General features: G+C 34.3%; 1 protein-coding gene and 1 long non-coding RNA gene across 2 annotated transcripts; both read left to right on the forward strand.

Moving 5' to 3' along the window:
• The first annotated feature begins 8055 nt into the window (after positions 1-8055).
• On the forward strand, positions 8056-40010 carry LOC141500506 (uncharacterized). Its single transcript, XR_012471946.1, has 3 exons — positions 8056-8576; positions 22957-23128; positions 38606-40010. It is a non-coding gene; the product is annotated as an uncharacterized LOC141500506 (long non-coding RNA).
• Positions 40011-117761: 77751 nt separating this feature from the next.
• FGF10 (fibroblast growth factor 10) lies at positions 117762-228150 on the forward strand. The gene is made up of 3 exons (XM_074208065.1): positions 117762-119142; positions 222314-222417; positions 224176-228150. Exons 1-3 carry the CDS (start codon positions 118791-118793, stop codon positions 224371-224373), a joined length of 654 nt encoding a protein of 217 aa, XP_074064166.1. The 5' UTR covers positions 117762-118790; the 3' UTR covers positions 224374-228150.
• Positions 228151-288358: the final 60208 nt, after the last annotated feature.

Raw genomic sequence — 288358 nt, forward strand, 5'->3', positions numbered from 1 at the left:
AACTCTGTATTTCCCTCCATGTAATCTTCCCCCATTTATACTTTTCTCTTTTCTTTCCCCTCATCACTCCATAGCAATGTTTTGCTTCTTACTGCTGCCTCTCAATCGGTCATTTTTTCCTTTCAGTTGTTCCTTTTCTTCTCCCCTTCCCCTTTACCTTTTCTTCTCAACTTTAACTTTTACTTTTATTTTTACTTTCACTCTCCCTTTTATCAGTCCCTTTTCTCCCTTTCTTTCCCCTCCCCCCCTTACTTCCCTGTGGGTAGGATCAATTTTTAAATCCAAATCCAAATGCATATGATTCCCTTTTTGGGACAAATCTGTTGAGAATTAGATTTACTCAGTGCTCACACTCTCCCTTCTTTCACTCTACTATAACAAGACTTTGTGCCTCTCCATGTACTGTTATTTATCTTCTAATGCCTAGCCTTCTCCTAGTATAATTCTGCTTTCCATGTCTTGCTTGTTTTACCCCTGTCTTGTACCAAAAATCTCTCTGTCCAAAGGTATACTCATTTTAACTGACATGAAAGAAGCATAATTATCAAGGGTCTGTTGATTGATTGATTGATTTATAAACAATATTACTTCATAACCACTTCATATCCACAGCTTCTGCCCAAGAACACTCCTCTCATCTGTTCCATTAGAAATGTACTTCTCAAGAGCCATAAACAACATCAGATTATAATCAATTCATACCACACCCTCTTTCCAAGTGCCCTCTATAGAAATAGAATCCTCATGAGCTAAGATATCATGTTAATCAATATCACTTCATGATCTATTCATGCCTACCCCCCCAAGAATACTCCATTTAGTTGAAGATAAAGTAGCAAATAAAGCAAGATCACTTCCTGATTTCTTTATGTCCATATCATCCAAGTACACTCTCTCCCTCTGTTCCAATAGAAAGACAATGCCTGTAAGCACCCTCTCAATATATACAACCCTCAATGAGCTAGAATATCAACTAAAGCATCATCTCACAGTCAGTCTATATCTATACCTTCTCTACAGAAATGCAATTCTCAAGAGTTACAAGTATTGTCTTCCCATGTCAGAATGTATTCAATTTAATGATATTTATCAGCTTTTTTCCCCCCTTTCCAATTATCTTTTTATGCATCTCTTGAGTTTTGTATTTGAAGACTGAATTTTCTGTTCAGATGTGATTTTTTTATCAAAAAAAAATTGAAATTCCTCTAAATCATTGAATGTCTATCTTTTCCCGTGAAGAAATATGCTGAATTTTGCAGAGTAGGTGATTCTTGGCTATAATCCAAGGTCCTTTGTATATGCAATAACATATTCTAGACCCTCTGATCATTTAATATTGAAGTTGATAAGTCTTGTATAATCCTGATGGTGGTTCCTTGGTATTTAAATTGTTCTTTTTGGCTACTTGCAGAGTTTTCTCCTTTAGCTGAGAATCCTGAAATTTGACTAATATATTCCTTGAAGTTTTTATTCTTGGATCTCTTTATGGAGTTGGTTGATAGATTCTTTCAAGGACTGATTCGTTTTCTTTTTTGTTTTGCTTTTTGTTTTGTTTTTTGCAAGGCAAATGGGGTTAAATGGCTTGCCCAAGGCCACACAGCTAGGTAATTACTAAGTATCTGAGACCAGATTTGAACCCAGGTACTCCTGACTCCAAGGCCAGTCCTTTATTCACTATGCCACCTAGCTGCCCCTATTTCTTTTTCTTATTCTAGGATATTAAGGCAGTTGTCCATGATAATTTTCTGAAAGATATTTTCTAGGTTCTTTATTTGATTGAGGCTTTTAGCTAGACAAATAATTTGTAAACTATCTTTCCTGGATCTATTTTCCAGGTCAGTCATTTTCCTAAGCAGTATTTTATATTCTCTTACATTTTTTCAGTCTTTTTGTTATGTAATCTCATAGAGTATCAATTTCCATTTATCTAATTCTAATTTTTAGGGTTTTATGACCTTTAGTTAGCTTTTATGTTTCCTTTTCCAATTGGTTGATTTTACTTTTTGATGACTCAATTTTTTCCAGTTGGTCAGTTGCCTCATTTGTGCCTCTCCATGTACTGTTGCAGTTAATTTTTCTGTAAATTTTTCATAATTGTCCTATATAACTCTTAATTTCTTTTCTTCATTTTTCTTATCATTATTTTCTTTGCTTTTTTTTAATTTTTTGCAAGACAATAGGTTTAAGTGGCTTGTCCAAGATCACACAACTAAAGAAGCATTAAATGTCTGAAGTCAGATTTGAACTCAGGTCCTCCTGATTCCAAGGCCAGTGGTCTATCCACTGCACCACCTACCTATCCCTCTTCTTTGGTTTTAAAAATCCTTTTTGAGCTCTTCTAAGAGATATTTTTGGATTCTATGCCAATCCATAATCTTCTTTGCAGCTTCACATGAAGGCATTTTGTTACTGCTTTCCTATTCTGTGATGTATTTTTATCATCCATATCATAATAGTAGCTTTCTATGATGTTTTTTGGGAGGGCGCTTTGCTCATCTTGTATAGTCCAAAGTTTTTTGTGGCAGGGCTGGGATTTGTTCCCTGGGTTATCATTTGCCAAGATATTACCTCTGTAGAGGTTTGTTCCCACCTTTATGTCAAAGCATTCTCATGTAGTGGTTTGTTTTCTGTATTGGAGTAGCCCAAGCCAGTCCCATCTATTGTGCCACTGTTCCCAGGGTTTGAATTTTGTCTTAAGACATTGGGATACACACTGATGGTCAGCTGTTATTCTGTCTTCTTGAACCACTCTCACTAGGAACTTCCCACTGACTTTCCAGCTCTTCCATCTATGCTGGGATTTATTTCCCTTATATCCAGAAGAAGCATAAATTTACAGAAGTTCCTCCACAATATCTTGTGTTGAGAACTTGTTTTGCTCTTTTTTTGTTGGAAATCTGTAACTTTATGGTCTGTGTAAAGGTTTCCTTTAAAGTTGTTTTTGTAAAAGCTCCAGGAATTTCCTAGCTTTGTATTACTCTCTTGGCCCCACCCCATAAGTCTCTTGATTTTGCTTTCCTATTGTCTAACACACTATCTTGCACATAAGGTCTGCATAATAAATGTTTGCTCATCTTTCACCAAGAAACCACTTCTAATTATATACTTCAAGATAATCATTGATTAAGAATTACCAATGCACCAAAATATGTACAGTAGAACTTTTTATGGTAACAAAGAACTGGAAACAAAGTAGATATTCATCAATTAGGGAAGGATTAAATAAACTATAGTATATGAATATAAGGGAATATTATTGTACTCTAAGAAAAACAAATATAATGAATATAGAAAATCATGGAAAGTCTTATATGATTAGCTGAAAAATAAATTACAAAAGAAGGGAAACAAATGAGGAAAATAACAATGTAAATGAAAAGAGAAATTGGTAAAATAAATAAATTACAATCATTTTGATTAAAGATAAAAGGCAAAGTACTATAGCAAAACTGAAATAGACAAGGTCTGGTCTTGATTCTCCAGCTAAAGAGTTGTGTGACCCTATCCAACTTAGACAATCAGTTTTTTCATCTCTAATACTTATGCATTTGTTTATTTGTTTTGGGTGAGTCTTACAAGTTTTTCATGGAATAATTTTTCTATTTATTCTCTGAAATAGATATTGTGATTGTTTTCATGTTAGTATTTTTGCATGTCTTTTTATTTAAAAGTATAACCCCCAGTCCCAAAGTCAATTGCTAAGGGACTCTTTCCTTTTTTTTTTTCTTTCATGAAGATGCATGCTCTTCTCTGCATGATAGGAAGGGCAGAGCTCAGAGAAGTTTCAGTTCTTAGTGTGTTCATTTTAAGATTATTTCAATGCAAGTTCCTTTCAGGACTCCTTAAGCTTCAGGTCTTTGAAACTTGAGTTGCTTTGGGTGCTTCTGACTTCCAGCTTTGAGAGAGAAGATGGAATAGGCCAACTCCTCTTCAGGAAAAGCCTCTAGGAAGACATGATGAGCTGACAGTCTCCAGTTAACTACAAGGAATTTCTCCTTGGATGAGATCCAGAGTATTGCCTTTTGGTTGGACTGAGTTACCTAGTTCCCAATTAAAGAGGACCTTTATTCTATATTGTCTGGTATATATTCTCCTAAGTATATGCTTTTTGATTCCTATTTTGCTATAATTTGAATAAATTGGGTTTCTTTCATAATCTCTGTGTGTGTGTGCTATTATGGAACTCATATTTTAGTAGGAAAGGAATCAAGCCTTAAAAATAGAGCTTGGATTCTTCTTTCTTTCTTTCCTCCATCCCCAAAATAACAATGTGATCAGAAGTTAGATTGAACCCTACTATATCTTCTAGACAATCAACATTTAAGGCAACAAACAGATATAATTCTAGTCCAATATTCCCTCTCTTTGAGGAGTAGAGAACTCTAGCCCAATCTCCTGTTTTTCCTACTGTCAGAAAAGAACATTTCACTTGGAGAAGGAGATAGGGGACAAGATGATATACACAGATGATCTTTCTCCCTTGAGAGGTAGCCCCTATTTATACATGAAATTTCCACTACATTAGACTATATTTAAATTTATTATTACTCATATGTGTGCTGAAGTTCTCCTTCCTTCTCTCCCTCTGCCCTGGAAACACACACACACACACACACACACACACACACACACACACACACAAACACATTGACACACTCACTAACTCAGTCACTTCAGAATGTTTAGAGCTGTTTCCAAGGACTGAAGACTACTTCTAGTGAAATTTTGTACACATCTCCTTATTAGATGCCTCTATTCTTCCTGGACCCATTGAAGGAAGCTCATATTACAAAGGTGTGAAAGCCACCTGCAGTACTAATTCATTACAGTATACTCAAAGACATCATCCAAAAATAATTTTATCAAGGCAGGGAATTTCAGAAAACCCTTTATCGATGCTATCAACACAAAACTTCACCTGCAAGTCAGTCTCTGATAGCTGTCTGAGTAACTGAATTGTCATCCAAGGTCACAATAATAGTATGTGTCAGAGAAATGATTTGATCTTCCTGAGTCCAAGACCAGCCCCTATCTTCAAGTATCAGCTGACTGCTTAAATTTAATTCATTTCACAAATTCTTGAATTATATTTTATAGACTTATTTAGAAAGACATATTTTAACTGGTTGAGTTTTACTAGTAAATAAAAAAGCATTTATATATGAAACTGAATAATGTCTATCAATGTCCTTTTTGTAACATTAGACTCATTCTTTTCTGGATGCTTCATTTCCTGGTTTATTTATTTTATATTAATACCATAATCTTGTTATAAGAGTAAACATAAACCCCCCTCAAGAACGATGAGAAACCTCAAGAATAGTGAGAGAGAGGGGAAAAAAACTTCCTTCACTCTGTGTTCAGATTCCAATGGCTCTGTCTCTGGAGTGAGTTGCCTTCTTTAGATGAGACTCATTTTACAGATGACTTATCTCCAAAACTTAACAACATCTCAGTAACATGTTAAATGTTTCAAATGATAACTCCTAAAATTTTAAACTGTCACAACCCTAAACCACACTAAGTACTATACACATGTAGACAATAATATTAACCATCATTACCTAGAAACAAAACGTGCAAAAACTCTGGGACAGAATTTTCAACAACTTAGAAATGTAACTCTCTATCCATTGCAAAATTACATTGAAGAATTTAAATTAATCACACAAATACACACATATATTCTCTTCATGAAATGTCACCTTTTTAAGCAAAAAACTATCCTGAATTTGACTCTTTAATACAAAGATAATTCTCTACACATAAAAATAAAGTTGTTAAAAGTCAATGAAAGGTCTCCGGAGGAAACATTCACCATATTTATTGTGTATATTTTTAAGCATAATAACATACAAATATAATATGTACATAGAAATGCATCTTCTATATAAATTTATATCTTCTTGTATATATACATATTTAAGTTGAATAAATGAATGAGTTAATGAATGAATTTTTAGTTAGATTAAACAGCATCATCATCCCCATAGGCACTTTCTTCATTTTACACAAGACTGGAACTTTGTCATGTTCTGAGTCATAAAGGAATGACTCAATATCCTTGATTCTCTATCTAGTCTGTGGTCAGTTGTGCTTTGTTCCCCATCTATATATTTACCCATTATTTTGAAAGGACATAAGAACATTTTTTCTAGTGCTTCTAAATCCCCTATTTTAAGAATAATAGAAAAATCAGAATAACTATCTTTTCTTTAATATTATGTGAGAGGCAGCATGGTATATAGTATAAAGAACAATGGACCTACTTTAAGAATTTGAGTCCTAAATCTGACATGAATTGGTCATGGGATTATAAGTAAATCACTTCAACTAAGTAAGTCTTACTTTGTTCATCTGTAAAATGAAGACAATCAAACTTACACAGGCTAATTGGCAGGTCCTATGGGTAAAATGCTTTGTAAATATTAAGGTATCCTTTGAATATGTTTTTTTTAATTCTGACATCATTGGAAGCAGGAAATGCAGTCAGAAAAAATCTATTCCAAAATAACTTCCTTTGAATATGAATATTAGCAGTAAACATGAATATAATATAATATAATATCTATTTTCTTATTTGTGTTCATATAAAAGAGGATGGACTCTTTCCATAATAGTTCCTTGCAGAAATTAATAAAAAATAAAAAATGTTGAAGGAAGAAATGACTTCCTGCCTTATGCAGGGGAAAGAAGCAGCTTGTTTCCAAGCATCATCATGCCCTCTGAAGCAACAATGACATACAAATAATTGATATGCTAATTACAAGTCAATGTTGTGTCTTCACTTAATAGGTGCTCCACTGTTTAATAAATGGATCCTGAGGTACTTGAGCCCTTTGCCACCATTTCCCTCAGCCTGTCAACTCCTTCAGACTTTTCATTTTTGTTACATTCTATTTTAGTAGATTCCATAGAGCTTACAGTAGCTATAAGCCCCACCTGGTTAATGATGACTGCTGGTGCTGCACAAAAGTCAAAGGGCAGGGAGTACCAAAGAAGGCAATATTCATTCAGGACTTAAACTAGAGAACAGCTTAAAAAGTAGACTTTATTGATTTGGTTCTTGTTGTGATGTGAACATTAAAGTAATAAAACAACTATGTGTCTCCAAAAGCATTGTCCTTACTCAAAGATCTCACTAATTCTGATTGGCCTTCTTTCCAATTAGTACAAGCCTGTCCTTGTATTCTGCTTGCTGATTGACAGGTATTAAGTCAGTAATTGGTCTAAAGAGCCTCATTAGTTGAAAACTCCATAGACTGGATAGTGACTATTTCTTTTAAAGTAAAGTTTTCTTCCCTGAGCTCTGAGTAATAGCAGTAGAGAGGGAAGCCACAGCTAAAGCAGAAAAAGGATCTCTTGAACCTGTTACTGGGTTTTCTACCTTGCACAATTTCTATTACATATATATATATATATATGTATGTATGTGTGTATATATGTATATATACACACATAAATTACATACATACTACATACATATATGCATACATATTACATATGTGTATGTGTATGTGCATTGCTCTGAAGAGGCAATTATGAATTATGGAAAATACTTCCCCTTATTCAAGGAACTATTTCCTACTTGGCTTCATTTTGGAATTAACTAAAATAATGAAGTATAGACCAAACTGATCCATGATAGTTATTTAGAGGGAAAATAATCAGCATAAAAAAATCTAATCTGTTTTGCTTTGTGTAATATTTATACCCTAGTTGTTTTTTTTAATGCATTCCCAAAGATGTGTGCTTCCCTCTTGTAAACTATCCTATCTACTTAAATTTCTTTCCTAAGAAGCAGAATGAAACAATGATTTGTCAGGATGACTTCATTTCAGTCCCATTCCTGACACAGACTGGTTTGGAGATTCTGGGCATCTTCAACTAGCTACAGGCAATTCTCTTAGATGATTACAGATCTAGAGGATTGTCCTCTTCCTATGAAACCACAAGACAGGTTTAAAAAAAAATTTTTAGTCTATCAACCAGGCTGCATTGCATTTACTATGGAAGGTACCTTTCTTTTCAGCAAAGCCTTAAGTGGATCCGAAGAAAATCCTTCCAAGTCCATTTTTAAATTGTACCTTAAAGGTTTAGCAATTTGCAGTCCTTATGGACTAGGTTGCAAAGCCAGGACTCGAATGGTTCGGAAAGCAAGAAGGACTCCAGATAAAAAGTTGGAAAGACTCATCTGAGTAGCACTTCAGGCTTCACTTTATTTAGGGTCTATTTGGGAGGCAGGTTATGAGCTAGAGGAGGGGCACCCAAATAATATTCTTTTAGCCCTTGAGTCTCCTTGTCGACATCAAACAGCTGCCTGGAGCTGTGGTCCTAACACGATCCCATTTGTCCCACTCTTCTGCGGGTGGAGACATTTTTTCCCTTCCATTAACCCCCGGGGGGTTTATTTAGCTGCAGAAAGTTTGGTGAACTTCAGTTCATTTTAAGGCCTGTTAACAGCAGGAAGAGTCCAGCTTACTGCCACAGAGGATTCAGTGCAACTTGGTGACATTAATGAGATCCAGATCCCCAGGCGAGACAACTGTGATCTTCCTTAACCTCAGTCCCACAGGGTGAGTATGTTAAAGCTTTTCATCCCTTGGCAGGGCCCTTCCCCTCCCCCATACCAGGCTCACAGCAAGCAAGGAGAAGGAGTGGGGGAGGGAAAAGAATTGTAGAAGCCGGCAGAAATTACTGTTCTAATTTAGCATTAGCAAGAATTTGTAAACCACCACTGAGCAGATAAAGCTAAGAGCTACTAACTGCAAACATAACCAAACAATAACCCCGTGACTGTTTAATGGATACCCTGATTAGAAACACAGAAGCCAGAAGCTGAAGCAGGGAGTAATAACGTGTTCAGAGAGAGCTTGACAGGACTCTTAAGCAAAATAAGCACCTCAGGAAGAAAAGAAGGAAAACGGTGCAAAAGGAAGAAGCGCAAATGCAGATTATCGGTTACTGGCTAAAGTATGCTGAAAACTGAACTGCATTTCTCATATTAATATATCAGAGTGACAGAAACAAAGAATTACTATTATAACTTAAAGAAACGTGTCCCATTTTTTTTATGCCCAACTGTAGGCAAAATTAAGGAGAGATCAGTCCTTCGTATGACCCTCTGCGTTCCAGAAATCTTCCAAAGTTCCATTCCATGTAGCTGACTCTTCTCACTCTTGTCTGTATTTGCATAATTCAAGAAATACTGTTGTATTTTTACCCCTGTGTCCACAGATAAGCCACTGCCATGATGACTTTCAAAACCAAGTTAAAATAATCACCTGCCAAAGACTATAAAGAAAAAAAAATGCTTACCAGCAACATTAGTAACTACTGCCTTTCTCCACTAAGGCAAACCACAATGGATAGCCAAAGGGGTGGGGTGGGGGGTCATTTTCTCTTAGTTACTAATTAGTAACCCTCTCTACTGATACATTTAAAGAAATTTATTGATGTTGTTGCTTTTGTTTTGATCAACACTGATCAAATAAGAAAATTAAAAGTAAGATAATGCAGTATTATATAAATCGAATTCAAAGAAAGTAACCATTCCTGACTATATGCAATATACATAGAGAGAACATCCAAATTTGCATATTCAGAGAAAGGAATTACTCAATCCAATATGCCAATACAAATTAAAATCATATTGAAAGAATTTCAGGTGAATAGGAAAATACAAATAAGTACTTTCAGCTCTTTCATTCACTATTTTCAGAAATTTTCCAATTCTTGTTTAGTGTAATAGGTTTATTCCTCACATTAAAATGTTTTATTTTTAATCCATTTATTATCTTAATTTTTGGTTTAATTTTTGTTCAGTATATATGCAGGAAAAAATTTTGAATAACTTATTTAAAGTGTGAAATTGCATTTAAAGTTATAGCAAAAATCCAAACAGAAGTTCCACACCCTGTTGGTAAAATGTAGTGTTTTCAAAACAAATAGGAGATTAAATAAAAGTGCTTTGAAATATTCAGTAGACATGATTTCAAATTGAAACAGCTGTTTTTCATCACGTGGTTGCTATTTGGTTAAAACCTTATTGGAAAGCTTAATATTTACAAAATAATTGGTTTGGGTATCTTAATGTCACTTGTGTTTCTTAAATGTTGGTACTAAATTAGTATCAAATGTTCTTAAAATATTGATTCTTCTAATTGAATTTTTCTTAGCAGTAATACCAATAGCTAAACTGGACAAAGTAATAGATTGATTTCTAAGAATCAGTAGCTATCTTTCCAGTGAGCATGCCTGTGTTGATAAGTAGGTCTGGTTCCATGTCAGAGTATGCCAGCTGAGCACAAACTAGTTTTTGTCAGAGATTCTGTCTGCCATTAAAGTCTGTCATAGTAAAGAAATATATATTATCACAGTACTCTCGAACAGCTTTTCAAAGTAAATAATCTTACTTTGAGCATTTATCTTGGAGTTTCAGATAAAACAGTCTAAATGTATGAAGAGTTAATGTGATCCCTGTAATTTAGCACCTTTGCAATACTGAAATTGTAAGGAACAGATAGCTTAGTGGTTTCAGATGTTAGCTTTTAATGAGCCAGGATGGGTTTCTTTATGACACCAGTTTATCTAATTTACTAGCTTTGTAGTTCATTATTTTATTATTTTGTTGCTGATAGAGGAGCTTCCTTAACTTTTTTTTTTCCTTTCTCTTTTTATTGCCTTATTGGTTTTCCTTTAGGGAAGATAGGGCCATCCAGTTGTGCATTAGATATACATATCTGCATTATATACCTTAAGTCCCACTTTCTATGACTCAATTTATGTGAAATGGATTTTTAATGAAGTTAGAAAAATTGGCCTCATGCTTTGTAAGCATCTGTCAAAGTGCATTAAAATTTCTTGAGATAGTTTAAAAAAGGAGTGAATGCTTTGTGGTTCTCAAATTATGAAAACAGAAAAGAAAAATGCATTAGTGAATTTAAATTACTGTATCAGGAAACTAGATAATCTTTTATAATGTAGCTTTTTACTGATCATTCAAATGAGTAACATTCTTAAAAATTGTGAACTGACTGTACTTTTTGATGGTCAAATTTAAAAAAAAATACAGAATAGGAGTTTTCTCTGGATTCTGATCATTAAGGCCAAGTAACTGCATGTAGTAGTCTTCTTATTGATGATAAATTCACTTAAGTAATGCTGCAGAAACTTTTTTTTTGGAAACAAGTTCCTGGTGTACAATCCTTGAACTTAAGAGCTGGATGAGACCTTGGACACTAATTAGTACAACTAAGTGACTTCTGAAGCTACTTTCAATGTTTTGATTTGGGGTAATAATCCAAACCTCTCTAGGTAGTAGTGTAGTGGATAAAGTATGAATGATGAACTTGAGAAAACCAGAACTGGAATCCTTTTATCTTAGTTCCCTTATTTGGAAAAATTTGGTTCATAATAGCAGTTAACTCACCAATTCATAGTTGTCAGAATCAATGAAAGAAATTCTAAAGTATTCTGAAATTTTTAAAGTATTATATGAATACTATTATTAGTTTTTGGTTCTTTTTCTTTTATCTTTTTTTTTTTTTTTGCTACATTCATTTCCAACCCTCTCTTCTATTGAAAACATTTTCCCTTACAACAAAGATTCTAAAAATAAGGATACACAGCAAAGTCAATCATTAATGCATCCCTCACATTTGACAGCATATTCACAATCTACACCCATATTCCTCCAATTGTATATATAGCAAAATCACAGAATTTAAAAGTTGGAACTTCAGCCCTCATCTAATTCCAACCCTATGGAAAGGAAGATCCATTATACCCTAGGCCCCCTTTCTTTAATGTTATAATATGAAATGATTTTTTATTCTTATATTTCTGATTTTGCTTCCTTCACTTAGCATCAATTCATTTAACTCTTTTCATGCTTTTCTGAATCCTTTTTATTTGTCACTTCAAAATATACATAAATACTCTCATCAGTTTATATACGTTTTATTTCTAATTCTGTGTTGCTATGAATATTTGGGATGTATGAGACCTTTATATCTTTCTTTGATCACCTTGGGTGTCTTGATGAACATATTAGTCAGTTAAAAATTTAATTCCTAATTGATTTCCATAATAGTTGAACCAGTCCTCAGCTACAACAATCTTAGGTTATCATGACTTTCTTTCCATAGCCCATCTAATTTTAAATCTTTTCTTTTTTTCCATCATTCCCAATTTTGGGAGTATGAAGTGAAATCTCAATTGTTTTGCATTCTGTTTCTCTTCTTGATTTGGTATAAGCCTTAATTTAGCTTTTAATGGTTTTCACTTCTTTTAAAAGCTGTTTTTATTCTTTAAGGAACAAAAGCCCCTTTATTTTAAAGAAATTATTATTGTTATTCAATTGTTTCAATCATGTTGGACTCTTCATGACCCTATTTGAGGGGTTTTTTTGGTAAAGATACAGAATGGTTTGCATTTCCTGCCCCAGGTTATTTTTCAAATGAGGAAACTGAGGCAGGCAGAATTAAGTGACTCACCTAGGATCATATAGTTAGGAAGTTTCTGAGACCCAAACACTTCCTCCACAGCAGCATCTAGCTCATCCCAAAGAAACTGAGTCAGAGAGAAATGATTTTCTTTGAATCAATGAAAAGAATTAGGTTTGGAGTCAGATCTGAGTTCAATCCGAGCTTTACCATATTCTATATGAACAAATCATGTTGCCTTTCTGAGCCTCAGTTTCCTCAACTATGAAATGAGTGGGGTTTGGACCAGATAACCTTCCTATTCTAATACTGTGATCTTTTTATTCCATACTTAATAAAATGCTAAGTTCATGGACTACTTCATAGATTTATATCTCCTTTTGGATTCAGAAACACATCTTGGCAGATATCAAATTGGAAGGTGGCACCTACTAATACAGAAAAATTAGTTTCCTTTTCTGGACAGTTTCACATTTTCTTTTAATTACATTTGTTATAGGAATTACTGTATAACAAAGTATGAGCTCTGCCTACAGTCTTAACAATTTTACATGATAGGCATCTATAATCAAAATGACCATCTCATAATAGAAGCTGCATGAAAAATGTGAACTCCCACTAGTGAGTCTTATGCTGCATCTGGACAACTGAATTATTGTTGTTTTCTTAACCCCCAGCTGTCTTTGGCAACCCTATCCACTTAGTTATTTTTTGCCTGCAGTAAATGTCCTCTAGCTCAGAACATAAGGAACACAAAGAAAGCCCAGTGATCAACAGGGCTTAGCTTAATTTGAATAGTTGTGTGTAGGATCACAGAATCTCGGCATTAGAAGGGACTTTAGAGGTCATCTAGTGCAAGTGATACCTGACCAAGACATTCTTCAGCAAAATTCCCAACCTGTGATTGATCATCTAATCTTTGCTTGAAGATCTCTAGTAAATGGAAGCCATTGCCTCCTGACTTACAGCCCCATCCCACTACTGAGTACCTGTCAGGTTTTCCTTCTGTCATCGCAAAATTTACCTCTCCTTGAATTCTATCAATTCATCCTATTGGTACCTTAGAAATTAAATAGGCCAAATTTTCTTTCTCTTCCACATGAGCTTTTTCATAAATAGGATATGAAGCCTACTTGTACTACTTCCATGAGCATTACAAAGGCCATGTATATAGAATGTTTTGCAAACTAAAATTCTAAGCATTTGTAGCATATTCCCATGATTATGAGATAATTTGAGTGGAAGATAGAGTGCTGACCTTGAAGTCAGGAAGACATGAAATCTTATCCTGCCTCTAATCCATATAAACTGGGTGACCTTGGGCAAGCCATTTAATTTCATACACTTGAGACAATTCTTTAGATTTAACTAATAAATTATAGGTAGATTGTCAAACTGGGGGGAAGCTGTTCCACAATGCAAATCCTTTAAATCTCCTTATAGTCACTCCTTAAAATCCTCAGTTATGGACATCTTTTTGCCATTGTGACTTTCAATCCTTTGCCATAGTAAAATAGTTGAGCACAGAGACTGACTTGTAGTCCTCTTAAGTAATTTCTTCACCCCAATAAAATGATTGAACTCTTCACCTTGAGACACCTTACAAAATAGCAAGAATAATAGATGAAAATAATTCCTCACACTTTCATAATGAGTTTTCAGTTTAGTCTCAAAAAGAGTGTCAGTCTCTCTCTCTCTCTCTCTCTCTCACACACACACACACACACACACACACACACACACACACACACACACACACACACACACACACACACACACACACAGAGAGCTGAGCGTTAAATATTGTCAGACTTCCGCCGTTTTATATGTAACATCAGAAAGAGAACTCCTGCCAGTGTTGTTCTCATGGATTTCATTATCATGTAGAGTTAATCAAAAACACTGCAACCTCAGGCAACTATCACCCTGAGATGAAAGTATTAAAGAGGGATAAAGCATCTGATTTGCTTGGATACTAATTAACCTAGAGAAGGCTCACACAATTAAAACAAAATTAACAAATTCGTCTGAGAAATGTTTTTTATAATACTAAAGTCATATACAATTAGCAACAACTTGACCAATCTATCACCTTTGCATGTGTTAAGTTTTACATTTCTTAGAGTTCACTATGGGGACAGCATAAACTTTCAGAAGGAAATGCTGAGATCTGCTAGCCAGTTAATTTTGTGGCATGGGGCAAGTCAAAAAAAGCTTCCTCAATATCCCTATCTGCAAATATAGCAAATATGTCTCAACTGTAAAATAAATAGTTTTTTAAAATCTGGGATGTTTAATATTTTTTGTTTGTCATGAACTCCTTTGCCACATTGGTGAAGTCAAATACTACTCTAGTTTACTACCTCTATTCATAAGTGAAAGAAATTCTCAATTTCAGTTAAAAGTTAGTGAAAATAAATGTGATTTTTTTTTCACATTCAAGTTCATGAACTCCCTGAAATCTATTCATAATCACCTTGGGAGTCCTAGTCTAAATTATTTCTGAGGATTCTTCTGATTTTCAAACCAAAACAGAAATCCAACTGCAGATCATTTAATATGCACTCCATTTGTTACAGTATGAAATAACATGTTGGGATGCCACACTGATCTTACTAAAAATGTCTACTGCTGAAATCTTCTGAATATAGTATATGATATCTATGGCAGTCCACAGACATAGCACAGAAGGAAAAGGCTTATATGCTGCTCCTTACCATGCCTTTGCTTTAGAAAGCAACTCTGACCTGGATTTGAATGCTGGAGAATGAGGCCAACTGAAGAACATAATCTGTTACAGGAATTGTTATGCTGTTGTGTTGCAGAAATTCTTTAGTTCCCATGCTCCTGATAAAGTGGCCTGGGCAATTTAAGGTTATTCTGTTGCAATAATTAATAATATATAGACCACTTTAAAGCCATTTTATTTGCTCAGCTTTCCATCACATGCAAACCAATACACATATACATTATTCATTTATGCCACATACTTCTCTGGTACTTAAATTATGCAGAATACAGAAAGACTGAGAAATAGAACTTACAAAACTCCAAGCTATTTATTCTAGGAGGGATTTATTCATTTGTTGATTGGCCACCTGATGATCCACAGTGAAATACATGCATGTAAGATTCAGTGCAGGCCAATATCACAGCAAAGAAAATGTAATTGGGTTAATGAAAACAACATTAGACATCTGTCTAAGCCAAATCACATTTTAATCAAATAAACCCAGACCTTATTATTAAAGACAAGTCCCTTCAATTAGAGAATTTTTTTTAAGTAACTTAATTGTATATGGAAAATGCGGTTTGAAAATATAAACACAATTAAAACAATTTGCTTTCGTCGTTTTGGTCAGCCTAGTTAGAAGGATCAAAGCCTCCCCGTGTATTTTAGATTAGATATTAACTTGAGGTTCTTTGTCACAATATTCCATTATGCTGGCCTGGAATGTTCTTACACAACAAGCATCTCTGTCTTTCTAGTCTTTAAAAAGTTTTATTTATGTTCTGTAAGGATATCTGTGGAAGGTGCTAGTCTCCAGTAGCCATGAGGTAGTTAGCCTAGCATTCACCTCAGAAAGCAGCACAGAGGATTTTCAGAACATTCCTCTTGTGAAAAAAAAAATAAATTCTCAAAAGACCCCTAATAGGAAACAGCAGGAATTCATTCTTTAGTTGCAAAACATTTATCATTTGCATCCCCTCCAACAAAAATCCAAAAGCCTAAATGAGGCCTTAGTTATTAATCGGACAAAAACAATCCAGGCAGGGGCCAGGTCTCAGTGTCATAGCTAGGAAACATAGGAAGTTGGGCTCTTTGGACTTGCAAGTCTCTCTCTGAGCAGTTTTTGTCCACCATGGTCAGGAAACATGAGGGAAGACTCCTAAATGGCCAGTCATCTCTGTTTGGTTTTTTTGATCACTGAGGCACACACAAGCCCTGGTTTGAGTAGAAAACCCTAAAGTAAGCCATTCTTCAGACAGTGAAATTCTAATCCCATTTTATTATGCTGTCAATGAGCTGCTGAGATTCTACTTTGCTTGTTAACATGATAGCAGACAGAGGAGAAGAAATAAAAAGTACTGGCCTGTGAAAGGCAAATCAAAGAGGGAGATTGAAGGGGATTCTCGAGTTACTCAGGTGAGTCTTGAAGGCTTAGCCAGTGACCCAGCCAATGGTCAGAATGTTGAAGGTTCCGTTTGGATGATCGGAACCTTAGGGCAGGGTATCCAAATGTCCTCACAAAAGGCTGAGAATTTGCAGTTTCTTTGTGAGCTTACTGCACAATAAACAAAAGAAGGGCATTTGATACTAACTAAACATAGAGAAGGAACAGACAATAACATTGTATAAACTTATTCAAGACACAAATCTTTATGCAGCATAGGAAGGACTGCAGGTTCCTAAGTTTCTTTGAGTGCAGGTTTTTAATCGCCCTTGGGGTGTAAAGCTATTGCTTTTTAACAGAAACCATACCCATTTACTCAGGTCTAAGCAGCGGCCAACATAAATTACCTGAGAACAGGATGCTGTTTTGATTCAGCAAAATTCCAATAAAATAAGAGGAAGTTGAGGTTTTATCTCAAGGGCTAAGGATTCGGGGAAAGAAGGAGGGAAAGACATTCCCCATGCACCTTTTATGGAAAACTCTGTACTTAGAGGAAAATCAATACTACCTCTTATATATGGTGACATTGATTCTTACAAACTATTTCTGTATCTCTTTCTTGTCCTACCATCTTCTCTCCTAAAACAAGCAAACAAAACAAACAAAAACTAATGTACCCTCAGATTAATTTATTATATTAATTCTTCTAATTATCAAGGCAAAACAATTGACCTGTAAATCTTCCTTAGTTCTTCTTTTATACCAGTGTAAATTTATAGCTTACTTCTTTTAAAGGACCTCTATTTGAATCACTTTCTTAAAGAAACAATATTATGAATTCCCTATAAACCTCTCCCCGCACACAACTCCAAATACATTTACGTTTTAGATTAAATCATATCTTACATGCTCTTTTGCAACTTGTAGAATTACTTTTATGAAAGCCAGCTGTACTAGACAAACTCTTGACTAGCAGTGCCATCTAGCATCTCAAAAAAAAAAAGTTGTGTAAGGTCTTTAGAGAATAATTTAGGGAAATGATAGGATAATGAATCTGATTTCTCACTGAAAAAAAATTCATTCCTTGTTGAGAAATAGAACAAAGTTAACAGAACACAGTTCTGAGAAATGCACTTAGGAACATAAGTATTCTATATGTCTTTCAGATGGTAAGCTGTGTTTCAAATTGTGTCATAGGGGACTACTCATTGAATGAAGCTATGATATTGAGAGAAGAATTGATAAATAATATCTTTGCCTCAATAAATTTTGTCTCTTGGCTTCTAAGGGATATGCAACCACAACAAACGTGTAACAAAAGGGCAACATTTCAAATCTGTAATGGTAAACATCTGGTTTAATGATTTTAATGACAAATCTTACAATTATTGATTGTATGACACAGAAAGGGGGGGTAAAAAGGCGGATTAAGACTCAGAATCACCAGGGACTTACTATATGATCTGTCATTTTGATAAGGTTTTCAGCTTGTTTGGGCTGCCAAATCTGTCCTCTTCCCACTCAAAAATAAATAAATTCTTATTTTGTCTGCTAAAATAATAATACCTTATATTTAGTCTTTCCTTGCAACATAACCTCCTCTCAGAAAAATAATGTATCATTATGTTCCATTTTACATATGAGAAAACAGAGTGGCTATCATTATAGAGCTTTTTAAATGTTAAAATCATCACCAAATCAATTGATTCTTTTCACATCTCACTCTTATTTTAAAAGAAAATAGAGTATTTAAATGCAGGGGGGGAGTGCAGAAGGAAATATAAATAGAACAATTTTGTTACTACTTTGTTAGACAGTATATTCATTTCTTTTCTAGTTGTGAATAACCAAGTTTACAATCCATTATAATTTTCTTTGCTGTTCTTAAAAACCTTGAAATGCTTGTTTGTATAGAATTTCACAATTTAAAAAAATTAAAAATTGTTTTATCTAGAACATGCTAATGACTAATCTGCAGTAGTTGTCTTAGTTAATTAAATATCTCCAAGTGCTAATGAAGATGAAGTCACTGATTTGATCTAAATATTGACCAAAGGAAAAAAGTGAATTCATGCTTACGTTATTCACTAACTTCATCCAGCTGCCTGGCATATGTGTGATGCTAATCACTAATAGTACCTGGAGAAAGAATATGACTAGCTCAAGATGAATCTATAATCACTAGCAACTCAAAACTAATGATCTATTGAAAGCATCTCAGTAATATCATTTTCATAAATAAAAGATAGTTTGTTGATAAAAAGTATACACATACACAATTTACATATAAACCAGGCATATGTTTTTACCTAAAATGTGAAATTCTACTAAAATAAATGTGTATAATCTATCTCTTCAGGGGCAGTAATGCAAATGATAGCTGTAAACAGGTTAACATTATCCACTATCGCTATTATCATTTCTTTTCTTCTAATTGTTATAAGATCCATCAAATATGGAATAAATCAAAATATAAATTCTTATTTAAATAGCAGTTCACATATCACAAAGAATTTCCTCACAACAATTTATCTTCCACCAATTCATTCAACATTAGTTTGGGGAGCAATAATCATGTCAGTTAATTGCCATATAGACTTTTCCAGTCTAAAATACCTGTCTGACCAACATTCTTTTATACGTTTTTCTTCCTTTATAAGAATGCAAATTTCCTGAGAGCAGGGGCTGCCCTTCTTTTGTGTCCTGAGCCTCAGTCTTCAGCATAGTGCCTGGAACATAATAAGCACTTTAATAAATCCTTGTATCATAAATTCATTCAAGAAAACTCCATATTAATGAAGTATATAATAGAATGTGATAGAATTGGTTTGGATCTCTCATTTGCCAAAGGAACAATTTGAAGAGGGGAAGAATTTTTTCATTGTAGTCAACAGGGAAAGCTTTATAAAGAAGGTTTCATGGAAGTAGACTATTGTAAGAAGATAAGTATTTTGAAAGGTGAGAAAGGAAAAAAAATAGAGTTCTTTCCCTGATGAAATTTTTAGTCTTCTATCTAGTGGTCATGTAGGATAAAGCCCTGGGTCTTAGAATTCTGACTTCCAGTCACTTTTCCTTGACCCCTACTTTGCACCAGTCTAGGGGACTTATATGTCTTTTGCCCCTTCACATTTCTTTACTTAAGAAAATTCTTAATCATAGAACCCCAGTCTGAAGCATGAGCCTCCTGAAGTTTCCCTCAGTTACCTTGGCTTCCTGAGTTCAGGGTCCTGCTCTACCCTGATCTTATTATTCTCCCACTATCTCCACAATATCCCTGTTCTCAACATATACTTCTTGCTTACTCTTTTACCAATTGCCTCCATAGTTTCTAAACAATAAAAGGATTTTTGGAACTTCATTTGTAACAGAAAAGAAAAGGTACAAATTTAGCAATATATATAACAGAAGATAATTAGAAATAGATATAATAATGTACCCAGTTGCAGACTGAATTATACCTAAATTTTGAACATTATCTTTGACTAGGATTAGCCTGGTTCATGATTCCTTCTGTACTAGGAGTCATATGTTCCCCTCAAGTTTCCAGATTAAAATGACATCTTCTCTTTGGAATAATTTGAGATTAATTTTGGAATTTACCCTCTTGAATGTTCCAAATTGAGCTCATTGGCCCATTTTCCCATTGGGCTTACTGTCAGCCAAACAGGAAGCAATCATGTTATTCCATCTATTCTTGGCAGTACTTTGCTTAGTTCTCTCTTCCCCCTTCAATATTTGTATTGAATGTGTGATTTCATCATGTGGTTGTACACTGTAAGGGTGCAGATCACAAAATAACCATGCCTGCCCATCCTGTGCAGATTTTATCCATGCCTTCCAATGGACACAATAGGGGTTTCATATGATGTTTGATAATCCCTCTTTGCTTTTACCTGACAAAAGTAGGATAATATTAGGACACATGGACTATCCACTGGTCATCCCTTGCTCTTGAAACATGATCAACTTAAGTTGCCAATCATACATTCCTTTGTTGACATTCTTTCCTTCAGCACTTCTTCAAAGTTCCTTATTTATTGTGTGTTAGACCTTACTTAGGCTTACCATGTCACTCTTCATCGATTTTCACAAGACATTTATTTTTAAGTTTTCAAAAACTAATGTTCCATGACATGCATCCATATGACAACACCAATATAATATTGATATTTTTAAACTGACATTTGTTGAGAGCTTAGGAATGAAGCTGTTCTGGTGTTTGCACTGAGTTCAGCCGCAATATCTCCAAGAGTTTACCAGGATGCCTAAGGAGGGACAAGCAAGTCCAGGTTAGAAATGGAGTAGGTGAAAGCTTCTAGCCTTATTTACAGTGAGGTGAAGTCTGTGAGTGAAAAAGGGAGGTATCTTCTGTCTTGAAAAAAGAAATTGAAAATATTTACTTGTGAATTTTGCTGGAACTCTTTAAACTTTTAACATTTGAAATTTGACAGGTAAATTCTGCATATTTCTGGAATATTTTTGTCATTTTATATTAATAAGACATTCTATTTTTCCTTTAACTGAAAACTGAAAGGCTTTGTTTTCTGGAAAGTTTTATTCCACAAGAATGCAATGTAGCAAATACTTTGCCTATCATTTAAATGTAGATTTTTAAATATGTAGTTATTTTATGTTATAAATGTGGAATTCACATTTTTTCCCATAAAGCAGGAAAAAAATGAATAGACTATTTCATTACAGGAAATGTGGCAAGTTTTCTATATTGGATACTTCAGCTAATTAAATCTTCATATTTTTCTTTCTTTTTATTCTAGGAGTAGACTAGAGGTAGAGAGGAAAGAGACCTTTCTTCCTTTCTTCCCCAAGCCTTTCTCATATTGAATGATGGTTCCAAAGATAGAAAAGAGAAACTACTTATATTGAAAACTGAATTATCACATTAATAAGTCTCTAGGGGAGGCTAGGTGGTGCAGTGGATAGAGCACCGGCCCTGGAGTCAGGAGTATCTGGGTTCAAATCCGGCCTCAGACACTTAATAATTACCTAGCTGTGTGGCCTTGGGCAACCCACTTAACCCCATTTGCCTTGGGAAAAAAATACAAAACCCTAAAAAAAAAAAAAGAAGTCTCTAAAGAGCTGAGCCATTTATATAGCCTTCACCAAAGTATAAAAATAGAATTTTTTACAACCTCATCAGCAAATGTATATGTTACAAATAGACTTATATTGGTATCATTAAGGGATGATTGTTGGTTGACTACAGCTAGGTCTTCCTTAATAAACCTAATAAATTTTCCTGAGGTGATTACATTATTTGCATTTTCACTGCATATTTCCATTAGTCTGGAAAAAGTTACCATATTTTGCATAATTATAACTTGAAATAATCTAAATTCAAATATATGCCACCACATAGGTAATTCATTAGTCTCACTAACTGGGACTTAACAATATGTCATTGCTGACCTTTTTTAAGAATTACAAATGTACCCTACTACTTAGTATTGAGAGATTTTTAATGGGGATCAAGAAAGGTCTACCCTTTTGTCAAATTTCATATTGAGTAATGGCAAGAAAAACTTATCCTAAGGTGAAGAAAGCCTGTAAACTAGTGAGAGTTAATTATGACTATTTCTTAAAAAGTTACATGATTACAGTCCCTTTGAGCTTAACCTATAATGGTCCTTAATGTTTATTTTCCCCTTTATCAAACATGTTTAATAACATCAGACATTTGTTTCCCAGAGACATTTGGGGTCCTTAGAAGAGCTTTGCAATTTTCCAAATGCAATAGAGCAAGCTCCCTTTTTGTTCAATCAGATCTTCACTGTGTCCCTATTTATTATTTTTGCTTTGTTTTGTTTTGCAAGGCAATGGGGTTAAGTGACTTGCCCAAAGTCACACAGCTAGGAAGTTGTTAAGTGTCTGAGGTCGGATTTGTACTCAGGTCCTACTGACTCCAGGGCCGGTGCTCTATCCACTGCACCATCTAGCTGCCCCTTTAATTATTCTTGATATACATTTCTGAATATTGCTGCAAAGGAGTTGTTTTGACAAATACTAAGCCAGATACTGTGGTAAGTACTTCAAAAATATTATCCTCCCTACACTCCTGTGAGGTAGGTGCTATTGTTGTCCCCATTTACAGATAAGGAAACTGAGACAGACAAAGATTAATTGACTTTCCCAGGGTCACACAGTTGATCAGAGTATGGGACAGGATTTGCACTCAGATCTTCCTAAACTTAGAAGTCCAGGACTCTATTCATTGTACCACTGAGGTACTACAAATAGAAGTTCATTCCCACTAGGATGAAAAATTCAAGAAGGGAGATCATATTCAATTAGTCTATATTTATTTTGAATAGAGTTCCATTTATAAGAGTTGAATGAAAAACTTCTTGTGTTTAATTGTTTTGTTTTTGATTTTTCAGTTCTAGTGCCTTTGTATTACTGCAAGTACAAGAAGAGAGCTTAATACATGTTTGTTCACTGTCTGATTGACCAGAGAAAGTCTCATGGAAGGGGTTGTACTGAGCAAAGCCTTGAAGAAAAGAAATGAATTGAATCAGCAGATTTGTGGGGAGCAAACTATTCCATCTCTCTGTAAGAAATTTAACAGATCTGTAATTATGTGGAAAATAACTATACAAATCTTGCTCAAATATGTTGAACACATTTACAATTCTAATTTCCAGAGAATACAACAAGAATTTGTGAAGATGATGGGTGATTTTTAATAGGATTTCAACCTTATCCAAGAGAATGTAGCAAAAAGAGAATGCATAACCACACATATTTGAACTTTAAAGAAAACAGAGTAGGGAATTTAAAAGATCTTACCAAAAAGGGAAATCGTTTTTCCCAAACTTAGTCTCTTGCTTCAGTCTTCCCTTTATGGACATTATTATCAGCATAGGGGGTAGTCGGCCTTAGAATTCATTTTACTTTACAAATAGTCAACATGACATTTTAATTTTTTGTACTCACTTTTTTTAAAATATTAAGAAGTCAAATGTATACATTTAATTATAAAGCAATCAATCTATAGATATTTTCAAGTAATTACCCTAGCAAGGTAGTTGACATATATATTAATTATCTCACCTGCTTCTTATAATAGCCCTGTGAGGTAGCTAGAAAATATCCACATTTTACAGGTAAGCAAAACAAGATTCATGGAGTTTAAGTGATTCATCTTAGGTCACAGAGCTAGAAAGTGGCAGAGGAAGATTCAAATCCATTTTTCCTGATTCCAAATATGGTGTACTTTCAGCTTTCTTTCTCAATTTATTAGTTTTAACTTTTTCACAAAATGTCTATGTCATACACCAAGGTATACCTGTACCTGAAAAGAGTTATTGAATCACTCTTAATCTTTTCTTTTTCAAGCTAAATAATCAGCATTCCATTAACCTTTCCTCTTAGATTCCATTTTCTAGCCCTTTAATCATCTTTGTAGTTTTCCTCTGAGCCCTCTCCAATTTCTGCATGTTCCTCTCAAGATTTGGAGCCCAAGATTCAACATCTTACTCTATTTAGGCTCTGACTAGTGCAGGATTACCTCATGGTTCACTGTTACTGTTTTCTAAAAAGAAAAAAAAAGAATGCTATCTATGGTGACATAGTTTTCTGTGCTGTACACACCATTAAGGTTGCACATATAGACAGAGAAGAGTTTAGCAATGGATTCAATTAAGGTTCCCATAGTATCAGTAATTTACCCATGCTGCACATAATTGCTCAATTCTTCCAGTAAATACTATGCATTTGCCTTGTCAGATGTAGATCCCTTCAAAACTAGTGGGAGCCACATGTGAATAGGGGAAATACTACAATAATTAAATCCATGATGTTTTCATAACTCTGCAGGGCTCATCACCTCCATGCTTCACACTGTTTTGGTAGTGGTGGGTAGTGCTAGTGATTATCTTTAAAGGAAAAAAAAAAAGAAATGGTGACTTTAAACTATCCATACTAGAATAGCATGGAGTTCACTTCTCTCATTTATGGAAATAAAGTTATGGAAAAATCAAAGACATACCAAAAGACCAAATCTAGCATTTCATTTGTCTTCCAGAAAGTAATACAAAATTAACATTTGTAATTTGGATTCTTGTAGCCTTGATTCATAATAGCTAACATTTTGTAAGATTTATTATTGGCAAATCATTTTCATAGTCATGATATTCTTTAATCCAAAAGTACAAGAGAAGTAAACGCTAATTATTCACCTCTAACAAATGACAAAACAAGTCTTAGAGGAGTTAATTCAATCAACCAAATACACTAGCATTTATTTGATGTTAACTATATGCTAAACTCTGTGATAAGTGATAGAGATAGAAAGAACAAAAGCAAAAAACAGACCCTTTCCTTCAGGACTTTACAGTTTGATAGTGGAGACAATGTACATATAGATTCATGCAAGATACAAACAGAGTGGAGACAAAGTTATCTTAGAATTTCACTAACATTTGGGCAAGTATGAAAATGTGGCATTTGAAATGGTTTTGTTTTTTTTAATGTTATTTTATTTTTCCGTTTATATTCAAATATCATTTTCAGCAATCATCTTTTTGTAAGCTTTTAAGTTCCACATTTTTTTCTATTTCCTTCTCTTCCTCTCCTCTCTCCATGATAGAACTGTTTTCAGATGAAAAAGTTAAAGACATCTTTAGTCTTATGAAAGATTGCTTTAAATCATTTATGCTGCTTTGAAGGAAGTCAGGGATACTAAGGAATGATCAGGAAGAAAAGCAGTGCAAGGTAGAAGGTAAAGTCAGTGCAAAGGCAAGAAAATAAAAGTAACGAACAACAAATAAGCTCCTGTAGCTATATTGTAAAGTAAAAGAAGGGCACTGATGGTTAAGAAGACAAGAAAGGTAGGAAGGATCCAGATTTTAAAGTGCTTTACATGCCAGTGAACTTTATGTTTCATTCTAGAAGTGGTAGCAGGCTACTGGAGATTTGAGTAGAAAATATGACATGGTCAGATCTACAGTTTGGGGAAAATCATTATGATAGCTGAGAAACTTTTGACGTGGTTCTAAAAGAATGGATAGGAGTAAGGAGATAATTGAGGCAAGGAGACCAATCAGGTTATTGCAATAGTCCATATGAGGATAATGAGTCCCTGAATAAGGGTAGTAGCTATGTAAATGGAGAAAGGGGGGGATATTTATGAGAGATAACGTATGTGGAAGGAGAAATGCCATGATTTGGCAAGAAATTCAATGTGAGAGATGAGTGAGACTAAGGAATAATGAATGATAATTGAGTTTATGAACCTGCATAACTATGATGTGGTGGTATCCTTTTGAATATTCAGAAAAATTGGCTTGTCTAAGGTCATATGGTTAACAAATGGTAGTGCCAGGTGTCCAATTTTGGTTCTCCTGATTCTATTTCATTTGACAGATTTCTGGTGATTTTGCTCTCAACTGTGTGGTTGGGCCTATGTTATTCATCATTTTTATCAGTAATTTGGATAAAGATACATATGTTGTGCTTATCAGATCTGAAGATGATATAAAGCTGGAGGAATCAGCTAAACATATTAGATGACAGAAGCAAAATTCAATAAGACTTTGACAAGTTAGAGCAGTAATTTCCAAAATTTATTCTCAATTCCATTGGTAAAAATTTTTGCGCCAATCACCCAAAATGAAAATGTTGAATTATTTCAAAAGTATATGCATGTATGACCATAGAAATTATTGTATGCATTATAAAATTTCAACAGAAACATACATTTATAAAAAAACAGGAAAGAGAGGTGACATAACATTTCATCTTTGATTCCCCAGTAAGTTAGTGGAGTTTATTGATGAAAGGAGTGATAAGGATAGATCTGCACTTTAGGAAAATCATTTGGGCATCTTTGTGGGGGTTGAATTGGAGAGGGGAGAGATCTGAGGAAGGAGGTAAGTCCAATTAGGAAACTGTTACAATGGTCTAGATGAAAGATAATGAGAACTGATGGTGTAAGGGTGAGGGCAGTTGTATAAAGGGCGGTTGTACAAATAGGGGAAAAGGGACATGTAGTAGAGATGTAGAGATGTAGAGGTAGAATCAAATATTTATCAATTTCATTTGCTAGTTAGGATAAGGGAGAGTAAGCATGGTGGTGTCCTATACTGTAATAACAAAGTTTCAAAGAGGGCTGTATTTTTAGAAGAAAGATAATATGATGAAATATGTGAACATTTCCAACCCAGTAGTTTCACTTTCTCTAACCAAAAGAGAGAGAGAGAGAGAGAGAGAGAGAGAGAGAGAGAGAGAGAGAGAGAGAGAGAGGCTTACTTTGCAGTCACTGTCCTAGAGCAGAGGGTTAACTATGTAGCCACAAGATGACTGTGGAAAGGTAGGGTAAGGTGGGATGAAAATTTTCTGAATATCACTTGTACAGCTGTTGCTGTAGATGCCTGATAGTGGTTAGGTGATAACTGTGTGAGAATGCTATGTCTCATTCAAAAGTCCAGAAGTTAGTAAATTGCATAGAGGATGATAGATGTAGGGTGATTGTTATGGTATTAAAATAGATGTAGTAGTGTTGGAAGCAGTCCCCATGATTGGTTATCATGGGGATAGGGGAATACAATCCATTTAATTGGTTATCATTCATCTCTTGATGTTAGACTAATGATGGGTAACAGAATAGAGTTAAATACATTAAGATGAATTTCCATATATATATATATATATATATATATACATATATATATATATATATATATTGTGTGTGAATTGTTGAACCATAAAAGCTCTATTAACATGTGATTATATTATTAGAGTAAATCAAAGTAGTACTAAGTTTTTAAAAGATGACATTCAGTAGAGACAAATTTACAATAATTTACAATTGTGAAATTGATTCTTTTAACTCAGAGGCAGACATGGTTAGATAGCAATTTATCTAAAAGTGATATGATAGCTATATTTGACTATTTAATTTCAACCAGCAATGTGATGTGACAGCCAAATAAAAAACAGAAACAATGTCTTGTTAGGCTGAATTAAGACCTAGAACTTTCAGGAATAAGGAGATAATAATCCTTCTATATTCTGTATTGGCCAGAATATAACTGGAATATTGTGTTTAAATTTAAACACTGCAATTTAGGGATGATGATTTATAAAGTGAATAAATATAAAGGAGGTCAGACAGATGGTTGAAAGGTCTTGAGACTTATTCATTGAGTGAATACTTCTTATTAATATGAATTTACTGATCAATATAGGGATAGACTCTGGATCTATATAATTTCACTTCTATATGGATCTACTGAATGACAAAATTTCATATGCATGTTGGTACTTTTTTCTTGAATGTTCCATTGAAGAGAATTTTGAGGTTTTAATTTGCCCTGGATCAATAGCCAATATACTATATGTCCAAAGCAGGACTGACAAAAAATACTAATCTGTTATTAAATTTTTGTTTCCTTATTTTACTGTGTTGTTCTTTTGCATCAAATTTCCATAATAGGTATATTAAATAAAGAAATAGGAGATTGAATTCAAAGCATACAACTTCTGGTACTTCATAAATATGAAATCGTATGACCACCCCCTGAAACTCAGTTTTCTTATTCATAAAATGAAGATCATAAAAACTATAGAAGCTACTTCACAGGAATATTTTAGGACTCAATTAAGAGAATGTGTATATAATGAACTTCACAAACCTGAAAGACTAATTATAATTTTTGAAAATATTTTTGTTGATTATTAATTGCTTGTATCATCTATTCTTCCTATTTTCTAAAGCCTCCTAAGCTCCCATGCTACTCCTTGATTTGCCACTATATCTTTCTTTTTTTAATTTATATATTTATAATTAAATTAAACAATATATTTTTGCCCTAAGTTTTGCATCTAGAGACTTGATAGGTGTTTACATAATTTAATGGAACTCAAATACCATCAGAATTTTCTTTCTTCTTTAGGCAATTTTTTGTCAAACATGAATTTATTATAGTCATATAAAATGCTCTAAATTACTATTGATTAGAGAAATGCAAATTAAAACAACTCTGAGACACCCTCATGCTGATAAGATTTAACTATTTTACTAAAAAAGAAAAATGAGGAAAAATGGAGGGAATGTGGGAAAACTGGGATACTAATGCATAGTTGGTGGAGTTGTGAACTGATCCAACATTTTTGGAAAGCAATTTGGAATTCCACCAAAAGGGCAGTAAAACTGTTCATACCCTGTGATCTACTACTAGGGTCTATATACAAAAGAGATAACAAAAAAAGAGTAAAACACATATGCAAAAATATCTACAGAATTCTTTTTGTAGTTGCATAGAACTGGAAATTGAGGGGATGTCCATCAAATGGAGAATGGCTGAACAAATTGTGGTATATGAATGAGATGGAAAATTATTTTTCATAAGAAATCATAAGGATTGGGACTTCAGAATAGCTGGGAAAGTCCATTATGAACTGATACTGTGTGAAATGAACAGAACCATAAGAATTCTATACACACTAAAAGCAACACTGGCTTATGATTAACTATGATGGATTTGTTCATTTTACCAATACAATAAACAAAGCCAATTTTAAAAGGCTAGATAGAAAATACCATTCATATCTAGAGAAGGAACTGTGAAGTTTAAATGCAGACCAAAGCTGATTACCTTAAATTTTTAAAAGTCATTTTATATATATTTTTGTCTCATATTTTTTCCATTTTGACTTGATTCTTCTTTCACAACATGATTAATATGGTTTTATGTTTTGAATGAATATACATGTATAAGCTATTTTAATTTCTTTCTCTTGGGGGAAGGAGGGAGGAAGGGAGGTAAAAATATAAAACTAAAAACTTTGCAAAAATGATTATTGAAAACTACTGTTGCATATAGTTGGAAAAATAAATAATTAAATATTTTCAAAAATATTATTTTAAACTATTTTGACATATATACATATGTTGGGCTACTCTTATGTATTTCATGAAGTAGACATGAATGGGCACTTTTCTGTCCTATTCTACCATGATGTCCATGTCTTGGTACTCTTAAATCATTTGCCAATTTTGTGTAAATGTCTAATAATAAACTATGTAAAGTTAACTTCTGATTTACAACAATTCTGTCTCAGGAAAAGTTTAGCTTTTAAGTTCATATGACAGTCAATAATGTCATTGAGTATATTCTTAGGATTATATCTATTTTTTGTTTGGTTTTTATTTTTGCAAGACAATGGGGTTAAGTGACTTACCCAAAGTCACACAACCAGGTCATTATTAAATGTCTGAATCCAGATTTGAACTCAGGTCCTCCTGACTCCAGGGCCAGTGTTCTATCCATTGTACCACCTAGCTGCCCTTATTCAATAGAATTGTTTTTCATTATTTCACAGCTTAGTATCACATTCAAATATTCTTTTACTCCTTTATCGTGGAACATCTGATAATTATTTGATTGTATTTTTAACTGCATATGTATTTCTAATGCATCTTCTGGATTCCCCCATATTCCTTAGTTTATAGCAGAGGATCTTTAGTGCATTAATGATAGATGCAGATGGTGTCCATCTGGCATCCATCTTTAACTCTAAAAATGAAGGCATAAGGACCCTTGGAAACTTGAAACTTTCTAAATCAAATGTGATCTAGCAATTCAAGAAAGCAGTTATTTGAACCATTACTATTTTCTCCATAGGTTTTATCTTATGTTACAAAAAATACAGATGATATATTTTTAAAGAAAATTTCCTCCTCAGTTATTTGAATATATGTATTTTTACTCAACCCTCTCAAGTAAATGAACATCAAAGGCACGCTATCAATACATTTCAAAATCCTACCTCTCACTACAAGGTTTATTTGCATATCCCCCAAAACTATCTGTAACTATTTTTTGCAATGATATTTTTATCTATAGGATTAGAGAATTTGGGGGCTGAAAAGGATCTTAGAAAGAGACAATATAATGTAATAGAATATTCAATTTTAAGTCAGGAAAACCAAAATTTGCAAACTATCTTTAATATTTGCTAATGATTTGAACCTGAGCAATTCAGTTAATTTCTGTGTTCCTGAGATAACATCCCAGATCTTATCTTGTACATCATAGAGGGGTTACAGTCTACCTCAGGAAAAAAAAAACATCCCCCACAAATATACTACTACAAACCCTACTTATAGTTGCATATGATACCTTAGAAATTATGTATTTAGACCAAGGATACTTAATCCTTTTTATTTCATATGCAATTTTAGCAGTCTGGAGATATCTATCAACATCTACTAAGAATCTTTTTGAATGTATAAGTTAAAAGGCATAGGGTTGTAATGGAATCCAATTGCAATGAAATAGTTTTTTAAATTTGCAATTTTTTAAAAGTTCATTGTTCCTATATTAAGAATCACCGATCTATTTCATACATGAGGAAATGGTTATGTTACAGCTAAGTCTAGAATATGTTACAGCTAAACCTAGAAACCAGATACTCTGGTTCCAAATCTAGTGCTCTTGATACTGATATTTCTTTACTTATCAACATCAGAAAAGAAAAACTTCTATTAAATGTGGTGATTATGTAATGACAAAGAATGACATCAATTATTGTGGTCATAATCTTGATTTGGTAATTCATGTACTTATTTCCTTTCTTTCTCATTATCTCAAGAAATCATAGAGATTGATAAAACACTATGCAGTTCAGTTGATCTGCCTAGGATATAAACATAATACCTTTTCTAAGGGATGGAATAAAGATAAATATAATCCTTCTTAAGTACTCTAAATATTTCCCTATAAAAAGTGAGCAATTTAATTGCTGAAAGTGAACTTTGGATAAATGTAAAATAACATCCATTTCATAGGTGATCAATTTGGTGGCTGATGGAGTCAGAAAAGAACCTTCATTTAATAAAAACTACTAGATTCCATCCAACAAAGTTTAAGTCACCTTGTACAGCCTGGAAGTTGATACTTTGTTCCTATTTAAACAGTTTAGTGGTTAAAGGGACAAAAAAATACTATCCACTTTATAAAAAAGTTGAATTTAAATAATTCTTAGAGATACAGAATATCAAGAGGATCCATTTGAAGACTCAGAAATTCTTAAGATTCTAGGGTATTGTGATCCTTCAACTAATTTGAATATACATGTTTTTAGGACTTTAGAAGATAATCTCACAAAATGACAAATCAAATAACTTTGAACAATATGGGATTCCTAAACATCATTTTAATATTTACAACTAACAGTAAAGAGAAATAATTGTAAGATTGAACTTGATTGAAAAAAAATGCATCATAGAATATAAGAAGGCTCCAATTTTAACCATTGAAATAGTAGGGTTGGGGCGTCTAGGTGGCGTAGTGGATAAAGCACCGGCCCTGGAGTCAGGAGTACCTGGGTTCAAATCCGGTCTCAGACACTTAATAACTACCTAGCTGTGTGGCCTTGAGCAAGCCACTTAACCCTGCTTGCCTTGAAAAAACCTAAAAAAAAGTAGGGTTGCTGATTAAGAGATGAACTGGAATGAAGGATTCATCTGAGGATTCCTTTAGCTAAAGGAATGGGATGTAAAAGTCCAGCAGGAGGTGAGTTAGCTGACAAGAAGACTTCTAGTTTCTAATTGGTTGGAATGCAATATTAACTTAATGGAAGACATCTGTGTTGTTGTCTAGCAACATCCATAGCTTGAGAGTCATGAGGTATTTCAAAGATGTTTAGTGCCTGTTGTTGCCTGATTATATCTTTGGTTTGAGAAGCAAAAGTAGAAGAAAAGACAGATCTTGTCACTGATTTGCTTTTGGATCAAGTGTTTCATCCAAAATTGAAAGGTGCAGGAATCTATTGAGTGAAGAGTTGGTTGGGCTTATCTGCATTGCCAAATCCTGAAAGTAAACTTGAGGAATTTTTTGGTTCTCTGATAAGAATAGCATTGCTAGTCAAAACAATGGTACTAATTTCAGGATGGTTTTGCATTTTTTAAAGTTCATCAATGCTTTATTAGTTCAATAGTATATGTTGTTCAGTTTTTTCTATAATGTCTAACTCTTCATGATCCCATTTGATGCTTTCTTGGCAAAACATGCTAGAGTGGTCTGCCATTTCTCCATCTCACTTTTACAGATGAGGAAACTAAGGAAAGCAAGTTTAAGTGACTTTCTCAGGGTTACACATGTAATAAGTGGCTAAGGTCAGAAATGAAATCAGATCCTCCCAACTCCAGAACCATAATTCTACTGTTCTACCTAGAAGCTTCTTCAGGAGTAGAAAAAGCATGTATTTGTCCAAAAGAGTAATGAGGACCAAAGGGAGGGGAATTAATAGAAAACCAGGATCTTATGGTGAAGGTGTTCTTGAATGGGTGAATGACATAAAAGCCTGCAGTCCATAGTTATGAGTGCATGGGTTTTCTTTATTCATACTTTCTTTCAAATTTTTGTGTGTTCCCATATCCCTCCCCAAAAACTGAGTTCACTGATGTGAGTGTGACCCATGCTGATGGGTAGACAGCAATGTAGTGATTATTCTAACATTTCCTAAATATTTCTGCATTGATTCATGCTGATCATATGAAAAATATTTGTTTTTTGTTGCTCTTTAATTAACTGTACTTTTATGGCATCTTTTTTTGGAGTGACTGGTTTTCTATAAAGAAAAGTATACCAATAAGGGTGAGGCGTATAGTTGTAAGTATAGGTTATATATTATATCAGAGTTACTCCAGAAACCTAAGAAAATTTTACTGTGGCCCTAAGGTGACTGTCCTTTGGGAAATCAAATATGAAGAGAGGTGGGGATGAGCAAACCAGATTAGATAATCAGTATTTAGTGTTCATGACAGAATTGTATTTATTACACAAAGATGTACTGTGTATTTAATAACACCTAAAACAAACAAAACAGTAATAAATCCCATAAAATAAATTTTGTGATGAAGAGTGAATAAAATAAAAACTCTTTGAAGAGATAATAGCTCTATGCAGCTAATGGTTATATTTTAAATGATTACCAGGAGAGAAGCAAAAATACAACTGTTTTATTTTTAAAATAATATTTGGGGTGTTCAAATATTTTTCTTTTCTTCAAACTGGATTTGTCTATAGCTGCGAAGTTTTAAGTATCATTTTTTTATTCAGTACTTTGAAATTCATTGCTCATTTTAATTTTTCTCCTTTTTCTCAAGAATATAAATATCTCTAGAACATAAAATAATTTCACTGTTTTAAAAAAAATTTAAACAGTTTACCTTAAAAAATTTTGAAACAAAATAAAAATAAATAATTCCTTAAGGTTTTTAAATTTTGGTTTATTCTACCACCTCAACATATCACTTCTAGTGGATTTCATTTCTTCTAGACTGATAGTGACCTCATTTCATCTTGTTCCAAGCTCACTAAATTCTCTATCAAATAAGTCATCCTTCTAAGGGAGGATCTGGGATAAATAGAATAACCTTGAATCTAAATTCTAAGAGTGTGATGAAAATTTAAATTAATTTACTAACTCTACCTAAGGAAGTTCATGCTGAGATGGAAACAAACTCAAGCCAAATATAGTTTTGTCATAGAGTACAGTTGCCCTGCTAGCTATTATGCATATGTGTATATAATTCATATATGCAAAATAATTAGCCCCAAAGCCATGAAGTACTTTTCAAAATGAACTCTGGCAATTCCCCTGAAGGGAGGAAGCCAAGTTGTTATATTTCAGTGGGAAAATAACAAATGAGTATGTCCCTGAGAAAATAGACCAATTGATATCAGCATACTAGCAAATGATAGCAGCTAGTAATACCTTATGAAATAGACAGGTGCTCCAATTGAAATTCTTCAGTAGGAATATGAATTACCTTCTACCATTAATAAGATAATGTAATAATTTGTGAGTTTGGCTCTATGAGTATGGATTTAGGGGCATTTTGTTAATTAAGATGCTTTTCTATTTAATTTGATAACTTAATTCTGAGTTAATGTGCCTTCTTAAAAATATGGAAACACTACATAGTTACTTATAGGCTGTGGTTTTGAATAGAAGTTGAGTCAAAAAAATTCCTTGAACCTGAGTATAATTTTCAAGGGACAACATTAAGTGATGGAGGGCAGGGCAGGCAGCAGGGGGCAGCTGGCAGGGTCAGATGAGGCCATCTTATAAGGGTTTAGTGTTCAGGACATATAAAATATAATGAAACTTAAATTGAGGACTTAATTCAATTAAATAATCACTAAGATCTCTTATAATTCTAAAATTCTATTTTTCTAACTCATTTTAAATTCCATTGCAACTAAAAAGCTATTTACCTTAAATATTTTTTAGGTTTTTTTTTTTTTTTGCAAGGCAAACAAGGTTAAGTAGCTTGCTCAAGGCCACACAGCTAGGTAATTATTACATCTGAGGTCTGAGGTTCAGATTTGAACTCAAGTAATCCTGACTCTAGAGCTGGTGTTCTATCCACTTTGCCACCTAGCTGCCCCGACCTCAAATTTTTTTAATTAATCAGGGTGAAATGATCTGAATTAGTCATTCTTAAAAAAACTACAGCTTTAGTAAGACATCTATACAAAATATGATTTAAAGATTAAAAAATATAGCCAAATAATATCATGAATTCACTGTACTTCAGTAATGAAAGAATGAAGCAGAGAGGAAGCATGACAGTAGACAGAAAATCAAGACCTGGATTCCAGTAATATCTCTACTATTTACTGGCTGTGTGACTTTGAACAAGTCATAGCCTCTCAATACTCTGACTAATTCGATAAGACAAAGTTGCAGAGTACCCATCTTTGTTGATGGAAGGTATGTCTCATGGGGGATTTTCTTTCACCAAGTGGCAAGTCCAATCCAGTTCTATTTTAAATTCCTTCTATTGTTTCATCATACAATTCAGAAAACTCAAGATTTTTAAAGAGTATACCAACAAATCTCTGCTCAATCCTTCTTCTTCTTGTTGTTATATAACTTTAGTCCTGTCCCAATTTCTATAACCTCATTTGTGATTTTTCTTGGCAATGATACTGAAGTATTACCATTTCCTTCTTCAGCAAATAGAGTTAAGTGACTTAAGAGTCCAGAGTCATACAACTAATTAGGATCTGAGGATACATTTAAATATAGGTCTTTTTGACTCCAGGGCCAGTGCTCTACCTACTGTGCTACCTAAAGGTTCTACCTAACAGTTGCAGCTTCTAGCATTAGCTTGGTGAAGGACCCTGTGAAATGTCGAATATTTCTGGTTGTTGAAATTCAGAACAATGTCTAAGCAGTTGAAGATGTTATGGTGTCCACCAAGGAGCATTCCCACCAATCAATTCAATTCAATATACTTTTATTAACTACCTACAGATAGCAGGGGAAAGAAAACTATCTTAGGAAGCCTGAAAAACTGGATTCAAATCCTCTCTCTAATGTTTACTATCTATGTAACTTTGAACAAATCATTTACCTTTCCAGGTCCTCGGTTTCTTTATCTGTAAAATGAATGGGTTGGACTAGATAGCCTCTGAGATGCCTTACAGGTCTAGATATGTGCTCTTCTGATCAAGTATAAATGAGATATTGGGTTAGGAGTTGAGAATGCAAAGTTAGATCATTTTCTCAAGAAACTTAGAATCAAATAGAAGATAAATGTATACAAAAAAACTGACACAAAGGAGAATGATCTTTTAAAGAGTCTGTTAATGTACACAGGAGCATATATCAGGAGCTCAGAAAAACAGGCCTAGAATATATGGGGGAAAAAAGTTACATCTCTCAGAATCCTATAGGAAACTCATCATTTTTCCTTTTTTTTGGACAACTTACGATTTTTCAAAAAATTTACATCTAAGTGAGAGACTGCTAAGATGATATTAAAAATTTCTTCCCAATCACTATCCAATTTAAGGAAGTAAATTCCTGAGGAAATTTAACTCAGCCAGAAGTTAGTGCAAATTTTAAAATGAATTGTTGACCATAAATTAACTATAGAGTGCAAGGGAACTGCATTATTGTTGACCTGAGGGATTAAAAGAGAGCTATGTAGTCCACTTAGATTAAAAAGAGAAGAATGAACAGATTTCCAAAAAAGAGTTCAAAGATCATACTCAATGCAATTTTAACTTCTATGCTTCCTATCATAATCTATCTAAGGGGAAGCAAGCTTCACAGTCTATGACTAAGAAGAGTCCAGAAACTTCCAATTCATGGCAATTCTATTGCCAGGGATACAATATCCATGACAGATCCTACAATGAAGGGAAGACTAAATTGGATTTGACTCTAAGGAGTAGCTGAGGCAGAGAAGAGCACAAGATATTTCCAGGGAATGTTTCAGGGTTCCCAAAAGAACTAAAGAAAGATCTGTGAGCAGAATGTTCATTGCAAATGTGCAAAGTTCACTATATGTTGGATATAGCACAGGGCAAAAGGTAACTAAAAATAACCAAAATTGATGATGGAGCAGGTCTGATAGCAAGCATCTGACGAAATCAGGAGAACCCATTGGAAACTTTATGGTGTTGACTATGTATGACTTATGTTTTGCCTTAGTGACATGAATTTTTTGAGTGCTATTTCCTCATAAGTTGATATCCTAATCATAATTCCTATAAAGGTCCTTTATTCTCACTTTTATGATTTCCTATTAAAAAAAAAGCTAAGCTTACATTTAAAGTGACATTTTCATGTATAAATCAATTTAAGTGAAGAACCACTTCCCCAGTGGTACCAGAAATATGCAACATTACTATTAATTGATGGGCATTTTGTTAACTCTAATCAATTTTCAAGCACTAATGAACAAAGTTTAGTTGCCAAAAAGTGGCAACCCAGTAGCTTGCTCTGTCATTTAGATTTAATATTACCAAGCAAACAAAAAAATTTCTATAGAAAGTTTTTAGAATCATCCTCACTAAGAGGATAATTGAAGCTATGAAAGTTATAGAATAATAAGGAAATGAATAACATTACTCCTTTAAATAGATTTTATGGATTGGAGACCTTTTCCTTATATAATGCCAAATTTGCCACTCTTTTCCATTGGTCCTAGTTCTTCTTTTGAGGGACAAGAGTAAGACAAGCCAGGGGCAGCTGGGTGGCGCAGTGGATAAAGCACCGGCCCTGGGGTCAGGAGTACCTGGGTTCAAATCCAGTCTCAGACACTTAATAATTACCTAGCAGTTTGGACTTGGGCAAGCTACTTAACCCCATTTGCCTTGCAAAAAAACCCTAAAAAAAAAAGAGTAAGACAAGCCTAAATTATTTTTATATGATAACCTTCCTTTGTACAAGAAAAGGCATAATAGATATTATCAAAATCATTTATGATTAGAAAAGTAGGTGGGTTAGTAATATGGTGAGAATGGCAATCAATGGACATTCGAGTGTCCAACTTAGCATGGACTATTTGAGATATTAAGAGAATGAGACAAAAGATGTCAATATGGATCTTGAAGCATATTTGTTCCATATTCCACAGCCTCCCAAGAATCTGAGGTAATGTAGGGATGTCCAGAATTTAACTCTTCTGGGCCACATTGCCCAACAAAAACCTGAGCCACATGTAGAATATCTTGCAACCCATACCACGAAAGAGCATAACAACAAATAAAACTCATGCCTGGGCCACAAAGGTCACATGTGGCATTAGGCTGCAGTTTGGACACAACTGTTCAAGCCTATTCCTTAGGGTCTGACCTTAAAAAGGTGATATTCTCTTTTTGGCTAATTAACCAGACCCCAGAATTTAATTCAGAGAAATTGTTAGGATAAATCCTCAGCATGGATAGATTTCTACAAACATGAGTAAAATAAGTTCCTAGTTCCCATACAAATATCCAAATTAATAAATGCAAATGACCTGTTATAGCTTTTAATACACTCCACCACCAAAAATATAGAAGGCATGAAGTTAGTTATATCTTCCCACAGGAGCTACAGAAAACACCTTAAATACCATATTTCCCCATGTATAAGATGCACCCTTCTTCAAAAAATTTGGGGTCTAAAAACTGGGAATATCTTTACAATGATTGTAAATTTATTAAATTGCATTTTCTGCTTTTTTAATGCTTGTTGTCTTTATGCTCATTGTTTTACATTTGTTTCCTGATATATTAGGCTATATTTTGCCATGTTCTGCCTAGAAATGGCTCAGAAAAGATGCTGAATTCAAGTTCAAAGTGATCCAGTTTGCAAAAGTGAATGGAAATCATGTTGCTGAATGTAAGTTTGGTCCTCCTCCAACTGAGAAAAAAAATCCAAGACTGATTCCTGAAAATGCCCAGGTAGAAGAAAGCCATGAGGGGCAAGTCAGCAAAAATGGTCTGATTTAGAGCAGGAGTTGAAGCTATGGATTGAAGAGCAAAGGGCCACTGGAATTCCTATTTCCACAAGGTTGTTCAACATGAGACAAGAATTGCTGTTGAAAAAAAAGGTAACTGATTTCCAAGGAGGACACAATTGGTGCTTCAGGTTCATGAAATGGAATGGACTAAGCCTGTGTCCATGCACCATACTTGCCCAGGGAGTACTTGTATTCAACCACAGACCAGAGCACATGGCAGAAGAGCAGTCAGAGCCTCTCCTAAGACAGTGATTTGTCATCAAACACAGATGAAGATGAGCTAATAGATGGGAGTTTTGGCAGTGATGAGGAGTTGTATGAATTTTATGAGGAATAAAACTTGAGTTCAATAGCTTTATGTAATACATTTTTTTCAAATTTCAGGCCCCAAAATTAAGGTGTGTCATATACATGGGAAAATATGGTACTCATATAATCCATAAACATTTTTAAAATACAATTTTGGTATTGATGAATAAATCCTTTCTCTTGCAAGGGGATTGATTCTGGGATCAAGAATGAAATCTAAATTCCTCTACTCTATACAAGAAGTTGGGATTCAGCACCATTTTTAATGAATTAGCTTTTCAGGATAAGTAACATAGATATTTCTGCTTTGACTATGTATTTTTATGAGAAATATATCACTGTTCCAACTGCCTTCACTGTTTGGAGTAAGTCCATTTTCAGGAATTTGAGTCTCTGACCTATGCTCAGAAAGCTGAGAGGGAGCATATGTAACTTCTATCAGTACTTGTCTCAATGCAGCTAATTACTGGCTACTGAGGGAAATAGACTGCACAACTGTTTCCTTTCCTGCTAGAAAAACAATGTTTCTGGTACATGCCAGTCTGTCTTCTGAACAACAAAAAGGCAAAAAAAAAGAAAAGAAAATAGACCAAGGCCATTTATCAGCTTACTTTTGTATACCTGGAAGGTTCCACCAAGAGTGATCTCCAGAATCCCAATCAGCCTATCATCTTGAAAGTAGCCTAAGTAATTGGAAACCAAACAGGATAGAGAAGAGAACAGAAACCAGACCTGACAAAAACACTGATAAACAGAACAGGTTATTAAATTTATTATAAAGATTCATGTGTAACCCTTTTCCTCTATACTACTTTGTATATAGAGATTATCATTTTATTTGTTGTTTATAAATTTTAGGATAAATTTGAATAAAAGTACTTTTTAATTAGGAGCTGTATTCATCCTTTAAATGAGGTTCCAATGGTCCTCTTCTTTTTATGTAAAGATGTTTCATGCCACAGTCAAAGGATTAATCCTATTAGTTCAATGCTGTAAATTGATCAGGTACTTCCCTATCAAGCCAACCTTTTATTCAGTTTATGAAAAGGCATGGGAAAGAACCTCACAGTCTGGAAAGACATGTAGTGTTTATAATATATACAAGTTGAAGAAATACCCACTCCCCATGAATCCATAGAAACACTAAAGGAAAAATATAAAGTAACAAAGTTATTACCACTGATATGTATGTATACATATTATATGCATACAAAATCTGACTAATTAAAGACTTTCCCAATCATTCTAGAACTTTAATTAGAGGGAGATTTCATGTCATGAACTACATAAACCCATGGTTGACCCTAATCATTCTGTAAAATTCTTTAGAATGGATTAGTCAATGGGAAAATTCAATTTAGAAAACTTTAATAAACTTTCATTATTTGTTAGTGCTGCAGCACAAATATTTTAGGGAATCACAGTATTTTTTAAAACAGCTGATGCAATTTTAAGCTACATTTTCCCTCTAGTATAGTACCCAAAATAGGGTTCATTCTAAATGAATCTAGAGCATTGCTGACAGTTCTAGTCATAACATTTTCAAAGGAAAATATATAATTGGAAAGTGTTCAGAGAAAGAAGATCATATTAGTGTCATATATTATTGTAGTTTCATGATAATAACAGGATCAGATTTGTAAGTGGAAAGCTTTAATTTCAGAAACAGGAAATTTTGAGGAATTGTGACAGAAATATAACATATGGACTCTGCTCTTCCAACCCACCCTCAGATGAACAGGTTGGTCCACAGACAATGATTGATTATATCCATCCTTTGGATTTTATAGATCCAAGGGTTGGATTTTTTCCTATTGTTAAAATTCACAAATTTCCATCTAGTATATTCCTCTTCAGTATTAATTACCAGTTGATATTACTTCAATATCATTTAACTAGCTAAAATTTAATTATCTTTTACAAAGGAATATTTATTGAGAAGACATAGCAAAGACTATTATGCAACTAAAGCCCCCTCTGGAAAAGGGGCACACTTTCCCATCCATACATTCTTTTGACCCTGGAAAAGTGGGTTTAAACTTAAAATGATGGTTGAAAAGATCCCCTAATTTATTTTATTTCTTACTTTCTTCCTTGTAGGACATGGTGTCTTATTGGGTTAATTCACTTCTGGATTGGATCAAACAATTCACTCCTTAGAACTGGTTTTTCACAAACATCATCTACTGTAGCTGATTAAACCTTTTAATGATCACAAGTTTGTAACCTGGTCCATGCAGCTTTGATACTTGATTTACCTAAAATCAAGAAAGAACTATTACTTTATTTTTTTTTAATTTTTATTAAAGATATTATTTGAGTTTTACAGTTTTCCCCCAATCTTGCTTCCCTCCCCCCACCCCCACCCCACAGATAGCACTCCGTCAGTCTTTACTTTGTTTCCATGTTGTACCTCGATACAAATTGGGTGTGATGAGAGAGAAATCATATCCTTAAAGAGAACAGAATTCTCAGAGGTAACCAGATCAAACCATAAGACATCTGGGTTTTTTTTTTCCCGAACTAAAGGGAATAGTCCTTGTACTTTGTTCAAACTCCACAGCTCCTTATCTGGATACAGATGGCACTCTCCTTTGCAGAGAGTCAAAAACTGTTCCCAATTGTTGTGCTGATGGAATGAGCAAGTCCTTCAAGGTTGAACATCACTCCCATGTTGCTGTTAGGGTGTACAGTGTTTTTCTGGTTCTGCTCATCTCACTCAGCATCAGTTCATGCAAATCCCTCCAGCTTTCCCTGAAATACTGGCCCTCCTGGTTTCTAATAGATCAGTAGTGTTCCATGACATACATATACCACAGTTTGCTAAACCATTCCCCAATTGAAAGACATTTACTGGATTTCCAATTCTTGGACACCACAAACAGGGCTGCTATAAATATTTTTGTACAAGTAATGTTTTTACCCTTTTTCCTCATCTCTTCAGGGTATAGACCCAGTAGTGGTATTGCTGGGTCAAAGGGTATGCACATTTTTGTTGCCCTTTGGGCATAGTTCCAAATAGCTCTCCAGAAGGGTTGGATGAGTTCACAGCTCCACCAAGTGTAATAGTGTCCCAGATTTCCCACATCCCTTCCAACAATGATCATTGTCCTTCCTGGTCATACTGGCCAATCTGAGAGGTGTGAGGTGGTACCTCAGCGAAGCTTTAATTTGCATTTCTCTAATAATTAATGATTTAGAGCATTTTTTCATATGGCTATGGATTGCTTTGATCTCCTCATCTGTAAATTGACTTTGCATATCCTTTGACCATTTGTCAATTGGGGAATGGCTTTTTGTTTTAAAAATATGACTCAGTTCTCTGTATATTTTAGAAATGAGTCCTTTGTCAGAATCATTAGTTGTAAAGATTGTTTCCCAATTTACTACTTTTCTTTTGATCTTGATTACATTGGTTTTATCTGTGCAAAAACTTTTTAATTTAATGTAATCGAAATCATCTAATTGGTTTTTAGTGATGTTCTACAACTCTTCCTTAGTCATAAACTAAGAACTATTACTTTAGAGATAAAAAGAAACAGTAGGCAACATGTTCACAGACAAGTGGCAGGAAGATAATACCATTGTCAGCAATGAGAACTGCTTCCCTTTTTCCCCACTCAATGACTTACAGAAGTTCTTTTCTTCTTTTTTTTTAGGTTTTTTTTTTTTGCAAGGCAAATGGGGTTAAGTGGCATGCCCAAGGCTACACAGCTAGGTAATTATTAATTGTCTGAGACCGGATTTGAACCCAGGTACTCCTGACTCCAAGGCCGTTGCTTTATCCACTACGCCACCTAGCCGCCTCTAGAAGTTCTTTTCTTAACCAGTCATAGGGGAAAAAGAAAAATAATCCAACTTTCTAATTTTTATTTTGTAGGCATGCTTAGTTCTGATTCAAAAGTCAAATTAAAAGTTTTCAATTACCACACAATAGTGTAGTAATCTGACAGGGTAGTTACTGAATGCCTAGGCTGTGAATCAGAAGAGAGAGATCCCTCCATCAGACATTTCTGGTAACATGTTGACAACTCTCCTTATAGATAAGCATCAAGCAGAGCATTAGCCATTCTGTTAGGACTGGGGTACTCATTCACTGGTGGCCAACCATATTTAAATAACTATAATGAAAAAATAGAATTAGCTCTATTCTGAGTAACTTGCAAGCAAAACTAGGACCAGTTGTTGGAAATACTTCCAAGCAAGAATTGCCTACCAATGAAACAAACAATCAAAACAAAATAATGAGTTTCCTGTCAGAAATATTCCAAGCCATTGTAGAAAAGGGTTCTCAGAAGAACCTTAGATTTTATTTAATTCAATCTTGATTTAATTTAGTGACTAAAAAAAATTGAAACTGGACACTGTCATTATAATGGCCAAGTCTGACCGCCAGGAAAAGACGAGAATAGACTCTACCTTGATCCTTTGCAGTGATGGAGGAACCAAGATGTGGGACACTGCACAAACCATGGAACATAATGTTGGTTAAGTTTGCTGAGATGTGTTTTTTAATTTCCTCTTATTCTTTATTATAAGGATTGGTGTTCTGGGTAGGGGAGGAGGAGGAGAAAAATGATAGAAAATGAAGGTAAAAAATTAAAGTGATCAAGAATGTTATTTTTGATTTGTTGGCCCTTTCCAATTTTGACTCTAAGATTTCCATAGAAATTTGCGATACTTACAAGTTAAATGAACTGAAATTAACCTATATTTGGGGATGGGGAAGGAATACTTGACCAATTTATTTTGTAAACAAGACTGAACAGAACTTGTATATTCATTTAAGAGAACAAACTGTTTTTAAAGCTTTTGGAAAAGATATACAGAGGATGAGTATTTAATTTAATTCAGTAAATTAACAAACATCTATTAAGGCTCTACAGAGACAAAGCTTAACTTTGCCAGTGTAAAGATACTTGATCTTGGGGCAAGGGAAGAAAAAGGAAAGGCGAAGGGTACAAGGAAGGGTAAGTTATCAATATGTTCTTAGGAACTGTTTAATATTTCAAGAGTTCATTTTTCCACCCCTTTGTCTTATGCATACAATTTCAGCAACCCCCACCCCTTCTCATGAATACGATATTGGGGCTATTTCTTTTAAATTGAGCACTGTTAGGTCTGAAGGACAAGGAAGAAAAGGAGCATATCTTGAGATCACAGATCTATATAAGTATGAAAGTATCAGTACATTCATGTATGCTAATAAATTAGTATTTTTGCATAGGTCAACTATTTCCTGGGGCAAGAAGATAGTACAATGGAAAAAATATTGGGCCAGGAGTCAGGAAGACTCATCTTTCTGAGTTTGAAACTCGTCTCCAAAAATTGCTAATTGTGTGATCCTGGGAAGTTATTTAATCCTGTTTGCCTCAGTTTCCTCATGGTTAAAATGAACTGGAGAATGAATGGAAAACCACTCTAATATCTTTGCTAAGAAAAAATCCCAAATGGGGTCACAAAGAGTCAGATACAAATGAAAAATATTCATTAATATTCATTAATACAGAAAGATAATAGTTTTATTTTAAAATAGTTTTCAGCCTAAAGATTCTGCATTTAAAAGCATATTAAATATACAAAAATAATAATCCTCATTAATTTAGATTAATTTTTCTATTTATTGAAATGAGTAAATTTGTGTTACAGATGCAAGCAGCTCATATACATATACATATATATATATATGTAGGTATATATTCTCTGACATCCAATTATCTCATAAAATTGTCATAATATATTATTTGAAATGTTTCCACTTGTCATCTTAGTCCTGTATGGAGGATAACAAGCATTTTCTCAAAGCTAAAAAATGACAATATTTAGATTTTTTGACTTGAAGTAATTAAGCTCATCTTGAAGGAATTTTATCATTGAAAGTTTTTTCCTGATTCCCCTTCCCACAATTTCCCCTTTCCCCATTCCAGTTAATGAAAGAATATATTTGCAATTAAAAAGAAGGGAATGTTTTTTTTGCATTATTCTTTTCTGTAGTAAGCCTAACTAACAGGAGATTTGCCTGTCACTCACAGCCTATAGAAGGTATGTAAGAAATGTTTTCTGAACAACTGAATAATTATTCATATGCACATATATATCTATATATAAATATATACTATATATCTATAGAGAGAGAGATATAGATATATCTATATATCTATATGCATGTATGTATATTATATATGTATATATGAATGTATGTATACAGAGAGAGAGAGAGAGAGAGACAGAGAAACAGAGACAGAGACAGAGACAGAGACAGAGACAGAGACAGAGAGACAGAGAGAATTCTTTATAGGGAGAAAAGTGAAACCCAGAGAAAGAAACTGAATTACTTAGGAGACACAGAGAGACAACTTTTATTCATAATTTCCTGTTCTCTTAAGATGAAATCTATCTCTCTACAACACTTACCCCATGGGTCATAGTTCTTCCAATTAGAGGCAAGAAAGTCAATTATAATTTTTTTTCACATAACTCTAAACATTTGAAAATAGAATACATATTTCAGTCATCTTCCTTTTTTCAGGTTAGACATCTCCATTTATTTGTTTTTTACATTTTTTAAAAATTTTATTTTTAATTACTTCAATTATTCACAATTCAAAGACAGTTTTCAATATTTATCCTTTTGCTTTTTTTGTTAATTGCTTTATGGATTCTTTTATTCTTTTTTAATATTTATTTTCATTTTGTACAAATGTTTTTTACATTAATAAAATATTCTTGTTTAAGAGTAAATAAAATACCCCCTCCCCCCATAAATATAGACTTGCTTGAGCAATAAAGGTGAGAGAAAAAAAACTTAAAATTACAAAAAGTAATAGTAATAATTGTAGGTATGGCCAGGTGGTGCAATGGACGGAGCACTAGCCCTGGAGCCAAGAGCACCCAAGCCCACATCCGGCCCCGTAGACCCAATAATCAGCCAGTCCTGTGACATGCAAGCCACCCGAACCCCACTGCCCTGCAAAAACCAAAAAAAAAAAAAAAAAAGAAAGAAAAAATACCCAAAATAAAATAAAACAGTAATAATAGTATGGGTGGCTGGGTGGCAGACAGAGCATTGGCCCTTGAGTCAGGAGCACCCAGTTCCAAATCTGGCCTCAGACAACCAGCAATCACCCTGCTATGCTACCCCAGGCAGGCCACCCAGCCCCATTTGCCCTGCAGCCCCCCCAAATAATAATAATAAAAAATGTGCTTCAGTCTTTGTTCCAACACCAACAATTCTGTCATGGGTGGATCACATTCTTTGTGGTAAGTCCATCGCAAAAGTTACTTCCATATTTTTCCACCATTGCCATTGCTGATCACAACTCCCTCCTTTCTTATTTCTCCACTATCATGTACTATATTTTCTCTCTCTTTTCACTGACTCTGCTGTAGGGTAGCTGAGTGGCACAACAGACAGATCCCTGGTCCTGGGGCCAAGAGGCCCTGAGCTCCCACACCACCCCTTAGGCCCAGCATCCACCTGGCCCTATGGTCCAGCACAGGCCATCCAATCCCAGCCCCTTGCAAGAAGTAAAAAAAGAAAATGTGTTATATCTGACCACTCAACCGCCATGGTCCATCCTCTCCTCTGTCACACACATCCCCCCTTCCCCCTGTCCCCCTTTTCTCCTTCTTACTCCAGATGTCTATACCCCATTGGGTATATATGCTGTTTCTTCTCCTAGACACCTCTGATGAGAGCAAAGATTCCCTCATTCCCCCTTGCCTTCCCCCTTCCATATCATTGCAATAGCTCATTGTAATAAAGAAAAATCTTATGTGAAATATCTTGGCCTATTCCCCCCTCTCCTTTTTCTTTTGTCCATTACATTTCCCTTTTTTTCTATTGACTCCATTTTTACACCATATTTTATCTTCAAATTCAGCTTTCTCCTGAGCTTCAACTATAAAAGCTCCCTCTACCTGCTCTATTAACTGAGAAGGTTCATATGAGTATCATCAGTGTCATTTTTTTCTATACAGGAATACATGCAGTTTATCATCATTAAGGCCCTCACATTTTCCCCCTCTCCTCCACTCTCTATGCTTCACCTGAGTACTGTATCTGAAGATCAAACCTTCTATTCAGCTCTGGCCATTCCAACAGGAACATTTAAAATTCTCCTGGTTTATTGAAAGTCCATCTTTTTCCCTGGAAGAGGACATTAAGCCTTGCTGGGTACTTCATTCTTGGATGCATTCTAAGCTCTTTTGCCTTCCGGTATATTATATTCCAAGCCCTACAAGCTTCCAATGTAGTTGCTGCTAAGTCCTGTGTGATCCTGACTGCAGCTCCATGATATTTGAACTGTGTCCTTCAGGCTGCTTGTAATATTTTCTCTTTAACTTGAGAGTTCTGGAACTTGGCTATAATATTCCTAGGCATTGTTTTTGGGGATCTCTTTCTCGGGGGGGGGGGGGGAATCAGTGGATTCTGTCCATTTCTATTTTGCCCTCTGCTTCTAGAACATCAGGGCAATTTTCCTTTAGTAATTCTTTGAAAATGATGTCAAGGCTCTTTTCCTGATCATGACTTTCAGGTATTCCAATAATTTTTAAATTGTCTTTCTAAGTCTGTTTTCCATATCAGTTGTTTTTTCAATGAGATATTTCACATTTTCTTCTAATTTTTCATTTTTCTGGTTTTGAAGTATTGATTCCTGATTTCTGGTAAATTCCTCAATCTCCTTGAATTCTATTATTTGTCTGAAGCATTTGTTCTCCTCAGAGAATTTTCTTATCTCTTCTTCCATCTGGCCAATTTTGCTTTTTAAGGCATTCTTCTCCTCAATAACTTTTTGAACTGTTTTATCCATTTGACCTAAGCTGGTTTTTAGCATGCTATTTTCTTAAGCATTTTTTTGGATTTCCTTGACTAAGCTGCTGACTTCATTTTCATGTTTTTCCTGCATCTCTCTCATTTCTTTTCCCAGTTTTTCTTCTAACACCCTCATTTGATTTTCAAAGTCCTTTTTGAGCTCTGTCCTAGCCTGAGCCCAATTTCTGTTTTTCTTGGAGTCTTTAGATTCAGTAGCTTGTGCTTCCTCATCTTCAGACTGAGGATTTTGATCCTTCTTGGGCTCATTTGCAAAATATTTCTCAATGATGTTCCTCTTTTTTCTCTGCTTGCTCATTTTCCCAGCCTAAACCTGGTTTTGGGGTGCTTCCTGAGCTTTTGGGACACTCCCACAAAGGTCTCAGTGTGTGAGACTCTGTCCTCCCTCCTGGTCTGTGAATGAACCTATGCACCCCCCTCTGCCACGGGGCTGAGATGGGGGTAGCCCTGCTGATCTATCGGGGGGCCTAGACTGCGATCAGAATCTGAATGTGGTCAGAGCCCCAGAGTCCTGTTCCGGGGTGGAGGACAGAGCTCTGCAGTCTCTCTGTCTTCACTCCCCTCCCTATGTTCAATGGCCTCATGCCCTGGGGGCTCCTGCTTACCTGCTCCACCTGCTTCTGTTTCCTGGATCTGGGCTGAGGAAAGACCAAGTTGCTCACTGTGTGCCCTGAGGGCTGGGCTCCATGTGCTCACTCTGGCAGAGGTCCCCCACTGTTCCCCCACTTTGTGCCAGGTACTCCCCGGGGGATAACTCAGGAGACTCCCCCGCTACTGTCAGCTATGGCTCCCAGTGCCCTGTGGCTGCCTCCAGGAGGCTGAAGTTCTTTCACTCTCGTGGGCCACCCCTCCAGCAGGCTGCCCCTCTGATCCCGGGGAGATGAACCTTTCTGCTCTTTTCTAGATTACCTTGAATAGGAGAACAGCCTCACTGGATCCCTCTGTGACTTCTGTCTCTCAAAAATTTAGTTGAGTCCTTAGTATGAGTTTTATGAGAGAGAGCCTAAGACATGATCCTTTCTTGTTGCCATCTTGGCTCTGCCCCACCTTTTGCTTTTCAGTACCACATTTTTCTTCTACTCTCCTTTCCCTCCCCCCACCCCACCCCATGGGAGTGAACAACTTGATGTAGGTTTTACAACAATGTAAAATCATGCTTAACCTATTTCCATATCAGACATGTTGTAAAAGAGGAATTGTTAATGTGTATACTGTTCTCCCTGATTCTTCTCAGTTCACTCAGCACTGCTTCATTCAAGTCTTCCAGGATATTTTAAAGTTTGGCTGCATATGACTTCTTTTCGAAGAATAATATTCCACAATATTAATATACTATAACCTCTTCAGGTGTTCCCCAATAGGATTCTCCTCAATTTCTAATTTCTTGTCACTACAAAAGGAACTGCTATCAATATTTTTTTAAAAAATGGGGGATTTTTATATGATCTCTTTGGAATAGTGGAGGTATTGCTGGAATAGTTCCAAATTTCTCTCCAGACTGATTGGATCAAGTCACAATTCCACTAACAATGGATTAGTGTTCCAGTTTTCCCACATCTTCTTCAATATTGATCATTTTTCTTTTTTGTCATTTTACCTAATCTGATATATTTGTGATGATACCTCAGAGTTATTTTACATTCTATTTTTATAATCAATAATTATATGGTATATTTTTTCATTTGACTATAGATACTTTTAATTTCTTCATCTGAAAACTGCCTGTTCATGTTCTTTGATCATTTGTCAATTGGAGAATGACTTGTATTCTTATAAATTTGACTCAGTTCTCTACATATTTTAGAAATGAATCCCTTATCAAAAACATTAACTATGAAAATATTTTCCCATTTTTTGTCTTGCTTCTTATCTTGTTTGCATTGCTTATATTTGTGAAAAAATCTTTTAAATTTAATATAGTCAACATTATCCATTTCATCATAAACTTCCCCTCTCCGTAGATCTGAGAGATATAGTATTACTTGTTATCCTAACTGGGTTTTGGTATCACCCTTTCTGTTTAAATTCCATTTTGACTTTATCTCAGTTCAAATGTAAGACGTTGGTCTGTGCCTACTTTTTGGTATACTATGAAACTTTCCCAGCAGTTTTGTCAAATGGTGAGTTCTTATGCCAGAAGCTATATAGTCTTTGAATTTATCAAACAGTAGATTAATATATATGTGTGTGCATATAAATATATATATATATTTGTTATTGCTTCTTTTGTACTTAGTTTATTCAATATCTACATTTAATTTTTTTAATTTATTTTTTTAATTATCCCCCTGCTACATGCAAAAATATGTTTCAACATTTACTTCTAAAACCTTGAGTTCCAAATTCTCTACCTTCCTCCGATCCCCTCCTCTCACTGAGAAGTCACTTTTACTGCAGCCATAGAGCACTCAGCCCATGGAATGTAAGGGGGTAGGGGGATATTGTCAAGGTCTCTCCTTTCTTCCTGGGGCAGGACTCAGGTGCTTTGTCTATATACAGACTCTGGTCACAGTCTGAGGTCCCCCATTTCTGCAGAGCAGGGACCTTCCTCATAGCTCCAGGGTAGAGGGTATTGCTTGAGGTCATCCACAGTTCATAGCACAGGTCAGGGGTCATTGAGAGCCTCTTATAAGACATTGAAGGAAGTGAAGTCCTTGTTGGGGTGTCCCAATAACAACTCAAAAGCTTGGGAAGCCCCTCAAAATCAGGACACAGAGTAGGGAAAAGAGTAAATAGAAAAAAGGCACCAGACCATATACAATTACTTTGTTCCCATGGAGGATGGGATGACAAAGTCCAAGCTTCTGTATCTCAAATCTCCAAGAAAAAATGGGAATTGGGCTCAGTCTATGGCAGAGTTCCAAAAAAGACTTTGAAAATGAAGTAGAGGAGGTAGAGGAAAAATTGGGAAGAGAAATGAGAGTGATTCAAGAAAATCATGAAAACCAAGTCAACAGCTTAGTCAAGAAAACAACATGTTACAAACCAGTTTAGAGCAAATGGAAAAAGCAGTCCAAGCAGTTAATGAGGAGAACAATACCTTAAAAAGCAGATTGGCCAGATGGAAAAGGAGATAAGAAGAAAGACAACTTCAAATGTAGAATGGAGCTAATGGAAGCTGATAACTTTCAGAGGAATCAAGAAACAATAAAACAATACAAAAATGAAAAACTAGAAGAAAACATGAAATATCTCATTTTAAAAACAACTGCCCTGGAGAAGAGAGCCAGAGAGAGACAATTAAAAAATTATTGCACTACCTGAAAGTCATGATCAGGAAAAGAGCCTTGACTTCATTTTTAAAGAATTTCTACAGGAAAATTGCCCTGATATCCTAGAAGCAGCAGATAAAATAGAAACTGAGAGTCTACCAATCTCCTCCTGAAAGTGATCCAAAAAAATAACCCCCAAGAATATTATAGCCAAATTCCAGAACTCCCAAATCAAAAAGAAAATATATTGTGGAACTATAATCAGGAATTAATAGCATCTATATTAAGGCTTGTAGGGCTTGGAATATAATATTCTAGAAGGTCAAAGATCTTGGAATGCAACTGAGAATTGACTATCCAGCAAAACTGAACATCCTCTTTCAAAGGAAAAGACAGACATTCAATGAGATAGGAGGAGAATTTTGAATGTTCCTCTTGAAATGACCAGAGCTGAAGAGAAAGTTTGATCTTCAAATACAGGGGAAGAAAAGAGAGGGCAGGTGGGAAGGGCAAATTATGAGGGATTTCATGATATTGAATTGCATATATTCTTGCATGGGAAGATGACACTAATAATACTCATGAACCTTCTCATTTAATATAGCAGTTAGAAGGAGCATATTTAGACAAGGCATAAGAGGGATCTGAATATAAAAGTATATAATATAGTGTAAAGATGGAGTAAATGGACGAAAAGGAATTGTACTGGGAGATAGGGAAAGGAAAATTAGAATGGGCTAAGATATTTCATGTAGGAATCAAGAAAAAGCTTTTGCAATAGAGTGGAAGAGGGGGAAGGTGAGGGGGAATGAGTGAGCTTTCTTTCGAATCAGAAATGACTCAGAGAGGAAACAAGATATACACTTGATAGGGTATAGAAATCTTTTACTATAGAGGAAGAGGAAGGGGATGAGAGGGGACAGGGGGAGGGGAGTATTAGTGTAGTTGAGAGAAAAGAGAGTAAATCATGGAAGAGGGTAGTCAGATGCAATACATTTTTTTTTGTTTGTTTCAAGGTGGTGGGATTTGGTAGCCTACCCAGGACCACATGGCTGTGTGGTTGCTGGGTGTCTGGATGGGATGTGAACTCGGGGCTTCCTGGCCTCAGGGCTGGTACTCTGTTCACTGTGCTACTCTGTTGCCCTATAGCACACTTTTGAGAGGGATAAAGTGAAAGGAGATAGAAAATAGAATAAATCAGAATGGGGAAGAATGGGAGGAGGGAATTATAATAAGCAATAGTGACTGAGGGGAAAAAATATAGAAGTAACTTCTCCAATGGACTTATGATAAAGAATGCAAGTCAGGAGCAGCTAGGTGGCGCAGTGGACAGAGCACCGGCCCTGGAGTCAGGAGAACCTGAGTTCAAATCCAGCCTCAGACACTTAATAATTACCTAGTTGTGTGTCCTTGGGCAAGCCACTTGACCCCATTGCCTTGCAAAAACCTAAAAAAAAAAAAAGAATGAAAGTCATCCCAGAGACAGAACTGATGGTATCTGAACACAGACTAAAGAATATTTTTCTCTTTCTTTCACTTTGTTTCACATGAAGTTGTTTTTTTTTTATTTTGGGGGGGAAAGAGAGATTATGTTTACTTTTACAACAAGATAATTTTAGTAATGTGTAAATAAATAAAAATGGAAATTAAAAAATTAAATTAAATACAAAATGTGTAGTCATGAAAAACATTACTACAAGTTATATTGTAAGAGTAAGCATATCTCCCCCCCCCCCGAAGAAACCTCAGGAAAAATCAAATTAAAAAAAAGGTATGCTTCAGTCTATATTCAGGCACCCTCAGTTCTGTCTTTGATAAAGCATTCTTTATCATAAGTCCATCAGAGAAACTGCTTCAATATTTTTCCCACAGTTCCTATTGCTAGCTGTATTTCCCTCCATCCTATTTCCTGCTACCCCATGTATTCTATTCTTATTTCTCTTTCCCTCTATCCATCCTCAAATGTGCACTGCATATTACTACCCTCTGCCATGATCTTCCCTCTCTTCTATCAGCTCCACCCCATCTGCCCTCTTCCTGTCCCCTTTCTCCCATCCATTTTCTCTCCTATTTTCCTCCAGGGTAAGAAATATTTCTATATCCAATGGCATGTGGATGTTATCTCCTCTCTGAGTCACTTACTCCCCCTCACAGTTCTTCTCTTCACTCCACTGCAAAAGCTTTTTTCTTGTCTCTCTCTCTCTCTCTCTCTCTCTCTCTCTCTCTCTCTCTCTCTCTCTCTCCTTTGTTTTTCTTCCAGTATAAGCCTTTCTCCCTCATCGATTTCATCTCTTTAATATATTATACCTTCAAATTCAACTCCCTCCTGTGCCTTGCATTTATATATACCCCTCTAACTGCCTTAATAACTGAGAAAGTTCATTTGAATTATCAGTTAAGGGAATTATCTTCCCTTGCAGGAATATAAACAGTTCAACATCATTAAGTGCCTCTTGATTTTCTTGTCCTATCCACCCTCTCTATTGCTCACCTGAGTCCTGTACTTGAAGATCAGATTTTCTTTTCAGCTCTGGTCTTTTCATCAGGAGAGTTTGAAAGTCCCCTTTTTCATTGAATGTCCACCTTTTCCCCTGAAAGAGGATGTTTAGTTTTACTGGGAAGCTGATTCTCAATTGTAATCCAAGCTCTTTACTTTCTGGAATATCATATTCCAAGCCCTATGATCCCTTAGTGTAAAGGCTGTGTTATCTTAAATCTTATGTTATCTTTACTGTAGCTCCATGATATTTGAATTGTTTCTTTCTGACTGCTTGTAATATTTTCTCTTGACTTGGGAGTTTTGAAATTTGACTGTAAGATTCCTGGCAGTTTTGATATTGGAATCTCTTTCAGCAGGTCATAGGTGTATTCTTTCAATTTCTATTTTATCCTCTGCTTCTAATAGATCAAGGCAATTTTCCTGGAGAATTTTTTGAAAAATGAAGTCTAGGCTCTTCTTTCAGTCTTTCAGGTTGTCCAATAATGCTTAAATTATCTCTCCTGGATCTGTTTTCCAGGCCAGTTGTTTTTCCAAAGTGATACATCACATTTTCTTTTTTAAATTATTTTAGCTTTGTTTCATTGTATCTTTTTTTTAGGTTTTTGCAAAGCAATAGAGTTAAGTGGCTTGCCCAAGGCCACTCAGCTAGGTAATTATTAAGTGTCTGAGGCTGGAATTGAACTCAGATCTTCCTGACTCCAGGGCTGGGGGGTCTATCAACTGCACCACCTAGCCAAACCTATTTCATTATTTTTGATTTTTCATAAAGTCTTCAGCTTCCCTTCGCTCCATTCTACATTTGAAGATGTTATTTTCTTCATAGAGTTTTTGTATCTTCTTTTCCATCTGGCCAATTCTGCTTTGCTTTTCTTTCAGTTTTTGCAAAGCAGTGGGGTTACGTGACTTGCCCAAGACCACACAGTTTAAGTAAATTATTACCTGTCTGAGGCCAGATTTGAACTCAGGTCCTCCTGACTCCAGGGCCAGTGCTCCATCCACTGAGTCACCTAACTGACCCCCAATTTTGCTTTTTAAGGCATTCTTCTCCTCATTGATTTTTTGGACTTCTTGTTCTCTTAGATCCAAACTGACTTTTAGTATATTATTTTCTTCAGTATTTTTTGTAGCTCCTTCACCAAGCTGCCTCTTCCCACATCACTCTCATTTCTTTTCCCCTTTTCTTCTACCTCCTTTACTTGATTTTTAAAATTTTTTGAGCTCTTCCAGAGCCTAAGACCAATTCATATTTTTCTTGGAGGCTTTGGATGTAGAATCTTTGACTTTGTTATGTTCCAAGTGTGTATTGTTAGTTTTGAATGTGTTGTTCCAAGTGTATTTCTTCTATAAGATCAAATTGTCACGTTCATACTTTTTTTCTTCTGTTGTTTGCTCATTTCCCCAGTCTATGACTTGATTTTAATCTTCGTTAAAGCGGGACTCTGCTTCCGGGGTGGAGGATACACTGCCCCAAGGTTTTCAGGACTTTTGCAGCTGTTTTCATGGGCACATCCCCCACCCTACACTTGCAATTTCTCTATTCTTTGAAGATCTTATGAGTAGCTAAGACTATTCTCCTGGCCTGTGATCTGGTCTGTGGATGACCATCCGTTCTGTCCTGGAACCATGAGGAGAGTCCCTACTTTGCTACAAGCAATAAGCTCTGTTGTGCTTCTGCTCCTTTCCCAGACTGTGACCTGGATCTGAAGGCGAAGCCACAGAATCCTGCCTCAGTAATAGCAAAGAGACCTCTCCAATCTCCCTGACCCCCCCTTACTATCCACAGACTTAGCATTCTGGAAATAATTGCTGGATAATTCCCTGGCAGGTGATTTCCCAGGCCTACCTCTGCTTCCCAGGGAGGCCAAGTCTGCTCTGAGGTCTGTGCTGGAATTGGTTCCCTTCTCAAATTTGTGTGCTTTCCTGTCAACCATCCAAGTACTCCTTGAAAATCCCTGGGTTGAGAGGTCTGGAAACCACCATGACTGCAAGACTCAGGCACCCCCAGGGACCCAAGTGTCCCTATTGTCTATTCCTGGATAGCTGGAACCAGTTCATACCTGGGTGGTCCCAGTTCTTTCTAAACCCAGTGAAACAGACCCTTCCCACAGATCTTCCAAGTGGTCTTGGGCTGCAGAATTGTTTCACTCATTCTTTTTGGGGTTCTTTCACTTTAGAATTTGGTTAGAATCACTGTTTAAATGTATTTGGAGTAGTTTGGGGGAAAGCTGTTGGTAGTCCCTGCCTTTTCTCCACCATCTTGGTTCTACCTCCTCCACTTTTTAATACATCTTTGTATGTCAAGATTTCCCATCTCCTTATTTCCTAGTTAACAATTTCTAGGCATCCTATAGTTGTTCAATGTCCTTCCTAAAATATGGTGATCTAAGATGAGTACAATGTCTTACATATGAGCTGATGAACAGGGTAGATTGCTGAGGGAATAGCACAACACTTGTGGACCTTATGTTCTCTAAACTTACACTGTAAGATCATAAGATCATACTGGTTTACTGGTTTCTAGGTCAAACTGTATATATATATATATATATATATATATATATATATATATATATATATATATATGTATATATATATATATATATATATGTAGTCCATGAAAATCTCCCAGGACCTTTTGTAATAAACTATTTTTTCTAAGCATGTCTTAAACATGTTGTACTTATATAATCAAATGCTTTTATTTGTAACTCAAATGTAGGTACTGTAATCCTACTACTTTGCATTTTTATTAAATTCAGCCCATTATTCCAAATTTGAAATTTTGACTCATAATGCTATAAACTAATCTTTTCTATAGTTCTTCCCTTTCTATCAATTATAAATTTGATATGAGATATCTATAATTTTATCTAAATCACTTAAACAATTTCAAACAGATTAAGACTGAGGAATAAAGTCATATATCACCCACTAGAGACTGTCTTAGAATAAATCAATTAAGAAAAAAACAGGGTCTAGTTATTCAGCAAGTTCTAAATTTGCCTAACTTTATTATTATATAGTCCACACTTCTCCAGTTTTTTCCACATGAATGTTTTGATAGACTTTGCAAGATGCTGTACTGAAATCCAGGTACACAAACTATACCTAACTTATTCTTTAATTCAATACTAACAAGGACTGATTTTTATACAAACATGATAAGGCTTGTAAAGCATTTCATACAACCTATCTGATACTTGCAAACTTCTTTCAAGTATAACAGGGATTTTAATTCCCATTTTAAAAATATGAAAACTGAAACTCAGAAAATATAAACATCTTGGCCTTAGTTGTATTATAGTTTCTGAGGTAGAATATAAAGGTAGGTCTTCCTGATTCTAAGTCCAATGCTTTATATTTTATACTATCAACTTTTCCTACTTTGTCTAATATCCCTGTCTGCAGAGGAAATAAAATCAGCCTGTCATGATTTTTTTGTAAATCAATTGCTAATGAACTATTCAGACAATGAGCTGTAGGAGCTATAGGAGTTCATGTACAAGAGATATTGCTTCTAGATGGAATGATCTAGAAAAAGCTACTTCTGAGAGTAGGATTTTAATTGGACTTCGGAAATGGTTAAAATGAACAGAGAGCAGGTAAGATCAGGGAGGCAAAGAGAAGAAATGAAGGATATTTCAGATTTGGAATATGAAGTAAACAAAGACATAGAGTGGATATGGGAATTCTGAGGAGTGTTTGGGGTATGACAAATCTTGAGTGCGTAAATCAGTGGACTTTTAAAAATTTGTATTTTGTTTTAAAAGAAGTCAGGCAACATCAGTACATATTAGGAAATAACCTAGAATAGTGGACAAACATTTAACTTGAGTTTAGAAAGACCTGAATTCCAATCCTCTAGACATTTACTAGCTGTTTGAGCCTTGGCAAATCACTAAACTTCTTGAGTCTTTGTTTCCTTTGTTTCCTGGAGATAATAACAGTATTCAACTCACAAGATAGTTGTGAGAATGAAATGAGATAATATATGTAAAACACTTTATAATCTTAAAGCATAGCATAAATGCAAAATGTTATTACAACGTTTCTTAGCTATGGGACAAAATCCGACTTAACAGTCATGAAATAGGGAGAAATGTCCTTTATTCAGTTGTATCATGGATAGTTCTCCTGTCTTTAGTCAACCCTCAATCCATATGCAGAATTTCCATTGATGTCCATGGGAGTTCTGTGTGAGGTTTAAGTACAGAACACGCAATTGCAATCTGCCCTCTGGACAAAAAGAAGAAAAAAACTGTTATGCAGACTGCAAAAGGGAAAGATTGTTGGCCATCCTACTTGAGACTGAGCCCACATACTTAAAACATTATAAGCTCTTTGGGTGATCAAAAAGTGTCACACTAATAAGTTAGTCAGGGTAACTCAAGTCTTCAACATGAAAGCACTTCAGTTTTAAAAGCTTTCTTATGTTCATTAAAAAATTCAGACAAATACTCATTATGAACTAATTGGTTGCAAATGTTAATTTTGAAAACCAAAGCTGACTTTGGGTTGTCCTGGTATAGTTTTGATCCTTAAAGGTTTGAAATTATGAGTCAGTGATTGAACATCTCTCTCTCTCTCTCTCTCTCTCTCTCTCTCTCTCTCTCTCTCTCTCCCTCCCCCACTCTCTCCTTCTCTCTCTCTCTCTCTCTCTCTCTCTCTCTCTCTCTCTCTCTCTCTCTCTCTCTCTCTCAGTATTATTGAACCTTCTCTAGTATGAACAAACAAGAAGGACCCTCCAATCCCAAGGTCCCAGGGTAAGATAAATCTCTCTGACTTCTATGTGATTTCAAAGATATTTATATTCTAATGTCTCTTTCCTCTCTCTTTCACTCTCTTTATCATCACTTAAGTTTTGTTGGAAGAATTTCATTAAGATTTTGAGTTCATTGATATTTTCAACAGATATCATTCAGGAATATTTTTTTTCTACTTGGAATTTTCTCTTGCCTTTTCTTATTCTTTTGTGCCTATATTTGTAAAACATGGTGCCAAGGAGTAAATCTTACCCACAGGTAATTTCTTTGTTCCATCCAAAATCATAAAATTCTCTATTCTATATAACTTTCTAAATATTTCGTAACAACTCAAATACTTAACTATTCTTTGAAATACAAGGCAGTCAAACAAAACTACTGGCTATTATCTTAATTCTGTATTCCATGTCCTTTCTCAGTCTTCACATAAACTGTGCACCATATTGGAATGAACTTCTATGTCCCCTTTGCCCCTCAGAATCTTTCTTTTCCTCAACTAAGTTACTTTAGTTTTCTGTCAATGCTGCCTCTCCCACCGCTTTCAGGTGATTTTGTCTCTCCCTTCTTAAAATTATATTTTATTCATATCTCCTTGTCTCTTTCTCTTCCTCCTTCCTGTCTCTGTAGAGATATATATACGTGTGTATGAGTATGATTTATTTAGACTTTACATGAGTATAATTTATTTAGACTTTCAAAGGACATAATAAGTTTCCCTAAGCTTTTTAAGTAGTGGTTGGTAGCCTCAGGAACAAGTAATAAAAGTCATATCATAGATTTAGTGTGGTTTATGAAATAGAAGGTGAAGACTGGTAATAATGAATTTCAAGTTTGGAAAGAGGCTAATATGACTATTCCTGGGTGGGAAAATAAGGAGTTGAAAAATCCAATGGATTAACAAGGAGAAGCCAAGGGTAAGTAGCAAGAGAGTAGAAGCTGTTGATGACACATTACTTAATTTAACAAAGAGTAAAAGGAAAAAATTCCATAGAGTAATCAAGAAAAGATAATTGATCAACATATCAGCACATGAAATTCGACTAAGGTGCTAAGGAAAGGGAATTAGAAAAATTTAAATGATTTGTACATGCTGCTAGATACTTAATATTCCATATCCACTTAGAATAAGCTTCTGTGCATTGTAGTCAATAAAGTATATTCTACAACTGAGTTAATGATATGATAATTTGTTAATACAAGCAGTATAGAAAGGTATCATATTTCTTTAACATGCTAAAGTTTCTTTTGATAATATATGGAATTTATATCTTTCTAGCAATTTATTTCAATTCAATAAACATTTTAAGTCCTATTTTGAGCCCAATGTGCATATGGCAGTGAATCTGATTGAAGGCAGGGAAGGATACAAAGACAAAAACAAAACAGTCTCTCTACTCAAAGACTTTATATTCTACTATGGAGGAGAGGGCAATTGTATATGTGTGTGTGTGTGTGTGTGTGTGTGTGTATATATATATATATATATATATATATATACATATATATCTGTATGTATGTATGTAATTATATGTTGTCATCAACAACTTCTACTCTCTTGCTACTTAGTCTTGGTTTCTCCTTGTTAATCCATTGAATTTTTGCAACTCCTTATTTTCTCACCCAGGAATAGTCATAATAGCCTCTTTCCAAACTTGAAATTCATTATTACCAATCTTCACCTTCTATTTCATAAGCCACACTAAATCTATGATATGACTTTTATTACTTGTTCCTGTGGCTACCAACCACTACTTAAAAAAGCTTACAGAAACTTATTATGTTCTTTGAAAGTCTAAATAAATTATACTCACAAATCTTCAAAAACTTCCATTGTTTAGCTTTTAATGAAGAATTCTAGTAGTTTACCTCATAGAAAGATTTCATGAGGTCAGCTTGTCTTTATCTATGACTCTAGGCAAGACTAGTTAAATTATCATAAAGAAAAAGTCTCAATCCTCTTCTTAAGAATGGGTAAGAAAGTTTCCAGGGGCAGCTAGGTGACATAGGTCGATAGATATTTGGTGCTGGAGGACCTAAGTTCAAATCTAACCTCAGACACTAGACACTTGCTTTATGACTTTGGGCAGGACTTTGACACTATTACCTTGCAAAAACAAGAACAAAAAAGAAAATTCCAATATGTAAACTATTTCTATACTTATTTGTCCCCTAGTACTACAAATTCTGCTATGATATTGGTCTCATAATATTTCATTATAATGCTCTTTTTTGAGATAGAGAATGTTGTACATGATGGAATAGGTTTCTAATTATGTATAGTCATTATTAATTTCATATCTTATGGCTGATTTCAAAAAATCATTTCTCCTTTATTATTTAGTTGTTTTTAAAGTATATATGGATGAGCTTTTTTGGCACAGCTTTACACTAATTTCTAATGATGTAAATTCTGGGAGTTCAGTTATTTCATTCAATCAACTAATCTCAAAATATTAAACCTCTCTTATGTGTTCAACATATTGAGGGGCTGTGTCTAAGTTAAAAAACACCTCCTTCCTTCAAGTTCTTTTTATTCTAGTTGACAATAATGCAAATGAAAGTATAACAACACAAAACAAAGCAATATATAATTAAGGGTTCTAATTCCCAGATGACAAGTGCTATAAGAGGTCCAAGGAGAAAGAAGTAAATAAGGCCTGAAGGATTCAAAGGGGAGAAAGGAATTAAATTGAACCTTGATAATGGTAGCATTTTGAAACAATAAAATGAGAGACATAATAAAATGAGAGACAAGACATTATGAACAAAAAGAACAAATTTGAATAATGGTCCAAAGTTGGAAACAAGCACCATGTTTTCCATTCCATTTTCCATCATTAAGTAAAGATCATCTATTTCTATCAAATTATACAAATTCTTTTAGTTGCTCCCTCATTTCTCTTACATTTTGTGCCTTGAGTTCATTCCATCTATGACAGATATTTAGAGTAGAGAAGGTAACTCCTTTTTCTAAAAAGATTTTGGTTTTGTACAAATAGACATTTGGATTGCTCTGCTTTTATGTCTCTCTTACTTTCTGAAATGAGTGCTCCCTTTTCTCTTTGGTAAGGCTAGATGTTTCCATGAATTCTTTAGTGTTTATTCTTCTAATCTAAGGCACTCATTCTTTTATTATTAGTTTGTTATTCAGTTTTACCAGAGGACATACCTCCTTCATAGTTAAGACTACAAGGAAATTTACTTGGTAGGGAAAGAACACAGAACATAAAATAATGCTCCATGGGCCAAGGTTTACAATTATAAACCTTAAATGGAGGAAATCATTAAGTGAGGGAAAGGATGGAAAAAGGTTATGGTCATACCATATCAGATGTCCTTCCAGCTCAGATTGTTTTGTGCCTAATGGCCTACTGTTCTCCACAGCAGTGGCCAATATTTAGAGTTTCCAGTGAAATTTAAGTAATCCACAATGTCCTTGGCTAGAAGTACCCTGCTCAATAAGACATTGAATGAGGCAAGACCATTGTTAGATTCCTTTGCTTTGGTTTGCCAATGTCCCACAGACAAATGCATCCCCAGTATTACCTATTTTGTAATGCAATGTTTACATGCAACATATTTTCTATACTTGCTCAATGGTTTACCACTTTTGCCTCATTTATACTTTCTAAGACATTACACTTGAAAAAAAGAATAATTTCTTCAAAGAGCATTGAATTAAAATCCAAAATCTAGGTCCTGGAATTATTTCTCTCTCTTACTAGCTGTGTGAGACCATGAGTGAATCAGTCTAGTTCTTTTTTTTATTATTTTTTTTTAGTTTTTCTTTTTTACAAGGCAGTGGGGTTAAGCTATTTGCCCAGTGTCACACAGTTAGTTAATTATTATGTGTCTGGGACCAGATTTGAACTTAGGTCCTCCTAACTCCAGGGCCAGTGCTCTTTCCACTGCACTGCACTACCCAGTTGCCCCAAATCAGTCTAGGTCTATTGAACTTGCTTTGACTTATATTTGAAATAAGGGGATTTGGACTGGATTATCTCTCAAATATTTTCCAAAGTTAAGACTTTTTTTTAGTATTTTAAATTTTTTAAAGACTGTAGGGGTAGGTGACAGAGTACTAGTGCAAGGATCTTAGAGTTATGATCAATATTTTTTTTAAAAATGTTTACCATTTTGCCATGCTCAGTATTATACTATAGATCTGTGAGCCTATGATATCACAAATGAATTAATTGAGCAAAAAATATTTGTAACTTTTTTGTGGTAGCAAAATTCTGGAAACAAAGAGAATCTCTATCATTGGAGAATAGACTATAGAATAGGAATATAAGTGTAAGAATTATGAATGAAATTTTGGCCAATATAGTTTCCTGGATGGAACAAATGCCCAGCTCCCAAATGTCTTTTCTGTAAAAAAAATCTGAAATGAGTGCCAGATCAAATAATTATCAAGAAATGAACAACAAAAAAAAGAAAAGAAAGTCAGACAGAAATCCACAAGCAATAAGAAAGTGGTTTGTCAGCGAAGTTCAACATGAGTGTAGGCAAACAAGCACAGATTCACAACTATATAGGACAGTTACCCATACAGTCTGCAAGTTTCAGTGTCTAGAGTCAGCAATAGTAGAGTCTACTGAGAAAAAAAACAAAAGAAGTCAGAAAACTCTAAGGTGATTTTAAAAAATTCTGGTCTCAAGGGAGGCTAGGTGGCGTAGCAGGGGTGGCTAGGTGGCGTAGTGGATAAAGCATCGGCCTTGGAGTCAGGAGTACCTGGGTTCAAATCCGGTCTGAGACACTTAATAATTACCTAGCTGTGTGGCCTTGGGCAAGCCACTTAAGCCCATTTGCCTTGCAAAAACCTAAAAAAAAAAAAAAAAAAGTTCTGGTCTCAGCCCAAAACAAGTTAAGCACACTGAACTTCAAGGTCCTTTCCAAATTCTCTGGAGATAAGCAGCATTAGTACCATAGACCTGAAGATACAGTATAGAACAATAAAGATATAGCTCTAGATGGTGAATATAAGTGGCAATCCTGGAGCAACCAGGGCAGAGCCAACCAGGATCAACCATACCATCCAAATGTGTAAGAAAGGCAGATCCTCATCCTGGCACAAAACCCTAATCTAAGAACAAAAGTTGAAGAGATGAGTAAACCAAATAAAATATCCAAGGGTAAAAAATATATTTTGGCTCTAAAGATTTCCAAAACTGAGTAAATACCACAAACAATTATTCAAAGGGGAAAATATGTGCAAAATATGTACACACACACACACACACACACACACACACACACACACACACACATGCAATTTTTCCCTCAAGACCTACAAAGACTAGAAGTACAAGAAATTTTTAAAAAGAATAAAAGTTTCAGACTAAAGAACTCGTAGGAATCTATCTATTTTTCCACATAGACAATTTGGTATTTCAAGATTATCCACAAAGTTACCAGAGGCCAAAGGCTGAAAGTGGAGGTGAAACTGAAATGTAATATTTATAGGAACTTCAGTGACTCCTTGTCCTTACAACAAAAGAACTAGACAATAGGATATGTGGGAACCAGCTAGACTACTCAAGTGATTTTCTAATATATGTACTTTTGGTCACAAAGAGAACAAGACAAAGGATAATACCTACAATGCAAGTTTTTGGCAAAAAAAAAAATTATACAATGTTCTATTATATAGGAAGAAAAATAATGTACAAAGATTTTATCCATTTCTCTCTATAAAAGGAACTTCAGGAGAAGTAGACTTCTCAGTCACCAATTGAAAATCAAATTAAAAATCCTAAACCTGCTACTTTAAAAACTTGTGAACATCATTAATTCAAAATTCTCTCAATCTCAGTTGTTTTTTTGTAAGTGAAGAATTAATGGACTAAATGGAAAAAAGAGTATCTAAGGTTTCTTCTGACTTTAAATCTCTTGACTATCCCACCAATTTCTCAGTGCACAATTGTGTTTCTCAAAATTTTGCTCTAAATTTCTAATCTGACAGCTAATTATTTTAGTATTAACCTTAAATTGAAGAGATTAGAGCAGTTTGCAAGGGCACCTTATAACTGGACACATTCAGTCATTAAAACAAAAAGGATTTTATGTTCTCAATTTTAGGCACACAGTGTTCTATTCCATATCCTGATGTGATAGAACTAGTGTAAGTATAATTGTATCCTATTGAAACAATTTGCTTCATAGCTGAAAAGTACCAGAATTGGATTGCAACCCTCTTAACTTCCTTCTAGTGTACTACTTATTCTTCTGGGATCATGATTTACATGAGAGACTATTATATAATTTCTAAGACCAAAATAAATGTACATTTATTCAGGAGTATGCTAATAGATGTTTAAAAACAATATATATTTTATGTATATATATAATATATTTATATAAAACACACTCAATTTTGCTCTGCATGATTAACATTTTCTCCACCATTTTCTTAGAGAACCAGCAAAGAAATAAATCGAGCCTTGGTTTTGTAGCACTTTCTTATTGCTGAGGTATAAATACTCACACAGTTTAGAGTGGTACTATCACAGCATTTTATTTATTTAACATGATATCAAACCAAACTAAATTCAATATAAAGATTTAGGGACTGAGTCATGATGTGTTTCAATGTTTCTAAATTTGGTGAGTAAACTGGGATATTTCTGTCAGTATTATCCTATCTCAGATTTGGAAGAGATCATTTAGTCCAACCCATTCCTGAATAACCTATGCTGCAATCTACCCCAAATGTGATCATCAAAATTTTCCTTGAAGACCACAAGTGAGGGAGAGACCACTCCCTTTATGAGAGAGACCATTTTGTTTTTTGCATAACTCATAATTGATAGGAAAATTTAATATTACATCAAAATGAAATTGACCCTTGTGAGTCATCATTATTCTTAGTTTTGCCCTCTGGAACCAAACAGAAGAAGCCTCATCTACATGTCAATTCTTCAAATTTTTGAAGATAGCTATTATGCTGCTCCTCTACTCCCTCCCAAACCCCCTATCCACCCACTCCCCAAAATGGTTCAATAGCTAGAACTTTATGTCTGTAGTTAGGAAGACCTGAGTTCAAATATGGTCTCAGATGCTTGCTAGATATATGACCCTAAATAAATCACATATAAAATACATCTTAAAGCGAAATTTCCAGTTTCAATAACCAAGGAAGCAGCATGATTTAATGGAAAAATTCTGCCTCTCTTCCTGGTTCTGCATATTTATCTTCTCCTCAGGAGCTCTATTATACCATGGACATTCTATTGAACTTGAAGTATACTAAAACTCCAGATCTTAGTCACAAAAACTGCTTCCAAGCCACACATCTTTTATCTGATACTTACTAAGTTGAATTTTTTAAAGCAAAAATAAGATTTTACTTTTTTATGTATGTTCTTAGATTCAGCTCAATATTGAGCCCATCCAGAAAAAAGATTCACAGTCTTAAAATTCATTCTAAATCTGAGTACAATTGTATAACTTAGAGTTAATTTTACTTTAAAAAAATGTCACACTTCTATAGATGATTATTTTCCTTCCTCTTCCAACCTCATTCATTTAGGCAATTAAGTGACTTGGTGGGGGGTTGAGTTCTAATCCTGAGGAATCAATTAATATTAAATAAACATTTATTAATCACTTTCTATGTGCCAAGTACTTTATTAAGTAGTAGAGATACAAAAAGGTCTGGAAGGCCTGAGTTCAAATCCTGCCTCAGGTACTTAGTGTGCAACCCTGGGCAAATGACATGATCCCATCTCAGTCTCAGGATATGGATAATAACAGAAACTACCTCATAAGGTTGCTTTGAAGTTCAAGTTAAATAAAATATGCAAAGTGTTTTATAAAACATGATTTATATAAATGTTTTTAAATTGCTGCTTTCTAAATTATATTTTAGCCTAAACAAAAACAGGTTCTGAACTATATGTTCATCCTTGAAACCTGTTAGGTATGTTTCTCTGATTCAGATGATATGGAAATTCTTCCTTTCACATCTGCAAATCACAACCTTATTTGGCATAGTAGATGATTACTAGTTGTAGATGATTACAGAGATATTACTACCTTCAAAAAGTCACTTTCTTAGGGTCAAGCTAGTATTGAGCTTGTCCAAACTTAGCCGGATGTTATAAGGTTCATCATCTCCAGACATGAATTTGAATTCAGTAGTATCTGTGAACCTGTAATTCCTAGAATGGCCTTTGAGGTTGTAGGAACATCTCCACACCACAATGAGGCATCAGTGCATGACTGCTGTGAAGAGACTCAAATTTGGATTACTATAGTTATTTCCACCCACAAATGGTTAAGATCTCATTTCATTCCACAAGAAATTTACTTCATTTCAAAAAAAATTTTAAAATATCATAGAAAAATCAGAGCTTTAATTTAATGTTCTTTTTAAATAATAAGGAATAAAATGAAAAAAACTTTGAATTTTGTAATACTCATATTCTAGCATTTCTAATACATATTTGATCTCATCAATGAGGATATTCTTTTCTCTTCTTGTTGATCCTCACAAAAATCCAGCAACATGGGTGCTATTATTCTTATAATGATGCTGAAATATTTGAAGTGACTTGACCAAAGTCATTCATGAAGAAAATTGCTAGACCAAAGTTCAAACTTAGGTGTTCTAATCCCAAGCCCCACACTCTTATTTATTGTGTCATCAAAACGTTCCAATGTGGATATTCTCTCTAGGAATACAGACCTGACAGCCCAGTGTTATTTTTATACATGTCCTTCTTTTATTACTTAAACCACATCTTCATAATGTGTCACAGCTTATTCATTCTACATTAGACTTTCTATTACCTCTTGAGTGAGCCTCAATTTAATTTACAATTCCATAATCTAGAGCAATACTATAACTATAATGAACAATTGGTTTTAAAAACAATAGGTATTAAAGTTTGGGGTCATTAAGAAAACTTTTTAATTTGCAAAAGGTAAATTAACTCACTTTCTTCCTGTTATTTATTTCTATGTCAAATCCACTTCATTTGAAGTATCTGACATAATAACAACTGATCTGGTTTTCCATCTAACTTTATCTGGATAACAGTCATTCTTCATTCACTTGCCTGCATTAATAGTTAAGCAAATTTGAAATGATCATGACTATCATTTAGGAGTCTCAGCAACATTCAATTGGTTTGTGGTAATCAGCACAATTTATCTACAAACTGAATTATCTGGAATAAATTCCTATTCTAGGGAGTGCCTCTTGAATCTGTAATCTGTTATTGATTTCATTCCTAACCAAATAATATATCTCCATCTTTGATGTCCTGTTTGACATTGACAGTGAGGCTATCAAACAAAGTTATCACTGAAGATTTTTATCAGACTTGTGAATTTGTGAAGGGAATTTTTTTAGGATCTCCTTCTACAATATAAGTTTGTATTTTTGATGCAACTCAGAAACTTAGCAACTTGCCTTGCTAAGTTGAGAGACTGATTTGCCCTATGCAACATAATTTGAATTTGGGTCTTTCTGATTTTGAGATTGGCTCATTCTTATTATGTATATATATATATATATATATATATATATATATATATATATATATATATATATATGTTTCACTCATTTTCAGTTGTGTATATCTTTTAATGACCTTACATGGGGTTTTCTTGGCAAAGGTGCTGGAATGGTTTCCTCCTTGAGTTCATTTTAAAGATTAGGGACTGAGGCAAATGGCATTAAGTGATGTGCCCAGGGTCACATAGCTAGTGACTCCCTCCAGACAGATTTGAATTTGTGAAGATGAGTCTTCCTGACTCCAGTCCCTATATCCATGATACAAATGCAGATACACACAAAATAGATTAAAAAAATAAGACTGAGAAATGAAAGCACTAGCAGTTGGGAAATATAAAGTTAGTGACATGTGAATTATGTGGGATATATGAACTATGTGGAGCAAACAATCGTTTTTATATTATTTCATTTCTGTAATTGCAAAAGTCATGCATATCTGCTTCTGTTGACAGTAGACTTATAAGATTTTTTTACTAGATTAAATCATATTGAGCTGGTGACCCCAGCTTCAGTTAGTTCTTTTAACACAGAAGTCCTACAATTTGTAGTATATACCAGTGTTTCATTAATATATTGTTTGTTTGTTTTTAAATTTTGTGGGTTTTAAGGATGACTATTACTCAATAAATATGTAAAATATTTAATTATTAAAGAGCAAACTTTGATGAATATTAGAGATATTACATCAGCATTGTTAGGGGGAAGTCAAGAGTTTTAGGCTTTTAAATTCACAATGAAACAGGATCAGTCACACTAAAGCATAAATGAAAATGTGGTAGAAAATAATGACGCCCAGCATTAACAAACTAATCATGCTAATTTGCCTAATTAATACTGAGAAAACCCAGAGATCAGGGTGGGGGGTACTGACAGATGGAATTATTTAACTTATTTTTTCAGTGTAACATAGGCTTTTTGATTTTGGAAGAAAACAAAGCACCAGTAAAAGAAACAAAAGCTTCTAACTATTGCTATGAAGCTTTGTTATAGAGAAGAGGATACAAAAATTACTATAGCACAAAAATTTTGGAAGAAAGTTTTACTGCAAAACAAGTGAGTATAATAAAATGACACAATATTAAACATTTTAAATATGTAAAAAGATATAAGGAATACACATATGCATAAGAATGCATATATATATATATATATATATATATATATATGTACACACCCATAATTTTGTCATAGTTAATTTGCATGCCAGGGTAGAAAAATGTGTTTTGAGGTAAATTTGAAGGAAATTAGATATTCTAAGTCATGGATAAGGAAGGGAGTATATTCCATAGATATGGAACAGCTAATTCAAAGGCAAAGGAATAGGCAAGAGAGACAGTCTTCACATATGAAGATCAGCAAGGTCACTTTGGCTGCATTGTAGTATAACTGAAAGAGAGTAATGTATAAGGTTGGAAAGGTATTTTGAAATCAAGTTGTGAAAGAATTTATCTAAAATAAAAGTTTATACTTGGTCATTGAAGTAAATAAGGAACTATTAAAATATATTGAGTAGTTGTGTGACAACTTCTTTAGAAAAGAAATAACTTGGTGAAATCACTTTGGCATTTGAATTGATGAGAGATTGGAATGGGGAGGGGCTAATAATTAAAATACTTGCACTAGCTCAGATGAGAGGTAATAAATGTACTCTACTGGGGTTGAAAGTGTGTGAACTAGTGTGGAAGATAAAGAAATATATGCATGTTTGTATGTATATTTATATGAATATAGGTTTAACTGACAAGATTTTATAACAGGTTGTACATGTGAAATCAATGAGAGAAGGCAAGGATGACAGTTTGTGAAATGGAATACTGGAAGGACAGACATCATAAAATAGAGAATTCATTTTGTTAGTAAATGTTCATGGGAGGTTTAAAGAATTGCCCTTTGGTCCCCCTTTTTGTTCACTCTGTCACTATCCCTGAAGTTAATAGAAGGTGACCAAAGAGAACTGATAGTCAACCAAGTGATCAACCTAAAAGAGACAAGTCTCTTGGTGCTTCTATAGATTTATCTTTGTAAAATGCATACAACTATTAGGGCCACACTCAAAGATTTTACAACTTGGAAGAACCTTTAAGAGATTGAACACTGCTGATAAAGCCTTTAGGAACCCAGTTCTTCATAGAATTCTACTTCAGTGTCTTCTCTGGAAATAGAGGTTGTTCTGGATCTGTAGACATTATAATCTGTTCCAATTCTTTCTTCTAGCATACTCATTTCATTTTTAAATTTATTTTAAACTCTAAAAATTCTTACTTCATCTACTAGGAATTGTAGTATTAATTTGTGTCCAAGTTGTCTTTGCTTTGAAGATTTGCTTACAGAGGTTTTGGAGTCATTCTCTGTCTTTGGTATCTCTATTATCATAGTAAGTCTTTAGAGGAAATATTTTTTGATTGTTTACTCATTGTTTCTTACATCCTGAATAAAGATTTTGAATAGGAGTAAGACTTTTTGCACTTCTAGAAAGAATGTCTAAACCTTGCTTGATCATGTTTTGTAGTCTCAAGTTTTGCTTTCTCTTTGCTGGATGTTTTAAAATCTCTAGGGAAACACACTAATAACCAAAGATCTGATCTAAAACAATTTCTGATTGTTGCCCTCTGATCTAAACTTTGCAGACTTAATAGGGTGACCCCAATGTAGGCTTGCCCAGGTTGGAACTCAAGTAATTTGCTATGATTCTTATTCCATTTTAACTAGCTGGAAGGTTTCAATTCTTTGCACCAGTTTGTAAGTTGAAAGCATTAGACTAGGTCAAAGTAGTTAGAAGTATGCAGCTGCTGCTCTCTTCTCTGCTTTATCTTTAGCCAATATCACTTTATGCCCATCATCACTTCTTTTACCCAAGATTTTAACATCTCAATCTGAACTGAATTTTATGATCTAGCTCTAGCGTAAAAGAGACAGAGCTTCCAGGTGGTTCCTCTTCCTATTGCATAGTGTCAAGACTATCCTGACAATCCTTCTTGCCAGAGCAGATAGCCAGAAGTCCCAGATCTGCAAAGTGGATTCCTCTCTAGGCTCTGTCTCCAATTACTGCAAACCTTTGTCCATTTTCCCATGCTGCCTTGGGCTAGAAAAAATGACTCACTATGATTGGGATTTTTATTTTATCTTTCCAATCACAACTTAGTACAGCTAGGTTATACTTTTTTCTTCCTGGTCTACTATCTCTGGGGGATTCAAAATTATAATGTTATTTAGATATAGTTCTCTTATATTATTATTTATTCATTTAAAAGGTAGCAAATCTTACCTAGAATTATGAAACAAAATTTTTTTCAAAGCACCTGAAGTCCAACCACTTGGATGTTTTATACATCATTAGTTTATACATCATCCATAAGCTTTTTTTTAAGGTTTTTTTTTGCAAGGCAAATGGGGTTAAGTGGTTTGCCCAAGGCCATACAGCTAGGTAATTATTAAGTGTCTGAGACCGGATTTGAACCCAGGTACTCCTGACTCTAGGGCTGGTGCTTTATCCACTATGCCACCTAGCCACCTCTTTCCATAAGCTTTTAAAAATAGCACATGGGAGCTAAGATGGCAACAGGAGAAAAGCCTCTCCCAGGTGTTCTCTCCAAAATATTTCAAAATATTAAAATTATGACTCTAACTAAATTTTCAAGATATAGAACCTAAAAAATCCAGTGAGGCAATTCTCCAGCCCAAGGTAACCTGGAAAATAGTGAAAAAACTCCAATCCATGGGGTTAGAGGGGTGGTCCTACCAGAGTGAAGGAACTTCAACCTCCTAGAAACAGCCCTAAGATGCCTGGGAGCCCTGGCTCCCAGCAATAGAAGTAGTTTCCTGACCTGCACCATTAGGAGCACTGGGCACAACTTGGAGAATCAATGGGGAGACCTCTGCCAGAGCGAGTTCAAAGCCCAGTCCCTCAGGTCAGTTGCTGAGGAGCAGAGGCAGCTGCTGCAGCAGCCCGGATGCAGGAAATGCAAGCAGGCACCTCTAGGCAAATGCATCCTGAGTGTCCAGCCCATCAAAGGTAAGGGAGTGGTGGGAGACTGCTGAGATCTGTCCTTTGTGCCCAGAACAGGACTCTGGGGTTCTGATCACACTCAGATTCTGATCGCAGTCTAGGTCCCCCATGGGTCCTGACCCCATGGCAGAGGGGTATGCTTGTGGTCATTCACAGACCAGGAGAAAAGTCAGAGCCTCACACACTGAGGTCCTTGTGCGTGTGTCCCAATTAAAACTCATAAGCTCAGGAAGCACCCCAAACCAGGCACAGGCCAAGGAAATGAGTAAACAAAGAAAAAAGAGGAACACCATTGACAATTCTTTTTCTATCATTCCAAGAAGGATCAAAATACTCAATCTGAAGATGAGGAAGTACAAGCTTCTACATCTAAAGACTCCAAGAAAAATGTAAGTTGGGCTCAGGCTATGATAGAGCTCAAAAAATATTTTTAAAATCAAGTAAAGGAGAGAAAAGAAAAATTGGGAAAACAAATGAGAGAGATGCAGAAAAACATGAAAAAGAAGTCAGCACTTAGTCAAGGAGATCCAAAAAATGCTGAAGAAATTAATGTGTTAAATACCAGCATAGGTCAAATGGATAAAACAGCTTAAAAAAGTTATTGAGGAGCAGAATGCATTAAATAGCAGAATTGGCCAGATGGAAAAGGAGATAAGAAAGATCTCTGAGGAAAACTAATACTTAAGACATAGAATGGAGCTAAAGGAAGCTGATGCCTTTACAAGGTCAAGAAACAATATTTCAGCACCAAAATAATGAAAAAAATTAGAAGAAAATGTGAAACATTTCATTGAAAGAAACAACTGATCTGGAAAACAGATTCAGGAAAGATAATTTAAAAATTATTGGGATATCTGAAAGTCATGATCAGGAAAAGAGCCTTGAATTCATTTTTAAAGAATTCCTACAGGAAAATTGCCCTGATATCTTAGAAGCAGAAGGCAAAACAGAAATTGAGAGAATCCACTGATCTCTCCTGGAAAGAGATCCAAAACAAACAACCCCCAAGAATAGTATAGCCAAGTTCCAGAACTCCCAAGTCAAAGAGAAAATATTACAAGCAGCAAGAAGGACACAATTAAAATGTCATGAAGCTGCCGTCAGGATCACACAGGACTTGGCAGCAACTATGCTAAGGTCTTGTAGGGCTTGGAATACAATATTCCAGAAGGCAAAAGGGCTTGGAATGCAACCTAGAATCAATTACCCAGCAAAATTGCACATCCTCTTCCAGGGGGAAAAAGATGGACTTTGAATGAAACAGGGGAATTTCAAATGTTCCTGTTGAAATGTCCAAAGTTGAACAGAAAGTTTGACCTTCAAATACAGGACTTAGGTGAAGCATAGAGAGCAGAGGAGAAGGGTAAAAATAAGAGGGACTTAATGATAATGAACTGCATGTATTACTGCATAGAAAAATGATACTGATAATACTCATATGAAACTTCTCATTTAATAGAGCAGGTTAGAAGGAGCTTTTATAGATGAAGCACAGGAGAGAGCTGAATTTGAAGATATAGTATATTGTAAAATGGAGTCTGGTTAAAAGGGAAATGTACTGGGAGTAAGAGAAATGAGAGATGGAATAGGCAAAGACATTTCATATAAAAGATTTTTTTTTGCAACGAGCTTTTCCAATGATATGGAAGGTGAAAAAGGAGAGGGGGAATGAGGGAACCTTCACTCTCATCTGAAATGGCTTAGAGAGAAAACAACACACACACTCAATAGGGTATAGACATCTAGAGTAAAAAAGGAGAGAAGGGGGAAAGGGGTAAGGAGGGATGTGGGTGATAGAGGAGAGGGTAGATCATAGGAGAGAACAGTCAGATATAACACATTTTCTTTTTTACTTCTTGCAAGGGGCTGGGATTGGGTGGTCTGTCCAGGAACAGGTGGTTGCTGAGTCTCAGGGATGGTATGTGGGCTTGGGACCTCTTGGCCGCAGGGCTGGTGCTCAGTCCAGTGAGCCACTCTGCTACCCTATAGCACATGTTGAAAGACAGACAGAGTGAAAGCAGAGAGAAAATATAATATATGGTATTGGGGAGGAATGGATGGAGATAATTACAATCAGCAACAGCAGCTGTGGAAAAATATGGAAATAACTTCTGTGATGGATTATGATAAAGAATGTGATCCACCCGAGACAGAGCTGATGATATCAGAACACAGACTGAAACACATTTTTTCCTCTCTGTTTTACTTTATTTCTCATGAGATTTTATTTTTTTGGGGGTAGGGGGTATTATGTTTACTCTTAAACAAGAATATTTTAGTAATGTATATTTAAAAACATCACTTGTACGAAATTATTCATAGCACCTCTGTTTGTGGTGACAAAGAATTGGAAATTAAGTGAAAGTCCATCAATCAGGGAATGGCTTAACAAAATGTAGTATATGTATGGGATGAAACACTATTGTTCTATTAGACGTCATGGGGGGGGGCAACTAGGTGGCCCAGTGGATAGAGCACCGGCCCTGGAGTCAGGAGTACCTGAGTTCAAATCCCATCTCAGACACTTAATAATTACCTAGCTGTGTGGCCTTGGGCAAGCCATTTAACCCCATTGCCTTGCAAAAAAAAAGGAAGAAGTCAGGAGGGATGGGAATTCATGGAAGCCTGGAAAGGTTTACATGAACTGATGCTGAGTGAGATGAGCAGAAATTAGTACAGCAATTAGGAACAATATTTTTTTTTCCTTAAGGATATGATTTTTCTCTCATCACATTCAACTTAGATCACTGTATACTATGGAAAAAATGTAAAGACTGACAGAATGCCTTCTGTGGGGGGGATTGTAAAAAATTCAAAATGTTAAAGTAATAAAAATGGCAAATAAAAAATATCTGCACATAATGCATTTGATTTGTGGGAGTGCATTTTGGTAGATAATTCTCAATTCAATAGTTTATGTACTTACTATTCTCTGAGGCTTAATTGAGGTAATAAATGTGCAAAAGTTTGTAAACTTTAAACCACTACACAAATGTCTGTATTTATTTTTGTTCTTATTCTTATCATTTATCTATTGTCAGATGAAATTCCATAGTCATGCATCTTAAAATAATTATATTATTACAAAAATAGGCCCACTTCTTTTTCACATTAAAAAAACTAATCATTTCGAGGTCTTTGTATAGGATAGAGATTTACTGTCTATTTGTACTTTTTGCTTTGAATAATGATGAAAGGAATCTATTTTAATGTCCTGTTTTCTAAGTGTTTCTTTTTTTTGTTGGTTTTTACTGGATGATTATGGCATTCAAATTTTTCCTGTGTTTACCAGATTATAATCTTCTGACCTTTCTGTTGAGTCTTCCTACAGCTCAAAAATTTTCTCAAGTCACTTCTATCATAGTGGTTTGAGATACCTGTCAGTAGATGTTTTCTTCAATAGCTTTAATTTTTCTCCTATGATTCTTTGTTTTTTCCCTTATTTATTTTATTTTTATAATTTTTAACATTTGAAACAAACCCCAAAAAGGAAAGAAAAAACATTTCTATATAATGAGCTGAACATAAGAGAGGATTCAATATAAAACAATAAATTTCCATTTCAAGAAACCTATGTAATAAATACTACATATTGAATTGAAGGCTTTCTCTTTTCTGCTGTGTATATAAAGCATACTACTTAATAATGATAATGATAATAATGATACCCACCTACCTTGTGCTAATGAAGAATGCAAATAAAAGTGGATGTGTGTATATTATTTGTATATAACATATATAATATATATAAATGCTTTTTCTTAAATTCTACCATCTGTTGGACTTGAGATTATGTTATTTAAATATAATTCTTTTATATTATTTTTTATTCATTGAAAAGGAAGCACAACCTCATCTAGAGTTATTAAGTTCATTTTTTCTTATATCACAGCAGTATTCCAACCCAATCACATTTATCTGAGATACTTTCCATGAAATTTCCCCCCAATTTCCTGTATTCTTCCATTCTTGGCTATGCTGGTTTTATTTATACAAAACATTTTAAAATTTAAAATAATTGCTATTATCCATTTTGTACAGAAATAATGCTCTATTCTTATAATGCTTCTTATGATTCTTAATATGAAGAGCTTTTAGCACATAATGCTATATCTGAGTCAAGAATTATTTTTATACTTTCTGTCAAATATTACAGTGGAATATCTTTAAGAAATTTATACCAATTTTAATTAATCTTTTGTTATCATTAGTCTTTTTATACTTTCTGTCAAATATTATGACACAATACATTAAAAATATTCATACCAAATACTAACTTTTAAATTACCAATTTGTTATTATGGGTCAATGGGATAGATTTGTGAGATCAAACTAAAAAAAAACAGTCAGAATTCCAATCTAAAGGTGTCCATCCTTTTTTTAACAATCATTTTGAGTTATCCATTTTTTCATGTTTTATTATAAAGTTGAATTTCTGAAATTTATGTTAAGATATCCTATGACCTCAGGTTCTTCAGTATTTTCCCCTTCATATTTTAGTAGCTCTTTAATTTCATCTCTTACTACATCTAATTTGGATATAGGTATAAAATTATTACTTTTAACACATTTCATTCATATCTTTTGTATTTGTATCTCCTAAATTACAACTTGTAAACTCTCCCTTTTTTTCCTCAGGGAGACATCCCAGTTTAAAACAGAAATTTTCCAAGAGAATGAAGAGAAAAAATAGGAGCAAAAGGTGAGAACATAACCATATTCACTCTGTTTCATCCACATAAATGGATGACTTGCTGTACAAAGCCACCCATTATAAAACATTTCATTTCTGATTTGTTCTGGTGCATCTTGCCTTCTTGTAGTATTAGAACACAAAGGAACACAACTTCTCTGTGTCAAATTAATCATCATGATGGTTTTGAGGTAGGCCACCATGGAATTCTCTGCTGCTCTATTTTTGTCTCTTAGGAGTAATTGTAGCTATCCAATGGCTGAAGTACTCAGTTATGCACTGATGTTGTCAGAGTCCAATTTGTCAACCTTTCAGGGTTCTTCTCATTAAAGCTTTACAAAAACCAAGGAACTCTCAGGGGAAATGAGGTCCCTTCTGTATATCTGACTGGCATTCCACTTCTTCATCCCCCACCCTTACTCCCATTCTGTCCCATGGTTTCGACAAAGGGAGTAATGATAAATGATATGATGAGAATGATGATGATGATGTCATTGTCAAAATTATTAAGGAGTCAGAATAGACTCTGGTCCTCCTTGGCAAATGTGAACTAAGATTTTCAATTCTTACGGCTACTTTTTTAGTATATAATACACAGGTGACTTGTTTGTTTTGCAATAAGAATGCTAGAATCAGATGTTCTTGATTGGGCAATTAGTTCACGCAAGAAGAAAACCTTCATTTGGGAGATTGTAAAGGTCTAAGGATTACTAATTCATGGGGCTTAGGTACCTGTGTGGGAAATGTAAAATGGTAACCTCTGTTGGAAATAGGACATGATTCACTGATAGTCTCTATTAAAGAGTTTTAGCAGCTATGAGATATGTAGCAAAATGAGATGAGATACTTTGGAAATGTACATGTATGGAATTATTGGGGGGGTTTTTATTTGGCATTTGGTCCTTGTCAACACATTAATAAATTTCACAGTCCAGCTCAGAGATCATCTGGAGGAAAGAAGAAAAGTGGTAACTCAGGTTTGTGAGTAAAGACAGAAACTACCTAAAGAAAAAAAAGTTTTCTCCATCTATGTAATGGGGGAAATCTTCCAAGCTAAGTCATTGCCACAGGGTCAGAGAATGTAGGGTCATAGAATCACATTTAAATTAAAACTATAAGGAGACTTTGAAGCCAAGTTAAACTTCCTTATTTTACAAATGACAGCACTAAGACTAAGGATATTTAAATGATTTTCCAAGGGTCACATAATTAGTAAATGACTCAAGCAGAACTTGAATTGAGGTTTTCATGACTTCTAGTCTAGTGCCCCATCCACTATTCTAGAATGTCTTTCTCTTGAACTTTGCTTCATTATGATGTCTCTAACCTCACCAGAAATTTAAACAATAATTCTCCTGTCACATCCACAACTATAAAGGTAACTGTGAGTTATAAATATATGTGAGTTTTATATATGTATAAGTACATGCATGTGGGGAGTGCATACATACATACACATTCATGCTCTTTTATCACTCACTCCTATTACTATTATATTCAAGGGGGAGAAAGTCCTTTTTTAAAAAAATATATTTATTTTCATATAAATGCACGAGTATATTTTTAAGTTATAAAATTTCTATCCACCCTCCCTCCCCACCCCCACCCCCAGTGGCAAACAGTCAGATTAGCATTGTACATACATATTTTGATAAATATTTTACATTCCAAAAATATTTTGGCATGAGGAATTAGGATTAAAGGAGATACATAAAAGATAATTTTTATAAAATGTTCATCAGATTCTGAAGGGGTTTTGTGTGTGTGTGTGTGTGTGTGTGTGTGTGTGTGTTTTGTTTTTCTTCCTCTGGATGGGGGTAATATAGGATTCCCAATATGACCATTACTATAGAAATGCTAGCAGTAATAATAACAGAAGAAAAAGAAATTGAAGGAATCAGAATTGGCAATGAGAAAGCAAAGTTTTCAGAAGATATGATGGTATACATAGAGAAGCTGAGAAAATCATCTAAAAAATTCCTTGAAACAATTAACAAATTCAGCAAAGTAGTGGGAGATAAAATAAACCCACATAAATCATCAACATTTCTATATATGAACAACAAAGATGAAGAGCAAAAGATAGAAAGAGAAATTCAATTTAAAATAACTATAGACAGCATTAAATATTTGGAAATCTACCTCCCAAGACAAACCCAGAAACTGTATGAACACAATTATATAGCACTTCTTACCCAAATAAAATCAGATCTAATTAATTGGGAAAATGTCAAATGCTCATGGTTAATATGATAATAATGACAATTCTACTCAAATTAAATTACTTATTTGGTGCCATACCAATCAAACTACCAAATAACTACTTGAATGAAATAGAAAAAAAGTAACAAAATTCACCTGGAGTAATTAAATAGCAAGAATAGAAGGGAACTTATGGGAAAAAATGTAAAGGGAGGTGGTCTAGCTGTACCAGATCTAAAACTATACTATAAAATGGCACTCATCCAAACTGCCTGATACTGATTAAGAAATATAGTAATGGATCAGTGGATTAGGATAGGTTCAAAAGAAGTCACAGTAAATGACCACAACAATCTACTGTTTGACAAACTCAAAGACATCAGCTTCTGGGATAAGAACTCATTATTTGACAAAAATTATTGGAAAAACTGGAAAATACTATGGCAAAAACTAAGCATAAATCCACATTTCACACCCTATGCCAAAATAAGGTCAAAATGGGTACAAGATTTAGATATAAAGAGTGATACCATAGATAAATTAATAGACAAAAAAATACTCTATCCGATGTAAGGAAAGGGGATAAATTTATGACAATACAAGAATTAGAGCGCATTATAAATTGCAAAACAAATGATTTTGATTATATTAGATTAAAAAGTTTTTGCACTAATAAAAAATCAATGCTGGCAAAATTAGTAGGAAAGCAGAAAAATGGGAAATAATCTTCACAACTAGGAGTTCTGATAAAGGTCTCATTTCTAAAATATATAGCAAATTGCATTAAATTTATAAGGTCACAAGCCATTCTCCAACTGATCAGTGGTCAAAAGATAAGAACAGACAGTTTTCAAAAGAAGAAATTAAAACTATATATAATCACATGAAAAATGCTCCAAATCACTATTGATTGGAGAAATGCAAATTAAAACAACAATGAGGTATCATCTCATACCTATCAGATTGGTCAACATGAGTAAAAGGGGAGGTGATAATTTTTGGAGAAGTTATAGGAGGATTGGGACATTGATGCATTGCTGGTTGAGTTGTGAACAGATCCAACGTTTCTGGAGACTAATATGGAACTATGTCCAAAGAGCAATAAAACTGTTCATACCCTTTGACCTAGAAATTCCAATTCTAGGTGTATATCCAGAAGAAATTATAAAAAAGGTAAAAGTCCTCTATGTTCCAAAATATTCAGAGCAGCTCTTTCTGTAGGGGCAAAGAATTGGAAATTGGGAGGATGCCCATCAGTTGGGGAATGGCTAAACAACATCATCAACAACATTGTGAGATGAACAACCTCGATCTCAGCAGTCCAGAGAGCTAGCATAACTGTATTAGAATGGTTATGGACTTTATTATCCCCATCCTGAGAAAGTCTTGTTTAAACTGTCTTTAAAAATATTTCTATGGTTTTCCTCAAAAGTATATTTATATTCAAGATACCAGTGCTCAAGGGAAGTTCTAGATTTTGAGCAAGGAAACTTTAACTTGGAGAGCTAAATTCATCTCCAGACCTCTTTTGTATAGCTTGTAATGTAGACTGCTTTTTTATTTATAAAAAAACCCTGCATTTTAAAAATGTAATTTAAAAAAATTGCTGACCATACAAAATCAAGGAAGTGGTAGAATGTGTCCTTTCATTATCAATTTGCTGACCTTTATCCTATATTCTAACTAGGGAACAGGATTCCGAGGGGCCAGCTATGCAAGTAGATATGGAAACATTTGTGTATCTGTATTTAAAAAGAGTACTGCTTGTTCAAAAAATGTTAAAGAATTAAAAAGAGCAACTCCTCTAGTTCTGGGACATGAGAGGGTAAGGAATGACAAGATTATGGCAACAAACTTTCCATAATGTAACATAAGGACATGACTTTAGGCAAAGAAGTGATCTTAAAAGTCATCCTTTTAATCTAATCATCTCTGATAAGGAAAATGAGGCCCAAAAAGACTAATGACTTGCTTAAAGTATCAGAGATAGGATTTGTACCTATCTGTAAAATATAAGCACTGCCTACCTCTAATGATTGTCATAAGGAAAGCTATTTATGAACAAATTCTATAAAAATTAGTATCTTCATCTTACAATAACCTAGGTACAATATCAAGAAGACCTAGATTAACTTCTTCTTTGTCCCTTAAAAAGTATAGAAAGTATTTCTCAGAGAGCATTTTAAAATGGTTTCCTCATAAAGTAAAATATATCACCCAGGTTTTCAGGGCAGGGGCTTTTTGCTTTTATTTTCTCTTTTTAGTAACCAAAGAAACCAACCATTTCCCAAGTTTTTTCTTTTCTATTATTTAGCTTGTTCTTTCTCGCTCAATTTGACCACACTTTTCCAGTGTCTGTCTAACTTTATACCAGTTCAATCGACACATAATATGATGTGGACATGGTATAACTTGAAAATCATAGAGTTGGCTCTTGAAGACATAGAACTGACTTTTTTTTTCAAGGTCTATGAGGATTGCCTTAGTTGATTTTCATCAACTACTTGAACTTAAGCTGATAAATGACTTCACAAATTGAATTCTTAAAGTCTAAATTTACTTAAATAAATATTATGTGGTTTAATTAAAAGACAGTCATACTTGAAGTTAGAATACTTGGCCAGCATTATCATTTGATAATTTTTGAGTCTTGAAGACATTTTACATTTCTTAAGTATCACAAGAATAAAATTATAAAACCACTTTATCGGTGGCAAAGTGATGCACTGAATAGAGTGTTAGACCTGAAGTTAGGAAGACTCATCTTCCTAAATTTGAATATTACTTCAGATACTCTTTATGTAACCCTGGGCATGTTATTTAACCTTATTTAACTTAATTTCTCACTTGCAAAAAATCTGAAGAAGGAAATGATAAACCATTCCAGTATTTTTTGCCAAGAAAACACCAAAAGGTGTTGTGAAGAGTCAGACACAACTGAAACATGATTGAATAATAAAATAGTACATTAAACTATATGACAATAATCATTTAACAATTCCCTTTTTTCCTTTCTTTTGGTTTAGATCTGTGATTCAGGAGCATACAGAACTCTTAATGTGGTAACATTCTCTATGAAAGAAAATAAGCAATATTTCTTTAATGATAAAAAAAATTCAGTTTAAAACAATGACAAGACTTCCTTCATGCCCAGCAAATCAGGAAAGATCATAGAAACAGTTGATGTTAAAAAGTAGTTTGCAAGAATATAAATGCAATAAAACAGTTTGTAGAATTGTGGATTGGAATAAATTTAAAAGAATTCTGGGAAAAAATTCGTAATTATATGAGGAAAAAATATTATATCTACATCTTTCATCCGGGAGATCATGCTGCTGCTCTTATAATACAGTGAGGTCAAAGACAAAAAAGTAAAGTCTCATATATATCAAGACATTCATAAAAGAAATTTTGTGATAGCAAAGAATTAGATGCATACTTCTTGAGTGGGGAATGTCTAAATAAATTATAGTATATGAATATCATGGAATATTATTGAACCACAGAAAATTAAAAATAATAGAATTCAGAAAATCTTGGGATTTTCTGGTATGAATTTATAAAAAAATATTAAGCAGATCAAGGGGGAAAATATACAGGGCGAATATTCCCATAGGCATAATTGTGTAACAGAAAAAGAGCAAAGGGGTAAAGTCAAGATGGCAGAGTACAGACAGGGACTCTATAAAATAAAAAGTTTGTGGGGAAGCTAGTTTACACAGTAGATAGAGCACTGGTTTTGAAGTCAGAAGTATGAGAATTAAAATACAGGCTCAGTCATTTAATGCTTACTAGCTATGTGACCCTGGAAAAGTCATTTATCCCTGATTGCCTCACATCCAGGGCCATCTCCAGTCATCGTCATTCATACCCAGAAGGCTCTGGAGGAGAAAGTGAGGCTGATGACTTAGCACAACACCACTCACTCAAAATCCAATTCATGTGCTTGTCATGGCATCCTCTCCCTGCTGATGTCATGGTCTTCTTCAAAAATGAAGGACAAACAAACAAACTATGAATTGGTCTTAAGAGCCCAAAATGATTTTGAAAATTAAGTAAGGGAGGTAGAGCAAAAATGAGAAAGAGCAACAAGAGTGATGTGGGAAAATCATAAAAATTACAACAGCAGCTTGGTGAATGAGATACAAAAAATTCAGAAGAAAATAAAATTTAAAAAAAGTTTGGGTTAAATGGAAAAAATCAGTTCACAAGGTGAATGAGGAGAAGAATGCCTTAAACAATAGAAGTGATCAAATGGTAAAGGAGTACAAAAGCTCTCTGAAGAAAATAATGTCTTCAAATGCAGAATGGAGTTAAAGGAAGCTGGTGATTCTGTGAGAAATCAAGAAACAATAAAACAAAGCCAAAAGAGTGAAAAACTAGAAGAAAATATGAAACAACTCATTAGAAAAGGACTGATCTGGAAAACAGATTCAGAAGAAATACTTTAAAATTTTTTGGATTATCTAAAAGTCAAGACCCAAAAGCAAAGAACCTAGAGATCATATTTCAAGAAATTTTCTAGGAAAGTTGCCATAATATTCTAGAAGCAGACAGTAAAATAGAAGTTTAAAGAATCCACCCATCACTTCCTTAAAGAGATCTGAAAATATAAACTGCCAGGAATTCCCAAGTCAAGGAGAAAATATTGCAAGCAGCCAGAAAAAAAGAGAATTCAAATATTGTAAAACTATAGTCAGGATCATACAAGATTTAGCAGCTTCTATATTAAGGGATCCTAGGGATTGTAATATCATATTTTGGAAGACAAAAGAGCTTGAATTACTACCAAGAATCAACTATCCAGAAAAACTGAACATATTCTTTCAGGGCAAAAGATGGTTATTCAAGGAAATAGTGGACTTTCAGTCTTTCCTAATGAAACTACCAGAGTTGAACAGAAAGTTTGATCTTCAAGTACAGCACTCAAGTGAAGCATAGAGTGAGTAGATGGGTATGACAAATCACAGGGGACTTACTGTTGTTAAACTGTTGGAACAGCAACATGGGAGTGATGTTCAAACTTGAAGGACTCGCTCATTCCATCAGTGCAATAATCGGGAACAATTTTGGGCTGTCTGCAAAGGAGAGTGCCATCTGTATCCAGATAAGGAGCTGTGGAGTTTAAACAAAGTTCAAGGACTATTCCCTTTAATTTAGAAAAAAAACAGCTATCTTATTGTCTGATCTTGTTACCTCTTAGACTTCTCGTCTCTTCTTTAAGGATATGATTTCTCTCTCATCACACCCAATTTGGATCAAGGTACAACATGGAAACAAAGTAAAGACTGACAGATTGCTTTCTGTGGGGGGGGGTAAGATTGGTGGGAAAATTGTAAAACTCAAATAATGTCTTTAATAAAAATAAATTAAAAAAACTGTTTGTATTCCTGCATGGGAAGATGATACTGATAACTCATATGAACCTTCTCATGTATCAGGGCAGTTTGAAGGAACATATGTAGACAAAGTACAGGAGGGAGTTAAATTGAAGGTATAGTATATTTAAGATATGGAATTAATAGGCAACAAAGGAATGTACTGGGAGAAAGGGAAAGAAGAGATAAAATGGAGTTATTTCACATAAAAGAGGAAAGAAAATCTTTTGCAGTGGAGTGGAAGAGGAAGAAGTTGAGTGGGAGTAAGGGAATCTGATGAGGGAATTTTCAGAGGGAATAACTTCTACACTCAGTCTTACCCTAGAGGAAAATAGGAGAGGAAAGGGATTGTTGAAAAGGGATGGGGGAGGCTGTAGGTGATGGAAGAGAGGGAAGATAATGGGAGATGGTAATCAGGTGCAACATACTTTGAGGAGGGCAGGGTGAAAGGATAGAGAATAGAGTAAGTGGGAGTGGGGGGTAATAGGTTGGAGGAAAATACAACTACCATTGGTGGCTGTGGAAAAAACAAATATTGAAACAAATTTGTCTGATAAAGATCTCATTTCTTAATCATAGAGAATTGAGTCAAATTCATAAAAACTAAGAGCTATTCCTCAAATGGTGAAAGATCAAGAGATATGAACAGTTTTCAGATGAAGTTATTAATACAATCTATTTAAATATTTTTTTAAAATGTCCTATGTGGGGCAGCTAGGTGGCATAGTGGATAAAGCACCAGCCTTGGAGTCAGGAGTACCTGAGTTCAAATCCGGTCTCAGATACTTAATCAGATACCTAGCTGTGTGGCCTTGGGCAAGCCACTTAACCCCATTGCCTTGAAAAAAAAAGTCCTATGTCACTATTGATTGGAGAAATGCAGATTGGAATAATTCTTAGTTACTTTCTGATATCTATTGGATTGACTATTAGGACAGAAGGAGAAGATGACAAATGTTGTAGGGGATGTAGGGAAACTGAGGCATTGATGCTTTGTTTGGAGTGGTTGTGAAATGATTTAACAATTCTGGGAACTAAACCCAAACCATGTCTGTGCTTTGGTCAAGCAGTGTTACTGCCAGGTCTACATTCCAGAAGAGATGAAATATGGGAAGAAAAGAAATCTATTTGTATTGAAGTTTCTCCTTTATTGAGTGTGTGGGTGTTTATTTTTACATGACTGTTATAGTAATGTTTTTTATGGCTACACATTTTTAATCTACACCAAGTAACTTGCTTTCTCAATGATGGGGAGTAGGATGGGAGGAAGGGAGAGAATTTGTAATTCAAGGTTGTTTTTGGAAGTAAATGTTGAAACTTATTTTTTTGCATATAGCAGGGTGAAAATTTAAAAATAAATTAAAAATAATAAAAAAATTTTAAAAGAGAGAGCCAAACCTCCAAGTCTAGAAAACCTAATTTCAAATCTACCTTCTAATATATATTGGTTACATGACCTTGAGCCATTTAACTTCTCCATGTTCTAGGGAATTCTCTAATGATAAATTCCAGAAAAGGTGTGAGGCTGTCCCCTGCTTTGCTAGAGAGAGAGATTTCTCACTTGCAAGACCCATCTGCCAATAAATTCCTATTCCATTCCCCATTCATATATTCATATGGATGAATGATAGAGTGAAATGGGGACAGGAACATTTGCATTATTTACAATAATAGTTGCCAGCTCTATTCTTTCCCTTATAGTATGAGGAATTTTCTGGTTGAAGCTGGGCACTGCAGAAGATGAGATTAGCCAGGTATAAAGCAAAGAGTTCAAAGAACAAACTCATATCTTAGGATGATGTTATATGTCTGTAATACCCTTGCAGAAGCTGGGGTAGGGAGAGAGGTGTGATATCTGATTCCTTAGTAACTCAAGTTATTTCCCTATCATTGCAAGATTCCTCTATCTGAGGTAGTATAACAAGTGTGAAATTGTGTATGTCCCTGGAGCATCAAAGAGTATGGTATTATTAAGCACAGGTAAGTGTCTTTTCTGCATTCTTGATTTAATGTAATAAGCTTGCTCTATGTTCCATACTTTGAGTTGAAATTGAGGACATTTAGATGAGAGTTATAAATGAGCCTGATTCACATGTTTCCAGAGAATAGAATGGTTTTTTGCATAGGAATATGAATCATATAGAATATTGTAAATAATTGATAATTACTCAAGGTGGAACCTGAGTCTAGGTGAGTCCAGAACTTCAATAATGGGTTACATTTCTATCTTTAAATGACATACTTTATATATGTAACTGATTTATTGATGTGTACAAAGAAGAGGAATGAGATGTAAGAATTAATTCACAATGATATAAATTAGATCCACGATGCTTCCTTAAGAATTGACTAGCTTTACTGGTAGTGAACATAAGTGTTCACCAGCCTAATCCAAATGAGATATATATATATATATATATATATATATATATATATATATATATATATATATATATATATATAGATCATTAATAGTCTCATTGTTATGACTCTTGTTTTGCTACATACTGAAAATACTTTTTTAAAAGTATCTTGAAATCCAGCGATTACTAACAGAGAAAATACTAGATTTGAGAAGGAGGCATATATCTTATTTTCAATTATTTCTTTTGCTGTTTCATCCGTTATTTCTGGGTATAAGCCTTAAGTTCTTTGGATATTTAGGAGCACCACTTCCTTAAGAAATCCAAATTCCAAAAGAAGAGCAGAGTAGTTGGAAAACTGTCTATGATACTTTTTTAATTTTTAACTAATACTTTCAAAAAAAGATATTACTCTCAAAACTTTTGTATTAAAATTATTTCTTGAAATATGATGGAAAGAGATATCACATATAATGTCAAATAACTAAACTCTTATTTAATTACTAGAAATTATTTGTAGCATGACAAAAAAGATGGATTTATTTGAATCTGTTATTTTGTCTATTTTTTCTATATAAAAATTATGACAAGGACAATAGAATGAGTGAAGACACTTCAGAGACTATTTCTAAATCCTTAACATATTCTATGAATTCTAACTAAGATTAGAAATAAGATTCTATATCATAATTTTCTATGTCATAATAAAATATTCACAGAATTTAATAACATGCATTATAACTGAACAGAAATTTTTCCTTTTAGTGCATTTGGAGTTGGTTTTCTAGAAGCAGATCAACAAAATTTCAGGAGGAAAAAACCCAGAAACAAATGGAGCAAAGAACCCTACAGTTTTCACAAATGCAGCTGTATTCATAAAAATAAAAGCAAATATGACTTCTCCTTTGAACTGCATAATATATGTTAACATTTGAATTCTATGAATTTAAGAAAAACTGCACAATTATCCAAAGGCCATTATTTCTGGTTACAGATTATCCAGAGGCTTTGCTTTGAAAATGCCACTGCAATATACAAACATGTTTCTTTGATATTGTTTTTCTGAAGCAGAAGTAATCAATGTTAAGTGTTCAAAGAGTTATTGTAGAGGAACTGTTTGACAATAGCATTTTGTGGGAGTGGTTTCCACAGAGCCTTGTACATATTAGGTACTAAATAAGTGATTTTAGACTGATTGAGTATTCCTTATTGGCTGGAAGCCACTATAAATTGATACTGGCTTGATGGATATGATTTTTGCTGTAATCTGATAAAGAAAAATTTCAAGAATTTTACACTTGTCACCACTTGTAAACAAAAGCTCCAGCACTTCATAAGCAAGTTTGCTATTCAGAATTCACCAATATCTTAACACAAATCCTGGTATGGTTGACGTTCTCAGAGGAAACTCTGTTTTCTCTGACCCATTTCCCATACTAACAGATTAAAGAGGGATACAGTATCATTCAACACATTATATTAATAAAAGGGCCTAGAAGCTGATATCCAGAAATATTTTTAATACTTTAGGAATTCTTTTAATTATCATTAAAGTCATAGAAGCTGTCATCTAGAAAATAGCCTGCTGACAACTACATTTAAATCTCAAATACAGTTATTCATGATTCAATTTGAAGGGTTTCCCCAGTGTAAGGGATTGATGATTAGCCCAGAGATGGTGAGATCAGCTACCAGCTAAAGCCAAGAAAAACTTACATGCAACAAAATATCTCATAAGCTAGAAATTGTTATTAACTTCTGTTTCTTAGGGAGCACATTGTCCATGGATAAGTATTCATTGACAGCTTAGACAATGAGGTCCAGGATGTCATCTCACCCTTTGGAAAGATTGAAAATGGAATTTGGTGCCCATATGACAAGAAGCTCTATCAAAAAAGTTGTACTCTTTAATTTCCTATTGAACAGAAAAATATAGACCTACCCCACTCACTAAACAGCTGTCTTCTTGGACTGTTTTGTCAAAACCAAGCCCTACAGCCAAGGTCACAGCAACTGGGAATGGAATCAGTTTGACAGCATTAATGTTGTCCTTGTTGCAACATAACTCCATGGGATGGACACATGCAAAAAAACGGATGATGGTAAATACCCAAACTTTATTATGTAGTTCTTGTCCATATTCATGTTGAAGATACTATTTAAAATCTGTCACTTTTATATAAATAATAGTATTATACCCATACTTGGATCGCAACTAGTGTAAGTTGTATAGTATCACTTGCTGCATGTTCAAATAATATTTATAGAGAATAAAGTTGATACATCTGAGTAATGAAATCTAACATACTTTTGTTAAGGATATATATTAACATATATATATATATATATATATATATATATATATATATATGGATATATGGGGTGGCTAGGTGGCGCAGTGGATAAAGCACTGGCCCTGGAGTCAGGAGTACCTGGGTTCAAATCCTGTCTCAGACATTTAATAATTAACTAGCTGTGTGGCCTTGGGCAAGCCACTTAACCCCATTTGCCTTGCAAAAAAACCCCAAAAAACATATATATAAAATGTTAATATATAAATATATATGTATATGTATATGTATATATATATATATATGCAGAAGCAGAAAGATAAATAATCTCTTCTTGCAGGAAACTTACATTCTACTGAGAAAAATATCCCTGCAAAATGTAAATATGTTTATGATTATTTGAGAGCACTCTAGCAACTAGGGGATCAAGAAAAGAAATGATTCCTGCTCTCCAGGACCTTATACTCTAGCTAATGATTACTAACATTATGAGAAATATATGTACTAATTTGTTTTTTAAAAAAAGGAAAGGAACTCCCTCCCCTGTATTTGAGTGGTGAAAGTAAATGAGAAACAAATGAAAAGTAGCCCATTTACTAACTATTATAATCCATATTGACTATTCTAAGAAGCACAGATGTGGAAATCCCACCTGCAGCTGGGCCACTTTCAGGGCAAGCACACAAATGAGTCCAGCAGTTATGCAATGTAACATGAGCCACTCAGAAAGGACTTGATTTTGTAATCCTCGCTAAGCAGTTCTTGCTTTGAAATCAATGTACGGAAATCAGGAGTGGTCTATTCCTCTTTCACATTCATGTTTTCCCAACAAAAGCATCACTTTAATCTGGATGCTGAAACACATGTATGAAATATTATTGAAAACATAAATTTGTCACTCACATGGCAATTTGAGAACTACCCAAGGCTATCTTATCTGTAGGAATCCGGACAATAACTCAGTAAGGAAACAATGTGCATATGCAAAACTAAGCCCTCATAAAAAAATGACCTCTGTCCAAATAGACTTGGGAGATTTCAGGTCAAAGTGATGGAAGAAGGAAAGAACAAGAAAATAGTAAAAGAAAGGAAGAAATGGTTAAAAAAATAGAGAATACAAAATATTTTTTGAGTTTTAAGAAAAGAAGAAAAGTATATTTCAGGATGTCACAATGAAGAAATAAAGGTATCAGCAATCAGAAGATGTGGTTGTGAATCACAATCTGGCTATTACTACTTGTTTGACCTTGGGTAATTCACTTAATATCATTGGGCATAAATGTAACTACATACTGGGCTTATCTATAAAACGGAGCCTGGACTGAATACATTCTAATATCCTTTCCAGCTCTAAATCTAGGACTGTAACTACTAAGTTGCTGTTAATGTGCACTCACAAGAATTAATCATTGCCTTATCTTTTTCCCTCCTCTCCCTATCCTGCTAGAAACACAATCTCTCTTCTTTTGTTCAAATTGTTTCCAAAAATTTAACCAGTTCTAGAAATCTACCACAGAATTTCCAAGTTAGAAGTATGTTAAGTGGCTGTTTAGTCCAACCTATATCCATACAAGAATGACTTTTGTACTACAAATAAGTGGCCAGTCTATGCTTGAAGTTCTCTATTAAGGAGGAAACATGTAGTTCCTGAAGCAGAGTTGTGAATAGTTCTAAATTTCAGTCTTCAGAAGTCATCTCAAATGGCTTAAGAGAGTCGGTTATTAAATTCGTAGTATGCTTACATCTCAAAAATTGGAAAAGGCTACAAATCAGGGCATGACATTGTTTTGTAAGACTTGGATTGATATTTGTCCTTTGTTCTCACATGATATGGGGGGAGGTGATACCATGACAAGCTCACAAATTGGATTTGAGTGAGTGGTGCTGTGCTAAGTCCCCAACCTACCCTTTTCCTCCAGAGCCATCAGGGTCCAATGGCCAGATATGAGTCAGGGCTACTGGAGATGGCCCTGGATGAGGCAAATAGGGTTAAATGACTTGCCCAAGGTCATATAGCAAGTAAGTGTCTGAAACCAGATTCAAATTCTTGTCCTGATTCCAAGACCAGTGCTCTATCCACAGTGCCACTTAATTATATAACTTGTTTTGTTGATTGTTTGGACTTTAGAAAATAATAAAGAAAATATTAATAATACAGAATAAATTTTAAAGTATGTCATATGTGCATTATTTTCCCAGAGAGTCAGATGCTAAACATTCACCATCATACTCCTGGCTCCAATTGTCAAAAAGATTATTTTTACATCTTGTCTAAATTTGCTTCTTTTTCAACTACTATCCATTTTCCCTCATTATTCTCTTTGGAGAAAGAAGAAATAATCTAATCCCTCTTTAATGTTGAGCCTTTCTAATATTTGAAAAAAGGTCATCATGTCTTCAGATCTTTTCTTCCCTAATCTAAACATCTCTAGCTCCTTCAGTTGATTGCTAAATGCCCTAAAGTGAAGGACCTCCATCATGCTGATTGCCCTCCTCTGGACATTCTTTAGATTACCAATGTCAAGATATTTCTGACATGCTATTATCCAGTGTATTAAACTATCTCCCTCAGTTTGTCATCTACAAATTTGATGGTTATGTTATTAATGCCTTCATTTAATTCAATAATAAAAAGCACAGGATCTAGCAAAGATCACTTATTTTTATTTTCCAGTGGTCCACTGTTTCTGGACTTAAAAGTTCTAAGTTGTTCTTTCACTAATTCTACATTAAGCCATTTTGTAATTAAACTCCTTGCCCAATATTCATCTCAACACATGTCGTATAATAATATTTCTGTTGTCATATTTATTTTATAATATTTGTATTGTTTATTCAACTGAACCAGTACTATCTTTCTTAAATATTAAGGTCTTGTAATTCAGGGGAATTGTCTTTAATTCTTTTTTTGTCGAAAGTGCTGTCCTTTAATAAAGTTGACTCTAATCATTTGTGATCAGTAAACATGTTCTTTGAAGAGTTTTGTTTTGTTTTTCCTGGAAATAGTGCTAGTTTATACTGTCTATATATTGTCTATTACTTGGTTTTCCTCCTAGATTATGACACAAATTTATAAAATAAACTATACTAGGTTAGGATTACCTAGGGATATGAACCAACCTAAACAGATTCTAAGACCCAATTATTAATTTTCATTTTAATAATTTATACTTCACAAATTGTCAGTTGCTACAATCAGTTTTTGATTTTTGACCTGTTTATTAATTTAAGAAAAGGTCAATAATTCAGATCAAATTTTAAAATATACTACATACTTCCTCCCAAGCCCCAACCTGATCTGCAAGTACATTATATATGACTTTAGAAAGACTTTTTGAGTTCAATAGAAGTGCACTAGAAGGACAAGAGAATGAAGCCTAGGAGACTGATGACATTCATCTAAAAAACAAGAATATTTGTATTGCTGCTGTTTACAGTTTTCAAAGTGCTGTTCCCTATCTTTTATGAACCTCAATTCATAGCTATAGGAAAAAATGAAGCCTATTCTCTTCTTTCATCAGTCCCATTCTCTAACAAGTTCAGCTAAAGAGTCAGAAATAATATTTATCTTTGAATGACATCCTGAATAAATTACTAAAAAATGCTTAATGAGTGATTTTAATTAAATAGAATCTTTAAAATCCTTACTTTCCAATAGCACTTTTCAACATTCATTGTCTTCTTCCAACTGCTCCATTTTGCATCCATTTAACTTTTTCATTTATATCTTATAGATCTCAAAGGTATTAGACATTTTTAAAGGTTCTTGACTAGAAATGGAGTTCAAAAACAACTATCTAGATTAAAACATGAGTGACACAAAGTAAATTTGATTGGATATTTAGAGAATACCTCATATTTTTGTTCTCCAAAGAATATTATGAAACTGTTAAAACACTCATCATTGTGAATGTTGATATTGTAGAAGGTAATGGCAAAAGACAAGTATGTTCAAAAATAGTGAGGAAATCTGTCAAAAATAGAGTAGAAGGTAAATTTTGGCATTTAAGATGGGACAAATTCAGGGAGGAAAGGTGATCAGGTCACAAAATATTGTGAATTTCAATAGATAATTTAGGGATTTTATTGAAAGTTGTTAGGAAGTTACTTAAGTAAGAAAATTAAGTAATGAAAGTGATGTTTTAGGGAAATTATTCTGGTGGTAGTATAAAGGATAGATTAGGATAAAATAGAAATGAATGACTATTTTAGCAATCCAAGAACAAACTGAAGAGGTCATGTACTAGGATGATGGCATCTAGAAGGGGTGGATGGGGCCAAGAGATAGCTTGGATGAGGAGGAAAGGTTATGATTCCAAGGTAGGGCTCTAGAATAGTTCTAGGATTATCACCTAGAAACTCTTGGCTATTCTGGTTTCATCCCATATAAAGAATAATTTGATAGAATCATTCAAGGAATACAAGGACCAACTATTTCTCCTGTCTTCCATAACTAAATAACTTGATTTTAAGTTGTTACCACCATAGGAATGGAACAAAGAAGTGAACTTTTGTTCTGACTTCCAAGTAACAATTATGCTTCAATTTCTTGCCCTGACTACCTTCTTCTTCAGTCACTTTAAATATTCCAATTATTTAAACAATCCCATTTAAATTTCCCAACTACCCAGAAAAAAATTCCAGTGAAAGAGATTCGGAGAATAAGAACTTCATGGCATTCCTTCTGAATCAAAGAATTGGATATTTTGCTATGAAAAGAGTAGATGCTGATTCCTTTTTATTTACTTTTTTGTAGGATAATGAAATAATTTAATATTTCATCAGAACAGTAGATTCAATTATAAGCAGTGAATCCACTGACACATTTTCAACTATTATGATATTCAATCCCGAACATTCTTTCGTGTCCCCATACTCCTTAAGGGATCTTCAATCTTCAATGAATTTTAAAAATGACAGTAGGTGGGAATCTTTAGTCAATAATGAGAAATATTTAACTATGAAACTAAGAATTACTTTTAACGGAAAATAGGATATAGAGATAAGTTTAATTCCTAGCTTTTAAAACATATGAGGAAGTTGAAACTCAGAGATTTTAAATGACTTGTCCCTTATCACTTAAGCTTATTAGTAGCAGAGCTGGGGTGTGAACCCAGGTTCTTCTCCAATTATACTGCTCTAGCTACTATATACCACAGCTGTTTCAGGGGTCCCTGAGGAGTCTTTAAGCCTTAACAAAAATGAATACTTCATAAAGAGAGAAAAAGGTCCTACTTCAAGATGGTGTCATTATCAAATGCATATACCCAGTTGATTTCTTCCCCAAATTTGTGCAAATAATCATGTAGATTCCTCTTTAGGATGAATATGCTAAAAAGGATCATGTAAAAACCCATTTCTATCAATAAAATTTTTTCTTATTATAGGCAGTTACAAATTGTTAATGAAAAGTTGCTTTCATCTGAGATTTTCCTTTTATCATTTGTCACTTGTATTTTTAAATTTCACTTCAATTGACTAAAAGCACTAATTTTTCCTTGTTTTAATTATACTTTTAAAGAGATAGTAAGTTTTATCTTCTTTAGATTTTTTAGAAATCAGGTTTGGGTTTTTTTTTGAAAGATCTATGAAGTCATTTCATAGCAATGTAAAAATATTTCATTAGATCATTAGATTAGCAAAAATCATTACTATCTAGAATGTTAGAGTAATAACTATAACTATGAATTATATAATATTTCATAGTTATAAAATACTTAGGGTAGTTAATTCTGTAAATAATCACATGAGATTGGATTTTAAAAATAAGTTTTTCATGGATGACCAGCCAAATAATTCATTAGCTAGTGGTCAATTTTCTGGTGATATGGCTCTCTGTTTGTAGTTAAGTAGGTTCTCAGAAGGCAAGAAATTGTCACAAAAATATTCTCAAAATATTTTCCTCTTGATGACTCCTAAGAACTAAATACCCATGCCATGCCATGTGGCAGCATCAATCTATATTTTAGGTGAAACAACTTACCTGCAATAGGTCTTAGGCAAGGCTACATATTATGTGCTGAAATAAGGAGTATGAACTTGTTTCAAATCCCAGCTCTGAACTTTAGTTCCTTGGAAAACTTAGAAGTTAGTACCTGCTTTACAGTGTTAGTAAGGAAATTGTTTAATAAATCTTAAAAACACAATGTAAACACAAATGTAAACAAGAGTATTAGATACATCTCATCCTGATAACAGTAACAAATTATATTCAGCAAAAGATCATAAAAGAAAGGATTCAAATACAATGGACAAAATAACAATTCTAAATAATCAGAGGATTAGACTATGTTATATTTAGATTTTCTTTCACAATGATGATAAAAATTCAGAGTACAATGTCATCTAACTCCTATTTCCAGACTGAGTGTGAACTTTACACCCACCCAAATGAGCAGATCTATACATACTTATAGAAATTTAATGGTTAATTGAAAACCAAACAATTTTTTTCTTTATTATTCATATTAGGCAATGCAACACTTCCAAGTCTTAGCTCAGTACAATGACTTTACAACATTCTGTGGACTCTTTGGGGAGACATAAAGTCACAGGGAAAGCAGAGGGGAAGGATGATACATTTATTTTAGCCTAGGATATTTCCAAAGGCCCAAAGAAATAACTTACAAATGTGAACTTTGAAACTATCTATGATGCCTTCTACTATTAAATCAGAATTGATGCAACTTAGAGACCACATGGTAAAAGCAGAATGGACTTCAGATACTGTAGAATGTCTGCTCAGGGAAGTGATTTTCTCTCCTCTGTAACCAGTAAGTCAATGATAACAACCCTCAGCAACACACTGGAAACAGTTTCAAGCAGTAAGACTATGCAACAGACAGATAAGATAATACAAAAAGAAGAAACTCAATTTGGGACATTATGGCATTTTTCAAGGAGTTGTCTCAGAGTTTGAGGATGTGGTTCAGTGGTAGAACAGGTATAACTACCATCTCTGTAAGACCCTGGATTCTATTCTTGCCATTTTCATCTACTTTGGAAAACAATAAGGTACAATAGAAAGGAAAAAGAAATGGATTACAAATCAGAGAGCCTGACTTTAAATGATGACTCAGCTACTTTCTACTTTGGGATTTTGGACTAGCTATTTAACTCCTTTGGGGTTCAGTGTTTGCATCTATAAAATGAAGTGATTGGATTGGATGAATTCTAAGAAATTTTCCAGTTCTAAGTCTATGATCTACAAGAAAAGGATTATTTGAGTCAGAGCCAAGGCATACCACAAAAGTGATGCAGGACTGAAAGGGAACTGATTAAGAGAAAAGTAGAAAAATTTTGGACAGTCTCAGGGGACCTCTCTTTAACTTAATACATTCCTTGAATACCTTTGGGAACAGGATTCAAATCTTTGCAAGATCCCCAAAAGTCAATTTAGTGATTCTGACATCATATTTGTGTGATGATCCTCCTTACCACAAGGAATAACAAGCATAATCTCAATCAAAGCAATAGCAAATATATGTATATATGATTTAAAAAGGTAAAACAGAAATTACATTAGACTTAAAAACATCGTTGACAATGAATTAATATCAACACATAATACATATCATAAAAAGGCATAGCAGTTACATATCTAAAGGAAAGGAAAGTGGACCATAATGAGAGACAGCTAACTATAGTAGTTGTTGAAAATAATTTACCTCTTTTATAACTAGATAAATTTGATTAAATAAGAAAAAAAAGTTAATTTCCTTAATAAAATTTTACAAAAGTTAGATACAATAGATGTCTGACATTTACTCAATAGAAACAGAAAGGAATATCCATGGTATCCTTACAAAAACTGACCATATATTAGGGCATAAAAATATATATATGAACATCACAAACAAATGCAGAAAAACAAGAGTATTGAATATATCTCATCCTGATAACAGTAACGAATTATATTCAGAAAAAGATCATAAAAGAATGGATTAAAATACAGTGGACAAAATAACAATCCTAAATAATCAGAGGATTAGAGAAAAAATCATGGAAATAGTAAAGGACTGCAATCTTTTAGAATAGAATAGGATTTCAATGGAAAAGGACTGCAATGAAACAATATACCAAAATATTTGTGATATCGCCAAAGTAATCCTTAGGGCAAATTTTATATTATTAAACACTTTCATCAGGAAATAAAGAAATAACTGACAATTTAGGGATGCAACTACAAAAACTAGAAAACCTAAAGCTTTTTAAAAATCATTGAACACTAAAATAAAAAGTTCTCAAAGAAGAAATTAATGAAATTAAAAGAAAAAAACTACAACCAATAAATGAAATTAGTAATAATTTTAAGTAGAGAAATAAAATAGTTAATTTGATTCTTTAAAAGTTAATTTCTGGTATCCAACATCATAATTCACAGTTGAAAAAATAAAGGAAATTATTAGAAATTATCTTGCCTAACTGTATACCACTGAAGTTGACAATTCAAATAAAATGTATGACCATTTTAAAATATTTATCCAATGACCAGATTAAGCAAACAAGAAATAAAGAAATTATCTTATACTAAGAAAAAATTGAAAATCAAAGGGTTATGTGCACATATATACAAATACATATACATATATGTGCATATATATGCATATATTTATGTTTAGAAGAACCAAAAAAAGAGTACCAAAATGACTTCACTATGTTAGAATAAAGCTATAGTGCCTCCCACTTGGATGATCAGCGCAATACAAGCTTAGGATGCTCTAATGCAAGTTCAGTACAAATAGTCCATATGATCATTTGGGGGTGGATTTTCTGAATTTGCGCATCTCTCATTTCTTTTGAATTATTTTACTTCTTCTTTGCTCAAATAACACAACATTTTCCCTGATAAGGGCTGGGTGATCCTCTACCAGTATCTTCAGGTTGCATAATTAATTCCAAAGTTCTTAAAAGAGATTTGAAAGTGTTCTTACATCACTTTTTCTTACTTGCCCTTTCTGAATTCTGTATAGAATACTATTTTTGGCAAATGTACTTTTGGTATTTAAGCAACATGACCATTCCATTTGAGTTGTGTTCTCTGGAGTAGAGTTTGAATGCTTGGCAGTTTAGTTCAAGAAAGGACCACAGTATCTGGTATCTTATCCTGCCAAGTGATCTTCAGAATCTTCCTAAGACAATTCTAATGAAAGTAGTTCAGTTTCCTGGCATGGCACTGGACCATCCAGGTTTCACAATGAGGTCAGTATGAAAGCTCTCTAAACCTTGAATTTGGTAGTCAATCTAATACCTCTTCTTTTCCACACTTTTCTTACAAACTCTCTCAATATTAAGCTAGTTCTGGCAAAGCAGGTGTCAACTTCAATATAAATATGTACATTCCTGGAAAGTATGCTGACACGGTAAGTGAATTCATCCACAGTATTTAAAACTTCACCATTTATTGTAATCATTGGTTCACATATTGATGGTGTGGTCTTGCTTATGGAATACCTATGTTTTCTTGGTGGTAACTGTCAGACCAAAATTAGCATAAGCAAAAAAGAGTTAGTCTGCATTTGTTGCATCTCAATTTCTACAAACATGAAATCATTCACTAATATTCCCTCTAGTTTGGTATTGCCACGTAGCCTTTTTAAGTTTAAGGATTTATCATCAGTATTTGTGTTCAACCTCAATGAATGCATGTGACAACATGGCTGAGAACATCATACTAAAAAGCATGGGAGAGTGTACTTCTAGGAGTCAAGATGGTTGTTAGCAATAAATAGATGCAATAATCCTATATTGGCTTCCAAACAACAATAAAAATACCCCAGAACAAATACAGGAATAGAAGAAGCAGGAAAGGGACAGGTAAACAATCTTTTGACACAGAATACTTGAAGAAATTGTTGGAAAAGTCCAATTAACTACAATATGAGGAAAGCAGGAGAACATAGGTCAGGATTTAAAGTGTCCCAGTAAGTCAGAAGCAAGCTTCACCTCAACAAACCAGTGAGAGATCCTGATCTTAGTGTGGTGGAGCAGGCAAATATCAACTTTAGGACTCCCCATGTGCCTTAGCCTAGTCAGCAGAACTAGCAGGCTGCAACTCCAAGAACTAACACATCCCTTGGCATAACCTATGGACAAACAGACATCCTCCAGAGGCCAGACCACCAGACCACCAGCTATTTCACCATAACCTCAGGGAAATGCAAAATCATCTCATCAGGACACACACACACAAGAAACCAGCACTAGGATCCCAGATCAACACAAGCTTCAGGCCCCTACAGCCTCCAGAAGCAACAGCTATCTCAGGCACACCACCTCATTTTAGCACCAAAGGGTAGGTCTCCAATGAGTCCCAGGGACACATAAGGACAAAACCAATTGAACAGAACCTACAGAGCTCAACTTTGAAAAAAAAGAAAAAGATGAGTAAAAAAATAACAAAAGCAGAAAATGATCACAGAAAGTTATTTTGGGGACAGCTAGGTGGCACAGTGGATAGAGCATAGAGCACTTGCCCTGGAGTCAGAAAGATCTGAGTTCAAATTTGAGCTCAGACATTTAATAATTACCTAGCTGTGTGACCTTGGACAAGCCACTTAACCATACTGCCTAGACAAAAAAAAGAGTTATTGTGGTGACAGGGAAGATAAGAGAAAAACTCAGAAGAGGACAACAATATCAAAACACCTGAAGGTTCCCAGTTGGTTGAAAACCTGGTATGTGAATTCATTAAGTTGTAAAAGCCATAATAGTAATAATCTTTAAGTAGTGAAAATTATGATATCAGTTTATTAACAAAATTCTCTAGTAGTAAAGTTCATGATGTGGTTTTCCAGCAAAAGCTTCTAATAGTGAAAGCCATTATCATCATCATCATCATCATCATTATCATCATCATCATCATAAATGATGATGATAATAAGGATTTCCTCATCAAGCATCTGCCTTAGACTGTCCAGGTGTGAGTATTCCACTTGGATTATTAAAAATACTTGTATAATCATTCTGGAGCTCCCAGCTCATTTCTTCACTATATAAGAAAAATTGCAAAAGTGAAACTACTTAAAAATTGCAAAAAAGAAAACACACTTAAAATATAGAGAAAACAGATCCTTACAGAGTACAGTTTGAATGTCAAAGAAACTACAAATGTTGATTGAGGAAAACAATTTCTAAAAAGTCAGAATTGGGCAAGTAGTAGGAAATGAGTTTATGGGACGTCAATAATTTATCCGAAAATATTCAGAAAAATGAAAACATTAAGGGATGAGAAAGAGAAGTAAATTGCATGCAGAAGAAAGGGAGAGATAAAGTGAGGTAAATTATGTCACATGAAGAGGCATGAAAATATTAAAGTGAATGAAAAGATGGGAGGGGAGGCAATGAGCATTACTTTAACCTTAATCTCATGAGTATTAGCTCAAAGAGGGAATAATATACGTAATCAGTTGAATATAGAAATATATCTTACCTGACAGAAATAGGAAGAAAGGGGATTAGATAAAGGAAAGTGCAGATGAGGGAAGATGGTAAACAAAAGTAAAACACCGGTGAAGAGGGAAAAGATGAAAGGAAAGAGGGAACAAATAGGAGGAAAAAGGAGAAGATGAAGGGAACTGCAGAATTAGTAATCATAACTCTGATTGTCAATGGAATGAATTAAAAAAAACTGGAGTAGCAATCCTGATCTCTGAACAATTAAAAGCAAAAAAGAAAATTAAAAGAGATAAAAAAGGAAACTACATAGTACTAAAAGGTACCATAGGCAATGAAGCAAAGTCATTATTAGACATACATGCACTGAGTGGTACAGCATTCAGATTCTTAAAGGATAAATTAAGTGAGTTATAAGAAGAAATAGATTATGGAACTATACTAGTAGGAGACCTTAACCATCCTCTCTCAGAACTTGAAAAATCCAACCTAAAATAAGAACGTTAAATAGAATATTAGAAAAGTTAAATATGACACACACATTTGAAGAAAAATGAATGGGAACAAAAAGGAGTACACCTTTTCTCAGCAGCATTTAGCACAACACAAAATTTGAGCAAGTAGTGGGGAATAAACCTTCAAAATTGAATGTAAAAGGGCAGAAATATTAAATGTATTATTTTCAGATCATAATGCAATAAGAATAACATTCAACAAAGAACAATGGAAAGATAGATTAAAATTAGTTGGAAAGTAAAGAACTTAATCCTAAAGAATAAGTAGGTTAAAGAAAAAATTATAGAAATAATCAATAATTTCATTAAAGACAATGACAACAATGAGAATATACCAAAATTTGTGGGATGCAGTTGAAGTAGTACTTAGGGGAAAATTTATTCTCTGAATTCTTACATCAACAAAATGGAAAAAAGAACAAATCAATGAAATTTATAGGCAACTAAATTGAGCACTGAATTGGAAATCCTGAAAAGCAAAGGTGAGATCAATAAGATTGAAAGTAGAAAAAAAATTGAACTAATAAATAAATTTAGGAGTTTGTTCTATGGAAAAAAATGAGATTGATAAACCATTGGATAGTTTGATTTAGCAAAAGAAAGAAGAAAACCAAATAATCAGTATCAAAAATGAAAAGAGTGAAATCATCAACAATGAGGAAGAAATATTTAAGGGGCAGCTAGGTGGCATAGTGAATAGTGCACTAGCCCTAGAGTCAGGAGTACCTGAGTTCAAATCCAGTCTCAGTCAGACACATAATAATGACCTAGCTGTGTGACCTTAGGCAAGTCACTTAACCCTATTACCTTGCAAAAACCTAAAAAAAAAATTAAGATGATGTGGGTGAAATCAATAAATATTTATGAAAATATAAATTTCCTAGACTAATAGATCGGGAAATAAAATACTTAAATGACCCCATCTTAGAAAAAGAAATTGAACAAGCTAATAATGAGCGCTCCCTGGAAAAAATTCCCAGGGTCAAAGGGACTCATGAATCAATTCTATGAAACATTTAAAGAACAAGTAATTCCAGTATTATTTGAACTATTAGGAAAAAGGCAAAGAAGGAGTCTTATCAAATTCCTTTTATGATACAAATATGGTGTTGAATCCTAAACCAGTAAGACTTCAAACAGACAAATAAAATTATAGATTAATTTCCCTAATGAACATTGATTCAAAAATTTTGAACAAAATATGCTTGCAAGTATTTTACTATTGCATTGTAAATATTGATCCCAGCAATATATTACAGAGATTATACATTATTACCAGGTGAAATTTATAAAAGGGCTGAATACTTAGAAAACTATCAACATAATTGACCATATCAATAAAAAGCACAGAAACCACATGAATATCTCAATAGATGTTGCAAAAGAAACACTAGAAAGCATAGCAATAAAGGAAATATTCCTCGAAATCATAAGCATTAGCTATATGAAACCATCATAAACATTATCTGTAATGGGGATAAACTATAAGACTTCCAAATAAGATTAGGGGTGAAGCAAGGATGCAAAATATCATCACAGTTGTTCAATAACTAGAAATAATAGCATTGAAAGAAATTGAAGGAATTAGAATAGGTAATGAGAAAACAAAACTGTCACTCATAATAGATGATATGATAGGATGCTTAGATAACCATAGAGAATCAACTAAAACATTACTTAAAATAATAGAAAACTTTAGCAAAGTTACAATATCTGATATACCCACAGACACCATCAGCATTTCTTTTATATGTTCAACAAAACCCAGCAGCAAGAAATAGAAAGAGAAATTCCATTTAAAATAGTGGTATACAACATAAAATACTGCCAAAACAAAGCTAGAAATTATATGAACATAATCACAGTAAAACTTTTCATGCAATAAAAACTGCTATAAACAAATGAAAAAATATCAATTGCTCATGGTTAGGTTGAACTAATAGAATAAAAATGACAATTCTGTCCATGTTAATTAATTTATTCAGTACCATACTAATCAACCTAACAAAAATTATTTGATAGTTATAAAAAAAATAATAATAAGAGGGGGCGGAGCCAAGATGGCGACATGAAGGGATGGAGTCTTAGGAGCTCTCTGATAAAAACTCATAAACTAAGGACTCTAACTAAACCTTTGAGAGACAGAACCCACAAAGGGACCCAGTGAGGCAGTTCTCCTACTCAAGGTAACCTGGAAAAGAGCAGAAAGGCTCTGCTCCCTGGGGTCGGAGGGGTGGCCCATCGGAGGGGTGTCCCACCAGAGCCAAAGAACTTCAGCCTCCCGGAGGCAGCCCCAGGGCGCTGGGAGCCATGCCTCACAGCAGCGGGGGAGTCTCCTGAGCTGCATCCCAGGGAGCACTGGCACAAAGTGGGGGAACAGCGGGGAACCTCTGCCAGAGTGAGCATGTGGAGCCCAGCCCTCAGGGCACACAGCTAGCAGCTTGGTCTTTTGGCAGCCTAGACCCGGAAAAAGAAGCAGGCAGAGCCTGTAAGCAGGAGCCCCCAGGTCATGAGCTCATTGAACTAAGGGAGGGGAGTGAAGAGACACTGCAGAGCTCTGTCTTCTGCCCCTGGAACAGAACTCTGGGGCTCTGACCACATTCAGATCCTGATCCCAGTCTAGCCCCCCCACCAGAGAACAGCAGCCACCCCCCCACCTCGGCCCCGTGGCAGAGGGAGATGCTTATGGTCATTCACAGACGAGGAGGGAGGACAGAGCCTCACACACTGAGACCCTTGTGGGAGTGTCCCAAAAGCTCAAGAAGCACCCCCAAAAAACAGGCTTAGGCTGGGAAAATGAACAAGCAAAGAAACAAGAGGAAGACCATTGAGAAATATTTTGCAAATGAGCCCAAGAAGGCTCAAAATACTCAGTCTGAAGATGAGGAAGCACAAGCTCCTGCATCTAAAGACTCCAGGAAAAACATAAATTGGACTCAGGCTATGATAGAGCTCAAAAAAGACTTTGAAAATCAAATGAGGGAGTTGGAAGAAAAAACTTGGAAAAGAAAGGAGAGAGATGCAGGAAAAACATGAAAATGAAGTCAGCAGTTTAGTCAAGGAAATCCAAAAAAAAATGCTGAAGAAAATAGCATGCTAAAAACCAGCTTAGGTCAAACGGATAAAACGGTTCAAAAAGTTATTGAGGAGAAGAATGCTTTAAAAAGCAAAATTGTCCAGATGGAAAAAGAAATAAGAAAACTCTCTGAGGAGAACAAATGCTTCAGACAAATAATATAATTCAGGGAGATTGAGGAATTTACCAGAAATCAGGAATCAATACTTCAAAACCAAAAAAATGAAAAATTAGAAGAAAATGAGAAGTATCTCATTGAAAAAACAACTGATATGGAAAACAGACTTAGGAAAGATAATTTGAAAATTATTGGAATAGCTGAAAGTCATGATCAGGAAAAGAGCCTTGACATCATTTTCAAAGAATTACTACAGGAAAATTGCCCTGATATTCTAGAAGCAGAGGGCAAAATAGAAATGGAGAGAATCCACCGATCCCCCCGAGAAAGAGATCCCACAAAAACAACCCCCAGGAATATTATAGCCAAATTCCAGAACTCCCAAGTCAAAAAGAAAATATTACAAGCAGCCAGAAGGACACAGTTCAAATATCGTGGAGCTGCAGTCAGGATCACACAGGACTTAGCAGCAGCTACATTGGAAGTTCGTAGGGCTTGGAATACAATATACCAGGAGGCAAAAGAGCTTAGAATGCAGCCAAGAATGAACTACCCAGCAAGGCTGAATGTCCTCTTCCAGGGAAAAAGATGGAGTTTCAATGAACCAGGGGAATTTCAAAGGTTCCTTTTGGAATGGCCAGAGCTGAACAGAAGGTTTGATCTTCAGATACAGGACTCAGGTGAAGCATGGAGATTGGAGGAGAGGGGGGAAATATGAGGGACTTAATGAGGATGAACTGCATGTATAGAAAAATGATACTGATAATATTTATATGAACCATCTCAGTTAATAGAGCAGGTAGAGGGAGCTTTTATAGTTGAAGCACAGGAGAAAGCTGAATTCTAAGATAAAATAGGGTGTAAAAATGGAGTCAATAGTAAAAAAGGGGAAATGGAATGGGAGAAAGAAAAAGGAGAGGGGGGAATAGTCCAAGATATTTCACATAATAAGATTTTTTTTATTACAGTGAGCTATTACAATGATATGGAAGGGGGGAGGCAAGGGGGAATGCAGGAACCTTTGCTCTCATCAGAGATGGCTAGGAGAAAAAACAGCAAATATACTCAATGGGGTATAGACAACTGGAGTAAGAAGGAGGGGGGAGCAGGGGGAAGGGGAGGGGATGTGAATAAAGGAGGAGAGGATGGACCATGGGGGGGACAGTGGTCAGATATAACACATTTTCTTTTTTACTTCTTGCAAGGGGCTGGGATTTGATGGCCTGCCCAGGACCATAGGGCCAGGTGGATTCTGGGTCTAAGAGGTGGTATCGGGGCTCAGGGCTTCTTGGCCCCAGGACCAGGGATCTGTCTGCTGCGCCACTCAGCGACCCTACAGCAGAGTCAGAGTGAAAGGAGAGAGAAAATATAGTACATGGTAGAGGGGAAATAAGAAAGGATGGAGTTGCGATAAGCAATGGCAACCTTGGAAAAATATGGAAGTAACTTTTGTGATGGACTTATCATAAAGAATGTGATTCACCCATGACAGAGTTGATGGTGTGGGAACAAAGACTGAAGCACATCTTTTGTTATTATTATTTGGGGGAGGGTGCAGGGCAAGTGGGGCTGGGTGGCCTGCCTGGGGCCACATAGCAGGGTGATCTTTGGGTTTCTGGGGTCGGATTCGAACCCAGGTGCTCCTGGCTCAAGGGCCAATGCTCTGTCTGCCACCCAGCCACCCCTACTATTATTACTATTTTATTTTATTTTGGGTCTTTTTTTTTTCTTCTTTTTGGTTTTTGCAGGGCAGTGGGGATTGGGTGGCTTGCATGTCACATGGCTGGGTGATTATTGGGTTTACGAGGCTGGATATGGACTCCGGTGCTCGTGACTCCAGGGCTGGTCCTTCGTCCACTGCGCCACCTGGCCATACCTACAATTATTACTATTTTTTTTTAATTTTAATTTTTTTTCTCTCCCCTTTACTTTTTTCGCCCAAGCAAGTCTATCTATATTCATGGGGGAGGGGTATTTTGTTTACTCGTAAACAAGAATATTTTATTAATGTAAAAAAACATTTGTACAAAATGAGAATAAAAATAAATTTTAAAAGGGGGAAAAATAATAATAATAAAATTCATCTGTAAAAACAGAAGGTCAAAGACAGCAAGAGAATGGGAAAAAAGGAAGGCAGTCTAACAAAATTAGATCTCAAACTATAATATAAAGCATTAATCACTAGTGCTATTTATTACTTGTTAAGAAAGAGGAGGCTGGATCAGTGAAATAGATTAAGTATCGAAAACATGAGTAGAAGTAAATGACCATAGTCCTAGTGTTTGATCCCAGTTTTTGAGATAAGAATTCGCTATTTGACAAAAACAGCTGGAAAAACTGCAAAACAACAGAGAACAAATTATGAATCAACCATCAACTCACAACATGTTTGAAAATAAGGTTAAAAAAACCCACCTAAAATAAAATAAAAAAAAAAAGAAAAGAAGGTCAAAATGGGTACATGATTTAGACCTAGAAAGTGATACCTTAAGGAAATGAGAAAAACAAAGATCTATGGGGAGGGGAAGAATTCATGATCAAACAAGAGATCTAGCGCATCACAAAATATAAAATATATAATTTTGATTATATTAAATGAAAAAATATATAAAAACAATGCAACCAAGATAAGAAGGAAAATAGAAAACAGGGAAATATTCTTTATAGCAAGTATCTCTGATAATGCCTCATTTCTCAAATATATAAAGAATTGAGTCAAATTTATAAGAACATAAAGCATCCCCCAATTGATAAATGGTGAAAAATGGTGAAAAATGGTGAAAAATATTAACAAGAAGCTTTCAGATGAAGAAATCAAAGCTATATATAAACATAAGAAATGCACTAAATCACTTTTGATTAGAGAATTGTAACTGGAATAACTCCTCATAGTTATCAGATTGTCAAATATTACAAAAATGGAAAATGATGAATGTTGGAGAGTATGTGGGAAAATTAGGACATTAATCCACCATTGGAAGAGTTGCAAACTGATCCAACTACTCCGGAGAGCAATTTGGAGCTATGCCCAAAGGGCAACCAAACTGTACACCCCCTTTAAAGCCAGTAAAACCACTACTAAGTCTATATTCCAAAGAGATCATAAAAAGAGAGAAAGAATGTACATGTACAAAAATATTTATAGCAGTTCTATTTATGGTGTCAAAATATTGGCAACTGAGGAGATTAGGGAATGGCGAACAAACTGTGGTGCATGAATGCAATGGAATATTATTGTGCAACAAGAAATTATGAATAGGCAGATTTTAGAAACACCTGGAAAGGGGCAGGTAGGTGACATCGTAGATAAAGCACTGGCCCTGGAGTCAGGAGGACCTGAGTTCAAATCCAACCTCAGACACTAATTACCTAGCTGTATAACCTTGAGCAAGTCACTTCATCCCATTGCCTTGCAAAAACCAAAAAGAAGAAAAAGAAAAGCCTGGAAAGACTTGTATGAGTTCATGCAAAATGAAATGAGAATATCCAGGAAAACAATGTACACAGTTTTAGCAACATTAAGTGATGATCAATTGTGAACGACCCAGATTTTCTTAGCAATACAATGGTCCATGACAAGTACAAAGGAGTTATAAAGGAAAATGCTATCCATAACCAAATAAACAACCGAATGCAGATCAAAGTATATTTTCTTCAATTACTCTCCTCTTTCAAATAGTTATTTCCTTTTGATCTGTTTCTTTAACAACAGATTAACATGGAAATATGGTATATATGATAATGCATATATAAATGATACATTGTCTATCATTTTCAGGAGGAGGAAAATGAGAGGAGAAAAATTTGGAACTCAAAATCCTGTAAAAATTAATTTTCACAGTATGTTATTGAAAGAAAATAAAATATTTAAAATTTTAAAATAAAAATTAAAAAGCATGTTTCACTCCATTGGTGACAGGAAAAGTATGAGAGCATTATCCAGATCCTAGGCAAGCATGCCATTGTGAAATTTATATACAATACTGATGAACTTCTCCAAATTTTATGTAAGCCCTCACAACTGACATTATCAAAAAGCTTGATCAGATCTACACATTTTGCATATATATGTCTATTCTGCTCCTCATATTTCTCCTGGAATTGTTGGGCAGCACACAGCATACTGAGTGTTCATCAGTCCTTTTTGAAGTCACACTAGTTCTCAGGTAGGTGACCATCTTCCAGATGAAGCATCAGTCTATTAAGAAGGCCCTCTGATAGGAATTTTACCAGCAACAACAAAGAGAGAGACACACACCCTCCCCCTCATCTATCCAACTTGTGATTGTCACAGAATGACTCCTTCCATTTATCTATATAGAGATGGATAGTGGAAGTAATCTTGAACTCCAGGGCAGGGATAACCTCCTCTTGCCATATAACCCAAAAATTTAGTCAATTTTTGAATGAGAAATAGAACTCCCATCTTGTAAATCTCAGCTAGAATCAGCCCCAGGTGCTTTGCCACATGAAAGGAGCAAAATGACATAGAAAATAACTACAAAACCCAAAACAACAACAAAAAACTCTTCTGTGGGTGGAACTTCAGATAGGGAGTCACTGACTTCAACCTGAGTTTAACAGTCAGTGGCTTCAGTATTGATGGATAATGGTCTGTTAGGATACTATAGAAATGCTTGACCCATCTCTCTAAAATCAGGTTCTTATCACTAATCACTGTGGTTCCATTAACACTGAGTAGTTGAGATGTAACATAGATCATTGGACCAGAAAATAGCCTCTAGGGCATCATAAAAGTGCTTTGGATTGTTACCATCAGCATAAAACTGAATTTCATCTGCCTTCTTAATGAGTCAAGAATCACGCATCTCTTTGAGCTTCACTTGTACTTTCCTTATGAGGGATTTAGATGCTGTCTTTTTAGAGTAAATGAAAGCTTCTGTTGGAAAACCCTGTGGAGTTCTTTTTTTTTAATTTTATCTATTTTACCATAATTTTCAATGAAATCATTCTTGATAATTGTGAGTACACTGAACCAAAGGAGCAAATGCAATGCTGTACCTTAAATCTCTGAGAATCTCCACTGTTGTCAACTATGTTTTGGCTCAACTTTCCCTCCAAGTTAACAAAAAAGTATTCTTTTTTCAGAGGAGTGGTCTAATTTGTTGATATCAGTTCTTCTGGTAATAATTTTATCTTGGGACCACCACTTCATTTGAATGGAAATATTTAGTTTGCAGAGGATAAATCTATGATCAGTCCAGAATTCTGACCAAATATTACCTTTGTCACTCTCACATCCTGTCTGTCTCTTCTCCTTACAATCACATAGTCTATTAAAATCCAATGTTTACTGGAAGGGTACACCTATGAAGCTTTATTGCATTTAGGTAAATAGAAGCCAGTCTTTGTGATGAAAAGGTCACAAAATGCACAAGTCTTCAATAGTTAGTGACCATTGATGCTGCTGTTTCCAATTCCATTTTTCCTAAGCACTCCCTACCATGTCTGGTAATTTGAACCTGCTCTGGCATTAAAGACACCCAGAATTATGTTTGTCCTTTGATGTTAAGGGTCTCCAGTTCTTCATAAAAATTTTCTTTGACCTCGTCAGGTTTACCATAGTGAGAGCATAGACAATGATGATGGTGGCATGGCATGGCATTTTCCTATAAGTGACAATTGTATCTTCTTCACTCCTTTTGGTAGTCATAGCTTTTATTGCACTAGCTTCACAATGCCCCTCTTCACTTTGGTCACTCTATAAGAAAATGTATCCAGCTCTGATTTCATTCATTTGCCAGTCTTATTTCTTCTATTTGGATGGAATATCTGTGGAGTTCTCTTACAACAAGAGCTGTTTGCCTTTCAAGTCTACAGTATTTTGGGTTATCCATGTGTGGGGCCCACATTCCATGTTCAGATGGTGAATGGAATAATCTTTGCAGAAGTTTTTAGTACACTTTTTTGATCTTTCAATTGCAGAGTGGGATACCTACCAGCTATGTTAGTCAGGCCAGGGTTGGGTAAGCAGACAATTTTAGGACACCTTTTCTAGCCCCCTTCCTCACACCAGAAGGTGAACAGCACAATCCTTAAGACATCTGAGAGGCTGCTGAATCCCACTGTTACTTCCTATGGTGTAGGCCACTCACAGTTGTGACTGCAACTCCATATTCTGCTTCATTACTTCCTATTACCACAGGACTTTGAGATAGGTAAACAAAAACAAACCAAAACTCATTGGATTTAAGTGAGGTAGAACTGTACAAAGTCATTAATCTCTCTCTTCCAGAGTCATCACAGTCCATGGCTCAAGATTAGGTACATGGCCTTAGTGTCTTCGATGTCTGACTGGTCACTAAGCACTTCAAAGTACTTGTTTCAGCTTCCTTCATAGCCAATGGGGGGAAAATATTCTAATCTGCTTATTCCACTAGGGAAAAATTTTCACATTCATGTGGTAATCAACCCCTAATTCACTGATGGATTTTAGACTCCTTGGTTACTCTCAACCAGTCCTGGCAACTGAAATGGCTTGCCAGGGTAGGGCTTCTGTGCACGCTACAGCTTATTTGAGCCATGGGTGAGAGGTAGGTGAATGAAATAGACATCAAAGGTGGAAAGCAGTTTTCTGATTATTGTTTTGTGGAATTGCAGAATCTGAGTGAAAGAAAATTATTATTGAATATCTCTTCCAACCAATCCATGAAAGAAATCCCAGGAGAGTAGAACACACAATTCTGGAAGTAGCCAATTCCACTTTTGGACAGTTCTAATTGATAAGAGATTTTTCCTGGACAACAAACACCATAGACTTTTTTGTCCTTGAATGCTAGAGCAAGGTGGGTAGTTAGTGCACTGTCATTGTTTCCCACAATCAACTTTCTATATGAAGCTCCCAGTTTTCTGGAATACATGCAAAGTCAAAAAGTTAAATGCAAGCAACTATATTTACATTATGTTTTAAGCTTTACACAAATTATTTCATAGGATGCTTACAAAAGCCTCATGAGTTATATTTTTTCTGATATTATTATTCCAGTTTTACAAATGAAGAAGCCAAGAGTCAAAGGTTAACGGTTTTGCTCAGTCATGGTTATATGACTAATAGTAATCACAGGTAAGTGTTTCATACCCTCAGGTAATAGCCCCCTTTTCACAAAACCACATAGATCTATTACTAGGTACTTGTTACAAAAGGCAAATAATTCAAGACTTTCAATAACACAAGTATATCTTTGTCTAAATATATAATATGTTCCAAAAACATAATAAAAATCATAGGATACTTTCTAATAACTTATGTAAGGAACACTACAATAGGAAAATTCATTAAGGGGATTTTTTTAAAACAAATTTACTTTTCCTATTTTATTCTAGAAAAAAAAAATTCTCCATGGCCAAAGATTTGGGGGGGGGGGAGTGACGTGCCAAGCAGCTACAAGTCATGTCTTCGGTCAAAGTAGGTGGTCCACTGAATAGTACTATATGCTTGGATCCAGGAAGACCTGCGTTGGAATCTGGACTCAGCAAAGCGGCCATGACCCCAGTTTCAGTGCCTGTCCTGTAAAGGAAAGAATAAAATGGATTGCTTCTAATGTCCTTTTTCCAACTCTAAAAGAGGGAAATATTTTTAGAAACATGAACTCAAGTAATTTTCCAGAATATTCTAAAAAAGTTATCTGGGAATTTGAGGCAAAGAGGTTAGCTAAGGGATTAGGTTCAATTTGAAAGAGGCAGGAGGGGGCAGCTAGATGGCACAGTGGATAGAGCACTGGCCCTGGAGTCAGGAGTACCTGAGTTCAAATCTGACCTCAGACACTTAATAATTACCTAGCTGTGTGGCCTTGAACAAGCCACTTAATCCCAATTGCCTTGCAAAACCCTAAAAAATAAAAAAAAAGAAGCAGGAGAGGCTCTTAGGTATAAGGAGGGCAAAGTTATGGAAAGACACCTTCAGGGGTCCTGTGGAAGGGTAAATTGAACTCCAGATTCTGAAACAATCCCTTGACATAGGCTTCCCAGCAGTGGTGGGAAAAGAGTTGCTGCTGCAATTCAGCTAAGAGGTAATATCCCACCCAGATGTGATTTCCAGGTCCACATCCCTCAGAATATCTCCCCACCTGCTGGCCAATGTCTGACATTCCTTTAACAGGAGATAAAGTCTTTCATTCCACAATTATAGATAAAAGGCTTAAAATGCAAATGTAGGGTCAGATAACACATTAAACTCATTCATACTCAAGTACAATCAGTCTGATTGTATAATCAGATAAGTGTAAGCTGCTGCTATCTAATCCTTTTGGTTTGGCAGTGGGGGAAAGGTAAAGAGAAGTGAGAAGGTTTGGGTACCTGCAGTGAGCAAAGGAGTTTTTTCCACTGACCAAGAAAAGGCACAACCAGAGTCTTATTTTTGATCACTTTTCTGTGTCTTGAGCGGTTTAGAATGAACTCTAAAAAGGGAAGTCAGAGATTACCTAAAAGATTACTTTTATTTTTAACGAAAAAATAATCTGAGTCCTGGAGAGCTTAAGTAATAGGTAGGAGAGATGGAGTTAAAATTCTGACCCACCAGATTATGCCCTCTCACCATGGACTTAACTTTGTCAATGGCTGACCTTATTTAAATAGAAGTCCTGTGCTGTAAAATAGAAAATAGATAGATAAACAGACAGACTTATAGAGCGACATATATGTTTCTTTAATAATTGATAAAGATTTTTCTTTTATTTTAACTATAGAGAATGAATTTTTGACCTTTTTGATGTCATAAATTCCTTTGAAAATCTGGTGGAAACCAAGGAACCCTTCACAGAATTATGTTTTTAAATGTATTGAATACATAAGATTTCAAAGAAAATCAAGTATATTGATAGTTATAGTTTTTAAAGTTCATAGACCCCAAGTTATAAATACTCTATTAGAAAAATTTAACAAAGTACAAGATGAGAATTTTTGTGCAAAGAATAATATTTTCACTTTCCTAGTCATTTTCATGCATAGAAAACAGTATTAGTTCTAGAGATGCAATGCAGTCTGGATGTTATAAAGTTACCCTGAATTTTAGACTTTGCAAAAAATCTTTGCTTATGGCATGTAGCTATTCTTTGATTAACTATGAGGTTTTATCTGTGTCATCAGATGCTCAAAAGATTTGTTAATTTGAAATCTGACTTTCTAAGATGGCAGACTTTGCTAAAGGAGAACCTATACCACACTAAGATTGAAAATCCTAAATATATCTTGTTTAATATCTCTGTCCCTGTTCATGGTATGGAACATAAAAGAAATTTTGTTCTTTACACAAAATATAGTAGTGACTGTGAGCACTAATCATCCATTGTTCAATAATTAAACCCTACACTATTTTTTAAAACTCTTTTCTGGTAATGTATTGTAGTAGAGGTGCCTAAACTTTTAATTGAAGGCAGGATAATTAGCTTTCAAGAAATTCAAGGACCTATCCTTACTTGTAAAAGTATGTATGGGGGTTGGGAAAGAAAAAAAAAGGGGGAGGATATAGAAGATAGAGGAGAATGGAAGGAAAGTACTTTTCTTCAACCTGATCATAATTATTACCTTGAGACCTTAGAAAGGGGATTAGTGATGAGAAGAATAAAGGAGAGCAATAGAGAGGTTTACTAGAATAAACCAAGGTAACCAGGAAACCTGGATTTTTTCAGATCCCAGTTCTGCTCCTGAATTCTTATATGACTTTAGATTGATCCATTTAGCTTCTCAGAACCTCAGTTTACTCAATTGTAAAGTATTAAGTTTGAGTAAAGATAACTTTTACTACTCCAAAATATTATACTTCTAAAAATAGTAACTTTGAGGGTCCCTAAAATAGTAAAAGGAGTAAAATCTTACTTGCATACATTGCTACAGTTTATAGAAGATAGACTATTGGACTTGAAAACAGGAGGCCTTAGGTTCAACAAGTAAATCTCTGATGAGGAAAAAAAATCTTTGCAAAAAATCTTTATTCGCAAAAAAACTGAGGTGCCATTAACAAGAACAAGATTTAGTACCTTAATAACAGGGGTTCAACTTAATACCCTCTGTAGTCTCTATCAGTTTTAAATCTAGAATCCTATGATCTCCTTCTCAAGACTTGGGCAACAAACAATTGCAATAATCACATCATTCCCATAACATTTATAAAAAGGAATACTTCTTACCCTATATTTCAACATGGGTAGACTGTGGGTATTTTTGCTTTTGTGGAAGGGTAAACTTCAAAATAAGCAATTACTATATTTTCTGACTTGTACTCTGTAGGTTTATGTCATCAATATAAAAATGAGGATTGTAAATTTCTATAAGAAATGTTTAATTTTCAACCTCAGTTATTATTATTATTTGTAGCAGCTTACTGGCATTGCCAATAATAACATAGATAATAGAATACACAATCATCTTGTAATTGATCTACTGATAGGTCTGAGCAGTTAAAATCATCCAGGAATGACAATCTTGCAATATCTAGTTAACAAAATGGAAAGTTACAGAAGCACCTACTGATATAAAAAGATTTCTTTTTCAACTCTTCATTATTTACACATTGAGGAATATTTTTGGCTGCAAAAATAATCTTCCTTGAAAACATTCTAACATCAAAATACAGTTTTGCAAACATGATGTTTATTCTTTTGTGATAATGATTGGATACAATATTATTGAATAGTGCAGGATCCAAGTATGATGCATGTATAAACCTTCCAGAGTTTGGAGGAGGAAAAGGGGGAAAAAACCAACTATTTTAGAGCAAACTAGTAGGTACCATTCTAATTGAGAGCTTGTACTGTCTTTTTCAGACTTAGCAGAGAAACAATTAATAAAGGAACCCATTAAGGCCTGATTATTGCTGCTAAAAAGGGAGGTTGAATTTCAGTCCTTTGAAGTAACTGAGAATGATTCAGGCCTCATTACAGAGATATAATCTACATTCATACATTTATGTTAGTGATTCAAATCTATTGGGAGAGATTGAATTCCGTTAAATAGTGCATCTTTCCTGTGGAACTTTTCTCAGGCTTTCTCAGGCTAACCTAAGAGGTGACCCAACAATACAAAGTAGTGGGGTATTTAGGGATTCGACTGTGCTATAAAAGAAAGACTATACAGAAAAGAGAAAAAAGAATGAGATATAATCTAAAAAGCTATGTCAGCTTTTCATTTGGGCTGTTTTGTAAATGCCCTTCCTGTCATCACACAGTAGAGAATAGGCTCTAAGGGCATTTCACAGAATGTTAGAGCTGGAAGGACCTTGGAGATCATGTCATACACTCTCTCATTGCCTACAATTCTTTTACAGATGAGGAAACTGAGGCCCAAAGAGATGACTTGATCAAGATCACACAGCCAATCAATGGCAAAGCATATGTTTGAACTTTAAAAAAATCTTTTGGTTTTTGTTTTCTTGTTTATATTTACCCTAAGTTATCATTTTAATTAATAACAGTATCTGGAATAGGCTGATTTTACTATTTTACTTTCTGAAGATCTGATTTGAATACAAACACTAACATCTAACCAACTGGATACCTCAAGTTGTACTTTGGGAACACAGAACAACTATACATATATGTTGGAGGTGAAGGAGTTCCCTGTGGAAAGAGAGGATGAGAGATGAGATTATGACCTTAAGGGGGGGGATTAAGTTTTCAAGCAAATGACCACAAAACTTCAACAATATGCTTGGTTCCCAGTGCAAAGAAACTCTCAAACCATAATTTCCCCTGTTTTGCAACTTTTGACAGCAAGGATAATTATTTTATGGTTTCATCAAACAGAACATTTTTAAAACACGTAGTTTTGATTAGCTGTTGATTCAAACATTTGGATTCAACTGTGCTCCTGGGCTGAAACTCAAGTCCCTTAGAAACTCTACACTCTGTTTCAGGCATTTGTCAATCTAGGTATAAAACAGTGAACTTGGAGACTGAAATTAGCATTCTGGGTCATTTTAAAGTCATCACGCTTTAATTAAAAAGCAATATTTGGTTGACGCATGTTTTTTATTTCCTTCACTTTCCAATTATTAAACTACAAAAATCAAGTCTAATTAAATTAAACCCAACAATTTTCTTTGGTGTTTACCACACTATTGAAATCTTATGAATAAGTATTTGAAGTACCATAAACAATGCAATTAAAAATACCAATTCTAGCATTAAACTATTTCAACTCCAGCCCTCTTAAATGCCACCCTGGAACATGAGCATATAAACTAAACTTAAACCTATTTTTCAAGTCAGTAAACAATATAATTGAAAATCATTTCAAATTTCCTTTTCTGAAATTAATATCTTTTAAAAAAGCAACTAAGGACCAGAATTAACATTTATTTTGGTATTTTATGGTGTTGGTAAAGAAAATGCTATTCCAAAAGCACAGTAGGGAAGTACAAATTCGTTTGCTTTTATAATTGAATAAACTATACAGAATTTTTCCTCTCTAAACGGCATCTGTCTCCAAACAACGGTCTTCTGACACAGGGTTAACTTTGATTTAACGAATTGCTTATCTTTAGTTAGATAGACTTTTTGAATAGTAGATGTCCAGTAGATATCCACATACTACCGGGCAATCCTGGATTGCTTATTACGAATAACAGAGACCACAGCAGAATTTCATTCGGGGGACGGATCAGTTGCTGGCAAAACTTTTTCTCAGCTCAGGACTACATTCTTCTTTACCTGACGTGTATGAATAGCAGTGAGTACATACCTTGAAAGGACTGGAGGAAGAATAGGACTGGAAGAAAGGGGAAGGGGGCGGGGAAGGAAGGGGCAACTCCTTTTAATGACAGAGTTTGTTTTAGTTTGTTTATTGTAAAACAGAGTTCCTTAAACATTAAATTTGAAGATGGAAAAAAACCGCGCCTTTATGGCAAAGTGCAAAGGAAATTGCATAGAAAACAGACAGCAAGGCATTCAGACAGATTTTATGGTAAAATCTTTGCAATCCCAGTAAAGTGCCATTTGCTTTGAAGTGCACGCGAGATTCAGTAAATGAGTCATGTTAGCAATTAGAAATTGGTCATTTGGGTCCCTGATTTCATTTGAGGCAAGAGAGGGGCTAGTTTAAGGGGGCCGATAAATCTCTCTGGGCTTAAAAGGTAGAACGAGGCTAAAGTGTGAACTTTTTATTTCAGCAACGGAAGCGAGAAATCAGTGATTCATTAAAGCAAAGACCTCCTTGGAAGCTGGCAAAAGAGGAGGAAAGGAAACTAATTATGTTCTCTGGGTCCTCCCCCCCTTTTCCGTGCTCGCCCTGATCAGCATAAAATCTGCTTTTGAGGGTTTGTCGGAAACATAGTTTTTCCCCTCTCTCTCACCGTTTTCTCAAAGCGAGAACGAAAAAAAGTCAGCAAAGCAACAAACTCCAGGTGGCTCTCAAGCACTTCATTGCCAAAAAGAAAAGAAAAGGAAAAAGAAAAGAAAAGAAAAGAAATCTTACGCTAGCAAACAAGTCAGAAAGGGGCTCCCTAGAGGGGATTGGTCCGGGCTGGAAGACAGCAAAATCAGGAAAGCAAGAGTATACAACGCACGCTGGTGGCCAGCGTGCAGAATGTTTTAGGAGCAATTAGGAAGAGTGGAAGGAGGCTGTGGCTGGTGCCTCTTCAGAGGCGAGGAAGGCAACGAGGTACGCAGCTCGTGCCTCTACCTCTAGTTCCGCTGCAAACGCACTGGTCTCTCTTGGGTGCTCTGAGTCTCCCGAACTCCTCGAGGCTCTCTTCCCCACCCCACCCCCACCCCTTCTTTCCCTTCCCTCTGTCTCTCTCTCCTCCCTCTCTCTCTCTCTCTCCCCCTGGCGTTCTCCCCTCCTCGCGTTCTGTACTGCAGAGGGTTTCAGATGTCCCACCGCTGCTTGACCCCCCTTCCCCCTATCTCCGCATCCTGGCAAATAAGGTTTGACCACCAGAGGCATATCCCACCTCTGGCTTGTAATCACTGACATTTGGGCTACAGCCTTCAACCTGTTTACAAGCGGTCTGGGGAGAGGAAAATAAAACAATCCAAAACACCAATCACCACCACTCAAAACAAGAAGTTATTTTCTGGAGGCTTCAAATCAACAACTACCTTCACCACTAAAGAGAGAGAGAGAAAAGAGAGAGAGAGAGAGAGAGAGAGAGAGAGAGAGAGAGAGAGAGAGAGAGAGAGAGAGCAACAACCGACATCAAGCTCCAGCCATAAGAATCCACAACTCAGGAGCTCCGGGCTTCTTTGAAACATTTCTGTCTACAGCTGGCTAACTGATTGTGGGGCTCAGGATAGAAGGAACAGAAGGTGCTAATCTCCAGAGGGGCTCAGGCATCCCCCTCCCCAGCTCCCACCCTCATTCTCTTTGGGTTTTTGTTCACTGTGCTGTCATCTGTTTTTTTTTCTTTCCAGACTCTCCCCCCACCCCCCCATCCCCATTTAACATGGTGAAGAAAGGAGTGAAGAAGAGAACAAAGTAGCTACTGGAAAATCTTGGGTGAAGGAAGGAAGATTGCGGGCCACCAGCAGCACCAACTACTACTGCCACCCAAGTGACACCGCTTCCTGGGAAACTACATAGGCAGACCACAGAGGATTTGAGAGAGAGAGAGAGAGAGAGAGAGAGAGAGAGAAGCAGCCAGCCATTCAGAGGTGATTTGTGCCCCTGAGTTATGGATGTTGGTGCGTTCACTTCAGTCCAGATCAGAGCTCTGAGGAAGATAGCCAGCAGCAGCCAACAGCAGCTTTCTACTCGCCTTTTACCGGGTTTTACCCTTCCAGTATGTTTCTTCTGATGAGACATTTTCTAACGCCGAGAGTTTCAGTACAATGTGGAAATGGATACTGACACATGGTGCCTCAGCCTTTCCCCACCTGCCCTGCTGCTGCTGCTGCTTCTTGCTGCTCTTCTTGATATCTTCTGTGTCTGTCACCTGCCACGACATGGGCCAGGACATACTGTCACCGGAGGCCATCAACTCTTCTTCTTCCTCTTCCTCCTCCTCTTCCTCCTCCTCTTCCTCCTTCTCCTCTCCTTCCAGTGCGGGGAGACATGTGCGGAGCTACAATCACCTCCAAGGAGATGTTCGCTGGAGGAAGCTGTTCTCTTTCACCAAGTACTTTCTCAAGATTGAGAAGAATGGAAAGGTCAGCGGGACCAAGAATGAGAACTGCCCATACAGTGAGTAACGAATGCCGTCTTGTCCTCCCCACCTTCCCCACTTTGAAATGATTCACCCCTTCTACTTCCATGGGGGGGGGGGGGAATCTATTCCAGATGTGCCCAGCTAAATATCGATGTCCCCGACCCCCTGTAAAATGATTAAGTAAAATAGTAATACGCTGGAGACCCCCCGCATATATTACATCAGTCTGAGGATACCCGCTCTCTTCTTTTTCTTCACTTTCCACTCTCCCCACCCCAATCTCCTCAGCTGGCTTGCTCGGGAAACCTCCACCACCAGCAGAAGGGAGGAGGCTCTTGTTGTGCCTACACTTATCTGTGTGTGCTCTCTCTGCATGCATCCAGCTTCCACCACCACCCTGGTTGCAGACAGATCTCTTCTCTCTGCCCTGTAAAGATTCTAGTCTAGAAAACAAATTTTGTTTCTGTTCATTGGCAGCCTTGCTAAGAATTTTGGGACAAGCTACCTCAATCTGAAAATAATTACCCAATGTCAATTATAGTGGTTTTATGGGAAATTTTATTACACACAGAGAGAAGTTTGATTCCACTCTTGTCGTTTCTTCCAACCCCTAGCTCTACACCGCCAGTCCACCCCACCCCCCATAAGAGAAAGAAAAAAACCCTAATTTTTCTGGTTTTAATTTCTGTGTGTCCTTCGTGCTGGTTTGAATGATAGCAGCCCATGAAGTTAACTTTTAAGGCACCACTGCCCCTATTTGTTTTCTGCCTGCCTCCTCGCATGGTAACATGATGCTCTTGTCTTCATTGTCAATAGCATATGCGTGGCTTTGTGGTGTCCTGTCCTACTCTTGCCTTCAGAAACCTCTCATATTGCACAGCTATACTACAGCAGCATTGTAAACATCTGGGACTGTCTTCTCAGAGACCTCACACACGTTTCATTGTCATTCTTTATTTTCAAAGTAAAAGGCATAAAAGTCGGTTTCCATGAATATAGTTTACCCCAAGGAGTGAACTTTTCTCCTCAGAGCAAATTATGGAATGGGTTTTTGGTGGTGTTTTTATTTTTCTTATTGGATAGGGGAAGAATTAATGTGTGCTTTTATCAGTCATTCTAGAACTACCATTATTACTGAATTTGTTTTCTTTATATGATAACATACAAATGATGATACTTGGAAATTGCTCATTGTTATTTAAATGATTCCCAGGTACATGTTATGGCACATTTAAAGCAGTCAATAAATTATGAGATCCAAATCTTTTTGCTAGTCACACTTGGTGGGGGGGGGGCAATGAATTGCAGATTTGTTCTTTTGTTCTTGTCTTTTGGTGACTCCAAGTGTTATGCTGTTCCTAGTTAACCACCTCTGGTAGACAGTGGTAGTGATGGCTGAGGGTGGGATAAGAGTGACAGCTTGCCACACTAAGTAGAAACTCATATTAGAAATGTGGACGGACAGTGTTTTTCTAAGTTTTTCTCATACACATATTTTTGTATGTATGTGTATATGTATACATACATATATATCCACATATGTGACAAGATGAAGAAATCTGTTTCCTAATAAACTACCCCAGCGGCACATTTTTCCCTTTAACTTCTTTCTCCCTTTTCCAAATCTGGCAATTTGTTTTCATGATATGCAAATTATTTATAATTTTGAAATTTTAAATTTATGATCATAATATCAAAAGTGCAAATGTTTAACTTTCTTGTTTTTTTCGCCCTTCTGATTCATAGAAAGTGCTTTTAGAAGATGTCATGTAAAGCTGCTTGCACTGACTAGAAAGTCATTTGTAACCATAATTCTTGAGATGATGTTTATAGTCTTGTCTGTTTTCCACCAAAATTTTGACTTAACACTACTGTGTTCTTGAAAGATAAAATAGTTGTGGTTTTGTTTACTTAAGAGTGGGGGAAAGCTGTTTAAACATTTATTGACAATTGAGCATGGACTCCTCCTCCTGTCTTATATAGTATTTTTCTGGATTTTCAACTCACAAAGAAAATTAAAGGGTGAGTGTTGAGTATCTTGAGTGAACTCATTATATTAAGACACACTTTATTATCACTAACTCCTGTCATGCCAACTTTGAGCATACCAACTCTTTATGAAGAGATATAAGGGGATCCTAGCAGAGGTGCTTGAAGCTTAAGATTCAGAAGCTATCCTGAAATTAGTCTTTTCTCAGAGAGTAATGTGTGAATTAACCATTTATTGGAATGACATATTCAGTACTAAACAACTCTATTTTGTGGTGAATCATTTCCATGTAAGGAGAAGAATAAAATTTCATTGGCTTTTACAAAAAAGGAGTGGTATTAGTAAATTAAGTCATTGAAACTACTGAGAATGTAGCCATGTGTTCTACCTGTGATTGATAAAACCTAACAAGTACAGGACGAATGTTATCAACAACCATTTTTTGATAATACTTTCTATTTTATTCTTAGTGGTACAAATGAAAGAAGGAAAAAAAGTTGAAAGGAGATAATTTTATTAAATTATGCCAAAGTACATACAGTTTAGTCTTTTCAAGATCATCTCTATCAAAACATTGTAAGTGAAAAGCAGAGGTTGTACAAGTCTTCATTTCACATGTGCCTGGTTAATCAGAATGTTGCCACAATTTCCAGCTGGTCTGATTCAGCTGAAGTGCATGGTGTCATTAAGATATTGTCTAAATGTTGTGTAATTACATGTGAAGAACTAACTTGTGCCATGCCCACAGGCCAGTCAGCCAGCCTACCAAATGGTAGCCTGTTAAATATTAGGCTATCTAACCTCTGAAGTAGTGTGTCAGTTCCTTGTCCAAAACCACATTTCAGTAACATTTTCCTCAACAAGTTATTAATTACTCTCTATACACAAAGCTGATCTTTTAAGATTTGTTTATTTGAAGCTCAATTTTTGTTGTTACTTTTGACCCTAGTGATATGACTGCTAAAATACAGTCACAGCTTATCTAAGAGGTTACTTGCCTATGACATCCTGAGTAATTAAATAACTCTTTGAATGGCTCTTTGCCAGCAAAATACTAGCAAACAAAAGGCCACCCCCAAGTATGAAAAAGCGTATTTAAGTTTCTTTCTTCACAAATGATTTCCAGGATCTGAATTTTGCTAAAAATGTTACATGACTTAAATAAAGACTTTCTCTAAGTGTTACCATTCTAGTGATAGGAGATTTTTAGTGTTTTTACCTGGTGGCTCTTCATACTTTATAGAATAACAAGAATAGAGATGAATTATGTCTCTTCTGTCAGAAGTCTGGGAAAGCTTGAATAATTTAGAGTAGCTGTGCTGTGTCTGTCACTAGATATGTGCAGGCTAGTTTAGGGTTTGGTTTATCATTCTTTACATCTAGCTTTGCCCTTGAAACACAACCACTCAGCACTAGCTCTTACCTCAGAGAAAGCCTGGATACAGCTGCTCACCCCTCTTGCCCCAGTGCTGGCCGGAGAGGCTTATTTCCAGGAGGGAGTAAAACAGCTGAGGGTTTCTCCAGAGACAATCACTTAGAGAAGGGGGCAAGTGGCCCGGGGGGGGGGGGGAGTGCAAATGGAGCTCTCAAATTAGTCTTGAAAAACCTACTGACCTCTTGGAATTTTCTATCAAGGTATCTCAACAACTGAAAGCCATTGATTGTCCAGAGTCAGCTTAAAGGTATTGTTTGTTTCCCTCCCTTTTCTTAAAGGAACTGATTCAATTCAAGAACAAAATTCCTTTTTCCTATGAATACAAATGAGAAGAGAAGCAATCTGGCAGCATGGACAAAGAGAGTGACCCAGACATTCTCGCTGTGTTTCTATGGGCTAGTCACCTAACTTCACCGTGCCCCTTGGCAGGCTATTTGCTAAAAAGGTTACAACACAAATGATCCCACAGTCCTGGTCCTATCAGACTACCCATCTCTCAATTTTTCTCCCTCAGACTCTCTCCCCCTCAAAAATCCTGTCCCTCAATCTCTTTTTCGATCTCTCTCTTTCTCTCTCAATGTCTGTCTCTCAGAATGTCACTGTAGTAGAAACAGTATTTTATTGTTCCATGCTTGTTTTCTCCTTACCCCTCAAGGAGTAGCTGCCTAAAATTGGGCAGTGGTAACTAGTCTTTTGGCAATATTTTTCACTCCTGTGATAGAATAAGTTGAGCAATATAATTGGTCCTGGATGCACAAACAATATTTAGACAGATCAATCTCACTTATGTTAACTGAGGTCATTAGGCATACATGGATACTTAAGGAAAAGCCACTAATTTCATTGTCTATAATAATTGTTTACAGCTGACAGCCAAATGTTTAATTGTTCCCAGGTGTAATAAAATAATTTGATTCTGAATGCCATTGGGAAATCAAGCTATTATAAAAATGTCTGCTGTCCCTCATTGTGTGTTGTTCTTTTTAGTATGCAGAGAGCTGTGCTGAGATTAAGAGGCTGGATTTTAATTTTTCAAAATGATTTTGCCTCAAGAACATTTATTTTCTTTGCTAAAAAGCAGAGCTAATTTTCCAGGATGGAAGCTTTTTGTACTCCTATGGTTTTTTCAAAAGAGAGGAATGACAATCATTCCCAAAGAAAATGGAAAATTATCAATGCTTCCTAATAAGGAATTTCGGATTTTCTGGGCAAAAAGAAAACCTTGCACATCTTTATGACTACAATTGGTGTCTCATTTAAGTCCTAGTGGTTTCTGGAGTTCAGTTACATAATTTATAACCAGCAGTGTTCAATCATGAGCATGGAAGATTTATGAATGTGGAAGGCACTGTATTATTTAATGTTTACATGACACTGTCCTGTTACCTTTACTGCATTCCCACCATACAGACCCTCCACATTGATAGCATTATCATAAATCTATTAAAAATGTAGAATTGGAAAGAGACTTCTCTTCATAAACCTGATTTATCACCACCTGCTAAAAGAAGCCTAAGAAAACATTTGGTAGGGATCACAGTGCTGATACATAAAGAGACTAAAAGAGCTTGAGAGAATTCTGAAACTCTGATTTTTGAGGTTATCTGTTATTTCAAGACTAAAAAATCTCTCAGATGTTTCCTAGGGAAAGTGCCTGTGGCTTGAAAGCAGGTGTTTTTAAAGAGATGGGTCACAAAACAATGAAATTGACAAGCTTTATCATAAATCAAGTATATTTTACTTTGAAAGCTGAACTGCCACCGAGTTTAGATTGTCACATTTCCTACTGCTAAGCTTCCTATGAATTATATTTAGGATATTTTACTTAGAAGTAGAGTTAGAAATGCCTGGTTGTGAGTTTAAAAAGTTGTTGGAAAAGGTATGCTAGTTTATTCCTCAACCCTATGAATTTCTGTTGAATACAATTCAATTTCCATGAGCCTTAAATGTCGTGCTCATATGAAAATCACGCCAATGATATTTTCTGATTTTCCTTTTTACTAGAAGCACAAATCTCTATTAGGCTAAGTGATTGGAACTCATGTAAAATCAACTGAACTTTTTTGAAGTGGAGGAAGTATGTGGAGAAAGTATGTGGAGAGTGGTTAAAGTCCTACCTCCTATACTAATTAGCTATGTGACACAATCTCCCTGGACCTCGGTTTCTTCACTTGTAAAATGAAGTGGTTAAACTTGACCTCTAAGTTTCCTTTCAGTTCTAATTCATAATCTTAAAATGACCTTCTCAATTTGAATTCTACTTTTTCAATATTATCAGCTATAATTAATATAATAGGGTGAAGGAGGGAGGAGTGGAGAACTGGTATCCTTCATTCCAGATGAGGAAAAGGTAATACCTTTACTTAGAGCAGTGAATTTTTCAGGGAATACTTATTCTGGTTTTTTTTTCATATTTGAGCTGTTATTGCATATTTCTGATTATAGTAAAAGGATTTGTCTTCATTTTGTGACAAATCTGTGCTTCATCCCATTGGACATTAATCTCAACTATTATATTTTTTAAGGGTAAGAGATGTTATTAGATTAAGAATTAGATTTTCCTAAGAGACCAGACCATGTATTTACACTCTCATATTTTACAAATTTTCCATATAGACATTCTTATTTACTTTCCAGGTCCATTTCCTTTTACCAGGGCTGGCTACCTGTTTTATTGCTGCCAGCCAGCACAGTGCATGGCGATACTTGACAATAGATGACAATAAGAATAGACAGAAAAATGATTAAAAGAAATCAGTCTGGATCATGGGAAGCCATCATTGACTATAGACCATTAAATTGATTGCAAAAAAAAGATCAGCTCGTTAGAAATGTAACTTAAAATAACCTTTAATTTGTACAGATTTTACACAAATAGAAAATTTTTAAGGCATCTCAGTGGAAGCCAGGTCAAATACTAAATAATAGCTCTAAAGGCTTCCATGCTTTTAAATCAGGTCCCTTGTGCTCTTTCTTTGAACACTGTGTTCTAATTGGGACAATAAATCAAAGAAGACACGCCAAGTAGATTCCCATGTAAGGTGGACAACTGGACAGTGCTTTTCTACTGCTGGTAACACGTGCATCCAATTACTGTTTGATAGATTCATAGTGTTGGCTGTAAAGCATTGCCTTATTTTATAGTTCACCTAATAATTCTTTAGCCAAAATCTGTCCACATTTACCTATAGCTAATCTGTCAGAGTGTGTGTGTGTATGTGTGTGTGTGTGTGTGTGTGTGTGTGTGTGTGTGTGATCATTAATGAGGAATTTTCAAATATCTGATATGCTTCCGCCAAGTGAATGATGACAGGGGCTAATCTTCTGTCTATAATGCAAAAAGGAAAATAGCTTCCAAATCTGAGCTTCAAATAGCTGTTATCAACATCCCCAAGTATAGCCTAATTCTGTTGATTGGAACTTTACTGCAAGACCAAGGACTTCAAACTGCCATGTAGTTACTTTTGCTAGTATTACTTTCCTCCAAGGACCTATGGTTAACATGCTAGATTAATTTAACACAGAGATTATATTAGTTTATCCTCAAAACTCACTCTGACATTCCCCTTGGGTGAAGGTCAGAGTGGATGATCTCCAAGGTCCCCTTACCAGCTCTAAAATTTGACTTTATGATCTAAGATGGCTTGACACTTTTATAGAGGCTTTAAAATTAAAGACTCATCAACCCACTTTCTAATAGTCCTGTCTACAAGTGCCTTGACATTAAAAAGCAGGAACTGGCAACTTATCGCACTGGTATCTCTGAGTAACTGAGGCAAATATTACTTATAAAAACTCTCCTTCTACTCCTCCTAGCACCATCCCACTGTGGGATCATTGATCTGGAGCTGGAAATGATCTTAGAAGTCATCACTACCAATCCCTTCATTTAATGGATGAGGAAACATGAAACTATCTCTTCTTTGACCCTTTTGTCTAGTTTTGAATATCCCTCCCCCTTCATATTCTGGATCTGTGAGTTAAACTATTGGCCCTTGGTTGATGTTAATAGTGACTCTGAGGATTGCAGAAAGGATTGGGGAAATCTAATCAGACAGTATGGCCAGTTAGATGGGAAAATGGATAGAACCACAGACCTGAAGTCAGGAATATATCTTAATGAATTCAAATCTTTTCTCAGATACTTATTTCAGGACCCTGGAGAAGTCACTTAACAAATTGCCTCAGTTTCCTCATCTGTATAATGAACTAGGGAAGGAAATGGAAAAGTTCTCCTACTAAGAAAACCCCAAATGGGGACAAAAAGAATCAGTCACTATTGAAAATAACTGAGCAATAACAAATAAAATTTTAGATCCTTAATCTGGAGTTCCTATCACTTGACTGTAAGCTCTTTGAAGGCTGGGGCTATCTTATTTCAACTTTGCTTTCCTAGGACCTAGTACATACATGAAGAGGAGCTGTAATTTTTCACTTCATATATGACAACTCCCTTCAACAAGTCTGTGACTTAGAAGATATGTCCTAGATAGTTAGGTGACAGGTTAAGTGACTTTCCCTGTGTCATCAAACCCACAAATTTCAATAACAGGATTTAAACTTATCTTCTGATTCCACTGTGTTTAATTTGCCACACTAATTCTACCTAGTATAATAACAGGAATTTTGTAACTGGTGATTGGATTATTTGCTGAAGTGAATATTCTTTTTAAAAGTAACTAGAAATTCAGTAGCCTTCATCAGTGGCCTGCTTTTCTTTAAGCACTACCTCATTTTATATGGAATTTTAGCCCCATTCCTCTAAGGATAGAGATTAGACTTGAGATTTCACTAGTATAGGGGATTCCCATGTAAGAAAATTCCCTCTACTATTCTAAGCAGGTACCTTCTCTGTTATTTATAGTCTTCCTGAGGCAGGGCAATTAAGTAAATTGCCCAGGGTCAAACAAGCAGTAAGTTTGGATGTTGAGACTTGAACTAAGATCTTCCAGGCTTTGACAGCAACTCTCTATCCACTACAGCCATTAGATCTTTAGTTGATAATAACAATAGCTCCTGTTTTTAATGGTACTTTACTTCCTCCAAAAATCACCCTATTGGGATTATGGTATACCTTTTATTGCCCTTGATTTTGAATATGGAGGTGGGGGGTAACAGGTTCAGAGCATCTTCCATATATAATCTCTCACAATTCTAATTAAGGATATTATTTGAGTTTTACAATTTTCCCTGTAATCTTACTCCTCCCACCCACCCCACGGAAAGCAATCTGTCAGTCTTTACTTTGTTTCCATGTTGAATATTGATCTAAATTGAGTGTGATGAGAGAGAAATCATATCCTTAAGGAAGAAACAAAAAGTATCAGAGATAACAAGATCAGACAATAAGATATCTGTTTTTTTTTCTAAATTAAAAGGAATAGTCCTTGAACTTTGTTCAAACTCCACTCCATGACTCTTTATCTGGATACAGATGGCATTCTCCTTTGCAGACAGCCCAAAATTGTTCCTGGTTGTTGCACTGATGGAATGAGCGAGTCCTTCAAGGTTGATCATCACCCCCATGATGTTGTTAGGGTGTACAGTGTTTTTATGGTTCTGCTCATCTCACTCAGCATCAGTTCATGCAAATCCCTCCAGGCTTCCCTGAAATCCCCATCCCTCCTGGTTTCTAATAGAACAATAGTGTTCCATGACATACATATACCACAGTTTGCTAAGCCATTCCCCAACTTGAAGGACATTTACTTGATTGCCAATTCTTTGCCACCACAAACAGGACTGCTATGAATATTTTTGTACAAGTGATGTTTTTTACCCTTTTTTCATCATCTCTTCAGGGTATAGACCCAGTGGTATTGCTCGGTCAAAGGGTATGCTCATTTTTGTTGCCCTTTGGGTATAATACTAAATTTCTCTCCAGAAAGGTTGGATGAGTTCACAGCTCCACCAACAGTGTAATAGTGCCCCAGATTTCCCACAACCCTTCGACAATGATCATTATCTTTTCTGATCATATTGGCCAGTCTGAGGGGTGTGAGGTGGTGTCTCAGAGAAGCTTTAATTTGCATTTCTCTAATAATTAATGATTTAGAGCAATTTTTCATATGACTATGGATTGCTTTGATCTCCTCATTTGTAAATTGCCTTTGCATATCCTTTGACCATTTGTCAATTGGGGAATGACTTTTTGTTTTAAAAATATGACTCAGTTCTCTGTATATTTTAGAAATGAGTCCTTTGTCAGAATCATTAGTTGTAAAGATTGTTTCCCAATTTACTGCATTTCTTTTGATCTTGGTTACAGTGGTTTTATCTGTGCAAAAGTTTTTTAATTTAATGTAATCGAAATCATCTAGTTTGTTTTTGGTGATGTTCTCCAACTCTTGATTAGTCATAAACTGTTCCCCTTTCCATAGATCTGACAGGTAAACTAGTCCTTGATCTTCTAATTTGTTTATAGTATTGTTTTTTATGTCTAAATCCTTTAACCATTTGGATCTTAATTTGGTATAGCATGTGAGGTGTTGGTCTAATCTAAGTTTCTTCCATACTAACTTCCAATTATCCCAGCACTTTTTATCAAAATCTCTCTGAATTCTAGAACTTCCTTTTCTACATTAGATGCAATTCTATTCAGTGTAACAAATATTTAAGTGATGGCTCTGTTCAATGCATTGTTACTAGGCCATTCTTTGCTCTTTGAAAATTCCCAGAAGTTCATTTTCAATCCCTTTAAGTTATGCTACCTATTACTTTTCCTATAATAGTCTGATAATTGTCATTTTGTCAATGACATCTCTCATAAGAGAGCACATAAAACTTAGGGATTCAAATCAATTCTTACCATTTTAGATATAGGGAAATAGCATATCTCAGGCAGTAAATATGATCCTCAAAACTGATTTTTTTTTTAGTCCTTATAAATTGTAAATTACAGGTTTGCTTTTGTTCAGCATTTTACATCAAATTTTTCTGGATGTCACTGGTTTGTTTGAGTCATGTGCATATAAATGTTTGGCGGGAGAGGTGGGAGTAAAATCTATTTTCTTACTGTAAATTAATCTATGATCAGCTTTGTATAGTAGAAATAGAGCTAGGTTTGTAGCCAAGAGAGACTCCTAAATATAATTGCTAGTTCTGACACTTTACTTGCCAGCTGTCTAAACATTCAGAGCCTCAGTTTCCTCTTTTATAACATTGGTCTAATACTTGAAGTACCTATCTCTTCCAATTGTTAGGAAATTCAAATGAGGTAATATACATGAAGTGCTTGGTAAATTTTGCAATACTAAGTAAAATATCAGTTGTTATTATTGTAGAGGGCTGTACATGGAATATGATATGAGCATGAATCCTACTTCAGACTTAGATGTTACATGATCAAAGGTTTAGAGTATCTTAGAAACCTATGGTAGGTAGAAGGAATCTCAGAAACCATTTAGTTCAATACTTTCATAATAAAGATGAAGAAACTGAGTTCCAGAATGGTTTAGTTTAATTCCAGAGTTTGCAACCTGGAAACTATAGACTGGGTAGACTTGGATAGGGACGTGGTGAACTCAGAATTTTTAGTATATTGATAGCTGTGGATAGAGTGCTAGACTTATAATTAATGAAGATTCAAGTTTGAATCTTGTCTCACACAGTTACTAGTTGATTCACCCTGGGTAAGTTATTTAACCTTCTTTGAGCTTCAATTTCCTCATCTAAAAATGGGGATAATATGAACTTATCTTTCAGGGTTGTTGTAAAAATTAAATGAAATAACATGTGAAGTGTTTTGTAAAGATTAAACTGCTCAATAAATGATTATCTAGAAGAGAAGGAGAGCTTGAAAAATGCACCAGGAATTCAGAGGAAGGTTTGATTCTGGATATGACATGATTTTGACACTGAAGGACCAGGATGCAATAGATGAATGGAGGAGTGAGGTATGCCAGATGGTTGGACCAATTTGAACTAGGTATATAAGTGAACATATGCTTGATGGTGAAGTAAAATGAAGATGCTCTTTTTCACAATAGAAGTTTTCAGTTCTAATGTATAATATGTAACAAGGTATGCTACCCTACAAAGAAAACAGAACTATGTCAAACATAGTGGAGTTATTATGATGGTGAGAGCTTTAATTTGGGAATTTCCTTATATGGCAGACCTTAGCATCTAAGTTGGAATGTTCCATTAAAATAGCTTTTGCATCCAACTCTCTTCTTTCTGGGGAAACAAAGAAAGAAAAAGAGAGCAGCAACATTTCTTTTGGAAATAAAACTATAAGATTTGGAGAAATGAAATACCCAAAGTACTCAAATTTTGTAAGAGTTCAGATTTGGTCAGTTGAAGCACTTGTACTTGGAGGGGGATGCAGAAGGGGAAGGGAAAACATTCATGAAAAGAAACAATTGGAAAATTGGCTTCAATCTTCAATTCCAAAGATGTCATATCCAAGAGCTCTTGGGTGTCAGTTCATCATTGAATCAAGAGGAGACATAGCACCTACTGTATCATCAGTCCAACTGCCTTAAGTTTAGCAGTTTAGCTTTGTAGATTAGACTTTGCTTTACTTAGTTTTTTGTAATCTGAAGAGATTACCCCAAGGTAACATCACACAACTGATTTCCATGTAGAAGTAAAAGTATGAAATATTTTCTGAAATAGCCTATTCATGTGATAAAGAGGGAGTGTTTATACAACTGGAGTTATTCCTCATAATAACTTGATCTTGAAGGAAATCCTTTTAAGTCTCTTAGGATCTACTAGTGATTATTACATTTCCTTTCATTTGAGGGGAGGCAGGGTGGAGGCAATGGTTAAAGGACTGGTAATACAATTATGAAATCCTGGGTTCAAATCTTGACCCTGACATTTAGTACTTGTGCAACCCTGGGCAAGTCATTTAGTCTTTCAGTTATTCTTCATGACTCTATGGACCATAGTACAACAATATTGTCCATAGAGTTTTCTTGGCAAAAATACTAGAAAGTCATTAGTTTTTTTTTTCAGTGAATTGATTTAACCAAGGTTAATGACTTACTTAGGGTCATGGATTTGAACTCTTATCTTTGTATAGCAAAGCAGTGGTATAACTCATACTCTAAGTGACAAATAAATTGTTTAGCAGCATCACAGTGGGAGCCTTCAACCAGAATTTTGTCACAGTAAAACCAGAAGTCCAGACTAAAAAAAAAGTTTGAGTAAGTCTCTAAATCCTAGGATAATGGAAAGGACAAAAAGTGAAAATGGCTTATTTTTGCATAACACTTGTGAGTTTACAAAGCACTTCTGCATGTAATCTTGATTCTTACAACACAGTGAGATTGACAGTGTAGGAGCTATTCCCAGTTTAGGGATGAAGCATATGAAGACAAGACAGGGTAAAATTACATGCTGAGTCACTAGGTTTGGGAATTAGGGAAAACATTTCTGACTCCCAGTTTTGTGTTCTTTTTACAATATCATTATTCCATTGAAAGAAAAGAGAATATTTTGCATAGATTCCAGGAACATTCTATAGCACAATGGAAAGAAGTAAGAATTAGGAGATCTATATTTGATATTTAATCCTTTTTCTTCTACTTTATATTTATGTGATTTTAAGCAACTTATCTAAAAGCATGGATTGACTCAGATGCCTAATTTGGTTTTTTTGAGGTTTTTTTTGCAAGGTAGTGAGGTTAAATGACTTGCCCAAGACCCACACAGCTAGGTAATTATTAAGTATCTGAGATTTGAACTTAGGTCCTCCTGACTCCAGGGCCAGTGCTGTATCTGCTGCACCACCTAGCTGCCCTTCAGATGCCTAATTTGTAGAAATGGTCCTGTAGAGATGGCTTTTATATTTTATATTTTTAAAGTCTAAAAATTTCTAAAGTATGTTGTGATCATCTTCTGTCCTCCTGAGTCATATCTGATTCTGGTTGATGCATTGTCTAAGGATGTGAACTAATTCAGCCTTTACCTCAGTATTCAGGCTGCTGGGAGGACTGGAAACTTTTCTAGTATTAGAGGCAGGTTAGAAGCAAAGAAAATAAATATTTTTGAGGGATCTGCTTTCTCAAGCAATGATTGACTGCTCATGGGGCATTGATTTCTGACTGTTCTTTCATATTATCATCACTTCCATGAACTTTGATTTAGTGCTGTCATGGTAACAAATATGGAAATCTACATAGAGAAATACCTGAATAATAAAATCTCCCATTTATGTAGCACTTTATAAGTCATACAACTCTCACAGCAATCCATTACAGATACCACGTACCCATTTTACAGATGAGGAAAATGAGATAATGAGATGAAGGAATGTGATCAAAGTCTTGCATAGATAGTATTAGAGCTGTGATCATAGTCTTTCATGACTCTTAAAGAGTCAGATGCATTGACTATTGATTATGAACTAGATGGGGTTCTTTTCTCTGCCATATTGAGTATGACATTTATTTACAACAATTCCACAGAGCAGAGCTCCTTAACTTTATTTTTGTCATGAATCTCTTTGGCATTCTAGTAAGGCCTAATGGTTTTAAGTAAAAAAAAAATAAGGCACAAAATTATATTGAAATACAGATAATTTGCATATGTATATATATTTAAATATTATTATTAAAATTTATCTATTCAGTCCAAATTAAGAATCCCTGGTCAGATGATCACCTACAAATGATTCCTTCATCAAGTATACCAGTAATAGATCGTGGCTCCTTATCCCAGGTCCAACAGCTTTCTTTGGTAAAGGAAAGAGAAACAAGTATTTAGTTTCCTACTGTAAACCCCTTAGAGTCTAGAACTGGTAGGAACAAGGTCCCTGTAGTGAAGTCCAAGGCTGAGCTGCTACATGATAGACACATCTGGTGGTCTTGATGTTACAAAAAAATTTCAGTCCTGGTTCTGGTGCTTACTAACTGTGTGACTTTGAGCCAATTCCTTGATCTCCCTGGTTTTTGGTTTCCTCATCTATAAAATGGAGATAATAATATTTGTCTAGGGTTATTGTAAGGAAAATGTTTCATAAGGCAATGTCATCATGAATTCTCTAATTATTATACAGACCCAAGAGAGTGTTCAGCATTTTAAACAAGAGGCAAGGTTAAAAGATGTGGACAAACTCTCCACAAGGGCTTTACCACAAGAGAAACAAAGTACCATCGAATGACCGAGGTGGTTCATAAATTAAAACTGCAAAGTAGGGAGAGGACAGAAGAAGAAAAACAGACTACCTCAACCCAGGACACTCTAAGTAGCATATTACATTCCTTTCCTCAACAGAACCCAGAGGCTGCTTTATTCATGAATGTGCTTGGGGATGGGAGAATAGGTAAAGGAAAACTTCATCAGGAAAAAGAGTGAATTTTTTTCCTCTAATTCCCCTCCCCAATTACTTATCAAGACAATTTTTAGCTGTCATTTTTACAAAATTTTGAATTCCCAATTTTTCTCTCTCCCTCCCCTCCCCTTTTCTAAAATGGTAGATAATTTGATATAGGTTATATACATGCTATCATGTACAAACCCATTAGTCATAGTTATTAATGATGAAATAGATCAAAAGAAAAATAACAAAAATAACAAAAAATAACAAAAAAGAATGCAGTAAGTGAAAAAAGTATACTTCTATCTGCATGGCCCATCAGTTCTTTATGTAAATATGAAGAGTATTTTTTCTCATGAGTCCTTTATACTTGTCTCTGATCTTTTTGTTTCTGAGAAGAGCTGAATTATTCATAATTGAGCATCACACAATTTTACTAATACTGTGTACGATGTTTTCTTAGTTCTACTCATTTCACTCTGCATCATTTTATACAAGTCTTTTCAGATTTTTCTGTCTATTTATCATTTCTAATTGCACAATAGTATTTCATTATATACATATTTTAAATGTAAATATGTATTCTTATTCTTATTATTCAGACATTGAATTGCAGGGCATTCCCTTGATTTCCAATATTTGGCCACTCCAAGAAGACTACTATAACTATATTTGCACATATTGATATGCTTATCTTTTTTATGATCTCTTTGGGTATAGATCTAATAGTGGTATTGCTAGATCAAAAGATAAGTACAGTTTTTTATTGCCCTCAGGACATAGTTCCAAATTGATCTCCAGAATGATTGGATCAGTACACAACGACAGCAATAGTGTATAAGTGCCCAGATTTTCTTAGATCCTCTCCAGAATTTGTCATTTTCCTTTTTTTTTGTCATATTAGCCAATCTGATAGCTATGACATGGCACTTCAAGTTTGCTTTAATTTTCATTTCCTCTATTCAAAAGTTATCTAGAGCAATTCTTCATATACCTATAGATAGCTTTGATGTCTTTATCTGAAAACATCCTATTCAGTTTTTTTTTAATCTGAAAACTGCCTTAGACTATTTATCAGTCGAGGAACTGGAATAGTTTTCAATCTAGATATTTCCAGAAATTGAACTTAGACAGTTGATACCTAATTATGAAATGATTCTCAAATGATATGTCACCAGTGGAACTGCTGAATATCAAAACTACTAGAATGGAAGATGATCTAATATGCCACAAAATTTTGGACATGAAAATTTGAGAATCTGTTTTCCTAGACTGTACTTATTTATTGTGAGGGCTTTTTTCTCTTTTTGTTATTTTATTTGTAGGGGAGTTGGTAGAAAGAGGAAAAACAAATGTTTGATAATTTTAAAAATATGTAATTTGAAAGCAAAACAAACACTTTCTCCATCAGATTTCTTAGCAGAAAATACATATATAGTCATTCCAGAAAAGAATACAAAAAATAAAATGAAATGTGGATACTTGTCCCATTCTTAATTGGGTATACCTCACATGACACTACCTAGATAACTTTTCCAAGAGAGTGAAATACACTGACATTTCCTTACCAGAGAAATGGAGTTCTGTATTCTCTTACAGCTGAGAGGTGCCATCTGCCTTCTTATCTGTCTTTTTTTTCTTGCTAGATAAAAGAAAGTTTAAGGGGAGAATAAAATTGTTTCTGCTCATTAAGTAGAGTTAATAACAGAAGAACATTAGTGACAGTTCTAAACATCCTAAGGGACTTTCCTGTCCATGCCTAGTTAGGTTATGCCAGGGTCTTTCTAGGCTTCCTTGGAAGTTTATGATCAAAACCCTATCTTTTACATTTTTAAGCCTTATGTGTCAGATATTAATGCCCCTGGGGCTTACTTCTATTTAAAGAATTGGTCAGTGCAGAATTGAGTCTAGCTAACACAAACCCAAAATATCAGATTGGAGTATCCCTGGGAGCTGCTACTTTGGAACCAAGAAGGTTGATTAACTGCTTTTTTTTATCCCAGTCTTATGATCCATTACTAATACATTCTTCCTTACTAAAAGATATTGCATTGGTTTAAAGTGAGGGATATACATCAATATTCAAATTCATGAAGTTAATGATTGCTTTTAATCAATTTATGAAAGTGCTAAGGTTAGAATTATATAAACTTGGAGTAGAAGGGGATTTAAGATGTTATTTACTACTACCATTTGTTATAGTCTCTTCTGCCATATTCCTCATCAGCAGGTATCCAAGTCTTTGGTGAGGCTAGCTTCTACTCCTAGTCATTAAACTAGCTCTAAGTGCTAGGGAATTTTTCTTTAAACCTGTTTGCTACTTTTCCCCCTACCATCTGATGCTTGTTTTATCCTCAGGAACCAAGCAGAGCTAATGAATTCCTATTCCTTAATCCCTTTGAAGACAACAGTGGTATTTCTAATATATTCTCACATTACTAAATCAAATACCCAATTTTTCATACCATCCTCATATGAAATGGATGTTAACCCTTTCCAGAAGCAGTGAAACAGTGTAGTAGACAGAACATTGGGCCAGGAGTCAGGAAGACTGAGTTCAAATCCTACTTCAATTATCTATTCCCTGTATGAACTTGTGTACAGGGTCTGACTCAGTTTCTTTCACTGTAAAATGGGAACCATTCCAGAGTTGCTATAAAATTTTAAAGGAATATATGTGTATATATATATATGATATATATAAATATATAATATATATATATATATATACACACACATTTTATTTTTTTTAACTACATGTAGAGGCAGCTTTTTTTTATCATTCATCCATTTGCAAGTTTGAGTTCCACATTTTTCTACTATCCTCCCTTCCCTTCCCCACTTCCCATGGCAGCAAACAATCTAGTGTAAGTTGTACTGTCTCATATTAGTCATGTTGTGAAAGAGGAATTAGAACTAAGGAGAGAAAAAACCATGAGAAAGAAAGAAAAACATTAAAGAAATTTTTGAAAGTGAACCTATTGTTCTTTACTCTGCCTTCACATGACTTAGTTTTGTTTTGTTTTTTGGATGTGGATGTAATTTTTCATCACAGGTCTCAGAGTATAATATTTTTAAATCACCTGACACATACCAGGCACATTTATAGAAATGCTTGTGTCATTCATTCCTTTCACCATTCTGGTCGGGACCTACTCTGATTCATTTCTATCAATCCTAATATGTATCAAGTGCTGAATATAAAATTTCCAATATGATCTGAAAAGAGTGCCATAGAACTATTACTTGAATGTTACACAAAGTGCCCTCAAAATCGCATGTTAGCTTTAAACTCTTAACAGCATAATAAAGCTTAATATCTTTAAACTCTAACAAGCTTCAAACTTCCCTGAGACTGCTGAAAAATTCTGTATATCATCCTCAATATAACGTAAATTCATCTGAGCACTGTTGTTACTATCTCCTACTGATGATTTATACTGAACTTGAAATGCACTAAAATCTTTAGATACTTTTCACAATGGTAAAATAATATTATATTTATAAAAGAATTTAAAGTTTTCTAAGTCCTTTCCTTGAACAAAACACTCTGTAAGGCAGGTATTATCCTCATTTTGGAATTTTTGGCCATGTCTTCATAATCTTATACATGTATGAAATAGTGTAGGTCTTTACATTTATCCTTACTTGCTAAGCAAATGTATCTCCAAAAAATCAATCTCATCAAAACAAATTCCTTTGGAATACATACATTTATTATATATATATATATATATATATATATACACACATATATATATATTATGTATACACACACACACACATATATACATATAATATCTGAACAGTAAGGATTGGATTTCTTGGCTATTGAGAAATTGTGAAACCATTCACTCATTGCTTCTGGAAGTAGAATAATGGGGATCCTATTACAACTGAAAAAAATCAAACACTTTATTCTGAGGATAGTTTCTGTCAGAGCATCTCTCAGAGCAAATACCATTTCTGAGGCAGCTCTCATGTTTGCATCTTCTATTTTAGAGGAAGTAAGGGGGCAATTTAATGTCAGGCAGAGAGATGAATGAAGAATGGGTCCATCCAAAACTTTTCTCTGGAGAAAAAGCATTTCATATAAAGTTTTATGTTGAAGACAAGTAAATGGGGTATTTAAAAAGAAATCTTAGTAGGAAGGCTTGAAATATAATATACAGATCTATATCAGAAAAACATTTGAGTACTTTTAAAACTTGCTTTTCTATATCATTCTTTACCTCAAAAGGAAAGAAAACTCTCTCTCTCTCTCTCTCTGTATATACATACATATTTATATATATATATATATATGTACACACACACATATACATATATATATATTATATATATATATATATATATATATATATATAATATATATATGTAAGTTACTCACCTATCACAACTAGGAAGAAAATTCAGTCTGAAGAAAGGGTGGTGAAAGCATTAAGTCCTCCCCTAAATCATGTTATAGGACACTGTGTCATCCAAAGAAGCTACTTTCTCTTGACTTTCAGGATCACAGGTTCTCAAATTTGGGAACTATTTCAGAGGACATAAAGTCTGTTAATATCTCTTTGAAAAATTTTCCTACAACATTGCTGGCATGTGGACTAAGTTTCTACTTGAAAACTTCCAATTAGATAGTAGTACTACCTCTGGAGAAAGTATGGAGCCTGAAAAAGCCTTGGATTGAACTGAATGCTTCTGGTTCTTCTTTTAAAATATGTCAGTTTGTTGATTGGAGAGCATGGAATCTTAGTCTCTTGTCCAAATGCAAATATGCTAATAAATGGAAAAGGGAAGCTGGGTATAGTGGGAGAATCTCCAACTTCTCTTTTCTTGTCCAATGGGAGTGGACAACTTGTGGGTCTTTTGCCTGTAGTAACCTACTATCCTTGTTTTGGTGAGGGATTATTTGGATCAAGGGTAATAACTGCACTGTATAATTAATAAACAAAAGAAATAGATGAAAAGGAATGAAATAAGAAGTTGAAACTTTAAGAAATAATTTGATGTCAGCCCCCATCTTTTTATGACAACTGTAAAGTTTCATTTGGAGCAAAATTTTGAACAAGAATTTCTTAGCCTCAGCCAACCGTTCACTTAACTTATGCCATAATGAATAGAATAGTTCCAGTCAATATAGGTTTTGGGCTATTCCTTTGCTTTCACTTTTATAAGATTTGCTATCCACTTGAATTAAGGAAAGAGGATTTAACCTTAACTTTAGAAAGTGGATCCAGACAATGTCAGCTATAGTCTTGGGAAACTTTCTGTTAATTTCTTCCATTTTACCATGCTAGAGACATGAATTTTTCATTTTTTATAAATTTAACTAATTCTCTAAGGAATTATTATTGTGACATTGTTACTCAATATTTTCTATAGAAACAGAAAATACCTCCCACTTAGTATAGATGATTTGTTTAATATATATGATTATATGTGCATTTTTATACATATATACATTCATAATTCATACACTCATATATATACATATATGTATATATATATATATATATATATATATATATATATATATATATATATACTCATATATATATATATATATATGACCTAGCTGTAAAAGCTCTAGGTCTTGTACTGCATCCAAGCCCATCTTCAGTCATTCTGATTCACTGGAGAATAACTGCTATATTTGTTTGTTTGTTTTTGCAAGGCAATGGGGTTAAGTGACTTTCCCAAGGTCACATAACTAGGTAGTTATTAAGTGTCTGAGGTCAGATTTGAACTTAGGTCCCCTGACTCTAGGGCTAGTGCTCTATCCATTGTGCTACCTAGCTGCCCCAATATATTTTTAAAAGATATTTCTTATAAAGTGTTGTAAATTATTTAAACTTTAAAAACACTTTCTTCAATATTTTTAAGGACAAAATATTTCTATTGTAACAGTTTATAAATCTCTCTCTGGTTTAGTTTTCATGAGCTTCTGTGACTGAAAAAAAATCCTCATCTCAAATCTGTGTTTTACTCATTGATAGTGGTGGTGATGGTGGTAAGAAATGGGGGAGAAGAACTTTACTGTAAAGTAAATAAGTAAAATATTTAGAGAGATGTCTTAATTTTGTGGTTATCATGGTACAGAAGATAAAATTCTGTGTAAAACTGAATTTAAAAACTAGAAAAACTGTATTTAAATCCTTTCTCTGATAATGGCTTACTTCATGATGCTGGGCAAGTTACTTAAGTTCTCTATGTTTGTGTCCTTCTCTGTAAACTGATTATGACAGTTGTAATGATAATTCTTGTATCTTCCTCAGAGGAATGTCATGAAGCTTAAATGATCCATCACACCTATGCGTGTGTGTGTGTGTGTATCTGTGTATACACGTATATATGAAATAACTACATATATAGACATATATATTCATGTACACATGGATACATGTATTTAAATACACATATAGACTTTTTCTACATACATGTCCACAGTGTGTACTACATAGTGCTTTGAAAACTTTAAGCAATTACTAGGCTTATAGATGGCTAGATTTGAAGATAGGAGGTATAGTTGCAAATCCCACCTCAAACACTTATTTCCTGACTAAAGCATCATAATGTCCTGAATTTAGAGATGTTAGATCCTTTTAGAAGTCATTTGGTTCAATCACCCTTTTTGAAATTTGAAGAGATAGAGATACAAAGAGCTTCATTTTACTTAATAAGAATATATATACATAGCAGAACTATTACTGAAAGTTAAAGTTGCACAGACTCTAGGTACATCCTGTATTTTTAACTTTGAATTATTATTATTATTGTTCATATGTTATTAGTATACGTACTCACTTCTGAATAGTGTTTTAATAACCTTTCTGACCCTGTGCTCTCTGAAATTCACTGATTCCTATATTTCTCCATTTTGTCATTCTGGATAAGATTACTTTTATTTTTATCAGTATTTTTAACTAAGATATGTGAATTTTTAAATCAAATATTTGATAACATTTCTCTATAACTGTCTTTCTAAGCATATTATTTGAAAATATTTTGTGGATTCATCTGATAGCTAAAGTGGTTTATGACATCTCCCAAAAAGTTATGAACCTATAAATTAAAATAATGTATACAATGGAATTCAAGAGTAATTAATTCCACTTTCAAATTCCTACTGTATTTTTAAGTAAATATTATTTGTCTAAGAACTGTCTCTGTTTCTAAATATATCAGTGATTAGCCCTGAGAATGGGACAGCTAATGAAAAAATCACAAGGCTTAGAAATCAGGAAGATTCATCTTCATGAGTTCAAATATAAACTCAGACTCTTGTTAACTGTGCAACCCTGTTTGCCTCAGTTCCTGTACCATGATTGGCACAAAGTAATTGCTTCATAAATGCTTGCTGAATTGTTGACATTCGATCTTGATGAAATCTTGATTTGCAGGAATTATAAAGAAAGATTGTTTACAGAGAGGTAACTAAGAAAAGGTTTAATCAGATCACATGTAATATATTCCAAATTAGCGAATTCTGAATTCTGAATATTTTATTTTAAATTCAGATAGCTTAATTTCTTGAAGTCTATAACTTCAAAAATTAAACTTCTTCTATTTGTACAAAAGAGGTAAGTTGACCTTATATTAGCATTATATATTTTGTTTTTCATAGTTCCTCAAGAAAACTCCCATGAATGAAATAAAATAAATCCAGGTACTACCATTGCTTTCATTCTAAAATGCTTTAATTAAGCTTTTATTATTTGTTCATTAAATAACCTAAAACTTGTAATAATAATATTGTAATTCATGAAGCTAATACCACATGTGTCAGTCATTACGTTTGTAGTGAGTTTTAACAAATTAGTAAACAGAAATACATATAATTATGATTTGTTGATGTCACTTGAAATTTTTGGATTTAGACATTTCGTGTTTTTGTATAAATTTATTTTCCATGTGTAAGAGCTTCACTTAACTCTATAAATCATTGCATGTAACAAAATATTTTAAAAATATAAAAGAGAAAAAAATTCCAGCAAAGCCAACCAGCAACCAGTGCAGCATTCCACATTCTTAGTGTCTTATCAATGTAAAAAGGATAGGCACACTTTCTCACCTATTTTCTGGGAATGCAGTCAGTTTTAAATATTAGTTTCTAAATTATTAGCTGATCTCAAAAGTAACTATTAGATTAGCACATATGTTTAATAAACTGAATGTCAACGTTATACAGAAAGCAGAAGAAATGACCTTTTGTTTGTTTCCTATATCAGATTGATGTTGAGCTGAGTTTCTAGATCAGTCCTATCATGAACATGGTAGATCACTACAGAGAATATTCTAGAGATAATCATTGCTCTTGCCAACTGGGTGACACAAGGAAGATCTAAGCAGTGGTTCTTAACTTTTTTTCTCCTTTTTTGTGACATGGTCTCTTTTTGGAGATCTGATAAAAACTTTTGTGAGAAAAAATGTTTAAATATATAAACCAAAACAAAATGAAACCAATCACACTGGAATATACTTGAAATATTTAAAAAGCAAATTCAAGGATCTCAGTGTAGGAACACTTGATCTAAAGGTATAAGAGGCTCATATTGGAAGGAGTTAATAAAATGAAAATGCCAAAGAGAGTAGGAAATAGAAAAAGGTAGATGAGATGATATAGTGTTAGGATGATCACCATCTGCTGAGGATTCTGTCAAAATGACCATTGTATCCAGTCAGCCCTGAAATGAATTTACAGATTCCAGCCACGAGGGGGGCAAAGCAAATGAAGACAGTTGAACGTTCTGAGTCTGAGAGGAGGTGCAACTGAAAAAACTTCTGAAAGAAGTGGTTCAAAAAGTCAGGAGGCATAAGTAGGAGGTGATTGGAGACTCAGTCTGAAAGATTTAGAAGACTAGTACAGTACTCAGGCAAAGCCTAAAAATGCCCATACTTTTTACAGAGATGAAGCCTATTCTAAGAGTAAGTTAAAACATATGCTAATGTTTACCCCCTGGTTAGTGGGAGAGGTTTTACAGATGAATCTGAAATCAATTCATTTTTAACTAGATGGAGGTTAAGTTTTATAATAAGCAAAGATACCTGCTTGCGTTTTGTTTCTTCCTTATAATATCTTTATCTCTCACACCCATGTTTACTAGGAAAAGCCCTGGATACTTCACCCAGTGGCCATTGCATAAACAAACTTTTGGTGAGTCAGGGCCTCTCCCTCCTTTCTTTCTTTCTTTTTTCCTTTTTTCCTTTTCTTTAAACCACAGGAATTTGTACATGAGCTCCCTGCCTCCCGTGAGCATTGGCAAGAACTCATCCCTCCAAGTGGTCACTTGAGTTCACAGTTAAGGCTTCCAAAACTGGGAACAAGGAGAAGTATTGACAAGATGCTTTTCTATTCCTTTGAAATTTCCTTTTAATACATATTTATCTATAATAGATAGGCACTTGTTTATGTTTTCTAGAAAGTGATTTCTTCTTTCAGTGCATGTTTATTTAATATTAAGATATGCTTTGCCCTTCCCTTCAGGTTGGGTTTGCCATCACTATGATAGAAGGAATTGTAATACATCTTGGGTGTTTATGTGTATGCAAATGAAGATGCATCTTCTTATGATACTGTTTCCTTCTTTTTCAACCATATGATGCAGCAGGCTCAACCCTGCATCCCATACAGTTCTGAGAAATCTTCTGGAAAATGAGGGCCTGGTATTGCTAATGAAGAAATAGCAACATGTAGCACATCCTCTAGCACTTCTGTGAGGCCCTACACATTTTTTTTACTTTTATAATATTTTTTCTTTGTACTCAAGACCTCACAGTCATTTAACAAGATTAAGAGAATATGCACAGCTGAATTTGGCAGAATATAACAATCGACATTAACCACAATCTGCAGCTTATTAGTCTGTGACTGCCATTGTGCCGATCAACATCAAGCAATAGGGTTGGGTTTTTTCAAAATCTGAAATGACTTTATGGGGTTTGAAATAATTTGTTATATCCTGCTGGGTTTTGTCTCCTGGGGCAATTGGCTAAATGCCTTTTCACTGTTCCATTTTGTGAGGAGGCATTCCCTGATTTTAACTGTTAAAATGCTAGAAAAATTTATATTTCTTTACATTATTTATTAGTGAAAAATAATTGTAGATGATTTTCTTTGGTGGAACTGCTAATAAAGCAAAGGCATGCTATCCTAATTATGTCTTAGCCCATTATACAATGTAGTGTCCTACTTATATTAAATGTTTTTTTTCTTTGTAGTGTCTTTTACTCCAGTTGATTATTAAGGAAAATTTAAGGGTGATCCATAGTGGAGGAATTACCTCAGCCTAAGATCAGGATGAAAAATTAGGGCATGGAATAAATGAACTGTGGATTAGTTTGCACAGAGTTTATATTAGAAGTTAGTGAAACATGCATCAATATCATTCTCCATGTCCCTTAGACCCATATAAGTATTTCCAGACATTTTAGACTAAGGAGTATATATCTTTTTCTGTATTATAGACCCCTTTGGTCTATTGATCTTTTAAATGCATAAAACAAAATGCATGGGATTACAAAAGGTGAATTATACTGAAATACAGTTATCAAAATATTAACAACATCAGCAAAAAGAAAATGAGGTTAGGAAGTTGTCTCAAATTTGATGGTTATACATTGAAACCTTCAGTATATATACTCTTTGAATGGTAATAACTCACACTTAAGTGAATGTTTCAAGGGTTGTATTCTAATCTTGGTTTTGTTATTTCATATGCCATGCTCTTTTACACTATATGACATTTTTTTTCCTCAAGAATACTAACTCTACCAAAAGGTAATCCAGTTTTTGCATGACAGTGTCTATTAAGAAAAGGTTTGTTGCCCCTTGAAATAACTTATTCTGCTTTGAGTCTGCTTTGAGGTACTTTCTTTGAATCTAAATGTGCTTCCTTGCAGCCTCATAGACTTTCTGACCTAGGCCAAAAGAGACATCAGAGAACAGAGAATCTCCAACACATGCTCATCCAGAGATGACTTGAAGTTCTTTCATGAATGGACACTTACTAATTACCTTAACAATTCACTCATTACTAGGAAGAAATATACTACTCAAAAAATGTCTACCTATTGCTACTAGCAAAACAATATGGAGGGGGACAACTGATCCTAATTTTCCAAGTCCTCTGTTTCAGAAAGTTCTTTGTGTTTTCTTTTGGGGACTAGAAAAGATTGATCCATCTTTCTCAAAGGGTTGTTGGATTGATTTTTTTTATTTTTATTCATTTCAAACTTATTCACCAAAATATATTTCTATAAATATTGCTCAATATATATTTATATATATATGATTCAACATGAAACCATGAATTTGCATTTTATAGTTAATTTTTTGAAGAAATATGTAATGAATACTGTACATCCCTTTTGAAACTTTTCTTGCTTTTTTTCTAAGTTTTTTCTCCCTCTCTCAGAATTCTGCTCTAGAGGAAACTATCATTAGACCCAAATATATGTGTATATGTATATAAAAAGCACAATACTATACATACTTCTACTTATCAGTTCCTTTTCTGAATGTGGATAGCATTTTCCTTCATAGGTCCTCTGTAGTTGATTGGAATATTTATAATTCTCAAAATGACTTAACTGTTCAAAGCCATTCATAGAACAATATTTCTGTTACTATATACAGCTTCTTCTTATGCATTTCACTCTTCATTATTTTATGCAAGTCTTTCCATGTTTTTCTAAAATCAATCAGTTGATCATTTCAACAGCACAGTAGCATCCCAGGGATTGATCTTTGATTGTTGCTGTTCAAGTAACTTTTTTTTTTCACAAGAGCCAGAGTGGAGAAAGACCTGACCAGCAGCCAGGTGTCCTACAATCAAATCTTGGCACTGCTACTCACTTTGTGACAGTGAGCAAATCATTTAACCTCCCTGCGTTTTATTTTCCTCATCTGTAAAGTGAGAAGATTGGGCTACATATTTTCTAAGATTCTATGAGTCTCTGCATATCTGAAAGACACAGATGTAAGTTGTTTACATTCCTACTAACACAGCATATGGGCATTTCTCACTTTATGGAATAAATACATGTCAGCAAATTAGTTTATAAAATAATTTTCTGTTAAAAGAATCTTTTTTACATCTAAGTTAATATATGAGTTTCTTTGGAAAAACTTCCAGAGACAAATTTGAAAACTTGGTAAGGAAGGAATTAATAATAGTTAATACCCTTATGTCACAGTGGGCATTGTAATATGTTAATGGATTTTTCCTTTTAGGAGTTGTAGTCTTTATGCTTGTGAGGTTTTTTTCCTCTGAGGTACTTTTTTCTTCCTAAAAAAAAAAAAAAACCTTGGATTTTGCAGTTGCCCAACTATGACTTTGGCCACAGGAATTTTCTCCACCTCAGGGCATCTTTGTATACGGGTATCTTCCAAAATTTCAATCATTTTCTTTCTCATGTTTGGGTGTGTCTGTTAACTAGACTATGATATATTTCTTCCACAGAAAACTACATGCAAAAAATTAATCAATTAAGGAAAAATCATTTATTAAATGCTTATTCTATATCAAGTCCTATGGTGAATATTGGTAATACAAAGAAAGCTAAAACTACATATTTTCTTCCTGCAAGGAGCTCACTTTCCTTCACTGAGACTTCATGAAAAGCAGGATAAAGGAAAGTATTCCAGGCACAAAAATTAAGATTTATGAAATTTTTAAATTAAGATTTATGAAACTTTTTTGTTTTCTTATCATCACTTCCAGCTATGACGCCCCCACTGCCTTTTCCCTACCATTAACTGATTCATCCATTGTAACAAAGAAAACAGTTAAATAGCTGGGTTCCATAAAGATCCCATTTTCTTCCCTTAGCCTCCCTTCCTATAAGCACACCTGTCTTTATTGAAAAGGGTGCTTAATCATCCCTTTCCAAGGACCATTATTAGTCATAAAAAGCTTTGATTTAGTGTTGTTTTCACTTACATTATGGGAATCATTGTTTATTCTAATTCTGTTTCACTTTGTATCAATTCTTTTTTTTAAGTTTTTTTAAGGCAATAGGGTTAAGTGGCTTGCCCAAGGCCACACGGCTAGGTAATTATTAAGTGTCTGATGCCAGATTTGAACTCAGGTACTCCTGACTCCAGGGCTGGTGCTCTATCCATTGGGCCACCTAGCCGCCCTGTATCAATTCTTTTAAGTTTTCCAATATTTCTCTGAATCCCTTACCATTTCTTAACTTGAAATAACATTTCATTACATTCATATAACAACAGATTTTTCTGTCAATGGACAACCACTGTGTTTTCAATTATCATTTTTTTTTTTACTACCACTGCATATAGAGTCCACACAACTTTAGAAATGTTTGCCTAATGCTAAAATTATTAAGAGACAATACAATTTTCCCTTCAAGAGCACTTTTTACATAGAAATTAATTTTGTAGAGCTGGTTACTTTTCCTGTTATTTTATCCAAGAATTTAATTTTTTTGAATTTTTATAAGATTTAATTTAACTTATTTATATTCAGCCATAAAAATTGAAAAGCGCTTTACAAATATCCTCACTTGATGTGATCAATAACTTTGTGGGAGCCGCTGTTATTATGCTCTTTTACAAAAGAGGAAATTAAGGTTAAGTCAATTATCCAAGGCCACTCAACTATCAAATGTTAAAGGTTGGATTTGAACTCATTCTTTTTTCCTCTAAGTCCATCATACCAGAAATAAAAATTTTTAGACAGGTTACTGTAGACTGAGATTGATTGTACTTTCTGACTTACCAAAGCCATTTCAAAGATTGTAGGATAACCACTTAAGAACAATTTTTTAAAAAATGATCCATTCTGCTTTTTTTTAAATTGCCTTTGCCAATAAATTTAATTCACCTCATTGTATACCAGATTTTTGGCATCCCTATTTCTAATAGTAGATGCGTTTGCTGCTTTTGAAGGAGAGTTGATCTTCACAAATCATATGTCATAAGTCACTAAAAGTGTCAGAATCCCAAAGCAGGTCCTTAGTGACTTGTTAATCTCTCCTGTTTAAGGGAAGCAGGCTAATTCACTTAAATGTAATAATGAAAGCCATGGCTGCCATAGACTTATCCCTCAAAGAGTGTTAACGTACACAAGTCCTGCCTTCTTAATTTCCTTCTTTTCTGACTCTGACAATGAAACATGAAATTATAAAGCAATGATTTCTTCAATACTTCCATTTCTGAGCTTTTTCACATACGTGAAAAAGTAGACAAGTTTTTAGCATAGAAAAATTTACAAAAGAATGCTGCCCTTGTCTCTGAAGCTTTTTTCAAGAAAATATTAAAGATAAACCTGGTTATTACTTGGTAAATCGGATATATATAAGTAACCATTTGCCCTCATTATTCTGATTGGTTTTGGAGGAAGGGAATTAAGATAGTGAGAAAAGAGATAGTGAATTAACCTCTAATTTCATTCTTTAGGGAACTCCAAGGTGGAAATTTGAGGTCGTCTCTTCAAATTTTTCTTAAAGAGTTTGCTAGAGCCCTGAGTGGTCAAATGATTTACCCAGGCTAGAATGATTCAGAGTTAGTGGAAGATAAACCAGGATCTTATGTCCCAGCTAAAGTAAGGTCGGTACTAAAGAAAGATAACATATTAAGGTAAAATACTGAATGTTTCAACTGGATTACACAGTTATACCAAAGTACCAGATTGCCCTGGAAACAGTTTGTGAATAATCTCAACTGGATCAGAGGCTAAATCTATTTTCCCCTTCTCCATTTAGCAACAACAGCACCAATAATAGCTAACATTTATTTATCACTTAATGTATTTCAAACACTGTGTTAAGCACTTTACAATTATTATCTCATTTTGACCATGATCACTTCAATGTGAGAAAGTCCTGTTTACATACCTTATTATTTCAAAATAAGAATATGATCCCTTATTGAAAAGTGAAAAGCCTTTTTGTCCTAACTTCTGCATCCAGAAGTATGTTCTTGAAATCCATCACTATATAAACTCTGTAATGTTAATACTGAATATTTACATTCTAATCAGGTCCTCTAATGAATGAAGGTGGATCACTTAAGTTTGATTGTACCTCCTGTTGACTTTTTCTGGTGACTTTAATTATGTTGCCTAATATATTGTGCTCTGAAGGTTCTTGGAATCAATGTTATTCTAATGACAGTTCATCTTTACATATGACTTCAAGATGACAAAGCAGCATATAATCTCTTAGGAATAAAACTGGAGATAACTAGAAATGAGGTGAAAACCTGCCATGGAACAAGTACTATTTTATTGTAAGCATATGTATTAAACTATTGCTCAGAATCTTGAGGGTAAACAATGGAGTTAGGATAAAGAAACATTTTCCTCTGCAAACTTATCATACCTATTCATCATGAAACAAAGTGCAGAAGGAATTTGATAGAACAAGAGGAAGGAAAAATAAGAAGAAAAGATTTTGAGATTTCTTTTGTGTGTCTATTTCAATATTTCTGAAATAATGAAGAAAATCAGAATTTAGAGCAAGAAGAAAAAGGTGACAAAAAGAAACATCTTGACAACTAAATTAAGGAGTTGACCTTTAGGGCTAAATGATATAGAAACCAAAATGAACCATAATTTAGTAAGGGGAGGTTAAAATATAATTTAAAATAGAGTTATTTGGGATCAACTACCGAAAACCTACCTAATTTCATAGAATCAGAGGGAGGATTCTACAAAGAACCTTGAGAGATCATTTTATTTATCAATAGCTGAGATAATTGAACAATTTTAGATGTCTCAGATAAAGAATTATCTGTCCTTTTTCCAAACTGGTTGAAATGTTAACCCTGAAGTCAGGAAGATATGAGTACAAATTGAGCATTCAATACTTATTTTTCTATATGTATATCAGCAAATCACTTAACCTCTGTCTCATTTGCCCTGTCTGTAAAAGAGAAAAATATGACAATGTCTATATAATAAAATAAATACAAATTAGTTAATATTTATAAATAGTAATAAATAAAATAATAAATATTAATTAGATATAAATTAGATAAATAAATTAGAAAATAATAAAAGATAATATTTTTAAAATGTTTTGTAAATCTTAAGACACTGTTATCTTCTAAAGGGAAAAAAATACTGACATGAAACATTTTTATACTAAACTCTTTGGGAACTTTGGTACCCTATCAGGAAATCCATTCTCATATCCACCTTAAATCACTCCTTAACTTAAATTCCTTTTTATTTCTTTCTTTAGGTTTTTTGCAAGGCAATGGGGTTAAGTGCCTTGTCCAAGGCCACACAGCTAGGTAATTATTAAGTATCTGAGGTCAGATTTGAACTCAGGTACACCTGACTCCAGGGCCAGTGCTCTATCCACTGCACCACCTAGCCACTCCGCTGAGCCACCTAGCCACCCCGCTGAGCCACCTAGCCACCCCAATTCCTTTTTATTGCTATGCTCAAGGTTGAATTATACTTAATTTATATATTCAAGAACTTACATATGAATAAATTATCATTTAATACATTTAATCCCTACATACTGTGGTTTAGGATTTCTATGTGAATCCTTTTGGATAAACAGGATGAGAATGCTGGCTGAATTCACCAGAGATATAAGATCTTATTCAGGTACTTAGGACCCAGGAATATGACAGATCCAGGTTTTTCAATAATTCTGCAATATAATCCTATTTTATTGTCTCCAGATGGTGGGTATTTGACCCTCTGTAAGTGGCACTCAAGCTCTTCCAGTTTCCACAAAACTGGAAAGATCTTGAAGGGCTTCCTTTCCTTTCTTTTCTCTTCTCCCTTCCCTCTTTTTTCCTATTCTTTCCTTTTCTCTCCTTTTCCTTGCTTTTCTTTTTGTTCCTTGAAACCCTACTATTTATCCACAAATTTCCAAAACCCCTTCATTTCTTATTAAACTTCAAACTTCAAATACCTTGAAATGATTTCTTCTTGGGGAAAAAAAATCTCAATTTCACAAATAATAGTATGTGTGTGTGTGTGTGTGTGTGTATATGTGTGTGTGTGTGTATTTATATATATACATATATACACACACACACACACATATATATATACACACACCCTTTTTATTTCAATCTGAAAATAGACAAAAAATTGGAAATAGGATCATAGAGCTTAGATTTGCCCCTTCAGAGCTGTAGATATAAAAGTATTGTGTATTAAATCACTTTGAAATGAATTTCTTAGTAGCTCAATCAAAATAAATAAAATAAAATCAGTTTAGAATATTTAGAATATTTTTTTATTCATGACATTGTTAATCAGACATATATTCAACAAGTTGTTCGTTTCCCATTTCCCTTTTTAATTTGCAAAGGATCAGTCAAGTTTAAAGAGGTCAAATCCACCACACTTAATTTTTAGTTCTTACCTAATATCTTTTCTCTCTACCAGGGGTGTATGTAAAGCATTTATTGTAAAATCCCAAAGTCTTTGATGAAACTACTTTGCTCCCTGTTTCTCATAGAAAATTTAAAATATACAGAGTTGTTGAAATTGCTTTGAAGCCTATAAATCTGTTTGTCAAAATTATTTCATTCTCTCTATTTCGTTTATTTAGTAATATGTGAATGCCTCATTGGTTCATTGAAAATGTGATTTAACTTAAATAGAAAAGGTTAAAACGCATCCCCTGGGTTGCTAATTGCTTGACTTTACCACAAGGAAGTACAGTCAATTTCCCTGGTGAAATTTACAATCCAATATAAACTGTGCTTTGTTTTTTAGCTGATTTTATATAATTTATACATTTTTGATTTATAGAGGGGGAAAATGGAATGTATTTGTTTTATGTTATAAATGTAAGCCTAAATGTATTTATTCCTGCTGTTGAAAAGGAGAGGGAAAATGGAAGATGATCATTCTGTTTTAAACTACAATAATTTGAAAAATTGTTATGCTCAAGAAAATGTTTTTATTAGGTTTAGGGATTTCTATGCCTATAATATTTTGAATTGAAATGAACTTGTTTTAAAAAAATACCAGGTTTTGGCATACAGTCTTGGAGAGGCATTGAAAGAATGCAACATTAGAGTTTAACAACATAGCTGCTGGGAGAGGCCGTAAACATTGTGGCATAGAATGTCTCTTAGTAGACCAATCCCCAAAGTATTTACTAAGTACCTACTAGGTTCCAAGGACCATGTAAGGTACTGATAAAGTAGCATCTGCCCTCCTACTAAGATTTGAGCTTTGTAGGAAAATAGGGATTTAAGAGGCAGAAGTGAGGAGAGAAAACCTTCTAGGTATTAGAAATAACCTAAATAATGATAATAAGAAGGGAAAGTAGCCAGAGATTTATATTCTCTGAAGAAAGGTGTATACATTGTCTAAGTGATCAGCATGAAAGAGAGAGTAAAGACTCTGACTGAAGAGTACTTGGGTTCAAGTCCCATTTCTCATAAATACTACCTATGTGATCTTAGGCAAATTACTTAACTTCTCCTTATCTCAGAGAACTCTAAAAGACTATTTATTAGTTGCAGATCATTTTCTTCATAGAGGTTTTACATCAGTGAAATCAACTAAAAAAATCTTCCCTATTATAAAATTAAAATCTTTGTTGTTTTTAAGCTAAATTTTCCCTCAAAATATAAAATATGCAAAACATTGGTAACTAATAATAGTAAATTAGCTCAAATATATTTTGTATGATAATTTAAAAAATAATATCAAATTAACTTATATAGCAGCATGAGGTATAATTGAATGCCCACCTAGAAAATAAAGATTGGAATTTGTCTTTTCTCATATATGAAATAAGGTTAGGCATGACTCATAAAGTCTCTTAAAGTTCTCAATCTAGAATTCCAATCATTTAAAAATGAGATTTGAAATTCATCTGATGAATGCAAATTCTTTTAAGGAGGAAAAATAATCCTGCCACAATCTTTTTGAGACTACTTTACTGAACATTTTCACTGCTCCTGCATATTCACTTAGAATGAAGTCACTGAGCCTACTATTATGTCTACATGATTACTTTATTGAGCATTCTCTAGTAAGCAAGTCACTGTCATCTGTTATTTTGCTTTGTTCAAATTTCTTCTGAATACTTCATTTTAACATTTCACTTTATTTTATTTCTATTCAATTTATCAGGAATTTGTTTTCTATCTTCTCTCCCCTCTAGTATCTAAAGAAAAAGGAGGATAAGCAAAACCTTTGTTATATAGCCAAATAAATTCCCACATTGACCATGTCCAAAAATGTATGACTCATTCTGAACTTTGAGTTCACTCTCTCTCTCTCAGAAAATGGATAGCATGGCTCATCATTGTCCCCTGAAATCCTGCTTTATCATTGCGTTAAGCTGAGCTTTCACGTCTTCCAAAGTTGCTTGTCTGTACTTGTAGATATTTTCAAGTCATTGTCTTCTATGTTTATGCCTTTTGCTTCTCAATGATTTTAATGGTCAAACTTTCCGTTTCTTTCTTCTTCTAGCCTATTTCTTGTCTTTTGACTCTATGTTAGTGTTGGGCTCTGATATATATTTTGGGGGAGGGGAGGGTATATGATTTCAGTTTTTGTCCTTTTATGCCCTGTTTTCACAGTTTGGTCTGGGGTGGGGAGGGTCTGAAATGTTTTAGTGTTCCTAAAATGATGTGGTCTGGGGAGAAGTTGTTCTCTGCCACTGACCTCACTATCCTGACTTCTATAAGTTTTTGATCTGTTGGCTTATGTTTGTAGACTTCAGTCACTGAGCCCACTGGGAGGTTCTATAGGTTCAGAGTAATGGGATTGCTGGTTCCCTTTTTTGGTCTTGCTCTCCTGCCAGAGTTATTCTACTGCAGGTTTATATGCTTGCTTAAGGGCTAGAACTGAATCACTGCTCTGTTCTTGGACTCAGAGACAGACATATTTATGAAACTTTTTCCTTACTCAGTACTCATATGGTCTCTATTTGCTAGTAAACAGTGTTTCATTCTACATCTGTGAACTTGAGCTGGGTAATGAGCAGTAGAGATGCCAGTTGATATTTGTTCCCTGTTCACAGTACTAGTTTAGGGATTACCTGGGATCACCTGGGATCTCTTTTTGCCCCTTATTTGCTTTCCTGACACTCTCTCTTTGCTCCTATGCATTCTTGTTCTCCAATTGCAACTACTATCATGCTGTTGTACTCCTGTCTACCTTCTGAAGACCTCTTTTTCCCTAAGCTGCTCTGGGCTGGAAAAATGATTCACTATGACTTTTTTTCCTTGACTCTTCTGATTAGAAATCAGTAAGGCATATTTTCTAGGTTGCTAGAAGGAAAGTGTGGAGGCTCTCTTCTAGATGAGTTGAGCAAAAATGCTTTCTCATTCTGCATCTTGACTCTGCCTTCTATTATTTGTCTTGATGCTGTTCCTATTGTATCTCTGCATCAGTTCATACAAAATCTTCCCAGGTTTTTCTGAAACTATACCTTCAGTTATTTCTTTTTTAGGTTTTTCAAGGCAAATGGGGTTAAGTGGCTTGCCAAAGGCCACAAAAGTAGGTAATTGGTAAGTGTCTGAAACCAGATTTGAAGCCAGATACTCCTGACTCCAGGGCTAGTGCTTTATCCACTGCGCCACCTAGCCACCCCCGTTAGTTATTTCTTAAGGTTCAATAGCATTTTATCACATTAAGATGGCATTCTTATTTATTTCAAATGTAATACTTCACAGAGCAAGGCATCACAGTAGACTTCCCATTCCCTTTACTAAGGAAAGTTGCAACTTCTTCATATTTTAAAAGATGACTTTCTGAACAATAGCAATAACAACAATAACAGCAAAAATCTTGCTTGAACTAATTAACCCTATTAGTTATTAGAACTCTATCTTTCCTTCCAATCTCAGCAAATTCCTTTGAAAAAGTCACTTCCATTACATACTTCTACTTCCTCTCCTCTCACTAGTCTCTAAACCTTCCTAGCAGGGCTACCAATCTCATCATTCAACAGAATCTACTCTATACAGTTATCTCTTCATTGCCAAAATTAAAGACCTCTCTCAAGCCTCATCCTTCTAGATTTCTCTTCATCTTCTAATGCTGTTGATCATTCTCACCTTCTGCACACTCTCTTTGTTATACAGAGGTGGGTTTTTGTGACATTCTTTCCTGATTTGCCTTCCTTGGTCTCTTTTGCTCATTTTTTGACTAGTTAATATCAGCAATGCATGAATGTGCTCCCAAGATTTTTTCTTGGGATCACTTCTCTTTTCCCTGTATATTAGCTTATTCTCTTAGTGAGTTCAAGTTGTATAATTTTAATGATCATTTTTTTCTGGGCATGATTCTCAGATCTATGCATATCCATCTGTAATCTCTTTCCTGGAATCTAGTCCCATATCACAACTGACTTTTGTATATTTTGGAATGGATGTCCCAAAGGCATCCAAAGCTTAACATGTAAAATGGAACTCATTATCTTTACTCCCAAACTGTCTCCTTTTTACTAACTACTCTGTTTCTGTTGAGAGCCCATCATTATTCCATGCGCTGAGTTTTAGAACCTCAGTGTGAATCCTCACTGCCACTTATCTCAAATATTCCCTCTGTTATCAGATCTTGTCATTTTTACCTTCCTATTTCTTGTAAACATTCCCTTTTATCTACTGACACAAACATCTTCACAGTACAAGCCCTCATCTCCTCTCTTCTGACCTATTCTATTAACCCTTTAATTGGTCTTTTAACCTCTTGTTCCTCCCCACCCAAGTCCATCCTCCACTTCAGCTAACAAAGTGATTGTCCTAAAATGAAAAGTTGACCTGCATAATCTTAGGTAATGAAACAAAAGTGTACTTCTTGTGTATGACACTTAAGTGGTTCAGTCATTACTCAGTCAGTATGCATTTAAGAACCTACTGTGTGCCAAGCACCGGGGATAGAAAGAAAAGCAAAAGCCAGTTCTTTCTCTAAAGGAATTCACAGTCTCATAAGTAGGATAACATGCAAACAATGATGCACAAAGTATAGACAGGATAAATAAGAAATGATCAACAAAAGAAAAAAAGTAGAGTTAAGTGAGATTTGTAAAGGCTTCCTAGAAAAGGTGTTATTTCACCGGGAAATTTTTATTCTAGTCAGGAGGACTGGGAGGTAAAAATCCCCTGAGCTGGGAGATTGAAGTTTCTTATTCAAGGAACAGCAAGATCAGCTAATCCTGAGGCAGCAAGTATGAAATCCTTTGCCAGACTTATTCTTATATTCTAATTTTTATTATATGACTATTTTTCTTAATCAATTTGATGTTTGACTGTAGATAAAGTAATATAGAATTTTTTGGTTTGCAAAGCATTTTCCTCACAAAATCTATATGAAGAAAGTAATAAAAATGTATTATTGTCCCCATTTAACAAAGAAGGATAATGAAACTGCTAAGTATCCAAACCAGAATTTTGACTAAATCTCCTGACTCTGAGACCAGGACTCTAAATACCCTGAGACAGAGAATTGTATTTGACTTCCTCTGTGCTCAATCTGTTGCTCAGAAATGTTTTCAGTTATGACCCCATTTGAGATTTCATTGACAAAGATACTAGAATGATTTTCCATCTTCCTCCAGCTTATTTTAGAAATGTGGAAACTGGAACAAACCAGGTTAAGTGACTTACCCAGGGTCACACATTAATTAATTATCCACTTAGTAAATATTTGTTAAATTGAATGAACACAGCTGGTGGAAATAGTAAACAATAACTTTATGAATTAAAGCATACTTCATTCCATGTATGTCACAAGGCAAATCAGCTAAGAGAAGAACATAAACTTATTAATGACACATAATTATATAAATGGAGACACAAGCTAAAATCAATGAAAATACTAAATAAATCACATTTTCTAAAAGTTGATACATACATATATATTTGTGTGTGCATATATGTATATATTTTACATTTTTAAAAATAAACTTTGTAACACATGAAGGATTTATGGTAGCCTATCAGTGTTTTACCTTGTCATAAAAGACATTTCTTTCATCCCTTGCTAACCTTCCAAATAAAATGTTTAGTTAGGAGATATTTCAAGATGAAACAATCTCCTCCAAATCACTTTTTGATGATCACTAATATGGAGAACTCTCACTTCTCATTGGTTGATCATAGGAACGCTTTAAATATCACTCTCAAAATTAATAAAGTGGATCCTTCCTAAGTACCAAGAAGCTATGAGAGGATGTTGTCAGTCTCAGAAATCTATGGCATTGTCCTTAGTAAGGTCAAGGTTCAGTGTTTGGACCCTGCAGTGGCCTTCTAATGACTAAATGTCATAAAGGATGGCTCTCGTGGGTGAATGAAAGTACTTAGCTGTTCATATTCCAGCTTCTTTAAAAATTTTTTAAGTCTGAAAGCAATAAATATAAGGACCCAGGACTACTTCTGTGGTCAGCAGAATTGCTTTAAGCTGAACTAGCAAAATTCCCAATTGTCATCCTTCCAAAAAAACATGATTTCAACACTAGGATATTAATCATATTGCTGATTTTCTCTTAAAATGTAATAAAGAATATATGAGTGAAATTTGGAAATTGATTATTGATAATATCAATCAACATGAATACATTTTAGTAAATTCTCTGTGTTTGTTAAGTTATGTGGATATGCTTACTAATTTTTTTTGGTTAGGGACTTAGGAATTTTAGGGAATTTGTTTATAGTATGGAGTAGGCAATACAACTATATGAATTTAAATAAAAATATTTATTAAATACCTACTTAAAAGCAAAACCTTTTGTACTATGAAGCACCTAAACAAAAATTTTCCAAATTACATATCTATCCTCAAGAAACTAAAGGCTACCTAAGGATATTGTTGAAGCAGGATACAGTATGGTGATTATTACGCAAATAAGAATGATAGGAAAAAACATAGTAAGGGGGGAAGGTGGGATCCTTCCAAAATAGAAGATATTGTAGAGGGGGAGAATACTTTTGGCTGAGGAGATCAGGGAAAATAATTAGTACTTGAGGATTTAAGTAGGAGGAAATGAAAAGGAAGTATGTTTCTGGGATGGGAATTATTCTTTGAGAATAATTATATACTTAAGATAGAGAGACAGCTAAAAATCTTCTTTTGCTGGAAACGTAGTGGGTATAAATGGGGATAGTATGAAATAGTATTGAAGTTGGTAATTTGGAGTTAAACTATGGAATCTCACAAGTCTTCATTTTATCTTATAGGCAATAAGGAGCCACAGGAAGTAGGGGAGTGACATTGTCAGTGTGTACATTATTAGGAAGATTATTTTCATAGTTCTATGAATAACTGAATAATTACTTGTAAGTAAACCAGTTTTGGGTTTGGAGAAAGGTAATTAGAATGGTGATGGTATAAGTGGAGAACAAGAGATGGAATCCAGAGGATATGGCAGGGAAATGGTTTTAAAAAGAATGGGCAAATGTGGCTCCAAAATTTTGAGTCTGGGCGATGCCATCAACTGAAATAGAAAATTGGGAGGAAGAAAAGTAGACTTAGCCAGTAAGATGAGCTTAATTTTGCACTTAAGTTGTCTTTGGGACATTCAAATAAATATGTATGAAAATGTAAATCTAGATCTTGGAAAAGAGATGGGTCTGATTATATCGTTATATATAGATAAAAATAATTGAATATATGGGAGAAGATAATCTATAAGGGAGAGCATGTAAAAAAAAGAGTAGAGCTGAGGACAAAACCTTGAGAATCACCCACATTTGGACAATAAAAGCAGGAAGATGAACTAGCTATGAAATTTAGTTCTTGCTTTCAAGCTATTAAACCAAGTAAATTGCAGGATATTTGTGTCTTTACTTATATTTTTAAGAAAAGAGTATTTAAGGGATGTCCCTGATCAGTCTAGCTTACATGGCCCCAAACTGCTCAAGACACTTGAGCAACCACTTAGAGCATACAATGTCTCATTGTCTTAAGTTACTTGCTGTTTACTTTTAGTTGGAGAAAGGAAGTATCCCTTCCTCTTTTCCCTATCTTTTTGCTATATTTAAGATGTTGAAAGGGAAAAGGTCAAGAGGGCAGAATAAGTCTGTCAATTTACTTTTATAGGCCATCACCAAGGGGTAACTTCTCCAATAAGAATTCAACCTCCTGAGCCCTAGCCAACTAGATAATCTTGGTGTCATCTCCAAGTTGGAAACCAATTAGGAATTGTCTTTTTCCTGTTAACAAGGGACATGTCTTCTCTCTCAATAGTAATTGCATTCCTGATTTCAAACTATTACCCTATAAATTAATTAAAGTTATTACAGAACTTCCTTGATCAATGTCTCTCACATATTTTTTGAATATCATTTAATTTAGCAACTATCATGTTCTCCACATAGAGATGATAGAATAGGCTTACTTCTATCCATAATGAGGAATAAACTATTTGTTGATAAGAGTGCCTATTTTCTGCAGGACATGATACTTTATATATGAAGATACAAAAAAAGATATTTTTCATGATATCTATATGTAAAGATTCTACAGTCTTGTCCAGATTGAACAAAAACAATGATAGTAGTAATAAAATCCTGATTATAGATTATGGGATGTACAATAGAGATCTCAAATACCACACTTTAGTTTTATTTGCAGTCCTTTATTGCCTTGTTCAGACCAATATGTGCATCAATTAGCAAATGTCAAACAAAGAGTCTAAGAGTGATATCCTTTGATTAATAATATAAATATATGACAAATATGCAAGTTGATTCTATTGTATATTGGTAAAGAAAGAGAATGTTATAGAAGCTCAGATCAATGGGAATGAGTAACAGGCTAGAGACAGCATTATAGATTTCAAAGTGGAAGGAACCTTGGAGGTCTTCTACTCAAGCCTTCTCATTTTACTGTTGGAAACTGAAACCTCAAAAATCGAAATAGTTTTTTTTCCCAAGAGCAAATAGGCAGTGAATGGCAGAACCAGGTTTGGACCCAGATGATCAGAAATGAAATGCAATGCTATTCCTACTAAACTGTGATGCCAAACTTCTTACTGGAAATACTTAATGGAAGGTTCAAGTAGGGGAAATGGTATAAGCAAAATAAGAGGCAGAAATGTTATTTGGGACCATGTAAATACAGTAAGCATTTAATGATTAGATTGACTTGCATAGAATATTTTTTATTTTTACATTTTCTCAATATGAGGATAAGTAGAAAGTTAGCTATATAGGACCTTGAACAATAGATTTCAGTTTATAGGTTGTAGGTGATCTTGTACTTCAACTCTTATATTCCAGAGTCATTGAAAACTATTAAATAGAAATTATTTTAATTGATGATTTTAGAGGGTTAATCCTAGCATTTTGTAATGTGCCCACTACATAATAAATATTTAGTAGACACTAGTTGACTTCACTTGATAAAAATGGCATCATTCTCTCTAGAATACAAACTTTATTGTATTTAAAATACAAAAGATTTTGTTAGCAAAGGGTCTAGGGTCTTTGTCTACTTATAGTCCTAGAATATGATAAGTTCTCTATCATTGAATAAGCAATATTTTTCTGCATGTATTAGGTTTCTTTTTCTTTTTCTTTTTTTAGGTTTTTGCAAGGCAAATGGGGTTAAGTGGTCACACAGCTAGGTAATTATTAAGTGTCTGAGGTCACATTTGAACTCAGGTACTCCTGACTCCAGAGCCGGTGCTCTATCCTCTATGCCAACTAGCCGCCCCTGTGTAGTAGGATTTTCTAAGTTGTGATATACATCTCCCACATGTCCATGATTGTGTCATTTTTTTTCTGGACTACTATGTATTTTTGCTTCAAATTGACCTTATAAAAAGATATAGAAATAAGCAAAATACATAGAGAGCTGAACTTTAACTTTTCTCCAATATACTGTGCTTTAAATTTTAAAACAAGTATTGAAAAAAGTCTATCAAAACATTTTGGTAAGCACCTAACAAATATTTGTCACTAATCTTGACCCTGGGGAGTATTCAACAAGGACAATAGTACAAGGACCCTACCCTCAAAGTCCTACTGGAAAACTGTACTGAATAGGCAGGAATCATCATGGAGAAGGCAACATTTTGTGAAGGAAATAGGTAATGCTAATGTCATACAATCTGAGTGTCTCCATCTGGGTAGACCATGTATTGAATTGCAAAAAAAACGTAGATTCTCTGTGATAGCAATAATATATTCTAATATTCTCTTTTTAAAGTCCAATGTTATTAATTATATATTTTATTATTAGCTTTGAAGACAGATAACAATTTGAGATATTTTGCATTGTATTGGTTTTTAGAGCTGTCAGGGGGCAAAGCATTTGCCATTAAACGGATGTGTGCAGATAATGCACACCACATGGTTTCTTACTGTCTATATGTCTGGCTTTAATCACTAACTTCTTCATGAAATGTTGCAATCCCTTTTCTGAGAGTGCTGTTAGATTGTTCTGTGCTATGGACTGTGGATTATAGGTGAAATTGCACTAAGAGGCTACTGAGGTTAATTATGCCTGAAAGTTTCCAGCACAATCCACTGTCAGTTGACACTTTCTGAATATAATATAAACAATGTGAAGGCAAACCCTAATTAAGAGAGCAAGAGAGCCACTAGCTATCCAGGACTGGAGTCTTAAAGCTCTCATTTCATGACTCTATTGTGTTTTTTATATATTTAATATTATTATTTTATACCTTTATTTAATAGTATTATTATTGTTATTTCATCCAGATTTGATTCTTACTTTAGAAACTTCTCTTGGTATAGATCAATAACTTATCTCAGACAAGGCACCAAGAAGTTAAGTGATTTGCTTAATTGATGATTTTTTTTGATGGCGTAGTCTGAGTGTATGTAAGAAAAGGGAATACTTAACTGAGGTTTGTTTTTTTTTTTAATTCTAAAACCTTTCCATTATTTTGTGTACCATCCTGCCTCTCGTGGTTTTATTTAGTCTTGTATTAATCAAAAGAATGCTAATATGTTCAAAAGTAAAATAATTAAAAATATTTCAATCCCTAAATTGAGTTTGGAGAAGAAATCATAGAACTTTGAGATGGAAGGGGCCTAAGAGGTTTTCTAGTCAAAAGCTACTTATTGAATAATGGAGTATGAAGTACTCTTAAGGCTGATTTCTCAGGGTCACACTAGTTACAGAAAAGGTTTTCACACTGTAATTCCACTGTGTTATAGTATTCCAAGTTACTTCTCTGTATAATGTCTTCTTAAAGATAAAGTTTCATTGTCTTTTTATGTCCAGCATCTAGCAAAACACTGATCAAAAGATAGACACCTCACAAATGCTTTCTGATTGTTTGATTGCTTTTTGTTTATTTTTTTGTTGTTGTTGTTATCTTGGTCTGCATTTAAGCCTTAAATTCCTGGAAAGTCCACTGAGTTAAATGGAAATAAATGCCAGTTGGTAAGAATTTTAAAATTATTAGAACCCTTAGGAGCCAACATCAAAATTTAGTAGAAAAATTAACCTATGGCTATAGGTTGAGAAATTCTGTTTTCACAGTCACCTGGCTCCTGAGATCTGAAGGAAGTTTTTCAGACTGAAGTCTTCTGGGAGGTTCTCAGTGGGTCTCACTTTGCATTATCACTAACATTTTGAGAATATAAACAATAAGGGTAGCAAAAATGTTTCAGCCTGAAAAATTTAATCCCATCGAGAAATGCCCCCTTCTTCCTGTAAAGTAACAATAATTTGGTTCTTTTTTTTAAGGGTTTTGCAAGGCAAATGGGGCTAAGTGGCTTGCCCAAGACCACACAGCTAGGCAAAGATTAAATGTCTGAGGTCAAATTTGAACTCAGGTCCTCCTGACTCCAGGGCCAGTGCTAGAGCAATTGAGTATGTAAATTCAGTATAATTCAATCTTGAGCAAAAAAATATAAAGGAATTAGGGTGGCTAGGTGGCTCAGCAGGGCGGCTAGGTGGTGCAGTGGATAAGAGCACCAGCCCTGGAGTCAGGAGGACCTGAGTTCAAATTTGACCTCAGATACTTTAATCCTTACCTAGCTGTGAGGCCTTGGGCAAACCACTTAATCCCATTGCTTTACAAAACAAAGAAAACATAAAAAAAGGAATGCTTAACATTTCCACATGCCACAAGCCCTTTGGGAGCTATGAAACCAATGCACCCCTCTCTGAATATTTTTAAGTATAGAAAATAACATGTATAAGATCACAAAAGAAAATAAAGATTAGTGAAAATAGATTTTTTTCCCATTTCAAGTTCAAGGACCCCAGGTTAAGAGCCTCTAATCTAAGGTAATTTTCTACAATAAACAAGCCCTACTTTCTAAACATGTATTTGTGGTTGGAGGTAAGAGAAATAGGAGTAAATATGAAGAATTGACACATGGTGTCACATATAATATTTGCAATGTGGTAAAGAAAATATTTTTAAAACTTTAAGAATAAAGTAAGAATATTGTCTAAGAAAATTGAAAATTTCATCTTTCTCACTTCATTCAAATAAAGGCACTAATATCTAGTACTTGTCTCATAAGCTTGTTAAGTTTACACAGTCCTTGAGCTCTCCAATTGCTATTACCCTTTCTACACTAAATTTACTTTGTATTTATTTGTATTGAATTTTGTATATATTTATGCACACCTTGTTTCCTCTGATAGAAAGCAAACTCCTTGAGGGCAGGGGCTATTTCATTTTTATCTTCACATCTCTCAACACAGTTCTCAACATACAGCAAGCAATAAGATTTGATTATTTGAATAAATTAATATATGTAAACAATCAGGTACTATATAAATATCAGCTGTCATCATTAATAGTAATAGTAAAAGAAAGTAAAACTTCAATATATTCTTTATAACATCATTTCAAACAAATTTATATCCCTTTTCATTCCAGTACAATTTTCTAAGGTTTGGGGGGATGGAAGGAGGAAGTGAAGTATTCTATTTTAAGAGCAGAGTAGCTGGAAGCAAGAGGTTGCAAGGTCACTCAGTTAGTCTTTAAGTGTGGCAATTCTCTTCTTTCTCACCTCATTCTTGCTTCTTCAGAGTAGGAGCACAGTAATTTGAAATCTGTTTGAGAAGGTTCATATGCCCTACATAAACATTAAAACCATCTTGGACACCTTTTCATGGTGACTCCCTTCTTGCTCACCCCTTCTTACTTAAGATCAAACTGGGAAAAGTGTCACAGACATTTCAACTTCCTTTACCAAATTAAGTATAGTGTGTGTGCATTTAAAGAGTGTGTAGGTGGCTATCAGATGAAGTAATTGAATTTCTGGGAAAAATATTTTATTCAAGAATGAAAGAAGAAAGTGAAAACTAAATTCAAAAATAGTTTGTGAGATCATTTTTATGCTGAAGTAAGACATGTGTCATTTCTTCTACCTACATAAATATCCTTTATAAACACATGAGTGGGATGTTAAGAAAGGAGCAGACACCAGTTACATAGCTTCTCAGTGCCAGTAAATGGCTCATTTTGTTTACAAGTTGTTACTGTCCAAAAGAGACAAGACGAGATTGTCATTATCCAAATGCTGCCCAGTGTTTTCCAACTCAGTTCCTGAATTAAGGTCAGAATTTGCCAGAAATCCTGTGTATAACATTCAGTGTGTTGTGTAATAATGTGTTAGGTAGTTCAGTTAATGAAATTACTTATTTTAGACTTAGGTTTTAGTTAATTCATGTTTAATTCTGATCCCTAACTAAAAAAATTGAGTTTGTTTTTTGGATGAACTGAAACTGATCCAGGCTTTGTTGATATTAGGAGACCTTATCCCTCTATTGGATATTTCCCAATGGAAATGCTACCTCTTTTATTGAAATAAACCAATTAATTTAAAATCAAACTAAATGTCTCCTATATTTCTGATTGATTTTGCTGATTCATTCATTAAACTACAATTGGCAACAAATAAGCCTTTTGTCCTCATTGGATAGCATATTGAGTATAAATGGGTGGAGCTGAGAAAAGTTTGGGGAGACAGTGAAAGTCTTAGATTTTGTTCAATAGTTCCAAATAAGGTATGGTATCATAGACTGTTAGAGCTGGTAAAGATCTCATAGTTTCTAGTTTAACTCTCCTTGTAGTAAAGATGAGGAAATTTAGTCCCTAAAAGTTAAAGTCATTTATTCAGAGTTATAAGGAGGTACCTTCTCTATGCTGCCTATAAGTGCACACTGCTAAAAGAGTGTAGTTATCTTGAAAAATCCCATAATACTAAAAATAAGAGTTTATTTTCCAGTTTAGTTTAGAAACTCTAGGGGTCATTAATACATTTTTAAAATTAACATTTTCATTCTATTATGAAGAATGAGGTAACTACCTTATGTTACCTTAATGTCTGAAATTTATGTAACCTTCTTATGGGAAAAATTGATGAAATTCCCTTTCATGGTATTTGGCTTCCACTTGAATGGTTAAAAAGCAGTTCTCCTTGAAAAAGGGAAGCTAAGTGATACAGTGTCTAGAATTTGGGGCCTTCGATCAGGAAGACATGAGTTCAAATATGACCATAGATATTTAATAACTGTGTGACCCTGGGTGGGTCATTTATTTTGTTTGTCTCAGTTTCTTCCATTGTAAATTGACTAGGAGAAGGAAACGATAAATCACTCCATGATCTTTGCTAAGAAAATCCTAAAATAAAGTTATGAAAAGTTATACATAATTGAAATGATCAAATAATAATGAAACTCTTGAAGAAACTAAGTAAGAGGCTTTACTTCTTTTTGATTCTTTCTTGGATATAAATATAATTGTTTGAGCTTGCTAATTTAATAGAGCTTGCTGTTCTTTCTGCTTTCTCAGTGAATGAAGCTATTTCCTGTGGATTGAAGATGCAAGATAGAAAACAGCCATTTTTTTTAAAGATTTAAGTTCTCTACATATTTTCTATCTCGAGTTGCCTCAAACCAAATTCTTTCTGGACATTCCTGAAATCCTACCTCAGACAGTTCTAGCTATATGACTTCAGGGAAGTTGTTTAAGCCCCTGTGTTTCAATTTCCATATCTATAAACCAAAAATGATATCAACTATTTCACAAAGGAGGATGAAATGACATAATAGAGCCCTTCACAAATATTAAGGTTCCATTTAAATAAATTATTATTTATTGCTTTAAAATCACCAGAAAGAATGGTTTCTGATAAATAAGTTGAAAGCAGAAATTTTATTTTAACAACATCCCACTTTGTTTACTAGTGACTATATGAAAGTATTTGATTCAGTATAGAAAAGCAAAAAAACAAAACATGGTATTTCTCATAAGTTATTTGGTACAGGAAAAGAGCATTGGTTTAGTAGTCAAATACCTAGAGTTTAAATTCTAGCTCTATCCCTCATACTACTTCACTGGGTTACCTTTGAGAATGATTGGTTCCAGATTCATAGAGTAGTTGGAAGAAAGCATCCCAAGTAACCCCAAAATTACTGATTTATTTTTTAATCTTTTAGAGGTAGCTATTCATCCTTTTCCCTACTCTATAGTTGAATGAAGAAAAATACCTCCTTGCAAGTTCCATTTTACTAGAACTGATATTTTCTTACCATGACCACATATATTGCAACAGAGGTTTCTGATAAATTAGAGAGAGACTGGTCACATGAAAGATAGGTAGAGGATTGCCTGCTGAAGACTGGCTTCATCCTTGTGCTAGCCTAGTCAGTATTGGAGCTAATGAATAGCAATGGGGACCAGTAGTACCAAGTTCAGTGAATCATCAAAGGTAATAAAAATAAGATCAGACCAAAGCAGCATCTGGGAGTGAAGTTTTAAGTAGTAGACAGGAATGTGTACTAATTATTGGATTGTTAATATGTTACATGTGTTGTGGAGAGGGGATGGTGTGACTAAGGGCAGGCAGTAGCTGAGCCAGTAGCCCTGGGTTTTATCCATCACAGATTTGGTATTAAAACCCCAGCTGCTTTATAATGTTTGTAATGCAAGAAAAAAAAATTCCCCACAAGGCTTGTTACTGCAACCAAATGCGACACCACTTACAGATGTCTTCCTATTTATATGCAAGACTTAGAACCATTTCGATCCCTAATGAGCAGGATGGAAAGCTTAGATTCCTCTTAATGCTTTAATGCTGTGTGAAGAATACAGAATGGAAGGAGTTTAAAGTTCATTAGATTGAAAAGAACTTGCTAACTTACCTTAAAACAAGAATCTATTCTAGGAAGTGAATTGACCAGTAATAGATGATCAATTTTGGTTGGTTTGGCTATGCGTTGTAGAATCTTTAGGGATTTTAGGTGAGAATAAAAGCAAAAACAAAAGCATGACATAGTTTAAGAAGAAAAGTTTATGATGAAAAATAACTTATTCTGTATTTGGTATGTCACTTAATATAGCATTAAATGACATGACAATGTCAGCACAATGAGCTATAATCAGACAAATGAAGAAAATAGATGTGCATGATTTATGTGAAGCCCAATTATATTTTCTTTGTTTCAATTGCTAAATAAGAATTTATTTGAAATTTTCACCAGGTATTAAAATCAGAATTTTTTATGAATTTGCATTATAAACAAGTGGAAAATAATTGGATGCTTAAACCAAGAGGGTGGATACCTTTACTAAACTCATTAAATGAGGATAGTGCCAAGTTCCATCTTTGCTCTTTATATTTTTATTTGCTTTTATTCTTGTTTTTAGTCTTGTGGTTGAGAGTCTGAAAAGTAAGTATGGGAGAAGGGATGTGAATATCCTCAAGATATTTATTTTATAACAAATGCATACATTTCAATGAAATAAAAGATATTAGAAAAATAATGTATCATAATGGAAAGGATAAGATAGTCATTCTTGGCTCAAAATTCCCTTATTTCATAGGGGGAGAAACAATTTGGTTTACAGGGTTAGTGAAAGAACCAGGTCCCAAATCCAAGTTTTCAATTTCATAGTCAGTATTCTCTCTGCTCTACAGTGCTGACTTTTAAAATAGTCATGAGTCATGAATTCATATTATTGTAAATGTATCTGTATAAAAAGTTATGAGAATTCTAACTGTGTGACTATGGGAAACCATATGTTATAGTGGAAAGAATACTGGTTCTGGATCCAGAGGATCTTGTCTCTAATTCTATGTGTATAAACTTAAGCAAGTCACTTAATTTACCTAGGCCTCAGTTTCTTTATCTATAAGATGAAGGATTTAAAACAGATGGGCTCTGAGATCCCTTCCAAGAGCTAGACTATGTTCTTATGACACGTGATCCTGGGTAAGTTGCTTAACATTTCAGGACTCCAGGAGACTCTAAAACAATATATTACAGAAGAATGAGTAGTTCATTTGTTTTAGCAGAGAAAATTTCCATACTGGGAATCACTGATACCAATAAAGTCTCAGGACTGGAGAAAATAAAAAAAAATCATAGGATAACAAGTGATATGTGATATCATTTGTTTTATGTGTGTATGTGTGTGTGTGTGTGTGTGTGTGAATACATAAAGGTCATTTGAAAAGTCTTTAATTTTTATTCTTTAGTATACTGATATTTTCTTAACATGACATCTATAGATGAGAAGGAAAGATTTCTTTCCTTATTGACTTCAACAGAAAGTTCTTTCAAAACCAGGATTTTAATGGTGATAGAAGAAAGATAACTTGACTGACAAAGATTAATGACAAAATTTCTAAAATGCCTTATACTTTACCCTCTTCCTAAATACTTCTCAAGTTTTTCCTAAAATCTAACACTTATTAGTGCCTTGTAGATTTCCAATCAAGTTATTGCCAGGAACATTCTAGATATTGGGGGGGGTGCATTGATATAAGTTGAAAAAATATATACAAACTAAATTCAAAGTTATGGTAGAGGGGGAAGGAAGCATTAACAGTTAGATGTATCAGGTGACACTTAGACTGAGAGATAAAGAAGAAGATCAAAGAGGAAGAGGTAAAGAAGTAGTGCATTCCATTCCTGGCAGACAGTTTGTGGAATGGTAAAGGAAATAGGAGATGGAGTGTCTTGCAAAAGGAATAGTATGAAAGTCAACTTGGTTGAATCATAGAACACATAAAGGAGAGTAACTAAAATAGTCTTAGTCTGAATGAGGGGATGGAGCCAGATTGTGAATGCCTTTAAATGACAACTACAAAAGTTTGCATTTCATACTACATACAGATAATAGGGAGACATTATAGGTAAAGGATACTTTCCTCAAAATAATACTTTGAGATAGATAGTAAAAGTATTAATGTCCCTGTTTTATATCCTTTTTGTATTACTGTGTGATTTCTTTGAACCTCATTGTTGGAAAAATCTCATCACTCTTGAAAATCCTATCAGCCCCTCTCATAACTACTTTCCACCTCTCTGATTGAAAGGTGGATCCATGAACTCCAAAAACTTCTTTTAAGAAGGGAACTCAGCTTAGATCATCTCATTCTCACCTGGTTGCACTTTGTCTCGGACATCTCTGACTTTTCCCATTTCTCTCCCCAGTCCCAAGTTTTTAGTCTTCAATTTGTCCATTGTCTTTCACCATTAGACAGCAAGGTGTGGTACAGTGGATAGAGTGCCAGGTCTGGGGTTAGGGAGACTCCTCTTTTAGAGATCAAATATGACCTCAGACACTTAAAATCTGTATGATTCTGGGGCAAGTAAATTAACTAATGTTAACCATGTTTACATCACTTTCCTTATCCATAAAATGATTTGGAGAAGGAAATGGCAACCATTACAGTGTCTCTGCCAAGAAAACCATAAATGGGGTCATGAAGAATTGGTCACAACTGAACAACAATTTCCTCCATTAGACTGCAATTTCCTTGAAGCCAGGGAATGTCTTTCTTTTTCCTTATTCTTATTCCTTTCTTTTTTGTATTTTTATCCCCAGAATGTAGTACATTGCCTGGTAGAAAGTAAGCACTTAATAAATGTTTACTGCTTAACTGACTTTTAGAGGGAGAAAATTAAGCACAGAAGGGTCCATTACTTATAAATTAGTGAGCCAAGCCTTAAACAGGTTATTCTGTCTCAGTCTGATAGTCTTTCTTTTCACTCAAAAGAGGTTTTGAGTTTGAAGATGTCCAAGGAATTAAGTCCTATAATATACTAGAGAAGTTCTTTGAGGGAAAAACAACTGAAAATGTAGAATGGGTTATTAGCATCACATTTGTTAATATGCTTGCAGTATTTTGGATGTACTCACATCTTGTACTGCTTTCTATCAGTGAACAGCAGCCATAGCATCAGATCTAATCAGCAAGTATTTGGGGTATTATTGATATTATTCAAGAGGGTAGGAATTAATTCATTCCATCTACAAAACACTATGGATTGCAATCTGATTCACTTTTGAATAAGTATGCTGAATTTTCATTAGATGTGAAATCTCAACTGTTCTTTAAACATATAATTATATTTTCTTTCAAGAAATAATCACTAAAGATTTTTTTTAAATTACAGTTAGAAGAAAAATATGATTTCACTGGGATTGGGAATTGCCATTGTGGAAATTCATAGGAGTACAGAGAAACCATAAAGGTCATCTGTAGATTTAGAACTGAAAGGGATGTCAGATGAAAAAACTAATTCCCAGAGAGTTTAAATATCTTATTCAATATTATACAAGTAATAGCTCCAAAGCCAACATATCCAGCCTCCCTCCATTTATGCAAACAATAAACTCACAAAGCATCTGCGATTTAATGAATTAAAGCTAGAGTTGCCGGAGGCATAGAGAAGATAAAGTATTTGCCTGTGGTCAAAAAATAACTGTTAGAGATTGGGATTTAGACTCAAGTCTTTATAATTATAAATCTTGCACTTTGCTACTAAGCTAAACTGTCTTTAAAACTTTTTTGTAAACTATTAACAAAAAACTGTTCATATCTTAGAACTCAAGACAAATTAGGCAAAATCATTTAAAATAAATAAAACAGGCTCCAGCAAAAGGAAAAATTGTGTCTATAAAAGCCAACTTACACAGATTGGCTTTATACATTGATCTGAAGAGGAATTCTTTCTTCCAAGAGAAAAAAGAAAGAAATTCAGAGAATATGAATTTTCTTTCCTCTAGATCCCTGTGGAGAGAGTATTATTGAAGAAATTTTATATTTATTTCAAAAAGGAGAGAACATTTGTCTTTATCTGATCTGAATTTTATTTTAATTAGTTCTTGTATCTTCTAAGAATGTCTTAGTTTTCTTAATCTTTAGAAAATTATTTGCATATAAAATAAGTGGAGTGGAATCAAAGGGCATAAAACAGAGAAAGTGAACTGCATTTTATCAAGATGGTGACATCTCAGCCCAGGTCCTTATCAACCAGAATAAAAGGAGAGCAAATTTCTGACTTTTTTCCTTCTTTATTGGGTAAGAGATCAAGTTAATATCTTATAGGAGAAATTGACAAAAAACATGATTTCCCCAAGGCATATTTTGCCATTTCTAATTAGAGTATTTTAAGAGAAGAGAAGCAGTTTATGTAGAGATTGCATTGCATTGCCCCATAAGTGTCTGCTTTTTAAAGTACAAAGAAAAGACCTTCATGGTCCATATGGATCTTTGTTCTTATGAGGGCTGTTCTTGATTAGCTTATTTGTTTGGGGAGGTGGAAAAAGGCAAAATTCTGCTATATCCCCTATTTTGAATTCATTGAAGAATTTTGTAAGGATACATTAAGTTATCAAGTTAGAAAAGTTTAAAAAATCAGTATTCATCTTCTACCATTAGAAAGCCCTAGTCGCCAATCTTATATGGTATATATAAACATTAAAAATAAGATTTACTGCTTGGCAGTGATTGAAGTTAAAACATCATAGATTTAGTCTCAAAGATCCAATATTCCAATCCCTTATTTTGCACATGAGGAAAGTGTGACTTAGGAAGGTTAGATAACCATTCTAAGGTCACATAGGTATGAGTCAGGGGAAAGAACACTTCAATGTTTACAAAATATCTGTATTTATAATATTCTAATCCATAGGAATAAAAAGAAAAGTAAAAAACACTGTTCATTAGTTTACATTCTAATGGGAGAAATAATATCAAAATAATTTCTACTGAGTGGACTGAAGGTAATTTTGAAGGAGTAAGGCTTCTGTAGCTGAGAATACTAGAGAAAGCTTCCTGCTGAAGGTGAAATTTGAACTGATTCTTGAAGAAAGCCAGGGCAATCAGGAAGTATAAATGTAGGAGGTAGAGCATTCCAGACAGAGGCAATAACCAATGAATAATCATGGAATCCAGAAATGATCATTGTGTGAAGGGCAGTAAGGAGTCCTATGTCACTGGATGTTATAATGTATAGAGGAGAGTGATATGTAAAATAATGATAGGAAAGAAGGGGTTACCTTATGAAGGGCTCTAAAAAGAATTTTATATTTTATTTATATTAAATAGGATCTATATTTGATCATGAAATTATCAAGGATCCACTGGAATTTATTGAGTGGAGGGATGAGGTTGACATGGTCAGACCTGTTATATAAGATCACTTTAGAAGCTACGTGGAGAATGAATGTAGTAGGCTGAGACTTGAGGAAGGGAGACCAATTAGAAAATTGATTGGTTGTCCATTCACAAAGAGGACCAAAATTAAATTATTATGTTACAGTACAGTTACAGTGTATCTGAATTTGCCTGATCAAACCAATATGAGCTTAGAAAGCTCTACCCCAGGTCAGACATAGATAGTCCCTGTGGATATTTGAAGTACAATTAGGGAGTTTTCACAATAATCTATGTGGAAAGTGTTGAAGGCTTCAACTAAAGTAGTGGCTGTGTGAATGGAGAGAAACGTATGAAAAATTTTGAGAAGATTAAAAAAAGATTTTACAAAGGGTTGGATATGTAGGAATGAGAAAAGACAAGGTAAGGTTGACTAGATTGTGAGCCTAAATTACTATAAGGATACTTAAAGTACCATCTGTGAGAATAATAGGAGAGCTGGGAAGAAGTGAAGGTTTTATTGGGGGGGATGGGAAAGTGGGGGGGGGAGGAAAATAAATTCTATTTTGGGCATGTTTATACCTCTGAAACAGCTAGTTTTAGATGTCCAATAGACAACCGGTGAAGCTTGGGAAAGACATGAGGGGAAAAATAGATTTGTGAGTAACCTATATTGGGTTGATTAAATGGCAACATTTGGATTCAAACTTAGGTTTTTAGAGGTGTAGTTAACTCTTCATGACTCCAACTGGGAATCAGGAGCATAAAACCCTTATATCAATTACTGTACAGAATCTTAGAATCCTGAATTTTTTCCATGTATTTTTTTTGTCATTCCCATTCCCCCAAAAATTAGATTTTTATTTTCTTGTTATAAGCTGGATTTCACTTGGACCTGTCTTTTAGTAGTTTATATTCTGAATTGGAATACAATGTAGCATTTGTAAGTTTAACCCTTTGTAAGTTAAAAAAAAAAAGATTTACTTGGCCTTCAAATAATAAGAATATTCAGTCAGGGTAGGCTTTGAGGACACCTTCTACTGATGTAACTGAGGTAAAGTCTCTTGCCTAAACTTCCCAATCTTTTTTTGTCAGATAAATATCAGGTAAGATACTTGGAATTCTTCATGGATGCTTTGTTTAGGTAACCAGGAAATTATTACAGTCTGAACCTCTGATCCACTAAGCCCACAAAGTCTTGAAAATGGCCTTGATACATTTTAAGGAAACTAACCTGCATGGGGAAAGGATTAGAATAGTGGTCTTACCATATTTCCAAAACTAAATTAATGTTTAGGAATGTTGAATTGAATCACAAAAAAAACCCCACGAATAAATTGAATCATGAATAAAAAAGAATGGACTACAGTCAAATAATGAACTCATTTAATCACATAAAATACACTGATCCAACCTAACTCATTTATATGATTTCTAAGACTACTGAACAAGAACAAAACTGGATCATTCAGTTATTACCTGAAGTAGACCATCGTTTCTAGCCAAATTACACCATTAACTATTGTCCAAACTCTTGATCTCATTTTTTCATTTCTGTGCCTTCATATAGGCTATTTCATCTCCTGCCTCATGTTGACCTCTCAATCTTAATCTTGGATTTCTTTATATACAAGGTTCTATCCTTCAACTCAGTTTCAACCCATTTCCTCCTGAAATTAGCTTATATGTATTTCTCTGTACCCTTCCAATTAAATTTTATCTACTTGAAGGCAGGACTATTGTTTCTTTGTGTCCCAATACCTAGCTCCCTGACTGGCTCATAATACATATTTAATATTTCATTATATGTTGGTTATATGTAATATGCATTAAAAACATTTATTAAATTGATATGAACATAGACTAATATTTCAGAACATGACTTTCAGAGTGATCAAAGAATATTAGAGATAAAAAGGGACCTTAGATATAATTTAGTTTAATTTCATAATTTTATCTTTCCCTCAAGTAGAAAATGAAACCCAGAAAGTCTGAATGAATAGCTTGTCTAGATCTCTTAACTTATATCAGAGTTAAGACTAGACTCGAGATCTTTTGAGTCCCAGCAAATTACTTTTTCCACTAGAACAGATTTTGTTATCATTTCAAGTAATATTAAACCTCATGCTTTATCATTATCATACTTTATTAGTGTTAACTCTGCTAAGGAAAAGGAACAAAATCCACTGTGACATTCTTTACATTAGACATCATTCTAAGATCTCACTACTAGCCCACTTCTTAAATCATAGCAGTTCAGAGGGTTTAATATTTCTCTAAGCAGAGTCAACAACAAGGTGTTTTTGTTTTAAATCCAGGAGGCTTATAACTAAGATATACCTATTGTCACTGGGTCATAATGCAGCTGCATGGCATGTAAAATCTCTGGATAAGTTTTCTTTCTTTAACTGAGTTGTTCTATAAGAAAATATATTTCAATACTCTTAAGAAAAATAATATATTGTTTAAATGACTGTGTGGAAGATTCAAAAGTGTATTTCCTAAATATATTAAAAACTCGGGGATTCTTACTAATAGCAAGGTACCCTTTATCCATTCTCATAAAGGATAAGCTGAGGAGAAAAATCAAAAGCTATATGGAAAGAAAGAGCATTGTTAAGTAATAGAATTATTTATAATGTATATTTTGGTAACTGAGAGAATATCAGTAACTATTGAACTATATGTCTATGCTTCCGTTTATTTAAAATATGAGAGTCACTACTATGAGCAAGGATATCTTCCATGAGGATTTTAGTAGGGAGCTAACACATTTTTCAACTTATATTCAACACTAGACTATATCTACGCCATTTCATAATTAACTAACTAAAAGACACATAAAATATATAAAATCCCATTGTGCCTATTTTTTGTTTATTACCAAAACAGTATTTAATTCTGATCCAACAGTATTATCTATTATGCCAATCCCTCCTATAACAAGTTATGTAATAGTGATCTTACCATGCACAGAACAAAAAATCAAGTGGATAAAATCTGCCTATTACCCTGAATTCAACATGCTTTTGGTTAAATACTCTATAGAATATTTTATTTTTAAATATTATGTGTATCAGAATAAGGTTTATCTAGATGATGAATTTTGCCCAGAATTGAATAGAAAAATGAGTGAGCTAGATTGCTATTGGAAAATTGAAAGACTGCTTTATTGATCCCAAGATTTTTGTGAAATACAGAACCATTTTTAAAATACCTAATTTGTATTGATATTAGAATATGGAAACAAGATATGGAATGTAACTATCTTTGAAATATTAAAAATTCACTATCACTCAAAGGATAATTGAAACATATAGTGGATATGAGCAGGTTACAACATACAAATACCAAGGAGGCCCTCCAAAAAAGAATATAAACAAGACAAGAAGCAGTTACTAAGTACCCATGTACTTAATTATCTACTATGTGCCAGGCATTTATGTTAAGAAGCCTGAAAAGGTAGAAAGAGGCCAGATTATAAAGCATTATAAAAGTCAAATAGAATTTTATTATGAGTAAAAGATACTTTCCATTATTGTATAATAAGAAGGGAAGATGGGTCAGTTGTATGGTAAGAGATGATAGGTGGACAACCAGAGTGTTTTACTAGCATTCTCCATACAAGGAAAAAGTGAGGAAGGTCCTTGCAAACTCAATGTAATATTTCATTGAAAGAATATCAACAGTATGGGTTTCAATCTGCATTATTTCCAAAAGCTTATGAATCAATGAGATAGTGAGTATATTTAGGAAAATATAGGGCATTCTTGTAAAAGTTTTGAGTGGTTCCATATTTCATTCAGTAGACTGTAAGTTTCTGTGTATAGGCTAACCAGCATAATATAATTGACAAACAAGAACAACTGGAAGATTTCCCCAACTGCAGGGAATTTTTTCTTTAATTTGAACTAGGTATCAGATTTCTATCATGGTAGTCACAGATGTCTTTAGTGAGTATGCATCTCTATTTTATGCTTCAACTGATGCATATTGAACTATTGAATAAGAAGATATCAAACATGATTATCTTTGATTGAATCTTATATATAATTTTGACACATGAATAGAAGATACTAGCTAAAGGAGAGCCTTTAAAGTGGTGGTGGAAAGGCCCATGTTGAATGTGAGCAGACTGTAATGCATAAAGTATAAAGAATGATATGGATATCATATATCTTGCCTTCACAATGGCTAGAATTAGGGTGGAATGAGCAACAAAATTTAGAACTAAAATACTTTTTTATTTTGAAAAATGAATTATAAGGAAAAGTAAAAGTAAAACGTCATTAAAGAATTATACATTTGGAAAAAGTGATGGATTCCATATTAAGGCAAAAGTGAGGGATAAGCAACATATAATCCATGAAATCCATATTTATATTTATATTTTAAAAGAAATTGAAGACCTCCATTTTACTGATTGGAGACCCTGAGGTGGACTTGAGGAAGAACTTAGCCAAGAGTGACTACATAGGATGGGCAATCATGTATGACTTTTGATCTTTGGTATTAGAGGGAATGTCCCTACTTATGACATCCAAAATCCATTTGAGAATCTTCTTGTGAAAAAATTTTGCTCAATTCCCCTTTTTTTCAATTCCCTTGTTGAAATGAAAATAATGTATTCTTTGTAATATAGCATACTGATTTGCTGCCAATTTCCCTTTTTAGCATTACTTGTTTTTTTACATAAACATCAAAATTTCCCAAGTAAAAGGTAATTAATTTTGATGAATTAGAAGGAAGTACATTTTCAATGTCAATGTGAAACCTATATCAAATACATTACTAAAACTTTCATTCAGGTTTTCCACATTTAATTTTCATAAAAAATTTAAGGCTAAGCAAATTTTATTTTTCTCATTAACCCTGACAATATTTGAACCAAGATACAAACAATGAAATTATAACCAATGAAAAAGTGGAATTTAATGATTGTTAATTGTTACAAAGAGGATAAACCTTAGAAAGAAATGATTGGGGGAGAGGTGGGTCAACACACCAAAGGAGTTATTATTCAGAAGCAAAATACCAGGGAATATGGATAAGGTAAAAAAAAAGGGGGAAAACACAAATGGAGGGAAGATAGCATGGAGGGCAATAAAGAGTTAATAATTATAACTTTGAATGTGAATGGGAAGAAATCTCCCATAAAATGAAAGCAAATAGCAGAATGTATTAAAAAATCAGAATCCTATAATATGCTGCTTACAAGAAATCCATTTGAAGCAGAGAGATACATGCAGAGTAAAGGTAAAAGGTTGGAGTAGAATATATTATGCTTCAGCAAAAGTGAAAAAGGCAGAGGGTAGCAATCTTTATCTCAGATAATAGATCTCATTTAAAAATATGAGGGAAAAATTATATTCTCCTAAAAGATGCCATAGACACTGAAGCAATTTTAATACTAAATCTATATGCAGCAAGCGGTATAGTATCCCAATTGTTAGAGGAGCAGCTGAATCAGTTATAGTATGACATATTCTGATGGGAGACTTCAACCTTCCTCTCTCAGAAGATAAATCTAACAATAAAATAAACAAGAAGTAATTTAAGGAGGTAAATAAAATGTTAGAAAACCTAGACACAATAAACCTTTGGAGAAAATTGAATGGGGATAGAATGGAATATACCTTTTTGTGTGAAGTCTATGGTGCTTACCCCAAAATTGACCTTGAACTAGGGGATAAAAACTTCGTAATCAAATGCAGAAAGGCAGAAATAGTGAATATACTTCCTTCTCAGACCATAATACAATTAAAAACCATGTGCAATAATGGGCCATGGAAAGAAAGACCTAAAACTAATTGGAAACTAAATAAGTTTATTTTAAAGAAATATAGTTAGAATTAATGGTTAATGATTTCTTCTGAGACACTGACAATAACAAGACACCCTATAAAAACTTATAGGATACAGCTAAAGCACTTTATTAGGGGATATGTCTAAATGCTTTCATGAATAAAATAGAGAAAGAGGAAATCAATGAATTAAGCATCCAACTAAAATAGAGAAAGAACAATTTAAAACCCCCAATTAAATACTTAATTAGAAATTATAAAAATTAAAGGAAAAATTAATGAAATCAAAAGTAAGAAAACTGTTTAATAAATAAAATCAGGAGTTGATTTTATGAAAAAAATGAAATAAAAAGATAAAGCTTTGGTTAATTTGTTTTAAAAAAAGAAAACCAAATTAATAATATCATAAATGAGAAAGGTGAATTCACCACTGATGAGAATGAAATTAAAGTAATAATTTGGAACTATTTTGCCCAGCTGTATGCCAATAAATTTGATAATCTAAGTGAAATGAATGCTTACAAAAATTTAAGTCATTCAGGTTAAATGAAGAGAAAATTAAATACCTAAATAATTCTATCTCAGAAAAAGAAATTCAATAAACTATTAATCAACTCTCTAAGAAAAAATCTCCAGGGTCAGATGGATTCACAAATGAATTTCATCAAACATTTAAGGAACAATTGGTTCCAAGTCTCTATAAACCCTGGAAAAATAGGTGAAGACAGAACTCTGCCTAACTCTATGACACCAATATGGTTGCAAAAATCATAAATAAAATCTTAGCAAACAGATTACAGTAAGCTATCACTAGGATAATATACTATGACCAAGCAGGGTTTATTCCAGGTATGCAGGATTGATTCAATATTGGGAAAACTATCAGCACAATTGACTATATCAATAACAAACCACACAGAAATCATATGATAATCTCAATAGATGCAGAAAAAGCCTTTGCCAAAATAAAGAACACATCCTACTAAAAAGACTAGAGAGCTTAAATGGATTGTTCCTTAGAATGATAAATCAACAAGCATTATATGCAATGAGGATAAGCTAGAGGCATTCCCTATAAGATCAGGGTGACACAAGGATCCCCATTATCACCACTACTATTCAATATTGTATTAGAAATGTTAACTTCAAAAAATAAGAGAAAAAAAATTGAAGGAATTAGAATTGGGAAGGAAGAACAAAATTCTCAGTCATTGTAGATGACATGATGGTTATACCTAAAGAATCCTAAAAAATCATCTTAAAAAAGCTCCTGGAAACAATTACCAACTTTAGCAAAGTCACAGGATATAAAATGAACCCACATAAATCCTCAACATTTCTATATAATACTAGCAAAATACAACATCTAGAACTAGAAAGAGAAATCCCATTTAAAATAACTTCAGACAACATAAACTACTTGGGAGTCTACCTGCCAAGACAAACTTAGAAACTCTATGAAGCAACTATAAAACACTTTTCACACAAATAAAATCAGATTTAAATAACTGGGCAAATATCAACTGCTCATGGATAGGCCAAGATAATATAAAATAAAGGACAATCCTACGTAAAAACTACTTATTTAGTGCCTTATCAATCAAACTTCCAACAAATTACTTTAATGAGCTAGGAAAAAACTTGTAATTAAATTCATATGGAGAAAAAAATATCAAGAATGTCAAGGATTTTAACGGGAAAAAATGCAAAAGAAGGTGGTTTAACCTTGCCAGATCTAAAATTATATTATAAACCTTCAGTCATCAAAATTTTCTGATACTAAGAAATAGAGTGGTGGATCAGTGGAATAGACTAGGTGCAAAACAAAGAAATTATTATAATAATCAACTATTTGATAAACCTAAAGAGTCCAGCTTTTGGGGTAAGAACTCATTCTTTGATACAAAAAAACTATTGGGAAAATTGAAAGACTGTATGGCATTAACTTGGATTAGACCAACATCTCACACCAGATACCAAGATAAGATCAAAATGGATGCAGGACTTAGACATAAAGGACAATATCATAAGCAAACTAGGAGAACAAGGAATAGTTTACCTATCAGATCTATGGAAAGGGGAGCAGTTTATGATTAAGGATGAGTTAGAGAATATCATTAAAAACAAACTGAAGGGGTGGCTAGGTGGTGCAGTGGATAAAGCACCAGCCTTGGAGTCAGGAGTACCTGAGTTCAAATCTGGCCTCAGACACTTAATAATTACCTAGCTGTGTGGCCTTAAGCAAAGCACTTAACCCCATTTCCTTGCCAAAAAAAAAAAAAACCTAAAAGAAAAAACAAACAATAATTTTGATGACATTAATTTAAAAAGTTTTTACACAAACAAGACTACTGTAACCCAAGTCAAAAGAAATGTAATAAATTGAGAAACAATTTTTGCAAGTTTTTCAGACAAAGGACTCATTTCTAAATATATAGTTTACTGCATCAAATTTATAAAAAACAAAAACAAGCCATTCCATAATTGACAAATTATCAAAGGCAATTTGCAGATGAAGATATCAAAGCTATCCATAGTCATATGAAAAATTATTCCAAATTGTTACTGATTAGCAAAGTACAAATTAAAACATCTGAGATACCACCTCACATGTCTCAGATTGGTCAATATTCCCAGAAGGGACAATGATCAATGTTGGAAGGAATGTGGGAAATCTGGGACTCTAATGCATTGTAGGTGGAACTGTGAACAATCCAACCTTTCTGGAAAGCAATTTGGAATTATACCCATAGGATAGTAACAATGTGCATACCCTTTGATACAGCAATATTTTTTTTTAGTTTTTTGCAAGGCAGTGGGATTAAGTGGCTTGCCCAAAGCCACACAGCTAGGTAATTATTAAGTGTCTGAGGTCAGATTTGAACTCAGGTACTCCTGACTCCAGGGCCGGCGCTCTATCCACTGTGCAACCCAGCCATCCCTGATTCAACACTACTTCTACTGAGTCTATAACCTGAAGAAATCATGAAAAAGGGTAAAAATATCACTTGTAGAAAAACATTCATAGGAGCTATGTTTGTGGTGGCAAAGAATTGGAAATCGAGTGGGTGTCCATCATTTGGAGAATGACTGAACAAATTGTGGTATATATATGTTATGAAACACTATTGTTGCTTTAGAAACCAAGAGGAATGGGATTTCAGAAAAGCTTGGAAAAACTTGCATGAATTGATGATGAGCAAGATGAGCAGAATCAGAAGAACATTATATACCCTAATATAAACATGGGGGTGATTATCACCCTTAATGGACTTGCTCATTCCATCAGTGCAATAATCAGAGACAATTTTAGGATATATGTTACTGAGAATACCATCTATATCCAGAGAAAGAAACATGGAATTTAAACCAAGACCAAAGAATATGATCTTCGATCTTAAAAAAAAAAAAAAGTTGTCTTATGTACCACCTAATTTTGCTACCTCTAATATTTTATTACTTCCTCAAGAATATATATTTTTTCTCTCAACACATTCAAGTTTGATCAATTGATAGCATGAAGCAATGTAAGGATTATCAGACAGCCTTCTGGGGGGGGGGGGCGGGAGGGAAGGGAGGTAGGGAAAAATTTTTTAAATTCAAAACCTTACAAAAATGATAGGTAGAGGGCAGCTAGGTGACAGTGAATAGAGCACTGGCCCTGGAGTCAGGAGGACCTGAGTTCAAATTTGACTTCAGAAACTTAATAATTAACTAGCTGTGTGACCTTGGGCAAGTCACTTAACCCCATTGCCTTACAAAAAGCAAAAGAAAAATGATAGAAACTACTATTGTATATAATTGAAAATTGGAAAATTACTTTTGTTTTTTAACATTAACATGTGGTTTTATCATACCATAAATAGAATATATATTACAAATGTAATTTAGAAAGGCTTGAAATAAAAGTTAGTTTCAAGAAGGGATGTAGACATCATTTCTAAAACATCTTTTAACTCTTACCCTCTTCTATTTCATAATCATAACTATGATTTGGAGATTGTTTGGATTTTGAAATAGCACTTATTATGATACCTGTAAATACTAAAGCATCCCAGAAAAAATGAGAGGAGAATTATTTGGAAAATTGTGATCTTAAAATTAGATATTATAATAAATTCTAAAGCATAGTTTTTCAATTCAGAGTCTAAGAATTTGTATTTTTAATATTTTGATAACTATATTTTAATATTGTTAGTTTCCTATGTATCCCTAGGTACTTAATTTTATTAATTTAATAACAATATCCTGATAAAGGGTCCATAGGTTTTACTAGACTATCACAAAATGTCAAAAACTCTTGCTCTAGAATTTGGCTAGTCATAGAATAGACTATTCTAGAAGAGCATATTATCTTCCATTGTTGCTATTTGTAGTCAATAGCTTACTGTTCTTGCATTCCAATTCTTCCTTGGACACTTATTATTTATGTTAAATTCTGAGCAAGTCACTTATTTCAGCCTTAGGAGTTTCTTCATCTCTAGAATGAATATGATACTATCACCTATCTCATAGTTGTTATAAGGATCAAATGAGATATTATATCCAGTGCTATATACAGAATTTTTTATTCTTTTATATTAGTCTTTCTCCCCTCATGAACAGTTTGTTTCTTAAAAAGTGGGATCTGATATATTTTATATTTAATTGCATGTTACTCACTGTTTGTGCAACCAAGTTTCAAAAGATGTTCGTCAAGGGAGTAAAATGTATATTGAGAATTCTTTTTTTTCCTCATTGTTAAAAGCCACTTTTCAAACAGGCTACTGATCAGTCACTTAGTGGCAATATTCTATGTAATAATAGCAAGTTTATCATTTTAAGTGATATTGCCTACCCCCTTTTTGGTTAGGATTTCTGTCTTCATTAGTGTGACTCTCTTCTTCCTAATAAACATAGAAACTCCTTGCACCAAAGTCAATTGCCATGGCCTCTTTAATAGTCTTAGAAACATCTGGTATATGTCAAAGGAGGAACCTGAACTTTACCCCCAAGGTACTTTAGTCACTACATCACACTGATTTGTAAAAATTAAATGATAACAATTTAAATTTATATAGCATTTGAAGTGTTGTAAAGTGTCTTCCTTATAACAATTCTGTGAGAAATTGAAAATGTAATCACCCCATTTTAGGAAAAATGAAACTGAGGTAGGTCACATAGATAAGTTACTATCATAAATGAAATAGTATACCTCAATGTTGGAAAACGAATTAGAACAATGGCATTTTAGAGATTGATTAAAGATAGCATAGGGCCAGAAAATTAGACCTAGAAGAACCTGAGAGGTCTTCTTATCCAACCCCGCCCCCCCCCCCCCCCCCGCAATTTACAGAGGAGGAAACTGAAGCCCAGAAAACATACACAATTTGCCTAGTGGCAAACACTGGGAGTTAGAAACCAAATTTTCATTTTTCTTATGCATATTGCTTCCGTAGGAACTTGTTATTATGCACTCTTTGGCAATGTATTCCATGAACTGAGCTTTTGCAAAGTTTCTCTCATTACTGGTGTTTTCTGGATTAGAAACTGAAAATAAAATTAGCTCATTTGTTGTTCTTCTGGTGATAAAATAGACTACTTATATCCTGATCCCCCCCACCTGTAGAATTAGTGAGCATTTTGTTTGTAACACCTGCTGACTACTTTCAACCACAATGGCTGCTTCCAAAATAAATACACAATACACAATTATGTTTTTAACCTTAATATAGATACATAAACATGTATATATATATAGATATAGATATAAATATCTATACATAAATGGGTACACACACATTGTCTCCTCATTATCTTGATTCTTTTCACCCTCCTGATGGACAATACTCGCCTCTTCCTTTTGAATTTATGGAAGATTTAGGGGCTAGTTCTCTGCCTAGAAGAATTCCCCCCTGTTTTTTCTTAAGCTTGATGCCTAATCTGATCTCCTTTTCTCTAGAAGTTCCTTATTCTCTTTTTTTCCTTTCTGTTTCTAGGAATGTGGTATTGCTAGTACCTCAAGAAACTGGGATGGATAAACCCAGAGGATAGCTAAACAACTTGGATGCAATTTAGGCTTGTTGTCAACTTCTGAAGTTCTAAACATAACGTAGAAACTTCAGGTTAACACTTGTTGAATTGAAAATACACACTGACAGAATTGTCAGGAGCGACTTTTGGAAAGTGCACAATAAAATATTTCAGAATATCTAGAGACAATTCTTGTTTATCTACTATGTGCCAGGTGTGAACATCTGTTTTCTTAACCATTTAACATGCTGCAAGATTTGGAGTCAGAAACATAGGTTCAAATTTCAGTTTTACCACTTTACAAACTATTTAACCTTAGACGATATACTTAAAATTTTTGAGAAGTGCTTTCCTCATCCCTAATACAAAGAAGTTGATTAGATCTTCAAAAAGTTCTTCCAACTATTAAAATCCTGTGTTTTCATTTGCTGAACTATATCATAGCACATTCTTTTGATGCTGGTCCCGTAATATATTTCTTTTATAGATGAAGACTTTGAGTTACAGAGAGTGAAAATCAGTTTGGGGGACAAATATAGACACAAGAACCAAGAATATATGACTTGTAATCTGGATCTTTCTCTCAAGCAATGTTTAAGGGAGGAGGAAAGAGGAAGCATAGGAGTATGATAACCATTCTTTAAACAGCTTTATTTAACTTCTCCAAATCTCAGAAGCCAGGCCCTTTAATCCTTTCACATTGCACTTCTACCTATATCTGTTTCCTTATTTCTCCCCTTTCCTCTCCATACCTCAAGTGGTCAGGGGCTCTGGGGCTGCTGGAAAAGAGTTTGGCTTGGTCTGAGGCAAAGAGAAGGATATTACTGAAGAATATTTAAACTTTGTAGGATCTTTTGATCTTTCTCCCTCTTACTTTCTAAGTTTCTATAGTCTCATGCTATTTTTTCCTACTTTACTAACTATAGAGTAAAAGGGGAAAAAAACAGAAAATTAGCAAGACTTGACTGTTCTTGAAAAAAAAAGGTTCATGACTTAAGTCTTTAGAGACGAGAGGGGTGTTGATAGGAACATAAAAGAATCAAGATATCCTTGAAGTGCTAGTAGTTTATTTCAAGAGATAAGGGAACCAGTTAGAGGGTCAGAAGTCTTTTGCAGCCTGAAGAAGAAAGTGAGGAGCATCCTAAAGACAGGATGCTTAAGAAAAGTGATCAAATATGTGTAGGAAATCTTTGTGATAAGGCATTTGTTTGTAATGAATTCTAAAGGGGAGGAAACAAGTTATCAAGTTTAAAAATTGCTTCTTTGGGTGCATATTTTATACGAGTATTCTCAGGAAGCTAAGTTAGTATAATTCAGATAGTGACAGCCTGAAAAGTCAAGTTTTTTACTAGAATTCAGTAAGAATAATTTAATATTAAAAGACAACTTGAAATATGCCATGAATTGGGAAATATTTTTGTTTATACCTGCCCTCCCTTTATTTTGCAAAAAATTTTTAAAAGAAATATAAAGATTTCCCCTAATTTTATAATTAAGGGATTTATGCTTTAAACAAATGTTTTATTTTGTTTTTGTTTCTCCTCCTATGAAAATAAAAACCTATAACTCTACTTTATGTGTTTTTTAAAAGGCTTTATTCTCCCCATTCAAATAGTTAAGAATTCTAGTAGTTTCCCAGAAATTTCCAATAAAATAATATTTATTATTGTTAATAAAATGGGTAATTATCCTGGAATTTATAATTTTTGTTGTAGAAATTTTCAGATTTTTGGGAACTTTTCTAAAAGTATCCTTTCTTACCTAAAAAGAAAAAAATGCCATGAAAATTTCCAGACTTGAGGTAAAATACTAAGAGTAGAAAATCATCTAAAAACTCAGTTCATCAATTCTTCTTTCCAGAGGCTACTGTTTACATCTGACACCCCCAATTAAAGTTACTATTGTCTTTTACTTCATTTTAAATTAGGTGGCCAATTTGAATGCCACATATCACTCCAATTTATACCTTAAACCTTTCCCCATCTCTCCTTCCCAGCCACAATAATAAAATATTTCTATTCTTTTTATCCTTGGCACATGAAGAGGAACAAAACTATTAATGACAATTATTAGGATACTTTGACTTAGCCATTTCAGCATTTCTGATAAACAATGTTATAGTGAAACTTAATGTTGCAGTTCAAAGCTTTAGAGGAGGCTTTTCTTACAATTTAGCCCCTTCATAATAAATGTCTCTTTGAACTTGTGTTGCTGAGAAGGAAGGTGAGGGGAAAGTTTTGCTGATCTTTTAAGCTCATCAAAGCCTCAAGAAACTAAACATGCTGGACAGCTGCTTTTGTCAACCTGAATGTTATCTGCTTCCCCATCTTCAACAGAAGATAGAACAATTTCACTAAGAAGCATGGAGAGATTCATGTACCACAGAAATTCTACCAAATCTCTCTAGATTTTTATGAAATTTCTTTCCATTCATCCCATATTTGAGAAATGATTGTAACATTATAGATGCACCGTCAAAAGGGATCTTAAAGGTCAAAAATTCTACCTCCCTTGTATTTCAGGTGAGGAAATTGAGATACAGGAGAGACTAAGTAACTTCCCCAAGTTCTTACAGATGCTGAATCTGATCTTTTTAAGGTTCTTTGAAACAACAGAAACAGACTTTTTAGTAATATGGTTTCTCCCTTTTTCTGAATTCCTTGGTTTATCAACAAACATTTATTAAGTATCTGTTTTGTAGCAGGAAATACATTAGGCATTGGGGATACAAAAGGACAACAATCCCTCCCCTGGATGAGGTTATATTCTAGCTAGGGGCTACAATGCACAGTTAAATAGAAAATACATACATACATACATATATATATATATATAATATATATGTTTTATATATTTTTATTTATTATATATTTATTTATCTTATATATCTTATATAAATATATCTACTTAGATATATTTATATAAAATATATAAATAGATATGTATAAGATATACAGATTATATATAAGATACTGTTTTGGCCTTGAGGCAGTGATAATTGGAGAAATCTAAAGTATCCTAAAAGTCCAAGATGATAAAATAGAGAATTCCAGGTATGGGCAACAGCTTTTGAGAAGACAAAGAACTGGGGACTGGGGCTGAGGATATGTGAAGGAACTAGTAACAAAGAGTAAGGAAGAGTATATATACAAATATAGGTTGGAGCTAAATGAGTTTGCATTTTATCCTTAGGACAGTGGGGAATCAGTGATGCTTCTTGATCAAAGAAGTGGCAAAGTCAGAGTAGCATAGTAAAAATATCATTTTGGTAACTGTGTGGGGGTGGATTAAAGGGTAAAGAATCTGGATGAAGGGAGACTAATTTTAGTAGTACAGGAGAAGGATGAAAAAGTCCTGAGATTGATGTTGGTAAAAGTAGAGAAAATAGAGAAACCAAAGAGAGAGAAGTGACAGATGCTGACAAGAGTGAATGGGCAAGATTTGGCAACTAATATGATAAGACAGATGGTAAGAAAGTAATATGCTGAGGATGGTTCTAAGTTATAGATCACTTATTGATTTTTTTTCACTGGATGGAATTTTCTATTTCCCTCAGTTTTATTCTTCCAATAATATGTCATTTCTTAGAAATTTCTTCTTTTGTAATGAACTACATTGATAGATAGATATTACTAAAAAAAGACTCTAGAAGTTTATTTTTGTATCTTTACTTTCTCAAATACCACCCCAACCCTATGCACACAGATTTCTGATTTTTTAAGAATGGAATGTCATTTTATTACATACCTTTAGAGTGCTTAAAATGCGATGATATCTAGGGTAGTGGCCAGTGACTTAGTCACTTATATACATTGGTATGAATTTAATATCAAATCTATTTAGAAAGACAGGTTTTGCTTGTAGAAAAGGAAGTCATGGGTACATGAAATTAAAATGGAGGAGACACTCCAAAGGGAAGAGGACATCACTATTGTGCCAACAATGGATCCTGTCTCTCTATGATGTAAAAAAGAGTAAATTTCCTAGGGTCATAACCAAGAAGAAAGATTCTGAGAGATTCTGAAGTATATTTATTTATCTGATTTTATGCATAACACCAGATATTTAATATCAGTACTGGCAACTTGTCTTAGCCAATCTTTTTCTCTTCCTCCATCATTCCTTTTCTCCTGGTCTCTTCTTCATTAAAACTTAGTCCTTAGCCTAGTTGAACAATGGATTGGGTTAAAATTTGGCCATTTCTAAAAGAGATGAAATGAATGAAGAATGTTACTTTTTAGACTTCTGTCCCTTTATATTCTCCTCCTCCTAGTGGAGAACTGATGGTGAAAATAGGAAAGGAAATGCTTAAAGGACCACTGAATTGAAACATGAACTATTGTACATATGATTGAGACTAGTCATCTTTCATTAGAACTCTTAATAGGAAGAAGAAAGGAAGGCACAAGGATGAAAGTAAAATGAGACTATCACCTTTCATGTTATAATGATTTCCGATTAAACATTATTTTCTCTCCCCCTCTCTGTTTTTCAGTAAGTCAAAATTTAATTTAATTTTAAAAATTTAAGTTAAAAGAATTCACATGCTTTTGGGTTTATTATAGGTATAATATATAATTTAGACATATTAAAAGACATGAAAAATACAGTTTAGAAAAGGAGTAACAGACTTCTTAAGACAAAAGAAGTCTACTTACCACATTAGAACCAAACTTTTTCTCTAAGGTTCTGTAATTTAGGGCTTTATTTTCTATCTCCTACCAATGATCTAAGTGTCTCTTTGGAAGGTGTTCACATTCTCTTTGCTCTTAGTCTGAATTTAGCAGGGATAGTCTAATCTGATTTTAAAAACATTTAGTTCATCCCCAGAAAAATGAGTTTGTTGCTGGTTACAAAACGGGCCAAAAGTTATAAATAAGAAAGAACGTTTGTTTACACATAACTGCCTTGGTGATCAACAGTGATGCGAAGCAGACATCTGTGATTCCATTAATGATGCACAGATAGAGCTTCCAGTTTTTATAAGTTTGTAAAACTTTGTTACTCTTTACATTATCACAGAAGGGTTCATTTGACTTCCCTTGTGACTCTTTGTGCTCTTAATTCTTCACATTTATTTACTATTGATGTAAAATATGGTAAAGGGTCAGGACTATTAGGTTGCTCCTTGGTTCTTTTTAGATCAGGATCGATGTCATAGCTACACAATGTTTCCCAGTCAGATAATGAAATAACATTTTTTTAAAGCTTTATTGATGGTTCTTGCTGTTTATGTTTCAGTAATTTGCTACTCTCTACCTCCACTTCCATTGCACCCTCCTTTATAACAAAGAAAAGTAAAGCAAAACTGATCAACAAAATGACTAAATCTAGTGGCATATACAACATTCTACCCCCCAATCCTGCAACTTTCTCCAAAGATGAAAAAATATAATTTATCTTTTAAAAAAAGGAATTGTCATGGCATTATTATTGAGGTTAGATTTATAGGCATTGTGGTTTGTTTTTCATTAAAATTTTCTCATTTATGCTCAGATTGCTATTGTTATGTTAAAACCTTCAAAACTAATGTTCAAGAAACTAATGATTAGGATATTTCTTAAATATTAAAGACTATAGAGTGTTTTATAGACATTAGTTATTAGATATATTTTATTATATATTAGATATAGAGATTTTTAATAAATAGATATAAGATATATTTCATATAGCTTACCTTGTCAGATATGAGAGGAGGAAGGGAGAGAGGGAGGGAGGGAGGGAGACAGAGAGAGAGAGAGAGAGAGAGAGAGAGACAGAGACAGAGACAGAGACAGAGACAGAGACAGAGAGAGCAAAAGAAGAAAAAGACAGTGAGTGAATATTCTCCAGTAAAATAAAAACTCTCTTAAGGCAGACACTAACTTAATCATATTTTTTGCATCCCCAGAATCCAGTGTCCACCACTTAATTTGGAACATAATAAATGCTTGTTGTATTGCATTGATTGTGAACATGAAACATGTCACTTGGGAGTAATACTTTTTACTGCGTTAATTATAATGCAATAACTTTCCTTTAACATGGGGAAATATTCTGAAACTAATCCAAACAACTTCACATGTCTTATCAATTACAATATTTAAATGAAAATGAATAAACATGAACAAAAATTATGATTAAGTGTGGTATAAAAGGAGATGGTAATGAGATGAATTAATTGATGTTAGATTGTGTGGCCTGAGGAAGTTCAGTCTTCAAGAAACTGCATATTTGATTTTTTTCTCCAATCGTGGCCTTCCAAGGATATCTATTCTGGCGTAGAATTACGTTACCCTAGCTCTCTAATTTTCAAGTAGTTGATCAGAATTGGAATGCTGGTACTCTTTTCTTCTCACCACAATTGCAGGTGACAGCTATTTTATAAAATCATATTTGTTACAGTAGATAGCCTTTGAGCTAGGAAATCTAGGTTGTACTTCTAACCCTGTTACTCACTGTGTGTCTTTGAACTATTCATTTTATGTCTCTGGATTTTAGTTTTCTCATCTATAAATTGATGGAATTAGACTAGGTAATCTTTAAAGTCAGTTCCTAGAGACTCTAGAAAAAAAAATTCAAATATGTCTCATCCTCTCATCTAGGGTGCTGCATTGTAAAGTGTAAAAATTACTCTAATTCAATATTTTGATGAATATTGAATGGCTCATATTTAATATTAGATCAAATTTATTTTAATTGACCTACCTGAATTCTCCCATCTCCCCTTCCCCCATTATTTGAATAATTTAGAATCATATCAAATGCAACACTTTACTCTTCTTCTTCAGGGAACAAGAAGGTCAACAGAATCAGTTTATAAAATCATTATTTCAACACTTATGAAATGATGACAACATAGCATAACAATTAAATGATATCATGTCTACTGCCCTTTTGAAGGGGTGCCTTATATTATTGTGAAATAACTTAACATAATAAGAACATTACATTAAAGTCATGATATATTATTGTCAATACCTAATGAAATTCATTTTGTTCCATTAAATACCAAATCCTCCTACCTCTAAAAGTTTTGTGTGAGCTAAACCAGATTACATAGAATTTATGTACTAGCTTTTTTACACAAATAAAAGAAAATTATAATCCATATTTACTTGTTGATATCTTTTTTTAGTTTTTGCAAGACAATGGGGTTAAGTGGCTTGCCCATGGCCTAGTTGTTGATATCTTAAGATATGAAATAAATGTCTCTGAATTTGAGGAGCTTTGCAGAACCTCCCCTGAATCCAAGGAGGTCTTATATAGTTGACAGAGATTCAAAAGAAAGTAGGGGAATATAATTGCAGAAAGATGACAGAGTGGATGGATAAAAACAAAGATCTGGAGTTAATCAACATTTTAAACTACCTATTGTGTGCCAGGAACTTTGCAAAGCAGTAGAGATACAAAAAGAGAGAAATAACAGACTCTTCCCTCAAGGACCTTAAGGTCTACTGAAGGAGACAACATTCAAACAAATATGTACAAGACAAACTATATGTAGAACAAATAACTGAAGGAAGAAACCAGATTTAAGAGAGATTGGGAAAGTCTTGCTACAAAGTATGTATTTTATGTGGAACTCAAAGAAGTGAGCAGAGAGAGAGTGGAGTAGGGAGAGAATTCCAGACATGGAGAATAGTCAGAGAAAAGTACCTGGAGCTGAGAGATGGACTAGTTGGTTTGCAGGATACCAGGAGACCAATATCATAAGACTGAAAAGTATATGATGGGAGTTAAGGTGTAGGTCAACTGAAAAAGTAGGAGGGTAAAGGTTATGAAAGTCTTTGACTGAGAAAATAGAGTATTTTTATATTTGATTCAGGAAATGATAGAGATTCACTGATATTCATTGAGTGGCATACCTTGCCTGTCATTGCAGTGAAATAGTTAGACCTGAACTTTAGGAAAAATCATTTTGGAGGCTGGTGAGAGGATGAATTAGAATGGGCAGGAATTTGTGGCAGGCAGAACTCATCATTAAGCTATTGTAATAATTTATACATAAGTGATAAGAGTCTATACTAACAGGCAATATCTAAGGAGAGAAGATCACACATTTGAGAGATATTGCAGAGATAAATTCGAAAAGTCTTGGCAACTGATTGGATAGTGAGGAGCTGAGGATAACTCCTAGATTGTAAGCCTGAGAGACTACAAGGATTGTATAGAGAAGATAGGAAGAGGTCAATATTTAGGGAGAGACATAATAAACTAAATTCTAGAAGTACTGACATTAAGATATCTGCTATAAGAAATTATGAGTTCAATGATTTTATTTTTTTCTGTTTAATTTTTTTCCAATTACATGTAATATACAGCTTTCAACATTCATTTTTGTAAGATTTTGAGTTCCACATTTTTATATCTCCATCCCTTTCCTTCTCCATCCCTGCATCAGCCAAGTAATCTGATATAGATTATACATGGACAATAATGTTAAACATATTTTAACAGTAGCCATGTTGTGAAAGAAGAATCAGAACAAAAGGAAAAATACATGAGAAAGAATAAAACATGCAAGAAATTTTAAAATACTTTGGTCTGCATTCAGACTATCTAGGTTTTTGTCTGGATTTGAATATTTTCGATCAGAAGTCTTATATAGAAGTCTTTGATCACATTTGATGAGAACTGTCTGTTATAGTTGATCATCACAAAAGATTGCTGTTAAGGTGTGCAATGATCTCCAGGTTCTCCTGACTTCATTCAATATCAGTTCATGTAAGTATTTCTAGATTTTTCTGAAATCTGTCCGCTTATGATTTCTTACAGATTAATAATATTCCATCACATTCAAATACCACAATTTGTTCAGCTATAAACCCAATGATTTTAGAAAAACATGGTAAGAGCACAAAATAATGAAAAGCAAAATGACCAGAACCAAAAGAACATCATATGTAGTAATTGCAAAATAAGATATTTTATCTGTTATAAATATTCAAATTAACTATAAAGGAAAATGAAGAAAGACATTACATGCATCCAGAGAAATAACTGATGAATAGAACTATATATAGAGAGCTATATATATATATATGTATATATACATATATATATATATAATTTTAGTTATTTAAATAATCAATTTGATTACATTTATGTCTAATGGCAGCCATCTATAGGGTAGGGGAAAGCAAAAAATAAATTTACATGAAAATTTTGTTGTATATCTGAAAGGAATGGCAAATTGTGCATAGTAGATTTGCATTTTCATGCGCAATTATATTTTTATTGTATTATGTTATGAAAATTCTTGTTTTATTCCATAAATTACAAATAAAATAAAAAATTCAAAGAATATGAGATGTTTAAAAGGTAATTGGAGATAAGAGGTCACCGGATAGCTTGGGGCTTCATAGATTTCAGAATTATCAGCATAAATGATAATTATACCCATGGGAATTAATAAGATCACCATGAAGAGGTAAAGTAATATAAAGGGAGAAGGGAAGTAATAGTTCCCAGTACAGCAGAAGTTTGCAGTATATCTCCATATAGGGACCATGATCTGGAAGTTGTGTGTCAAAAAGACCTGTGTTCAAATATAACTTGAGACACAAACTGTGTGACCTTGGCAAGTCACTTGTTTTTCGTCTGTCTCTATATTCTCATCTGTAAACTGTGGATAGCAATAGTGCTTCCCCCCCAGGGTTATTATGAGAACAAAGGAGATAATATTTATAAAGCATTTCGCCAAAATACTATTATTGTGAGGCTATCTATTTTTGGTGGATTTGAGTATCAGAGCAGAGGGTATGGCATCATCCCTCCTGGCTGTACAGTATAGGAGGTTAGGAGAGCAAACAAGTTATAAAGGTGTGAGAGAACCTAGACAGTATACAGGTCCAATATTCCCACAGATCTGTGATTCTATTAATATGTATATTCCCAACAACTGGGTAGATCTCAATCCATCCATAGTTGCCTATGCTATGTTACTCTTGTCTAAGTTCCCCCATCACTTTACCTTGGAATTCACCTAATGGATGGAGGACCTGCTTCAAATGGTCCTCACATTGATAGAATCCCAGTGGAGCATATGGATTAACCACTGAATAGCTCTTGCTCGAGCCACATTATCAATCCATCTTTTATTTTCCCATTATATATTCTTTGTGAAATATCATCACAACTTTTTTTCAAAGAAAAATTCTGGTCATTTAAGGTTTCTAGCAAAGATAAAACTATTTGAAAAAATTCTTTTTACTTGAACACATCATGGGGGTACATCAAATTTTCTATGGTTGAGTTAAACCCACATGAATTCTGAAATAGTTACTGCAAGGAAGAAAACTATGGCAAGATTAGGATCTATGAAAGAAAATAGAAGAAAGACTTGTCCATTTTGTGATTAGATGTAGGGGAATAGTTATCCTAACAGGTTTGTCTTCCATGGTACTCAAATCATCCAAGCCAAACTCACATGAGCATTATTTTACTAACAATTTCCAAAGTGATCTGATATTTTATCTTTTACAGCTAAAATAAATACTATTTCTCTGTTTATGGGAAACTGTTGCATCTGCTATCAGTAATAGGAGAACTTAATAGTAAAGGTTGAATCATGTTTCTTATCATCAAGAATATACAATATATGTTTTCAGGACCCCCATTAGTTATTTTGAATTTATTTAAAAGATAAGATAAGTAATTCAGAGCATTTTTGTTATTTTCCTTCATAATTTCTTATATTCTTCCATGTGAAAACTGGAATTATCTTTCCTTAAGAAAGTTCTGACCTGGGTCAGCTTATGGTGACTAGTACATGCAACTATGCATTATGACAGCTTGTAGAATGCAAGGTACAAAGATTGTAGTGAATTAATTGGTCTGATGGTTATATTCCCCTGCCTCATGCATTTTCTGTATAAGTAGAAGTTTTATTAACCATTAGATAAACCTTCATGACTTTTCTTGTTTGCAGTTTGAATAACTGAGTCTGGAATTTGACTTCAGCCCAATGGGATGGAATTTGATTTGGATTTGAAGATGGGAAATGTTTGAAATATTATGGTGCCTCACGTGGCTAGTTATAGTTTTATTTTTACTATACTTCCATATAGAAGGGGAGATAGCAGCCTAAAGTAAAACTAACTCAACAAGTTTGAAAGGTTTGACCAAATAGTAATATCTGTATTACTGGGAATCCACTTTACACCCTAAGCTACAATTTCCTTATCTTCAAAATGAATTCCTGCACTAGATGGTATCTGAGATCCCTTCCAGCTTTTGATTTATGCTTCTATGACCCTTTTAGTATTGATGCTTCGAATTTATTTCTTCCCTCCTGCAGTCTATAGGATAGAACTTAGCAGCACACATCCAGATATTTTTAAATAGTATATAGTTCTACACATGTACATTTCAACCACTTGAACTGAAGGGAGCTCTTGAAAATTAAAAGTTTTTCATAATAACATGTTGTGGATCAAGTAGGGAAGATTTGGTTACACCCACTAGAGGGCAGCAGTACACATATGCCACTAGGCACAAAATTATACTCATAATTTGGGCAGTCTTTTGCAAAACTATCAGAATATTAAATCAATTCAATGTTTTTTTAAGAATTTATTTCATGTGTGGCTTTGTGCTAGGTTCTAGGAATTCAAAGACAACATTGAAAGGATAGATATATAAGATTAATGAAATACGTAGTTTAAAGGCAAGTGCAGATGGCAAACTCCAGATTTTTACTTCCTGGCTCTGATATTAACCACATATGAAAGAGACTAACATCCCCCTGAGTAATTCTCTATTAGTAAGATGGAGCTCAAATACTATCTAAGTGGGGTTTTATTTGTTTTTTAACTGAAGACTGAATTACTTTAAAGGACTGAAAATGGGCAGGATATGCTGGAGTAATGAGCAGTCCCCTCCCAAAGAGGGCTCTATCCTGTCTCTATTGAATTGTTTATAGTCAACAGCATGAGTTTCAGATCAGATAAGCCAAAGTATCTCCATCTCAAGAACAAAGTCAACCTAAATGTGAATCATCCAATTTTTATTAATAGTTATTGGAGGACTACAAGGTTCACAGCACTGTTCCACATTCCTTTTTGCTCATTGCTAATATGGTTGTTAGTCTCCTAGTTGTTTTTGTGCTTTGCTTAAATTTGCCTAGTGAGTGATTTCCATCTTTGACCCCATGCCCACATGTTTCTTGTATGTAACAATGGGATAAAAAAACCTGGAAGATATACTCCCAGGATATGTTAAACAGGGCAATGAAAACTGAACCATTGGATCATGATCATTCTAAGAAACTGGCAAATGCCTTTTGGTGGAAAGAACAGTAATTGCCCCCAAACTCCCTCAGTACAACTTGCTCATCTGTCTACAAAGTGACCTCTTAAAAATGCTCTAAATGTCAATGTGTTTTTTTGGAGACACTAATTCACACATGGAAACCTCATGAGAGAAACTTTTGTGACCCTCCAATTAAAAGGCAAAACAAGTCAGACTTTTGTAGTTTCCTTTTCCTTTTCACCTGCCCCCACTTAGAGGAACAATTAGTTGACCAAAGTCAAAATCATCTAGCCAATTATTTGCATCAGTGGTTGGTCACTTTTTAGAGAGTCTATCAAGCAGAGAGGAAATGTTTCAGGTGAAAAGCAAGGTGACATGGATTGTTGGTTTTATTGCTAATAAAACATGACCTGAAAATACAACTCCACAAGGAGAAAGAGTTTAGTTTGATCCTCTCATATGGAGATGCCATGAATAGCAGAAGTTTAAATTTAGAGTCTCCATTTAAAATTTTGCCTGGAGACTATAACATATCCTCCAAATATGTCATTTTCCCTTATCATATGATCATACCCTCTAGAGTGAAAATCTAGTAGATTTTTTGCATGGACAGGTTGTACTGAACCATTCTTATAATCTTGCTTTTGATGGCCAGGAGTATGCAAGACAGCTAGCCAAGATTATGGTTTGTCTATGTGGCAGAAAACAGAAGTTTTTTCTCTTTTGTGATAATTGGCTTAATATGGTTTTCCTTTATGGTGCAGGTCTTAAATCATCCAAGTTAAAGTCCCATGGACATTATTATTACTAAAAGTTCCTAAACTCTGATTTGATAATAATTTTAGTGATAGGGGAAATACTATTCATATATTTGTGGGAAATGTTTCTTTTACCCTTAGTAATATTATTGATCTCAGTAGTAAATAATGAATTGTCTATTGTTAGCATGCACATAAAAATTTATATAAGTTGTTTCTTTGTTAGCAAAGTGCTATGCCGAAGGAGACTAATATAAACTTGCTTTAGCTAACAATGTTTGCTTTTTTTTTGTTGTTTCAATTACAATAAAACTAAAAGCCCTTAATCATTCCCAGTAATATTAGTGGTGCAATAATGTTTACATCTCAAATATGCTTTTAATTTTCCTAGTCAGATGCAAATTGTTGGTGATATCTTAATGTTTTAAGGTAGTTAATGCCAAAATACTTGGGGTCTGATCTTGAAATGAATATTTCCCAGATGTGTAGTAAGGTGAAAGGTGGAACAGCTAACAGAAACCAACTTCCTATCTGAGTAAGACTAACTTGGGAGAATGTTAAGTCAGGTTTAATTAGACAATGAGACTCCATAAGCTTTCACCTTCACAACTCCTAGAGATAAAAAGTGGGGGCTTTTGTGGTTGTAACATAATCCACATGTTGGGAAAGGAAGAAGGATCTACTGCCACTGTCACCTTCTACATTGTTTATGATGTCCTTATTAATCACTTTCTTGTTAACAAAAAAAAGTAGTTGTCCTGGAAACCAAACTAAAGTACTGAAAGATTTATAGGCTTTGGACAAGGGTCAAATACCAAAATAATTAATTTTGATAAATATGCTTCTATGTATCTATGTATGTGTTTATGTGTGTGTGTGTGTATGTATGTGTGTGTGTGTGTATAAACACTCAATGTGGTGGAAATCCAAGCATGATTTCATGTGATGTAATGGGAAACTTAAAAAAAGAATGAATTAAGATAGTTTGTCCAACTTCAGTTAGGTCTTGGCAAGCAAATGGGGGACACCAAGACTCTGAAGATTTCAAATCCCAGTGGAAAGGATGCTCTGCGGCCATTGTCAGGGAGATGAATTTGGAGCAAACAGACTATTTGTTCAAAGACAGCACGGTTTAAAGATAAACTATAACAATTTTCTGACAATTATCCTATCATTATTAAACATTGGGTGTTCTAGCACGACATTGTGTCCTCTAAAACAGCAGTCTTGTTCCAGACACTATGAGACCAAATGCCATCACCATTTGGGTAGATAATATGAGCCCAAAAGTTAGAGCAAATGTTTTGAACTATTGTTCCAATGCTTGTGCTCACTCTTTAGGTGTTATCAGGTGGTTGTTAAGTATTTTCTATTGGTGGTAGTAATGCTTGGATCACATAGATTAGTGCTCAATGAAAACACTTTAAATGGGAAGAAGTCAACTAAAAGAAGATGAAGAGAATCTGTGTCAACTTCATTCACAGAATACCAGTCAACAAAGAATGTCAAATAGTCTGTTCCATAGATGAAGAAGCTAAGACTTAGGGAGGCCAAATAACTTCCTCAAGTTACCTCCTACTGCAGATTATAAATCTCAGATCCAGGTTCTCTGTCTCTGCACTGTTTCTCTTATACCACTCAATATTTTAAGAGATCTGTAGTTTCAGCAATGTGAGTTATCTTCTATAATGATGCAACTTGCAATTTATTCATGCCTTCCCATCCTGTGTGATTTTTTTTTTTGCCAGGCAATTGAATTTAAGTTACTTGATCACACAGTTAGGTAAATATAAGTGTTTGAGGCCACATTTGAACTCAGGTCCCCCTGAGTTCAGGTCCGGTGCTCTAGCCACTGAACCATCTAGCTGCCCCCTGTGTGATTCTTGACCATAAATTTGCCTTAGAGGGTTTTCCCAGAGTGCTAGGAGCCTTCTTCAAATTCTTATTTGCATAGTGAAATAATTGTCATGATGAAGGTTGAAAGTAGTCAATGAAGACATAGAACTTACTCATAAGAAAAGTAATTCTCTTTAATGACATCATCTCTTCCTATTAGAATTTCAGTATGAAGCCAAGTATAACCCAGTCTAGGTTTTGAAGGTTGGAATAACAATCAATTATTTTTTGCTTCCATATTTTCTTAGATTATTGTTGCTTTCCTTTCTTAGGCCATTTAGTTGGGCCTAAAGCAAAGTTGAATCAAGTTGTCATGTTACAGACAAAGGAAAAGGAGATTTGTAGAGCTTATGTCCTTGGGGAATGTCCATCTCAAAGAGAAAAATTGCATGTACAAACTATTCCCTAAAAAAACATTTAAAATTTCGAATGTTACCCTTATTTCCAGGAATCTTTATTCCTTTGTCCAGGTTATCCCCTTGCAAAAAGTTAGCCTCTCAGTATTTTGTATCACATTGAAGCTACTACAGCCTCTGACTCCCCCTCAAGGATTAATTCACAGCAGTGAGCTAAAAAAATGACAGCTGAAGAAATGATCCAATTCTAACCAAAAACCTGCCCCACCCATTATGTGAAATCCAAAATATTGGTGATGTAAGTGAAGGTGTGAAAGAAAATAACTCTCTGAATAGCTCTATCTCTATCTATACATATATATGTATATATACATATATACATATATATATATATACATATATATATATATGGGGGGAGTTTATCCATTTAAGTTTTAGTACAGAAGGCAGTGTGGAAAAGACCTTTGGCAGCTACCCTGTAGAAACAAAGTCTTTGTAACTTAACTGGACATGTGGTCCGGACTCCATAATTGGATCATGCAGTCCAGTGCACAAAATATAATTATGAGCTGCTGTCATTGTCAGGAAGCAAGTTGGGGGAAAATAGTAAGAATTAGAGTTGACATAATGGGAGTAGAAGGGTGTGAACTGACTCTTCTATAATATTTACACTTTCTCTTTGAGAAAGAGGAGTCTGATATCTTGTTTGATGATGGATGCATTGAATGACAGATAGTTATGTCTGTTGTTGTTTACCAGGTTGGTTGAATTGGGGACAGGGAAAGGGGGAGGGCTGGAGATGGGAAGGATGGGAAGGGAGGGCATTGAGGGAGGGGAATATTTGTACTCAAGGTAGAAACTAGCATCTCTGCTCATGTTAGGAAGTAGTACAGTACTAAAGATGAAAATGCTGAAGATAGGTTACAGGAAGGAAGCTGTCATTTACACGTGAATTCTTGGAATATGTCCTGTTACTTGATTAGCATCCTCAAACAGGGTTGCTAAGGAGTTTATATGACCTGTGAGATAAGATACAAAATGTCCTTAAGGATGTGCCTTAATCCTGGGAGTTTGTGAATATCTTATTACCCCCCTAGAACAAAGTTTTGATGTATTAAAAAAAGGTGACTAGTCTGCTTGGTTTTTGTTCTTCTCTTAACAAAGGCAAATTCCATAAATCGATCAATAAACATTTACTCAGTACCTACTATGTCTCAGAGAGAGAAAAATTATAGGATTCTAGGTTGAAATTAATGGAAACTATTTTTTAAACTTTCTGTGATCACTATTTATGGTCTGCAGTATCTTCACAAAATAGGTAATAAATAAATCTTTAAGTGATTTCATAGGTTGTATTTAAATAGAAGGGAAAAGAAAGGAGCATGTATCTACTAAGCACCTACTTTATGTCAGCACTGTGCTGAGCATTTATATGCATCAGCACAGTATAATGGGAAAAGGACTAGATTTAGAGTCAAAATATCTGGGTTTAAATGCTGATACTCTTAAACCTATGTGACCTTGGCTAAATGACTTCCTATCTCTGGACCTCAGTTTTATCATCCCTAAAATGGGTTAAATCTATGAAGCTTTGCTTCTACAATCTGAGTTCAAGTCCCAGCTTTTTGTCTTCATTCTTGTACAACAAGGAAGCTACTATAGCTCTCCTTGTCTGTAAAACAAAGGTGTTGGTTCACATGATCTCTAAAACGTCTCTAACCCTAGATTCTTTAATTTCTTACTTTGAAAAGTTTGAGACAAAATTTGTCAACCCAGAAACCATGTTGGGGTAAAGAATTATTCTATGATCTTGTCTTCCTTCTTACAGAATGGAGCACTAAAGAACAGTAGAAGTGCTCTGTATTTCTTTTCCCTTGACCCTGAGAAATGTGAAATGTGAAGTTAATTAGGATTAGTAGTTGAGAATTTGTTCAGGAGGTGGAGCCAAGATGGTGACAGAAGAAGAACCTCTCCTAGGTATTCTCACCATAATATTTCAAAAATCTTAAATTGATGACTCTAACTAAATTTTTGAGAGACAGAATCCACAGAAAGATCCACTGAGGCAGTTCTCCAGACCAAAGAACTTGAAAGAGATAAGAAAGCTCTCTGAGGAAAACAAATCCTTCAGATGTAGAATGGAGCTAAATGAAGCTGATGACTTTATGAGAAGTCAATCCACAATACTTCAACATCAAAAGAATAAAAAATTAGAAGAAAATGTGAAACATCTCATTGAAAAAACAACTGATCGGGAAAACAAATTCAGGAAGGATCATTTAAAAATTATTGGGATATCTGAAAGTCATGATCAGGAAAAGAGCCTTGGCCTCATTTTTAAAGAATTCCTACAGGAAAATTTCCCAGATATCCAGGAAGCAGAGGGTAAGATGGAAATTGAGAGAATCCACCGATTTCCTTCCAAAAGAGATCCAAAAAAACAATCCCCAGTAATATTATAGCCAAGTTCCAGAACTCCCAAGTCAAAGAGAAAATTTTACAAGCAGCCAGAAGGACACCATTCAAATATCATGGAACTGCAGTCAGGATCACACAGAACTTAGCAACAACTACGTTAAGGGCTCATATGGCTTGGGATATAATATTCCAGAAGACAAAAGAGTTTGGAATGCAACCAAGAATCAACTAACCAGCAAAATTGTACAACCTCTTCGAGAGAAAAAGATGAACTTTCAATGAACCAAGGGAATTTCAATTGTTCCTGTTGAAACAACCAGAGCTGAACAGAAAGTTTGACCTTCAAATACAGGACTCAGGTGAAGCATAGAGAATGGAGGAGAAAGGTAAAATATGAGGGACTTAGTAATGATGAAGTGCATGTATTTCTGCATAGAAAAATGATACTGATAACATTCATATAAAACTCATTTAATAGAGAAAGTAGAAGGAGCTTTTATAGATGAAGCACAGGAGAAAACTGAATTTGAAGATATAATATATTGTAAAAATGGAGTCAATTGCTAAAAGGGAAATGTAATGGGAGTAGGAGAAAGGAGAAGTGGAATAGGCTGATATTTTGTATAATAAGTTTTTTTATTGCAATGATATGGAAGGGAGGAAGATGGGGGGAATAAGGGAACCTTCTTTCTCATCAGAGGTGGCTCAGGGAGGAAACAACATATACACTCAATGGGGTATAGACATCAAGAGTAAAAATGAGAAAAGGGGGACAAGGGGAAGGGGAGATGTGAGTGATGGAGGAGAGGATGGATCATGGGGGAGAGTGGTCAGATATAACACATTTTTTTTGTTTAATTCTTGCAAGGGGCTGGGATTAGGTGGCCTGTCAGGGACCATAGGGCCAGGTGCTTGCTGGGCCTTAGGGGTGGTATGTGGGCTTGGGGCTTCTTGGCCCCAGGCTCAGTGATCAGTCTGCTGCACCTCTCAGCTACCCTACAGCACATTTTGGAAGAGGGACAGAGTGAAAGTAGAGAGTAAACATAGTATATGGTAGTGGGGAGGTATGAATGGAGGGAATTGTGATGACAGTGGTGGAAAAATATGGAAGTAGCTTTTGTGATGGACTTATCATAAAGAATGTGATCCACCCAAGACAGACCTCACAGACTGAAGCACATTTTTTTCTCTTTCTTTTACTTTATTTCTCATGAGGGTCTATATTTTTTTGGGGGGGAGGGGTATTATGTTTACTCTTAAACAAGAATATTTTAGTAATTATAAAAAAAATTACATGTACAAAATAAATAAGAAGAATTTGTTCAGGGTCAAAAAAAAAGGATTAGTACTTGCCTTTTTCACAAACTGTACATCAGAACTTTGATGGGGAAAATAAATCATTTTAGAAAGAATTGTAAGCCTACTTCTCTGCAACTTGGCATACTCCTTAGCTTCTTTTTTTTTTACCATGTTTTCCATTTCTAGAGAGGCAAGACCTGATTTAGATGTAGATTTTTTTTATTTACCTATTTTATAACTTTGTAATCTTATAAAGCATATATTCTCTTTCTTAAATGCCTACACCTTTTAGTATATACTTGAAATGCAGAAATTTTTCTGCATTTCTGCATTAGATATTTCTTTTCTAAAGGACCTAAATTTATAATGTGAAAATATCACATATATCACATTAAAAAATCCTGCATTTTATAAAAATTAGTTCCTTCTTGCTTTGTTTTGGTTTTTAATTTTATGTTACATAATGTTTTTCAACACTCATCCACTTAATATTCATAAGTTACAAATTTTTCTATAATCCTGTCTTCCTACCCTGTTCCCTCAGCAGCATACAGAATGGTAAAAATTGTGCGTGTACATTTATGTTTAACATGTTTACATATTTATCATTTTGTATATGAGATATTAGGATGAAGGAAAAAGAAAGAAAATGATGGGATAAGAAGGAAAAACATTAGAGTAGTTTTAAAAAAACAATGAATATAGTTTTCATTCAGATTCTGTGGGTTTTTTGTTTGTTTGTTTTGTTTTTCCCTCTGGATATAGATGGCATTATCCAAAATAGGTCCCCCAGGATGGTCCTAGCTCTTTGAACTACTGGATGAGCTATATCCACCAATTGATCTACTCATAATATTGTTTTTAATGTGTTCAATGATCTCTTGGTTCTTTTCCCCTTACTCAGCATAAGATCCTGTAATTCTCTCCTTGCTTTTCTACAACCCCAGCATTCCTAGTTTCTTATAGAATAGTAGTACTCCATAACATTCACATACCAGAAGTCGTTCAATCATTTCCCAGGTGATGGGCATACCCTCAATTTCCAATTCTTTGCTGCTACAAAAAAATCTACTAAAATATTTTTGATCATGTAGAATTTTTCCCATTTTTTATGATTTCTTTTGGATATGTACTTAATTACAATGGTTTCTTAAGGAGTATTTGTTTTCTTAAATTTTCCTTTATTCTCTATTAATTGTATGATTTTTCACCATAGAATTTGATGTGTTTCTGCACCAAGCTCTGTGTTTGTGGGTATTATATTTAACATATATATATATATATATATATATATATATATATATATATATATATGTGTGTGTGTGTGTGTGTGTGTGTGTGTGTGTGTGTGTATGTGTGTGTGTGTCTATTAAATATCATCGTTTTCAATTAATTCACTAATTCTTAAATTCTTAAATCTCCTTGTCATATTTCCCAATTTAAGTGCTTTTTATACACCTTACATTTTCTTTTTATTTTTGTTCTAATATTTTTTCTGATTCATTAATCATTGATTTTTGCTTGGTTTATTCCAGAATTCAGTAAGTCTGTTACTTGGTTAAGGTTTATCATTTTCTTTCCTAATTTATTCATTCTATAAATTTTTCTTCTAGAATTTTTATTTCATCTTTTTTGAGTCATTGCTTGAAATTATGAAGCTATTTGCTCCTTCTCTTGGGGGATTTCTGGATTTACAATTTTCCAATACTACTTGGTATTTTCTATGATTTTCTCATCTATCCTACTTTGATTCCTAGATTGGGGCATAATTGCTAGGGTCAGGCATAGAGCCTTCCTTTACTTTCAGTTGGAGTGCTCCATCCTTTATCACCCTTCATTTCTTGGGTTTCTAACCTCAACCACCTAGAGTTAGTGCCTCTTGAATCACTGATATTAGGCCTGGATCTTCAGAGCCTCCTCAGGCATTTCAGAACAAAGTATTAGGGATTTGGGAGTACCAAACTCTTGGGGTGGCCAGATCTGAACAAGGGTCTTTTTGAAAAATGTGGGATTTTCTGACCTCCCCCTAGCCTTTGTCAGAAAATTCTTTACTTTGTTCTTTGTCTCTTGACTCAGACATTTCAAGACAATTGCGTCTCAAGTTTTTTGAACTGGGAGGCTTGGCTTCCTTGCCTGACCTGAACTGTCAGTCCCCTTTAATCTTGTTTTTGGGCATTTGAATAACTTTTTGTACAGATTTTTTTTAAATCATAATTTGGTCCGATGAAAATTTCTGTGTTGTACCAAAGTAAGTATATGGGACAGAGTGACCCGCCTCCTCCTGTTCAGGTAGCCATCTTGGCTAGGAGTCTGAGCATTGCACCAAATAAAAAAGCCTTGTATAAAATCAAATCAAATTATGCACATTAAGTCACTTTCATGTGCAGAACACTCTGTTAGACATAGTAGGAGACATAAAGATTAATGGAGATAATCCCTTCCATCCAGGACTTTATCATCCAGGAAAAAGGGAGGGGGTAAAGGATTGCATAAGTATTTTAGAGAGTTGTAATAAGAATCTACTACTAGTTGAATAGACTTTAGGTCATTTTTCTAGATCTAGATAGTATTCTGCCTATTGACAATTGAAGTAACTGGATTATTTAGGTGCTGTTCTTTAATAATAGGCTACTGTATAATCCCTTGAGATTTAAAGTCATTGCAATTTAATTAAAATTTAATGGAAATATCTCCCTGAAAAAAGGAGTAAATGTAAATATTTCTAGTCCTTTTTTTCTGTGTAGTTTAGTATTCAAATCAGGTTCTAAGCAAATGTATAATTGAAAAACAAAATTTGAAAAAAGGAAATAGATACCTTTAGCATATCCAGGTTGTCCAAGAAGTCAATGAAGAAGGATTTTTTTCATTGACATATATATATATACATATATATATATATATATATATATATATATATATATATATATATATAGACTGAAGCCATCTCATGGTTTTTGGATTCTTTATTTGACAAGTGCTTAATAATGATACTGCAATTACTTCTCAGGCAAGAAGACTACCAGGTTATATCTCAAGTAATCTAGCTCTTGTTCCTTCTAGAAATGGCATTCTGGAATAGAAATCATTATCAGAAAGAATGGGATTAATGTGGAACGGCTCACTAATTTGGGTACTGACACAAATTTGTAGCTGTGTAACCCACTGACCAAATGGGTTAATTCTGGGGGGAAATTTAATTTAGATCACTGTGAAACTAACCAAGTTGCCTGAAAGCACTATTTTAGCAACCTTTGGGACTAATCTTACAAGGTATATTCTGGGTAAATCAGTTTCTACTCAGGATGAATCATTATAACTTTCCTAGATTTGACAAGCTATAATTTTCATACTGCTATCAGCTAGTAGAGCTAGCATGGCATGGGGTACACAACTAGGAAGACCTGTGTTCAAGTCCTTCCCTTTGGAAAAAATGCATCATTTTTCAGAACTGGGAAATTCTCTAAGTGTTATAAGTTAAAGAGTAGTGCTGGCATGCATTAGCAGAAGGGTCCCTCAATAAGTTTTCTATGCCAATGAAATTACAGGTTCAATCCTCATATACCTATTAGGTAATATAAACAATGTTTCATTCAAAATATCATGGATATTTCTGGTGGTTGAGATAGTATGAATTAAGACAAAGCAAATACAGTCAAAGGCAATTAAAATTAACTCACTCATGTTAACTCATGATCCTAAACACCTTCTTTCAAAAGTTTTCAACACAGATTTCAGCAAAGAGTAAAAATGAAAATAGATATTCTTCCAAATATAACAATGGTTTTCAATCTAACTGAACCTAGGAAATATTGCCAAGATTTTAAGAAACTATTATGTAGTTTCCAGATCAAAAAAGAAAACAAAGTTATGTTGATTTGAATAAACCTTAAATGTGAATAACCTCCATTTGTTAGCCCTTTTGTAATATGCTGGAGTTTTCCCTACAGATATAAGGTAAAAAAAAAACCAAACAAATAAAGAAATACCAAGCCAGTTCAAATAATTTAGTTTTCTTTTCTGTTTTATTCAGTTTTAACTGTTAAATTTGAACTTTCCAATGTCTTCCATGAAATATTACCTCTAATTCCAATATATGAAATGTCTTGAAGACATAACCAATGGAAAACAAACTCTGAAGGAGTTAAAAACTCCAACTTGTGTTTCAGACAGAACAGTGAATCAAGACATGCCATAACATAATATGAGCTAAAACTCCCATCCATAAATGTATAACATATAATGTTGATATACGATGAATACAGCTTAGTTCTACTTTTCCTGGTGCTAGAAATAGATTTGAACTTAGCATAAAATCATAGTATAAGATTTGGAATAGACTTTAGAAATTCTCTAGCACAATTACTCTTTTCGCTTGGGTAAAGTTGCAGTTATTAACTAGTATTAACTAATATGGAATATAAAACTAGTTTCCCTGATTCCAAATTCAGGACTTTTTTAATTCTACTATGTGACTTATCCAGTTATTTTGTGACAATTGACACACTTTTTAAAAAGAAAATCAGTTAGGTTTGGGGGAAACTCAATGGAACAGTGAAGGCCCTGGAGTGCTTTTCTAGCTGCCTGACCCTGGGAAAATCATTTAACTCTGTCTCAATTTCCTTATCCATAAAATGACCTGGAGAAGGAAATAGCAAATTAGTCCAGGATCTTTGGCAAAGAAATCCCAAATGGAGTTGTGAAGAGTCAGAAACCAATTAAACAACAATAACAGGGTTTTGGAATGGAATGTGTAGTCATAACACAAAAAGGCTAGTGATCCACAATAAGATTAAATATCTAATCTTTTTTTGGTTTGGTTTTTTTTGCAAGGCAATAGGGTAAAGTGACTTGCCCAAGGTCACATAGTTGAGTAATTATGAACTGTCTGCGACCAAATTTGATCTCAGGTCCTCCTGACTCCAGGGACAGTGTTCTATCCACTGCACCACGTAGCCGCCCAAAAAACTCCTAATCTTTTTTATTAGCATTTTGTTCTAATCTATATATTATCTAGTACTGGAAGGAATCCTAAAAGGTATCTTGTCCAACTACTTTATTGTACAGATAAGACTGAAACCCATTGAAATGAAATAACTTATATGACATCATAAAAGAAGTTATAGAAATAATATTTAAACAAGTTAAAGATTACATCCTTATGTGAATTGAAATATCAAGTTTTATTAATATATATTTATTTATAAAGAATTTCTATTACTAAACAGGGCACCTCTGGTTACCTAACCCTATTAGTAACACATAGGAATTGTTTGAAATTTTCTACATCTTAAAGATTTCAAAGCTTGGGGTCTCTTTGTTTCCTACAAATATTTTTATGACTTATAGAATTAACTACTTCTAGGTGAGTAGCAATGACTAGTTCTGACCCTGGACTGAAGAAGAAATTGGTTTCCTGTAGTTATGGTTAATGGAAGTTAACATGCTTTTTTACTCAATAATCATCCATGCTTGGTTATTGCTACTATTGATGGTAAAGGGGGTGGGGGTTGCTGAAGCTTTAAAGAGTAAATTTTTTTTAAAGTAAATCGTCCTTTAAAGCAAATCATCAAGCCCCAAAATTATTTTGACCTAATTTTTTAATTTACTTTTTTCCTTTTTACCTGGCCCTATTCTTTCCCTTCTCCTTCCTTTCACCCAAAGAGCTCAGTTAGAATTTTCTAACTCATCATACAAAAATCATAGACTACAATGTAATAATTTAAAGGATCCTACACATGTTTCAGACCTCTCCCTAGATAGTTCTAAAATATCATGTCAAGTTGACATCAAAACCCTTTCAGTAATATGTCTTCAAACTTTTGAATATTATATAATCAAAAGGAAACTTCATCCCTTCAAGTTTTATAGATGAAAATAAAGAGACACCTCTGTTTTTCCTCTTCTCTTTTCCTGGATTTCTTGTTTTTCCATCCAAGTACAAAATCAGAAAGGGATAAATCATATTCATATAGAGCATCTTTTTTGTATACCAAAATGAAACAATCATTAATTTTTGTAGAGAATTTGATTGTTTCTCCATCTTCTTTCCTTAGATATTCTTAGCTCTGTTTGCTACTTTAAAAGCATCTACTTGCTGTCCTTCAATGATAATAATAATTCACATTTCTATAATGACTTGTGCTTTGCAATGTATTTCCCTTGGGGATAGCTAAGGGACCCAGTAGACAGAACACCAGTGTTGGGTCAGGTGAATCTGAGCTCAAATATGACCACAGACACTTCACACTAGCTATGCAACCTGGGCAATCACTTAACAAATAGACAAAATACTTCCCTCACAACAAACCAGTGAAGTTGTTAATGCAAACGTTACTTTCTCTATTTTACTGAGGAAGTTAAATAAGGCTATGAAGTTTTAACTAACTTGTCTATGATCACACCAATGGTCAGTTTCTAACACTGAATTCAATCCTAGATCTTCTGACCAAATTCTGTTTTCAATCTAATAAGTCAGGTTACCTACAGTACCCCCACCATAAATCACAAGCTTGTTAGTTTATGAGGAAGAAACTTTCATTTTTTTTCCTTTGTGGTCCCTGAAAAATGCAACATAAAAGATAATTAATTCTTTTTAATTGAATTGAATTGAAATCTTGATTTAGGTGAAAATTGTTTTTTTTCTTAAATGGACAATATCCCTTTCTGTGAAATATATCCCAAAGACATTTTTAACATAATAAATAACATACATGTCCAAAACCATAAATAAAGATACAATTTAATGGACATTATACACACACACACACACACACACACACACACACACATATATATATATATATGATAAAAATGGAAGAACATATAATGGAGCCTTCAGTGCTGCCTTGTAACCAATAGGACTTTCACCTATTCTCTGTCTATGTTGTGACTCTAACCTCAGCCAGTTCACAGACCCTTCCTTCCTCCCTATCCTACCACTCCTGAAAAAATAAATCATGACTCAGACTTTGGACTTCTGTTTATGGGTTCTGTTTATTTATTTCGTGTATATAGTGACCCTATTGGTTTGGAAAGAGATTTAGATAGGTGAGGAAATGATCTCAGAAATTGGCAATGATGTGCCTAATATCAAGAAACTGGAAATTATGGCTTCCAATATATTGTTGCATTATTTGCCATGAGAAAGGAGTTTACATGGGAAAGGGAGAGGGCAGTAATTTTTCTCCACTTTAATTCTAAAGCTTAGTTTATTTGTCTATAGATATATTGCTGACCTTATAGGTATTTTTTAGACTTTTGCTTGGGTGGAACTGTTGTAGATACCAATTCCTCTATGCCTTCTTATTCTATGTGTATTTCTTACCTCAAAACTCTAAAGCAGTTCTACCTAGTATGTTGGGGGAAGGGAGATTTATTTGGGCTTCCTAAGGTTTCATGGATACCAGGTTACTACATGGCTGTCTATCACTCTTCATTATTTTTATGTGATGTTAGTGGAGAAGTCATTTAAGAGATAGTTTGTAGATTCAATATTCGGACTGTCTATAAACATTTATATAATTATTGATGTTCTTACAACAGGAAGTTGATTGACTCAATATTGATACCCTTTTGTGCAAGAAGAGAATATTAGTTGTTTCCTTATTTGTTCCAGCTCACTGATCATCAAACACTTAAAATTGCCTTATACAAGGTAATTATACAATCCATTGAATTGATCCATCCAAACCCCAATTTCAATAGATCAAGTAAATGCCTCATTCTACAAGCATTTAAGATAGATTCAGGGGCGGCTAGGTGGTGTAGTGGATAAAGCACCGGCCTTGGAGTCAGGAGTACCTGGGTTCAAATCCGGTCTCAGACACTTAATAATTACATAGCTGTGTGGCCTTGGGCAAGCCACTTAACCCCATTTGCCTTGCAAAAAAAAAAACCTAAAAAAAAAAGATAAATTCAAAGATATTTTCTCTATCACTCTCTGTTTCTCTGTCTCTCTGTCTGTCTGTCCTGTCTCTTTCTTTCTCTCCAATCATTCCAAGTAACTGAAATAGGCTATCAAAAGCATGTATCTATTTCAGCAGGCAATGTGCTGGCTCCTTGGGATACAAAGAAAGGTAAACACCTTTCTGCTTCTTAAGAAGTCCACATTCTAATGAGGGAGACAACATACACATATAGATAACTAAGTATGTAGGAGACATATATGGAATAGATGGGAGGTGACCTTAGAGAATAAATAACTAACAGCTTTGGGAACTGGATAAGGGCAGAGGAGGCAAAATTTCATCTGAGACTTGAAGAAAGGCAGAGAAACTATTTGAAGGAGATACTCTTTATTTTCTTTAACCATATAAGGCAAAGAGAGACCATGGAACTTAGTGGATATAGAGCCAACATTTGAATCAGAAAGACTACCTGTAAGAGTGTTGGCAAGTCTCTTGAGTTTTCAATGTGTGACTTATAGATGAGTTGCTAAGGTATACTGGTAGACAGGATTTCCACACTGGGATGATATCCCTCATTTGGACAGAATATAAAAAAGAAATTCCTGGAACTATTTAGTAATATTTTGTATTGCTCTATCTTTAGGGGAAACATCTGTACTGACTTATTTGAACAGTGTCTTGAATTAATTCTACTTCTTCAGGATGACCTTGTTCCTTATCAGTAAGATGGAATGTACTAACTTAAGCAGAGCAAGCTTCTGCTCTCTGCATACAAGTTAAAGACATTTCAGAGACATTCCATAGATTGTAGAACTCTCCCTCAATGCCAGTACACTCTCCCAACTACATGGAAGCACTCATGGAAAGGAGGACTATGCTGACTGTCCAAAGATGTTGAAAATAACCCCCAACAATTTCACATCAATGTGTGAGAATGGGTAAATCATTTCACTCCTGAGAAATCATTAGTAAAATAAAGGGATTAAATTATGTGATCACTATTACTTAGATCTATACCTTAGTCAAGTTATAGAAAAAAATCATTGTGTTCTGAGTACCCCTGTATATAAAAAAATGAATAGATCTTTTCTATCCAATAATTTTCCTAATTTTTGAGCTCTAATGGAAATGGTATCTGACATTTTAGTGAGTGACCTAAGCTAAGGAGTTGATTGACTTTCTCCAGTGACACACTGCACTATACAGAATACAATTATTTAGTTGGGGAAAAATACATACCAAGCATGCTTGCCCAAAACTGTGTTGAAGCAGCTTTCATTCAGGATGATGCTTGGTTTTACTAATTCATAACTCATTCCTAATGTTGTTTTTGCCTTCTCTGTAGAGTTTTCCAACAATAACATTGCTTGCATTGATGTTCACATAGCTTTGTGCTGCTGGTATTTGGAAATTGTACAGAGACACTAAGTTGGACTCTCCCTTCCTCCTGGTGGGAAATGAGAAGTCATTTAGCCACCAGGGAAATGCCCTTAGACATCTGGGCATGGACTATTTCCCTTCCTATTAATGAATGCAGGACAACTAATCGGAATGTGACTCAAAACATGTAACACGGAAAAGTGACATGACTTGGATACCTGGGAAGGACTTGGGGAACAATTCTTTCTACAATATACTTAAAGATCATTCTCTTATTTTTCCTCAGTCTAGTAAAAAAGCATTTGGATGATATCATGAACATATGAGCTACAGATCCTTTTCCTGACCTGAAAATAAAAAAGGGGAGACTATGGTTTTAAAAAGTTATAATTGGAAGTAATATTAACTGCTATGGAGAAGGTTAGAGGGAATTCTATCAATGATAATCATCATCATAATAACAGTGATTTAAAGTTTGCAAACTCCATTACATATATCTTCTCATCTGATCCTTATAACAATCATCGCAGATAGAGACCATTATTATCTTCATTTTTATAGACTGAGGCAAGCAGAAGTTAGGATTTTCCCAGGTAAGTGTCTAAGACTGTAGTTAAACTCAGGCCTTCTTGACTTCAGCTGTAGCCACTATACTATTTGGTTAAAAGAGAGAATGTGAGTAATAGCTACTTAAAGGAGAGAGAGGAAAGAATCAAACCTAAAGAGATATTTATTTCAAAATAAATAAAAGACCCGATTAAAAATTCCCCCCAATTCTCTTTCCATATCATATCTTAGAAAAGATACTAATAGAGACATTGGTTGTGGATGCTTATTGCTTTGCCTAAATTTATTTGGTCATTTATTTGTAAAATGAGAGGGTTAAAGTAGTTGACTTCTAAGATATGTTTGTGTGTGTGTGTGTGTGTGTGTGTGTGTGTGTGTGTGTGTGTGTCGTGTGTGTGTCTGTGTGTGTGTCTGTGTTTAGGGATAAATAGATAGATAGATCTCCTATGCTCTCAAATTTTCTTATTCTTTTCCTATGTTATATTTCAAATCACTTATATACTGCTTTGCAAAATAGTCAGAAGTCAATTATCACTGGTAAAGCAAAATAAGTCACTAAAGTCACCTGGATAGCTCTCTTACATTAAAAAAAAATATAAAGAATTAATGAAAGCATCAGAAACAGCAAAATTATATCACTCTTCATTCTTATTATATAGACCATGGAAGTATCAACTCTAAGGAAGAAAAGTACTATCAGATGGATTTACATTACTTTGTAGCAACTATTTTACCATATCCGTATGTATTTATGCATATGTAACTTTGAAAGGAGTTTATATATTTCTCTTCTCTTCTGGAAGGAGTAGAACAGTAATCTGTTTTTGACAACATTTTTAGAATTCTTAAGCAAATCAGTTTATTAGTCCACTCAAGTTTTACCTCTCCCAAAGATATCTAATTTTAAAATATGCATAAATGTATAATAGTTATCAACACTCCCCTCTTGGGGTTATTGTGACACTGTAATTCTCTTGGTCCTCCCTCTGCTTGTTTGACTATTACTTCTCTTGCCTGGATTTTCAGGTATATCCTATGCTCCACTTGTGACTATACACCTTGGGTTCTGGCTAGGGTAAAAATGATAATGATGAAGATAATTATTATAAAAGCAAGTATTTATATAGCATCTATTATGTGCCAAACACTATTATAAACATTTTACAAATATTATCTCATTCTTCCTTACGACATCTCTTGAAGATAGGTTTTATTATTATCATCGCCTTTTTATGATTGAGGAAACTGAGACACACTTTCTGTTGAGGACATCTTTTGTTATTCCCTGCAACCTTGTTGAATCATTCTCAAATCATTTTCCATCATTCCACATATCTAGTCATCCAGGCTAATTAATTCTATCTTCATAACATATTTTGAATTTTTATCCTTTTCTGCACTTACATAGCTTCTACCTTGATTTAGACTGTCAGATTGTACTTGTGTTACACACTATGTGATTTACTCATTTAACCTCGCTTTTCTTATCTATGAAATAAGGAATTTAGGCTAAATGTTCTCTTAGGTCCCTTCCTGTTATAAGTCTGTATATCCTATGTTCAATTACTGCCTGGATTGTTTCAGTAGCCTCCTAATTGTTCTCCCTTCCTCGAGCCCCACTCTTCAAAAATTCCTTCATAGAATAGTTACAAAAGTAGGAATCTGACCATGATGCTTTCTTGCTCAATGTTTCAATGGGTCCCTATTACTTCTAGGATCAGCTCCTAATTATTTTGTTTGATATTTAATGTCTTTCACAACTTTATTTTAACTACCCTTTCCTACTTATTATACATTATTCTCCCTTATACACTCTGGTCTATCTAAACTTCTCCTTTGTTCTTCCTCATAAATAGTATTCTAACCTGTCTCCATCCCTGGAATTCATTTCTTCTTCATATCTATCTCTTAGAATCCTCTCTCCTTCAAAACCTAATTCAAACACAGTCTCCTAAAGAATTTTATTGATCTCCAAGTTTCTACAAATATTTTTACCCCTCCCTAAAATACAAGATGTATTTGTATAAATATGTATTATTTCCTGATAGTCTGTAAGTTCCTTGAGGACAGGGACTCTTTCTGTCCTTGCATAACCAACACACAGCAAAATATCTGGTATATAAAAGGCACTTAGTAAGTGCTTGTTGGTCAATATTACTAACTTTCTGGTTTGAAAATGACTCACAACCAAGATGCTATGGTTGTGATTTAAAGAGCTCTCAATTTGTTTCCATGATGCTTATGCGTAAAAGGCTGTAATTTGGCATGAGACAGCTTCCTTTCCTTGTGATCTCCTGTTTTCTATGCCCCTCTCTAATACTTCTTTTGCCCAATATCTTTTTTTAAAGAATTTTCTTTTTTTTAAAGCACAAATAACAGGAAGCCTTGCTGCCCTAGTTTTTTTTTTCCTTTGCCTCTAAGTATTCCGGATATCATTTTAAATTGGGGTTAATAGTGTTTCTTTGTTTTGCCTTCTTTGTGGTAGTTGTTCCACTTCAACCAAACAGAAGGCATTAGCTCATTTGCTGATGGGAGTTCTACTGTTTGCTTGTCCCAGAAAGGTTACTCAGCAAAAAGTATTGCATTAGAATTTAAAGTAATAACATTTTACATTCTGTATAGATTGTTTCATTCTTATCACTTTTGTATCATTTAAGCCTAGCACAGTGAATGTCACATTTCAGAATCTTAATACATATTTGTTGATTGAGTGATATTGATTTAGTAAATTAGCTAAGATTTAAGAGCTTATTAAGTTACTCTGTCATTCATTTTGGTTTTCATTGTTGTGAGTGGTAGGTAGCATTCTTCTGCTCTTTAATCTTCTTTGGAGTCAGGAGCTTGGCACCTTAACCAGTTATGATCAATCCCATATTGATCTTCTTATTTCATAAGATCATAAAGTCATAGATAAAGAATTGGAGAGAATTAGAGGATTATTGATTTAAAGATAGAAAGGACCTTAGAGGTCATCTAGGCAAGAGGTGGTAACACATAGCTATGGCCCACTATACTCCCAAGAGCACTAGACTCAGAATAAAGCTTAATTGGGAAATATTTAACAAAATAAATATAAAATGCAGTATGTCATAGATAACATTACATTTCAAAATGAAGTCAGTATGTGGTCTGTAGGGATCCTTATTGTGGCTTCTTTTTTTATTTAAAAATTGACACCACTCATCTAATCCAATATCTCAGGCCCAGAAAGTTAAGTAACTTTCATGAAGTCAAACAGGTAATAAGTCAGGATGAACAAAAGTCCCTAACCTCTAAATCCAGTGAATTATTTGTTTGCTCTCTCCCTACATTCTCACTGCCTCTGCTACATGGTGTTCAGTCAGTTTTCAGTCATGTCCATCTCTTTGTGACCTCATTTCAGATCTTAGGAAAAGATACTATTGTAGATTGACATTTCCTTTTCCAGATGATTATGTAGATGAGGAAACTGAGGGAAATGATTAAAGTGACTTGCACAGTCATGAAATTAGTAAATGCCTAAGGATGGATTTGAACTCGGGACTTCTTGACTTCAGGGCAGTCTACTCACTGTGCCACCTAATTGTCATGAGAAGTAAATACTTTTACTTATCACTTATAAGTGAATTAGGAAACCAAGAATTCCATCTGTAGTATAAATAAATTGAGCAATGGGGAATTTTTTAACATGGTACTCCATGACATTTGATGTCAAGTCCAAGTGATATAATATAGATTGTCCTTTATTTAATAAGTCTGTAGAGACTATATAATTAAATTTCTTTATGAGGAAATCCTTAGGGGAAAATGTAGCATGTTAGAAAGGCTATTTAAGAATTATATGACACAACCTAAAGTTTGAATATTAATAGTTCTGATAACAAGTCAAAAATGATATAGCTAATTAAAAACCAGCACCATTTACTTTATTTGTGATATAGTGAGTATAGCCATTATTATAATTCAGTTATTGTTGCCTATAGAGTTAAAACTATGAAAGAAAATTAGAATATCTATTGAAAACCATAAATGGATTGTGGGTTCATTCCAATTATAAAGACATAAATGCACTGCCAGATAAAATTTTAAGTGCTATGTTAATATTCCAAGCCAGTTACCTGTCTTAATTTTCAATGTCAGTCATTCATAATATTATACAATGTAGGTTGGGTTGTCACCAAATCTTAAATTATCTAATAGACACTATCTGGTATAATTAAAATATCAGAATATGTAATATGTTAAATAATTTAACTCCCTTACCTACCTCATTCATAGTACTTTTAACTATCTAAATCATTTTCAACTCATTATAATTACATACATCAAAAATTTGGAGTATAACCTGGCAACTTAATCAACAGATACTATTACCAGTTTAGGAGAAAACAAAATAGAAAATAGCATTCCATACAATGAATAAAACAAAATATATATACTTTACTCTTATGGGAATTTTCAGGAAATGTTTCACAATTTATTTTTTCTTGAATATTATTTCCAATAAACTTGGTGATCTGATTTATCAGCCCACTTAACTTATGGGTAAATAACCCTAGTCATGTCTAGGCCCAACATCATAATAATATATATATATATATATATATATAATAAAAATACAATATATCATCATAATTATATAATGATCCTTAGGTATTAAAAACAAATTAAATTTTATATAAGATGCTTTGGTATTAAAAACAAATTAAATTTTATATAATATGCTTTGTATAAAAGGAGAAGGAAGGTAACTAATACATTTTGGAAGTATTTCCACCAAAAATGTTTTACTTTTTCAGGAGGTAAGTTTGAGTTATCTGAAAAATTATCTTTCTTAAAAGACCTCATTTCCCATTTTCAGAAAAATGAGATGTTTGAAGAAAAAGTTTAAAATGTAACAAGTGTTTATATTTGTTCAAAGATAGTTAACAAATGTCTACTTTTTAAAAAGAGTTAATTGTTATCACTGACATTCTTATTTAACTAACTCATCACTTTTCTGATGATTAATTGATTTAAATTTGGACTGAGTTAAATTGGAATTTTTATTTCAGTTTACTGTAATGTTCAGTATCCTAGCCCCATGCATACTTCCCCAAAATAAACTCAAAGTAGTAAAAAATGTTAATCAAAGTATGCACAAAATATATGTGGACTTTCATAGGGATTACCCATCCTCTTCCTTTGAATAAAAAGGAAAATTTTTTATTTTCATCTTTTGTATCTTCTGGATTACCTCTCCATTCCCTGTGAGGGCTGAAGCACAAAATTAATCTTAATGATTTGCATTTCCAAAGAAAAGATGTTTCATTTTTCCCATTTGATTTGGAAGTTGCTTGAAATATCTTCAATATTTACTTAACAGTACAAAACTGTCATTTTTTATGGCATGCAGAACCACTCATAAGGAGATGAGTTGGAAGATAATTCCAAACTACATTTAAAGAGGCTTAATACTCTTATTTGGGATTGTCACACATAATTCCTGTGGTATACAGTGAAAATGTGAAAACAGCCCTAAGAAGTTCCTTTGGTTTTATGAACTTAAGATATAATAGATTGGTTTGAGATTCTGACAACTTTCATATACATCAAAGAAACACCAAAACAAAAAAGCATAGGATTTGTGAAGTGCATTATTAGAACTGTAAAGTATTTTGTCATGCCTCCAAAAACTATAAAGACATATAATATCACAAAATGTTTTATCAGAATACTCAATGGAAAGTACACAAGTGACTAATTCCAAATTCTCTAGGTTTTTTCATTATGTAATAGAAACTTTCATATTTCACATAAAAATTATTAGAAATTATAGGAAAATATCAGTTAGTAAATGAATTATTACTGAGTTTAGCCTTGATGAACACCACAAAATTTATTTAAATTTTTATCATAACTGAATTTTATATTTCTGTATTGTAGACTTCTAAGATATTATAGAATTCATTTTTGTAAATATTTTTTCATTGTCATAACTTTATAGTCTCTTTTATCCTCCACCAGTTGTAGTCATATTATCAAAGCCATTCTATTTCCTTTTCTTCACGAGGTTTCCTTCCCTATTCTAACTTGCCATAAACAAAAAAACAAAAAAAAAATCAGATGAAACAGCCGTAGGTTTTAATGAATTAAAATATCTTACACACATCCTTAATTTGTGCAATCCCTATTTTCCATCAAGGGGTCAATCTCCCCCACATGAAGGTGATTCTAGCTATATATATTATCACTAACTATTCTGCATTTAGCATCTCTATATGATTTACCTTGGAATGGAAGAAAAGAGGCAATATTGTCATCAGACTTAAAAATAACCACAGGTTACTCAAGAAGTTCTGACTAGACCTGTGTTAAACACATTTCAATATTCCAGGTACAAGGTAAAAGAAGATTCAGTGACCTTCATACATTGCATGTAAAAAGACCTGATACCTTTACTCCCCAAGGGAACAGTGACTGAAATGTTACCTGATCAGAAATCATCAAATACAGCTTGCTATAATTTCTCAAAAGTTTTATTTCATTTTAAGAAAAGCAGATTGCTCAATAATACTATATATTACCTTATAGCATATCAGAGTTTCCTTGGGAACTTGTCAAATGTTGAAATTAGTTCTTTTCATGTATTTCATTTCGATTCAAATAATAAGCAGAATAGGACTGAAGAAAAGGAATAATCTTAACAACTGATTTAAATTGATTTTTGGGAAGAGAGAGTCATCTTAAATTTTCAATTTTTAAAAACCTGATTTTCATTGATATCCTTTGACTTTTTGTCACCTTAGAAGAGAATAACTAGAATTTCTTGAACAGTGGATGATATCACTGTTCTCAAAATATCAATTTGGCAGATATAGATTTGAGGAGGGTTTGAGGCAGGAAGCCAAAGAGAAAATTGTTGCAATAGTACAAGCGAAATGAGAGGAAGACCTTTTAATTGCAGTAGTACAACTAGAGAAAAGAGAACAAATGTTCATATATATTGTAGTGATAGAATCAATAAGACTTGACAACTGTTTGGATATATGATGGATAGAAGAGGGAAGAGTCAAAGATGATTTCAAGTTTGTGAATCCAGAGGACTAAAGGAATGGTACCACCCTCAACATATTTCTTTAAGGGGAAATTGCAAAGAAGAGAGAATTTGGGTGTTAAGAGAAGTTCTGTTTTGGACATATGATTTTAACAAAAGTTTGGAAGATCAGCTGGAACTATCAAAAAGGTAGTAGATAAGGTGAAACCAAAGTTCAATAGAGTGAATAGAGCTAGATGGATATATACATGTATATGTTTATTTGTATGTGTGTGTGTATGTGTGTGTGTGTGTGTGTGTGTGTGTGTGTATGGCTAAAAATCCCTATACCTCTTTCACTATCAGAACTGACAAGAATGACAATAATCAACATAAGTGTGGACTGAATTAGCTATGCTCCCTGATCTCCTCTGATACTGATATAGCATGGGTGTCATTCAGAATTATAAGACACAATTTTTAATTTTAATATTTAAAAGAAAGTCTGATTTCATTAGTATGGGTTTTCTATTCACTGATGTAGATTACAGTCACTCTTCATCTTAGTAGATGGTCTTATTAAGCTTCCAGGGCTACAAGAAACATGGAGTCTTGACAAACCTTGCAATATCTTCTTCACATTTGCCTAGGCCCATGCCCAAAGCTTTTTCAGCATAATAAGACCTGCCAGTTTGTGTTCCATTTGAGTAATTTCAATAGTCCAACATCAGCTATGTAGTAAGTGTGTAGTGTAGAGATAGTGTATTAAATTTAAATGAAATCAGTTCATTTGCATGCTCACTTAATGGTCAGCTGACTTTACAGTAGCTAGATTGCTGAACTTGTGAGTCAGGAAGACCCAAGTTCAAATCCAACCTCATATACTTATTAGCAGTATGACTTTGAACTTTTAAGAGTTTTTAATCTCTGTCTGTCTCAGGTTACCAAACATAAAATAGGCATAATTATAGCACTATCTCTTATGGTTGATGTGAGAATCAAATAACAGGTGTAAAATATTTTATAAATTTTAAAATATGCTATGGAAACGCTTGTTGTCATTAGTATAACTATATCTGTAATGCAACTAATTCTGTAGGTTTTAAGATTAGGCAATCAAGTCCATGCTTTTCTGGTTTCCCGATAAATCTGGTTTATATCATGTTGGATGACTAGAAGTGCTTTTGGTTATTTGGTGTAGTGAATCTGTGACTGTTGGTCCTTCTATACTTTTGTAGCCAAGGCTGACATGTCAGTCTAGAAGCAATATATCCAGCTACTCCATGGCTAAAGGTGGCAGTTGAAAAACTGAAGAAATTTTTTTTAACCAGTTGTCACAAGAGAAGATTATTATTATTATTATTATTAATAATAATAATTACCCTTGTATGTGGAAAAGACAAAATCTATGGTGTCACATTTTATTAAAAGTCATTGTCCTCACTCATCATTGAGAAAAAACACATAGTACTTTCTTTTATATTCATCTTTGGGCTACTGTAGTAGAAGTTTTAAAAAATAGTCCATTTTGTATTTGTTCAGAAAATTCCTATACAAAATTTTCAGAGTCAGAATTCTGAGAAAGAATCCCAAAACTCATTTGAGAAAGTGCTGCCTCTAGATAGAGAAATTTAAACTTCCAATCCACAGGACAGGTTGTAGATTCCTAGATGGTTATTACACTAAGGATTGGAGTTGGTGATGTGCAATAGAGTAAGAATGTAAGTGGATGGAATTGATAAGGACACAATTCCAAAGATAGTAACACCAAAAATTCCAGTTTATTTCACTGATTTCAAATAATCAACATAAAACTAATTCTTAATTTTTTCCCTTCTGGTTATGTCAATTCTATCCCTGTAAAATATTAAAAGCAAATTGTATTCTTAACTAATACTATGAGTTCTCCATTACCCCCCAAAACTTTCTTTTCTTGGAAGAAAATGTTGACTCTCCCCTCCACCCCTCCCACACACACTAGGATCTTCTTGATACTGGGAAGACAAAGTTAATGTAGATACAGATTTAGTCTTTCTATATCCCAGAATGTCAAAATCCTTGCCAAAAATGAATTTATCAGCTAAATATAGCCAAGAGATTTAGTTTATCTAAAATGTCCTACAAGGAAGAAATAGTTTACCACTGTTTTTGCAGATTGAGATTAGTCTGACATGTTATTGACATATGTTATAGATTTAATTTAATACTATAGTTCAGATGTGTGTTCTGATAAATTTGAGTGAAATCTAGGCTAAGATGAGTAGAGTTGTTTTAATATTTATGAGTTAAAATGCAGAGTTAGCAAAGGAAGCATTTTAATTAAAACAATGTTTTTCCATTGGTGCTTATAGGAAAATGGAAAGGAATGCTACTAGAACTTGCTGTTCATTTCTATTTTCGCTTGATTTTTTTTTGGCAATTTGCAATCTCAGTTCTCGGCTTCAGAAAACACCAATAATCTCTCCTTGACCAATAAAAATTATGATGCTTAAACCCTTCAAAATTTCTTTTTTTTTTTTGATAGGGTGCTGGAAACTCCTGATTATTGAGTCTTTTTCATTTCTCTTTTTTTTCTGAAATTTTAGGTATCCTGGAAATAACTTCAGTGGAAATAGGAGTTGTTGCTGTTAAAGCCATTAACAGCAACTATTATTTAGCAATGAATAAGAGAGGAAAACTCTATGGTTCAGTAAGTATACTTTTTTTTTTGTTTTCAAAATTGAATTTCAAAAGTCTGGGCAAGTCAATTATAGCTCTAGGTCCTAAACAAAAGGAATATTTAAATTTGGGCTTATCAATAAACTGGAATATATCCCTGGTATAGAAATATGCCTATGATTTGAGATAAAATTAGGCATTCTATGAAATGAAACCTGAATGAAAATATAAATGTACATATCTAAAAGGCATTCATTGATGCAAGGATAGGAGAGATTGAAGTTAGACTTACAGATCTGTAAGACATCTTCATAAGATGATAAATAAATCCATAAAAGTTGTTGAGATCACCAAATGAGAAAGAAAAAAAATAAGAGGGTCTAAGGTAGCCTGGGGATATATCCACAGTAAGAGACTGGGTCTTAGATAAAGATCAAACAAAGAAAATGAGAAGCATCATTTAGAAAGATTTGAGGAGAACCAAGGGAGAAGAATGTCATGAAAACCCAGAAAGAAGAGTAAATAATATACAAGAAAGGTGATCAAAGAATTTCAAATGTTACAGAGAGGAGGGGAAGGAAAGAGTTAAATAAATAACATTAAATTAAGTGATCATTAATATATCGAAAACAGCAATTCATGGGCCGGCTAGGTTGCACAGTGTATAGAGCACTGGCCCTGGTGTCAGGACTACCTGAGTTCAAATCCCGCCTCAGACATTTAATAATTACCTAGCTGTGTGGCCTTGGGCAAGCCACTTAACTCCATTTGACTTGCAAAAACCTAAAAAAAAATAGCAATTCAAATGGAAAATATACTTAGAAGTCAAACTGAAAAGAGTTTAGAAGAAAGTAAGAGGAAAGAATGTGGAAGGTTGAAAGTTAGAGAGATTTTTTAAAGAATGTTTATCTGAGAAAGGGAGGAGAGATACTGAAAGCTAAGGGGGAAAATAGGTTCTAATGATTTTTTTGTAGGCATCAGGGAGAAGTAATTGTGTGTCTGTGTGTGTGTGTGTGTGTGTGTGTGTGTGTGAGTGTGTGAGAGAGAGAGAGAGAGAGAGAGAGAGAGAGAGAGAGAGAGAGTTGCCTTTCAGAGGAGAAGTATAACTTCATCAGAGATTGAGGTGAATGACTTGTGGAGGATGATGTTAGGATAAGGTGAGATGAAGAAAAAGAGAAAAGTGGATGATGGAGCATGAAGTGTGACATTCTCACCTCTGAGGGTGGGGGGAATTGGGTACCATAGAAAGATTGTACATAGAAGGGGTGGAATAGCCCTCATGGTGAGTGGTATAGAGAAGTAACTAGAAGGATATCTTTAGTATATAAAGTACATTAAAACTCTTTAGTTTTATTTCTTCTTATCAGGATTCCTTTTCTATTTACTTTCTATTCAAACATATTTTCACATTTTAGTATGAGCTTGCAAATAAGGCTTAATCTTTTTCCCAATTCACATTTTTATTTCATTGCCAACTCCCTCTTCCCCTGGAACACATCCTACTGTCAGAGAAGGATGAAATTGACATCCTAAATCAGTTTGCATTCTAACATGCTGGATAAAAGGGGAGATCCAATTTGTGATTATTTAAATATATGAAAATGAGTCATATTTTAAACTTGGGAATTTCTTTTTTTATATGATTTACTGTATATCTTGGGTGATTTTTTTTACATGCACAACGGGCATATAAAAAGGCAACAACAAAATGTCTCTAAACCAGAATTTTCTTGATGAAGAGAGATGAAAATTCTATTTTAAAAATTACCTTTTGGCTTTTTTTTGGCAGAGAGAATTCAACAATGATTGCAAGCTGAAAGAAAGGATAGAGGAAAATGGATACAACACCTATGCATCCTTTAACTGGCAGCACAATGGGAGACAGATGTATGTGGCATTGAATGGCAAAGGAGCTCCAAGGAGAGGACAGAAAACACGAAGGAAAAACACCTCTGCTCACTTTCTTCCCATGGTTGTACATTCTTAGATGAAGTATTTCTTGATGCAAATGGAATCAAAAGCTCCATTGTTGAGAATGTCTGGTAATCCTCTAGAAGTGTAGTCTTGAAAAGCAAGGACATTACAGACCTCTGCTTGTTTGAGAGAAAGGAAGCCTTTGAAGGTTTTGTACTCACTGCTGGCAAAAGAAATCATTTAAATAGTTCTGTGTCATATCTTAAAATGAAGATATAGACTGAATCAAATGGGATGGATGCGCTTCCCAAAGTGAACAACATGGCTGTTTTTGTTTTGTTTTATTTTTTACTTCTGTGATAGACTTTGGAGGATGTGAGACAATCAGATGAACGATATTTGGGAAAAGTTATTTATGGAATACTAACTCATATCAAAGACTTTCAATGCTCATTCAAGCCTGATGATCCAATGAGCAGTTAGACATGCAAGCATTTACTGGAAGCACTTGGGTCCTAATGCACAACCAAAGGAGTTTTTGGTGTGGCAACGTGGAAAAATGGAAAGGATTAAGTAATATAAACACATTAGTGCAAAACTGTTCTAACAAAACGAATACTATGGGTATGCTTGTGCATTCTGCCTTCATTCTTTCTATTTCTTTCTAAGTTATTTATTTAATAGGATGTTAAATATCTTTTGGGGGTTGAAATATTTTCCTCAGCAGCTGCTTTCTGGTTTGTCTTTTCTTTCAGCATATCACATTCATGTTCATGAAGTAATAGTTTTAATATTTGGCAAACACTTGGGGAATGGGGAATGAATGTGGTTGTCAGACCAAACTGTGGGAGCAGATTTTGTCTCTAACCTGCTTTCCTTTGGCTGACATTGCACTTATATAATAAGCCCCTACACACACAGTGAATCTGAAAAGGTTTGGGATATGGTGATCAATGTAAGATATCTGCCACCCACTGAATACATTGATTCCGGTATATCATATCCATGATGAAATGAGCACAAATGTCTAAGTTGTTATTGGTAATGCATTCCTGACTCCCATTGCATTGGCTTGAGGATCCCTATATATGTATTCAAAGAATGGAGTTAGATCTAATTGTAAAATAAACACATAAAATTACTTGGCCCACATACTAGTGACTCATTGACACATATCACAATAGCAAACAATGAAAAGCCCATCTGGATGTATAAGAACCATTTCTATCAGCAATCAATCTCCCCACAAAGGAACAAATCAGGCATTTGTTATAAAGTACAACTTTTCCCATGAATTAGATTGAGAAAATCTATCCTGGTATATGTGTAATAACATACTGAAATCTGTTCAAGCTGTATGATCTAGTCTTTTTTTAAATCTTCTTTTCTGTAAATTTAAAGAGCTCTGGAAAGTTCCTTAATATAACCATATGAAAATTCATTTTGTTAGAGCAGGTAAATAGAGAACAGTACATCAGAGTGTACCAGTCTTCACATTGTATTCCACTAAATAAATACATAAGCCTTCTTTGCAGTGTCTGTAGTGAGAAAAAAATGTAGTATAATATTATTTGTTTTAAATACTTTAAGTGATAACTGAGATTATATTGATGCTGCAGTTTTATCTCCATATTTCTTGTTGTGAAAAAGTCTGTTTATTTTTATTGTTTGGAAACTATTTTGGTACAAAGGAGAGACTCAGTAAATGTGGCTTTTTACTAAAGTTTAACCTCTAGAAAGGCTGGTGTTTTGTGATCTTCTTATAACTTATTTGAGTCAATGCTTAACCAGCACTTCCAATGTTAATCTGTTACTTAAATATTAGCTGTACAAAGAAGCTTTCCCATAAAGTACTGAGTGGTCACACTTTTCTCCTTCTTTAAGTAAAGTTAGATGTTTAAAAAAAGAAATGCATTGGAGGCAAACAATATTTTTGGCTTAGAGATAAAGTTGCGTTTCATGATAATTAGGTTTCAACTTTTTTGTTGACATATGGAAATTTTAAAAATACTTATTTTTGAATACCTATAGTTCAAATCCTGATGTCTAAAGTTAATTTGGTAACAGAAATGAAAAGTAAAATATAATTTACCTCTATCAGTTTATATCAGGTTCTTGGTTATATATTTTAAAATAATAAGTGGGTATGGCAAATCAACACAGACCACCCACAACAACAATGCACTACTTGGTTAGACAAATATAGTATTGGATGACCACTCTAACAGCATCTAGGGCATAAACTGGGTTCTCATTTCATGCAATCGTTTAGATTACTGAAGAACCTATACATAAACATTCATAATTATAGGATTCAAAACACTAAAATAGCTTCTAGCAAAATGTATCAGTGCTTGCAGAGGCCAAGAATAGAAAATATCCAAATATCCTTCTTCCTTCTCCCTTCCCTCCACCACCAAGTGAACAGAGATAAAAGAAAAAAAGAAAAAAAAATTCTCCTGATTTAAAAATGGTGAATCTGTCAGACAGTAACCCTGGCCCCTATTATTGTGGCTGAAGTGCTACTGAGGATAAGGAGTTTTGAATCCTGAACTTTACAGGTTAACAACTTCCTGGAAGTTTAGGGAGCTCTGCCCATGAGGAAAATGTGGACCTGAAATGTGACAGTGCTTCAATCACAATCATGTGTCCGTGTGAATGTTGGTAACTAAGAGGATGTCTCATAAAGATAAAAGAATTGCTCCTCCTTCCTACCTCCCCCCAAAGCTGAACCATGTACAGTATGTTACCTTTAAATAAAAACAATAAAATGCTGGGAATAGAACATATAAAAATCGTTCTTGTTTGTTTTATTAGCCTAAAATTATACAGAGTAATAAAAGAAAAGGGGAAAAAAAAAAGCTTGTGCCATGTGCAGTGCAGGATGTGGTTAAGGGCTGCATAACCTCAAACAACAACAACAACAACAAATCCCTCAAATGTTGGTAAGGTTTCTTTAATGTTTTGCATGTGTGAGTCAGCTATCCTTCCTCTAATAACAACCAAATGCTTTAGATTCTTCCTGTTAAGTTTCCAGGTCCACCTAGTTTATGTAACAGATAAAGGGGAATGAACTGAAAACAAACTTGCTTTATGAAAGCCGGAAAGGCTTTGGGAAGTGAGTTTAGAAGACTATGTCCAAAAGGTACCCTCAACAAGGGGGGTGGGTGGGAATAGCTTTTGAGGCATTGTGTGAGAGAACCTACATGATTCTGTCTCAGAGAGACTCTGGCATAGGGCCCTTGGGATGTATGATAAGGGAAGTTATTACAATCCAGTTAAATACAATGGTTATATTACCTCACTAATTTGGACTCTATTAAATAATTTAAACTTTATCGAAAAGGAATCAAGTAAGAATACAAAAGTCAAATTTGCTCTGAAGACTTCAGAGGTGTCAGGCAATCCACTAAAGAGAAAAATTCCCTGGGCCTTTCATAATCCATTTACTTATCAAAAATTAGAAAAACTAAGAATCATTTATTGAAGCAGTTTTTTTTCCTAAATGACTCGTCCCTTTTGCACTGTGTTCTTTATTGTCTATTAGTATGGCAATTTCCTGCAGAACACAGGTCACCAAGTCAACTTACAATCTTAAAGGTTTGCCTAGGGACATGAGATAAGTAAGTGACTTACTCATGGTTAAACAGTGTGTTATACAATATTTGAACACAGGTCTTTCAGATTTCAAGCTGACATCCATTTATGCCATCCCACTTCTCATTTATCTGTTTTTCAAGTTTCAGTTGCTTTGTTCTAAGCTGTACTTGACTAAACTGTAATAGATTCTAAGTGATAAATGTGCTACTCTCAAAAATACTAATTTTTAAAAAATATATATATATATATATATATATATATATATATATTTATTTCAGACTGATAGTTTCCAATTATTCCAAGCTAGAAAAGATTTCCTGCAATTAGAGAAAGGAAGATGTGAATACTCGCTCCCCAAGCTGAGAATTTTAAAATAGTTAAGCTTAGAATACTCAACATCAAATTATTCAAGTTAATAATGTTGCCATTTATATAGCACTACAGGTTTTACAAAGTATCCTATAATATCTTAGGTGATTTCCATCTTTATTTTACAAAGAGGAAAGAGTCTCCTGGAGGTTGAATGATATGTTCAGGATTGTACATCTACTATATGTCAGAGGTGATCTGGTCTTTTTAGCTATAAAAACTTCCTAACTATAAAAAATTTCTATCATGTGAATATTCAGCATAGACTTTTTGTGTTCCTCAAGAAACCACACTCAAGAATGTCTGAAACATATGTGGCACACATTATTTCATCATTTCTAAGGAGAGAGAATGTCCTTGGAAATTACTGATATCTAAATCCCACAAATATGAAGTCGTCTGTAAGAAAATGACTGGACTTAATAATTAGTACTATATCATTAATGTATGCATTGATGTATGTATATAAGAGAATAAAAAAAGAAATGTTTCCTTTAAAATTGTGTCTGTAGATATCAGATTATGAGATAAATTAAGTGCCTGAGTATTAACACCTTTTGAAGACACTGTCCTTGAGCTTTAATAATAATGTTTTGTGATCAAAAGGGTGGTTAAAACACATGTTTCCTCACTCATTTGTTGCTAATGAGAGAGACATTCTGCTATTTTCATCATCTGAGGGCAGTACTTCACCATTCAATGGCAAATACCATGTACCTAGCATGTGTGCAGGCATATGAAGCAGATTATAATAGCCAAGATGTGACCAAAAAACATAAAGGGTTTATATTCACATTAAAGTTGAGGCCTGCACATCCTCTGGAGATGAACACTGCAAATGAAGAAACAAAACATTCCATGTTCTTCATTAGGATCATAAATTGAACATATGCAATTGTACAATATAACCAGTGACCCCAGCTGTAAAGCAGTCAGCTACAATTAAGCTTCCTACAGTGTGGTTTTAATTACCTTTTACACATTCTAAATGCCTAAATCATCTTATGAGTTTCTAGATTATTTAGTTATCATTCTGTGGTCAATTTAAGCTGCTGACAATGCAAATACTGTGAGAGGTCTTGCAAAGGGGTTTAAATTAGAATCAATTTTGTGTGAGTTCCTAAAATTGGGAAAATATGACCTTGTCTAGTTACAAGACCCCAGTCCTCATGCAACTTCTTGTGAAGAATGTTTTATTAAATATTTATTGCACTGAAAACACCAGACCACTCAGTGGGCAATTCCTATTTCCTTGAAAGATTTAGAATTGTGTTTCAACCAGTATCTACAGAGGTGATTAAAAAACAATCTGTGGGTCTGGAAGTCTCTAGACCAGTAGGGAAACACTCAGATAATTTCAAATGTTTGATCTGTGTACCACCTTGCTTCTGTCTATTTTTCTAGATGGACATTTTCTAATGACAAGTAGCTATGTACCCTAATCAGGTACACTGGCTAAATATCATAGGCCTAAATATCATAATCACTCCAACTTGTTTTGGAAATTTTCCCTACACATAAGAACAGGAAACTGCAATATTAAGATTGATCTTGTCCTTAAAAAATAATATTGTAAACTTAAATGAGATATACTTAATCCCTTTTTTTTGTGTCCTGAAACTCTGGTGATCTGGCAAAGCCTATGGATTCCTTTATCAGAAGACTGTTATTAAATGCATAAAATACTCAAAATTACAAAGGAAATTGAAATACAGTTAGCAAAATATTTTTTAAAAACAAAGGTCATAGACCACAAGTTAGGGCTGAGGCATTTCAATATTCAAAGAATACAAAAGAGAACTGTTTAAGAAATTGAACTTCAATTATATAGTCTTTTGAAGGACATACATTAATATATTAACAAGACATAATGACTTTTTAATTTTTTTCTTTCTTAAATAATCATGTAAATATAAAAATTTCAATATACAAAGAGAATTATAGTCATTGTTTAACATTATAGTAATGTAAAATGCCTGAATTATGTATGTTACTTCCAGAAGTTCCTTCTGTTCTCTTCCATTGTTTTAAAATGCTTGAGTATCTTTTTGCAACATTATCATTACTTATCAACTCTATCCCCCAAACCCCCTTTTGTAGCAAATAATTATGTATTCAAACAAAAAAATGTCTATGTCTTATTTGGTATGTCTAGTCTATCCATCACCTCTCTGCCAAAAACTTGTCATTTTTCTGATGTACTTTTACCATGGATGACACAATTAAAATTGCTATCAATCAGAGATTTTAAACACAGGAAAGAAGATGGACCTTGTTTAAATAAGAATCAGTTTTGTAAAATTTCCCTTCACACCCATGCTGATATGAGTCAATTCAGGTCTTCAAGGACTTGTTTTGTTCTCTTGTGATTTCTTCCTTACTTTGGTGCAAATACATTTTTAATGATGTGGTTAGTTGTCTTTTCGTGTTAAATTGAAATATTCTTCAGGCTTAAAGTTTGAACTAGGTTGTTAGACTGTCCCCTGTCACATCATGGAAATCTTACTAGCTTTATTATTTTTTTTTAGGTTTTTACAAGGCAAATGGGGTTAAGTGGCTTGCCCAAGACCACACAGCTAGGTAATTATTAAGTGTCTGAGGCCAGATTTGAACTCAGGTACTCCTGACTCCAGGGCCAGTTGCTCTATCCACTGCACCACCTTGAAATCTTACTAGTTTGAGAGACCCAAACATAATTCAAATTTCATTGGTAGAACCTCAGAGAGCACAGATTTAAGTCCAAGCCTTTATGATGTATCAGAATAAGAATTTTGAAGATATGAACCTAGATTGGCCCCAATGAAAATTTCCCTTACTAGATGAGGTAAAGCCGTTTCACAGTGTGAGCAGAGTTTGTAGAGTCTGGATATTATTGCTGAAATATCCGATATTTTTAATGACAATTCTAGGAAGCCCCCTTGCTTCTGGAGAGCTTATGAAATTATACATCACTGTAATGTCTGTGGGCCAGATGAATTTAAGCAGAAATTCTACTTTCTGAAGAACTCCTAAGTGTGAGTAGACCTGAAACAATGAGGCAAAGAAAGGTAAATTGTTTATATCTTGTCCCACAAAAATACACACCTGGATCTCAAAATATTTTTTTTTTCTTTTCCTTCTTGGCTTATGAAGAAAGGTACCTTTTATCTTTACCCATACAAAAGTAAAACTCCTCCCTCTCCCTCTCTTTTCCAGTGGTTTGATTTATCCCCATGTTAATTTTGATGTTCTGCTGATCCCTTTCCCTCTTCTCTACTGTAGGTGAGTTAATGTAAAGATGGATATTTATCATACTTTTCAAAGAGAATTATTGGCATTTTAAATCCTAATCATTTAATTTATAAAGTCAAATCTCCTAAAGTCCTTTAATTCTTAAGATAGTATTTCTGTGAATATTTAGGGAAAATATGCTTAATGTGTATATGCATATGTACACATATAGTGTGTATATATAATATGAATATTTCAATCATTTAAAAGGTTAAATTGATTGTTCCAAGATGCAATTTGCTGTTTTTATTTCCTAATATTTATAGTATATTGTTAAGCATCCATATATTGCTATTCAATAAATGTTTATTCATTGCTGTACTGATTGTATTTGCACTCTTTAGAAACTATGTCATAAAAATATCCCATTTTATTCAGGTATCACCTCTCCCACTCTCCAGGGCCTTTCTATCTCTCTGATGGTTCCTCTCTCTCAGCCTCCAAAAATGAACAAATGTCTCTTCACTTTGCTAATGGTTTGCAGTTACTATGTAGCCATACCTTCCCAGTTCCTTCCCTTTCAAGCAGTGAATACGGTATATCTTTTTTTTCCCAATGAATTTCTAATTTGATGGCAAACATTTAATGATTATAGTAAGCAGCACCAGTTAAAGGATTTTAATTTTATCTCTTATATCTAATGTGACTCTTATTCATCTTGAAAACTTCTTCACACAAACTTTGAAAGCATGAGTACAGGTAAATTTCTACTCCTTAGAAAATTCTGAAGGAAATTATTATATACTCTTCAAATAATAAAATGCTTGGGCACTGGAGATGCAAAAGATGACCTACTAAATGTGTCTAGTTGGTCCTGCTCTTTTCTGCTTTTTCCTACTCCTTAGAGAGAGAGGTTGGGAATACAGCTTTATTCATACTTGGTTTATATGCATTTTAATTACTCTCTAGTTTTATTTTGTTGAATGTTTTCCCCCACTTATTTGCTCAAAGAATAGGCAAACATAGAAACACAACAACAAAGACCCTTGACATAATGAATGTCGGGGACATGAGGAAAGCTGAGTTCTAGGGATATCTTATTGCTTGGTAATTATAGGTTGTATGTTTAAATTCATCAAAATCCCCCCTCCACTTCTTAACTGATTTAAAGAAAATGTTACATAGATGACTCTTTAGGAGCTTTCAACATGAGGAAAGATGGACTCTTCTGGCAATTCCAGAAATACTACCAGAAGGAACTGTCACCTGAAGGATCTTCTTAATCTATTAAAGAAATTTTTTTAAAATAATCCCTCTGCTTTTATTATCTTTATTTGGGAAAGGGCTCACTCTGGAGCTAAGGGAAACACCCATAACTGAAAAACTGCAAATCTGAAGAAAGCTAAAAAAAGAACAGGAATATAACATACTAATTGAAAGCCAATCAAGAGTTGATCATATTTAAGTTCAGGTGGGAGTAGCAACAAGAGGAAGCCATGAATGAAGCAATTCCAGTTCAAAAACTGGAAAATCTCAATCTGAGAACCTCCAAGGTGATAGGAACGATATTACCTTAATAAAAGATGCCTGTCATAATAGGATGTAAACATTTATCTTTTGACTTTGCATTACTTTTATGTCTGAGACCTTTTTCTTTCTCCTATCAAGAGAATCATCTCCTACAAAAAAATTTTAAAAAAGAATCCTAAATCAATTTAATTAAACCAACCAATAAGCTTATTAATTTAATCTATCACTATATGCAATATTAAGCACCCAAAGGCCCCTATTTCTGCAGTATAAGTTTTGCATAACACACATTCTACATAGATCACCATTTTGTTAGATTATGATAAAAAAAAACACCTATGGGAGGTAAGCACCACTAATATTTTTAACCCTCTTTTATAGATCGGAAAATTGAGAGTGAGAGAAGTTAAATAACTTTGTCGTGATCATAGTAAGTGGCAGAGAAGAGATTCTAGCCCACTTCTCAAATGGTTATAATTTTAATATTCTTTCCACTATGCCATGGCTATATTCATTTGGTAAGAAACACATAATAAAAATTTACTGAATTCAACTAAAAATTTGAATTCAGAAATAAAAGATTCAGAAAAAGTTTTTTAAAAAATTTTAAATGACATATTTCCTTCCCTCCAGTGACTTAGAATTATATAATTAAATAAGTTGCCCATTCGAATGATGACCCAAATAAACAGAGACACTTAGCTTAGGAACATTTTTCATTTTAAAATACTGAGCTCTCTAGCATGAGCACAGGTTACCTGAGACTTTCAGTCTATTCACTATTAATGGTTTATACTCAAGGAGAAGGAAATTACAGTTGGGTCACATGAAGAAGTAGTTTTCTAGACCTGGCTCATTAAGGATATCTGGCAGGAGGCAGTGCTATAGTTCACATGAGTAAAAATCAGTAGAATTTTAGATACTTTGGAAGATTGTAATGATAAATCCATACCTCTTAACTTGGTTTGGTTTCCAAAGTAATTTATGGTTCTTTACCCCTGCAATGAATATGATTTGGCTTTATTGTTTCTATAACTTCAGACTCACAAAGTCACAGAATCCCAGAATTAAATGGAAGACAAAGGTCATCAAATCTAACCAATATAAACATAAAAATCTACTTTATAGCCTCCTCATATAAGTGATCCCTTGAATTATTTTTTTTGCTTTTTATGGTTTATTTATTTTATATTATTACAATAATCTTGTTATGAAAGTAAACATAAACTTCCCCTCCCCTCAAAATAGATAGAGAAACCTCTAGAGAAATGAAGTGAGAGAAAAAAAGTGTGCTTCTGTGTTCAGTTTGTGTTAAGATTTCATCAACTCTGTCTCTGGCATGAGTTGCTTTCTTCATCATAAGATTCCCAGAGAAGTTGCTTTGATATCTTTTCCCACAGTCACTATTATTAGCTGTATTTCCCTCCATTCCCACTCCCATTTATTCTATTCTCTCTCTCCTTTCACCCTGTCCCTGCTCAGAAGTGTGTTGTATCTGATTACCCTCTCCCACAATCTCCCATCTTTTCTATCACCTACTCCCCTCCATACCCATGATCCCAACCATTTCTTCTTGTTTTTCTCTATGGTAAGACAGGTTTCTATATCCTCTTAAGTATGTATGTTATTTCTTCACTGAGCCATTTCTGATGAGAATGAAGGCTCACTTATCCCCCCTTTGCCTTCTTCCCTTCTACTCTATTGCAAAAGCTTTTTCTTGACAGTTTTATATGACATATCTTAGCCCATTCTACCTCTCCTTTTTCCCTTCCTCTTGGTACTTTTTTTAATCACCCATTTACTCCATCATTATATTATATATTATATTATATTATATTATATTATATTATATCCTTATATTCAACTCCAAATATAATCCTACTAACTGCTCTTATAAATGTGAAGTTTCATGTGACTCATCAGTGTCTTCTTCCCATGCAGAAATACACACAGTTCAGAATTGTTAAATTCCTCGTAAGTCCCTCTCATCCACCCTCTCTAAGCTATACCTGAATCCTGCACTTGAAGATCAAACATTCTGTTCAGCTCTGGTAGTTTCAACAGGAAAGTTTCAAAGTCCCCTGTTGCACTGAAAATTCATCTTTTCCCCTGAAAGAGGTTGCTCACTTTTGTTAGATGGTTGATTCTCAGTTGTAAACCAAGCTCTTCTGCCTTCCAGAATATCATATACCAAGCCCTATAAGCCCTTAATGTACATAATGTCAAATCCTGTGTAATCTTGACTTTAGAGCCATGTTAGTTGAATTTTTGTTTCTGGAAGCTTGTAATACTTTCTCTTTGACTTGGCAATTTTGGAATTGGGCTATAATATTCCTGGAAATTTTTCTTTGGGGATCTCTTTTAGGAAGTGATCAGTGGATTCCCTCAATTTCTGTTTTACCCTCTGTTTCTAGTATCTCAGGGAAATTTTGTTGAAAAATTTTAGGCTCTTTCTTGAAAACTGAAGCCTAGACCCTTTTCCTGGGCATGACTTTCAGGTTGTCCAAGAATTTTTAAATTATCTCTCCAAAAATAATTTTAAAATAATTTTTAAATGATTTGTTTTCTAGGTCAGTTGTTTTTCCAATGAGATATTTCACATTTTCTTCTTAATATTTATTCTTTTGGAATTGTTTTATTTTTCTTGATTTTTCATGGTCATCAGCTTCCTTTAGCTCTGTTCTACATTTGAAGGAATTATTTTCTTAAGAGAGTTTTTTTTATCTCCTTTTCCAGCTGGCCAATTCTGCTTTTTAAGGAATTCTCTTCATTTGTCTGGTTGATTGCTTTTTCCAATTGCCTAAATGATTTTTCTTTTTTTCTTTTTTTAATAAATATTTTATTTAGTTTTGCAATTTTCCCCCTAATTTTGCTTCCCTCCCCCATCCCCCACAGAAGGCAGTCTGTTAGTCTTTACATTGTTTCCATGGTATACAGTGATCTGAGTTGAATGTGATGAGAGAGAAAACATATACTTAAGAAAAATAAAATATAAGAGATAGCAAAATTACATAATAAGATAACATCCCCCCTAAATTAAAGGTAATATTCTTTGATCTTTTTTTCAAACTCCACAATTCTTTCTCTGGGTACACATGGTATTCTCCATTACAGATAGCCCAAAATAGGCCCTGATTGTAAGTCCATCAAGGTTTGATCATCACCCCCATGTTGCTGTTAGGGTGTACAATGTTTTTCTGGTTCCACTCATCTCACTTAGCATCACTCATGCAAATCTTTCCAGGCTTCCCTGAATTCCCATCCCTCCTCATTTCTAATAGAACAATAGTGTTCTATGGCATTCATATACCACAGTTTGTTAAGCCATTTCCCCAACTGAAGGACATTCACTTAATTTCCAATTCTTTGCCACCACAAACAGGGCTGCTATGAATATTGTTGTACAAGCAATGTGTTAACCTTTTGCAAGGTCTCTTCATTGTACAGACCAAGTAGTGGTATTGCTGGATCAATTTTTGTTGTCTTTTGGGTGTAATTCCAAATTGCTCTCCAGAAAGGTTGGATGAGTTCACAACTCCACCAACAATGAATTGGTGTCCCAGATATCTCTTTGAACATTGATCTTTGTCCTTTATGGTCATAACATGTTATTTTTTTCAGTATTTTTGGTATGTTATAATCTGCTTTGTTTTCATGATTTTCCTGCATCACTCTCATTTCTCTTCCCAATTTTTCTTCTTTTCTGAGCTCATTCATAGCCTGAGCTCAATTCCTATTTCTCATGGAGGCTTTGGATACAGAAGCTTTGACTTTGTCATCTTCTGAGTGATGTTTTGATCTTTCATGGGACCAAAGTAATTTTCTTTAGTCAGGTTCTTCTTTTTCTGTGCTTTGTTCATTTTTCTCAGCCTATGATTGATTTATCTCACTTCCAAGAGTTTGGAGGGGTTTGGGGATACTCTATGGGGACTTAAATTTCTCCAAGGTCTTATGAAAGACTCTGATTGCTCTCTTGTTTGTGCTATGGTCTGTGGATGACCACAGGTCCTCCCCTCTGCCTTGGAGCTGTGAGGATAATTACTGTTCCTCTATGGTAATATGGGGACCCAGACTGTGATCTGGAACTGACTGTGGGCAAACAGCAGAATCCTGCCCCAAGGATAGCAGTGAGACCTCTGCAGTCTCTCCCCACCCCTTTACCATCTGTGGACTGAGATTGGGGCTCCATGCTCACTCTGGTGCTGCAGAGCTGTCTCATAACCCCTTTAAACCATTTCTGGTGATCCTGGAAGGCTGGAGCTGGTTTGCTCCAACCCAGCTACACTGTTGCCTGGCTGCTCTGCTGCTCTTTCCAACCCCCTTGTCCCATTGCAACAGACATTTCCTGCTGATATGCTAAGTAGTCTTGGACTGGAAAATTATATCACTCAGACTTTCTGTGGGCTCTATCCCTTTAAATTTTGTCTAGAATCATAATTTGATCACTTTTGGAGTTTTTGAAGGGGCAAGTTTCCAGGAATGCCTACCCTCATGCTCCCCTCTTGGTTCTCCCACCCTCTATTTGGTCCCTCTGATTTTACTTGAACCCTTTCCTTAATGAAAGGAAACCAATGACATCTTGAGACAATATACTAGCTACAACCTCCCATCTTGGAATTGTGAAATTTATTTTTTACCATAGGCATGAGACTTTATATTTTCTCCTATTAATAATGTTTTTAGGCAGCACATGATTTAACCTGTTAGAAGTTCTTTGAATTCAAATAATTAGGTCATCCTGATCTTATTGTACTATTCAACTACCTGACAGGTTACTGTTTGAAAGAAGAATTAGGTCAAAGATTGCTTGACCCTAGAGGACAAAACTAGCATCAGTAGGTGGCAGATGTAGGGAGGAAGATTTTTTCAACAAAATATAAAGAAAACTTCCTAATAATTAGAGTTGTCCATAAAGAAAATAAACTTCCTCAAAAAAAGCATCAAATTCCTGTCCTAGGCAAATGTGAATAGAAACAAGAAAAGTATTTGTCAGAAATATTATGTTTTGGGGAGGCTAGGTGGTGCAGTGAATAGAGCACCAGCCCTGGAGTCAGGAGTACCTGAGTTCAAATCTGGCCTCAGACATTTAATAATTACCTAGCTTTGTGGCCTTGGGTAAGTCACTGCCTTGCAAAAAAACCCTAAAAAATTAAAAAAAAGCAATATTACATTTTTAAAAATCTATATTTTGAACTAGAAGTCCAAAAATTCTGAAGTCCCAAGAGCTTGAAATATATTTTTGCTCATTTTTATAGCTTTTTTCCTGACTTTAAAAGTTGGGCTCTGGGGCAACTAGATGGCACAGTGGATAGAGCACTGGGCATGGAGTCAGGAGTATCTGAGTTCAAATCCATTCTCAGACACTTAATAATTACCTAGCTGTATGGTCTTGGGTAAGCCACTTAATCCAATTTGCCTTGCAAAAAACCTTAAAAAAATAAACATTAAAAAAAAAGTTGGGCTCTGGAGAAAGCACTCTCGCTAGTTTCTTGTTTTGTTGAGTCAGGGCAATGGGACTTTGCCACTAACCTGTCCTAGGGCACAAGGTCTCCCTTTGACTTGCTGGAACACCTGCAGCAAATTTGCTCAATTGTTGGGTGCAATGAACTGTTCTGCCCTTTTACCTGTGAGACAGGCCTATAGCTAATCATCTATGTTGTCTTATACTGGAGAATTGCTTCATCTTTGTGTTGCTTCAACTGCTCTAGAATTCATTCTGAGGCATTATTTAATAGTTATCTAAAGTTTAATTTGGGTTAGTTCAGGTAAGCTTTTGAATTATTCTGCCACATTATTTTTGCTCTCTTTCCAGGTAATTCAAATTATTTATGAGACTGATTTGCAAAATGAGAGGCTGCATAAAAGAACAGAAGTAGGGTAAAAAGTTAAATATAATTTATGATATTACATTAATCAAGTCAAAAAAATGGACAATAATTCCTGTTGACTTTCAGGAGGAAGAGAGCCCATATGAAAATGGGAGAGGTAGCAAAAAACAGTTTTGAAATGGTAGGGGGCTTGGGGAAAATCTTATTTCATTTAAGTGAGAGAATAACATAAATTTGTATGCCAATTGAAGGAAGAAGGTAATCTATAAAGGGAGAAGGAGACTTTACAATAAATATAATTTGCAAATATTTGGTGCTTAGGGAAATATTTCCCACTGGCTCAGGGAAAAACAAAAACAAAAACCATCAGCTTTGGAGACTTCCAGCCAAGATGGTGGAGAGAAGCCAGGCACTGTTTTAAGCTCTCCTGGCTTTTCTTCAAAACTTACATGAACTCTTAACAGATTTTGGATCTTCAGAACCTAGAGAAGAACCAAGGGAAACATCTATCAATGAGGTCTGTCACAGGGAAACATGAGCATTCCGGGGGCAGAGAGCAGAGACATACACAGTACAGGGACAATGGGGTGAGGCCCAGGGACTGGTCTGAGAACAGCAGTGGAAGCATTTTCTGTGGACATGGTGTGTAGAGGAAAGCCCCAGCATGCCACCCAGACAGCTTTCAGACCACCAGCTGAGCACTTCTGGAAGACCCAGGCTACTCCCTCTTTCCCTCCTTCCCCCTGTTTTATCTGAACCTCCCCTCCTTTGGGAGGGCCTGACTTTCTCCAGAAGAAACAGAAACAACCCTAGGTGCTGCCCCAATGCCCAAGTGTGTTTGTCTGTGTGTGTGTGTGTGTGTGTGTGTGTGTGTGTGTGTGTGTGATCTCCCCCAGCTAATTGCTGATTAAGTTGATTAACTTTCTAGCCTGAGGGGCCAACCCAGATTGTGCAAGGACAGGTTTAAGCAGTGGGCCACAGATACCAACAACACAGACAATCCAGAGAAAGCTTCTGTCTTTCCTTATTGGCCTACTCATTGAGTAACCCCTGGAGTTGCAAACCCAGGGAGCAAGGCCCCTAGGAATCTCAACACCAAAAGTCTGTAAACCAGTTCCTCCCCCACACAAGATCCTAGGGAAAGGGCCCAAAATGAAGAGATACCAGTGCAAAGTGGAGTTCATTGAATGTTGCCTAGAAGATAAGGGTACTGACTCAGATAGGGGTGGAGCCTTAGAATTGAATATCAAGTGGTCTCCAGCTCTGAAGGACTTCTTAGAAGACATCAGAAAGGAGTTTAAACATTAAATGGAAAAATTGGGAAAAGAAATGCAAGAGAAAATTAACATCTTTCAACAAGAAAACAAATCCTTTGAAAATATAATTGGACAACAGGAAAAAAGATAAAAACTCCTTCAAAAGTAGAATTAAAAAATTGAAAAGGAAATACAAATATTAAAGGAAGAAAACTCTTCTCTAAAAAGAAGATTGGAATCTTTGGAAACTAAAGACTTCATGAGACACCAAAAATCTGTTAAACAAAGTAAAAAAGTAGAAGAAAATGTAAAATATTTCACTGGCAAAACAACTAACCTGTAAAATAGGTCCAGGAGAGACAATTTAAGGATCTTAGGACTTCTTGAAAACTTTAAAAGAAAAAAAAAGCCTGGATCAATATTTTAGGATATACTGAAGGAGAACTGACGTGATATCTTATAACCAGAGGGCAAAATAGTAATTGAAAGAATATGTCTATCCCCTCCTGTAAGGGATCCCAAAATGATTGAGATTTTCACCAAGGAATATTGTGGCCCAACTCCAGAACTACCAAATCAAGGAGAAAAACTTATAAGTGATTAGAAAGAAATAATTCAAATACCAAGAAACCACTAACAGCATTGCACAAAACGTGGCTGCTTCAATATTAAGGGATTGAAGGGCCTAGAATATTTGGAGAGCAAGGAAGTTTGGATTACTGTCAAGAATTCACTATCCAACAAAACTGAGTCTTGGAAATTAAAAAAAATAGGAGACTTTCAAACTTTCCTGATGAAAAGATCAGAGCTAAACTGAAAATTGAACCTTCAAACAGGGGACTCAAGAGATACATGAAAAAGTAAAGGAGGGGAAAAAAGGAAAACTCTTACCCAATAAGATTAAACTGGTTACATCCCCATCTAGGAGGAAGATTCTCATAACTCGTGAGAATTGTAACTCTATTAGAGGGAACATATCTAGCATGAAGGAATGGACATCCATAGCATGTCTATGATTTTGATGGAATGATTTAAAAATAATATCTCATTAAAATGGGGGACAATAAAGAGACAAGAGAAATGGAGTGAATTACATCACATGAAGATGCACAAAGGACATATTGCAGTAAAGGAGAAGGAGTAAGGTGGTGAGAACCACCTGAATCTTATTCTCATCAGATTTGGCTAAAAGGGATTAACACACAGGTAATCTGGAAATTTTTCTTACCTTTGTTGAGTTTGGAAATTTATCTTACCTTTCAAATATTAAGAAGGGAAAGGGGGGGAAAAGAAAGGAGAAACTGATAGAAGGAAGGGAAAAAAGAAGGGGCAAAAGGAATGAAGGAAGAAAAAGGATGGGGTTGGATAGAAGGAAGTAAACACACTGAAGAAAGTGGTATTCAGAAGCAAAAAATGGAAAAGGGGTAAAAAAGGAGAAAAATACAAATGGAGGAAAGATAGCATGAAGGGCAATAAAGAGTTAGTTATTATAACTCTGAATGTGAATGGAATGAACTCTCCCATAAAACAGAAAAGGATAGCATAGTGGATTAAAAACCAGAATCCTTCAATATATTGCTTAAATGAATTTGAATCATATATATATATATATATATATATATATATATATATATATATATTATATATATATATATTATATATATAATATATATATATATGTATACAGAATGAAATTGAAAGACCAGAGCAGAATAAATTATATTTCAATTAAAGTGAAAAAAAGGCAGAGGTAGCAATCCTTATCTCAGACAAAGCAGCTTCAAAAATTGATCTTATTAAAAGAGAAAAGGAAGGAAACCATATCCTCTTAAAAGGTACAATAGAAAATGAAGTGATTTCACTACTAAATATGAATGTACCAAGAGGTGTATTGTACAAATTTTTAGAGGAGAAGTTGAAAGAATTATAGGAAGACATAAATAGCAAAACTCTACTGGCGGGAGAGCTCAACCTCCCTCTCTCAGAATTAGAGAAATCTAAGCAAAAAATAAACAAGAACGAAGTTAAGGAGGTAAATAGAATGTTAGAAAACTTAGACATGATAGACATTTGGAGAAAAGTGAATTGGGATAGAATGAAATATACCTTTTTTTCCCTGCAGTATGTGGCACTTACACAAAAATTGACCATGTCCTAGGGCATAAAAATTTCATAATCAAATGTAGAAAGGCAGAAATTTATTTTGAATTTATTCTTTTCTGATCATGATATAATAAAGGGCCATGGAAAGATAGACCTAGAATTAATTGGAAACTAAATAGCATCATTTTAAAGAATGAGTGGATCAAACAGCAAATCACAGAAAGAATTAATGATTTCATCCAAAACAATGACAATAATGAAACAACATACAAAAAATTTATTAGGGGATATATTATAATATTTAATGCTTATATGAATAAAATTGAGAAACAGAAAATCAATGAAATGAGCATGCAATTAAAAAAGTCAGAGAAAGTATAAATTAAAAGTTCCAAATTATAAATTCTGAAAATTAAGGGAGAAATTAATAAAACTGAAAGCAAGAAAACTATTGAACTAATACATAAAACCAAGAGTTGACTTTAAGAAAAACCTATAAAAATAAATAATCATTTGGTTAATCTGATTTTTAAAAAGAAAGAAGAAATCCAAGTTATTACTGTCAAAAACAAAAAAGGTGAATGCATCATCAGTGAGGAGAAAATTAAAGTAATAATTTGGAACCATATTTCCCAACTATATGTCAATAATTTTAATAATCTAAGTGAAATAGAAAAATATTTTCAAAAATATGAATTGTCCAAGTTAAAAGAAGAAGAAATTAAATACCTAAATAATCTTATCTCAAAAAAGAAATTCAACAAGTCATAAATGAACTCCCTAAGAAAACATCTCCAAGCCAGAGGATTCACAAGTGAATTCTCTCAATATTCAAGGAAAAATTGGTTCCAATTCTATATAAATGATTTGAAAAATGGATGAAGATGAAACTCTGCCTAATTTCTTGTATGACATACATTGGTCTTGATACATAGATCAGGAAGAGTCAAAACAGAGATAGAAAATTGTAGACAAATTTACTTAATGAATATGGATATAAAAATTTAACTAAAATATAAAAAAGTGATTACAGCAAGTGATCACTAGGATAATACACTATGACCAAGTAGGATTTATTCTAAGAATGTGGGGTAGGTTCAATATTAGGAAAACTATTAGCATAATTGAGTATACCAATAACAAACCTAAGAGAAATCATATGATTTTCTCAATAGATGCTAAAAATGTCTGACAAAATGCAGCACTAATTCCTAACCAAAAAAACCTAGAAAGTATAGGAATAAACAGATTGTTCCTTAAAATGATAAACAGTATCTATGTGAAACTATCAACAAGCATTATTTGCAATGGGAATAAGCTAGTAGCATTTCCAATAAGAACAGGGGTGAAACAAGGATGCCCATTGTCACCATCAATATTGTATTAGAAATGTTAGTTTTAGCTATAAGAGAAGAAACAAAATTTAAGGAATTGGAAATATGAATGAAGAAACACTCTTTGCAGATGTTATGATGGTATACCTAGATAATCCTAAAAATCATCTAAAAACTACTGGAAACAATTAGCAACATTAGCAAAGTCATAAGATATTAAATAAACCCTCATAAATCTTCAGCATTTCTTTTTATTACAAACAAGATAAAGCAGCAAGAGCTATAAAGAGGAATCACATTTAAAACAACATCAGACAGTATAAAATACTTGAGAGGTTACCTGGCAAGGCAGACTCAGAAACTCTATAAAAACAAATGTAAAACACTTTCCACACAAATAAAATAAAATCTAAGTAACTGGGCAAATATAAATTACTCATGGATACATTGGGCTAATATAACAAAATGATAATTCTACCTAAATTAAACTACTGATTTAGTGCCATATAAATCAAACTTTCAAAAAATTTACTTTAGTGAGCTAGAAAAAAAAACAGGAACTAAATTTGTATGGAGAAAACAAAAAGTCAAGAATGTCAAGGGATTTAATGAAAAAAATGCAAAAGAAGGTGGTTTAGCCATATCAGCTCTAAAATTATATTATAAATTTTCAGCTATCAAAGCTGACTGGTACTGACTAAGAAATAAAGTGGTGGATTTTTGGATTAAATTAGGTGCAAAACAGAAAGCAGGAAAGATTATAGTAATATACTGTTCGATAAACACAAAGATTCCAACTTCTAGCATAAGAAAAAGAATTCACTCTTCAATTAAAAACTACTGGGAAAACTGAAAGATAGTATGACAGAAACTAGGATTGAGCTAACATCTCACACCCTATATCAAAGAAAGGTCAAAATGAGTGCAGGATTTAGACAGAAAAGGCAACATTATATGCAAATTAGGAGAACAAGGAATAGTTACCTGTCATATCTATGAAAGGGGAGCAGTTTATGACCAAGAAAGAGATAAAGAACATTATAAAAAACAAACTATATAATTTTGAATACATTACATTAAAAAGGTTTTGCATAAAAAAGCCATTGGAACCAAGATCAAAAGGAATATAGTAAATTGGAAAACAATTTTTACAAGCAATGTTTATGACAAAGGACTCATTTCTAAAGTACCTAGAGAACTGAAAAATTTATTTAAAAAAAAAAGCAAGTCATTCCTCAATTGACAAATGGTCAAAGACTAGAAAACTATTTCTTGGATGAGGAAATCAAACTATCTATAGTCATATGAAAAATTGCTCTAAATCATTATTTATTAGAAAAATGCAAAATAAAGGAATTCTGAGGTACCACCTCACATCTCTCAGATTGATGAATATGGTCAGAAAGGATAATAATTATTTTTGGAGGGCATGTCAGGAATCTGTGATACTAATGCATTGTTGATGGAACTGTGAATTTTAAAATTATGCCCAAAGGGCAATATAAATGTCCACATCCTTTAATACAGCAATACCACTACTGGGTCTGTATCCTGAAGAGATCATGAAAAGGATTAAAAATCCCACATGTACAAACATATTAATAGAAGCTCTATTTATAATGGCAAAGAACTGAAAATTGAGGGGATGTCCATCAATTGGGAATGGCTGACCAAATTCTGGTATATATATGTGATGAAATAATGTTGTTCTATAGGAAAACACAAGGGATGGGATTTCAGAAAAGCCGGGAAAAACTTACATCAATTGATGCTGAATGAGATGAGCAGAACTAAAAGAACATTATATACCTTTACACCAAATGGGATGATGACTAACCTATATGGAAATACTCACTCCATCAGTTCAATAATCATGGATAATTTAAGGGGATCTATCATGGAGAATACTATCTGTATCCAGAGAAGAAACTACAGAGTTTAAATGAAAACTAAAGGTTATTATCTTCATTTTTTTACAAAAGTTGTTGTATATCTTAATAATTTTGTCATTTCTAATGTTTTTTTCCCTTTTGGATCTGTTTCTTCTCTCAACACATTCAATTTGGATCTATGCATGTCAATGAAGCAAATGCAAAGGCTATATCTTATTACCTTCTTTTTGGTAGAGGGGGAGGGAAGGGAAAGAAAAAGAAAAAAATGTAAAATTCTAAACCTTGGGAAAAAATGATTGGCAGAAACTACTATTGTATGTAACTGGAAAACAAAATATTTATGTAAATCAAAAAAAAAATCAAATCTGGTGGCAAGTGGCAATCAGAAAAAGGAAATTCCACAGCAAATTGGAGAGATGACAATGAGGAAGACCATAATTAATAATGAATTGCACAATTAGAAACAAAAAAATGCCCACCATGAGGAAAACAATATCCTTTCTAGCACCTGCAGAAACTGACATTTTTTTTAAGGAAGAGTTATAAGGACAAATGAGTTCAGAGGGGAAGACCTACCAGAAAACAATATAGAAGCTGTTTAAAAGAGGAAACAAAATAGGTACCTTAGATTTTAGTTCCATGAGAAATATATTGCTTAAAAGACTAAATGAATGTAATAATGAGTATTGAAGAAGAGGAGGGAATAAAATCTTTTTTTTAGAAAAGATGAAAATGGCATTTTAAAAAGATACTGAACAAAACAAGTTTATGGGGAAGAGTGTAATGAATATCTCATTTGATTACTGAACTAAAAGAGGAGAAAGTAGAAAGAATTAAATAACTAGATAAAATGGAACTAATAAAAAATCAAAACTAAGGAAAGGGATGGCAAATGGAAAAAAGAAGTAGTTTGAGGTAAAGAGATCTGGTGAAAAAAAGGTTACCTTAAAATAGATTAAGCTAAAACATATGGAGAACAAAAAACTGCCTTTACAGAGGTAGAAAAATAAAAAATTCTAATTTGTAAATTAAAAAAATTAAAGATAACTGAAAGAAAATGTAAATTTATCATAACTTTAAATGTGAATAGATTAAACAATCCAATAAAATGAAAATAAGTGAAAAGTTAGATAAAGTAAAACCTCACAATTTATTGCATACAAGAAACATTTAAAAACATACACACATAGACTTCTGGGTAAGAACCAAGAGGGTGATATGAAGTCAGGAAACTCCCAGGCTATTTACCAAAATAATTTTGAGTGAAGTTTCTAAAAACCAAAGTGAAGATTTAAAGTGAAGATCCAAAAGTGAAAGAACCCACCAAAAAACAAGCTGTGAAACAACTTTTCAATGATCATGGAGAAACTTCAGGAAAAAGTCTATCTTATGTGGGCAAAAAAGAAGTATAGTCCAGGATAAGTGGAAGGGCTGGGAAGTCAACAAGAAGCTGTTAGCTACAGGGCAGCTCAGGTCCCTCAGTACAAGAAGCTAGCAGTGAGGGTTTCAACCCCAACTCAGGGAGCAAGGGTAAAGCCATGAAACATTGGTGCACTGTTGGGCTAACAGCACAGGGTACACATTACTGGAAACACTGGAAACACTGGAAACACCAGAGTGAAAAACCAGGGACCAGATCCCTGGTCCCCAGAACAAAAACCCTGAGAATATATACTCTATGCCAAAGGAGCATGGCTCAGCTATCAAAATGAGCAAAAAAAGCAAAAAGAGCACTACCTATAGAAAACTACTTTTCTGGTAGGTTTTTTAAAATGCCATCTTTGTAGAGAAAAGCAATAACAAAATGCCTACATGGAAAAGCTCAAAAATGATTTTCATAACCAATGAAGAGAGGAAAAAGAAAAAATGGAAAAAAAGAAATGAGAATCAAGAAGAACTACAAAAAAAATTGAAGAAAACAACACTTTTAAAAGTAAAAATAACCAATTGGAAAAGCAAAAATCCTCCTTTAAAAATAAAATCGACCAACTAGAAAAGGAAACATAAAAGTTAACTTAAGAAAATAAAACACTAAAACTAATGGAAACTAATGAGTGTATGAGATTCCATCAAGATTCCATCAAAGCCAAAAAACTGAAAAATAGAATAAAATATAAAGTATGTCTTAGGGAAAATGATTAACCTGGAAAATAAATCCAGGAGAGATAATTTATGAATTATTGGTCTGCCTCAAATTTGATCAGAAAAAGAACCTGGAAAAATCTTTCATGAAATTATCATGGAAAACTGCTCCAATATCCTAGAAGAAGCTAAAATAGTCTTTGAAAGAATCTATCAATCCAGAAATAGATTCCAAAATAAAATTCTAAGAAATATTATCCCAAATTTCAGAATTATTTGCTAAAGGAGATAATACTGCAAGCAGTCAAAAAGAAGCAATTTAAATACCAGGGAGACAGAATCAGGTTTATGCAGGATTTATCAACTTCAACATTAAAGGAATGGAGGCCCTGGAATACATATTCCAGAGGGCAAAGGAGTTTGGATTATAACCAAAAATCAACTATCCAACAAAATTCAGCATATTCTTTCAGGAGAAAAGATGAATTTTCAATGAAATAGAGAACTTTAGTAAAAATAATTCAAATGAAAAGGCCTATTGAAGCCAGAAAATTTGATTTTCAAATATAAAACTCAAGAGAAAGATAAAAAGTAAATAGAAAGGGAAAGAAATGTTATTCAATAAGTCTAAACTAAACTGTCTTCATCTCTACATGAGAAAGCAATACTTGTAACTCTTGAGAATTATATTTCTGCTAGGATCTCTAAATGAAGCATACTTAGAGGATATTGGTAAAAATTGACTATGATGAGATCAAACTTTCAGCTCTTGAAGGAGGATTTCTACTGGGATAATTGGAGAAATTGGACTTGAAAACAGGGCATGATTGTTACATGATTATGTATATAATCTTGATAATTGTACTTCTATGAGGATAGTTAAAAGGATTATACTATGAATGAGAGTATAGTTACAAGATAGATATAAAACAAAGCATGGGAAAAAAGGATTATGCAGAGAGAAAAGGGAAGAGGCATTAGAAGATAAATAATATCAGATGAAGAGGCACAAAGGACCTATTGTAGTAGAGGGAAAGATAAAGGAGTATGAGCACAAAGTCAATATTATTGTCAATAGGTTTGACTCAAAGCGGGAATAATATGCACTCCTATTTGGGTTTAAAAATTTATCCTAACCTACATGGAAGCAGGAGAAGAGGGGAAAAGGAAATGGAAGGAGGGGATTAAATAAGGGGTGCAGAAAGTAGAAGTAAAAGCAAAGGCAAAAGTTTAAAAAAGTTAGGCTAAAGGGGAAAGGAACAAGAAAAGATGAAAGTGGCTTATAAAATGGAGGGCAGATTGAGGGAGACAGCAATCAGAAGCAAAATGGTGTGAGGAAGGATAAGGGGAAAGGAGAGAGAAAAGCACAAATGGGGGAAGATCAGATGAAGGGAAATATGGAGTTTATAATCATAATTGTGAATGTGAATGGTATGAATTTTCTTTAAAAAATGGAAGTAGATCAAAAACCAGAATCTTACACTATTTGAATCAGAGAGATAGATGCAGGGTAAAGGTAAAAGGCTGGAGCAGTATATATTATATATAAGCTGAAGTAAAAAAAAAAGCATGGGTAGCTATCCTGATCTCAGACAAAGAAAAGCAAAAGTAGAACTAATTAAAAGGAATCTAGAAGTAAACTATAGCTTCCTGAAATATACCGTAGACAATTAAATAGTACCAATATTAACATAAACACACCAAGTGGTATAGAATGCAAGGTCTTAGAGAAGAAACTAAAGAAGTTACAGGAAGATTTGGGCAACAAAACTATATTTGTGGAGGACCTCAAAGTCACTCTCTCAGAATTAGATAAATCTAACCCCAAAATAAATAAGGAAGTTAAGGATGTGAATAGAATTTTTAAAATTTATTTATTTTTATTAATTAATTGGTGAATAGATTTTTAAGAAAAGTTAGATGAAAAAGACATCTGAAGAAAATTGCATAGGTATACAAAGGAATATACATTCTTCCCAGTGATATGTGTTACCAACACAAAAATTGATCATGTATTAGAGCATAAAAACCTCATAATAAAATGAATAAAAGTCAGAAATATTAAATGCATCATGTGAGATCATGAGGCAATAAAAATTGCATGTATTAAAGGGTAATGGAAAGATAAATTCATATTAATTGAAGAGTAAAGGCCCTCACACCTAACAGATCGGCTGATATTACAAAAAAGGAAAATAACAAATGTTGGACAGGATGTGAGAAACCTGGGTGACTAATGCACTGATAGTGGGGTTGTGAACTGATCCAACCATTCTGAAGAGAAATTTGGAACTATATCCAAAGGGCAATAAAACTGTGCATACCCTTTAATATGGAATTATCACTACTAGGTCTCTTTCCCAAGAAGATCATTAAAAAGGGGGGGGGGGGGGGAAGACAACTCTTTTTTTGTAGTGGCCAAGAATTAGAAATTGAGGGAATGCCAATAAATTTTGGGGAATTGCTAAAGAAAATTGTAGTGTATGAAAGATGATAGAGTACACTTGTTCTGTAAAAAAATCACGAGTGAATGGAATTTAGAAAAAGTCTGGAAAGACATATAAATTGATAATAAGTGAAGTGAGAAGACCTAGGAAAACACTGAACACATTAACAGCAATATTGTTTGATGATCACTATGATGGATTTAGCTTCTCTAAGCAGGTCAGTGAACAAGACAAATAAAAAATTTCTGATGGAAAATATTATCCAAATTCAAAGAATAAACATATTATTTTCACTTTTTAAAAAAATATAGGCAGACACTTTAATGAGATTTTTTTTTTACAAATGAACTTTTTAGGAGAATCAACCAAAGCTGCCAGCATTAGATGCAATCCTGGGCCACAAGTCAGCACTCTGCTTGGCAACAGGTCCTGTGATGGCTGGACCTTTCATCTCACTTTTGTTGTTTTTATGATCCCTGCATTGTCTACAAAATATAAGAAAACACCATCTTTTCTCTGATATGACTTTTGTTGCTGTATTACCATTGCTAGATGAGCCTTCTTCTGGAGTTATGGTTTTCCATTTTCGACTGTGGCCATTACCATGTCACCCACAGCAGCTGCAGGAAGCCTGTTCAGTTTTCCCTTAATCTCCTTCACAGAGATGATGTACAGGTTCTTGTCACCTGTATTATCAGCACAATTGATGACAGCTGCAACTGGGAGACCCAAAACCATCCCTAGGGCCCAGCATCCACCCATCCCTGTGGTCCTGGACAGGCCATCCAATCCCAGTCCCTTGCAAGAAGTAAAAAATAAAATGTGTTATATCTGACCACTCTACCCCATGAACCACCCTCTCCCCCGTCACTCATATCACCCCCCTTCCCCTGTCCCCCCCCTCTCCTTTTTTACTCTAGATGTCTCTGCCTCATTGAATATATATATATATATATATATATATATATATATATATATATATACTGCTTCCTCTCTCAGCCACCTCTGATGAGAGTGAAGATTCCTTCATTCCCCCTTCCCTTCCCCCTTCAATATCATTGCAATAGCTTAATACAATAATAAAAAAATATTATTACATGAAATATCTTAGCCTATTCCACCTCTCTTTTCTCTTACTCACATTGCATTTCCCTTTTAGCCATTGACTCCAGATTTTGCAATATATTATATTTTCAAATTCAGCTCTTTTCTGTGGTTCATCTATAAAACTCCTTCTACCTGCTCTATTAAATGAGAAGTTTCATATGAGAAATATCAGTATCATTTTTCTATGCAGGAATACATGTAGTTCATCATCATTAAGTCCCACATAATTTACCCTTCTCTCCACTCTCTATGCTTCACCTGAATCCTGTATTTGAAGATCAAACTTTCTCTTCAGCTCTGTTGTTTCAACAGGAACAATTGAAATTCCCCTGGTTCATTGAAAGTCCATCTTTTCCCCTGAAAGAGGATGTTCAGTTTTGCTGGGCAGTTGTTCTCAGTTGCATTCCAAGCTCTTTTGCCTTCCAGAATATTATATTCCAAGCCCTATGAGCCCTTAATGTAGTTGCTGCTAAGTCCTCTGTGATCCTCACTGCATCTCCACAATGTTTAAATTGTGTGCTTCTGGCTGCTTGTAGTATTTTCTCTTTGACATGGGAGTTCTGGAACTTGGCTATAATATTCCTGTGGGGTCGGTGTTTTTGGATCTCTACCCAGGGGAGATCAGTGGATTCTCTCAATTTCCATTTTTCCCTCTGCTTCTAGGATATCTGGGCAATTTTCCTGTAGGAATTCTTTAAAAATGAGATCGAGGCTCTTTTTCTGATCATGACTTTCAGGTATCCCAATTATTTTTAAATTATCTTTCCTGAATCTGTTTTCCAAATCAGTTGTTTTTTCAATGAGATGTTTCACATTTTCTTCTAATTTTTCATTCTTTTGGTGCTGAAGTATTGTGTCTTGACTGCCTGTAAAGTCAACAGCTTGCTTTAGCTCCACTCTAGATCTGACAGATTTGCTTTCCTCAGGGAGCTTTTTTTATCTCTTTTTCCAACTGGCCAATTCTGCTTTTTTTTAAAGCATTCTTCTCTGCAATAACTTTTTTAAACTGTTTTATCCATTTGACCTATGTTGGTTTTTAACATGCTATTTTCTTCAGAATTTTTTTGGATCTCCTTGACTAAGCTGCTGACTTTTTTTTCATATTTTTCTAGCATCTCTCTCATTTCTTTTCCTAATTTTTCTCGATCTACCTCACTTCATTTTCAAAATCTTTTTTGTGCTCTGTCATAGCTTGAGCCCAATTTCTATTTTTCTTGGAGTCTTTAGATGCAGAAGCTTGTACTTCCTTATCTTTAGATTGTGTATTTTGATCCTTCTTGGGATCATAGACAATGTATTTCTCAATGATGTTCCTCTTTTTTCTCTGTTTCCTCATTTCCCCAGCCTGTGCCTGGTTTGGGGGTGCTTTCTGAGCTTTTGCATAATATTGGGACACCACCCCCACAAGAATCTCAGTGTGTGAAGCTTTGTCTCCCCTCCTGGTCTGTGAATGACCACAAAGCACACCCCTCTGCAACGAGGCTGAGTTGGGGGAGGCCCTGCTCTTCTATGGCGGTCCTAGACTGTGATCAGGATCTGAATGTGGTCAGACCCCCAGAGTCCTGTTCCAGGTACAGAGAACAGACCTTGAAAGTCTCTCTCCACTCCCCATCCTTTGGAGGACTGAGCCCTCAAGCCCCAGTTGCCTGGGTGGCTCCAGCTTACCAGCCATGCCTGCTTCCTTTTCCTGGATCTGGGCTGCTGCCACCACCACTGCTTGCTGAGTGCCCTGAGGGCTGGGCTTCATACCTTGCTCTGGCAGAGGTCCCCTGCTGATCCTCCATGTTGTGTCTGGTTCTCTCCATTGTTTAGGTCAGGAAACTGCCCCTGCTGCCATGAGCTGCAGCTCCCAGGTGCTCTGGAGCTGGTTTTGGGAGGCTAAAGTTCCTTCACTCTGGTGGCTGCCCCTTTAACCCCATGGAGTGGAGCCTTTCTGTTATTTTCTAGGTTACCTTGGTCTGGAGAATTGTCTCACTGGATATCTCTGTGGGTTCTGTCTGTTGAAAACTTAGTTAGAGTCATAATTTTATGATTTTTGAAATATTATGACGAGAGCACCTAAGAGAGGATCTTCTCCTGTCATCATCTTAGCTCTGCCTATTTTCACTTTTTAAAACTTGATTTATTTTTTCTTTCTCTTTTTTCTTTTCTTTAGTTCTGATTCTTCTTTCACAACATAACTAATATGGAAATATGTCAAACATGATTACACCTAGATCAGATTACTTGCTGTTATGGGAAAGGAAGAGAGAATGGAGGCAAGGAGAAAAATATGGAATTCAAAATCTTACAAAAAGATAAATCTTAAAGCTATCTTTTTGTATCATTGGGAAAAATACAATAATATTCAACAAAAAGAGTGGTAAGTCAAACAAAACAGACAGCAAAGTTTAAAAAAAAATAAGGTGAGCTGCAGAGCCAAGATGGCTGAGTGAAAGCAGAAAATCCCAACAACTCCTCCCCAGAACACTCAAAATACCTCTAAATAATGACAATCAAATTCTAGAGAGGCAGAACCCATGGAAAGACTGAGTGAAACAATGTTGCAGTCCAAGAAAACTTGGAAGAACTACTGGAAAGTTCTGTTACACTATGGTGAGAAAGGGCTCCTGCTATCCAGAAACAATCTGCTGGGCACCTGCATCCCTGGAGACACTTGGGTTCATGGCATCAGTGGCAGTTTCCAGACATGTTAGCCCAGGGATTGCCAAAGACAACTTAGAAGGTCAGCTGGAAAACTCTACTGAACCAGGGAGTCACCCAATAGATACTTCCAAAGCACTCAGCCCCTGGATGGTAAGGGGATCAGGGGAGATTGAAGAGTTCTCTCTTCTGTCTATGAGATAGAACTCTGTTCCTTTCAGAAAGGGGAGCTTTCCTGCCATAGTGTATCAGGGACTCTCCTTGTAGTTTCAGGGCATAGTGGTTAGAGACTCTTATAAGGTCATGGTGTGTGGGGGGTGGAGGATTGTCCCTGAAACATCTGCAAAAATCCACAAAAGCTTGGGAAAGTAGAAACAGAGTATCACCATACCAAATGTTAGAAGCAATTCATAGGTTGGGGAAATGAGCAATCAATAGAAGAAAAAGAATCTGACCACAGACTATTACTTTGGTTCCATGAAGGATCAAAATACACACTCAGAAGATGACTATGGCAAAGCTTCTGTATCCAAAGTCTCCAAGAAAACTAGGAAATGGTCTCAAGCATTGGAAGAACTCAAAAAGGTTTTGAAAATCAAGTAAGGGAGGTAGAGGAAAAATTGCAAAAAGAAATGAGAGTGATGTGGGGAAAACATGAAAACTGAGTCAGCAGCTTAATGAAGTAGCTAAAAAATACTGAAGAATATAACATGTTAAAAAAACAAGTTTAGATCAAATGGAAAAAGTGGTCCTAAAGATCAATGAGGAGAAGAATATCTTCAAAGCACAATTGACCAGATAGAAAAGGAGATTAAAAAATCTCTCTGAAGAAAACAATTCCTTCTAAGGAACTAAGTAATGAAGGGAAACTGATGACTTTGTGAGAAATCAAAACAAAGCCAAAATAATGAAAAACTAAAAGAAAATACATAATATCTCACTAGAAAAACAATTGACCTAGAAAACAGATACAGAAGAGACATTTATTTTATTGGGCTATCTGAAAATCATGACCAGGAAAAGAGCCTAGCTTCATTTTTCAAGGAAATTATCCAGGAAAATTGCCTTGATATGCTGGAAGCAGTGGGTAAAATAGAAATTGAGGGAATCCACTGATCACCTCCTGAAAGAGATTCACCCCCAAAACTCCCAGGAATATTATAGCCAAATTCAAGAACTCCCAAGTCAAGGAGAAAATATTGCAAACAGCTGGAAAAAATTCAAATATTGTGAAGCTACAGTCAGGATTACACAGAATTTAGTAGCATCTAACATTAAGGGCTTGTAGGATTTGAAATAAGATATTCCTGAAGACAAAAGAGCTTGGATTACAACTGAGAATCAACTAACCAGCAAAACTGAACATCCTCTTTCAGGGGAAAAGATGGATATCAAGTCAAATAGGGGGCATTCAAACTTTCTTGTTGACATGACCAGAACTGAAATTTTGATCATCAGATACAGGACTCAGATGAAGCATAGAGAGGATGGACAGGAATTGTAATTATGAAGGATTTAATGATGCTTGTATTCCTTTATAGAAAGATTATACAGACAACTCATATGAACCTTCTCATGTATTAAGGAAGTTAGAAGGAATATATAAGGGCAGCTAGGTGGCACAGTGAATAGAATGCCAGCCCTGGAATCAGGAAGACCTGAGTTCAAATGTGACCCCAGACACTTAAAAATTATCTACCTTGGGGTGGCTAGGTGACACAGTAGATAGAGCACCAGCCCTGAGTCAGGAGTACCTGAGTTCAAATCCAGCCTCAGATACCTAATTACCTAACTGTGTGACCTTGGGCAACTCACTTAATCCCCATTGCCTTGCAAAAAAAATTAAAGATCAAAAATAGAATGAGTATATATAGACAAGACACAGAAGGAAGATGACTATGAAGGTATATTATAAAGATATAAAGATGAATGATAAAGGAATGTACTGGGAGAAAGGGAAAGGAAAGGACTAAGCTATTTCATGTAAAAGAGGCAGGAAAAAGCTTCTACAATGGAGTGGAAGGGGCGGGGTAAGGTGAGGTGGCAATGAGAAAGAGCCTTCATCCTCATTGGAAGTGACTCAGAGAGGAAATAACATGCACAAACAATAGGGTATAGAAATTTATCTTACTGTAAAGCAGGGCTGTCCAGAATGTGGCCTGCAGGGAGCATGCAGCCTGCTGTGTGATTTTATGTGACCCCCTGTAGGTTTTCTAAATCTTTTAATAAAAAAGCTAAGCTACTGCAGAGCTCTCACTAAAATGTCAAATCAAAATATTTTATCTATTGTTTCAATAAAAAAAAAATTAAAAGGGGCGGCTAGGTGGTGTAGTGGATAAAGCACCGGCCTTGGAGTCAGGAGTACCTGGGTTCAAATCCGGTCTCAGACACTTAACAATTACCTAGCTGTGTGGCCTTGGGCAAGCCACTTAACCCCATTTGCCTTGCAAAAAAAAAAAAAAACCTAAAAAAAAAATTAAAAGTTAGGTTGGACAGCCCTGCCCTAGAGGAAAAAAGGAGAGGAAAGTTATTGGGAGAAAGGAGACAGAAAGAGGGGAAAGGGTTGTGGGTGATAGAAGAGAGAAGATCATGGGAGAATGTAGTCAGATATAGCATCATTTTGAGGAGGGATGGGGCAAAGGATAGAGAAGAGAATAAATTGGGTGGGGAGGAAAGGTTAGAGGGAAATATAGCTAACAATAGCAAATGTGGGAAAAAATATTGGGGCAATTTCTCTGTTGAACTTATAATAAAGAATGTGATCCATCCCAAAGACAGAGCTGATGGTATCTGAATGCATACTAAAGTGCACTTTTTTTTCTCTTACTTTATTTTTCTCAAGGTTTTTCTATCTTTGAGAAGGGAGGGAGGGTTATATTTACCTTTATAACAAGGCTATTGTAGTAATGTGAAAAAAAATAAAAACATATCATCTTAAAAAAAAGAAACCCTAGAGAAAAATAGGAGAGGAAAGGGATGGGAGAAAGGGGCAAGGGGGGGTGAAGGTGAAGGGGATAGAAGAGGAGGAAGGTTATGGGATCAGGTAGTTGGATAAACACACTTTTGAGAAAGGACAGGGAGAAAGAAGAGAGAGAGAAAATAGAATGGGGGAGGGAAGGAATAGGATGGAGGGAAATAAAATTAGCAATCGCAGCTGTGGGCAAAAAATATTGAAGCAATTTCTCTGAAGGATTTATGACAAAGAAATGCTGTCCATATCAAAGAAAGAGCTTGTGGTGTCTGGAGACAGACTGAAGCACAAATTTTTTCTCTCACTTTATTTTTCTTGTAGTTTCTCTTTCTTTAGGGAAGGGGGGATTATGTTTACTTCTACAACATGACTATTGTAGTCATGTGAAAAAAAGCTAAAAGTAAAGTGCTTTACAAAAAAAATAAAACTGGATATCACTGTGTTTGATAGACAAGAAAATGCAAACTTTAAAGTAGTAGTCCAGCAGAAATTATATACCATAAATCCACAACGCATTCTAAATGATAAGTGACTTTAATTATCAAAGATGATAATAGTCTTTTGAGTTTCTTCCTGTGGCAATTAAGTGGATAGACCACCAGCCCTGGAGTCAAGAGGACCTGAGTTCAAATCCAGCCTCAGGCACTTAATAATTACCTAGCTGTGTGAACTTGGACAAGTCACTTTATCCCATTGCCTTAAATAAAAAAAAATAAAAAGATTCTCACAAGTTTCATATGAAATGTAAAGCATTCTTCATTTCAAGCACATATAATCAGAAGAATCCTAGTTCTGTCTTCCCTATGAAATCAAAACAGCCTTTTTCCTATTGCCAGTTGTCCTAAAACCAATGAGCAATCAAGAAAGTGAACACCTGATTTTAAATCTTTACTGGAATGAGAGGTAGTATGATTATTATCCAATCTGTTCCATCCCTTTGACACCAATTGAGAAGATCAGAGGTGGGGGGAAAAAGACACCAACTTGTAGGTTAAAAGGAAAACATAAGGAAGCCTACCAGCAAAGAAAGCCCTAAATCCTTTCTTATCTTGTGAAAACCATAGTGTTTCCTCAGGGCAGTTTTATTCTTTTATTACCTCTGAAAATTGGTCAGCATTATTTATCTTAAATGCTTAGGCATTCCAATGATCTCATATCATACATTCTGCTGCATCAACTTAAAATAGAAAACATGATTTAAACCTTTATGCAATTTCTAGAAGCTAAAAAGGCAGGAGAAAATGTCTGGGGAAAAATCATCTAAATTTTTTAAATATCTTTTCAAAATTTGGGGGGGGATGTAGTTTGTTTTCTTTTAGTTTGCATTTTCTCAGTCCTTATTTAGAAATTTGCACCTATTAAGGAGTGGATTAATGCACTGTTTTGAAATATTATTATAAATATCATCTATATAAGCTTTTAAGCATAAATAGCATGTTCTACATACTAGTAAGGTTTTCAACAAGGACAAGTACTATTTCATATATGTCTTTGTCTTTCTGGCATCTAGTATGGTGCCTGGAACATAGGGGAGGGCTTTTTTTCATTATTTTTATATTTTCTTTTATTATTTCTTCATTTTTTGTAATTTCACTGGCTTCTCCTTGCTCAATTCTAATTTTCAAGGGGTCATTTTCTTCCTTAAGAGTCTTCTTGCTTTTCTTAATTTGTTCTTATATTTTTAGTTTTCCCTTAATCTTTCTTTTTTTAATTTTTAAAGTCTTTTTTGACTGCTCTGAATTATTTTTGAGGAGGTAGCCATTTGATGTGACTCTTTAGTATAGGGAAAAACTTTTTTGCTTCAGTATCTTCCTCTGAAGATAAGCCTAGGTCTTCCCATAGTAACTGAATATGGTTTTCTTCTTCCTCCTTTGCCTTCTCATTATTTTTTTTTTTACTTTTTAGCAACTTATTATATTCACCTCTAGTCCTGGTGTATGGGGAATGGTATCTCTAGTCTCAGGAATTTTGCCCTGGACCCATCCTCTGCACTCTTTTCTCCCTCCAAGTCATAGCTGGGGTCCCTCTGCACTCTGTCCTGGAAATGCTCTTACTTTCTGAGAATCTTCCCATAGCTATAACCTTCCTTCCCCCACCCCCCCCAGCCTACAACAGAGACCAAGAACTTACATTTCCTGTAAGTGTCCAAGTTAGTATTATCCCCTCTCCATTATTTCTGTACTCATGGGAGTAGTGCTGGTTCCTTCTTGCCCAGTACCACCTTTTGCCAGCACAGCTGAGCCTGGCATCCCTTTATCAATAGAAGTTTCTTCTCTTCCCCTAAAGAAGTTCCCTCCCTTCCTGGCTACCCCCCACCCCCCGCCATGGCTAGGCTCTTACTGTTTCAGGGAGCTAGCCTGGGAGTATTTGCACTTCATTCCTATAAAACTTAGTCCTAGGATCTTTATTTAGATCTTCTCCAATTATTCCCAGGAGGACCACTGTTCTAGCTCAAATTTTGTTTATTTTTGCTGTTCTCTGTTAATCCTATGTTGACTTGTTTGTACAGGAAATCTGGAGAGTATGGAATTTTCTGACCCACTCTGCCATCTTCCCCCCCTCAAAGGTAGAACATTAACAATAGCTTACATGTTTATTAGGAGAGTAAGACAAAAATACTGTCATGGCCCAAAAAGATTGAACACATTTCCTTTAAGCCTTCATTTATAATGAGAAATGATAAATATGCTGAGAACAGGTCATAAATCAGTTTTGTTCCATTCTCAGCATATCTTTTACTGTCCCATGAATGATTCATTTATTAATTGCATAAGAAAGTAGAGCTATCTATAAGAACATCTCTGAATTCTATTGCCAGACCTAAAAGCAAGGTTGAGGAATGCCATGAAAAGGTTTCTTTAAGTGGACAGTTGTTCTTAACGATAACTGTGGTGAACTAGCTTGCCTCTTCTGGTTAATGACTGCTGACAAATGTGTTCAATAAATACCTTGGAAATATCTAAAAACTCACACCATCACCCATAACAATGAACTGATACTTGCAGGACCCACTTTTACTATTGATTCTCAAACAGGCAGCCATGGAAGTGTATGGTTATGCTTTTTATCTCCAGTACATGAACTAGCAGCACATGCCCAAAAACCCGGATGCCAAGATCAGACTGACTAGGATGAATCTTGTAGTCTGAGGGTTGCAGTGAGTAAGCATTCTTACTTATTTAAAAAATACTTATTTGTATTTATAACTTTTATTTTTCCATAACTTCCATTTCCAAGTGTATATCTACCATCCTTACCCAGCAAACTATCCCTTTTTTTAGGTTTTTGCAAGGCAATAGGGTTAAGTAGCTTGCCCAAGGCCAGGCAGCTAGATAATTATTAAGAGTCTGAGGCTGGATTTGAACTAAGATACTCCTGACTCCAGGGCCAGTGCTCCAACCACTGCTCCACCTAGCTGCCCCCAAACCATCCCTTTTAACAGCATTTAAGAGGAGGATAAAAGGCAATTTAGCAAAAGCAACCAATTAAACAAATAACAGTGCATATAATATTCTATATCTATAAATTTCTAACAGTAAAAAAAGGGGAAAATGGGAATTTTCACTATCATTTTCTGTGTGCAAACTTGGACGTTCATTCTGAGCAAGTACCAATAGAAAGTTTATTATTTCTCCTTTGTAAAACTTGAATGCAATAACATTCTCTGAAGATATTTTCAAGGAAAAAAATGTTAATAAAATGTACTCACCAGAGGGTAAAGGGGAACTTGAAAGGAAAAAGGAAAGCATAATAGATGAAAAAGTGTGAGTCTTCAGTAGGAGAACTAAACAGTAGAAAGATCAAAAATAGAAGAAAACTCTCTCAGTTCTAAAAGAAGTCAGAAAACTGACCTCTAAACAGTTTTTGGCACCTGGTTATGCATTTTTTTAAATCATCAATCGCTTTTCGCTATTATTTTTTCCAATGTGTTATGTTGAAATTGCTTTACTGGGAAGCTCAAACATCATTATCCAACACAATCCCCTATTATTATGTTTGAAATGGAACTTAATTTTAGGTTTCCAACTCCAAGTCCCAATTGGGAACTAAATGTCACAGAATAAAAAAAGTCACGCAATGAGATAGGATGTTAAAAAATGTGACAGGCCACCAGATGTTGCCCAAATAATTACCACAGCAAAATCCAGTCAAAGACATGATGTGCAGCACTTCCCTGGTGTCAGAGGTCACCTCATTCTATTGTTTAGAATTTGAGAATACTTAACATTAGCCAGTTCCTTCTAGCTCTGACTTAGTAATTCTGAAGTTACCCACAATATTTTGGGAGAAAGATATTGTCAAAATGCAAAGCAGCCATTGTTAAAGAACTGAATAAAATTTATTAGAGCAACCCAAAGTTATAGGTATCATCATAAAAACTGAAGTGGAACAAAAAGGAAATTAAATGATTCTTCTCCCTTACCCTGCCAAAAAAAAAAACAAAACCCCACTATGTAGTTAAATTCTTTCCTAGACTCTGAAAATGTCTATGCCTATCAGTTACTTTAGGATTGATAGGGCAGGGAAAATGAGAGGTAGAAGAAAAAAAAATGAAGAATTAGGAAAAGTTATTTGACATAGAACTTGGAGTTAAAGAATTAAAATCACCTAAAGGAGAATCAAAACACTACTTTCCTTTAAAGAAGAAGCTGGGGGTGGCTAGGTGGTGTAGTGGATAAAGCACTGGCCTTGTAGTCAGGAGTACCTGGCTTCAAATCCGGTCTCAGACATTTAATAATTACCTAGCTGTGTGGCCTTGGGCAAGCCACTTAACCCCCGTTTGTCTTGCAAAAAAGAAAAAAAAAAAAAGCTGATTCTATCTTAGAAGTCTTGAGTCTATTTGGTCCTAGAGAGCAGTGGATACAAGTAGCAAAAAGATAATCTGAGTTCAACATCAGAAAAATAGCATTAAATAGAGTTGTCTAGAAGTAAAATGGTCTGCCTAAAATGGTACTGGGTTCCCTAATCTTATAAATTTTCAAGTAGAAACTGTCTAGCTTGTTGAGATGGATAGTAAGTTATAGTAAGGATTCCTTTGGATATGAATTGGCCTCTCAGATGACTACTGAGCTACCCTTCAATTTTTAATTTTTGTTAATCATTTTTTGTGAGCATCAGTCTTTAGAATAGTTTTTAATTTATTAGAGCTACCATTTGATAGAGATTACATATAAGCCATTGATTTCATTGTGATCATGCTGAATTCATCACTGATTTGAAACATATGGAAACTAAGTAAATGCTAATTGATATTTTTTTGAGCCTAAAGATACCTAGGATATTTGAGAACCTTAAGAGATAAGAATAATAGGAGAAACTTTTTAGGATCCAGTGAGAACCCATGAATATGAGAAAGAGAGATAGAGTCCCTTGGTCCAATCATTTCCATGGTATAAAGGCCTTGATGAGGAAACTACCCTACCAGGGCATATCAGTAACTTTTTCTGTAACTTTATAACTTTTAGAGAGTGATCTAGAGCTCTGAGATGTTAAAGGTCAATAGAGCAGGATTTGAACCTAGACTGTCCTGGTCCAACAACTGCCTTTCTGTGCACTAAACCATGTTACTTACTGAAAAGTATGTATGAATAAATTTGTGTAAAACATGAGATATTAAAACTAAGATTTTAAAACTATTCTTACATCATATTGAAATAAAAAGCCAAATAACCCCTGTAAATAATTATTAGAAGGCTTTACTGGAGTGAAGAAATTCTCAAGCAAATAGAGAATAATATACATTGATGTCATCTTAGCACCACTTATATTCCTTTGGGGAATAACAAAAAACAATCAAATATATGTGGAGGTAATATATTTTTGATCTTTGATTCTATTACTGTGGAGAACTCCCTTGTAGAAAAACACCTTTTCATACAAATAGGACATTTGTCTATATCATATAGTCATAGTTTTTTTGTGAGGCATTGAGATTTATCAGAGTGTCTCACCAAGTTTGTTTCAGAGATCAAATTTGAATGTTTTTTTTTTCTGAATTCAAGATTATTCCTCTATCCACTCAGATATACTGTATCTTGCTAACAAACAATAGCAATAATTTTTAGCATATTAATGAGTCCAAAGTACAAAGTGACATCTCCAAAGTTTCCAAAGTATCTGTCAGACTCTTAAAAAGCTGCTTAAGCATTTTCTCCAGAAGATATTCTTTTCCAGAATATCCAAGATGTCACTGAACAGAAGAGGAAATTTCCCCACTACATGAAGATAAGAAGAGATACTGGAATGTCGTTGATGGGATTTTGTTTTGTTCTACTTTAACCAAAATTCAACAATAGCAGAATTTCTAGAGCTCTCTTTTTTTTCTCCAAGGAAAATCACCATAAGAGGCATTTTTAAATTTTTATTTAATCTTTATTTATTTATTTTTTCATTCATATGCACATATATTTTTAAGTTACAAAATTTCCTTTCACCTTTCCTTTCCACCCCCTCCCCTCAGCAATAAACAGTCAGATTATCATTTTACATGCATATTTTGATAAACATGTTTATAGATTAATCATTTTCAGTATGAAGAATTAGGATTAAGGGAAAGAGATACATAAGAAATAATTTTTATAAAGTGTTCATCAAATTCTGAAGGGTTCTTTGTTTTGTTTTGTTTTGTTTTGTTTTGTTTTTCTTCTTCTGGATGAGAACAACATTGTCCTTAGCTGTTCTAATACTATTATCCTAGCTCTCTGAACTGCTGAGAGTAGCTGCTTCCATCAAGATTGATCATCTCGCAATATTATTGTTAATGTTTGCATTGTTCTCTTGGTTCTGCTTCCTTCATAGAACTCTCTTTTTCATTTAAAAAATGTAACATTTTTAGATGATATAATTGATATCTTCCTCCTTTAAATTCTAGAACATGTATAATGCAGGAAAATCAGAATGACCTTTCTACTTTCTAAACATAAAGATCATGCTTTTCCATGAACTTTGCAGTTTCCTGCTAAGGGTATTTTAGAGAGAGAGTTACTATCTTTTCTCATAAACCTAAGTCAGGAAGGTAATTCACCAAACTTCTCCTAGGCCAGGGTTCTCAGAAAAATATATTCTGGGGGAAGATCAGTGTGAACAGATTCCAAGAATCTGTTTGCATTATAGCCTCCATTTCTAACATTACCATAAGCTTTCCAGGAAATCAGTTTACTTTGAGAAAATTCTGGCTCTGATCTGGTAGATGGTGACAACTTAATAGGCTTTGCGTGTGCTGTATTTTTTTTTAAACTTTCTTTTTTTCCCTTGTTGGAATAGAAATGAATGCCTGTAAAAGGTCTCCTCTGCAGTCTGTGGGGCAGCACAGCTTGCTATCCCCATGTCAGTCATGAATCTCACTTCTCACAGGAAAAGATTTTGTGGGTGAGTGGTCAAGAGAGTTCAACAACCAGCTTTGTCCCATTTACCTGGACTATTAACATTAATCCTCTGATGGTCAATTAAATATGACCTTCCTCATTTAGGCACAGCTATCTCTCTCTTTTTTTAGGTTTTTTCAAGACAAATGGGGTTAAGTGGCTTGCCCAAGGCCACACAGCTAGGTAATGATTAAATGTCTGAGGCCTGATTTGAACTCCGGTATTCCTGACTCCAGGGCTGATGCTCTATCCACTCTGCTACCTAGCTGCCCCAGAAACATCTATCTTAATAGTAAAATGAGTCATTGAGAAGGCATAACATGCAATGAATTTTTGATACTTAAATGAATTAAAGTTTTCCAGACAATTTTTTTGTTTTCATAAGTATAAGAGTAAGTTGTAGGGACAGCTTGGTGGTGCAGTGGAGAGAGCACTGGCCCTGGAGTCAAGAGGACTTGAGTTCAAATCCAGCCTCAAACACTTAATGATTACTTAGTTGTGTGACCTTGGACAAGTCACATAACCCCATTGCCTTGCAAAAACCAGAGAGAGAGAGAGAGAGAGAGAGAGAGATTAAGTTGTATCACTGCAATCAAGTCTTGGACATTGTAGAAAATACAATGGAATTTCTGCCAATAAACATAGTAAGTTGGACTGTTTGAGATTACACACTTTGATTTTTTGGGTTAGAGAGCAAACCCTGTTCTGTTAGGCCTAGTGAAATAATTTAACATCCAGAATCTCTTCAAGTCTTTGATGTTATAGTATGTGAAAAGAAAGATGAAAGGGATTCACACTAAGATCATAATTTCAACCTTGCAAATACAATATGTAAGGGAAAATGTCCATATTTTTATGTCCATATTGTGTTGACATAAGAGAGAGATGGAATGTATTCAAGTAGGAAGCAGCTTCAAGGAATATGATTTCCAGCAGCAGAGAAGATAAATACTTGTGAATTTAGGAGAAAACTAATACTGCAAGGAGGAATATAGAGAGGATCAGGCTCAGGGTACCCAGATAACCAACCTGCTTAGCATTTCTGAAAGGAAAAATATTAAGGTCTACTTTCTCTTGGCCACTATATTTTGAACCTAAGTGAAATAACCACTACCTTTTCTAATCAGACTCAAGGTAGGCAGGCTATAGTATGAAATTTGCCCCTAATTCATGAATATCTTGGCACCATGTGATTCCTATATTTGTGATTTACTACCAGGGCATTCCAAATTAGCTCTTTCTCCTTTTGTGAGAACTAGAAATGTCATTTAGTTATTGTTTTAGCTATGCCATCTTCTTAAATATTTTTGCTTTTAGCTAACTGTGTGTAAGATAAGCATACTGCTGATGGCTTTTGAGCTATCATTTTAGGGATATGGAAATAAAGTATCTATAAAACTGTGATATTCCAATTCTAGGGTACCAAATCCAAGATTGTGAGTGTTAGTGCTATTTGGGAAGGATAGCTCCTGAAGGGGGCACTAAAATTACAGTCATCCCTTCAACAAGGAGACTTTTTTCCTTTGTGGTTTCAATGGATAATGGGTAAGCATAAGAAATTAAATGGGAATTATTTGGAAAAAGCCACAGAAAACACACAAAGGTCAGCTAATAAAAGAAAAAAATTAGAAACTAAAAAAATGCATAAAATGTATGTATGGTATTACATAATATCAACAAATTTTACCCTTTAATACCAAAATAATTCAGACCTCTTCTCTGGTACAAAAGGAGAGCCAATTTTTTTATATGGATTTTCTAGAATTCAGGGACACCACAAACCTAACCCCTAACATCTAGAAGAGATAGCTGTATATGACAATAGTTGAATTATTTCTCCTTCCAAGACTTAATTGATTTATGAATAAAATGTTGATAATAAAATGGGATTATTGTGAGATTCAAAAGAGGTCACTGATAAATTAGGCATTTCCAAGCTTTGTTTCCTACACTCTAGCCAATTATCTTCATCATTCTCCTGCCAGAACCTTTATATTTATCTTCCTATAATTCCTCCATAAAAGATCTAAACAATGTATTTGAGACCTTGTTCTGCTTATTAAATAATAGTTTGTTAGAGTCAATTGGAACCATGAATATATTATATGAAAAAACTCACATGTGTACCTTAGGAATTTACATATACTCCAAACTAATTATCTAGAGATGTACTGACTCCACGATTTTCAAATGTAGTTATTTAATGAAGGCAAGATTTTTTTAAAAGAGAAATTAATCTCAATTAGCCAAATTTCTATGATGGAAAGGAATGGCAAAAAAGAGCATCCAAATTCCTGAATTCAAAGTTTAATAGTATGTTCATTTCTAAGTGTTACATCATGATTCTCCTACTAGCTTTGCATATTTATCTGAACTTTATTCTAATTATCAAATTCTTACATCTGTGAGACAGAGTTGGAAACTTTACAAGAAGTTTCTATTTTTTTTTCTTTCCTTATTTTTTTTTCTGGTTTTAAACATGAAATTTATAGCAATTCCTGCCTCTTCCAGTCAGGCCCCAATTACCACAAGAACAGCCTTCCCCATAGTATTTTGGCATTTCCCCTTCTGGTTCTTGCCTGATCCCAGAAGCATGAAGTTGTTCAAAAAAAAAAAAAGAGGAAGAAAAATTAACCAAACTCTTGGATGCTTCAAAATGATTGGTTTCAAGTTTCATTTGCATTTTGCCCCAATGAGCAATTAGAGGTGAAGGGAGAGAACTATTACTTTGTTCTAATCCAAACATCCAGGAATACAAAGTTAGTCACTTTGTTTGCATTTTGGGATTCTCTTTGTTTCAATTCTGTCAGCTTCTCATTGCTAGCAATTTTCTTTTATTGTAGATTTTTGCTTCACGTAAATTTGTAGAATTTTTTTTAACTTAAGTCAGAACACATTTAACACAATCAGGACAACTCTAATTAAATAAGGGACATTGGCAATCTTCCTACAATACATAGAAATTATATGATTTTTTTAATTGAGCATGAAATATATATCATTTTTGTCTCCTAGATAGAATCAACTGATATCAAAAGATAAAGGGAAAACATCTAAAATTTTTTGAAGGGAATAATATTGAAAAAGTGAAAAATATCTTAATTTTACTAGCTTCAAAAAGTGATATAGAACATTTTTTTTCCTTCTAAGGAAAGATATTGGTATGAAAAGTTTTAAGAGGATGTCTTCCTTTTAGTCTAGTCACATTCCTGAAATAAAACTACTTGTTGCATTTTGATGTAAATGAGAGTTACACCCTTGCCCTTCCAAAGAAAAAATACATAGACTTGCTGCATTATAGGCCAGTCCTCTGGAGGACCAAGGGTCATCCTCATCAAATCTGTGTTTTTTCATTCACTATTACTTTATCTTCTGTCATGAAGACTTGAAGAATGTTTCCTTCATATTTGGATCAGAGAAAACTTGAATCCTAACTATTTTCTTTCCCCAAACTAAATGACTCATATTTTTGTTTGTTTTCTCTTTCATAAGACATTTTCTGAAGACAATGTCAAGGCCATTTGTCTTTCTTCATTCTGGGGCTGTACCTCCTTTTAAATTGGCTTGAAGATGATATTTATGGGAACAGGGGTAACAAAAGAATAGATGGAAGTAGGAAGAAAACTCCACAGCTAAAAACAAATCAACACTTTGAGTTGGAAACCCTTTTGAATTTGATAGATAATCTTAAACTCTGGCTGCTCCCTGAACTTGAAACTCATACCAATGCTAAACCTAGGAAGTTAATTGAATTTTTTCATTAGTGAAAGAGCATGATGAACTAGCAATCAATCAACTAATAAGTCATTAAAATCCTACTATGTGGTCAGGCATTGTGATAAGGGAATAAAAGACAAAGAATGAAAAAATATCCATTAACAAAAAGTTCACTTTTAAATAGGTGAATATAAAGAACATATACATATAAATTTATATATGTATATGTGTATGTATGTGAAGCATTGATATAAAGGAAATAAATGAAAATAAATAACAAGCAGTTAAACAAAAGACAATGGAAGGAGAGAACCAGCAGATGTGGAAAGGAGGGAGAAATTAGGGAAAGTTTCACATATAGGATCGTACCTGCTCAGTTTCTAAAGAAAGAAAGGGACTGTACTAGGTAGAAGGTTTTATAAACTTCTTTTTTACTTTGACTCTTTCCCCCAAAAGAATTTCAGCCCAATTCATTTAATTTCAGTTAAGTTTTTCATAGACTCAGGCAAAGAATCCTTTAAAGTTGAGAAACTTTAATCTCAATATAAAGTTGAAGCCCCTCATATAATATGTAAAATATATTTATATATGTATGTATATATATATATATGTATGTATATAAATTAAATGCATCAAGGAAAAATTCATGTCTACTCCATAAGCTCTCTATTATCTCTGTCATCAGAGTTTATACCCTGTGACTATTTGGGAGAAAACTATATTCTAAAGATTTCTTCTGTATAATTCAATGACCTTTAAATGTAGTTCATGGTATCCAGACTAGTTTTCTATTGAATTGCCTTTTGTATTGAATATCTTTATGTTAATGTTCCAGTTTATATTTCAAGTAGCATAGAATTTTGCAACAAAAGTGTTAGACATCAAGGTGAAGTTTGAAAGATTATAAATATTTATTTTAAATGTAAATGGATAAACATTAATATTTTTTTAATGTTGTTTCCTGAATCTTTGGAGAACAAGCATTTTTATGACACATCCAACCTCAACTCATGTCCCATTCTCCTTTATAGGCTGTTCTTTATTATTCTTAATGCCCAATAATCCTTCAGAAAATGTTGTAGTTGAACTTTATTTTTCAAATGATTCTTCATCTCTTTTAATAGCATTCACTGAGTCTATTAGACTCAGAAATGAATTTCTCTTTGCCTTGATTAAAGACAGACTTAAAAAATCAAATGAATAGTTCAGTCCTCTGAACTATTGTTGTTTTTTTCTCACACATTTTCTGCCTGGGGATCAAATTGCATATTTGCTGCCACAAACTGCATATATATTTGTGGGAAACCTATTATCATAAATATGTATTTGCTGTTTGAATTTGTACCAGCTGGGCTTTTCCCTGATAGTTAATATGTTTGAGGACAGAAAGAAATGGCTTTTTATGCTGCAGTTACTATTAAGGTAAAGAAAAGAAGAAAACAGACATTTCCAAAAAACAAATAGAAAGTATCAAAACAACAGAATTTGCTCTAGCTCCAAATTGAGAATTTTTGCAAATTCAAAGCATGAACATATCAAGTGACATTCTCTACAGGAAAAATACTAACTTTTTTAGCTTTTCTGATCCCAAGTAAGTTTCCTTGAGAAATTCCCTCGTTTTTATTTCCTATTTCATAAATTATGTCAAGCAACACAAAATCAATGATGTTTTCTTAAAACTTCCCATTGGTTATGGTTTTCACTTGATATCATTGGAATCTTTAAAATAAAATCAATTTTAAAAAAAGCTCATGCATTGTCATCTAAAGGCTTTTAATGTCATAAAACACATCACATAGAATAATGAAATCAGAGTTAGTAAGACTTTTATGGAATCTAGAGCTCCTCCTTTAACGGATGAGGAAATTGAAAAGCCGTGAAGGTTAAATAAACTTCCTGAGGCCAAACATATGATCTGATAGCAGAATTTATTATTTCAGCACAGAAGAAATATTGATCCTATATGTTGCACTCCACCTCCATCCAATTCACTCTTTTAAGCACATTTTGAATTAGAGCAGAGGCTGGAGAATGCCATGTAACTTACCAGCCAACACCATCCTAGAAAGAGGGGTTCTTTTATTTATATTTACTTCAAGTCCTTAAAAGTCTTAGCTTTCTTTGAACAAGCTTGGCTAAGATCTACGCTATTGGCAACTCTTAAATTCTCACACCCTGAATGTACAGAAAGATACCCTCTTTCCATAACAGACAATCTAGCTATTCTTCTGCCTGAACCAAGTGAACTAAGACTAGTGAGAAGGCAAAAAAGATAATTTTCGCCCATCTTTATAAGTTTAAAGATACATTTTTTCATAACTACTTTTGTCCCACTGCATAGAGGACAGGGGAATTCAACAGAATTTAAAATTGGATAATTTCAATACTGATATGACTACATTTAACATCTTTCTAAATTCATAAGAAACCCCTAGGAAGGTTACAGAATTCTTTCACCTCAGGAAAATTCTCATTTTTCTCTGGATTTTGGGAAATATGTTTCATTTTACCTTAAATTGTTTAATAAAAATCAAAAGAATCTAAGCATAAATCTGTTTTGCATTTATTTTTTAACTATGTAAAATATACTAAAATTATTTATATGTAACAAAAATCTTAATTATTTAATTCATCCTATTGAAGAAAGTATTGAAGAAAGTAGCAAAGTTCTTTAATTTTTATTGATTTTTTTTTATTGTATTTGTTTTCAAAGACAACCAACATAGGTAATGCTTTGACTCTTGGGTGAACTGGATTTAAGTGAGGCAGAATTGCATGAAGACATCAACCTCACTCTCTTCCAGAGTTATCAAAGCTTATTGGCAGGGCAAAGTAAAGATTACTGGCAATGGTCCAAAGATAGCACAGATAACTTGGTATCTTTAATGTCTGATCATGCCCTAAGCTCCACAGCAACTTCTTCAGTCACCTTCAGGCCATTTGGAGCAAATTATTCTCTTCTACTTATTCTTCTAGGGGAAGTCTTCACATATGGGAGTGTATATATATCCACAAACTCACAGACAGGTTTGAGGTTGAAGAGTTATGCTCAACTTGATTTACTCATTTGCTGAGATAGCACAAATCCTTTGTCTTCTTGGGAACTACAAGTGAGAGTTGGGTGCAGGTGCCCATTTTCCTAACTCATTGATGGCTTTGAGGCCTGCTAGTTACCTTCAATATAGTATTATGCCTATTGGAAAGAAAGTCTTGATTAAAAAATATCACAGTGAAAATAATTAGATTATTTTAAACTTTTTTTGATGGATGGGATGGAAAGAGTTGAAAGTACTTTTGTTCTTTCTCATTCTGTAATGCCATTGATTATTTCAGGCTATTAAATAAATCTGCTATTGATTATACCAGACAACACACTTGGCACATTATCCATAATGAATTTATCAGGATGGCCCTAGTGTTAGTCCTTAGGTATAACTTGGTGGCTTATAATGAAATCTGGAATAGTTAGTAAATAATGTCTAGACATTGATATATGCAAATCTTCATGAGTTTTCTGTACTATAATTTCCACTCAATTGCCCTCTTTTACCTGGTATTTACCTAATTCAATTGATTTTTTTACCAGAGGATCCTAGACCTCTGATTTTATTGGTTTAATAGAGTTGATGAAAAAAAATCTTTCCACCAAGAGACAATTCCCTTAAAATTTAGTCTCTAAAAGTTGTCTGACAAACTTAGTGTAGGTCCTATAAAGAAGGCATTTAATAAATGCTTGTTTAGTTAATTTATGAGAAAATTATTTGACAGTTATAACTAACCAAAATGTGCAATTGGATTGCTTCCAAAGACAATGGATAGAGGTGAAGGGAGAGAACTATTACTTTTTTCTAATCCAAACATCCAGGAATATGAAGTTAGTCACTTTGTTTGCATTTTGGGGTTCTCTTTGTTGCAATTCTGTCAGCTTCTCATGGCTAGCAATTTTCTTTTATTGTAGATTTTTGCTTCACGTAAATTTATAGAATTTTTTTTAACTTAAGTTTCTTGACAAGAAATCTTTATGCAGAGGCTGGATGAAGAATTTAAAGAAGATACCTATTAAAGTCTGGGTTGGAATAGATAGGCTCTAAGACCTTCAGGTTTCTATGATGTAATCTCTCCACAGTCTGCTTTTTAATGAGTGCACAGCTGTTGCTGGGCACTACCCAACTTGGTCCAAAGAAAGTGTTGTGCTATGAGTGATGTTAACTTCATAGGAGCTCATTCCCATAGCCTTAATGGGGCTGCCTGGAGTTCTCTGACCACACAAATGCCTTAAGTTCCCATAAACAATTCTGGAAAACGATCTGTTTTTCATTCAAGTCTACCAGGGTGGTTCAACCCTTTAAATTCAGCTCTAATAATTTGTAACAATTCCCAAATATCTTCTAATCACTGTGTTTTATATGGCTGGAAACAGTTTTTTAAGTCTCGGCAATGCTGGCTAACTAGTTCCTTACTTTTATAAACGATGTAGCTTGGAGTCATCCACTCTACTCAGCATCACAAAAGTTAATGGAGTAAGTTTTGCTCATTGAATTTTACCTCATAAAACCAATTTTCCAATGGCACTATCCACAGAAGGAGAACTAGGGTCACCACTCTTTGCTTTACATATTTTGACTACAATTTAATCCCTTTAATTAATACTATAATGCAATATAATGTACCCTTGCTGAACAATGGCATTACTACTCTTGCTGGAAAAACATAAAAATTTATTAAAGAAAAACAAAAAGTGAGCCACCAAACAAAACAAACTAGTTTTTAAAAGCACAAGATTCCCACAAAATGTTTCTGGGTTTTATGACCTGGTTCTTTCCTTGGGTAAATTGTGGGTAGGGACATTAATATCAGTCTTTGCCCACACAGAGGTCATAAACTTTACTTATTGAGGAATTTTTAAAACTATGTTTGAAATAATGTGGCAAGTTTAGAGCATACCATATCCATTTGGCCTTTCAGGTAAATTTCCAATATTTGCCATTCCACTTCCACAGCTGGTCCATTTAAAACTTGTATTGACTGAACCAATAAAATGAAAAATTTTACACATTATGTTCCTCCTTTAAAGACAGTAGCACAAATCAGTCAATCAATCAACTTATCAGTAAATATTATGAAGTACCAAGGCACTTCTGGAAGATATAAAGATAAAAGTAAATCATTGGGAACCAAGATGGCAGAGTACAGGCAATAAATAACTGAGCTGAACTTTCCTAATAATTCTTTCAAATAATTTAAAAATAATTTTTAATTCAAATTTTATAATAGTAGAAACAGCAAAAGTACAGAATTTTAGATTTTTAAATCTAAAATAAGGTCAGTAGGAAAGATCTGTGTCACTGGGAAGGGAAAACAGCTTGGAACAGAATAAATAAAGGAAGGAATTTGAAATCAGGAAGACATAGTTCTGAAAACCCAACCTCAGACATTTTTCAGCTGTGTTGAACTGACCAAGTTACCTGATTCTCGTCAATACCTATTTGTCTCAGATTCTCATCAACAAAATGATCTGGAGAAGAAAATGGCAAAACCTCAAAGTATCTTTTGCTAAGAAAACCCTAAAAGGACATGACTGAAATGACTGAATAACAAGAGCACCAGCAATGGGTCTTGGAGGTAGCAGCTGCAGTTGCAACCTCAGAAATTCTCTACTTAGAGAGGGGTGATTGGAAAAATTAAACAGAAAGCAATTACAAGGTACTATTTGCTGAACAGTGGAACTGGCACTGATTGGCAACTCTATTGCCCATATACATTTCTGGGTTGTAGATCCAGAGTGGAGAGAAGCAAGTGTGGTCAATTACAAGGGAACAGGAACCATGTTCTCAGGTCCAAAACAGAGAAAGGAGCACTAGTGGTCAAGGGTCAGGAGGGAGGGGACGTTGTCACAGTTCCAGGGATTAGAGATTTTGTTTTGTTTTCTTTCTTTTTAATTTTACAATTACATGCAAAAAAGAGTTTTCGGCATTCTTTTTTTTTTCATATTTTTGAGTTCCACATTTTTCCCCCGCCCTTCCTTCTCACCAACCTCCCCTTGGCAGCAAACAATCTAATACAGGCTATATATGTAAAATTGCATTTAACATATTTCCTAATTAGTCAAACTGTGAAAGAAAAACTAGAAATAAAGGAAAAAAACATGAGAAAGAAAGAAAAACACATAAAAGAAGGTTTTTTTTTTTAAAAAGTGAATATAGTATGTTTTGCCCTACATTCAGAATCAATAGTCTTTTCTCTGGATGTGAATGGTATTTTCATAAAATGTCTCTCAGGATCATCCTAGATCACTGAACTGCTGAGAAGAGTTGTGTTGATTATATTTGATCACTTCACAATGTTGTTAATGTGTAAAATGTTCTCCTGATTCTATTCACTTCACTCAATAGCAGATCATGAAAGACTTTACAAGTTTTTATGAAGTCAGCTAATCATGATTTCTTATAGAACAATAGTATTAAATAATATTCAAATATCATGGCCTGTTTAACCCAATTGATGGGTATCCTTTCAATTTCCAAATCTTTTCTTTTAGCTTTTATTTTTTAACAAATCAGTGGGGTTAAGTGACTTGCCCAAGGTCACACAGCTAGGCCATTGTTATGTGTCTGAGATGGGATTTGAACTCAGGTCCTCCAGGGCAGTGCTCTCTATTCATTCCACCACCTAACAGCCCCTCAATTTTCAATTCTTTGACACTACAAAAAAGAGTTGCTATAAATATGTTTGTATCTGTGAGTCATTTCCCCTTTCTTATGATCTTTTTGGGATATTGATTTAATAGTGGGTTTTGCTGGATCAAAGGGTATTCACAGTTTCATTGTCCTTTGGGCATAGTTCCAAATTGTTTATCAGAATAGTTGGATCAATTCATAACTCCACCAACAGTACAATGATGTTCCAATTCTCTCAATCATTTCTAACACTGATCATTTTCATCTTTTTATCATTTTAGACAATCTGATAGATATAATGGGTAACCCAGAATTGTTCTAATTTGTATTTCACTAATCAATTGATTTGGAGCATTTTTTCATATGACTAAGTTTTAATTTCTTCATCTGAAAACTGCCTGTTCATATCATTTGACCATTTATCAATTGGAGAATGAGTTCTGTTGTTATAAATTTGACACAGTTTTCTATACATTTTAGAAATGAATCCTTTATCAGAAACACTACCTGTGAAAATTATTTCCATCTTTTGACATTTCTTCTAATCTTGGTTGAACTGGTTACTTTTGTGCAAAAACTTTTTAATTTAATGCTGTCAAAATTATCCATTTTGTAATTTATTATATTCATTAACTATCTTTTAGTAATGTGACTTCTCCCATTCCAATGATCTGACAGACTATTTATTCCTTGTTCTCCTAGTTGACTTATGCTATCATCCTTTATATCTAAATCTTGTAATTATTTTTACCTTGAGATAGGTTGTGATATGTTGGTTTCTTAGGGACAGAAAATTTCCAAACCTTATAAATGCAAGGGGGAACAAGATCTCAAGCTGGGTGACGACAACAGAACAGAAAAAGAAAGAAGTGATCACACCTCACACACCTTGGAAACAATGAGAATTTGAAGAACACAGAACTAACCTCAAAATAGCAGAACAAAAAAGAATGAAGATTGGAATAAATGCTTCCCTATCACCAGGTAAGCAGAGCTTAATTTTTTTAAAGTTAAAAGTCAAAACATAAACTGTATAATGAGGGACCAAAAGAAAAATAACTTAACTATAAAAAGCTTTTATGGAGGCACAGAAGACCAAGACATAAGTTCAGAAATGCAGCAATGTGAAAACATCAACAGTTAAAAGTTAAAAAGAAGACTAAATACAAGTCCAACAAAAATCCTTGGAGATTGAAGAAAAAAAAAGATGAGTAGTAGAATAAAAAAATGGGAAAAGAAATGAGAGCGATCCAAGAAAATTATGCAAAGAGCATTAACAGGTTTGTAAAAGAGGCACAAAAAAATAAAGAAAATAATACCTTTAAAAATAGAACTATAGGGGCGGCTAGGTGGCATAGTGGATAAAGCACCGGCCTTGGAGTCAGGAGTACCTGGGTTCAAATCTGACCTCAGACACTTAATAATTACCTAGCTGTGTGGCCTTGGGCAAGCCACTTAACCCCATTTGCCTCGCAAAAACCTAAAAAAAAATAGAACTAATGGGAGTGGCTAGGTGGCGCAGTGGATAGAGCAGTGGCCCTGGAGTCAGGAGGACCTGAGTTCAAATTTGACATCAGACACTTAATAATTACCTAGCTGTGTGACCTTGGGAAAAGCCACTTAACCCTATTGCCTTGCAAAACCTAAAAAAAAAAAAAATAGAACTAACCTATTAGTTTAAAAAAATAAGGCACAAAAAATTCAATGAAGAAAAGAATTCCTAAAGAGGCAAAATAGACCAAAATTGATAAAGATACACAAAAGCTCACTAAAAAAAATCCCTAAAATTTTAAATTGGCAAGTGGAAGATAATGACTCCATGAGATATCAAGAAACAATAAAACAGTGAAAAGAATGAAAAAAAATCGAAAAATTGGGTTAAAAATGTGAAATATCTCAGTGGAAAAACAATTGACCTGGGAAATAAATCAATGAGAGATAATTGAAATTATTGGACTACATGAAGTCTGTGATCAGAAAGAACCTAGGCCTTATATTTCAAGGAATTATTGACAGAAAACTGTCTTGATATCTTAGATTCAGAATGTAAAATAGAAATAGAAAGAATTGGGGATTTTGGGGATGGACCCAAAATGGTGGCATGAAGCTAGTATGCTCCTGGAACTTTTTCCTACACAACATTAAATGAAACCTGTACACATGAAAGCTGCAGATCTCACCAAAAAAAAGGGTGAAACAAGTTCTCAAGATATCATGGAGGCTCTTCAGTGAAGCTTTGTCTCTTTGGGGGGAAAGGGAAAATAGAACCCAATTAGATGGAGAGTGGGAAAGCCAGTAGGAGACTTCTAGCCATAGTGCAGTCCTGATCCTGGCAGCTAGATAGTAGGACAGCAGGAAAAATTCCAACCCAAGATACAGTCTTAGCCCTGGGAACACTGGAACAACAGATAGCTCTGGTTAGACAAACCATTGCATGGACAGAGCCTGAACATAAAGGAGGAAACAAACCTCTGCATAGGCAATGTCTGAGTTGCATAGGCAATACCTTGGCAAGAGATAAGCCAGGGACCAGACCCCAATTCCAACACAAAAAGATCAAGACTATACTCCCTATACTCTACAGGTAGAGTTCAACTATCAAAATGCTAAAAAAAAATCAAAAAGGGTGCTTATCATTAGAAATCTACTATTCAGATAGAGATGATAAAAATAGCATCTCTGAGGAAGAAAGTAATGACAAATCACCTACATGGCATGTCTCAAAGGAATTTATGAATTGAACTCAAATCCAATATCTCATGGAGGAACTTTAAATAAAAAGAAATTTTGGGGGCAGTTAGGTGGCACAGTGGATAGACCACAGGCCCTGGAGTCAGGAGTTCCTGAGTTCAAATCTGGCCTCAGACACTTAATAATTACCTAGCTGTGTGGCCTTGGGCAAGCCCCTTAACCCCATTGCCTTGCAAAAAAAAATTTTTAAAACCAAAGAAGAAAAGAAGAAAAATGGAAAAAAAGGATTGTGAGCCATGCAGGAAAATTATGAAAAGTTGACCAAAGTAATCAGATTCTTTAAAAGTAAAAGTAACCAGGGTGGCTAGGTGGCTCAGTGGAGTCAGGAGTACCTGAATTCAAATCTGACCTTAGATATTTAATAATTACCTAGCTGGATGGCCTAGGGCTAGCCACTTAAACCCACTGCCTTGCAAAAAAAATAATAAAAATAACCACCTAGAAAAAAAAATGTAACTCATCAAAACAATTAAATTGACCAACTTTAAAAGGAATGCAACTCAGCCAAAAGTCAAATCAATCAATTGGAAAGGAAATGCAGCTCTTCAAAAAATAAAATTAACCACTAGAAAAGGAAAACAACTCATTTAAAAGTAAAATTAACTAACTGCAAATGAAACCTTAAAGCTAACTGCGGAAAATAAAACTCTAAAAATTAGAATTGGACAAATAGAAACTAATGAATCTATGAGACACCAAATTTTTATCAAACAGGCTTAAAAATTGAAGACATCATAAAGTACTTTAAGGAAAAACAAATGACCTGGAAATAGATCTAGGAGAGATAATTTATGCTACCTGAAAAGCCAGATAAAAAAAGAGCCTGAAGAATATCTTCCAGAAAATTTTCATGACAAAATAGTTCTTGAAATAATACACAGAATACCTCCAGGAAGAGACCTCAGAATAAAAACTCCAAGGACTATCATAGCCAAATTTGAGAATTATCAACTAAAGGAGAAAATATTGTAAGCAATAAAAAAGAAGCAATTTTAATACAAAGGAAGCACAATCAGAATTACAGAGGACTTATCAACTTCAATAGTTAAAGAGCTGAGGACCTGGAAAATGATATTTTGGAGGACTAAGGACCTTGGATTACAATCAAGAACTTACTACCCTGAAAAATTCAGCATACTCTGTTAGGGGAAAAGATGGATTATCAGTGAAATACAAGACTTTCAAAATTTTATGATAAAAAGGCTAGAACTGAACAGAAAATTCACTCTCCATATAAATTCTCAAGAGATGCATAAAAGGGTAAATAGAAAAAAATACTAATCAAGAACATTGAAATATACATCTCTACAAGTGAAGATAGCACATGTAACTCTTGAGAATTGAGAGCCTAGGATAATTAAAGGGTTGAATATACTTGAAGGGATTGTACTTAGAGGATTTGGATATAAATGAGACATGAATGTGATATGGATTATGAAGGTGGTATTTCCTATAGAGACAGAGAAAGGACAAGCACTTAGAGCTCTACGCAAAATTATATCACAAAGTGACTTTACTAGATTCTTTACTTAAGGAGGGCTGTAGTACAATTGGGACAGAGGATGAGACCAAACTTGAATGGTTTGGAAACAAATATATTAGTAAGTGAACTTGGTATAATGCATACTTTATTAAACAAGGGTTATATTGTTATAGCTGAAGAGTTAGGGAGACAGAGGGAGATATTGTACCTGATACTTTGGTTGGGAAGGTTTATAGGTCTATGGCTGGAATGCTATAGAGACAGAAGGAGAGAAGACATGAAAAAATTATGAAGTGATATTTTGTTGCTTGATTCTTTGGCTACAATTGGAGGGATTGATTTGTTGGAGAGGGGAGGTATATATGATTCATGAAAATGATTTGACTTTGCATGATGCTTGACTCTTGAGGATTGTGTGTCCAGGGAGAGCACTTGAAAAGAGGGGGGGCAGTAAAAATCAATTATAATTTGATGTGATTTATAACTCTTGAGAAGTGTATTTTTAATGGGACAAAAGAGGGTAGGATTCTTAGAAATAGAAAGAATCTTAAATCACCTTCTGAAAGAGATGCCAAAATGAAAACTCTTAAAAAATACTCCAGCCACATCTCTGAGATACCACCTCATACCTCTCAGACTGGCAAATATGACCAGAAAAGACAAAGATCAATGTCAGAAAGGATGCAGGAAATCTGGGACACTAATACATTTTTGGTGGTGCTGAACTCATCCAGCCTTTCTGGAGAGCAATTTGGGATTATATCCAAAGGGCAACAAAATTCTGCATACCCTTTGACCCAGTGATACCACTACTGGGTCTATACCCTGAAGAGATGATAAAAAGGGTAAAAACATCACTTGTAAAAAAATATTTATAGTAGCTCTGTTTGTGGTGGCAAAAATTGGATATTAAGTGAAAGTCCTTCAAATGGGGAATGGCTTAATAAACTGTGGTATATGTATGTCATGGAACACTATTGTTCTATTAGAAACCAGGAGGGATGGGAATTCAGGGAAGCCTGGAGAGATTTGCATGAACTGATGCTGAGCGAGATGAGTGGAACCAGAAGAACATTGTACACCCTAACAGCAACATTGGGGTGATGATCAACCCTGGTGGACTTGCTCATTTCTTCAGTGCAACAACCATGGACATTTTGAGCTATCTGCAATGGAGAATACCATCTGTATCCAGAGAAAGAATTATGCACTTTGAACAAAGACCAAAGACAATTACCGTCAAATTGGGGGTGGGGATCATTGTATTATTAAGTAATTTTATTATCTCATACTTTATTTTTCTTTTTTAAGGATATGATTTCTCTGTCATCATCATCACATTCAACTGAGATCAATGTATAACATGGAACCAATGTAAATAATGTAAACAGAATGCCTTCCATTGGGGTGGGGGGGGAGGAAAGCAAGAATGGGGGGGATTGTAAAGCTCAAAATAAATAAAAATCTTTCTTTAAAAAAGAAAAAGTAAAAAAAAAAAATTCTAGCCAAGTTGTAGAGTTCCCAAGTCAAGTAGAAAATATTGCAAACAACCAAAAAAGAAACAATTCAAATATCATGGAGTCACAGTCAGGATCACATAAAAATTAGAAACATCTATATTAAAGAATCAGAGAGCTTGGAATATGATATTCTAGAAGGAAAATGATTTAGGATAATATTAAATAAAAATTACCTAGTAAAACTGAGTACAATTCTTTAGGGAAAAATGGAAATTTAATGAAATAAAGTCTTTCAAGTATTTCTGATGAATCAACAAGAATTAAATAAAAATTCAACATTCAGAAACCAGGCTCAACTTGAAAACAAACTTGAAAGAGAAATCATAAGGGAGCCAATAAAATTAAACTGTTTACCTTCCTTTATGGAAAAATAATACATGTAACTGCTAAGAACTTTATCATTATAAGGAAAGTTAATCTATGTAGACAAAGGGCATGAGTGTGAGTTGATTTTGGTGGGATAATGTCAAACAAAATCAAAAGGTGAAAAAGATGGAAGTAGTAGGAGAAGAGGGAAGGGAGAGGTAGAAGGGAAAATTTTTTCTTCCATAAAAGAAGCATGCAGGAAGAGGTTTTCATAGTGAGGGGAAAATGGGGTACAGGTGGTGGGCAATGCTTGACTCTCACTCTCATTGGAATTGGTTAAATGTGGGGAAAACATATATACTTAATCAGTTGAATACACAAATCTATCTCACCTAAATGGGAAGAGGATGGGAAAGTAATAGATCTGGGGACCTGGGGGATGATATTAGGTAGGCTAGATTAAGGCAGACAATGGTCAGAAACAAAGAGAGATGGGGGAGAGAGACAGAGACAGGGACAGACAAAGACAGAAAAAAAGACAGAGACAAAGAGAGACAGAGAGAAAGAGAGACAGAGAGAGAGTTAGACAGAGACAGTCAGAGGCAGAGACAGGGAAGACAGAAGACAGAGATAGGAAGGCAGAAAGAGAACCAAGACAAAGAGACAAAGAGAAACAGAGATACAGAGACATAGAGAGAGAGATAGAGAGAAACAGTGTGATAGATAGAGATAAAGACAGAAAGAGACAGAGACACAAAGGGAGAGAGACACAGAGAAAACTAGAGAAGAGACAGAAACAGAGAGAGAAGAATAGATTTCGGGAAATACAGGGTAACAAGAGCTATGAATGTGAATGACATGAGCTCACCCATATACTTTAAGCAGATAGCAAAATGGATTAGAAATCCACATCCAACAAAAATTTCATTATATGAAATACATTCAAAACAGAAAAAAAGAGTTAAAATAAAGGACTAGAGAATAGTCTATGATGTTTTATGTCAAATTTAATAAGACAGGGATAGCAATCATGATATCAAACATATAAAAACAAAAATAGACCTCAATAAAGGTGATAATCAAGGAAGCTTCATCTTGCTAAAAGCCACCATAGAGAATGAAGAAAATACTTTAAAAAATTTAAGGAATGTTTCTCTGATAAAGATAATGTATTGGGAACTGAGGAAATTTATAAAAAATAAGAGTTGTGACTTAATTGACTAATAGTTAAATGATAAGAAAAGGCAGCTTTTTTATCAAAAGAAATTAAACCTATTTATAGTTATATGAAGAATATTCCAAATCACTATTGATTAGGAAAAAAATAAAACAAATCAGAGGTACCATTTCATACATATTAAAAATCACATGGGGATGAGGAAAAAATATGTTCAGTTAACAAATTGTTGAAATAGTGATTTGATCCAATAATTCTGGAGAAAAATTTGGAATTATGCCCAAAGAGCTACACTTTAAGCAATACTACTATTATGTCTGTACCACAAAGAGAGAAAAGGCAAAGGACCTACATGTGGAAAAATATTTATAGCAATATTTTTATGGAGGCAAAAAAGTAGATATTAAGGGTATTGTCTCCAGCTGAAGAATGGTTGAAGAAGGTGTATATTTGGTTGTGATGGAGTGGTATTAAGGTATAAGAAATCTGAAGAAAAAAAAACAAAACATGGCTTGACTGATATGAATTGGCAGTTTCCTTTCCTTTTCAATGGGTAGGAGAAGAATAAGAGGTGGGGAGAAAATTTCAAATTAAAAAGTAAAAAAAAAAGAAAAGAATATTAAAATAAATAAATAAATACATTCTACTTCTGGAAGCCAAGATGACAGAGTAAGTAGTGAGTTATTGTAACCCTCCCACATTTACCTCCAAACAGTTATAAAATAGCATCCCAGAATGCTAGAACAGCAGAACCAATAAGGGAATGGAGTGAAACAATCTTTTAGTCCAGAAAATTTAAACAACCACAGGAAAGGTCTATTGCTCTCTGTTAAAGGGAGAGCCAGGGAGTGGAGTCTAGGACAAGAAGTGCCCCAACAAGTCAGCAGCAAGTCCCACATCAGCAAACCAGTGAAAGACCCTGAACCCTGGTGTAGTGGAGCAAGAAAATGTCAATACCAGGACTCTCCACCTGCCTTGTTATAGCCAGAGTAATTGACAGACTCCATGTCTGAGGACTCCCCTTATACTTCAGTGCAGCCCTGGACAAACTAGAATCCTACAGTGCCCTGATCTCCATATGTTTGATTTTTCTCCAGGAAAATGAAGAATTACTTCCACCAGACCTTAGCAAATACTAAATACCACTACTAAGACCCCACCTCTATACCACCAAACCCTTATGGACTCCAGAAGTAAGAATCACCCTTTACCCTACCTCAGCACAGCACCAGACAAGAGTGGTCCCCATCAACCCTAGGGGACATCAGCACAACACCAGGTAAACAGCCAGGACCTGCAACCACTAGCACAAGAAGCCATGGACAATGCTCCTTCTACCTTAGGAGTAAAATTCAAATGTAATAGAAAGGGAAAAAGATGAATTAAAAAAATAGAAAATGACCAAAGAAAATTATTATAGTGACAAGGAAAAACAAGAAACAAAATTGGAAGAGGACAAATGTCAAAATGCCTAAGGGCAAAACCCAAAGAAAAAATGGAAAAAGTTCTCAGGCCCAGAAAGAACTCATGGAAGAGCTCAAAAAGGCATTTAGAAATATAAGAGAATGGGGTGGCTAGGTGGCGCAGTGGATAGAGCACTGGCCCTGGAGTCAGGAGTACCTGAGTTCAAATCCACCCTCAGACACTTAGTAATTACCTAGCTGTGTGGCCATGGGCAAGCCACTTAACCCCATTGCCTTGCAAAAAAAGAAAACCTAAAAAAAAGTAATATAAGAGAGGTAGAAGGAAAAATTGGAAAAAGAAAACAATGACTTAAAAATAGTAAGGGAAAAAGAAGTACAAAAATCCACTGAGGTAAACAACTCCTAAGAGCATAGAACTGACAAAATGGTAAAGAAAATACAAAAGCTAATTTAGGAAAACTCTCATTAAAAGTTACAATTTGGCAAGAGAAAGCTAAAGACTATATGAACTATCAAAAATCTATGAAAGAAATTCAAGGGAATGAGAAAAAAGAAGAAAAAATTAAACACTTCCTGGGAAAGTTATTGTCTTCAAAAATAGATTCAGAAGAAACAATAACAGAATCATTTGACTACCTGAAATACACCATCAAAAGGATGACCTGGACAGCATTTATCAAAAATTTATCAAGGTAAACTGCTCAGATGCCCTGGAACCAGAAGGCAAAAGAGAAATTGAAAGAATCTACCATTAACTTTAGGGAAGAGATCCCAAAATAAAAGCTCTAAGGAAGATTATAGCTAAATTTTAGAACTAGAAGGTCAAAGAAAAATACTACTGTTTCCAGAAAAAACATCATTCAAATATTGGGGAACCACAATCTGGATATCATAGGACTTGGCAGTTGCAACAGTAAAGAATCAGAGATCATGGAACTTGACATTTTGGAAGACAAAGGAATTAGGACTGCAACTCAGCATCATCAGCAAAATGAAGCATAACTTTAATGAAAAAATGTCATTTAATGAAATAGAAGGAATTCTAACTTTCATAAAGAGAAGAATAGATCTAAAACAAAAATTAGACCTAGAATATCAATACCCAAGAGAAGCTTAAACAGGTAAAAAGACAAAAGAAAAGATAAGGAATTAAATGGAGCCAAACACTTTGCATCCCTATCCAGGAAGATGACATTTGTAGTTCTTTAAATTTGTATCACTGTTGGTACAGCTATTCCTATTAGAAGGAACAGAAATGGTGGATGGTATAAGGTGAATTTGAAGAAATGACTAAAAATAATATTAAAGGATGAGAAAGAGTACAATGCATGATGAACAAAGGGAGAGAGACAGAATAAAGAGGTGCAAAAGACATTTCAGTGAAGGGAAGATGAAAGGGTGGATGATAAGAATTGTTTGAACCTTATTCTCATTGAATATTGGCTCAAAGAGAGAATAAAATTTGTAATAACTAATATATAAATCTATCTCATAGGATATTGAAGTAAGAGCAAAGGAGATTAAATTAAGGGGAGCTGGGGACTTACAGAAGGAAGGGCAGATCAGCGAAGTTGGGACTCAAGTAAATACTGGTGAGGAGGGAAAGAGTGAAAGGAGAGTGAGTATAAACAGCAAGAAGAGTAGGATGAAAGGAAATACACAGTTAATAATCATAACTGCAAATGTGAATGGGATAAACTCTCCCATAAATTAGAGGTAGATAGAAGAATGAATGGATCAAAAATCAGAATCCTCCATTATGCTATTTTCAAGAAACACACTTGGAAATAGAAAGATAAATCCACAAAGTTAAGGTAAAGGACTGGAGCAAAATCTATTATGCTTCAACTGAAATTTAAAAAGCAGGTGACAATCTCAGATAAAGCAAAAAATAAAATTAAAAGAGATAAGGAAGGAAACTATATCTTGCTCAAAGTTACCATAGACAATGAAATAATATAAATACCAACTGTGTATGTACCAATTAGAAATAGTTATTAGAAGAGCAAAAATAAACTGGTGAAAGTCCTCAAGTGTCCCACGCAAGTAAACAATAAAAAAGAAAGAAGTTAAGGAGGTAAATAAAATATTAGACACGCTTGTTATGACAGACTTTTGGAGAAAACTAAATGGGAATAGAAAATAATATAGTCTTTTTTCAGCAGCATATGGCACATACACAAAAATTGACCATGAAATAGAGCATAAGAACTTAAAAATCAAATATAAAAAGGCAGAAATATTCAATGCATTTTTAGATCACAATTCAATAAGAACTACAATCAATAGAAGGAAATAGAAAAATAGATTAAAATTAATAAAAAACTAAATAATCTAATCCTAAGAAGGAAGTAGATCAAACAGTAAATTATAGAAACAATCAGTAATTTTATTTAAAAAGAATGACAATAATGAGATAGCATCTCAAAATTTATGGGATACAAAGGAAAATTTATATCTCTAAATTTTTCCATCAACAAAATGAAAAAAGAACAAATCAATGAATTGGGCATACAACTAAAAGAAATTTGATAAAATACAAATAAAAAATATTCAATTAAGCACAAAATTGGAAATTCTGAAAAACAAAGGTGAGATTAAAAGCTTAAAAGTTTTAAAAAATAGATTAAAAGTTTATTTGAACTGATATTATTTGAACTGATACATTTTTCTAGGAACTGGTTCTAAAGGAAAAATCAATGAGACAAATAAACCATTTGATTAATTTAATGATTTAAAGAAAAGAAATAAGAAACTAGAATATTCAGGATCAAAATTGCACATGGTGAAATCACTGTCAATGAAGAAGAATTAATAATTAGTAAATATTTTTCCCAATAGTATGCCAATAAATCAGAAAGTCTAAGCAAAATTGATGAGTATTTTTGAAAAATATACTACACTTGATCTTAGCCAAAAGGACAAGAAGAGATGAAAAATATAAATTACCTAGACTAAGAAATCAGGAAATAGAATGCCTAAATAACCCAATCTTAAAAAAAGAAATTGAACAAAAAATAGTAATTCTTTAATAATGTGAATCATTGGCCCTTGGATACCTTAAAAGACTAACCTGGGAAACCAACCTGAACTTATAAAAGCATATACATAATTACCGTAATGTGATAGGCATGGGGGAGGTACCAATATCTAGAGGTAAGGGAGAGAATGAAAGACAAGATAAACATCTTGTAAGAAAAGCAGACCATAAGAAAATGTGAAAAAACAGGGACAAATCAATACAAGGCAGAAACCTCATCTTCCTCATCTTTTTCTTCCCCCACAAAAATTAATTCAATGTTAAACAAAAGAAACAACGCAAATTTATTGAACTAATGACATAGGGAGATATGTCAGAGAGTATGGCATAGTGGAAAGATATTAAGATCTGGAAACCTGAGTTTGAATCTTAGTTTTGCCACTTTCAAATTGTCTGATCACATGCATATTGCTTCTCCTCTTTGACTCAGTTGACTCAGATTTGAGGGGGAAAAAAGAAGCTAACATTTGTTTTATTGGAGTGATCAATTGTTATTTCTTTCCTTCCAAGTATGAATTTTAGTCACTTCTGAGAGATTTCTCAATACTTTAGCTCACATTTTTCCTTTCTATAACATGCTTCCCAATATCCACCTCTGTTTATATTATACTTATTTTATAAATATTTTTGACTGCTATTGCAAATCCATAGGGATCACTCACTTCTTTGAACTCAGAGCATGAGTTGTCTCTACTTCTTATCTGGCTACTAGCTGTGTATATTTATTTTTATCATTGTCCTTTATGTTGTTTGTCCTTTTATGCATATGTCTTGAAAGATATTTGATAATAAATATTATACCTGATAATATGGACTGTGTATTATATATTTTTATCTCTAAATAGCATCTAAAATGGTATCTTGCATATAACTGCACTTGACAAGCACTTGAAAAGTTGAAGTTTAGTTCAATTTCTACCTCTTCTCTCTCCATCCATATTATTCCATTTTTTATTGCTCTCATGCCCTGATGATTGATTAAGGTTCTTATTTAATTTATTCCAGACCATTGAAGTCCATATATTATCTTATATCATTTGTCATGATTCCATGTGTGTCTTCTCTAACTAGATTATTAGGTATTTGAGAGCATAATCATTTTATTTTTGCTTGTCTGCTTTGGTCAAATCTGTGATTACATTGGTAAGGAGTTATCTTTCTAGCAAACTATCTTTACAAATGTTGATAGCCAGGTGCTAAGTGACTTTGAGTGCTAAAAAAGTTTTCTGGAAGCACAAAAATATTGTAAGTGATTTCCTCAGAGTCATACAGAATTTTTCAGAGGTAAGATTTGAACTCTCATTCTGTTTTCAAAGCTACTGTTTTTTACCCTGGCATGTTGACTTTTTCATTTTATATTTATATTGCCTAGAATATTACTGATCAAAATAGTGTTCAGTACTTGCTAGTTGATTTATGAATTTCTCCAAATCAACTTTATTCATTGAACCCCCCCTTCAATCTAGAATAGTGATAAAGGTCTTTCCTGCTCAACTATTTATTTAAAAGAGAAGAGAATGGGGAAGAAGAGCTTCTCTTAGGTGCTCTCATTATAACATTTCAAAAACCATAAAATTAAGACTCTAACTAAATTTTTGAGAGACAGAAACCACAGAGGGAATCCAGTGAGACAATTTTCCAGACCAAGGTAACCTGGAAAATAGTGGAAAGGCTCTGCTCCACAGGGTTAGAAGGGTGGCCCCCCACAATGAAGAAACTTCAGCCTCCTGGAAGCAGCCCCAGGCCACCCAGGAACCACTACTTATGGCAGCAGGGGCAGTTTGCTGACCTAGACCCGGGAAAGCAATGGGCACAACTTGGAAGATCAGCGGGGGACCTCTGCTAGAGCAAGCACATGAAGCCTAGCCCTCAGGGAACTCTGCAAGCAGAGGTAGCCACAGCAGCCCAGATCCAGGAAAGGGAAGCAGGCAGAGCCTGTAAGCAGGAGCCCTCAGGCCACTAAGCCATGAGTGCTCAGCCTACCATAGATGGGGGAGTGAAGAGAGACTTCCAAGTTCTGTCCTCTATACCTGGAACAGGACTCTGGGGCACTGATCACATTCAGATCCTGATCACAATCTAGGACCCCTATAGAACAGCAGGGCATTCCCACCTCAGCCCCATGGCAGAGGAGTGTACTTGTGTTCATTTACAGACCAGACCATTCACACACTGAGATCCTTGTGGGAGGGGTGTCCCAGTAATACTCAAAAGCTTAGGAAGCACC

This window comes from Macrotis lagotis, chromosome X (assembly GCF_037893015.1).
Source record: "Macrotis lagotis isolate mMagLag1 chromosome X, bilby.v1.9.chrom.fasta, whole genome shotgun sequence".
In the NCBI taxonomy this organism is placed as follows: Eukaryota; Metazoa; Chordata; class Mammalia; order Peramelemorphia; family Peramelidae; genus Macrotis; species Macrotis lagotis.

Excerpts from the sequence above, each read along its gene's own strand:
- FGF10 (XM_074208065.1), top strand. The coding sequence starts at position 118,791 with ATGTGGAAATGGATACTGACACATGGTGCCTCAGCCTTTCCCCACCTG. Across the intron at positions 119,143-222,313 it reads GAATGAGAACTGCCCATACA|GTATCCTGGAAATAACTTCA; the intron begins GTGAGTAACGAA and ends CTGAAATTTTAG. Across the intron at positions 222,418-224,175 it reads GAGGAAAACTCTATGGTTCA|AGAGAATTCAACAATGATTG; the intron begins GTAAGTATACTT and ends TTTTTTTGGCAG.